General features: G+C 46.2%; 6 protein-coding genes, 1 non-coding gene and 1 pseudogene across 12 annotated transcripts; 3 read left to right on the top strand and 5 right to left on the bottom strand.

The window, feature by feature from the left end:
* Positions 1-2,385: 2,385 nt before the first annotated feature.
* EMC1 (ER membrane protein complex subunit 1) lies at positions 2,386-27,865 on the bottom strand. Of its 3 annotated transcripts, none has more exons than XM_063104567.1 (23): positions 27,764-27,865; positions 24,929-25,053; positions 23,969-24,034; positions 23,634-23,727; positions 22,666-22,794; positions 21,270-21,396; positions 20,365-20,514; positions 19,869-20,036; positions 19,273-19,344; positions 18,852-18,911; positions 18,085-18,207; positions 17,206-17,302; positions 16,742-16,864; positions 14,896-15,095; positions 14,583-14,732; positions 13,733-13,894; positions 13,267-13,386; positions 11,568-11,705; positions 8,897-9,070; positions 8,145-8,355; positions 7,257-7,341; positions 5,984-6,113; positions 2,386-5,826 (listed from the first exon to the last, which is right to left on the bottom strand). In XM_063104567.1, exons 1-23 carry the CDS (start codon positions 27,856-27,858, stop codon positions 5,647-5,649), a joined length of 2,979 nt encoding a protein of 992 aa, XP_062960637.1. In that variant the 5' UTR covers positions 27,859-27,865; the 3' UTR covers positions 2,386-5,646. The 3 variants fall into 3 exon arrangements, with proteins under 3 accessions (XP_062960637.1, XP_062960639.1, XP_062960636.1); XM_063104569.1 differs by having other exon boundaries at positions 16,742-16,861; positions 18,852-18,914; XM_063104566.1 differs by having other exon boundaries at positions 18,852-18,914.
* Positions 27,866-27,938: 73 nt separating this feature from the next.
* On the top strand, positions 27,939-33,715 carry MRTO4 (MRT4 homolog, ribosome maturation factor). Of its 3 annotated transcripts, none has more exons than XM_063105389.1 (8): positions 27,939-28,196; positions 30,307-30,365; positions 31,235-31,338; positions 32,029-32,110; positions 32,385-32,452; positions 32,725-32,876; positions 33,172-33,248; positions 33,375-33,715. In XM_063105389.1, the coding sequence occupies exons 1-8, from the start codon at positions 28,169-28,171 to the stop codon at positions 33,522-33,524; spliced, it is 720 nt and encodes a 239-aa protein (XP_062961459.1). In that variant the 5' UTR covers positions 27,939-28,168; the 3' UTR covers positions 33,525-33,715. The 3 variants fall into 3 exon arrangements, with proteins under 3 accessions (XP_062961459.1, XP_062961461.1, XP_062961460.1); XM_063105391.1 differs by lacking the exon at positions 27,939-28,196 and adding an exon at positions 28,208-28,311 and having other exon boundaries at positions 31,213-31,338; XM_063105390.1 differs by lacking the exon at positions 27,939-28,196 and adding an exon at positions 28,208-28,311.
* A 686-nt stretch (positions 33,716-34,401) lies between these two features.
* On the bottom strand, positions 34,402-42,836 carry LOC134384072 (aflatoxin B1 aldehyde reductase member 2-like; annotated as a pseudogene).
* An 11,409-nt stretch (positions 42,837-54,245) lies between these two features.
* Positions 54,246-55,823, bottom strand: LOC134385254 (coiled-coil domain-containing protein 90B, mitochondrial-like). Its single transcript, XM_063107185.1, has 4 exons — positions 55,793-55,823; positions 55,419-55,697; positions 55,195-55,261; positions 54,246-54,348 (listed from the first exon to the last, which is right to left on the bottom strand). The coding sequence occupies exons 1-4, from the start codon at positions 55,821-55,823 to the stop codon at positions 54,246-54,248; spliced, it is 480 nt and encodes a 159-aa protein (XP_062963255.1).
* Positions 55,824-61,419: 5,596 nt separating this feature from the next.
* On the bottom strand, positions 61,420-67,867 carry LOC134383613 (aflatoxin B1 aldehyde reductase member 2). Its single transcript, XM_063104845.1, has 7 exons — positions 67,554-67,867; positions 64,943-65,130; positions 64,640-64,744; positions 63,708-63,804; positions 63,365-63,464; positions 62,716-62,845; positions 61,420-61,837 (listed from the first exon to the last, which is right to left on the bottom strand). The coding sequence occupies exons 1-7, from the start codon at positions 67,861-67,863 to the stop codon at positions 61,676-61,678; spliced, it is 1,092 nt and encodes a 363-aa protein (XP_062960915.1). The 5' UTR covers positions 67,864-67,867; the 3' UTR covers positions 61,420-61,675.
* A 186-nt stretch (positions 67,868-68,053) lies between these two features.
* SLC66A1 (solute carrier family 66 member 1) lies at positions 68,054-85,303 on the top strand. The gene is made up of 10 exons (XM_063104774.1): positions 68,054-68,131; positions 69,175-69,229; positions 69,826-69,885; positions 72,034-72,262; positions 77,667-77,796; positions 78,541-78,628; positions 79,217-79,359; positions 79,523-79,615; positions 80,216-80,413; positions 82,461-85,303. Exons 4-10 carry the CDS (start codon positions 72,099-72,101, stop codon positions 82,518-82,520), a joined length of 876 nt encoding a protein of 291 aa, XP_062960844.1. The 5' UTR covers positions 68,054-68,131; positions 69,175-69,229; positions 69,826-69,885; positions 72,034-72,098; the 3' UTR covers positions 82,521-85,303.
* Positions 85,304-90,058: 4,755 nt separating this feature from the next.
* CAPZB (capping actin protein of muscle Z-line subunit beta) lies at positions 90,059-219,913 on the bottom strand. Of its 2 annotated transcripts, XM_063104523.1 has the most exons (10): positions 219,828-219,913; positions 167,461-167,550; positions 136,246-136,367; positions 124,911-125,024; positions 106,403-106,544; positions 105,913-106,029; positions 96,174-96,239; positions 95,362-95,438; positions 93,824-93,936; positions 90,826-90,915 (listed from the first exon to the last, which is right to left on the bottom strand). In XM_063104523.1, the coding sequence occupies exons 1-9, from the start codon at positions 219,828-219,830 to the stop codon at positions 93,834-93,836; spliced, it is 834 nt and encodes a 277-aa protein (XP_062960593.1). In that variant the 5' UTR covers positions 219,831-219,913; the 3' UTR covers positions 90,826-90,915; positions 93,824-93,833. The 2 variants fall into 2 exon arrangements, with proteins under 2 accessions (XP_062960594.1, XP_062960593.1); XM_063104524.1 differs by lacking the exon at positions 93,824-93,936 and having other exon boundaries at positions 90,059-90,915.
* A 16,571-nt stretch (positions 219,914-236,484) lies between these two features.
* Positions 236,485-236,588, top strand: LOC134385332 (U6 spliceosomal RNA). The gene has a single exon (XR_010024323.1). It is a non-coding gene; the product is annotated as a U6 spliceosomal RNA (small nuclear RNA).
* The last annotated feature ends 50,939 nt before the right edge of the window (positions 236,589-287,527 follow it).

Below are 287,527 nucleotides of genomic sequence, written 5' to 3' on the forward strand. Positions count from 1 at the left end.
AATTTTTGAATAGTAAGATAGTTGTTATAATGTTTTACAAAGACTATTTGGGCTTATGAATCTAAGTAGTCAAAATTCTTTTTATTCTGTTTATATAAATATAATACCAAAAAGATACTTTTCTCTTTTAGAATAGAAATTATGGTGCCATACAGCTTATTTCCATATTGATCATGTGAACATTTGTTTTAAGTAGTAAAACAGGATTTGTCAGACCTAGTGTCCAGGGAAAAGCAAGTTGAACTATCTCTTGGCATTTCAATAAATATAAGAATGCCTTACTAAGTCACCAAAGACTTAGGAATTTAAGAAACTGGGGACAAATTTCCTAAGGCTTCTGCAAAGAAGGCATAACCATTTGGGGAACTATTTGTCAAGTAACAACTTCATACCTAGGACAATAGGGGATTCAGAAAACAGTGTAACAATCCCTGAGAGAGACAGAACATCTGAAATAATAAAGTGGTAGGATATATCATTCAGGAAGTTTCGTGGTTAGCAGCCAGGAAACCGGGAGGTCCTGAGTAGGTGAAATCAACAGAGAAGACTTTATGGAGCAGTCAGGTTTGAGACAGGCTAGATTTTGAGAAGGGAAGAAAGCATTCCAATTAATGAAAACAGAATAGATTCATGACTCAAAAGCAAAATTTTAAATGAGCAAAAATCAGTGAGTCTTGGGATGATTCTTAAAATTTTAGCTTATGTAATAGGTTCTTACAAAGAACAGCAATTTATAAAGGCAGTGAAATTACAAATCTGAGATTTTCGAGCTGAAAGACACCTTACAGACCATAACCTGTGCCCTCACACAAAGAGTAAAACTAATTCAAAGATTAGGTGACTTGCATTAAAGTCTCTAATACTTAAATTAGGAGTTGGAGAGTATTTTTTCTATCATATTTTGTTCCAGAAAGGATTTCAGGTATCTTTATGAGTACATGATGTTCAAGATGTATTAGTGGAAAAAATAAGCAGAATTAAATAGCATAATCCGGGGCTAGCCCGTGGCTCACTCGGGAGAGTGTGGTGCTGATAACGCCAAGGCCACGGGTTCGGATCCCATATAGGGATGGCCGGTTAGCTCACTGGCTGAGCATGGTGCTAACAACACCAAGTCAAGGGTTAAGATCCCCTTACCGGTCATCTTTTAAAAAAAAAAATAAAAATAAAAATAAAAAATAAAAATAAATAAATAGCATAATCCCATTAAGAAAAAGTTTGTATGTAAGAACAAACACTATCAGTGCTCATATGAGTAATTCATAGTAATAAATAATTTTTGTATTTTAAACTTTTCTGTGTTAAGCATGTTCTACTTATAATCAAGAAAATAAAAGGATTTTTAAAGTGATTTAAGAGAGACAACTGTTCCCAATACTGAAGCCAGAGGGAAATTTCTCCCATTGGTTCAGTTTTAGAGTAGCTTGAAGATATAGATGTAGATGTAGATATATGTGGGGTATCCACTACAAATGTTTCAACCAATCTCCATCTGAGTTGTTTATTATTCTTGTTGTCTGTTCACCCCGTTAATTTTCATTTTATCTTGTAATGCTTGCATTTGTGTAAGCTGTCCTGAGAGCTTTTTGTAACAAGGTGAGATGCTGAGATCTACACTAAGCACACCTGCTCTGTGGTGGTAGATAAGCATGAAGCTATACAGTTTAGCAATCTTTGAAGCTGGGAAGTGGGGGCTGTCTGGTTAACTCAGTTGGTTAAAGCTTGCTGTTGGGAACACCAAGGTCAAAGGTTTGGATCCCTGTACCAGCCAGCTGCGGGGGAACAGGGGGGAGGGGCGGGGGAGCTGCAGTCCCAACTGTGATAAAGCTGGGAAGAGGAGTAACATCCTGTCATTAAAATGAGAGGGGCAGAAAAGGATTTTTGGCTAAACAGAGACAAAGGAATGCCTTTGCAGACAAAAGGGTAGTCAAGGAGTGGAATTCTACTACTCCACAGTAAAATAACTCAAATTCAGAATTGTGGACGATAAGCAAAATAAATATTGGAGGAATGCTCAAAATTTGGGTTTCAGAAAAGCTTAATTCTATAATTTGTGTTGGTAGTTGTTAAAATGTAATATCAATTATTTTTTAGAGCCATCCCTACCTTATGACAATAAAACCATATCATCTGCATGTAAGCTTGCTTGCCTTTCTTTGCTAGGAGTGGGGAGATGGAGAGCAGGTGTCAACCTCTTCCGAAAGTGGTATTAAATCAATAAGCTACAATTCTAAGAGGGCAAGTAGGGCATAATACATTACTGTTTTATACGCACACTGTCGGGCTGGGTTACAGACCCTTCAAACCCGTTGTGCAGACTGGTCACAGACCCCTCACGTGCAGGTTGCAAGCTAGGTAACTGGAAAAAGATCCTGGGAGCCTTGGCAAGGTTAACATGCTTTATTTGGACGCAATCTCAGCCCTCTCAGCCCCCTCCTCAGCAGCAACAGCCTCTAGCAGATCCTGCAGCAGACACCTGGTGGCCTCCCGGGGGTGTCCTAGGGTCACTGTGGATCAAAGTCATTTGTCCTTTATACTTGTCAGATAACCAAGGAACACCTGGGTGCACATATGCAGTTAACATATTTACATCAAACAGGCTAGGTCATGCCCAGCAATATTCCAAACAGCTGATGGAGCCTGACCATTTTCCATTTTCCTTACACACACACACAGATACCAACCAAAAGGGTTCTTACTGACCCTGAACCTTCTGTTATAACAAGAATTCTGTATTTAATTCATGCACATTCCCCAATAATTGATTCCTATTTCAAGTCAAAGGCTAAGGAAAATTTTACATTATTGCCAACAGAGACTCAGAATCACTAAGTTATTTAGCTGCTGTATCACGGGAGCCCCAAATCTGAAAGGGCACTTGCACAGTGTTTACCTATTCCAAAGAAACTCACCCGGTATTGTAATAGGTAGAGACATCAGTTTATTAAACTAAGGGGAGGTGCTGGTGGCAGCTGGTTAGCTAGAAATCTGCACCACCATGGGGTACATACAAAAGTTATATAGTGAACAGATCAAAGGAGAGTGCATGCTTATGTACAGACTCTCACCCAACTCAGGGTGTGCACGGGAGATCTGGCTAAGTAGGTAAGTTAACTTACTTGCTACCCTCCTGGTGCCAGAGTAGTTAACACTAGTGTGTTAACTACATTTACATGCTAATTAACTTACTAAGGGCTCCTGCTTCCTACAGTTCTCCATTTGTCTTAAAGGAGACATGCCTTTCCTCGGGTAACTACCTTGGCTAGGGGTAGTTTCCCAGGCAGAGGGGGAAATAGGTCTATGTCCACATTTACCTTACAGCTGCAAAGTGTTAAGCCAAAAGATCTTGCAGGTTGATCAAACTAAGTTTTAAAAATGGCCTAGAAAATACTGAGGAATTGCCCTTTTTGAGAAAAACATTGGGGGAGGGGGAAAATTAACCTAACTAATGAAGGTTAAGGGGAGATGGCTCAAGGGATATGCACAGAAAAAGAGGAAGACAAGAAAGCAAATATATCCAAGAACTGAGAGAGAAAACATGCTGCTCAGAAGCCAGAAGTGGAAGCTGAGCGTAGCTGATGAGAATCAAATGCTGCTTTAAGATTATGGAAGGTTGAGAACTAAGAGAAGACTTAGATTTGACTGGTATTAGCATAAACTATTTTAAGCACATGCTTTGTGGTAACTTTCAGTAAAATGGTAATGATTAAGGCCAAAACACTTTAGGGACTTTTATGAAAGGGCAGATAACTCCCCTCCCATTAGTTTGTTCTTTCAGATTCTGGCACTTAAATAAATGAAAACTAGGATCTTGCAGATTAGTTGGGCTGTGCAAGCAGAACAGGCAGCCAGACAATATCTTGTTATGCAGCTTGCACATATAAGACAGTCAGAATTCCTGCCCGGCTTTCTCAAAACTAGGGCAGAATTTTTTTTAAACTTGTACTTATTCCCAGGTCTCTTAAACAAAATACGCCTTGGGGTTAGGATGAACAGATTCCTGTTTTATTCTGTAGATACTTAGATGTTCATTTGCCCATTGATGTCAGTTTGACAATTTTACTATTAATGTAAAATGATCATATTTCCTCCTTCTCTACCATAATCTACCATCAGCATATGACCACAGAAAGATGAAAAGTTTTGTTTTAAAGTAGCCTAAACCAAGTCATATGATTAAATTGGCATGTTTCCTTACTAAAAAACACTCCATTTCTGCACTGCTTTTCCCCCTCTAATGCAAAAGTACCTTCAGAGTTATCTTCCTAAGACACAAAAAAGGACTTAGATCAGTGTCATTCATCATTTGCTTTATTCAGACACTTGAGTGCACCCCTCTCACCACAGGGCTAGAGACGGTCTACTCTCTGAAGCTCATTCTTCACGTTTAAGAAAAATTCCACACCAAGGTCAAAGGTTCGGATCCCTGTACCGGCCAGCCACGCACGCACGCACGCACGCACGCACGCACGCACACACACACACACACACACACACACAAAATTCCATCATTCCCCAAATCCATGAACAAGAGAAGACTTTTAGGATTTCTTCAATTTGTAGTAGAGACTCAGCAGCCCTGCCCATCAGCAAAGCTAAGCCCTTAATACACCACTTTCCCATCCCTACCCTTTTTCTTCCCTTTTTTAAAGCTTCAAACGTTAGATCAATAAGATTTTAAATCTCATTTAAAGAGAAACATAATAACCCACATGTTAATTTATATCTAAAACTAAAAATAAATAATGGGGTTCTTAAGGACACCTTTCTCTAACTACATTATGACTAGACCAGCCTGTGGGTGAAACGAGAGACTACAAGTTACTGTGAAACAGGCAGATTCTCCTCCCTTGAAATCTTTGAGGTTCAGGCATTCAGTAGTTTTAAAAAGGCCTCGGTTCTGACACATCTCAGGTGAAAAGCATAGGCAATGACCAACAAACCAAGGCGCTATTATACACCTGGCTTTTCATAAACTGAGACAAAGGCTGGTGACCCAACCTCATAATGAGAGCATGAAACTAGAGGCTTAGTTAAAATTAGTTTTGACACTATATATAGATTCCTCAACCCTTGGTTACTCCGAAGCAGAGCCATAAGAGGCTCAATCAGTCCTCAAACCTCAGCTAGGGATGGATCCTGTGTCTCTCCCAGGTAAAACAGCAAATGCACCTATAAGGTGGAGGTGACAAGAAAAACTTCTGACTTCTTGCAAGAGGCAGGGAAAAAGTCAGAAGGATTTCTAGATAAAACTAGGAAACACAGAAAACTAAAATCAATTTAAACAGGCCTCACAAAAGAGAAAAATCAGTTGGAGGTCTTATTAAAAAAAACAAAAAAAACAGAACATTCATGGATGGGCAAAGAAAAGAAATGGCGTAGCAGTCTTTGGACTTCACGGGAAAAGTCCATCAAGCTGTTTTGAGATCCTCAGCTGAGAGAGTGAGTTCAGTCTCTACCATGATAGTATTCTGCATCATGTGTATCCCAAAAGAAGTTCTACATGACGGTTCATCTTCTTCCTCACAACTCTCAACTGAGATGAGCACCCAACACACACTCCACTGATCTGCAAACTGCAGCTGTTGCTTCTTATCCGACCCACACTCCCCCTCTCTCCACTCTCTGGCTTGGAGTCTTTGGTCTTTACCGCCAAGCACGATTCAGGAGTTTCACCTGGGCCAGTCTCTTAGTGATCATGGTGGCAAAAACCAGGCCAAAGAGGACACTGCTGATTAACACGTAGTCATAGTCATCCTTCAGAACATCAAACTGTTTGGATGGGTAGACTCGAGTCTGATAGATGTCCAAACCATAGGCCACAACCTGGAAGGCAGACAGAATGAGAATTATGGAAGAAGGGCAACCAAAGACCCACCCCAACCTTAAACTCGGGTAAGAAAGGAAATGGAATCCTCAGGTGTTTTCCCAAGGGTGAAACAAAGAGCAGCTGTCACACAGGGTGACTGTGGACTCTACTCACCAAACAAGTGGATTCCAGACCTGAGGGAGCTGTGTAGATACCTCGCATTCGGGAAACTGTCTGGTTATAATTGATGAATCGCTCTGCGTGTATCTGTACATCTGGAGAATACGGGATTAGATTCTCCTCTCTGCAAAACACCAACCGGGACGGGCACTCTGAAAACTGCTGTGAAGGGATCTCTTAGATGCCCTCCCTGAGTCCTGGGAGGCTTCCAGGCCACATATCTAGCCTCAAATCTCCTTTGAGGTCTACTTGCAGTAGGTAGTTAAAAATTTAGCAGCTGAATGTTAGCAAGAAAGAAAGCTGTCTGGAGAGTAGGACTGAGATCAGGATTCCTACCTTGTTCTAATTCTCGAAAGAAATAAAATACAGATGACTGGCATTTCACATCAGAGGAGGAAAGTGAGGGCCATTTTTAAACCAACACACTGAACCACTGGCCGATTCCTGCTCGTCACACCACAGAGCCTCGCAGTCCCCATTTCTCCTCTGAAAACCCAATTATCATCCTATGTCTTTTCCCAGCTTAACCTCTTCTCTCATGAAGTTCTCCAAACCACACCCCTCTCCCTTTCTCGAGTGCCAGACAAATCTGCTCTGTCCACCCACTGCCCACAGTTCCTCACACCTTTAAGTGAAGAGAGCTCAGGATGAAGGCAAGAAAATATGCAGAGATGTGGGTGGAAGTACAAAATTAATAACAGTGAACTTCCCTGCAGGATCCAGCTCCCATTACTACTTCTATGCCCTCACTTCCTACTGTCTCCCACCACTTGCTGCTCCAGCCACATGGCTGCATTGCCTCCCCGAACTCAACAGACACGACTGCAGGACATTTCCACTGCTTGTTCCCTCCGCCTGGAAAGTTCTCCTTTGGATATCCACACGGCTAGCTCCTTCAACTCCTGCAGGTCTTTACTCAAAAGCCGCCTTTGAGAGGGGCTTTCCGTATCTCAAATTTCACCCATGCACATTCCTCCCCATACTCTTCACAGCTTGTCCCACTTTTATCTTTTCTCCTTAGCATTTACAAGTACCTAACATAGTGTATACAAGTATTTTACTTGGTTATCTTATTATTTATTTACTGTCTCTTTCCAACCAGAACGTAAGCTCCATGAGGGCAGACCTCTTTGTCAGAATTGCTCACTGCTATATCCTTAGCCCCTACCACAGCATGATGGTATATGGCAGGCTGAGGACCAAATTTAATCAAAGAGGCTAAAGTCCTTAAGGTCAGGGCCTCCAGCACAACCCACAGGGGTCTCACCTGCTTTGTTCTGTTGGGATCTCAGGACGGCGGGGATCCAGCAAGGCCTTAGGAAGGGAAAGAATTGCTCCAGAAGGTAGCCCAACTGCACAGGAAGGAGTGAATGTTCACAATGATCCAATCCCAGAGGAGGGCCAGTTACAAAAATGTCATTATCACAGAAATTTAAAATAGAGAGTTCAAAACAAAAATATGGGTCAAGGATGTTCCCTTAAATAGCCAAAAACAGTAATCCAATAATACACATGGGTATAAATGAAGGCTCCCACATTTGAAGATAGTGGTTTCTTCACATATCATCCTGAGACATCAGAATATAAAGTTCTAGAATTAAGATATGGGGAACAATGAAGGAGAAGAACCTGGAAGGCCACTTGGATCTCTTCATCCCTCCCTCCTTTCCCTGCAATAGTACCTCCACAACCAAGCGATCTTCCCATTAAGCACTCACAGGCTGTATGCACTGCTGTGGTACTATGGACAGGGAGGGCAGGGGACTGGGCATCATTAGATAGTGCCAGTATCAGTAATGGTGACTGATGATGATAAACCGTCTTCCTCATATTTGAGAAGAGAAAGTAATACCAAGTGCCTGTCAAAGCTGAGAGTCCCAAATGTTTTTGGTAAAACCAACTAGGCAGAGGGGGCCTGTTACTCAACCAGTAAGTCCTGAATTTAGGCTACCCCTTGCTGGTTCCTGCAACCTGTCAGTACAGGCTATCTATGTTGGGTATGCCATCAGGGACTGATTTTCTGTAGCCTTCCTCACCAACCTTCCCTTACGGGTGGTCAAAAGGGCTCTGCTGGCAGTGCAGCCCCTGCTCTGTCCTTCAGGATGGCTGCCTGAGAGAACCCGGTCAGCACAGAGGCCCTCCCTCAGACACTCACTAAGCAGGTGTCGGCTGGTGATGCCCCGCTCAGTGATGGTGGCTTCCATGGCACTGATGGAAGAGGGGAAGATGTAGGACTGCTGGAGGACCTGAGGCAGCTGGGGACGGTCCAGGGAGCTGAAGGCAGTGGCATTGTATTGCTCGGTACCCTCGTAGAGCTCCAGTGCAGTAAACTCATTGCGCCGAGCCTTGGTATTCCAGTACTGGTACTGCAGAGATAGAAGGAGGCTGCTGAGGGCTTAGCTGCTGGTTCAACTGGTAAGGAGAAATTACACTGGAAGGCACCCTGCAAATTAACTAGAGATTCGAGAAGGAAAAACCCACCTAGCACCCTAGTTTTCTTCCTTGTTACCAAGTTTACTAACTTTCAAGGTAGTTTTATCTAGGCTATCCAAAGTTCACAAGACAAAGGAATTCTCAAGATTCTAAGAAGTCATAATAATAGCTAACCTTTGAGTGCTAGTGTTCTCAACTAGACTGGAGGTGACAGTTATTATTCCTATTTCACTGATGATGCAATGCAGACAGCTTACATAACTAGTTCAAGGTTGTACAGTTAGGAAATGGAAGAGGTGGGATCAAACCTAGGCAGTCTGATGCCTGAGCCTGGCCTCCCCACAGCACTCTATACTGCCATCCAGGGGGTTTAGGATCCTATGAAAACACAAAGAAGCAACTGGATTTCTGGAAAGGATCTAAGATGCAGGGAGCCCTCTGGAGCTACCGGTGCCCTTGGGTGTGACTCCTTACCACCACCCAGTTCTCCGAGTGCACGATGTGGACGGGGCCCCTGGCTTTCTTCTGCACAGAGGAGTGGATGATGCGCCCAGTGACACCATCAATGAGGAAGATGCCAATAAAGGTGCGCTCATGGTGTACATCTGTGCTCTCTGTCACCACGGCCAGCAGGTTGGGGTTCAGGCTCTGGGGAGAGGGGGAGAAAAGCTCCTTCAGAACCATGACGATAGCTCATGTGCTCCACTCCACTGTGAGCCCCGTGCCATGAGGACAGCCAGGAGCTCCCTGGCCTAGCAGAGGAAGTTGGGTTTCTGGTTGGAAAAGTGTCCTATTGAGTTTCTCATCCCTGCACTGGTTTCGCCTCCCCTGGGTACTGGGTGCCACGCCAGGTGCGCTGCGTTCCATTTAATCCCTTTAGCAGCCTTGCGAAGTAGCTATTATTATCCACAGTTCACCAGTGAGGACAGTCATAAGGTAAGTCTTAATTAAGCAACTTCTCCAGTCACAGAGATAGCAAATGATAACTCAAGATAAAATCCAGGTCTGCCCACTGACTGACTATATGACACTGCTCCAGCAATGTTATTTCTCTCCACCAAAATTGTTCTGCTCAAGATCACAGCAACCTTTCTATCACTAAACCCAGTGGATAGTCATGATCCTCATATTATTTATCCTACTAGTGTCATGTGACACACGTGACCACTCCTTTCTTGAACCACTTTCTCTATCTGGCTTTCAGGATACCAGCTCCCTGGCTTTCTTTTTTTTTTTTTTTGTCTTTTTCGTGACCAGCACCCAGCCAGTGAGTGCACCGGCCATTCCTATATAGGATCCGAACCCGCGGCGGGAGCGTCGCTGCGCTCCCAGCGCCGCACTCTTCCCAAGTGCGCCACGGGCTCGGCCCTCCCTGGCTTTCCTTTTGCCTCACTAGCCTCTCCTCTCAGTCTCTTTTGTGGGTTCCTCTGCATCTCCCCAATCTCTTCATGATGGAACACACAAGGCAGTAGTCAGGCCTTGGGCATTTCTGTCTACACTCACCCTCACGATGATCTCAGCCAATCTCATGGCTTTAACCTATGGGTGCTGGCAATGCCCAAATCTGTGACTGAAAAACTTTCATAGACTGGAGGAGACTAAAGAAACGTGACAACAAAATGCAATGTGGGGTCCTGGAACAGAAAAATGACATTAGTGAAAAAAACTAGTAAAACCCAAATAAAGCCTGGAGTTTAGTTAATAGTCATGTACCAATGTTGGTTTCTTAGTGTAGACAAATATACCATGGTCATGTAGGGGAGGCCAGGTAAGGGGAATACAGGAACTCTATGTACTATCTTTGCCACTTTTTTGTAAATCTAAAATTATACCAAAATAAAAAGTTTATTAAAAAAAACTAACCTAAAAAATTTGAATAATGAATATGAATCCAAAAAGCCCTACTCCTAGCTACTATGCTTTTTAGAAAACACAAGTAGTCTAGAAAAGGTTACCTTATAAAGATAAAATTACATAATGATATATTTTTTCTAGTACAAGTCAAAATGTAATTTAGAATTTGTATTATTTTGGTTATTCTGAACAAGTTAAAATCGACTGCTGCCACATGGAAGGTGTTCATCAATAAAGAATTCAAATCAATAACATTAATAATAATGTTAACTTTGTCCTTCCATGAATGACTGGATAAAGAAAATGTGGTATACATACACAATGGAATACTACTCTGCCATAAAAAAGAATGAAATTCTGCCATTTGCAGCAACATGGATGAACTTAAAGAAAACTACGTTAAGTGAAATAAGCCAGGCACAGAGAGAAATACCACATGTTCTCACTCATAGGTGGAAGCTAAAAAAGTTGATCTCATAGAAGTAGAGAGCAGAACAGTAGTTACTAGAGACTGGTGAGGAAAGGGGGAGATGGGGAGAAGGTGGATAGTGGATACAAAATATTAGAGATAGGAAGAATGGGATCTAGGGTTCTGCAGTAATATAGGAGACTACAGTTAACAAAATACTCTCTATCTTTGAAAAACTAGTCAAGACGATATTGAACGTTCCTAACACAAAGAAGTGACAAACATATGAGATGATGGATATACTAAGCACCCTGATATGATCACTGCACACGGTATGAATGTACCCAAATATCATACTGTACTCCATAAATACATACAATTATTGTGGGTCAGTTAAGAAAAATAAATTAAAAAGAGAAAAAAAGAGAAATAGGGAGTAGAATAGTGGTTACCAGAGGCAGGGAAAGGGAAGGGGAGGGGGCAGGGGAAGATTGGTAGGCAGGTACAAAGTTACAGTTAGATAGGAAGAATAAGTTCTGGTGCCCTAGGGTGACAACAGCTAATAAGACTGTATTGTATATTTCAAGATAGCCAAGAAAGGGGATCTTGAACACTATAACCACAAAGAAATGATAAATGTTTGGGTAATAAAAAAAAATAATAATGATGTTAACTATGTAGCAGGCACTATTCTAGTCAGTTTATATACGTAGTCATTAATCTACATAGCAATCCTCTGATCTTTGTGTTATCCTTGCTCAAAGGGATTAAGTGACTTCCCAACGTCATGTACTCGCAGCTACCAAGCCCTACAGCCAGAATTCAAACCCTTGTTTTCCTGATTCTAGAGCTCTTGCTCTGTGCCAGATTGCTGTGCTGTACCTTGTAGAGCACACTGCGGTCCCCCATCACACGGCCTTGGGAATGAACATGCTCGCTGCTGCGTTTCCCCTTCACCTTGACAATCCGCTGTACTTCTGGAGGAATAGTCAGCTCCCAACTCAGTTCAGTAGTAAGATCCTAGGGCGGGGGCAGAAGAGCTTGTAATCAGGAGAGTACACTTAGACTTGAGACAGCTGTAGCTGGACACATCCTGCAGTTCATTTGAGGCCTTTGTGCTGGAAGGAACAGATATCAGAACTCCTAGAAAATAGCAATAAAGATCTAGTTTATGAAGTTTTGCAACTCTCAGTTTAAGAAACGGGCTGGCTGGTTAGTTCAGTTCGTTAGAGAGGCCTTATAACACCGAGGTCAAGGGTTCAGATCCCCATACCAGCCAGCTGCCAAAAATAATATAAAATAAAATTTTTACTAATAACAAATAAGCCTACATTGCCACAGCCTCCTTTGAAAACATGAGAACTCACTAAAACGTAAACAGAGAGTACAGTCGCAAAGTGAGGGGAAAGCAGTAGCTCACCTGGAGGTCAAGGACTAGAAGCCCACACTTGGCTTATTTCCCACGTGAAGCTTTGCCTCCTTGCTTCCCCTGGTCATCGTTTACTCAGATAATATCCTCAAGACTCCACTGACTCATGACAACCACATTCCAGTACACTCCCCTCTGTCTACAAAGAACTGTCTCTTTCAAGGTTCCATTTTTATCAACTTGGAAGGACAATTTTGTTTTTCACCCACGAGGGTAAATAATGTGTTTTCTGGGCAGACCATCTCCTTTGCTGTTTATGCTAAAGGTTAGCTGTTACAGAAACTTCAGGAAAGGGCACTGCACTTTCAGAGCAACAACAGCTCAAACTTAGATGGCATTTCCTATGTGCCAAGCATTGTTTTATGTGATTTACATGTATTAACAAATTGAATCCTCACAACAACCTTATGAGGTAGGTATTATCATCATTTTATTTTACAGACAAGAAAACAGAGGGTCAGAGACGTAATATGCCCAAGATCCCAAAGTAAATAAGTGATAAAGCTAGGCTTCAAACCCAAGTAACTGGGTCCAAGCTGTTAACTTGTATACTACATTGCCTCTCAAAAGGCTTTATGGGACAGGATGGGGGTGTTCTCTGGTGAGTACACACCACAAGTGCTTCTCTACACAGCCCTGACAACAAGGCCAAGGCCAGCCCCTTGTGAACTTCAGAGTTAGTATGTATCACGGTTTCTAAGAGTTGGACCCAAGTATGTCAGGATCAGAGCAATTCAACCCCATTTCTAGAAATAAAATTCCAAGTACACATTCTAACAGGAGTTGGTCAATAACATCATTTTCATATAAAAGTACAACTCATTACTCAACCCCATTCCTACCTCCCACCTTCCCAAGAATAGAGAAAAATGTCCCTTCTCTCTACTATAGAAAAGGAATGTGGAATGAAAGCCCCATGAGGGCTGAGACTTTATCTACTGTGCACTTCTCTGTCTGTGGCACCTAGACCCAGGCCTGCCATGTAGTAGCTGCCCAATAAATAAAAAGGAATGACTGACTTTGAATCAGACATCAGGATTATGATGCCCTAAGTATACAATAGGACGAACAGCATAATTCACTTCTTAGTCAATAACCAGGAAACACCCACATTCCCCTACAAAGGGTCCTGCCAGGACACTCCTTCCCTACCTTTCGAAGCCGATATCCACATAGTCGTCCCTGCTCTGCATCCACCAGATAGAAGAAGATGGAAGGAGCAAGCTCATGTAGCTGTCGCAAGACATTCCGAGTGGGTGGGAAAGCTGTGACCTTGAAAAACCCAGACAGTCCAAGAGAAGAGTTAAAGGAAACAGTCAGGAATCTCTAAGCCCAGTTTCCCAAGACTCGTTACTGTTTCCCATCAAAGAGAGCCTTAAGAATAAAACAGCAAATCTTAAAAGAATTAGAGTCTACTCAAAATAGGGCTTAAATTTAGTACTGTTAAGAATCTTGAGTTTTCATAAGTGCAGAAACAGCAATCATGTCTCTTATGGTTGGTCAAAAGTGGCTGACTATAGACAGCACTCTATCTCTGTTGTGCTAACTGTGTTTGACCATGCCACCCCCACACCCGATGCCACCTGGATTTTCTCCATCCCCTCTGGAGACGTAATACCTTGTACTCATCATCTATCAACAGCAACACCTTGGCATAGTCTTGATCCATGATTGGGAGAAGCAAGGACTGCAAGATTGGGCGCTTCAGCACTGGGGGAGCCACCTGACTCCACTTCCCAAAAATGGGATTGAAGACATACAGAGAACTCATGCCCGTCTCCTAAAATAGACAGTCAAACTGTCAGACTCCACCCACATGAAAAGAATGCAGATCCTCAGGGTAAAACTGGAAAGCTGCAACTGCAGTTCAACTGTAAGAAACTCCCTAGTCTTTGCCCTCTTTGTGGAAAGTAAATTCTTGGCTGAAGGTAAATGGTCCCCTAGGCTAATGTCAAAAGGAAAAAAGTCAAACTGCCTCTGGCTCTAAACCTAACCAAGAACCAGACATGCTGAAAAAAAAGTAAAAAGATCAAGTACCAATTCATCAACCCCAGGGCAGCCATTCCAGAAGAGTGCCTACCAAACCCCCTTTCTAATAACACTAGAATGAATCCACCAAAAAAACCATTCTAATTCTGGGAGGCAGAGATATAAACAGCTTTGTGTCCTGCTCTCCCTCATGTAGGGGAGAGAAAACAGCCACTCAGCTGTCAACAACAGCTTATGTCAGGAAAGGGAGAGGGCTGCTCTCTACTGATCTCGTGAAGCCACCCCTACCTTACAGTCAATTCCACCTCAGTAATGGATGGCTCCTCCACCCAGGCATGAAGCTGGAAGAAACAGAGTTATAACCCCTAATTGTTCCTCTTTAACTCTGCAGAATTCCAAGGGCCTTGAAGGAATTTAAGCTGCAAAACACCACAAAAACCACCCCCACTTTGGCTCAAGTCAGAGGGGGATGGCCTCACCTTGTCCTTTACCAGAAGGGTGCACTGTGGGGGGTGGGGGAAGTGAGCCGTAGTTCTCTGGACCATCAGTTTAAAGGAGGAGTCTGGCTTGACATTGGGTAGGTACTGCTTCCACAGGACGGTGCCAGAGCTGCTCTCAATGCCAAAAAGCTGCAAGAAAAACAAATACTCAGCTCACTGTGAGAAAGAGAAACCAAAGAACTGATTCTACCCTTGAAAATTAAAACCAGGGCTCTCCCTTACCAAAGGCTTTTTTGTTTCCAACCCCCTGAACTTCAGAAGGTTTGGTGCCTGAGGCTTAACCCTCTCTCACCTTGCCTGAGGCTGTTACCATCACCATCATCTTCTGGAGGTTGAATTCATCTCTGGCCAGGGTGTCGATGTTGATCTCATTCTTAATTTGACTTCGGGGCTTCCGAGCATCATAGAACATTTTCCAGAGGTGAGATGTCCACGCCTGTAGCAGGATGAGCTGAGACGAGAGACGTTTCAGGAACATCCCCAACAAGCCATCTGGTGTCAAAGAAAAGGTAATGCGCTCCGCATCAGACTAGGTATCCAGCAGGGAGGTACGTGATTTTCCTAATAAAGGATTTCTCCTTCTCCTCTGGAGCATTAAAGTCATTGGCACTCCAGGCCATAAGCCTAAGGAACAGTCCTGTGTCTGATCCACACTCAGATATAGCCATGCAGGACCTTCCAAATCCTACTTACCTGGCTCTTCCAACTTCACCTGCCTCGAATCTTAGAATAAGAGACTAAGTGATCAGGGATCAGCCATGCAGGATGCAGCCATGCTGTGAATGTGTCCGTCACAGCCCCACATCCAGGATGGCCAGAAGAAAGGCTTCTGGTTGCCAAGACAAAGCCAGAAGAGGTACAGGTGTGGGGGTGCAGGAATATGGGTGTATGTGTATCACAAACAGGTATTTCTATTTCCCACTGCCTCATTTCCTACTTTGTCAACTGTTAAACCAGCACCCAACAGACCGATTTGCAACCCATTACCAAGGCTATCATTCACTCTATCCCTGGTTCAATCAATGGAGCCACCATCATTCAAATTTCCTCCATTGGAGACCAGAGATCAGGTGAATAGCAAGGTAAAGAGTATGGTCTCTTGAGTCTGGCAGGCCTGAATTAAAATCCCAGCTCCACTCCTTACTACTGTGTGACCTTGGAAAGTGTACTTAACCTTTTTGCCTCTGGTTCCTAATCTGTAGAATGACTTGTAACCCATAGGTCTGCTGCAAAGATTAGATCATATGATGTACGCACAAGATTTAGGACAGTGCCTGGTTAATGGTAAGTGCTTACTAAAAAGCAGTAGTACCCTTGCTGATCTTATTTCCCGTCAACTCAAGCTTAGGGAAGAGAAGTGAGAGGCAAACAGGACAGTCCCATGCGCAGCAGTCCATGCACACACAGCATGTACCTCACTGATGCAAATCAGGAAAAACAAATAATTAACCAAAAGCTAGCCATGTGGGCAGGCAATGAGCTGCAAGCAGAAAGAAGCAGGTTTTACCTTGAATTGCTGGGTCCAGGCAGCAGAAATAAATAGTAAAGTCAAATTAATCCTCGGCTTAAGAAAATATGCAATGTCTAGCAAGGTGCCTGGCCCAGAGCAGGCCCTAATAAAACTACCTGCTGGAGAGCTGGGTGAATGGGCAGAAGGGAGAGAGGTGGGTGGCAGGAAGGACTGAATCAGAGTAGAGGGGATGGAGTCTATCCTGGGGGCTGGGAGGATGGCCGGCTTCAGAGGACATTGGGCTATTTCCACAATAACCAGAAAAACCTAGTAATGTCTCTCTCAACAGATGTGGCTGTGCTTGGGGACAATAGGTATATGATGCCTGACAAATTCTAGATACTCAGGCAATGGTAGCTATTATTATACTAAGTTAAGACTTTTTTCCCTCAGGGTCTTTCCCTAGAGAGAATCACAGTGCCGTTAGCGCTTTCGCAGAAAAGAATGATCAGATAAGCAATATGGCCATGAATGCACTGAAAACTGGTCACAGAGCTCTTTCAGAACAGACTGGCAATCTGGCTGAGCCCAGGACGCCAGGGACACCAAGAGACAGCATCTAACAAACCCTTCCCCAGAGCAGCCCCTTCTAGAAACTGTGCTGCCCAGTTTTTCAGGTGCATCATACCTGCCTTCTTGCCAAATTCCCCTTCCAGCTCAGCCTGTGCGCCAGTCAATGGGAGGTCCACCATCTCCAGGCACACCACTTCTGCCAGGGACTCCTCGCGACTCCACAGCACCACCTTTCCTGCTACAGGAAACCAGGTTTACCAAAGCTGAGCCTGCCTCCCTGATCTTCTGAAGAGACCCTTCTAGGAGGCTCAGGGATCACCACAGCTCTTGTGTAAAAAGAAAGATACAGCAGAGCCAGGGGCTGGAATCAACAGGTCAACTGAGGAAATTTCTGTCTCCCACCTAGAATGCTAAAGCATTATTCAAAAGCCAGGTGGCATATGGCTCTGTAAAAATACTCAAGGTACACTGTTCTTGACCCTTTCCCATAAGCCTGACCACAGCTCCCCTAAAACACAGTCTGATTAGAACTCAAGAGCAGGTCTGAAAAAAAAAAATTGTTGACAGAGATCCACTCACCCAGCTGCTGCAGGAAAAATAGCAGATGATCCTCTGTCTGCACCAAGGCCCGGTAGCCCACTGAGTCATCCTTCTTCAAGAACACTTGGATGTAGAGCTGCGACCAAACAGTCAAGACCACTGCAGTCAGTGAGCTTCCAAATGCCTGACAGTCCCTGATCCCAAGACTCAAAGCGCTAGGAATTGTTAGAGGTCCAGGGCATAGCATATCTGATGTCTGAATGATACAGTTCTTATCCAGATGCCAGTAAGGGAATATGTATTCTTAGGAGACAAGAATGTAGCACAAGAATGGTGCTGCACTGTCTCGGACCTCTGCGAGGAGGAACTTGAGTACTTTACAGGTACCACATCGTTCGTCTGTGCTCCAATCCCACCCCACAAGGAGAGCAGGAAGCCAGGATTAGACTTTCCATTTTAGAGATGGAGAAGCCACAGCCCGAGACTGAGCAACACGACTAAATGTATACAAAGGCAATCTGGGTAGCAATTAAGAGTGCAGGCTATGGAGTTAGACTTGAATTTGAACCCAGCAACACCTCTTACTATCTCTGTGACCCTGGGTGGGTACTGAATCCCACTAGGCCACAGAATCAGTTGTAAAACCAGGTCAGTAACAATCATTTTCTCATTTTCTAAGATTGTTAAGAGGGTTAAATCAATTAGCACATAATTAAAAAGCTTAGCACACACTGACAACTTAGCATAAATAATACCTGCTTTTACAGTGATTTATGTCCAGTTAGTGGCTCTGGAAGAACTAGAACGCATGTCCAAGGAGCCCTAATCCAGGACCCATGGCCATGACCTTGCCCTGAGGAAATGAAGCCCATGCTGAGAAGCCACAGGACAGAGACTAGGTAAAATGCTCTGGCTCACCCGTTCAGGCCGAGTGCCATTCTGTTCCAGGCTAAATGTAACTGCTGTGTCCAGCAGCCGCCGACCTGTCTCTACTAAGTAGAGGTTAATAGTGTAGGTCTGGTTGAAGCAAGCCAGCGAGTCCTAGGGGTACAGACAGCATGGGTCAACTACAGGTATCACCCAAAACAAAGTCCCCCCAAAGGAAGTTCAAGGACTGGGGGCAAATCATAGAGAATGAGCCAGGCCAAACAGGAAAATACATGCAAAGAGAAATAAAGGAGAAAAGAAAATGTAATCCTAATGCAGAAATAAGGCGCTTGAGTAAATAAATGAGATTACAATTGCTATACTTGTTTTAGAAGGAAACCAGTACAATGTAGCAAGACTTCCCAAAGAGAGGGAAGACCGTGAGCAAGGATGGGAAGCAGGGAAAAGTTTAGGAGACAGAAGCCACAACAGAAACCTCTGCCTGCCCCAGGCCTCACGCTGCCACTTCAGTGCAGCTGCACAGATTACCACTCACCCTCCCGGCCAGGATCCCAAAGGAAATGGGAAACTGAGGCCCAGAGGAGAAAGTAGTTAGGAACTCATATGAGGAATTCTACCTCCTGACCTCCCAATGAAAAAGTATCGAGAGAAACATCATTTAACGTATAGTACTTAGAAAACCCCATTTGAGGTCAGGAACTCTAGAAGACCTGCTCCTAGCCTAAGCTGCTCCCCCATCTTCCGTGGGTGGCCTCCTGTGTCTCTAGGTCTGGCACACCACCCAATGCCACACCTACCTTTGGGCTAGATTTCTCGGAAAAGCTCCCCACGGACCCATCTTCAGAACTGCTAGGTTTCTGCTAGGGGAAAGAGAGGGACAGGAGAAAATTCAGCCAAAGGATCACTTCCCAGTCACCAAAATTAAGCTTTTATTTCTATGTCTTCTCAGCACTTGGGAGAAGGCAAATCTCATCTCTCGCCCCTGTCCACAAAGTGTATGCAACCCTTAACAGTCACAGATGAAAGTCATCATATTAGGCTCTCATTCTTGGAGAGAAACAAGGTGAGCAGAAAACTGTACAGATGAGGGAGAACTGACTTCTCAACGGCCTCCAGCCCCCTGACCAGGCGAATGTGCCCACATTTTTGAGTTTCAGGGCCCCTGGCAGAGACAAGGAAGGAAAACCCCAAGTGCTGACTGATACTCTCAATACTCACCGCTTCATTCCGACAGGTCATGACTGCAGCCACTGTCTTCTCCCCAGTGGTGGCGAAGCTCACTAGGGCAGTCTGGGGAAAATGCAAGGTGTCAGTGCCTCTAAATGGGGCCTGTACTTGCAAGTAGCCTTATAGAGGTTCATCTCTCCAGGGAAGGCCCCTTGGCCTTGTAGTTAAAAGCGCTCCTGACTTTGGAGAATAATGGCCAGAGCATTTGAGAGCAGAGGGAGGCCTCAGTGCCATCTACAGCTGAAAACATAACTCTCCCCTACCTCCGGCACAGGCACAGGTCGGTCAATCCTAATAAATCCCATGCTCCTCTTAGTCTATAGGGAAGCTCTAATTTATGTCCCACTTTCCTGTGGACTCAGAGGAAGGTGCCAGTTTTATTCTAAGGATCCCTTGGAACACTCAGGAGAAAAAGTATACCATTTCTGTTGTCAAGTTACCCCCTCTCAAATCACTTAAGGGAAGGTGTCACCAATCTTGGGTTTAAGAACAAATGTCTCCAGATGCAAATATCACAGATGTCTTCTAGTATCCACACCTTGGCTAGATCTTCCTGAATCCTAACAAACCCAGCTACCTGCAGTTACCTGTGGGAAGTTTTTGAGCAAACTCAGGACCCCGTGATGGTAACGCAGCAGAGCATAGTGGCTTGGGGACAACTGCAGGAAGAACTGGGCCCGAGAAGGATCCACTGGGTTGGGTTGTGTGGGCAGGACCTGGGGTTGGAATCCACTTCCAAAGTCCAAGTTGAGAGACTGGTAGGCAAGAAGGAGGAAGATTAGGGCTAGGAGTTGACAAGTCACGAACCTATCCCAGGCTTGCATCCTCTGCCCCACTTTGCCAGGGGAAGTGAGCAGGCCGTGGCAGGTGTCTCCACATGCTCCTATTTAGGTTCCCCAAAGGTGAGAGTGGCCTATTTCCCCTTACACCAGTTCAACCAGAGGCCTGACCTTCTCCCTGTGGCTGCCCCAGCTCAGGAAGGAAGTAGCAACACTGGGAGAAAGACCCTTGGGGTATCATGCCAAACTTTCCAAGCCCTGAAGGCAATGCCTCAGACCAGGGGAAGCAGCTGTAGCCTCTCACCTGCAGTGGGATCTGCCTCAACTCCCACTCCGTCTCCAGGGCCAAAGTTTGGAGGGAACGTGAGCTCGGGTCAGGACACACCAGGACAGCTTCATTAACCACGCCACAGGTTCCAGTGAGACGTTCCAGCCACGGAGTTGAAACCCTGACCTATAGGAAAGACATCGTAACCGTAAGCTCATAAAGGATTTTTACGTGTCTCTCCCAGCTCATCAGCAGTATCACTACCAGAATTCCACTGAGGGTGCTAGAACTCAGTGGAGTTCTTCCTATCTGGCCATATCCCATCTCCTACCCCCCGCCAACCTCCCTAGAGCCTCCAAAGCAGCAGAAAAATCAGGATTTTCTTTCTGGTCACTGGAAAAATATAGCAGATCATTTTAAATACCTAATATTCCAAATAAGCATTTCTCTACTATGTTTGTCATATGTGGTTTCCTAACACTATTTTTCAGCATTATTTTATAAGGCAGTTACAAGCAGTAACTAGATCTACATAATTTTTTAGCCACCCCAGAAGAGTACTACTTGCAAATACAAGTACTTAAAAAAATGCTTGACAAGAAGGCACCCAGCAAGTGACCAGAATCAGGGGTCATAAATGGCTTTTGGGGCCGAGCCCGTGGCGCACTTGGTAGAGTGCGGCGCTGGGAGCGCTGCGACACTCCTGCCGCGGGTTCGGATCCTATATAGGACTGGCCAGTGCAGTGCCAGTCACGAAAAGGATAAAAATAAATAAAAATAAAAATATTAAATTAAAAAAAAATAATAAAATAAATAAAAATAAATAAAACATAAATGGCTTTTGCATCTGCCCAGCCAAGTTCCTGGGTCCCAAGTATTAAGGAGTCTATCAACTCCTTTCCCCACTCACAAGACTCCTTGAGCCAGACGCCCTACCACACCTGCTGAACAATCTCTCCATCTTCCACATTAAACTTGACAATGTTCACATGGCTGAAGGGAACAACTCCGAGGGCCCACACCACTCCAGAGCCGTAGGAATACACCATCTGGTAGTGGATGCTGTCACTATGGGGAAGAAAAAACAGGGAGCAATGGCTTTAGCCCTAGGAGACCATCCTCAGGATCTTCCAAAACCAGGCTGCCAGTCTTTAGCTACATGTCACACACTAGCAATCCCCAAACAGGTTTTGTTTGGTTCCCACGGTTTTATCGGTTATTTTGTTTGTTTTTTGTTTGAGTTAGTTGTCAACATTTAGAACTAAGATCATATGTGAAAATCAGATTTCTAGCTTTTCTTAAAGGGACAAGATGTGGTGACACTAGGCTTACCTACATGCCTACAGGGCACCAATTAGCTGAGCAAGGCTGCCTCCTGGAGGCAGACCAGGCGTACTGCAGTTCCCAGCAGTCCCCTCCAAGCACGTTGCTCATGGATGTTACACACTCAGCCCAATAGGAATTTGCGTTTTTGGTTTTTTTTTAATTTTTTTTTTTTTGACCAGTAAGGGGATCTTAACCCTTGGCTTGGTGTTGCCTGCACCATGCTCAGCCAGTGAGCGAACCGGCCATCCCTATATAGGACCCGAACCTGTGGCTCGGCGCCATCAGCACCACACTCTCCAGAGTGAGCCACAGGGCCGGCCCAGGAATTTGCGTTTTTGATCCCTGCTATAAACTTTGAAAATGTCCACAGGTGGGGCCAGCCCGTGGCTCACTTGGGAGAGTGTGGTGCTGATAACACCAAAGACACAGGTTCGTATGCCTATATAGGGATGGCTGGTTAGCTCACTTGGAGAGCGTGGTGCTGACAACACCAAGTCAAGGGTTAAGATCCCCTTACCAGTCATCTTTTTTTTTAAAAAAAAAAAAAAGAAAATAAAATGTCCACAAGTGGCCTAAGCAGAGTCTTTCCTTTCCTCCCTCCCTCTGTTCCTTCCCAGCTTCCCACCATCAAGACCTGTGGAAATGATCTCAAACTCAATCTTACCTGAGCTCTTATTTACTGGATTGTTCTAATTCTTAATACGAAGGAAAGGCTCAGACTAACTTGAACTTTTAGTCAAAAAACACAAAGTACTAGCCCATGAGTGAGTGAGCGTCTCTCCTTGCTTGGCTGGCTCTGGTGGCTCAGTTTGGGAGTTTTCTCCTCACTGCAAAGGAAACTCTAGCCACGACCTCTGCATTCAGGCATAGATCTAGCGAGTGCCACACACCCACAAGATACCAACATGAAGTAGGCCTGCATCAAAGCAAATGCTTTAGGACCCTCAAGGAGAAAGAGGAGCTCGCAGAGAACAGAACTACATAGCTGTTGCCTGTGAGAGGCAGCCTTACCTTTCTGGGAGATGTTCCGACCACTTCAGGTGCCCACTGGAGAGGTGATGGAGGGCAAGAGTGGTCTTCTTCAGGACCGCAACATACCTCACTGACTCCTGCAGGCCAACCAGCCCAAGCGCCTGGAAACTGAGCACAGGCACAGGGTGAGTGCTGCCCGCACCTGCACAGCCTCAGGCTAGAGGAGACAAAGGGAACGCTACCACTGTTGCTTGGTGAGTAAGAAAATAGGCTTTGTGTTCAACACACCTGGATTCTAACCTGCCTCTCATCAGCCAATTTGAGACTGCACTTACAACCATTTCGCCACGGTGCTTCCCTGAAACCCCCTGAATCTCCTAAGGGTTGTTCCCTCATTCCCCTGGGACTTCACAGCAACCTAACCGACCTCTACCACACACCCATCAACAGTGCTGTCATTAGTGGGCTACATGCCTGCCTCCACAACTGACAGTAAACTTCCTGATGACAGAAATGGTCTCACATTCACATGTGTGTTTCTGTTGCCTGGGGCTCACCAAGTGTCTCCCAAATGAGTTATTATCAGAAGACATATGAGCTAATGCAAATGACCCTGTAATTTAAACAACCTTAGCAAAGATGTCACAGTAGCTCAAGCTGTTCTCTAAACATAATATGTAACTTTCAGTGTTTTAGTTTTATGTTCTTACATTCTTACATCTGGAACACTGTAAAACTCACAGATCATGGTAAGATTAGGAAAAGTGCTTAAGTACAAGGACACTGCACCTAGCACAGAGCTCTGCATCTAACAGGTGCACAACAAATGTTGGCTGAGTAAACACACATGTTCCATAACCTCAACCACATCAAAAACTGGGCATCTGATGCTCTTTGGCTCTTCAGTGATCCCTGGGATAAAAGCCAAAAGTCCAGCGTTGCTGTCTATGCAGATCAGTGTTCCAGCAAAGCTTCTAACTCAGCCACGATGAAATACAGTCCCCTACCTGCCACTGTCCAAGCTTATCTCCCAGTTCAGGCCCCCGATGTTAGTCTCCCAGGAACGCATGATTCGGCCTCCATTGGACACAGTGATGGCATCTGGAAACGACAAGACCATGGTGAAATCATTCCCCAAACTTGCTCTGTTGCCTCCTAGGGTTCTGTGAGCTATGGCTTCCCCTCTGATTTATGGAGGCAAATAGATGTTAAACACGTACATGTTCTTCACTGTCAGGAGCACCCCTTCTTCTTTCCCTACCAGACCCTTTGCAAAGGAAAGAACCAAGGAATGGGATAGGGAGCTGACCCCAGGATGGAGACACAGCAGGCCTCTGCTTACCCTGTCCGTGGAGCAGCATGGCGTCCACAACCCCTTCTGCTGTGCCCTTGTCAACATGGCGCCACACTGAGAAACATGAAAGTCAGACATTACTAAGAACTGGAAAGAAGCATCCAAAAAGACTAGCAGAGAACTGAAGAGATTTTCGTTTGCACAGCAGTGTCCAATTTTATTTTGAGGGAGGGAAGGCATACAGCTAACTGGCAATGATCTAGTCCCACTCACTGGGTGAGGAGAAGCTGGCAGGAACCACTACTGTCCCAATCTGAAGTCTCTGCACTTCCAGTCCCCACTACCAGCCCGTCAAAAACGTAAACAAACAATGACAAAATTAACAAAATCCACCTAATTCACAAGAAAAATAGTGATTGTAAACTCTACTTCCAGAAGTTTAGTGCCCAAAAACCTCCAGCCTAAATTACATAGGTAATTTAAGGGGGGGCATCTGAGCCATTACTATGAAATAGAATAATGTCTTTTTTACAGCAATATCTTTTTTTGTTGTTGTTGTTGTTTGTAATTAAAATCCTTCTTTGTTTTGGCAGCTGGCTGGTATGGGGATTCAAACCCTTGACCTTGGTGTTATAACACCCACTCTAACCAACAATATCTTATTTAAGAGCACTCAGGCTGAGGTAATAAACTGCAAAGACCAGTTATAAGAATATGTTAAATATTCAAAGATGACAGGACTGATGTATATATATATACACACACACACATATATGTATATAAAAATCTATATATTTATATATTTCTGTATATATATAGATACATATATTTCAGTCTTGTCATCTTTGAATATTTAACATATTCCTAAGAATCCACTGAGGCATCTTTTGGCCAACATGTCCCTAACTTGGAAACTAGCCAGGCAGGTTTGACAAGCCCTGGGCCACTCAGATTCACTATGGTCATCCTTTTCATCCCCAAGCCAACCAGTCTACACAGTTTACTCACAAATCTCTCCAGTGCGAGAATTTAACGCTGCAATCACATTCTTCTCTGTGGCCACAACCAACTTCTTGGATCCAGGGGAAAACTCCAAGGAGGCAAACTTGAGCTTCCCAACATACTGCTGTCTCCTGAGGACAAGAGTGCAGGAGAACATAAGGGCCCAAATCATCATTGCATGAAATGCTTTGGAAAAAGACAAACTGCAGGGTTATCACCATCACACCTACCTGAGGACAAATAAGAATGTTGTTAATGAAGAGATCTGAGCAAAAGGAAGATCTCCATGTAATGGAGTCAGAAGCAAAGGCAACAAGAGAAGAGAATTACCTCCTAACAGATGAGAAATACTAACAGTCTTTCTTCTAAATGGAAACACATACTTAGCTCAAGATAAGTGACACTCGAATGAGCACCTGGCCTAAAACCCACTAGAACAAACATTACAGTCTTCTTTGTTTTCATTGATAGCAGGAATAGACAGCTTACAAATGAAAGAAAAAGCACAAATTCTGCCCTCAATGAGCACACAATCCAACTCCTCTTTCTATTTTCACTGACTTCTGGAGAAAAAATGTGTGCAAAGGTTCTGACAAAGGTCCACGTATTGGGTTAGGCCTTTGTTCTCTCCAGCCCTTTCTTGCCCACACATATTCAGGATCCATTTAAATCAGTACACATACTTTCCTTGGGCTCGCTCCCATCTCTTTCAACCTCTTACCTAAGCATAAAATGTTGCTGTTAATAAAGTACTGCAATCTTTAGCACATTAAACACACATGACATTTACACTGAATCTGTCTTGCTATGATGTTGTTTGGTCTAGTTTAAAAAAAAAAAAAAAATTTGAAACAGGCAGTAGAGAGATAGGTTTATATGACATTTGACAGTTTCCACCTGTATTATTACATACTTTATTCTCACTGTATCTACTGAGTACATAGGGCAAATACTAGTATTCCCACTTTATAGGTAAGGAAACCAAAGTCCAGAAAGGTCAGCTAATTATTGTCAGAACTAAAACCCAAAACCAAAACCTTCTGACTCTAAATCCCATACTCTCTTTTAAAATACTGTTAAGTTTTATCTGGACTATAAAAGTAATGCCTTCTCATTATGAAAAATGTGAGGGAAAAGGTACAAAAAAGAAATTTCTTTTAGTAACTAGGGGAAAAAAAAGAAAACCCAAAATACCACTGTTATGGGCTGAATTGAGTCCCCCAAAATTCATATTTGAAACCCTAACTCCCAACGTGACTGTAGTTGGAGATTGGACCTTTAAAAGGATTAAGTTGTTGGTTTAGTTTTGTTTGTTTCTGTTGTTGTTTTTCTGGCTGGCTGGTAGGGAATCTGAACCCTTGACCATGGTGTTATAACAAGTTGGTGTTCTAACCAACTGAGCTAACTGCTAACTGGCCAGCCCCAGGATTAAGGTTTAATGAAGTCAAAAGGGTAGAGCCCTAATCCAATAGGACTGGGTCCTTATAAAAAAAGAAAGGGACAACAGGGATGTGCACTCAAAGAGAAAAGGCCACGTGAGAAGGTGACTATCTACAAGCCAAGGAGAACAGCCTTAGGAGAAACCAAATATGCCAACATCTTGATATAGACTTACAGCCTCCAGAACTGTAAGAAAATTAATCTATTATTTAAGCCATTTACAATATGATGTTTCATTACAGCAGCCTAATAAGCAAACTAATACAACCACCACCATCGATATATTTGTAACGTTTGGGTGTATTTCCTTCTATTTATCTTTCAACTTGAAAATTATACCTAGAATTCTACTAAATACCTAATATTTAATATTTATAGTAATTCTGCTATATACCTAGTATTCTGCTAAATTGAAATCACCTGCTATATATGTGTGATATATACATATGACACTGTGAACATTTGCACACATCATTAAAAATGCGATTTATGATGCATTTGTCACACTGTCTCACACACAACAGGCACTCAACAAACATGTGAATCAATTTGTCTGAAACAAAAAACACTTCACAGAGGAGGGAATATCTGAGCTGGGCCCTGAAGGATAAAGTGTCAATAACAATATGGGTAACATGTACTGATTTCACTCATTGAGCCAGGCATTGTGCTAATTTAATGGGATTACCTCATTCATTCTCACCACTACTGTAGGAGATAATGGATTGTTAGTAAACTCATTTTACAGGTAAATACACCAAGTCACAAAGTGGTTAAGTCATGTCCCTTGAATCACACAACCCTTAAGTAGCAAAATGGACATTCAAACAAAAGAAAGGCGACTCTGGGGCCTTAAGGAAGAGGTGGGTGAGTGAGGGAATGAATGAATGGCACGATGCTCTGAGCCCAGGGCCAGGTTGGGAGAGGAAAGAAGACTCGGCTTAGGATTTATAAGACGCAAGCCCCTGCTCACAGCCTAAGAGACGCCAATCAGAGGAGAAATGAAAGTTCACAGGGTTGGTGACCTCTGACACCCGGCAGACCAGAAAAATGACAGCCACAGAAAAGAGGCCTGACGGACGAGGGACTCTGTGACCTCTGACCAGAACCCCAAGTATGCCTGGATGGCAAGGCCGGCTTCACGGGCGTGCAACCCGCACGGTCACGCAAGGACAAGCTTAGAAGAGCCCTGAACGCTAGGCTTAATGCTCCTCTGTCCACGTCTTTAAAATTCTTAATTTCTGAACAAGGGGCCCGACGTTTTCATTTCGCGGTGGGTCCGCAAGGTATGGAGCAGATCCCGCTACGTAGTAAGCCCCCTCCCTTTAGCAGGTAGGACACAGGTGCTGGGGACAGGGAAGGCGCCACATATGTCCCGAACAGGCCCCCACACGAACGCACCAGTCAAACTTGCCCACTTGGTCTTCATAGACCGCGGCCGCAGGGAGAAGCAGAGCAGCCCAAAGGCAGAGACGAGAAAGCCGCGCCGCCGCCATGATGTGAGCCCCGGCACCGCCCGCCGCTGGCCCGGCATGCACCGGGCCGCGGGCTCCGCTTCCGCGGAACCATAGAGTTGGGGACGCACGCGGGGCTCTCGGTGGGGCTCCGGGACTCGGAGGCCGCCCGGACTCGCGTCCTGCAGACGCGGGAGGAAGCGCAGGCGGCGGCCCGGCAAAGAGAAGCGTGTGTTCGCACAGATTGGAACAGGCACGGGCGAGGGCAGCCCCGAGAGCCGTCCCAGAGGCCTCCGCGCTTCCGGGGTCTTAACGGGCCGCACCGCCTTCCGCCGCACGTGGCTTCAGCGCGATGCCCAAATCCAAGCGCGACAAAAAAGGTGGGCCTAGAGGGCTTCGGGACCCGGTGCGGCGCTACGAGGACTGGCTGCCCAGCCTGCGATGGGGGCTTCGGGGCTGGGGGAGCACGGAATGGGACCCCGGGACCTCCGCCAGGTGCTCCGCTGTGTCGCTGCGAGCAGGGCTGGGAGGTTCGGGGCGGCTGAATCGCCGGAGGGGGTTGGAGCCTGGTGGGGTCAGGGGAACGGAGAGTCTTGCCCAGCCTCGGATACTCTCGCAAGGCCGAGTGGGCCGGGAGACAGCTCCTGGGCTCCCTCCCAGGCTGTGCCTTTTGATGCCTCGGCTCCTGCCCGTCTTCCTTTGCTCCCGGTCCTGCCACCCCGGCCTCCTTCCCCTGGCATGCTTATGCTCTGGTCTTCATGTGCTTGGCTCCTTCCCAGTTGATTTTTCATAGGGCACCTCGTAAGAGACCGTTCCTGACTCCCTTTACTATGATGTCTCTCTCACCCCGGTTCCGTAACATTGTCAACAAACATTTACGGGTCTGGTACTTTCTAGACGTTGGAGGATACAGCAGTTACAAGGAAGGCCTACCTCTTACCGAGCTTAACGTTTTTGTCAGGGGAAATATATCCCCCAAAATAAGAACAATCGAGTAAATACAGTTTGTCAGATAGTGATGAGTCCCATGCAGTAAAAGTGGGGAAGAGAGAAGATCAGGTGATATTTAGTAGAGTGTGGCTAGGAAAGGTCTCTCTGATGAGGTGACAGAAGAGCAGAAACCTGAAGAAAGGGAGCGAGCACCTCGTGGAGTTATCTGGGAGTATGGTGTTCCAAGGAGAGGGAACACAAAGTGCAAAGGACTAGAAGTGGGTGCATATCTGACATGTTCTGGGACAAGAGGCCCATGTGGCTGGAGCAGAGCAAGCAAAATCGAGTTGAAGGGAGGGCGTGTGGGCAGAGCTTCCTGGGCCTTTGTAAGGAATCACCTTTTACACCCCAGTGAAATAGGTGGTTATCCTAGAGCTTGAACAGAAGAATGACATGGTTGACTTTACTTTTAAAGGATCACTCTAGTTGCACTGTTGAGAACAGACTGGGGAAGGTGGGGCAGAGGACAAGGACGGAAGCAGCGAGGCCAGCAATAGTCCAAGACAAGGTGATGCTGGCTTGGACCAAAGTTGTTGCAGTGGAGATGATGGGAAATGGCCAGCTGTATCTTGTTGGCTCTTTTGGTGCCCTCATCACTGACTGGTGTGGTTGCCTTTGTGTGTGCCTTGTGAAGAGGGACTGTGAGTGCTAGGCAGGATGAGTAAGAGGGGACCAAGTTCCTTCCTGGGGGCACCTAGGGCTCTGCAGTTGGTGCTCTGTTAAGTATTTGTGGAATGATTTGATTCTGTGGTGTGCACCCTGGTCAGATCTGGCAAATGCCAAACTCTTCTGGGTGGGGGGGCAAATTGAACAGAAAGGGACCTTCCATAGCCAGCATGTTAGGTCTGCCACCGAAAGCACTCCAACAGGAGGAACAAGCTCCTCCCCCACACTGCAGTAGAGATTTTTGGGTTAGCCTAAGGGGCTAAAAAACACCTAATTTGTCTAAGTAACAGGAGAAATACCAGGTTTCTGGGCCCGGGAATGCTAGAAAATAAGCACTCCACAGACTCTGGGAATAGCCTTACATGCCAGAAATGATGGCAGCCAAGGCCTTTCTGCCTTTCCTCGGACTGGCTTGATCCAGCTCAGCTACCAAAGGGAAAAATAAGTCAGTCTTATAGTATTGATCTGACCATCACATCTTGGGCACAAGTGGTGACGGTCAGCTTTATACCCCATGAATATGCATAACCAATAAAATAGTAATAATACAAAAAAATAAATAAAATTTAGAGTTTATTGGCAAAAAAAGTCAGTCTCCAGTGCATCTATATTTGTCTCTCATTGTTTTCTTTTCATTTTTTCCAATTTATGTTTGTTCATTGTAACATTTTGTTTTGGACATCCAACACTGCACCAAAATATGAGCCATTCATTTTAAGACAACTGTCTTTACCATAACTGAGTAATGTACTGATGTTCACAGTTAACTTCTGATAACTTAAAACTTATTAGTGATGTTGCTAATAATCAAATTCTTTTTCTTCTTTGTATTAGTTTCCTTAACCAAAACTGCCAAGAAAGGCTTGGAACTAAAACAGAACTTGATAGAAGAGGTGAGAGCTTATTCTTTTTATTTTTTTAGAGCTTGTATTTGTTAGGTTTATAAAGGTGGCTATAGGATTGTTTGCCAGGGGAGCAAACTGTTTAAAAAACAACGAAGCTGCTGACCCAGCCCTTTTTCCTCTAGTAGCAGCACCAATAAAAGCTCCCATAGTGACGATTTCCAGCTTGGATTGAGTTCGTACTACGTGCCCTGCCCTGCACCAAGTATTTGAAATGTGTTACTGCACTCTCCTCATTACATGCCTGTGAGGTAGATACTACGTCATGTTATCACTGTTTTGTAGTTGGAGTAACTGAAGCTTACAGTGGTTTGTTAGCCTGCCCGATGTCAAAAAGCTAGGGAGTTACCAGGTGTGGGTGACTGTACTGTCTGTACTGCTTCTGACCTGCCAGCCCTGGATGGTAGGCTGGGTGAGAGCAGATCTCCTGCACAAAGTATTCCTCACGGTGGTTTCTGCCAGTAACATAAGCAGAGAAGTGCCGACGAGCTGCTTCCCCTTGTAATAATGAGGCTCCATATGTTTCCGTTTAGCGGGAACCTTTTAGTGTGGGTAGTTGTTTCTATGTTGACAATTAATGGACAGAGCAAAGAGAAGTGGTCAGTTCTGCTGTTGTTTACAGATAGGTCAGAAACCTGGGAAAGACTGTGAGGTATATAGATCCATGGCTCAGCTTCCCCTGTGGTTAGTGATCCTGGTTTCAGTAATAGAGATGAGGAGACACCAGGTTAGAGGCCTCCAGCTCTTACAACTTCCATAGCTGTAAGTGGCCTACAGCAGATTCTTTCCCATCTGGGGCTAGAGTATTCCCCAACCTGTGCTGCCCCTTCAACTCCAGAGCCTCACAAATTGTCCCATAGCTTCGGAAATGTGTGGACACATACAAGTACCTTTTCATCTTCTCTGTGGCCAACATGAGGAACAGCAAGCTGAAGGACATCCGGAACGCCTGGAAGCACAGCCGGTGAGTGGGGAGGGGACCTTCTGAGCTGGGGAGGGACCACGCTGCTCTCAGGCAAAGCACAGGCACAACTCTTTGGGTACCTGGGTCATGCAGGTGGCACCTTAATAAGGACAAAGTGCCACTCTTGGCTGAAGAGCACTTCTTTTTAACTGTTAAGGCTGGTCTTGCACTGAGCTCCTGAGGGGCAGGACTTGGCAGTTGCCCAGGGGATGTTTGAGAAGTGGTTGCCTAACTCTGGAGTCTGGGCCTCTTAGAAACATTACATTTTTTTAGAATTCTGGTAAGTGCGCTGGGACACAAACCATGACCCAGGAACAGGCCGCAAGAGCCGCGTGGCATTACTGTCCTCAGGCTGGAATTCTGATGGTGTGAATGACTCTGGTGGTTGGTCTCTTGCTGCACCAGCTCTGGTTCAGACATGCCTCTTCCATACATGTGGACAGGGGAGGGATTGTTACATAATGCTCACAGTGGGCTGGCAGACAGAATGTTGCCAGTGTTGGGAGTCTGTGGGTGGAAAAATAATGAAAGTGACCCCGGGCTGGGGACAGAGCGTGGCCAGGCTAAATGAAGAAATGCACCACAGCCTGGGCTCACTGTGGGCTCTTGGGGACTGGAGCTGGTTTGCATTTCACTGAGGGGAGGGCAGGGCAGGGCATTTCCTTCACACACCCCTCTTTTTCTTCATAGGATGTTCTTTGGCAAAAACAAAGTGATGATGGTAGCCTTGGGTCGAAGCCCATCTGATGAGTATAAAGACAACCTGCACCAGGTAAGTTGCTGGCCCTCACTGGCAGGTGCTGAGGGAAAGCTGCCTTCTCTCCCGCTGCTCCCCCATGACACACACCCCAGCCATGTGACCTGCCTCGCTTAAAATTCTGGGGTTGTCCCTTAACCTCCAGACCCAGGGAGTAGCACTCTTCCCCCCAACCCCCTCCCCCACAACTGGAAATGTCATTGCCAAATATCCCCTGGTGGGCAAAATTGCTCCCAGTAGGGAACCACTGCTCTAATGTGACCCACCTGACCTCACTTCTGATTTGTAGGTCAGCAAGAAGCTGAGGGGTGAAGTTGGTCTCCTTTTCACCAACCGCACTAAGGAAGAGGTGAATGAGTAAGTGTTCATGAGGAATGGATGGGAAGAGAAAGGTCGGATAGTGTTCTGGGGAGGAAATACTGTAGAGACTTTGTCCAGTGTGGAGGCATCAAGTTGGAACTGATCCCTGGTGGCCTGTAACCAGGGCCACCTCCATCCTCTCCAGTGCGCTGCTCCAGGCCACTGGCCAGCAGCCAAGATGCGTGGGGGAGGGAAGGGCCCGGGCCATGGGGCGCTTATTGGGGGAACCCTCAGGAGCCTCCCCTCCTACCACTCCTCTTTTTCCCAAGGTGGTTCACCAAATATACAGAAATGGACTTCGCCCGAGCTGGTAACAAAGCAACTTTGACAGTGAGCCTGGATCCAGGGCCCCTGGAGCAGTTTCCCCACTCCATGGAGCCACAGCTGAGGCAGCTGGGCCTGCCCACTGCCCTCAAGAGAGGTACCAGGCGGTCCCTGGAGCTGAAAGGTCCCAGTCTAGAACCTAAGAGCACAGGCCCCCAAGCTTTCCCCTTTCTGGCTGAACAAGTTATTTCTACGAGCCTCCGTCTCATCGTCTAAAAATGGGGCAAAAGTAGATAGTAACTCACAGCCAGAAGACAGCACTTAAGAGGATGTTAAGGAAGGCGGCCACTGTCCCTGTGGGTAGTGGAGCTGTGGGGCTGATGGCCAACTGCATCTTCTTCCCAGCTCTGGGCAGCGGGCCAGAAGTCACTTGGGGCTACCTTCCTCTGTAGGTGTGGTGACCCTGTTGTCTGACTACGAGGTGTGCAAGGAGGGCGACGTGCTGACCCCAGAGCAGGCCCGTGTCCTGGTGAGTCCGGCTCCTCGGGGGCTGTGCAGGAGGGACCGTGGCCTTCCTCTTGTCTGCTGAAAACATTCTCTGCACTTCTGATTACGCTCATTCCTCTTGACTCTTTGTTCCCTTTGTCTTTTGCAGAAGCTTTTTGGGTATGAGATGGCTGAGTTCAAGGTGACCATCAAATACATGTGGGATGCACAGTCGGGAAGGTTCCAACAGATGGGAGATGACTTGCCAGAGAGCGCGCCTGAGTCGGCGGAAGAATCAGAGGATGACGACGACGACTGACAGCCTTCCTGCACCTTCTGCATTTCAACTGGACCTCGCAGGACAGCAGCCACTCCACCGCACAGAGCAGCTGTTTATCTTGTCGGTGGAGACAAGGGAGGGCGAAAGGCACTGACTGTTTCTATGAAGAATAAAGCTTTGTCTGCAGGGTGTCTCCCTGTAGACAGCAAAGGGGACTTTTCTTAGAAAAAGGGACTTTGGGTTTGTCTTCTGTTTGGATTCCCAGGATTGCCTGTGTTCTCATTGTCAGCCAGCTGCCAGCACTGACTTCTGCAGGACCACCCTGGCTGTGCGGCTCTGGGGATGGCCAAGAACAATTCCCAGAGCTGGGTTTCTCCTGTTCTTCGGCCCTGGGTGCCCCTTGCTTGGAATAGGGATTTGCTGAGGAAAATTAGGCGCCTTGGCTGCCCTTCCTGCCCCCCAACCCCTACACACCCAAAGCAGGGCTGAGAATCAGATGGATGCCAAGAAGACAGGAGGCTTCAGCCTTAGCTGAAGTAAGACCTTTCCACTGCTAGAGTTGAGAGCCAGTGTTTCAAGTGTTCTGCAGCATCCTGGGAGGTTTTATTGTTCTTGGTGGTTCTCCTGGTAGGTGTTTGCCCCAATTGTTCTGTCTGTATTTAGTTAGGGAAAGCATTTCTGAATGAGACAAAACTTACTTTGCACTGTATGGCCCTCTTTTGTTTTTCGTCGTGCATATGAATGAGGGCCACCTCTAGCCTCACTGTTGAGAGGTCAGGTTGGGTTGGGGGTTGGGGGGCAGAGTGCTGGGGGACTCCTCATGAAAGCAGTCTGCCCCTGAGGCCAAAACTGGCCAGGGTGAGAGAATGAAAGAGGTGGCAAATGGTGCTCTCTGGGCCTTGGGTCAGGTCTGGGCCTATAGAAAGTAACGAACATTTTGCCCGGCTTGGTCAAAGACCTCCACAATGGCCAGCTCCAGGTACCCTTCCTCAGTCACTGCCAAGTTCTCCAGCTGCTCCAGGCTGGACATGCCCAGGATGACTGAGTCCCTGTGGTCAAGCTGCACAGGGAAATGTCCAGACTTAAGCACACTTCTGCACTGTGGCTCCAGTCACACGCACCGCATCCCAGTCTTGCCCCTGCCAAGATTTGGATCTGGTTATTTATGCCTTGTAGTATTCCAGAATGAATTTATATTGCCTCCAGCAGTTGTGGTCGTGTGGCTCTAAAGCCCTACCTCCGTGCTGCCTCATTGGCAGGCAGACCTGAGTTCAGAGCCATTCAGCTGTCTCTGCAGCTGGGGAAACCTGGGTTACTTGACCTTGAAGCCTCAAATTTCCATTACTTTGCAGAGTGCCTGTGGGAATCGCAAATGTGAAGCACTTCGCTCCAGGCCCGGCACCTTACAGGGAGGGGCTCACAGATGGGCAGCCGTTACCATGTCATGCCCAAGCTGGAGAACGGGGTTAGGAAAATGGACAGCAGGGAGAGAGGGAAGCCTCCAGCCACACAGAGTGGGGGGAGGGGGGAGGAGGGCAGCAGCCAGGGATGGAATAGATGATAATGGTTAAAAAAAATGCAGATTTCAGTGTCATACCCAAGCTCCTTCCCTACCATGTGTATCTGGGACCTTAGTCAAGTGAAATAGCACCAGTCCCCTCACACAAAGTTGGGACGATCAAGTGTGATAGGGCCATTGTGAGAAATAGTGTTTGTAATTTGGCACTTAATGACTTCTCAAGAACAACAGGATTAGGGCCGGCCCGTGGCTCACTCAGGAGAGTGCGGTGCTGATAACACCAAGGCCATGGGTTCGGATCCTATATAGGGATGGCCGGTTAGTTCACAGGCTGAGCATGGTGCTGACAACACCAAGTCAAGAGTTAAGATCCCCTTACCAGTCATCTTTAAAAAAAAAAAAAAAAAAAACAGGATTACGTCCAAAAGAACTGGGCCATGGAGAAATTACAGATGAAGAAAAAGAGTAATCTCAGAAATAACCAAATAATCGTGTAGCCATCTCACTCTTCCACTCTCCCACCCCCAATTTAAAAGCAGAGGCTGAGCATCCAGGGACGGCTGCATTAACTGCAGCTGTGAGTGGTAGTACATCCAGTGAAGGGCGGCCGAAGTCATGCTGGGGGCGCTGCAGGACCTTCACCAGGGCAATGGCCTTGCAGTGGTGCTCCTTCCAGAAGCTGAGCAGGTGGGGGCAGTGGCACGGAGGTCACTCCCTCAGAGTCACTCCAGGGTAGCAGCCCACACCCCAGCCCCTGCAGCCCTGAGGGACCAGAGTCTTCTCGAGTGGAGGTTTTACAATTTTGAGCATCAGAGTGCATGCAGATTTCTGGGCCCCTCATTGGGGTGTTGTATTTTTGATGGGTGGGGGAAGGGGATGTGGCGGGCAAGAATCCTTGCATTTAACATGCTCACCAGGTGTTAACACAAACCCCCAAATGTGGACCCTTAATCACCTACAGCACCACACCTGTGTGCCCTGGGTCACAGAAAGGATCCATGGTAAGTCCTGGGCTCCAGTCCTGGCTTGGTGGCCTTCACCACTTCCCCTCCCTGCTCTTGCTTATCTACTCAGGAAAGGAAACACTCCTGGCCAGCCCCAGACAGTGAATATAAGTGAGATAAGGGACCTGCTCATGCCTCGTAAACTGAAAATCATTGATTCTCCAGGGCTGAAGCCTGGGCCCTGAAAGTGTGAAAAGCAACCTGAGAACCACTGCTTAAGGCAATGGCTTCTAAACCTGGCCAGGATTATCAGAAACACTTGGAGGTGAGGAGAGGTGCCAGATACAGATTTAAATCATAGCAGTGCACACAAGGTGAATCCAAACGTGACACACTGCCGCTTACGTCCTTGGCCATGTTAATGACACTAGTATTGGAGCTTTTTGCACCAAGCTTGTCTCGCTTTTGCCCTCCTCCCCAGGGGAGGAAGAGAAAAGCAAATCATATTGTACATAGAAATTAACCTTGCAGACTGGGCTTCTGTAAATCTAGAAAGATTAGGAGCTTTCCAGCAGTCCACAGATGACGTCTAAGTTTGATAAGAAATACCAATAAAGTATATATTTTAGAGATACCACAGTAAGTGGTACAGGAAAGGAAAGTTTAAGTTATTAAAAGTTGCCTTTGAGGAATGGGATTTGGAAAGATGTTGCCTTTAATGATGCACATGTATGACTTTTAATAGCTTTTTCAAAATTTGAAAAGTAAAAACAGGAAGGCAAGAAGGCTATCCCCAACAGCTGCTTAATTATGACTTGAGACATTGATGATAATTTTACTGCTAAGAGTTCACAAAACTTAAACTCAGTTTGCCCAAAGTGACAGGGCCAGCTAGTAGTGGGTGGCACCAAGTCCCAGGTTTCACAAGTCCCAATCCAAGGTCCCTCCTCCACTGTGGGTTGGGGGGTAAAGTCAAGGAAGAGACACTGGTGCAGACCTGGTGGAAGGCCAGAAGTCCACACCCCAGGTCCCAGAGTCTCCCCAGAGAATCACGAGGGCTCCAAGGACAGGACAAGGCTCAGTAACCCATGGCAATCCAGGAACCTAGTCTGAGCAAGAGGGGAAGGTGCTGACTCCCAGGATGGAAACCACAGGGATTTCCTAACTCAAGCTAAGGAGACCCACGTCACTAGCCACCATGACTCAGGCCACCCCAAGTCATCAATTCCTGTAGACTGGCTATTTAGTCTCAAAGAAGCAGCCCACAGGTTGTTTCCCATCCTTGTGCCTGCCGGTCAGGAAGCCCCCTGCAGGTAGGCTGAAGTCAGACCCACTGGCCCAGGATGTTCCAGAGCAGGCCATGTCCCTCAAGTCTCTGGACTGGGGAACAGGGAGGGACCCAAGAGGACACAGCCCAGCCTTTTATCAAACCCCTCCCTGTTAACCAGTGCTGGGTTAGGCATCTACCAGGTCAACCAGGTCAAGAATAGGCAGAGATGGGGTCAGGATGCCCTCCCATTCCAGGAGGAGCCTGTCCCCACAGCAGCCTTCACCAGCCAAAGGGTTGTAGGCATGGAACCTCAATCTAAAGTGCCTTAGGCAGGGGAAGAGCTCCGTTACCACCTGCTGGGTGGTGGCGTTGTACATGCCCTGCAGGGAGGGTGCATGATGAAGAGGGTGGCCATGTCAAGGGACTGGACCCCAAATTTACCCTTGTAGACCTCTCAGTCCAGACCTTAACAATCCTAGGACCTTGTTAAGGACATATATATACTTGGTGGTGGTGATGGTGGTGGAGGAGGTTTATGCCCAAGGAAAATTCATTCATTCAGCCAGCACTTATGAGCACCAACTATGGCTGCATGTCGGATTTAGATCCATGAGCCAAAAGGACAAGGTCCTGCCTTCAAAGATTGTATAGTAAAGTAGGGTGTAAGCAGGTATAATCAAGTAAAGAGCCAATCATAATACACTAGTAAGTCCTGTGACCAGTGCACAGCACCAAGTCATTGTACATATTTGCTGACTGAATGAGGAGGAGGTAAACGAGCACTTGAGATCTCAGGTTCCCTTATTGGTGGGAGCTAAAAATAAATAAATAAATGCACACACACACACACACACACACACACACACACACACACACACACAAAACGGGGGTGGGGGGGGAAGAAGACATAACAACTACAATTCCTTGAAGTTGATACGACAAGCAAACAGAAAGGACATTGTTGGGTGGGAGGGGGAGAGGGAGGAGGGAGGGAGGTTTCGGTAATGGGCCACAATAATCAACCACATTGTATATCGACAAAATAAAATTCACACACACAAAAAAAGAGATCTCAGGTTCCCCTGGGGCTGTCAGAAAAGGCTTCTAGAGGAAGAGCCGTCTGAGTGAGAACTGAGCTCTTCCCCCAGGGAGAAGGGAGCAGGGGTGTCCCAGACTGAAGTGCAGAATGGGACAGGGAAGGAAGCGAGCAGGTACCTGGTGCCAAGCTGAGGATCTTGGCATCAATCTGAGGGCACCTGGGAACCACTGACAGGCTTTGAGCAGGAGAGTGGCTGCTACGAAGAGGACATAGATGACAGTGAGAGGAGCAAAGAGAACCCCGGATCAGCAGGAGCCCTGGTGACCAAGGCCCCTGCAACCCTGGCCCTCATCTGGCAGGATCCAGCCTTTGCTCTTGCCAAGGGCACAGATCTCGGCCACCTCCCAGGTGGCATATTTGGAGAGCCTAAGCTCCACAAACTTGCCCTGCAGGCTATGGTCACAACCCACTGCTGCCCAGGAGACCAGGAAGGTGACACGGTCTGCCCCCAGCTCCACTCTGGGATGGCCCTGGTGCCTCCACTCTCCTGGGTAGCATCAGGATAAGGAGAGGAGCAGCAGACCACCTCCTGTAGCTCAGGCGACCGCCCTCACCTCCTGGTGCAGCTGGTGGCAGGCATGTAGCATCTCTTCCACTGGGGTGCCGTGGTCTGGCAGGTACAGGTAAAAGAGGTCCACTATGGGGCACTGCAGCCTCTTCAGTGACATTTCCAACTGAAACCGCAGACTGTCAGGCTTTAGTGACTTCCCATCCAATGGATTGGCCTTGGTGGCAATTTTTGCTTTCAGGGAAGATAAATGGAAGTTCAGGCCAGTTTCCCAAACACTGAAGGAGGGAAGGGTCTTATGTCAGGGTTAAGAAACAGACTTGGGAGGGCCGGCCCGTGGCTCACTCGGGAGAGTGCAGTGCTGATAACACCAAGGCCACGGGTTCAGATCCCATATAGGGATGGCCGGTTAGCTCACTGGGTGAGCGTGGTGCTGACAACACCAAGCCCAGAGTTGAGATCCCTTACCGGTCATCTTTAAAAAAAAAAACAGAAACAGACTTGGGTTCAAATCCCAGCTCTGCCGTTACTAGCTCTGTGACTTTGAGCAAGTCATTTAACGTGAGATCCTTAATCCTCTCAAGAGTAAAATGGGATTGAAAAGGTACTGATGCTCCTTGACTTACGGTGGGGTTATGTCCTGATAAACCCATCTGTATTAGTCCGTTTGTGTTGCTTATAACAAAATACATGGAACTGGTTTATTTTATAAAGAAAAACGACATTTATTGCTTACTGTTTATCAGGCTGGGGAGACCAAAGTCCATCTGGTGGTGGCGACAGTGACCCAGGGGTCTCACATTGCAAGACGGTGGAAGAGAGCAAGAGAGACAGACTCTCCTCTTCTTTTAAAACCCTCAAAACCACGCCCCTGACCACCATTTTTAATCCATTCACTACCACATGGTCCTACAATCCAATCACCTCTTCAAGGCTCCACCTTTCAATGACCATAATAGGATTTCCCATCCGCTTAACAGTCACAGAGGGGGCCAAATTTCTAATACGTAAAACTTGAGGAATACAATTCAAGTTTCCGTGAGTTTTGGGGGGACATAATTCAACCCACTACACCATCTTAAGTCAAAAATATTGTAAGTCCCAAATGCATTTAATACACCCAACCTAAGAAATATCATAGCTCAGCCTAGCTTACCTTAAACATACTCAAGTACTTACATTTGTCTACAGTTGAGCAAAATCATCTGGCAACACTGTGCACTGTAGAATAGTAGCTGTTTGCCCTCATGATTGCATGGCTGGCTGGCAGCAGTGACTGACTGGCTGCTGCCAACCAGCATCAGGAGAGATTATCCTATTGCTTTCACAGAAACTCAAACTTGAAAAATCCTAAATCAAACCATCCTAAGTCAGAGACTGTCTATACTATCCTGCAGGGAGGTCCTCAGGATTGATCAGGATTTGGCAGAATGTGCCCGTGATAAGCTGCTGATGTCATCACTATGGTGATGTTTTACAGGGCAGCTAGATGTGCCTGGCCTGGCCTAGGGACTGGTAGAGGGAGATAGTTCCTGCCCTCAAGGACTCACAGTCTAAAGGCCCACTCTAGAGTAAGTGAGGCAGGGAAATGCACAAGGTGCTGCAGGAGCCCAGAGCGTAGAAATGTGATGCTTGCCTAGGAGCTCAGGAGGCTTTCCTACAATCTAAATCTCCAAGAGGAAGACAGAAGCTACCAGTTGAGGACAGGTGGGAAGCTCATCCCACTGGGCTTTTGGCAAGAACAAGGTGTGTGGGGAGCTGTGCCTGCAAGTCCATGTGTCCAAAGCACCAGGTCCAGCAGGGGACATGGAGCAAGAGACCAAAGGGCCTCGAGTACACCCTGTGGAATCTGGAAAACACTTTAAGACGAGGAGCTAAGAGGTCAGCCTTGTACTTTTGAAAGATGACTTTGAATGCAGTATGGAGAAAGAGCAGGTCTGGAAATGGGGAGATCAGTAAGGAGACATGGATAGGAATTCAGAAAGGAGGTCAAGAGACCTCAGCTTGGGCCCTGGGAAGGAAAGACAGGGGCCACTTAGAGACTTCATCCCCCTGAGATCAGGCCCGTGGCCAGCCATTCCACTGAGTGGGAAGTGAGCTCAACACTTTTTTCTCTGCCCCTGTTAGGAACCCTAGTTGGCTGGACTGATGGGTGGGAGGAGAGACCTCTTTGCTGTTTCCACACTTGGAAAGTCACTTGGTCAGGCCAGAGAGCGACCATTGGAGCCCTTGAGACCTGGGAGAGCGGGGTGGAGCAACGGGCTCACTTGGAAGTTTTCCATTCCACCATCTCCCCTCCCCTTCTTTTTTCTTTTTTCTTTTTTTTCGTGACCGGCACTCAGCCAGTGAGTGGACCGGTCATTCCTATGTAGGATCCGAACCCGCGGCGGGAGCGTTGCTGCGCTCCCAGCGCAGCACTCTACCGAGTGCGCCACGGGCTCGGCCCGGCCCTCCCCTCCCCTTCTTGATGTGAACTTAACTTCAGATCTGAGATTGGAGGACTTTGGCCCAGCTAGCCATGGCCATGGAAGAGGAGTGGTGAAGGAAAAAAAAAAAAAAAATCAGAAAGGAGATCAGAGTTCTCACTGAGAGGCAGCCCCATGATCTAGAAAGAGTGTGGCATGGATGGAGATGGACGCACATTCTCCTTTTGTTCCGCATCCGCCATGCTGTGAATCAGAGAAGACACCAGGCAAGACTCCACCAGACGGGAGAGAAGAAAGCCTCCAGGTGGAAGGGGGTGAAGCATGTTCATATGAAGAACAAAGTGACAGCTACCATTCCTGAGCCATCACCACGTGCCTGCCAGGCGCTGGCCTAAGCACCTCACACAGCAACACAGTAACAAGGGACGCTCCCCTCGCCTCCCCACGCACGCATCCTGTCCTTGGGCTGCCTACTCCAACACCCCGGGCAATGCCAAATGTCACAGCCTTGACACGATCATGCCCACTGCCCGGACTGCCCTTTCCCCGCTTTTCCCTCCTGGCAAACTCCTATCTCTTCTTCAAGGTCTAATGTTCCCCTTTCTGAGGTTTCTTCAGTGGCTCCCGCCCAGGAAGGGCTCCCTCTGGCCCCCCAGCCATCTCTAGGATCTGAGCTTCCTGGAGTGGGTTCATGTCAATTTCTCTACGATAGCCTCAGGAGAGCCTGGCACAGAGAGGGCAGTTAGACACTGTACCACCTACACTCTCCCATCCTGCTTAGGAGCTACTGTGGCTCTCAGGTGCTGCCATCCTGGTGAAGCAGGAGGCACTGCCAACCCAGCAGGGCACCCAGAGCACTGAGCAAAGTTTAGGGCCCAGAGCAAGTCTTGCATGAGTGAAGGAGGAAGCAGACCATATGCTGGTCCAAAGTCTGACTTAGGACTGTGCCAGGGAATGCCAGGGCAATAAGGGCATGACTCCTGTCAGGGGCCCCCGAGTAGAGCAGGGAGGTAAGGGGCTGCACAGTTCCAGATTCCTATGTTTTCAGTGCCCCACAGAGGGACTTAGCCAAGTCGTTCCAGGCCAGACTGGCACGTCGCTGGGGTGAGGGTCCTGGGTTACCTTCCGGGAAGGGAAAAGGCGAGGAAAGGAATCAGGGCGAAGCGGCGTCCAGACGTCTGGGGTAGACGTGGGGCTCACACAGCTGCGGGTGGGCAGCGGGAGGTCTGCGCGCCAGGAGGGGAGGTCAGGGGCACCAGGCGTTACCTCTGCGGTCGCCGCCGCCCAGCCCGAGCCCCAGTCCAGCTCGGTGTGGCTGCGCTCCAGGAAGACGCGCACGGCCGCGGCGCCCAGCACCGTGGCGGGCCGGGCCTGCGACAGCGCCCGGGACATGACAGCGGCGACCACAGGGCGAGACTCCGACAGCCTCACCGGGCGGGATCGGGCCCGTCTACCGGGGCGTGCGAGCGACGGGAGCGGCGGAGCCGTGCAGGGCGCCCCCTATGCTCACGACTCCCGCGGAGCTCCGGGCCCGTCTGCTCTTTCCTTCCCGCGGGCTGCCCGCGTCTTGGCCACAGGTCCCCATGGTTGAGCTGGGTCCCGTGGTTGGGAGCGAGCCAGAAGGCGGAGGGCTGGGACTGCTCGGGGTTCCCTGCCTCGTCGCCCCACCTGCCTTGGCCTTGCTCCTGAACTGTCCAGGGATCTCTGTCCCCCCTCCCCCCCGCCCCAAACCCCCTAAAGAACTTGAGGGTGGGTGGCCTTAGGGGCTGTCCCGCTCCCCATGTGGTCCCAGAGATCGAGGCTTGTTTGCCAAAGGCTCCAGGCAACGTCCCTGTGGAGTGACAGGCTTAAAGTGTTGAAAGAAAAGAGCTGTCAGCCTTGAATTCTATACCCAAGCGAAAATACCTTTCAAACATGAAGGCAAAATAAAGACTTCGTTCAGATAAAGTCTTCATAGATAGCAAACTTTCACTGTAAGAAATATTTGAAAAACTTCTTTAGGCAGAGGAAAATTTGGATCTGCTCACACAAAAAATGAAGAGTATTGGGAATAGTAAGCATGTGGATAGAGAAGGCTTTTTCTAATTTTTAAACTTTTTAAAAGATAATTGAAGGGCCGGCCCGTGGCTCACTGGGGAGTGTGTGGTGCTGATAACACCGAGGCCATGGGTTCGGATCCCATATAGGGATGGCCGGTTGGCTCACTTGCTGAGTGTGGTGCTGACGACACCAAGACAAGGGTTGAGATCCCCTTACCGCTCATCTTTAAAGACAAAGATAATTGAATTCTTAAAAAGTTAACCATACACTTAACACATGACCCAGCAATCTCAGTCCTAGGTATTTACCCACATGAAATGAAAACCTGCGTTCACACAAAAACCTATACACAAGTGTTTATAGTGGCTTTGTTTGTAATTGCCAGAACCTGGAAAGAACCCTCAACTGCAGAATGAATAGTAAAACTACGGTACGTTCATGGAATGGAATGAACTACTTATAAACACAATAATATGGATGAATCTCAGCTGCTGAAAGAAGCCAGACTCAAACGGTTACATACTGTATGATTCCACTTATGTGACATTCGTGCAGAGAAAACAAGAGAGACAAACATCAAGTCAGTGGTTCCCTGAGGTTGCTGGAAGGAGAAGGGGAAGATTTTTGTGGGGTGATGGAACTGTTCCATATCTGGATCATCATGTTGATTACATGACTGTGTACATTTGTCAAAACATTCAGAACTATACACAAAAGACAGTGAACTTTACAGTATGTAAATTGTACATTAGAATAAAAAACATATTAGTGAAAAATTGAAAAAAAAAAACCCAGTCCATTTAAACCAAAAATAACGACGTATTATTAATTATACAAAGGTAGAGGTTTAGAACAAAAGCAGAGGTCAAATACGATACATGAAAACAATAGCACAAAGGGCATGAGCAGCAGTGTGCTGCTTTAAGGTTCTACCATGTGAACTGGTATCATATTACTTGAAGGTGGACTGCGATAAGTTAAAAATGTAAATCATAAACTTTTTTTTTTTTTTTTTTTTTTGCCTTTTTCGTGACCGGTACTCAGCCAGTGAGTGCACCGGCCATTCCTATGTAGGATCCGAACCCGCGGCGGGAATGTTGCCGCACTCCCAGCGCCGCACTCTCCCGAGTGTGCCACGGGCTCGGCCCATAAATCATAAACTTTAAGACAGCTTAAAAAATAAAACAAAGATATATGGCTAATAAGGCAACAGCAGAGGTACATTAATCTTAATTTTTTGAATTAAGCCAAAAGAAAAAAAATAAAATATATAAACAGAGATACGTTTGCAATAAAAGGATGGAAAAGGACATACCTTGAAAAACTAAGTATGAGTCAAAGAAAGTTGGAGTGGCTGCATGTATATCAGACAAAGGAGGTTTCGGAACAAAGAATACTATCAAAGACAAAGAGGGACGTTTTATAACGATAAAAGTTCATTTAATCAACAGGACATAACAATCCTAAATGTGTATGCATCTAATACAAAAACATCCCAATACATGAAAAACAATGATAGAACTAAGGAAGCAATAGGCAAATATGAAATTATAGTTGGAGATTTCACCATTCTTCTCTCAGTAATTTTAGAACACTTATTAGTCATAAGTGACAAAACCTTGGTAAGGTGCAGAAGATTTGAACAACACTATTAATCAACCTGACATAATTAACATTAACAGAATAACCAACAACCACAGAATATGCATTCCTTTCAAGTGCACACTCACTAGGATGTGTCATATTTGGGGTCATAAAACAAGTCAATACATTTAAAAGGGTTTAAGTCATACAAAGTAGGTCTCTGACAACAATGGAATTGAACTGGAAATCAATAACAGGATGATATCTGGAAAATCACCAAATATTTGGAAATTAAATAACACTTCTTAATAATCCATGAATCAAAGATGTAATCACAACGGAAATTAGAACATAATTTGAACAGAATAAAAGTGAAAACATGACATATGTGGGCCGGCCCGTGGCTCACTCGGGAGTGTGTGGTGCTGATAACACCAAGGCCACGGGTTCGGATCCCATATAGGGATGGCCGGTTAGCTCAGTGGGTGAGCGTGGTGCTGACAACACCAAGTCTAGGGTTAAGATCCCCTTACTGGTCATCTTTAAAAAAAAAAAAAAAGAAAGAAAACATGACATATTAAATTTTCTGTTATACTGCTAATGTAGTGCTAGGAGGGACATTTGTAGCACTAGGTGGACATATTTTTTTTTTAATGGATGACCGGTAAGGGGATCTTAACCCTTGACTTGGTGTTGTCAGCACCACGCTCACCCAGTGAGCAACCGGCCATCCCTATATGGGATCCAAAGTGGCCTTAGGTTTATAAGCATCGCACTCTCCTGAGTGAGCCACGGGCTGGCCTACTAGGTGGACATATTATATAAGAAATGTCTCAAATCAATGATCTAAGCTTCCATTTAGCTCTTTAAAAGCTAGGGGGTTGGCTGGTTAGCTTAGTTGGGTAGAGCATGGTGCTGGTACCACCAGGGTCCAGGGTTTGATCCCTGTACTGACCAGCTGCCCAACTCCCCCACCCCCCAAAAAGCCAGAAAATTAAGCACCAATTAAACCCAAAATTAGCAAAAGGAAGGAAATAATAAAGATAAAAGCCAAAGTAAATGAAATAGAAAACAGAAAAATGATAATCAGTAAAACCAGAAGTAGATTCTTTGAAAAGATCAATAAAATTGATAAACCTCTAGCTAGACTGATCAATAATAAGAGAGAATACACAGGTTACCTACATTAGAAAGAGAAGAAGAAACGTCACTACAAACCTCACCAAAATTAAAATGATAAGAAGCAAATATTACAAATACGTTGCAGATAAGTTTGGTAGGTTAGGTGAAATGGAAAAATTTCTTGGAAAACACAAACTAGTACAGCTCACTCAAGAAGAAATAGATAACCTGAATCACCACCTATTAAAGATATTAAATTATTTCTTGTGTGTGTTTGTGGTGGCTGGCCAGTACAGGGACTGAACCCAGGACCTCAGTGTTATCAGCACCATGCTCTAACCAACTGAGCTAACTGGCCAGCCCTTGCATTCATAATAAATAAATAACTCCATCCCCATACCAGCCAACTGCCAAAAAAAAAAAAAAGTCTAAAAACAAACAAACAACATATTCCCGAGAGGAAAAATCCAGGTCTACATGGCTTCATTGAAGAATTCTACTAAATGTTTAAGAAAGAAACAATACTAATTCCACACAAATGTTTCTAGTAAAGAGAAGAGGAGGGATCACTTTCAAATTCATTTTATGAGGCCAGTATTACCCAGCTACCAAATGAGACGATGATGTTACAAGAAAACAACACACAGATATCCTTCATGAACTTAAACACAAAACTCCTTTTAAAATTTAGCAAATCAGGGCCGGCCCGTGGCTCACTTGGGAGAGCATGGTGTTGATAACACCAAGGACATGGGTTCAGATCCCATATAGGGATGGCTGGTTGGCTCACTGGGTGAGCGTGGTGCTGACAACACCAAGTCAAGGGTTAAGATCCCCTTACCGGTCATCTTTAAAAAAAAAAAAAAATTAGCAAATCAAATACGGTAATATATATAGGGAAATAATACATCATGACTGTGAGTTTCATGCCAGGAATACAAGATTGGCTTAATATTTGAAAGTCAATCAATGAAATTTACCACACTAACAAGCTAAATAATAAGACCTATATAATCATCTCAATAGATGCAGAAAAAGCATTTAACAAAACTCAGTATTCATGAAAGAAAAAAAAAATGACTCAGCAAACTAGGCATAGAAGGGAACTCCTCAAACTGATAAAGGTTACATATAAAAACCCTACAGCTAACATTATATATATATTTTTCTTTATTTTAAATTTGTTTTTTACATTCTAAGATGTTGTTGAACAGGGGTGATGGAGGGAAGAGAGGGGGTCGGGGCTGGCCCACAGGTGGCTCATTGGCTGGCCTGGTTGTAGATGGCAGGGGGGCGTGGCCAAGCCTGAGGCTCCCCACCTTGGCTCAGGAGTCCAGGGGGCTTCCAGCAGCAGCTGGGCTGTCACTGGGCTGGATCCTAACATCATATTCAACGTGAAAGCAGAAAGCTTTCCCCCTAAGATTGGGAACCAGGAAATGATATTTGCTGTCACCACTTTTATTCGACATTGTACTGGACATACTAGTCATCCCAACATATTTCCGTGTGCACGAATAACAATTTCTTAACATAACTACAATGCCATTGTCACACTAACAAAATTAACAATTCTTCAGTGTCATCTACTATCAGATCCATATTCGAATATCTGTGATTGTGAGCAGTGTTTCTCAAAGCATTTTGTTTTGGGTTTTTTTGGCGGCTGGCCTGAATGGAGTTTCAAACACTTGACATTGGTGTTACAAGGCTGCACTCTAACCAAATGAGCTAAACGCACAGCCCTTATATCTGTGATTGTTTTTAAAAAATGTATGTTTCAGTTGGCTTTAATGAGGATCCAAATGAAATTTACGCATTGCATTTGGTTGCTATATTTCTTACATCCCACCCATCTCCCCACCCTTTTCATGCATTTGCTTGTTGAAGAGACCCATCAGTTGGGCTATGGAATGTCCCACGTTCTGTTTGAGTAGTCATGGTTTCATTTAACTCTTTCTTCTATCCCCTCATAATTCTCATCAAATGGAAGTTAGTGCTAAAGGCTAGTTTGCATTCTAGTTCAGCTTGTTTTGTTTTTGTGTTTTTAGTAAAAATACTTCTTCAGTGGTGCTGTGTACTTCCTGATGCATACATCAGGAATGTATGAACAGCATGACTGACCCACTCCTGGTAATGCTGAGATCAAGCAGCAAATTCAGGCGGTATCAGCCTGCTCCCTTCACCGTAAAGTTCCCCACCACTCTTTCATCTTATGATCTCATCTATTGATAATCTTTATGTGAATCAATCAAGATAGAGTTTATTTTTTATTATTCATTATTTTTTGGCAGCTGGCCGGTACAGACATCCAAACCTTTGACCTTGGTATTCAAGATAGAGATTTAGATCTGGGATTTGTGGGCTGGCTGATTAGCTCACTTGGGAGAGCTTGGTTCTGATAACACAAAGATCAAGAGTTTGGATGCCCTTACCTACCAGCTGCTGAAAAAGAAAAAAGTCTAGGGTTCTGTTTTGTACATCCTGAATATAGATCTTAGTTAGGACTATAAGATTAACATGTACGACCATTCTGAGTACTTTTAAGTGGGAAGAACAGCTTTTTTTTTTTTTTTAACTTTTTAATTTTTGACATAATTTTAGATTCAAAGGCAGGTGTTAACAAATAATACAGAGAGATCCCTTGTACCTTTTCCCAAGTTTTCCCCCAAAACTATACAATATCACAACCTGGAAACAGACACTGATTCAGTCAAGATTCTGTTGTTGGGTGGAGTGTCATATAAAAGTTGATCTGATCTTGACGGTTGAGGGCTTTTTTTGAGTTTTTTTATAGTCTTGCTGTTTTTCTAGATAGTTGTCCTATCAATTGTTAAGAGATGTGTATTGGGCCGGCCTGTGGCTCACTCAGGAGAGTGTGGTGCTGATAACACCAAGGCCCCGGGTTCGGATCCCATATAGGGATGGCCAGTTCGCTCACTGGCTGAGCGTGGTGCTGACAACACCAAGTCAAGGGTTAAGATCCCCTTACCGGTCATCTTTTAAAAAAAAAAAAAGGGCCGAGCCCGTGGCGCACTCGGGAGAGTGTGGCGCTCGGAGCGCGGCGACGCTCCCGCCGCGGGTTCGGATCCTATATGGGAATGGCCGGTGCACTCACTGGCTGGGTGCAGGTCACGAAAAAGACAAAAAAATAAATAAATAAATAAAAATTAAAAATTAAAAATTAAAAAAAAAAAGATGTGTATTAAAGTCTTCCACTGTAATAGCAAATTTTTCTATGAGTATTTCTACTTTCAAGTCTGTGAGTTTTTGCTTCACATAATTTGGTAGCTCTGTTGTTTGGTGCTTACACATTTAGGATTTCTATGCCTTCTTTATGGATATAATTTTCCTCTCTGTCTCTGATAAATTTCTTTGTTCTTAAGTGTATCTTATCTGATATTAATATAGCCATTCCTGCTTTCTTTTGATTAAATTTTGCATGCTTTATCTTTTTCCATTCTTTTACTTTCTTTGTCTTTTCTTTTTCCTTTTTTTTTTTTTTGGTGGCTGACCTGTACTGGATCCTTTTACTTTCAATCTGCCTATATCATTATATTTGAAGTGAGTCTCTGTAGAAAGTGTATACGTAGGTTGTGCTTTTAGTTTTTCTTTTTAATCTACTGTGCCAAACACTATCTTTTAAATGGTGTATTTAAGCTATTTGCATTAAATGTAATTATTGACACATTAAAGCTTAAGTCTGCCATTTTATTTTTTGTTTGTTCTTTTTGTTTCTTTTCTTTCTCCTGCTTTCCTGTAGGTTAACTGAACATTTTTCTCTTTAGAATTTGATTTTGATTTAACTACATTGTGTTTGAGTCTATCTCTTTGTATAGCTTTTTAAATGGTTGTTACCAGTGTTACATTATATACGCATAACTTATCACAGTCTACTGGTGGCATTATTGTACAAGTTTAAGTGAAGTGTAGAAACCTTACCTCATTTTCCAACCTTTTAACTTCCATGTTTATAAAATAATGGTCATAAATATTTCCTGTACATGAATTTAGAATCACATCATGCAGTGGTATAATTTTTGCTTCAACCATCAAATATAATTTAGAATATTTAATGGGAGAAGGAAAATCTATTGTATTTAATCCACATTTTGCTTACCATGTTCTTTCTTCCTTCCTGATGTTCCAAGTTTTCTTCTTTTATCATTCCTTTTTGTTTAGGGTACTCCTTTAGCCATTTATTTAGAGCAGGTCTGCTGGCAACAAATTCTCTTAGTTTTCCTTCATCTGAGAATGTCTTGTTTCTCCTTTTATACCAGAATCCTGTGCATGGGATTTTGGGTTGATGGTTTCTTGCTTCCAGCACTTGAAAAATGTTATGCCACCTCCTTCTGGACTTCATGTTTTCTGATGAAAAATTTGCTGTCATTAGAAATGTTTTTCTCCTAGAAGTAAGGTGTCATTTCTCAATCTCTACTCTTGAGATTTTACTGTATATAAATTATACCTCAATAAACATGATTGTGATTTATATTATTCCTAAATACAAATTAAGACCACCATGAGGTGTCATTACACCACCCCTGAGAATAGGTAAAATTAAAAGAACTTGGGCTGGCTGGTTAGCTGGCTGGTTAGAGCACGGTGTTATAACACCAAGGTTAAGAGTTTGGACACCCATCCCGGCCAGCAGCAAAAAAGTAAAATAAATAAATAAAACCCAACCAAAGAAAAAAACTTAAAATACCAACTACTCTACCATCATAATGATTGATGACTATAGCACTCCACTGTACTGAATCCTGCTTTCTTATCAGAGGGCAAGTCTTGTAGACGAGGCCCCAGAGAGCCATTGATTTGGGTAAAGCAGCAGTTGAGACAGTCTCTGTCCCTAAACACTGGGCAAGTCCTTATTCATGAACATAGCTACTAACACCTTGGAGACCATCAGACCTTGTCCTTGATTGGATCTTTTAATATTACAACACAATTTGTATGTTTTTTTTTTTTTTTTTTTAAAAGATGACCGGTAAGGGGATCTTAACCCTTGACTTGGTGTTGTCAGCACCACGCTCAGCCAGTGAGCGAACCAGCCATCCGTATATGGGATCCGAACCCGGGGCCTTGGTGTTATCAGCACCGCACTCTCCCGAGTGAGCCACGGGCCGGCCCTATAATTTCTTCTTAAATGACACAATCTCTCTGCTAGGCCTCGTAATAATTTAGCCAAATGGTCAAACATTGTTCAGCAGCAGGAAGTTCAAGTTCAATGTTCAGAGTATAGCAAAAGCCAACAGTGTCTAAATGACAAAACCTCCAATGAGTTATGTGATTATTACAGATACCTGTAATTCTTTGGGAGTTTGAATAAGACAGAGGACTTGCAAGTAGAACTTGATTTACTGCTACTTGGACCACTTTGAAAGCTTTTGGCTGTAGGAGGCTCCTTTCTCATTTCAATGTTCGTCTGATCAATTGGTACAAAGCATGTAATAGAATTTCTAAATGTAGACTCATAATTTCATTTTGTTTTGTTTTGGTTTTGGTGGCTGGTACAGGGATCGAACCCAGGACCTTGCTGTTATCAGCACCACATTCTAACCAACTGAGCTAACTGGCCAGCCCAAGCCTCATAATTTTAAGCTTCATCCTTCATGATGGGGGTCTATGAGCCAATAATTTGTGGTATATGAGACGTGGAATGTGTTTGGAAGCTGCAAAAATAGCCACACATAAAGATTACTTGGTGAGATATGGATTGGATTTTGTCCTTATTCACGACCTATCCATTTTTGTTCAGCTGTCCTTGGATGGCATGCAATGAGAGCGTTTTCTTCACTATCAGAATATGCCATTTAATTTCACTATTGTAATGGAATGTTTGGACATCTGCCAGCAGATACAGCACTAGTGTTTGTCTAACCTATGACTGAGAGATAATCTAGGGGAATATTAAATGACCCAGTGGAAGGAAGAGCATATGTATTGCATACCTTGCCAGGGAAAAGCGTGTAGAATCTCACCTCTTTCCTGAATGAATATTGAAAAGAAGATGCTAACGAAGTCCAAAGTCACATACCGACTGCCAGTAGTGGCAACAATTCAGTCACTAATGCTCAGTGCTGACGGAGCAAGAGTGGCTGCCTTTTACTTGAACTTCAGTAGTCCACAGTGATTTGCCAACCATCACTATCTTTTTTCGCCTGCAGGCAGGGCTGTTAAAGTGAGAGATAGCTTTGTATTAATTCTTGAATGAGGAGAGTACTTTTTTCTCTCTCCTGTATGTGGTTCTGTTGTAATTCCTGAATTTATGGAAGCAACTCCATTGGGATTATGGGTACTTCTACCCAGCATGTCAAAGCATTTGCACCTTGATCAAATAAATCTTTTTATTTTTAACTTTGTTATAATGATCTTTTATTTCATATATGTTGAGGGGTTAGAAATTTTGATTCTCCTTTGATCTTAGAATAGGATTTTTAGGTAAATGCATGCATGAAGCGAAAGCTCTCCAGTAGAGGACAAAAATCCACAGATAGTTTGGCAAAAGCCCATCTAATCAATTCAAATCACTTTTTAAGGATGGTACTGTGTACTTTGACTATTTTAGGTCACTGGTTCAATTCCAGCTCAAAGGACTATTGACTAACATAGCGATTGTTGTTAAGATGTGTTGAGGAAGCTGCTTGATTGTTTAAATATGCTGAGGAAATCGCTGTAGGAAAATATGCCAAAAAAGAAAATGTTTGTTAACAGCAAGCTGTTTGTTGGTGGATCGACTTAGCTCTTTTACAAATTGCATTCTGGAATGTCACATTGTTAATTTTACTGCTGTTACTAGTTTTACACTGCCTTTGTTTTTATGTCTTTCTTTAATGATTGAATCAACTGATTTTTCTTGTGAAACTTCCTTGTCTTTACAAAAACAGACAGAAGCTAACTTTGAATCGCGGCTGTACCCCAGTTTTCTCCTCCTAACAAAGGAGTTGCTGGGATGCAGACCCTTCAGGCTTCTCAACGCATTCATGGTGCTTTAAGAAATCCTTTTTTCGTCTCAGTTACACAGAGGGAAGTGTAACACATATAAAATGTAACTGTACAGTAGTTATGAGGAAAGTTAAATCAATAATAACTGTGTAGAGAAGGGAATAGTTTTCAAATGTGCAGGAGATATTGTAAGACCCGTGCACCATGCACAAATCCCACTGACCAGGGCGGCTCACTTCACAAAGACCATGAGACTGAGACCGATGCAATCAAGCAAGAGGGACTTTATTCCAGCATGCTGGGGTCACTTAGTCTCCTGGACAGAAGCGACCCCGAGCTTACAATACAAGCACGTTTTATACAGTTTCTCTGGACAGACCCTTGTGACAGGATGAGTTGTTGGTTATCTGTGGCACCTTTAGATCTATGGGTAGACTTTAGCAGGCTGGTACCCTGATAGATTTGTGGCGCCTTTAGATTTACAGGTGGGCTTTAGCAGGCTGGTACCTCGATAAGGAACAGTGCATTTCTCAATTGTTTATCTTCCCTGGGGCCTGGCCAGGTGGCCTTTAGATAAGGAACTAGTCAGTTCCTGGAACCGGGTGGGGGTCATTCCCTTCCTTGGAATGTTTAGTGTGCTCAGGCCTGACCTTTATATGGCCTCTTAGAAGCTGCTTTACTTAAAATGTTTTTAGCAAGCATTTGTTACAAAACTGCGTACATTAAAGCTATATTTTTCAACAATTCCACTACAATTTTCTACGTCCCCTACAATATAACAAAATCCAGTATGATTTATAGAGCTGTTGAAACAAACACGAGAAAACTCTGGTTCAGTATTTATGAACTATCGAAAGGACAAGGACAAAATGCCCTTCTATCTCAAATAAATCGGGTTTTGAATGGCAGCTTTTCAACGTAATAAAAGAGACACTCACACAAAACAAAGACAAAAAACTTCTCATTCTAAAACACTTCTCTTTAGTCCAAATATACTTTGAGTAATCTTGTAGTAAGTTTCTGCTGCAACTGACAATGTTCAAAATCTCTCTCTCCTGGCTTAGTGTTCTAGGAAGTCAATAGCAACAGCGGTAGGAGCATTAAATAGTAGTTTCGGGCCGGCCCGTGGCTCACTCGGGAGAGTGTGGTGCTGATAACACCAAGGCCCCGGGTTCGGATCCCATATACGGATGGCTGGTTCGCTCACTGGCTGAGTGTGGTGCTGACAACACCAAGTCAAGGGTTAAGATCCCCTTACCGGTCATCGTTAAAAAAATTTTTTTTAAAAATAGTAGTTTCACGGCTACTTCCAGATTCTGTAAATTCCCAGTGCTATTGCCATGTAAGTAAACACTGAGGCTGCAAGATAATGAATTGTCTCAAGTTTGTTAGACTCCATTAGTGTTAATTTACTTTATCTTATTTTTTGGATGTTTAAAAATAATGCTTTTTAATATTTCAAATACTTTAAAAAAAAACTCATCAAAAATGTATCACCTTAACAGTACTTCGTACATGTGGAATTTCATACCTAAATTTAATAATACTATTTTGCTTTATTTATGGCTACTTACAAAGAAGACTTAGACAGTGATAATGTCCAGTCATCGGAGTCTTTTTCTTTGGGAGAGCCTATTGGGACTAGGCAGATGAACTATTTCATGCAAATGAGATAGTTAAAGCAATACATGGTAATGTGAATTATAAGTGTTTTTGTTTAATGGAAATAAAACTTAAAGGATTTCCATATCTATTCCCACTGTGGTTTTGGAAGCTTTAATATCCTATTCAGAGGTTAAAGAGTTTGAATAGCTCACAAAATCCTGTAAAAATGACAACTGGCTGCCCTTTAATAAATAAAGTCATTGTGAAGAATTACATTTACAGAGTGCAAAGTGAATACTCAGCATTTCAAATTCAATTTTGGAAGTACTAATAAGTACTGACCCATAGCAATATACACTAACTATCTTTTCAACTGTCCATCATTAGCAGCAATAAAGATTCAACAAAATTACCTTTATTCCCACGTCTCAAAACAATTCTGCAAATTCTTTGTGAAGTTTAACTATACTCACAGACCTTAAATATTTACATTGTTTTCTATGTCATACTGAAAATAAATTCTCTACTTTTCTGGATATTCTTTACCAAGTCTTACTGAAATTCCTGGTATTATCTTCCCATACTACATAGTAGCACAACTGTCCTATGCCGTTCCACACGATAGCTCTGTAGAGGCCATCGGTGCTTTTAAGGAAGCAATTTCAGTGTCAATTCCATTACTGGTCTGTGAAATAACATTTTTTTTTTTTTTTTTGGTCTTTTTCGTGACCGGCACTCAGCCAGTGAATGCACCGGCCATTCCTATATAGGATCCGAACCCGCGGCGGGAGCGTCGCTGCGCTCCCAGCGCCACACTCTCCTGAGTGCGCCACGGGCTCGGCCCTGAAATAACATTTTTGGTTTGGGTATCCTTTTTTGGTAAATTCTGTGGTGGCTTCCATAAGTTGCTTTTCTTCATCTGTAAACACATCTGTTACTCTGCTCCTTTCTAGGTTGATGTCCAGTTCATTATTTGCTCTGATTCGACTAGTTTCATGCATTAGTTGTTGCTTAGTTTGGTCTAATTCAATTTTCATTTTCTCATTCTCTGCTCTCAGATTTGCAAATTCACCTTTCTCTAGGATCACCACATCTTCCTTGATGGAGTCCAAATGAGTCATTAGCTGTTGTACTGTTATATCCTGTTGAGCTTGAGTGACCATCTCCTTAGAGGTAGTATACAGGCTGACATTTGCTAAAGCGGTTAGTGCTCATGCAATTGTTTCTGCTTAAGCTTTGTCAGACCCATGAATTTCCAAGTCCTGAACCAATGCATGGGTATTGTGAAGGTTAATTTTAGGTGTCAACTTGGTTAGATGAAGGAATGCTGAGAAACCTGGTAAAGCTATCTTTTTAGGTGTGTCTGTGAGGGTGTTTCCAGCAGAAATTAGTATGAGAATTTGAGTGGACTGGGTGGGAAAGACCTACCCTCAATGTGGGTGGGAACCATCCAATCCACTGGGGGTCTGGAGAGAATAAAAGATAGAAGAGGTGAAGCTCTTAATTCACTGGAGCTGGGATACACTCTTTTCTTTCCTGTTGGTGGACATCAGAGCTCGAGGCTCTTCAGTTTTTGGGTTCCAGGACTTACACCAAGGACACCATCAGCTTCCCTGGTTTTGAGGCCTTTGAACTTGGACTGAGCCACGCTACTGGCATCCAGTTTGCAGACGGCCTATCCTGGGACTTTTCTTCATAGTCACGTGAGTTATTTTCCCTAATAAATCCCTCTCATATAATCGTAACATAACCCTATTGATTCTCTCTGGAGAACCCTAATACAGGTATCAAAAGTTAATTTCCTTTGTTCTAAAGGAGTTATGGCCACTGGCCTCCTATCATATCCTTCCACGGTTGTGGTGGTCAAGAAGTCTCTCTGCAGGGCTGGTGAGAAACTCCCGCCGTGGGTTGAAAACCCAGAGGCACCCAATGCCTTCAGAATGCAGGAGCCACCAAGCGCAGCAACTACTTGGGTCCTCAGAGTTTTCCGGTTGGTGGGAGGCTTGATCAAATAACTCTAAATGTACATATCAATTATGGAGTGCAATAAGGGAATGGCCATTGCACTCCAGACAAAATACTCAAAAGCTCACATATAAATTTCAGTCTCAGGCTATAGGTACCAATTCATTTATCCACATTCATAGTAACATAACTTTACATGAGGGGAACCTCTGGGAAGAATCCATTCCCCCCGCAATCTTGTCATAAATGCAAGTTACTTTCTCAGGCTCTTTGTCTGTGTTTCTTCTTTTAAGGCAGGGTATATTTCAGAGCAGAAGAACTATTATTCCATCAGGGTTAGCCAGTCAAAGAATCAAAGTAATTGCCAATTTGGAAGAACCAGATGTCCGGTTAATCAAATATTAAGTACTGAACTTCCATTTCTCAAGAAAGTTAATAATAAATGTATGACTTATTCACAATGTTTGTCAATATTTACCATATATCATGGGGAATGTAATGATATACTAGCCACATGAAAAGCAGAAAACTCAAACCTGAATTGGCATAAGCATCTTGAAATAATTGCTTATTTTTGAAGTAGAAGACTGTATCCAAAGATTACGATTTAATTTGTACAATACAGAAGATCCATTTTCATATCACCATGGCACAAACTTTTGATCTAGATTAAATGACTGTTCTTCTGAATGAAATTTGCTCATTTTTCATTACAAGTTTTCTTATGCATATCAAAAGAGTAAAGCAGCAGTTGATGTGTACATATAAATAGAAATATTTAATAAACAGAAAATGATGTCTGTCAGATATTTCAAATAGATCAGCTAATTCCAATAAAAGTTATGCTTTTCTTCCAACCAATTCATGAAAGTGAAGTAAAGTTTTTGGAAGCTCATTTTGTCAAAGGGGAAGCATCATGACACCATGAATGCTATTTTGAATTCAGGTATAAAGTTCAGCATTGAAGACAGAAATTTGCTTTTGCAGTGGACATTACACTTACAAATTATGTGGGGCACAGTGTCGGGTAAAAGTTGTCTAATTACACCAAAAATCTATGAAGCAGAAATGTACTTGCTCAAAGCAATTATGGAGCCTGACACTCATACCTTCCAGTTGCTTCTGAAATGTATTCAAAATGCAAATTTGAGACACTGGCGATGTTAACATCACAATCACTAGCACCAAGCAGGCCAGAATCGAAAGAGAGTAGGTCAGCCCAGAGGCCCTCCCTCCAGCTTTTAGCTTCAGTAGTTTCCTTTCTCATTAATTTCCACATACAAAAGATATACCAACTCATTGTCAAGTCTTTTATACACTACAAACCAGTGTCCTTAGCTTGAGGCTGATTAAATATGTTTGAGGTTTTCCAGATCCAACTCTGTTCATTTGCCTTTTGAAGAAACACTGTATGTATGAAATGGCTGGATTCAAGTGACCATCAAATATGTGTGATGCACTATCTAGAAAGTTCTAACACGTGGGGCATGAAATAGCAGAGAATGCGTCCCTGATGGGAATACTCAGGACAGAGGGTCTCCTGGAAGGTTTTGGGAATCATCCTCTCAACTTGTCCACTCCAGACTTGTACCGGTTTATTTTCCAAAGATGACCACCCTGTTCTCTCACATCCTCTTGACAACTAATTTGACATTCCTCCCATGACACAAGAGCGATGCTGCATTTGCGCAGCTGGTACATAAAAGGCAATACCCCTACAAAAACTTACATCGAAAACAAGGCAATGCTGCTTCTGCCTGGTTTCCCTAGGCAGCCAGCTGCCACACTGTGATGTAGCCCAGGCCACATGGAGAGGCCACACGTGTTCCAGGTGACTACAACAACTAATATCCCAGCAGATCGTCAGCATCAACTGCCAAGGTGATGACTGAACAAGTCTTCAGGTGATTCTAGCCTCCAGCTTTTTTTTTTTTTTCCCCTAAAAGATGACCGGTAAGGGGATCTTAACCCTTCCTTGACTTGGTGTTGTCAGCACCACGCTCAGCCAGTGAACTAACCAGCCATCCCCATATGGGATCCGAACCCGTGGCCTTAGTGTTATCAGCATCGCACTCTCCAGAGTGAGCCACGGGCCAGCCCTAGCCTCCAGCTTTAAGGCCACCTCTGAGACACTGGGGAGCAGATGAGTCTTGCCCACAGAGCCCTGCTCAAACAGATTTGTGAGCTAAATGACTTTTTAAAGTTTTATTGAGACATAATTCACACACTGTACAATCAACCCACTTAAAATGTATAATTTGATGGTTTTTAGTGTATTCAGAATTTTACAACCACAATTTTAGACCATTTTCATCACTCTAAAAAGAAACCCTGTACCCATTAGCAGTCAATCTTCATTTCCTCCCAAACCCCTTCCAGCCCTAGACGACCACTAATCTACTTTCTGTCTCTAACAGATTTGCCTATCCCAGACTTTTCACATAAATGGAACCATACAGCATGAGGCCTTTTGTGACTGGCTCCTTTCACTTAGCATAACGTTTTCAAGGTTCATCCACACTGAAGATGTTTCAGTACTTTACTCTTTTTTATTGATGGATCCTATCCATTGTATGTATGTACCACATTTTGTTTATCTGTTCATCAGTTGATTGACATGTGGGCTGCTCCCATTTTTCAGCCAGTATGAATAATACTGCTGTGAACATCCGTGTAAAAGATTTTGTGTGGACATACGTTTTCATTTCTATTGGGTGTACCCAAGGAACAGAATCACTGGGTCATATGGTAGGTCTATGTTTAATCTTTTGAGAAACTACCAGACTGTTTTCCAAAGGGACTACGTCATTTCACATTCCCACCATCTCACATTCCCACATTCCCTTTATTCCCTGTATAAAGGTTCCAGTTTCTCCAAGTCCCCAACTCTTGTTAATGTCTGCTCATTATCACTACAGCCATCTAGCAGTTGTTGTTTTTTTTTGTTTTTTGTCTTTTTCGTGACCGGCACTCAGCCAGTGAGTGCACCGGCCATTCCTACATAGGATCTGAACCCGCGGCGGCGGCGGGAGCGTCGCCGCGCTCCCAGCGCCGCACTCTCCCGAGTGCGCCATGGGCTCGGCCCTCTAGCAGTTGTGAAGTGGTATCTCATGGTGGTTTTAATTTGCTTTTCCTTGATGACTAATGAAGTTGAGCAGCTTTTCATGTGCTTATTGGCCATTTCTATATCTTCTTTGGAGGGTCTATTCAAATCCTTTGCCCATCGTTTCATTGGGTTTCCTATCTTTTGCTATTGAGTTGTAAGAATCCTTTATTCTAGATAAAAGTTCCTTAACACATAAGTGATTTGCAAACTTTTTTTCCCATTCTGTGGGTTGCCTTTTCACTTTCTTGATGGTGTACAGTTTTTGATTTTGATGTCTAATTTATGTACTTTTTTGCTGTTGCTTGTGCTTTTGGTGTCATATCTAACAAACCATTGCCTAATCCAAGGTCATGATTTACTCCTATTATCTTAGCTTCTAAGAGTTTTATAGTTTCAGCTATTACATTTAGGCCTATGATCCATTTTGAGTTAGTTTTTTGTGCATGATGTGAGGAAGAGGTCCACCTTCATTCTTTTGCATGAGGACATCCAGTTGTCCTAGCACCACTGGTTGAAGACTGTTCTGTTCCATACTGAATTGTTTGGGCACTTATCTCTAAAATCAACTGACAGTACATGTAAGGACTTATTTCTGGACTCTCAATTCTACTCCTTTGATCCATTTGTCCTTCCTTATGCCAGTATTACACTGTCTTTATTGATGTAGCTTTGTAGTAAGTTTTGAAATCAGGAAGTGTGAGTTCTCCACTGCTGTTCTTTTACAAGATTGTTTTGGCTATTCTGGGTCCCTTCAATTTCCACGTGAATTTTAGGATCAGTTTGTCAATTTCTGTAAATAAGAAAAAGCCAGCAGGGATTTTGATAGGGATTGCAGTGAATCTTTAGATCAATTTGGGTGATTTTGTCATTTTAAGCAACTCAACTTTGGAGTGGTTTGTTGTACAATAACTAACACACCACCCCACTTGGGGGAGTGTTCATTTTGTTATCGACAAAGACAAAGGAGGGTGGTTGCTTTCTATGAAGAGTAAAAGTTTGTCCGCAGGGCATCTCCCTCCAGACACCAAGACTTGTCTTAGAACAGTCTGCTGGACCAGTGGCTCTGTCTGGATTTCCTAGCTGAGCCCTTCCACCACTTCAGAGATGCTCCAAGTGCTGGTAGCTGAGGGCCCCCTCCCCCCACAACCCCCCTTCACCCCCACCCCACGCAGGGCTACAAAGATTTTGCTTCCCAGGGAATGGTATTTCACCAGACCTGGGGTTTTTCTCTCCAGACCTGGAGTTTTTCTCTCCAGCCTGGGGGCCTCCTGTGTAGAGTAGGGATTTGCTGAGGGTAATGGGGACCCTGACTGCCTGCATCCCCACCAACAGAAGGCCCAGCGCCAAGGCCAAGAATCATATGATGACCAGACAGGAGGCTTCAGCTAAGACAAGAGTAACACCACTCCTGACAGGGAGAGAGTGTTAAAAATGCTCCACCATCCCGGGAGGTTTCATGCTTCTTCTTGGTGGTGACTCTAATGGTAGGTTTTGGCCCAAATTCTTCCATTTCTACATAGACAGTGAGGGAATTCTGAATGAGAGAAAAGTCTACATCAGGGGGTAAGATACTCTTTGTTTCTACCACGTGTGGAAGGGTGAGAACCACCTCCAGCCCCACTGTGGACAGGTCAGGCTAGGATTCAGGACGAGGGACTGAGGACCCCTTGCCAGGGTGGTGTGCTCCTGAGACCCTCCCACCACCCTTGCCCGTCGAAGACCCCAGCTCAGGGCTCTGCCCCTTTGTCATAAGTCTCCAGGCAGGATGAGAAGGAAGACGCAAAAGCAAAGGAGACGAGTCTGTGGGGTTCACTCCAGCCTGGGCTTCAGCCAGGCCAGCGCCTGCTTTATTCAGACAGGAAATGCCCATGTAGGACACAGCCCCAGCCCTTCCACACCATGAAGGCAACAGGGAGTGAAGCAGAAATCTAGAAAGACAGTGCACGGATTGAGACAATCAGGAGAGACGGTGCCAAGTGAGCATTAGGCAAGACGACCAGGGTGAGAGGATAAACAAGGCGGCAAAAGAGCCTACAGCAGCCTGACCCACGTGGGACCTAGCGGAAGTAGTTGGCACACTCGTGGGCAACCAGGTGCCAGGCTTGGTGAAAGGCCTCCACGACAGCCGGCTCCAGGGGCCCTTCTTCAGCGGCTGCCAAGTTCTGCTCCAGCTGCTCCACGCTGGACATGCCCAGGATGACTGCGTCCCCGTGGGCAGCCTGCAAGAGGAGATGGCCAGACCTCAGCCGCTTCTGCACAGTGGTCCCGGTCACAACCCTCCCTGCCCCATCCCTGCCCCGATGGGGGATCTGCATTTATTTCCATCCTGTATATCCAGAAGGAACTTATGGTGACCCTAACAGTTGTCACTGTGGGACTCTACACCCTGTGTTGTTGCCCTGCCGTCACACTGCTCATCCAGACAGACCTCGGTTCAGATCCCAGTTCTGCCAGCCCACGGCTCTGTAAACTTGGCTTAGTCTCTTTGAGACTCAGTCTCTTTCTCCATCGTCAGCGTGGTTACGTGACACACTTAGCTCCCATTTACTGAGCACCTACTGCATATGCCAGACACTACGCAACTGTCTAGGGCTGAGCAGGAGACAAGTTTTAGGCAGGAGAACGGACACCAATGTGGGGAGGACCCCAGTGGCCCCCAGAAGAGTGAGAATAATGGGTTTTGCAGTTAAACCCATGTTAAAGTAACTACCCCCTTGATAGCTGTGTGAACTTCAGTTTCCTCATCAATAAAATTGGGGGCTGGCAGTTAGGTCACTGGTTAGAACATGGTATTATACCACCAAGGTCAAGAGTTCGGATCCTGTACCGGCCAGCTGCCAAAAACAAAGCTAAACTAAACTGAAATTGGGAGAACCATACTTCACAAGGCCTAAGTCATCATGAAACCATGTTTGTAAGCCCTCATTGCAAAGCCCGACACTCAGATAACAACAAAGAACAACAGGAAGGGTGCCCATAAAAAGTGGAAAAAAGAAATTTCAGAGGAAAGGATAAAAACAAACTCTCAGGAGATCACCGAAGGTAATTCTGGCTCCCCTGAAAGGCAGAGGCTGAGCCCCGGGGACGGCTGGGTTACCTGCAGCTGGGAGTGGTGGTACATCCACCGGAGGGCGGCCACGGTCATGCTGGGGGCGCCGGAGCCATAAGTGGCCTGCAGGGCCTTCTCCACCAGGGCAATGGCCTTGAAGTGGTGCTCCTTCCAGAAGCTGGGCAGGTGGGGATGGTGACACAGGGGTCAGTCCCTCCAGGTCAGTCAGAGCAGCTGCCCCCACCTAGCCCCTGCAACCTGGGGAGCCAGTGTCCTCTCTAGCCATGGATCTCCTACGTTACTGGGCATCAGAACCACCTGGAACGCTGGCTCCCTCACCAGACACATCCACAGTACCTTAAGAACTCATACAGCTCCCCTCGCATTACCCGGTGAAAGAAAGGGAGCGAGCACAGGGTCAGGACTGGGCCCAGGCCACCACAGCCTCTGCCCAGGGGTCTTTCTCTCCTTCTCAGCAGGTGATTTCTTAGGGAGAGCTATAATTCAGAAGACCATGAGGTCCCAAGAAAACAAGAAGAAACCCCCAGAGAGTTTGGTAATTCCTGAAGGAATCAAGGGACATAGGTGCAGGCAGCAAGGAAAGGCCTGACCCCAGGAAAGCAGCCTAGAACTTCTCCATTTCAGATAAAGGAGACCTCTCACCCCACGCATTCCCATACAGACACTCCCAGCTCACCGGTTCCTGTAGGTCTCAGCCCAGCTATTCCCAAAGAAGCGGCCAATAGGTTGTTTCCCATCCTTGTCCTCATACTTGTACTTGCCGGTCAGCAGGCCTCCTGCAGGAAGGCTGCAATCAGACCCCCTACGCACAGTGTTCCAGAACCTGCCGTGTCCCTCACAGTCATGGACTGGGGGAGGGGAGGGACCCAGGTGGGATGGAAGACACAACCTAGCCTCTTGTCAACCCCTCCCTGCTTCTCAGGTCTTGGGCTGGGCATCCACCAGGTCAAAAGCAGGCAGAGACAGGGTCAGGATGCCCTCCGCCCCCAGGAAGAGCCTGTCCCCACAGCAGCCCTCACCAGCCAAAGGGTTGTAGGCGTAGAACCTCAATCCAAAGTGCCTGAGGCAGGGCAACAGCTCAGTCTCCACCTGCCGAGTGGTGGCGTTGTACATGCCCTGCAGGGAGGTGGATGATGCAGAGGACTGACATGTCAAGAGAAGAGACCCCTGCCTTCCTCTTTAAAACTCTTAATCTACACCAGCCCAGGACTTCAGGGATTATTTCTAAAATCACTTGTGGGGGTAGGGGATGGGGAGAAGGTTTGGGCCCAAGGAAGAGAAACCAGACTGGACTTAACATTCCACAAATCGATACAAGCACCACCTATGGACTGGAAACTGAATTTACGACCAGGAGCGAGGGGCTGGCTTGTTAGCTCAGTTGGTTAGAGTACAGCCTCATAACACCAAGGTCATAGGTTCAGACCCATACCAGCCAGCTGCCCTCCCTGCTCCTCCCCACAAGATAAAGCTTTAACACAACTAGAAGCAAGTCTGGCACGGTCTTTGTCTTCAAGAGACATTATAGTCAAATTGGAAAAAGAAGACATAATTACAATAAACATATGTTCTGTGATCACAGTAGGTGCTCAAACACACAAGCTGAATGTACGAAGATGAGGTATGGAGAATGGAGGCTCCCCTGGGTATGACGGGAAAGGCTTCCAGAGGAACAGCCACCTTAAGTGAGACCTGAGTGACCCCAGGGAGAAGGAGGGGGGAGGGTCCCAGGATGAAGTGCAGAATAGTGTGGGGTAGGAAGGTACCAAGGTGGGCACTCAGGCAGGAAGCAAGCAGGTGCCTGGAGCCAGGCTGAGGAGCTTGGCATCACCCTGAGGGCACCTGGGAGCCATCAACAGGCTTTGAGTAGGGGAGTGGTTACTGTATAGAGGGTACAGAGGGCAGTCAGAGGGGCAGAGAACCTGGGATCAGCAAGAGCCCTGGCCCTCACCTGGTACACAGTTGGCAGAATCCAGCCATTGCTCTTGCAGAGGGCACAGATCTCGGCCACCTCCCAGGCAGCATAGTTGGAGAGCCCAAGCTCCACAAACTTGCCCTGCAGGGGAGAAGCTGCGGTCACAACCCACCATGGCCCAGGAGACCAGGAAGGGGAGAGCAGGGTAGAGGCCCCAGGAGTGGAGTCTGCTCCCAGCCCCACTCTGGGATGGCCCTGGTGCCTCCACTCTCCTGGGTAGCATCAGGATAAGGAGAGGAGCAGCAGACCACCTCCTGGAGCTCAGGCGACCGCCCTCACCTCCTGGTGCAGCTGGTGGCAGGCGTGCAGCGTCTCTTCCACTGGGGTGCTGTGGTCAGGAGCATGTAGGTAGAAGAGGTCTACTTGGGGACACTGGAGCCTCTTCAATGATGTCTCCAGCTGGGTCCGGAGACTGTCAAGCTTCAGTGATCTTCCATCCCAAGGGTTGGCCTTCGTGGCAATTTTCACTTGGAGGAAGAAAGTAACGGTTAAGAGACTTATTAGAGCCACTTATTAGCCATGGCTAAATTACTTCAGTTCACTGAAGTCAATTTCCTCATCTGTAAACTGGGGATAACTATGGAACTGTCTTCATAAGGAGAACATAAGGAATAAACATTGTCTTATATGTAAATTCTCAATGGTCACTTCTGTTATAGTCACTGTCAGTCACCAAACTTCTGTCTGGGCCGGGCCTTGCACTAGAGACTGTGTATGCGGAGATGAATTGAGCACCCAGGATCTCTGCCTCCAGGAGTCGCCAGTGTAGATGGTGATGTTACAATATGGTAAGTGCCATCAGAAGTGCACATGGTGCCAAGGGAGCCCAGAAGAGAGACAGAGGGCCAACCTGGCAATTCCAGGGAAGGCTTTCTCTAGGAGATGACTCCCAAGCTGAGCCCCCCAAAATGAGGCTTCACCAACAAGGAAGGGTGGGAAGTGCATTCCAGAGTATGGAAACACAGGCAAGTCACAGAGGCAAGAACACAGTAAGTGAGGCTCCACACCTCCAGGTCTGAGTTGTCGTAAGAGCACCAATTTTGGGGCAGGGAGCCGTGGGACATGAGACAAGAGAAGGGGCACAGACCTGTCCCCAAAGGTTTTCAAATACCATCCTACTGCATCAGGACTTGATCATTCACACGTTTTGTCAGGGTGTGAACCAGTCAGCTGTGTTCACTCTGGCTGCAGCACAGAGAAAGAACTCGAGGGGGTGGGCCTGGAAGCAGGGAGACAAGTACAGAGGCTGGTGCAAGAACTGAGGGAAAGAGATGCAGCTGCCCAAATGTGGGCCACTGGAAGAGACCTCCTGGAGAGAGAGTTAGAAGGCAAACTGAGCAGAAGGCCATTACAGTCCCCTCCAGACTCACAGAAGCCTGCATGTACATCCACCGTAAAGACACAATCCCCAGGAGAACAGCATAGTGTTCCGCCATCCAAGCAGCTTGGAAGTGAGTTAATTTAGCACTCTTTCTTCCCTTATAAAAAAGCCCAGCTGTCTGGATTGATGAGTGGATGGATTTTATACTTGGCAAAGTCAACTCAGCAGGTCAGAGGAGTGTCATCAGATGACTTGGGATATGGGAGAGAACAAGTTCCGTGGCTTCTGCCCAGATTTTCTCTATTCCCCTAGGCATTCTTCTGTGAACTTTGCCTCAGGTCTGATCTAAGGACTTTGGCTCCGTAAGCTCCTGGTCTCGAAAAAGGAAGCATGGAAGGGCTGGAGAAGAAAAACAAATTCAGAAACAAAACCTTCGTGATCAAGGAGAGGCGGCAAGGTGATCTATAGAGTGTGGGCCCGAGACACACATTCCCATTCTGTTCCTCCAGATCCAAACTATGAATGTAAGGAGGACCCAGGGAGAGACCTATCCATGGCGATGGGAAGGAAGAGGAGGATGGTGAAGAGGTGGATGGCGAAGAGGAGGCAGAGTGTGATAGCTAATGTTTGCTGAGCCCTCACTATGTGCCAGGCACACTCCTAAGCACTTCCAATGACACCAGACTAGTAAGGGACAGTTACCCTCCATTCTTCACTCAAGCCACACCTGCCCACTGGTTATCCTGCCACATGCCATGCACTTTGTATTTCCAAGCCAACTCTTTGCACAGCTATGCTCTCAGACTCTATGCCCTTTTCTCTCCTTCTCCTTGGGGTAATCTACTATTGACCCTTTAAGGCCCAGCTCCAGTGTTCTCTGAGCATTCCCTAGTGCCTTTCCCTGGCCTCTAGCCCCCCAAAGTGCTCTCTCTGGGACTCCCCAGCAATCATTGCTTCAATATTCCCCACTACACTCTGAGCTCCCTGGGGTGGGTTAGAGTCACTTTCTCTCCTATAGCCCCATGACAAAGCCGGGCAAAGAGCAGACAGCAAAGCTTTTCCCTCTTTTTCACACCTCCTCATCCACCCCCACCCACCAAGCCGCCCCCAGCCCGGCCTATGGCATCGCAACAGTTCTCCCTGAGAGAGCCAGAGGTACTGCCAACTGAATAGGGCAAAGTCTAGACACTGAAGAAGCCCAGAATGAAGAGGGTGCTCGGGGAGCGCATGGGAGGTGAGGGCAAGGAGAGGGTAGGGAGCAGAAGAGCCTGGATGGGGGCCAGCTATGGGCACCTGGCAGGGTTGGAAGCGGGGACTGCAATGGAGGTAGAAAGCGAAGGGCCAGACCAGGCTCGGGGCAGACTCGGGGACTCCCGAGCTGCAACTTCCAGAGGAAGGAGAGGGGGAGAAAAGGAGTCAGGGGAAAGCAGCATCCGTTTGTACGGGGCTAGACGTGCCTGAGAAGCGTGGGGCTCACAGAGCTGCGGATGGGCAGGAGGAGGTCGGCGCTCCAGGAGGGGGACGAAGCGGTCGAGGCCGACTGCGGCCAGTGCACGGCTGGGGAGTTACCTCTGCGGTCGCCGCCGCCCAGCCCGAGCCCCAGGCCGCCCAGGATGCTCTCGGACTGGCCGTCGCTGTACAAGAAGGCCGTGTCCAGCTCGGTGTAGCCGCGCTCCAGGAAGATGCGCACGGCCGCGGCGCTGGCGGGCGCGTCCATGCGGCGCCCCATCTCCATGGTGCCGAGCACCGTGGCGGGCCGGACCAGGGCGCCCGAGGCGGACCGTGGCGGCGGAGGCCGGGCCATGGCAAGCGAGCGAGCTCCCTGCGGCCGGGAACAACGCGCGCAGCGGACGACTGCGCGGGCCACGGCGCTCAGCATGACGCCGACGCCTGCGCGCTAGGACGGCCGGGCCCCGCCCACGGCGCGGGGCGGAGCGCCGAGGAGGCCAGGGAGCGTGGGCAAAGAGCGCGCCGCCGTCCGACGCACACACGTTGCGCGCCCGCGGCGCCTCGGGGACCGTCTGCAAAGTGCGCGGCGTGAGAGGCGGAGCCGCGCGGCTCCCGGGGCGGGGCGGCGGCGCGCGATCAGCTGACCCTGGCGGGGGACGCAACACCGAAGCCGGGCGGTCGCGGCGGGACACGACCTGGTGAGCCGGCTCGGGGACTGGGGGTCGGTACTCCTGGGGCTTTCTTGCCACGTCTTTCCAACAAACTCCTGCGGCCCCTGGACCGTTCCGGGCTTCTGTCCCCTCCTTGTGGCACGAGATCCTGGGGCGAGGCCCCGGGCCGGGATTGAGTGGCCCTCGGGGGCCCTTATGACTGTCGTTCCCCCACCTCAAGGGTGCCCAGCACGGCCTCTCGGACCGGCCCTGTCAGGGGTTGGGGTCCGGGTCCCCTTTTCTCCTCCGGGTCCCGGCCGATGGGCTCCTGGGCTTCCGACGGCTTTGTTTTCCCCGGGGAGGGCCGGGCGAGGGGACCTCGCGGCGCTGGCTCCACGCTGCCCTGTCATTATCCCTCCAGACAGGCGGCCCGCGCCGGGTTGAGTCACCGGGAGGGAGTTTTGGCCGAAGACCTCGAGGCCTGAAGGGTGATGTCCCCAAGCCGGGACGCGCACCCTCCACGTTGTCCCAGGTCTGCCGGGAGGGGAGCCCAGATTGCCCCCTCCCGTGGCATACTTAGGGCAGGTTTCCAAGTGCGTGCACGGGGAGCGTGGTTTTGGAAGTATGAGGACTGGCCGGGGCCACAGGTCTTGTTCATCCAACACTTACTGAGGACGACTGTGTGTCTGCGACGCTGAGGGGACGAAGAGGGGACAGAATAGCAGTTATCCCTGGATGTTGCTATTGAGAGTTCACCCTGTGACAGGCACCACTGTGATGGCTTAGCCGGGATTATCTCGTTTGACTCTGCACTCAGCCTAGCAAGTGGGGACTTGGCATTATTCCCCCACTTTACAGATTAGCATGCTGAGGCTTGGTCACTTGCCCAGGAGTTCTAGACTAGTAGGCATCAGGCAGGTTAATTCCACAGTGCTTTTCTCCTCAACCTGAGGCCATCTGAGCTCATGACTTTTTTTCTCCCTCTCTCCTTTTTTCTTTTTCTCTTTTTCCTCCCCCCTTTTCCTCCCTCCTGCTGTCTCACCCCCACCTCCACCCCTTCTCCCTACCTTTCTCTTTCTCAACATTTTCAGAACCTTTGCTGTGCAGCTGGTGTGTCTGGGCCCTGAGAATAAGTGTACAACTAAGGTGAGGGAGGGGGGCGTGTTTAAAGAGCAGTGGCTGTTGAGGATTGTGATAAGCTTTCTTCAGGTGTGCAGGGAGGAGGTGGCAGGTCCTGTCCAGCTGGCTTGTCAGCCCTCTTTGAGAGAGCAATTTACAAGTGCATCTTAGTATTTCTTTACCAAGCCCTCAAGGGGGAGAAGGACACTCCTGGGGAAGAGACAGCTTGTGCAGAAGCCTGGTGGCCAGAAATGACTATTTGAAGACCAGGGGCAGGAGGCAGGAGATAAGGCGGGCGATGGGGGGGGCAGTTCTTGGAGTATTTGGGGGCCTTGCCTCAGCCTCAAGCAGTTTGGACTTGATCTTGTAGACACAGGTGGACACTTGATCTGCTTTGATGGGAGGCATCTCCCCGAGTCAGCCTGGGATCTGGGAGAGGAATTTGGCTGTGGCTGGAGCTTCCATCCTCCAGCCCAGCCTTTCTCAGTGTACACCGCTTGCACCAGAATTGTCGGGGGAGCTTCTCAAACCCAGAATCCCTGAGCCCCAGCCCAGATGTGCTGACCCTGAATTTTGAATATGCCCTTTCCAAAGGTGATTCCAGGTTCTTGCCATCCCTACAGATGAGGTCAAGCTTGTTGCAACCCTGGACACCCATTCACTCAGTGCTGTTTGAACCAGAGGTGGGTCAATGCCTGGCTTCTAGGTGATGGACTCTATGCATGGTGGCCCTCAGAGGAGGGCCCCTTCAATTAAGAGCTCAGGGGTATCTCAGAGTGTCCTGGACTCCAGGCTGCATGTGGGCCCTTGAATTCCATCCACCTGTGCCACCCCAGGGATCACCTGTCCCGGGTCAGGGGACCACACACCCAGTGACCTGGTCCTGGTTAACCAAGGAAGCTTCCTCAAGACCCCTCCCCTCCATTGGTATGTGTTCACCTCATTTCCTCCCTAACCTGGTGAAAAGAGGGAGTCAGGTGGCCCCAGGTGGTTGAGATGGTGGACAGTCACTCCACATATAAGTCAGGCACCGGCCTGAGCTTTATGTGCACTTACTCAGGACAACCACCCCAAGATGCGGGTGTCATTGGCCCCATTTTATAGACAGGCTCAGACAGGTTAACTCTCTTGCCCAAGGCCACTCAACCTCATCTGTAAAATGGGGACAGCATTGCCTGCCTTGCTGGGGAGTGTGAGGATGCCAATGTACAAACATGATGAACCGCAGTGGCATGTTCAGGTCTACACAAGGATGGTGGGGGATATGGTGCAGTTGCGGGGGGAGGGCCTGGGGAATAAAAGGACTTGCTTTTAAACGACTTTGATGCCGCAAAGGTTCTTACCTGGACTGTATGTTAATTTGGAGTGGCTTTGCAGGTGCCAGTGACAGGGCATCGGGTAATTCAGGTAAACACTTCCAACATCAGCTGTGGTGGTGGTCGTCAAGATGTTTCATCAGGGTGGGCCACCAAGATACAGGAAGAGGCTTTCAGCACCCTGTGCTGGGTCCTGGAGATATCTCAGTGAGCTGGGTAGACAGTGACCTGGGGCACCTCTTCCCACGGCTAGTCACTAGGGCTGAGAGCCTACAGCTTCCTGAGAAAAGGAGCTGACTTGCTTCCTTTCCCTCCCCAATGCCCGTGGTTGCTGCGACCTCAGCAGTTTTGTGAGTCCAGCCAGGGAATTGCTTTATGAGGAGCCCAAGCCTCCTGACACAAGAGGGAACTAAGATGGCTGGAGAGAGCCCCCACCCAAGGGGAGGAAACCCCCTCTCGGCACAGTGAGAAAAGGGGAAGCCCACTTTCTGGCTCCATGAGAAGCAGGGCAGCTGTGCCAGACCACAGGAGGTTTCTGCTGTGCCCAGGGACAGAAGTACACGGGGCAGTGCGGCATGTGGCCATGAGCTGGGGGCTGGGACTTGGTCCTGGGATGGATTCCTGCACTTTCTGATTGGGTGGCCCTGGCAAATCACTTCCCAGCTCTGGTCTCAGGTTCCTCGTGGACAAATCGGTAGTCCCACCTCACAGAGTTGATATGAAGACAGCATACGTTAATGCTCAGCACAGAGCTGGCAAAGAGCTCAGTGGTCAGGGTTGTGGTCATCAGATGGCTCCATCCAGGCCCACTTTCTGTACCTTCTCTAGGCCTGTCACACAAGCAGTGACTGCTCTACTCACTGTCCAGGGTGTGGGCACCGGGAGGGGCCCTCCCTGGCTGCCCGTGAGTTGGCCACATTCTGGCTGGTCGGTGGGGGGATCGTGATCACCCACTTCTTCTCCACTCGCCTACCTGACCCATGTGCGGGCAGCCCCGCTTTAGATGAGGTAATGTACTTAATTAATGGGCCTGGACTCAGCAATTACCTTTGCAGAGTAATTTACAATAGCAAAACATTGGAAGCAACCTAAATATTTGAGAGTTATAACAAAAGATGACATTGAGGCTTAGTTCTACAAACTCTATTTATGAACTCATTTCACCTGCACAGCAAATATGTGCAAACAGCAACTGTCGTCACCACCATTTTACAGATGAGAGAGCTCAGGCACAGGGAGGCAAAGTCACTTGCCCAGAGCTACAGCATTATGAGCATAAAGCTGGGATTTAAACGTACCTGTTCCTGACCACAGATCCAGCACTGTCCCTGCACGTGTTTGTTTTGATCTATGTACCTGGAGGCTGATTGCGTCCCTGTGGGTAGGACTATATCTTTATCCTCTGGTTCAGGGGCTCAGTCAGAGCTAGGTGATAAGGCTGGGATGAGCTTAGGTCAGGACAACATGAGTAGGACCTGGACCTCCTACGCTGAATGTCTCTCTTTCTCCCTGTAGAACCTTTGCCTGCCTCAGTGCACCAGAGCCCACCCTCCTGGGCTGGAAGCCCTCCCTCCACAACCATGGTCTGGAAGAAACTGGGCTCTGGCAACTTCTCCAGCTGCCCCAATGGCTCCCGCCGGTGGATATGGGATGTGTTTGGTGAATGTGCCCAGGATGGCTGGGACGAGGCCAGTGTGGCCCTGGGCTTGGTCTCCATTCTCTGTTTTGCTGCATCCACTTTCCCGTGAGTAGTGCCTGGTGGCAGGACCATGTCAGGGCTGAGGGGTGGGGTGGTGACTCCAGGCACAGCACGGAGAAGGGCTGCCTGTCTGGTGGATGTACTCCCTCCCCCACCCACACCCACTGACTTCCAACCCACCTGGAGGAGCCTGCTTTGCGCTGGGCAGTGCTGATATGGAGATAATTACAATAACATTTACTACAGTGTATTGAATCCTGCTGTGTACCTGGCTATGTACCTAAGCACTTAACATGTTTTTTTTACCCCCATTTAACCATTTAATCCTCATGACAATCCTGTGAAATAGATATAGTTACTATCCCTATTTTGCAGATGAGGGAACTGAAACCCAGAGAGGTTAAGTAACTTGCTCTAGGTTGCACAGCTGTTAAGAGATGGTCAGGGCAGTGGGAGCGCTGGGCTGCGTCAGCCATGGCCTCTGTCCTCAGAGCTTTGACAGTCTGGTGGAGACAACAGCAGTGAACACAAACTACTGTGGCTGCTGCTGTGATTGGGGAATGAGGACATGCTGCATAACAGGACAGTGGTCAAGAGCATCCACACTCAGCTTTGCCACCTACTAGCTGTGACCTGAGCAAGTCATTCCACTGCTCTGTGCCTCAGTTCCCTCATCTGTAAAGTGGGAATATTGTTCCCTACCTCAGCGGGTTGCTAGGAGGATGGCACAAGGGGAGTGTGTGTAAAACGCCCGATGCGGGGCCTTTGCACAATGTCTGCATGAGTCTGAACGTGGCCCGTGGGGATATTGTGAGTGTTTCATTAATTAAAGCACAGGAGAGGGGCACGTACCCCGTCCGCAGAGGCAGGAGGGGGCTGCAGTCAGAAAGGACCTGGAGATGTCAGCCTCTAAGCCAAGTGCTGTAGGATAGGGAAGAATTAGGGGAAAGTGACGGAAGAGCATCCCAGCCAGGGGAACAGCCGGTGCAGGAGGGACGGAAGCAGCTCTGTTTGTATGGCTGACCTAGTGCAGGAGGGACGGCAGGGCAGGGGAGGTCACAGAGGCCATGACCTACGGGCTCTTCTCCACTGTTAAGAAGTTTGCTCTTTCAGATCCCTTTACTGACCAGCCACCAAAAAAGAGAAAAAGAAAGAAATTTGCTCTTTATCCCCAGGATAAAGATAAGGGTTTAATCAGGGGCTTGACATTGTTTGAACAGCTTTATTGGGAGATAATTCACATACCACACAATCAGCCCATTTCAATGTACAAGTCAATGGTTTTAGTATATCCACTGAGTTTTGTAACTGTCACCACAATTAATTTTAGAACATTTTCAGCCCTCTCTTGGCTGGCTGCTGAGGGGGCACGGTGCAGCCACTCCGGAGTCCTCAGGTTCACCAGTAGGAGGATTCTGCTACCATCATGTCTTGGTTTGCTGCTCTTGCTGGAAAGGCAGAAGATCTTTTAAACTGAGTGGATCAAGGGGCTGCAACCACTCTTAGTAGAAAAGAGAACACGAGCAACATCACATATAGCAAAAATACTGACTACTCTGAACTTCACCAGCGAAATACAGATTTGACTTATCAGACTGGACCTAAAGCTACTGATATTTCCTCAGCGGCTGATAACATTCTAAATCAAAAAGCCACCATCTTAGCCGGCACTACAAATATGAAAGTAGGAGCTAGGACACCAGTGGAGAAGAACTAAGAACTTATGTCAAAATTGATTTCTCTATGATATTTTAAGATTCAAAAAAAGAGAAAATTTTGACATCTAAAAGAAAATGTGTAATTTCGAAGGGTTCAGATACCCATACTGGCTAGCTGTCATAAAATAAAAAGAAAAGAAAATGCGTAAAAAAGAACATTTTCATCCGCTAAAAAAACCTGTGCCCATCGGCAGTCATTCCCCATGTCCCCCTAAACCTCTCAGTCTCTGGTAGCCACCAATCTACTTCCTGTCCCTGTAGAAAGAAATTTATCTATTCTGGACATTTAGAGATTCATATCAATGGAATCATATAGTATGTGGCCTTTTGTGACTAGCTTCTTTCATTTAACGTGATGTCTTCAAGATTCATTCACGTTGTAGTGTGTTTTAGTACTTCCGTCCTTTTCGTGGCTGGCTCATATTCCGTTCTGGCTACCACATTTTGTGTATCCATTCATCCACTGAGAGACATTGGGGTTGTTTCTACTTCTTACTTACTATGATTAATGTTGCTGTCTACATTCATGTACAAGCTTTTGTGGGGACTCTGTTTTTATTCCTCTTGAGTATGTACCTAGGAATAGAATTTCTGGGTCTTCTGGTAACTCTGTTTCATCTTTTGAGGAACTGCCAGACTGTTTTTCTTTTTTTTTTTGTCTTTTTCGTGACCGGCACTCAGCCAGTGAGTGCACTGGCCAGTCCTATATGGGATCCGAACCCGCGGCGGGAGCGTCGCTGCGCTCCCAAGCGCTGCACTCTCCTGAGTGCGCCACGGGGCCGGCCCGTGCCAGACTGTTTTTCAAAGTGCCCGCACCGTTTTGTATTCCCACCAGCAGTGTATGAAGGTTCCAATTTCTCCAGACCCACTGCTTCTCAGCCTTTCGGCTAAGGTCAAGTGCAGTTTCTCCAAATCCTCAGCAACTCTGTCTGCCTTTTTTTTTACAGCTGTCCTGGTGGGTGGGAAGTAGTGTCTCGTGGTTTTGATCTGCATTTCTCTGATGGGTAATGATGCTGAGCAGTTTCTCATGTGCTTACTGGCCATCTTCTATCTTCCTTGGAAAAAGGTTTATTCAGATCCTTTGTCCATTTTTCAGTTGAATTATTCATCTTTTTATTGTTGAGTTGTAATAGTTCTTTGTGTATTCTAGATACAAATTCCTTAATTTGCAAATATTTTCTCCCATTCTCTGGGATGTCTTTTCATTTTATTGATGGTGTCCTTTGAAGCACAAAAATTCTAAATTTTGATGTTGTCCAATTTATGTTTTTCTTTTGCTGCTTGTGCTTTTGGTGTCATATCTAAAAAACTATAGCCTAATCCAAGTAACAAAGATTTGCCCTTTTCTTCCTAGAGTTTTATAGATGTAGCTCTTATGTTTAGGTGTTTGATCCGTTTTGAGGGGTTTTTTTTGTATGTTGTGTGAGGTACGAGTCCAGCCTCATTCTTTTGCATGTGGATATCCAGTTGTCCCAGCACCATGTGTTGAAAAGACTGTCCTATCCCCACTGAATTGTCCCAGCACCCTGTTGGAGGCTTTTTACTGAATTGCCTTGTTCTGGGTTCCACATTGGTGTGGCGCGAGTGAGCCAAACGGCTGCTATCCTTGCCTTTGCAGAGCTTCCATTCTGGCACCCTTGAAAGGACAGTCTGAGAATGACAGGGAAGAAGGACCAGGGAGTGGGGGCAGAGAGAGAGACTGAAGGCAGAGAGGCCGCCTTGGAGGCTGTGGAAGCCCCCACGTGGCGGCGGGGATTGGAGAGGCCCTCAGGAGGTGGACTGGATAGGTCTGGGTGACTGATGGAGATTGAGAGACGGAGACTCCCTGTCTGGGGGTGAGAACTTCCCCAGAACCATCTGAGGAGCTGGCTGAGGCTTTCTCTTCCTGTCTGGGCTTGGAGGATAAACCAGTGAGGGGGTCAGAGCCCTGGGAGAGAGCCCCAAGTGACAGCAAAAAGGACAGCCACCTTCCTGCTCCTCCCTAGGACTTGGCCTCTCCTGGGTGGGATAGAATCGCTTTCCTGTAATTTATGGAGACAAGTCAAGTCAGAGGGTCCAGAAGGAGCTTTGCTAAAGGCCACAGGATAAACCTTAATTAAGGGCCCTCTCTGTGCCAGACCTGTACCAGTGGCTGCCCCCGTCCTCAGGAAGCTTGAGTCCAGGAGGGAGGGGATGTCGAGTGTTACAAAGGAGGAAGGAGAAGATCCCGTTGGAACTCATGTTGCTGAAGACCCAGAGGAGGAACTGATATTTCCTGACAGTGAAAGACAAAGAGGAGGTGTCTGGGCCCAGGAGGGAGTGGGGCCCTCTGGAGACTTGGAGAAAGAGAAAGCAATCCTGGGGGCAGAGGTGGGGCTGGTGGCCTGACCTGGGCCTTGTAAGGGCTGGCATCAGAGGGTGTGGTCCTCAGAGGGTGAGGAGCAGTGGAGGGCTCTGACAGTTTTTGGCAAGATTGGGGTTTTAGAAGGATCCCTGAAGGGCCAGCGCATGGCTCACTTGGGAGAGCGTGGTGCTGACAACACCAAGTCAAGGGTTAAGATCCCCTTACTGGTCATCTTTTAAAAAAATAAAAATAAAATAAAATAAAAAAGAAGAATCCCTGAGAGAGAGGATGGATTTGGTTAACGAGGCTTGGTTAGGAAACAGAGAGAGGTGGGAGGAGTGGGGGGTTAGACAGGAGGTGGAAGTGGAGGAACCAGGCCAGTACCCAGCTTTCTTAGTTTCTCGCTTGGGTGATGGGTGGGATTAGGTGCCATTTAGTTTTTCTTTCTATCTGTCCATCCATCCGTCCATCCACCTACTTATGTACCTGTGTGCATGCATGCAGATAGTGAAAAAGAAATTTGAATAGTGAATGGTCGTGTGTGTAACGGTTAAGAGCAAGACTGGAGGATCTGGCCAGGATGTGAACCAGAGCCGTATGACACAACTTCCTCAGTCCCCAATGACAAGGGTCATCATAATAGACTTGACCTCACAGGGGGCCGTGAGGACTGAATGAGTTAATACACACGAGGGTCTCAGAACTCAGAGACCCCGTTGCCACTGTCAACATTGAGCTCACACTGAGTTTTGGCCTCGTACCCTGACCTGGCCACAGGTCCAGAGAGAGGGTCTCAGCACCAAGGACATTTGGGAAAACAGCCAGGGGACCAAAAGCCCACGACTTTTGTAACAGAGAGTTACAGAAGCCTCAGCCCCACCCCTCTGTCACCCTCTGAAGATAATCGGGCTGTGGTTTGGGCCAGTCTTATCATCAGCTGCTCCTGGAGATATGGCAGTGCCCAGGCCTTGGGCCCACGGCTGCCACCACCACCCTTCTTTCAACATGGCCCCCACCCCATCCATAGAAGAAAGAATCCAGGGTTTCTGTGAAGTGGTTCCCAGGGCCTGACACAAAACTTCAGGACCTTACGTAAGCCCTAAGTCCCGGCTGGAGACCCCAGGGTGCGGTGGAGAATCCGAGTAATGCTGTGGATCTGTCTGGAAAGATGCACAGCCACAGGGTTCCCAGGTTGGAAGGCACTCCCCCTGCTAAAAATTTCTCCGAAGGACAAAGAAAGTGTCCTGAGGATTCTGCCTGCAGGCAGGATGGGCTCCCAGGCCACCTGCTGCCCCTGCCCTGCCTCACTCTTCTGTGGTTGTCTCATCCGGGATGTCCCCTCGTGGGCCCTCTAAGGTGGCTTCTCAGCCCTCGGCCTCTGAGCATGCATCCCCCTCCTCTTCCACAGCCAGTACATCAAGGCCTGCAAGACAGGCAACATGGACCAGGCCCTGTCCCTGTGGTTCCTCCTGGGCTGGATCGGTGGAGACTCCTGCAACCTCATCGGCTCCTTCCTTGCTGACCAGCTGCCCCTGCAGGTGGGCCAGTCCCCGGGCAGGGTGGGACTGCCAAGGACAGCCATGGCAGAGGCACCGGGAGCAGCCAGCAGGAGGAGAGGCCCAGGCTCTTTGGCCAGCTGGTCTCCAGAATCCTGACCTGTCATTCCATCTTGTGAGGGTCCCATTCTGTAGAGAAGCTCTGCCTGCAATGCTGTGTGACAATGGGCACGTCTTCTCTGGGCCTTAGTTTCCCCATCTATAATATGAGCACATCAAACCAGAAGATCGCTGGGATCTTTTACCTCTGAAGTGCTAGGATCCTAACTAAGCTTTCAGGGCGTGGGGCCCTCAAAGAGAAAAGGAGTTTTTCCTTGGGAGACACAGATGTCATCATTCTCCTATGGCCAGAAAGAGCTGGGGATCACAGTCAGGAAGGCATTGTCTTCCCGAATGGGACCGTAAAGTCTTAACTGCTCCTGCATCAGTCCAAACCAAAGCCATCACTTAACTACGGAGTCCTTTTTATCCCAACTAGTAGCACTAACCACCAATTCCTCGGCACCTACCCAGGCTGGACCCTGTGCCGGGCCCTTTGCCCACCTGATCTCCAATTCTGCCAGGTAGGAACTGTGATCCCTCCTTTCTAGATGAGGAAGCAGAGGCTCGGAGAGGTGAAGTGACTTGGTCAGAGTCACCCAGCTGGGATGTGGCAGAGTGCTGCTGGGGTGTGGTCTCAGAGCCTGGGGCTGCAGCCGACACCCGGGCCCCCTGCCTCTCTTGCAGACCTACACAGCTGTGTATTACGTCTTGGCAGATCTGCTGATGCTGACACTGTACTTCCATTACAAGTTCAAGAAATGCCCCTCCCCGTGTGAGTATGGTGACCTCTCTGTGTCCAGTGCTCCACTGGCAGCCAGAAGGGCCTAGAGCTTGGGAGGAAGTAGGTTTTCCATTGCTGGGTGATAAACCAAACCTCAGAAAGGCTTCCTCAGGCCTTATCTTAAAGCCTGAGCCAAGATAGAGGCTTGGGGGCAATGAGCACATCCTGGGCCAGACCGCAGGGAGGTTCTGTTCCCTCCAGTTCTCATGCAGCAAACACAGCCTGAGGCCAGGTCAACAGGGCAAGTCCCTGGGCCACCTCTGCCCTCCAGAATTCAGAAGTGGCAATAGATGAGGTCAGCTCGAGGGCTGTGCAAGACACGATGGAGGCACTGAGGGAGGAAAGTGAGTCTCACTGGCATTTCTGCTTTTGATAATCCCACCTGCTGACCCCACTGCCCACCCCGTTTCACCTTTACAACTCTAGGAGAAGGGTGCTGTTGTTATACCCATTCTACAGATGAGGAATCAAAGCTCAGAGAGGTTAGGTCACTTGTGCAAGGTCACACAGCCACAGAGGGGCAAAGTCTGTCTGCTGCGACTCATACCTACCTCGGCTTCCCTCCTGCCTCCTGTGCAGTAGCTGCCCCCATCAATTCTGTGCTCTTGTTCACCTTGGGGACGGTGTGTTCCACGCCACTGCTGAGCAGCTCTGGCCCTGTGGCTGCCCCGAGGGAGGTCTTCCGGGGGCGGACGCTCCTGTCTGTGGAGCCGGGCAGTAAGGTGAGCTGTGGGGACGTGGTGGTAGAATAAGGGTGGGGGGCTGGCTTGTCCCCAGGCTCTCCCCTGCTTGGCCATGTGGGTATTAAGTGGGGTGGGGGCTCACCCTCTAGGAGGGATCTGCCCAGCCCCTACTGGGCACTGAGTGCCCCTCCTGCCCTCCCAGCCCTTCACTCGGCAGGAGGTCATTGGCTTCGTCATTGGCTCCATCTCCAGCGTGCTGTACCTGCTCTCCCGGCTGCCTCAGATCCGCACCAACGTGAGCCTTGAGCAGGGGCCGGGTGGGGCCAGGGGGGTTGAGTGGCCCCCTGGGTTAAGGAGTAGCTGGGGCAGGAGTCTTTGTTCTGAGGGTCTGGGACCACCCTCAGTGTTGGCTTGGGCAAGTTAATTCAACTCTCTGAGCCTCAGTGTCTGCCTCTGGAAAATGGGCACGGTGCCGCCTGCCATCCAGGGGTACCTGAGACCTGTGGGTGTCTCAGGAAAGTAGGGGGTCGGGTGAGGGGCTGAGCTTCGAAGCCTGGGAGGAGAGGGGCAGGTGGGGAATCAGGGATAGAGGGAGGCTTGCTGGGTGATGCGAGTCCACGCAGGGCTGGAGAGCAGGGCGTCGTGGGGCCGGCAGGCATGGTGAGCCAGTTTCCTGTGGACTCGGACGAGGCTCAGGAGAGGATGTTGGAGGGGGGATGAGGAGTTCTGGAAGGGGCTGGTCTGTGTGCCAGGCCCATGCTGGATGCTGGGCACACAGTGAAAAACAGCTCAGAGTATGTTCAACGTGATGGGGCAGCTGGACGTGTGGACAGTTACAATCCAGAGTAACAAGAGCCTTGTTTGGGGTCTCTGGCCCACCTCCTCTCCTCCCCAGTTTCTACGGAAGTCGACTCAGGGAATCTCCTACTCGCTGTTCGCATTGGTGATGCTGGGGAACACGTTGTACGGACTGAGCGTGCTGCTCAAAAACCCTGAGGTGGGCCAGAGCGAGGGTAGCTACCTGCTGCACCACCTACCGTGGCTCGTGGGCAGCCTGGGCGTGCTGCTGCTGGACACCATCATATCCTTTAGGGTGTGAGGGGCAGGCGGAGCAGGCAGGGCGGCTTCTGCCTGCACATGGCTTCAGCATTCATTCATCCATCCCACCCTCCCTCCCTCCCTCCCTCCATCCATCCATCCAGCCATCCATCATCCATTCTCCCATTCCTCCATCTCTCCATCCCTCCATCCATCCATCCATCCATCCATCCATTCATCCATTCATCCATTCTCCCATTCCTCCATCTCTCCATCCCTCTATCCACCCATCCACCCATTCTCCCATTCCTCCATCTCTCCATCCCTCTATCCACCCATCCACCCATTCTCCCATTCCTCCATCCATCCATCCATCCATCCATCCATTCTCCCATTCCTCCATCTCTCCATCCCTCCATCCATCCATCCATCCATCCATCCATCCATCCATCCATTCTCCCATTCCTCCATCTCTCCATCCATCCATCCATTCTCCCATTCCTCCATCTCTCCATCCCTCTATCCACCCATCCACCCATTCTCCCATTCCTCCATCTCTCCATCCCTCTATCCACCCATCCATCCATTCTCCCATTCCTCCATCTCTCCATCCCTCCCTCCCTCCATCCATCCATCCATCCATCCATCCTCCCATTCCTCCATCCATCCATCCCTCTATCCATCCATCCATCCATCCATTCATCCATCCATTCTCCCATTCCTCCATCTCTCCATCCCTCCCTCCCTCCATCCATCCATCCATCCATCCATTCTCCCATTCCTCCATCTCTCCATCCCTCCATCCATCCATCCATCCATCCATCCATTCTCCCATTCCTCCCTCCCTCCCTCCATCCATCCGTCCCTCCCTCCCTCCCTCCATCCATCCATCCATCCATCCATCCATCCATCCATCCATCCATCCATCCATTCTCCCATTCCTCCATCTCTCCATCCTTCTATCCACCCATCCACCCATTTGTTCCTCCGTTCCTCCATCCCTCCATCCTTCTATCCATCTGTTCCTCCCTCCCTCCCTCTCTCCCTTCCTTCCTCCATCCATCCATCCATTCTTCTATCCCTGCACTCACCCATTCATTCAAGAGTGCACACCTCCTGTGTGCTGGGCACCCAGCCAGGCATTTGATCCATTCATTAGTCATCAAGGACAGAATGGCCCTCACCTCGAGAAGCTTACAGCTCAGTGTGGGGAGGCAGACGGGACACACATAATTATCAGATAATTACTTCACTGCAGTGGCACCAAGTACTGCAGAGAAAAATGGCAAGAGTGTAACCAGGGGGCTGTCCTGGTTTAAAGGTCAGCAGAGGCCTCCACAAGAGTCGTCTAAACCATGGCCTAAAGGAGGAGAAGTTAGGTAAAGGCAAGGGAGGAGTGTTCTGGGCACAGCTTGTGCCAAGGCCCTGAGGAACAGAGACAAATCAGCCTATCCAGGCCATGGGAAAGAAAGCTGGAACATGGAGACACACGTGAGTTAGCGTCAGAAAAACCCGGGTTCAAATCCTGACTCCACCACTCCCTAGCTGTGTGACCCAGGGCACACCATCAACCTCTCCATGCTTCTAGATCTTCACCTGAGTTAACAGTCACTGTCCACAGGATAATGGGGTGATTATGTACGATGAGGTATCTGAAAACAATTCCCACATGACCCAGCACTCACTGAGTGCTCAGTAAACGTTTGCTAAGTGGCCAAGCAGGACATTATTTGGGTCTCATTTGGGAGAAAGTAAACATGGCTCTTGTTTCTGCATTTGCTGAGTCCCTGCGGGCGCAAGAGAGAAGTTTAAGCTCTGATGTCCCAGAATGGACTGGCAACTTGGTGAACCCCAGGATGCCATAGGATGGGAGGAGGGCCAGATCCTGGGCTAGGGTCAGGGGAGGCTGCTGCGGGAGGAAGAGCTCGGTGTTGCACTTGGGAGACGGATGGAATTTGGCTAGGGCCTGATGAGCAGGGAAGGCACTCAGGGTGGAAGGGACAGCACGAGGGAAGAGGGAGCCAGAGTCTCCCCCAGGGGCAGGTCCAACCAATCTCTGCTCCATTTGGCCTTAACGTTGGCCCCTCCAGATCTCTGTCCAGTTTCTGGTGTACAGGAACAATGCCTCTTCCCCAGAGTGTGAGCCCCTCCTCCCCAGCTGACCAATGCCAGGCTGAGCCCAGGATGAGAGGGACCTCCAGATGCCACACCCAGGAAAGGAGAGGTGTGGACGGAGACAGTGCTGCTGCCTCTGGATTGGGCCGTGGAGGAAGCCTGTGGGAAGTAGAACTCCCGGCCTGCCTACCTCCCCAGCACGCCTGGAATCCTTTTCCAGAGCAAGACGCTCCCATGGGCGGCCTACCCCGCCCTGCCTCGGAACACCTCCCAGGTCTGAGGCAGCTGTCCCTGGCAGCCTCGAGTGAGGGGCTGCAGCTGGGACCTCAGGACCTCTCGGAAGACAGCGCAGCTGCCCCTCCTGCCCACCTACCTCATTCTGCCTGCTGCCCCCCTGGAGGGGCCACAGCTGCAGCCTGGTGGACCCAGGACTGTCCTGTTGACTCCAGACAACCTAGTAAATGGTACCTCCCAGCAAGGCCTGTTTCTGTTGCTCCTTCCCCAAGGTGCTGGAGTCTGGGCTGCCATGGGGAACAGTGGTGGATGGGGATCCGGGGGGGTACCCGAGCAGGAGGGGGCCACACCTACCTGCAGCCCTGGCCCAGCCTTCCAGCCCTCTGATTTCTTTAACCTGCAGCAAGAATGACACACTGACAGGGTCCCTGCACCTCGGCGCTCAGGAAGAAGCAGAATAGTTAAAGCTCAGATCTCAGTTCTGCATCTTAGCTTCTTGGTGGCCACGTTACTTCATCTGCGAAGATGACAGACAGTACTACCACTTCACGTGGACTTTTAAGGAGTAAATACAATGGTGTAATTATGGAGTTTAGCCCTCAAGTCTGGCACATAGTAAGAGCTCAATGAAAGTTAGCTTTGATGGTTTCTAATTGGAGGAAAGGGACAACCAGGTCTGCCTGGAGATCAGGAGACATTCCCAGAGGAGGTGACAGGCCAGATCAGGAGTCCTGCAGGCAGGAGGAGGTGCAAGAGCAGGGCAGGAAGGCAGAGAGTGGGCAGGGCCTAGCCCTGGGTTCTCTTTCCTGGGCTCCAACCTTGGTTTGTTTCCAGACTCTGTTCTGATTCCACCTTCCCGTCAGTCACAACCTCGTGGGTGCCTGGGGGACAGCATCAGCTCCCCTCCTTGCTGGCCTGATCTTGCCCCCTCACACCCCACCCTAGGTCCAAAAGTCCAGAGCCTGGGACCTGGGGGCCATCTGGTGGGCTGGTCCCAGGTGGGACTGAGGGCTGGCCTCGGGGAAATGAGCCTTTCTTTTAGAATCTTCCTCTCCCAGCCTCAGAGAAAGAAAGGGGCACACTGGCCCATCCTGGTCCCATGGATACTTGGCAATCACAGCCTTCCACTCGGCTTATGCTGTGTTGGGCTTCTGGGATATGGGCAAACCAGCTCTGGTCCCTGCCCTCAAGGAGAAGAGATGATTGGCAGGTCCTGGTGGTTAAGAGCTGTGACCACAAGGTAGAAAGTGCCATAGGAATGAGGAGATGAGACCTGCCTCTGGAGAATCAATCAGGGATGGCTTCATGGAGGAGTGGCCTTTGCACTGGATCGTGAAGGCAGAGGGGAGGCCGATCAGGAAAAGGGACGGGCATGTGGGTGGGTTGGTCTGGGGTGCTCCCAAGGTGGGGCTGCTTACAAAGAGCCTTGAAAGCCAGGCTAATGCTGAGGACAGGGACAAGGTTCTGGGGCAGGGCCAGCCGCAGCAGCTCAGCAGCAGATGACGGGTTGGTTGGGGGAAGAGCCTTTGTTGCCGGAAAGGAGGGAATTGGGATCTGAGATTCTGGTGGGCAGTGAGGGAGGGTAGGGCCAGTCTCCCCCAGTCCTGTACTCCTGGGGGATGGCCCGTGAGCCATCTGACATGCAGCGGACATTTATTGAGAACTTGCTCTGTGCTGGGCTCTATCATTCTGTCCTCACAACCCCCCCCCCAGAGACAAGTGGTATTATCATGGCCATTTTACAGATGGGGAACAGGCTGAGAGGAACTGTGCGACTTGCCCAAGGCCGCCCAGCTAGGAGTGGTTGCTGTTTGCTACACATTAGGTCCTCTGCTGTGGGGCCATCTCATACTGGCTGGGGGTCCAGGGCTTGTGACCACGTGTGGGTCAGCCTCACCCTCAGGTGCAACCCAAACCCTGCTGGGCTCAGCTCTCCTACCGTCCTGAGCAGCGACTTCCACGAGCCTCCAGCCCTGCCCGGATTGCAGGGGAAGATGCCTCAGGTCCTGGGCCCCAGCTGGCTCGGGCCTGTGCCTGCTTCACATGCCCTTTGCCAGCAAGATGTCTGGCTCCATGCAGGGCTGGACCTGGCTTGATGCCAGTTACCTGGGGCCAGGTGGCACCCTTCCCAGCCTGAAGACCTGGGGGCTCAGTATGGCAGCATGAACCCTAAGTACAGGCCTGAACCGGAGCTGGGTGGGGAAGAGAGAAAATAACACAGGCCCTGCCTCGGGAAGCCCTTGTCTGATGGGATGACATCATCTCTTCTGGGATACACCCAGTCTGGTGGGATGATAGCTCTTGCTGTCAGCCAGGAGCTATGGTTCCTTCCTCCTCGGGAAGCCCCCAGTCTGATGGGGGAGACCTGGTCCCTGCCCCTGGGGAGTGCCCTGTCTGATGGAGGAGGTACATTCCCTGTCCTCAGAGAGTCTCGCCTGCAGCTCATGCACACCTTGATCCCCCCTTCCCTTTGGAGGCTTCATCCCACTGCCCCAAGTAGGATTCAAACTGGTGGAGCCATCTCTGGTGCTGGAAGAACCTGGTGGCCTGTCCTAGGGCCGCATGGTCTGTGCCCTGGGTCCCTAGAACCTTGTTGAAGGGCGAACTGGAGACATGTTCACATGATGGGGCAGAGCACAGGCCACGTCCCAAGCACACCCCAGCACCTGGCACGGGGTAGGTGCCTGGTAAACACATGATGGCTACATTTGCTTGCCCACCAGAGGAAGCTTACCAATGCCTGGGACCTCCCCGGGTGTCTCCCGCAGAGAAGGGCCAATCTGATGGTCTGGTTCCTTGGACAGATGGGGCGTTTGCCAGTGAGGGGGCTGCTGAGTTGAAAGTGCCCCAGGTGGCTTCCTTTCTCTCCCTGGCTCACACCTCTTGCAAGTCGGTGGCAGGATGCTCATGTCCAGGTGTGGCCTGAAGGGAGGAGACCCCCCACCTTAGGTCTTTCTTCGCACTTGAAGGGTGGGCATTTCGGTTTTAGGCTCAGACTCAGGCAAAGAAGTAAACCATGCTCACCAGCTGCCTTGTTCAGGACGGTCTCTCCCTCAGGACACTCACAGGGAGCAGGAGGCTGGGCCAGTCACCCCCAAAGATTCTTCCCTTGGCAGGTCATATTTTAACTACTGAACAAGATGCCACATACAAAAGTGCCTTGCATGGTGCCTGGCCCAGTGATCCACAGACAAGCTCCTTGCCCCCCCAGGTCCTGGGGGTGGGCGTGGCAGGCAGGAGAAGCTGGCTGGCAGGCCGGTGGCATTCTCCAGTAAAGCGGAAGGAGTGGGTCCAGCAGCCCAGGCCTCAGTGCTCCACCCCAGGCCCTCCCAGCCAGGCTCCCACTGGTTTTTTATTATACCTGGGGTCTTCTGAAGACAACATGGCCTTCAGTTCCTGAGGCTGAGGAAGGGAGAAATGCACAACTTGCCCTTCTCTGCACCCTCCCGCAGTCTGATGTGGCTTTCATTGGAGCTGCATGGTGGGACCTCAGAGGTTCCAGGTAACAGGTGAGGAGCCCTAACCGTCCAGGGGAATGGGATTACTCTTCACTTTGATTAACTCAGTTCAACTGATAACTACTGATCCAGTCCCCCAGCCCTGTGACAGCCCTGAAGGCACAGATACGTGCCAAGTAGTACAGTGCCCAGCACATGTAGGTGCCCAATAATCATGGTTATTAATAAGTACTTCCCCACCCCCACCAGACACTATGGGCAGCAACTATCCTGTTCATCACTGTATCCCCAGAACACCGTAGGTGCTCGATAAATGTTTGGTGACTGGATGAGTAAGTGAAGGAATGCCTGAGACACGGTCCCTCAAGGAGCCCTCAGTCCAGCAAAGGAGACAGTCATGTAACCAACAATTACGAAAATACTGAATTGTCCCCATTAAGTGGTTGAATTGTATGGTATGTGAATTGTATTTCAATAAAGCTATTTGAAAAAATACCAAATTAGCTATTAAGTGTTAAAATTTGAATGGGACCTCATGGGTGATGAGAATATATTTACATCCTGCAACATTTCTGCTCATGTATGGTCCACAGTAATGTGGATGCCCACTGCACAGGAGCCACTGCGTGGTTGGTCAGGTGCTAGAGAGAAGTGAAGGACTTCATATTACTAGGCAGGTTACAGACATAAGAATAGGAAATTCAAATATCACTATGCCTTTGACTAGTCTAAAAAACAGAAAATTCAAATAAAACCTTGTGTATTAGTCCATTTTGTGTTACTATAACAGAAATACCCGAAACTGGGTGATATATAAAGAAGAGAGGTTTATTTGGCTTATGATTCTGGGACAGCTGCACCTGGCACGGGCCTCAGGCTGCTTCTACTCATGTCAGAAAGTGGCAGGCAGCCACCGGGTACAAGCAGATCACATGGTGAGAAGAAGCAAGAGAGAGAGGAGGTGCCAGGGTCCTATAAACAACCAGCTCTCATGGGAATTAATAGAGCGAGAACTCACTCATTACTCACCCCACCCAGGGAGAGCATTAATCCATTCATGAGGGATCCGCCCCCATGACCCAATCAGTCTCCAGCACTGACTGCCACATTATGGATCAAATTTCCACGTGAGTTTTGGAGGGAACAACACATCCAAACTCTATCACCTTGTTGTACCACATTTAAATGTATTTAAAATAGATTCCAGAAACTTAGTTTCTTTATTCTAAACTTCATCTCTTTAAAGAAAGGTAATTGAGGGCCGGCCCATGGCTCACTTGTGAGAGTGTGGTGCTGATTACACCAAGGCCACGGGTTCGGATCCCTATATAGGGATGGCCGGTTGGCTCACTTGGGAGAGCGTGGTGCTGACAACACCAAGTCAAGGGTTAAGATCCCCTTACCGGTCATCTTTTTAAAACAATAAATAAATAAAAAAGGAAGATAATTGAATAATCAGAGTAGGAATGATACAAATAATTACCAAGCTATAAAACAAGAAAAAAAGCACCAACTAGTCTGTTCTAAAGAACTATTTTAGATCATTTACTTCCTAAAGGGCTACAAAGTAGTTGCAAAATCTGTAACAAAGCTGTCACTCAAAATATTTCTAGCTAAGTTTTGACTGAAGTAACAATGTGACAATGTGTGATTAAGTAATTTGGTTCTCCCATAGCAGGTTTTACAAATGTTAGTTATATTGAGGAAAAAAATGAGATATTTTAATCTATAGCAAAACCTATGTAATGGGATGAAGCCGACTTAATTTTAAGATTGCTGCAGAGGCTTAAAAAACAAACCATAGTCACAGAGACAAGGGAAGATGACAGCCTCTCTTGGAGTTCAAAAATGGGCCCAGGGAGCCTACTGGGCACAGGGCTGGGAGCCAAGGCAGGGGGCAGGCATAGGCTACGGGGGAAGCAGATGGGCTTGTGTCCTGGCCGCCCTGCCTGCTGACCTGTTAAGTGGGAGCAGTCGTGTTACCTCTGTGGCCTGTGAAGGTTCATTGCCAGTCCCCTGGCCCAGGGACTGGGCCAGAGTAGGAGCTTGACACAGGCACAGTCTCTTTCTTCCAGACTCTTTAGGGTTTGCTGGTACCAGGTGGGAACCCAGGTTACCCACTCACTAAGCAGGCAACACAGGGAGCTCTTGGCCGGCTGTGAGGTGCTCATGGAAGGGAAGGGAAGGCGAGTCATCAGGCATCTGGACAGACAGGAACCAAGGCTGCTCCAGGATGGGTGGGAATGAAACACTTTGACTGTTTACGTATCAGTCTCTCAAAGGGGGACATCTACACTGGCCTGGCAGGGGTCATGCAAGGGGGAGGAAGCCATAAGCGCACCAAGGCTGCACAGAGGTTGGGTGATACCAAAAAAAAAAAAAAAAAAGAGTTGCCCTGTGTAGCAAAAGCCACAAACAATGTCTAGTCCACCCACCAGTGGTGGAGGGTCCCATGCTCTGGGAGCCTAGCCCAGTGCTCGCCACAAAGCAGTTGCTTAGTAAATATTATTTGAATGAATGAGAAAATCATGGAGACAAGGAGCCCTGGCATCTGGGGCCTGAGAACCTTAGGAAGGGCTCCAGAGGCTGATGGGTCAAGGCCACAGCAAAGGGGGAGTGAAAGGGCCTTGGAGGAACCAGGTATTTCCAAATTATCCATCTGAGCCCTTAGCCCTCTAGGGATGCAGACCCTCACCAGGCCCGGGGTGCTGGGTAGGTTTGCACAGAACTGAGACTGAAAGGCGGTCTCCTGTCACTGAACTGCCACCAAGCGGTACCTGCAGGAAGCATCTAGTAGAAGCCTGTAGGAGTCTCACCTGCATGCAGCCCATGGAGCCAGAGGGGACTATTCAGCCTCTCAACCCCTATATGCCGTTTCCTTAGCCTTCCTTCCCCTAGAAATGCTTCAGGGGCCCTACCAGCCACCAGGGCTCTCCTGCCAAGGCAACCAAGGAGGGAGCAGGGACAGGAGGGGCCTCAGCCGAGCTGTAAGCGCCCTTCTGCAGCACCTGCTTTCCACTGCCACTCACCCAAGAAACCTGCTACCAGGGCCCACTGTCCTGTCTCACCAGCTCAACATAGTATCATAAAACTAGGAATGATGGCTCCCATGGAAGATTCCAGAATGCAGGGCAAGATCAGGCCCGGCACACATCAGTCACAACTTCTGGGTTTCTATTATGATTTTTGGTTGCAGGGGGGTACACCTGATAAAAGTGAAAACTCATTTTTTCAGCACCTTCTGTGTGCCAGGCACTCTGCTAACAGCCCTGGGAGGTTGTAGCACCCCCACTTGACATGAGGCCACAGCTGGCGGGGTGTGCCTCACGCCCGCCCCACAGCTAGAGGCCTACATTCTTTCCGGCATTCCCCGTGCTCTCTACCAGGAGTTAAAAGGAACTCTGCAGGAGCTTCTCTTCTATCTCCCATGGTACTCTGCACTCCATAATGATGTGTCACATCACATCCAGCAGAGAGAAGCCAGGACCAAGGAGTCATGCCCTCAAAGCAGACAGGCAAGTGAGGGGGCGCCAACTGACCCGCCACCTGGCCCCCAAACCCAGGGCGGCAGGTGACAGGACAGCCGGGAGAAAGTGTGGGCACCTGCTGGAGACCCTCCCTGAGGCGGCGTGCAGGGGGCAGAGTACGGACTCCACAGCTCTGCGAGGCCTTGGGGCGCTGTCTCAGCTCATCTCAACCTCAGTTTCCTAAATCTGCAGAAAGCGTTGCCCCCGCGGCCACTGGGGCCATGATAAAGATGGCACGAGACACCCGTGGATGCGCCTGCACACAGTAGGCGCTTGCTGGCTCCTGGACACTTCCTCAGCCCTCGCAGCCAAGGCCACACACACCTGGAAATTGAGGCAGGCGAGAAAGAACACGAGGCCAGTGCCAACTGTGTCCCAGTTTCTTTTTATTTATTTTTTTTGTTTTTTTTTTCTTTTTTTTAAGTATGGAGGCTCAAGTATAAGATGTAGATTTCTTTTTTTTAAGCTTTTACAAAAAATCAAAATAAAACAAAAAACTCCTTTTGCATTCCATAAAAATTGACAGAAAAGCACCTGGCCAGAAGAGCAGAACGGTCAGCAGGTCCCCACTCCCACCCGCATCCCCACAAGGTGCTCTCCGTGGGACAGGGGCGAGTCTGCACAGGACAATGCTGAGGGCCACCTCTCCTTCCTCCCAGAGCGACCCTCTATTCCCCGACCCCCACCGAAAGCAGCTCCCAAACACACATGGAATCAGATTTCCAGTTTTTCTTCTATCTTTCACACACCACAGTTATTTCATAAAATTTTTTTGTTTTACATTTTTTACACCAATGTAACAAAAAGGTGGGAGGGAAGGGGAGGCTGACAGTGTATTTTAGGTCTTCAAATGGGGGGTACAGGGGGCCCGGGTGAACAAAAAACACACGGTCTCTATGGAAATATCAAGAGTTTCGATAGCAAAATGTGGTGGGAAGCAGGCCTCAGAGCCGGAGAAGGGTGTTTATCGGGCTTTATTCTCGGGAGAGATGGCGCTGTGTACAGCGGTCAGCGATGCAAGTTGTTATGTGACCTGTCGGGGAGGGAGGGCACGAGGGAAAGGGGCAGAAAACGAGTTTTCTAAGAAAGGAATCTAACGAGTGCATGGCGTGTCTGGTTAGCGGGAAGCAGAGGTTTAACACTGCTGCTTTCTCTTCAAAGCCTCCATCAGGTCGTTCTTGAGAGCTTCTTGTTTTGATTTGTCTGCAAAAATCTGCACAGACCTGCAAGTGAGGAAAGGCATTGTCAGTAGACTGAATAGGGAGAGGTGTGGCAGGCACTGTGGGGGAGGCCCACAGTCTACATGGACAGACGCTCATCTCTGCCTCAGGCTGTGGGTGACCCAGCCACAGCCACCAGAACCCTAAATCCACTCCTCTGGGCCAAGGCCCCACCATTAGCTCGAACCAGGAGGTGGCTTCCAGGCGTCCAAGCACAATCAGCAACAACCCTCTGCTTCGGACCAGCTGCCCTGGGTTTCTGGTTGGACATTCTTGGCCATGTGGACTCCTCTTTACAGCTCCCTTCGCCCTACTCCCACCCAACAGAGGCAGCTTATCCCTCACTTGTTCCACAAGGGCAGGGTGCAGTGGTACCCCACTCAGGTGGTGTGTAAGAACCAGCGTCTCTGCATGTCTGAGCACCCTGGGTTCACGGCCAAGGCAGCAAGCACATTAAGGACAGATACTTTCAGGCTTTGGCTGCAAGGCACCATCAGTTGTGAACTTGGCCCAGAAAATCTCTTAGCCTGGACTTCAAAAGGTGGCATAGGAAAGAGGCAAGTGGCCATAGGCCCCTGCTGTCAAATCCTGAATCTGTGGTGAAAGGTTAAAGGTGACTGCATTTATGTATGTGCAGAAACACTCTTCAACAAATCTAGAAACAACTAAGGTCTATAGAGATTTTACAACCTTAACAAAGCACTTTTCATGCATATTATCTCATTGAATTCTCACAAGCATCCTGGCAGAGTCTTAACTATTACTAAACCCAACTTACAGATGTGAAAACTGAGGCCCCCGACAATTCTCTGAACAACCATTTTGTCAAATTTACCCAACATATTGGTTAACCAAGAACTTACTGAACTACTGGTCAGAAGCAGCAGCAGGAGAGGCTGGAAGGCTGCCTGAGCGGGATGCTGTGGGCAGTATGCTCAGCCAGTCTCAAGCTTTATATGCAGCAGCCGTGAAAAAGAGCGGGATGGAAAGATCAAAAGATAAATCCCCAAAATGCTGAAAATGGGTAAAGTAAACTGGAGGAGGACCCAGGAGAAGTAACAGCATTATGAGTTGAATTCTGTCTACTAACTCTTAGAAAAATCTTGGAAACAGTCCCTAAAAAGGTAAGAGGGTGGCACAGACATGCCTTTGAGGCAATCTGTCCACAGCTGCAAAAATCCCACAAGAAACATCACAGTTGACTGATGCTGCTGAGTGCACACCGCTGATGTGCCCTGGACGGCCCTTGGCTCTGCAGTGGCCACAGGCAGGGTCCGGGCCCCACATCTCAGCCAACCCCACCACGAGCCTCTCACAGAGCTCACAACAGGAGGTTACCGCTGACACAAGAGGGTGCAGCTGGCAGGGCAGCAGCCAGGTCTGGGCTGGGTCCAGCCAACCTCACCCCACAAGGAGAAAGTTCGAGTAAGAACCAGGTGAGAGCTGGGGAGGTCAGACTTGGAAAGGCCGAAGGCATAAGGAGCCAGGGACTCACTTAGGGAACAGAGATTGGGAGGGTTACTGCCAAGCAACCTGGAATGAGCGCCTGGAGGCAGCGCTCAGCTCAGCGTGGGAAGGAGGACGTGTCCTAAGAAGTGCTGCCTGCTAGGAGGCCTCCCTGGGGTGGCCAGGAGCCGCACAAACATGGTGCACTCTAAAAAGAGGGCCGAGCCCGTGGCGCAGTTGGTAGAGTGCTGCGCTGGCAGCGCGGCGACGCTCCCGCCGCGGGTTCGGATCCTATATAGGACTGACCGGTGCACTCACTGGCTGAGTGCTGGTCACGAAAAAAAAAACGACAAAAAAAAAATAAATAAATAAAAAAAAAAAAATAATAAAAAGGGCCTTTTCTCAATGATGGGAACACGTGACAGCCGTCATAAGGCTGAAGGACATTTTGGACCTGAAGCTGGCACACAGACCAGACCTAAGTGCTAAGGCTCGCAGCCTCAGAAGGGAAGCTCCACTGGGTTACACGAGTGCCCACTCCACCCCACCCCCAAATCCCACTGAGCCTCTTCTGGGTTGGGCCTTTGGTGCCCTAGACCTGGGTAGCCCCCAGTCCCTGGGCTCCACAGCCCCATCCAACTGGGTTTCCAAATGCCATATTTGTAGCTTCCCTCCCCCTCTCCAGGGAGGCCGACTGCTTTTATACATCTGCACTTGTCACAAGCTCAAGTCATAGTTCTTGGCCATTATCAACAAGCAAGATTCTTTTCCTTTCCATCCACATGCTCATTTGAACAGTTGCAGCTCTTTAGGGGCATGAAGTTATGCTGGTCCAGCCAGTGTCAGCACTGGGCATCCCGGGCAGCTCCAGCAGCCACCAGTCTGGAGGTGCATGGGGCGGCCAGGGTGGATTACATGCCCCCTCTGTGCTCCATCCAGAGCCTCAGAGCACAAGATCACTCCCTCCAAGTGAGCTAGTGCTGGACAGTCACTGTGCCACTGAGATAGGGGGTTATTTGGCTTTGGGGATCCCTGGTGAAGATGGGAGGATCCGGCTGCACATAAACCAGCTTCAGAGAGGATGCCCTAAAGCACGAGGGTGGGAGGAAGGCAGGGCCTGGACCCTTGCTCTATAGGCCAGTTGATCAGTACTGACCAGTGGCTGCTGCTGGAGGTGCAGTTAGTGCCTTGGACCAGGCTTCTTCAGGAGCAAAAGCCAAACCACCTGTCTTCCCCACACCTAGCCTCCACCCAGAGTGCAAAGCACACACCACACACGTGATACGTGTCTGTGTTATGTGGGCCTACGGCTACTCGTTAATGTGGCTGCTCACCAGCCATGAGCAGACACAGGGGTTAGTGGTGGTTTTAATGGCCGCACAGCAACAGCCAGACCGGCGGGGTCTCGGCGGGTTGGTGAGTCCTGTTTAGTGGGGAGGGTTCTCACGCCTCTAAGGCAGGGTACCTGGTTCGGCTTAATTATCGGGCTGGATGTAGATCTGGCGCTGGGTCAGCACTTGCGAGAGCTCCCTCTGCAACTGCTTAAACTTTTGGTTGTCAGGGATAGCATCAATAGATCTACAGAGAGTGTTCAGAGATGAGTGAAGTGGGAGGGGAGAGAACGACGCAATCCAGGAGCACAGGTAGGGAACAACTGAGGAGGAAGGACAGGCAGACACACGAGGCAGGATGGCGAGGGGTATGCTGAGGACCACAGCTCAGTTTTTAGGGGCTCACACCCACCACCCTGTATGCTCTGCTGTGTCTCCCTGCCATTTCCCAACCATACCGAGGGATGGTGCAGGCCGGCTGGGTGGAAGCGTGTTTGGTGGGGATGGTACAGTGGTCTGGGTGGCAGCCCTGACACCTGGGACCATTGGGCTCTGACCCTGCCACAGGCCTGCAAGGGAAAATAAAACCTACCAGGGGTCAGACCAAGCTCCCCACGGGAGGTGGGGGCGACAGGAAATCAGGAAGATGAAAGACAAAAGGAGACTCCTCCTCTATATTAAAACTGTAGAGCAGGGAACTTAAATCTGTCTCTGGGACAAATTCACAAGGTGGGGCAGCCCTAGGGCTGCTTCCTGCCTCTCCTGGCCTGGCTGTGACAGCTATACACAGACCAGGGATGAGAGGGCAGGCAACCCGGGCACAGCACAGGTCCTGGGATGTGCACAGTGCTGCTGGACTGCAGAGCGCTCTCCAGCCTTCATCTCTCATCTGACCCCTTCAGCCACCCTGCCTCCTTGACTGGACGAAGGCCGCTGGGAGGGGTGCTGAAGGTCACACAGCTCAGGGTGACAGAGCTGGGAGGAAATCCTGGCCTCCTGACTCCAAAGCTAGTGCTTGTGCCACAGCCGCCTCTACACCCCTGGGGGGCTCTGGCCTCCTGCACTGTCCACCATTGACCCTGCGAACCCAGAGGGCCCCTTCAGCCTTTGCTCGGCCCGGCACTGTAGAACCGAGGGCCTGACAGGGGCAGGAGGGACGGCCCAGGACCCTGGTTCCAGCCAACAGAGCCTGGCAGAGAACATCTGGTTGAAAGGCTCCATCTGCAGGACGCTCTCTGCTGCCCCAGGGCCTAGGCGTCAGCAGAAAACAAGACATGCTCTGCTGGCTGTTGTGGAGCTGGGCGGCTGGGCGGCCAGGCTGCCCAGCAGTTTGTACCCCTCTGGTGTCTCAGGGTGTGGCAGAGAGGCACCCCTGGGCCCCAGGGCCAAACAGAGGGGACTGACCAGCTGGGGGACCAGGAGGAGGCAGACTCCAGGGACAAGGGCACAACGGCTGTTAAAGTGAATGTGCCCCAGAAAACGAAATGGTGGAGGGAAGAAGGAATGATTCCTGAGAGTGCAAACTGGGCAAGGTACTCTTCCTGGAAGGTGGGTGCTTTAGCCCCATTTTACGGATGAGGAAGCTGAGGCCCAAGGCCACACAGATATGAACTAGGAGACCCAGGACTCAGATCTTTTTGGTTCCAAAGCTTATGCTTTTTTGGTACATTACCTCAGCCCGTTGACGATGTCCTTTGTTTTTCCGAAGTAGATCTCATTCAGCGTACTTCTGATTTTGTTTTCCATGTCCTGGAAAGGGAGACCAGTCAGCCGCCAGGGCCAACAGTTAAGAATCTGGGGCCCCATCCTCCCCGCTTCCCACCAGCTCCCCCGCAGTCCCCACCGTGACCACAGGGGGGAGTCACACGACTGCTCCGGAGCCTGAGCTCCTGGCTCCCAGGACCCCCCTTATCGTTTGTGCTCTGAGCGCCTTCCTGTCCTTAGGCATGGAGGAAGTCAATACCCAGGTACTGGCGGCCAATTCTGACCACTACTGGGAGCTGGTCTAAACCACACCAACACTCTCCACCTTCCCACCAGTTCTGTGAACAATTCTGTAGAACCCAAGAGCACCTCCCCTTCTTCCAGAACAATGTGGTGACAAGGGGAGGCCGAGGCAGCCGCCACGGAAGCTCCTCCAGAAACCACTAGTGTTCCAGGGATCTGTTTCCTTTCCGAGCTCAGGCCACTGTTCACACCCAACTGATCAGGGGAGACAGGACTTAGCACTTCCCAGAGCCAGCAGTGAGCAGACCTTCTGGGAGCACACATTTAGGGGTGGAGAAGGAAAGGCCTTGGGGGCTGGGGCCCTGCTTGTGTCTAAATTGGAAGGCTCAGAGGATATGAGGCCAGGACAGAAAACAAGACAAGCTCTGCTGGCTGCTGTGGAGTTGGAAGAAAGAAGCCAGCAAAGAGGCTTCTGGGGTAAAAGGTCACCAGCTGTGGGTCGATGCAGGAGCCCAAGAGCCCTGGAGGCCCACTCACCTCTACCAGGCGCCCAATATTGGCTATGTGTGGGGAGCAGTCGCTCACGGTTTCATCTTTCTCCATCTGCAAAAGACAAAAACGTTCCTCCAAGTCAGAGAAAGCTGGAGAATGGCAGAGCTGCCGACAGTGCAGTCCACCTCCACAGTGTGCAAAGAGTCTACTGTTCCTGTGGGCAGCTCTGTGGTGCCAGCTGCAGGTGGTATAAGGCCACTTCTCCAGCAGGGGACTGAAGTGCCAAGTGACTTCGGTTTCAGGTCACAAACAGCCAGGCCAGCAGAAGCCTGAGTCTTCATTTCCAGGGGAGATTTTTGCTGCTGCGCTTGTGGAAGCAGAGACCCCCTGAGCCACAGCAGGGAGGGCAAAGGTGCCTCCCACCACCAGGCCCTGGTTCATCCAGGGACAGCGAGAGCAGACATGCTTGGTCTGTCTGCATGCCACCACTGCTGGTGGGCATGAACTGTCCTTGGGCCACGCTGCTGTTGTGCCTTGACTGCCCGTGACGGCAGCCATGGGATGCTGTCAGGGAGGCCTTGCAGGGATAGACCAATACCCCTGGTTGGCAGAAAACCGAGGCCAGAAGGGTGAAATGACTTGCCCAAGGACACGCAGGTGGCAGTGGCAGAACCCGGGTCAATCTTTCTGACTTCAGAGCCTGCATTCTGTGAGGCTCTGGGGAACCTGAACAAGACACTCTCAACACTGACTCCTAGGTTATGACAGGTGGGGTGCAGGAGGGGCCCAGCACCCGAGTCTCCAGGATCCTCTTCCTCAGCCGAGGTGGAGTCTGTTCCAGCCCAATCAATAGTCACAATTCGGAGTGCTGAGTGACAGGAGGCAGGGAGGGAAGAAGGAACTGGTGGCTCCCAACACGAGCACCTGTTCATGAGCTTTTCCCCACGTTAAGCCTTATTCCCTGACAAGATCACAAACTCTTTAAGATTTGCCTCCTGTGTGCCTCGCAGGCTATAAAACAGGGTGTTAAGCACATAAATACTCTATGCTACTAAATTGGAATGGGAATATACAGCTACCATTACCATTGCTGTCCTTGAAATAAACTATGGAAGCTGAAAAAAGTAACCAAGAAACAGGATGAGGGCTGGCCAGTTAGCGCAGTTGGTTGAAGTGCGGTGTTATAACACCAAGGTCAAGGGTTCGGATCCTCGTACTGGCCAGCTGCCAAAAAAAAAAAAAAAGCAGGATAAGAAAAAGATATCACAAAAGCTTGAGCTTCAAATGAGTTCAGGCTACTCAAAAACTGCACAGAAAAGGTAGGGTTGCATCTTCAGACCCTGAAGAATGGGCAGACTGTGGGGTGGCGAGGCTACACTCTGGGTCAGAGCTCTGTGGCTTCTCACCTATTTTTATTCATCTTGCAGGGAGATTGATTTTCCAGCTGGGAAGGCAGAACAGACCCGGTTAAGAGGGAGCTGAAGACACAAACGGACAAGCAGGTGGCAAGAGAGAACCAAGTCACTCTAAATGACCAGGCCTCCAGGGCCAGACCAACCCGCCCAGTGTTAAGAGCCTTCCTTGAAAGTGACAGCATCATGCACTTTAGGGGTGTGAACACTAGAGGGCAGCAGCGCCAGCCTGACTCTCATGAAAGACAGAAGAGCAGAATCTGCAAAATACACATTAGTCTGAAACTGAGCCAGACAACCACTTTCGATGGGATTGTTAAAAATCATCTGTTGGCACATTTTAAAATCAGAGATCACGAGGAGCCAGCATGGTCTTACTGTGAACAAGTTCTGCCACAAGACCCTCTCATTTCCTTTTCTGATGGGGAGGCTGGGCTGGAAGGCCAGGAACTACCCTAATAAGCCCACATCCTTCCAGCAGGCCAAGACCCTGTGACTGTGGCTGAGATGAGAGGCTCAACATGGAGTCCCTGGTGGCCTCTGTGGCAGCCTGGAGGAGCCTCTGCCTGCCCTGGGTCAGCCTGTTTGTCCAGACTTAAATGATGGCACAGCTGAGAGGGTTCAACAGAATCCCATCAATAGCCTCAAGAGTCTACAGCACCTGGAAACATGGGTTGGTTCCAGAATGACCACAGCCACCAAGCAGAGAGTGCTCACCAAGTGGCAGCCACATTATTCCACTCCATCTTCCTAAGCACCCTATTTTACTTATTTATTTTTGGCAGCTGGCCAGTGCCGGAATCCGAATCTGTGACCTTGGTGTTATAAGGCTGCACTCTAGCCAACTGAGCTAACTGGCCAGCTCAGAAGCCTATTTTAAACCCCAGGAAACGGACTCTTAACAACGCAGGCAATCTGCCCTGATCACAGGGCACTATTAGATTCCAGCGCCTTTGCTCTTCCCGCTTCACCATGCCAGCTGAATTTACCGGGGCTGATGCAAACCAGAGACGTAGGCTCAAACGTTCATCTCAGTACAAAATGGGGAACAGCCGACTTGCAAACAGTTCCTGGGAAGAGGCTGTGGAGATTTTTAAATGTGTTCAAGCTTAACAAGAGTGAGATGTGGCTGCTATGACAGTTTTAAATCCTTTTTAGGGTACACAAATGAAACAATTACCAGTGCCCAGACAAGCGGTGGCATCCCTGCTCCCATCCTATGATGACAAAGTTGCAGCTGCAAGGTTCCAGTACTTGCTCAGGAAGGCATCGGTCAGTCCCCCTCTGCTCTGTCCTGGCCCAGTAACATCTGCAGGGCTGGATTCAGTTCAGAGCAGTGGGTCATAAGAGGGCCATAGACAAGTCAGAGTTCATCCACTTTAAAGGTCTGAACACCTGGACCCCAAGAAATGGGAAAGAACTGGGACATTCAAGCCTGGGAAGTGGGGGCGGGACTCAGGAGATGCTGGCAGGGCGCTGAAGGCCTAATGTCTGGCAGAGGGAGCAGACCCAGTCTACATCACTGAAGTTCACAGAAGTGGGACCAAGGGGTGAGAGAACATCACAGAATGACAGAATTGGGCTCAGTATGTTCTACAGAGCTGTCCACAAGAGGCATCTGCTCATAGAGCAATGAGCTTCAGGTCACTGAGGTGACTGAGGACAAACGGAGTGGCCATTTGGCCAAGATGCTTCCAGCAGAGGATCCAGTTTAGGTGACAGTCTGGAGCCTGTGGCCATGCAAGGCCCTTCCAAAGCTCTGAGACTAATCTCTGCAGAGCAAAGATATCTGGTTCTGGCAAGACTGTTTTGCTGAGTACTGGTCAAAGGGAAAAGAGGGAGAGAAACACTGGAATGATCAGTTTCTCTGTCCCCCTAACACCAGGCCCTGAACTGTCCCAGGTACTCTTTGGTGAGTCATCCTGGGGAGTCTTGATCTTCAGAGACTCCAAAGGGTCCCCAGGAAATAGGAGCAGTGAGAGTGCCCATGAACTTGAGAGTGACAGCAAGTCCCCTTCCACTTCAGGTCTAATGAATACCACTGCAGTGTTTGCTAGAACATCACCTTCCCTTAGCAAAGCCCTGTTGCCAAGACAACTGGTTGGTGTGTGAGCTGAACAGGAGTTGGGGCGCACACTTGGGAGGAAGGAGGGTGCTCCATCTACCCATTTATAAAAGGAAGTTTTGGACGCCAACTCACCGGGACTGTGTGTTCTCTCTCCCCACATGGAAATGGTTACTGTGCCCAGACTCAAGGCTGCTCAGAGAGCTGTGCTGCTGGGCAGGGAGAAGCCTGGGGGGTCTGATTCAAATGAATTATGCCTTTCCAGCAAATTACAGTCTCTCCATTCCCAGCTCCACGCAGGGGGTGCATTCCTGGCCACCCTAAGGAGGGCATGAGAGCTTTGAGCTCTGTGAGGGCCCCATTTTATGTGAACACCAACAGCCCAAAGTGCAGCCAAGCTGCTGGCAAAGGGCTCTGGGCTATCAAGGTAAGTAGAGTCACATCAGAATCAAGAGCCTTCTTCCAACGAGCAGCAAGGCTGAAACCACTGGCTGCCCAGAGGTGAAAGAGGCTGTGGCGGGCGGGAAAGTGAGAAGGCTGGTCTTCCCCAGAGGCAGACCAGCGCCCCAGGAGAACACAGGGCCCCCAAGCTCATGGCAGGGAATCTGAGCCCAAATCAAAGGCCCAGCAGGGGCTGCGGAAGGGCAGGAAGAAGGTGGGCCGGGGAGAGGGGGCAGCGATCATGCATACAGACATGTTTCCACAGCCCTCTGGCCGGCACTCCTGCCGACTCCCCTCCACACCTGGTCAGGGTCGGCTTGCTGGCAATGCCGACCCACCAAAAATAGAACTATTTTTGTAATGCATATATTATTACATCCTTATAAAAGTGGCTGCCAGAAGGAAAACATTTTTATGTGCTGTGGCCGCACAGATGTTCCACAAGGTGGTTCCAACTGAGTCTGAAGTCAGAGGCCAGCCCACTGGGTCCCCAACAGCACCCCTTTCCCCCGATGGCCTTGAGATGGGGAGGGCACAGGCAGGAGGTTTTTCTCAAACGGGGGGTTCTGTGTCTCCCGCCACCACACAGTGTCTTCTAGTGAACACAATGGGGGTTGGGAAGGTGCTGAAAGAAGCCAGCCCTGGCTGCATGGGCCTTGATTTCCCTGCCTTCACTCTACACAAAATGAGCTAACGTACATGAAATGCCTAGAATGGTGCCTGGCAGACCCACAGCTCTTAATGACTGTCAGAGGACAGCTCTGTTCCCAGGACTGTGCTGGCCTCTGGCTCCTCCTGGTTACAGAAATGTGCTGCAAGTAAGAGCCCAGGCAGAGGCCAGGGCTTCACAAGAGGCTGAGCCAGAGGACAATGGTCAGGCAGCCTTCCTGGGAAGGCTACGTTTGTCCAGTTTAGGAAAATTTTAATTGAGTCTAAAAGTGTATATATTCTAGAAATCTCTGCCTGTAAGTGGCAGTAGCAGTAATAGCTATTATTTATTGAGCATAAGCCACAGGTAGAAATGATTTTTTATTTCTACTCTACAACAACCTTTCAAAATAGGCATTATCGACTCTATGGTGAAAACACTGAGCTTCAGAGAAGTGAAGTGGTTTGTCCAGGCCACACAGCTGGCAAGTGACTGCACTAGGAAGTGAACCAAGGTCTGGATGACTCCAAAACCTGTTTTCTTCCATGAGACTTCTCCACTGGCTCAATTTCATCTACTCTCTTTACCAGAAAAGCCAAGGACAAACCACAATCCAGGGCTCAGAAATTCCAAGCAGTGTCCGCCTCCTGCCAAGGCTCCCTGGTCCCTTGCTGTCCTGCCTCTGTCCTTCACGGTAGGGGATGGTGGCAGGGAGGCAGCCTCCTGCCAGCTTTCCTTCTCAGCCAGGCACTGGGTCACTCCACTCCAGGTCATCTGACAAAAACACAACTGTCCCCAGAAGCCACACTGCTCAAGCATCTCTACCCGCGAACCCAGGCAAGCTCCTGGAACACAAGGAGCAGGTCTGCAGCTGCAGCCGCGCCTCCCCAGCGAGCATGCGCCACCCTTCCCTAAGTTGGGCTCAGCCCACCCTTTGTTCCTACATCTGCGAGGAAGGGCCATGGGCTTCTTCCCCTGAGGAAAATATACTGGCTGGCCTAATTGCCAAGCACAAGTCAAAGGGGACTCTCCTGCTACGATCCCTGGGCCAAATGTCCCTGCTGGAGTTTCACTGCCTGAAGATATATCAAGGGGTGCCTGTTGCAGAGCAGGGAGAGCAAAGGACAGGCCTGATCTCTCTACTCAACAAAACATTCCACCTTCATCCCTAAATATTTAGAATCTTGGGGGAAAAAAAAATCAAATGAACATCTGCAGGGCCCTTCCCCAGATGGGAAACCTTGGATCTCTTTCCAGAGATTTACGGTCTTGCCTCTCTCCCACGTCTCTGCTGTCACACAGGAGAAGTGACCTCTCAGTGCAACTTCCTTTTCAATGTGTTGGTACTTGGCTTGCCACGTTTTTCACTAGCTCCACATCCTTCCTGCTGGGCCTTGGTGGCAAGCCGCCAAAGGGCACCTTCCACCGCCACTGCTGCCCCTGCCCGCAGGCATTCACCAGCCTGGTACGAGGTGGCCGGAGCGAGCGGCTCCCCTTCCCTCCGAGAGCCCCACAGCTGCAGGGATTTGCAAAAACACTTTACCTAGCTACTTCATTTTCCAGCTGACCAAGTGTCCCTGAGACATCTTTTGGCAGGGCTGGGGGTGGGCGAGCAAAGGGCCAATGTGAAGGAGGGGAGGTAAGCACGTGTGGTGGCCTTAGCCCACTGTCGCACCTCCCCACGAGCTGGGCGACGAGGCTCGGGTGAGGCATCAGCTGACACAGGCCAGCCAGCAGCTGTCCCCCTTGCTCACTAGCACTCCCATAAGTAGTGTCAACTGAGAGAGGTAGGAGGTGTAGCAAAGCCCGGGATGCCTGTGGGAAGGGACCCCTTCTCCAAATGGGGCATGGGGAGAAGAGGGAAACGAGGGGACACCTGGGGCCTCCCCTCCCACAGGGAACAGAACCCAGGCTAGTGGGTGGGGGTGACATGACAGGAGCCACAGGATCCTGGCCCTACTGAGGAGCGTTCCTGGTCACTGGTCAGGACGGCTCGTGGGACGAGCACCTGCCACTGCGGACCTGTTGAGACGGCTCTAAAAACAGTAGCCTGCCTTCCTGATACACAGGGCATGTGAGGGTGACCGGGATGAGGCCGGGTTTCCAGAAGACTCATCCAACCCCCACCCCACCTCGCATGACCTGGTGATCACCTAAGGCCCTGACTCACTGCCCCAAAGTGTCAGCTGCTGCCCCTTGTCTCCTCCTCCTGCCTTGAGCTGACACCAACTTCTTCACTGACCTCCTTGCTTGTCCTCTCCTGCTGTCCTGGGGCTGCCCAGTCTAGGCCCCTGTCACCCCTCTCCCCAGGACAATTATAACAACCCTCCCCATCCTCTCCAACCCCCGACGCCAGCTGACAAAGACATCTTCTGAAAACACAAATCTGATCAGATCACCTGACTCCCTCAAAATCTTAAACACTCCTCACTACCTCCAGAGTGAATGTGTCCCCTCTAGTCAGCCTGCTTCCTGAGTGCCAGTGTGCACCCGCAGGAGGAACCCAAAGGCTGGTGCTGCTCAGAACACCCCTGGGGAGGCCTGATACCACCGTGGGACTCTGCAGCTTTGGCCCTGTTTCTGAGGTCACAGGTCCATAGCAGATGCCCATGCCGTGCCGGGGAAGGAGAGACTGCCATCTGAATGTCACCAGGTGCCTGCAGGGCAGGGTCCTATCCATACTGAGCCGACTGCTCAACGCATTTCCACTTGAATGTTTACTTGGCATCTACTGGATGTCCTGCCAGGGGACAGACTAAGACCAACAAAGTGTGGTGTGACAGAAATAGCTTTTTTGTTGGTCCAACAAGTCTGGGTTCAAATCCTGGCTCTGCCTCTTACTGGTGACATCACCATGGCACATTGTTTGACAGCCTGAACCTCAGTCCCTCACCTGTTACATGGGGACGAGAACTCTACCAGGCTCACAAGCTAATGGAGGCAGCGGCCCGCACAGCCGCAGGCTACTCTTCATTATGGATTTCCTGCAACCTTCATCTCCCATCCGAGGCAACCACAGACGTTTTTCCAAGGCTCCTCTGGGACACACAGCCCAGCCGCAGACCTCGTGTCCCCCGTTTGCTCAGAAGCTGCATCATTAGCATAGACTTGTCCACTCGTGGCCCCCGCCCCCCTTGACAGTTACTTACATTGGAAACCAGCCCCAGCTTTAATGCACCTCAGAAGAATTATACGATCGGCTGTTAGGATGATGACAGAGCATGAATTTCCTCATTAAAGCCCCAAGAGCAAAAGGCAGAGCAAATGAGGCCGGCAGCCCGGCCAAGGTGTGCCGAGGACAGCCACTCGGCAGGCCACGTTTGGCTTGGCAGGAGGCACCGCTCCCGGCAAGCCGGAACCAGGGTCTGGCCATGGGCTGACAGCCCTGATTTAAACTATTAGGAAGGCAGAGGATTAAATATTTGTCCAGGTCACTGTAAACCGGGTGGAATTATAAACAGTTCGGAGCGGTAAGTGATGCAGGAAGCAGTGTCTGGATACAGATTCAGGATTTTCCACCCATTCCCCAGGTGGCAGGGTGTGGGGTTGGCAGGCTGTGGAGGTGCTGGTGGCCTGGGGTTTGACTGCCCCCTCCAGTCCTGGTCCCTGGAAGACAAGAGCCTATTTCCACTGTGAACACTGGTGCTTGGTTCCGGGATGGGGCAGGAACAAGCCCTGTCCAGAGGCCAGAGGGCACCCAAGATCCCTTTTGGCCTCTGGACCCTGTAACACAGCAGAGGAAGTAGAGGTTTTGCACGTGGAGAGTCTAGGGCTCTGACACACGTCTCAGGCATGTTGGCCGACACTGGCCTTGCAGTAATATTTTTGAAATGCATGTTGAAGCTGTCGTGACTAGGAGAGGACAAATTCGCTTACAAGAGTTACTAAACCGAACATTTTCCCCACATTTTTTTCTATCAACAGCTATTAAAAGTATAATTATCTTACTGAGAAAATAAATTTTTTTGGCGGCTGGCCAATACGGGGATCTGAACCCTTGACCTTGGTGTTGTAACACTGCGTTCTAATCAATTGAGTTGAATGGTCAGCCCCTAATTTTTTGATTTTAAAAGGAATCCTCATACGTGAAAGTCAGACACTACTGGAATGGGAAATGGGAAGAATTATCCTTGCAGAAGCAGGCTCCTCCTGAGGACGTTCTCAAGGCTGTTGCATCTCTGCTAATACTGACTTCTTGAGGGCAAAGCGCGGTTCCTTCTGAAGCCAAGGTGCACTTGGCTCGTATTTTCTCTTCTGCTCACACAAAGCATCTGCCATATTGCACTGACACAAGGGCAAGGACTTCTCTTGGGATGATGTGTCAAGGGTCTTAGGCTGCTTGTATGTGTAAAGTAGCAGTGAAGACAAGGCTGCACCAGGAGAGGCAGAGCCTTCTAGTCCAAGCTCCATGTTCACCTTAGACCCAGCCCAGAAGGGACATCTTGGACATGGGTTGCTAGTGATACCCAAGCAAAAGATGAGTGAGAGAAAGGCACACAGCAGCACTTCTCCAATTTTAACATGCACATAAATTCCCTGGGGAATTTTGTTAAAATGCACATCTTGCTTTGGTAGATCTGCATGGTTTCTGCATTTCTTTTTTTTTTCTTTTTCGTGACCGGCACTCAGCCAGTGAGTGCACCGGTCATTCCTATATAGGATCCGAACCCACAGCGGGAGCGTCACCGCGCTCCCAGCGCCGCACTCTCCCGAGTGCGCCACGGGCTCGGCCCGGTTTCTGCATTTCTAACAAGCTCTTCAGTGATGATGGTCCTCAGACCAGGCTGAGAGCAGCAAGGCACAGATACCCGGAGCTCAGACGAGCGGCTTGCAGAGAGCTGACCTGACCGATGGGGCTGTGCACACCCATGACCGCAGAGACGGCAAAGAGAGCAAAGCACCGCTTCCCACGGCACCCCGTGAGCCTGAGTACAGGGGCACAGTAAGCTCTGAGGAGCGAAGAGAAGAAAGCAGAGCACGCCTGCAGTCACCTTGTCCTCCTACAGCAGGAAGCCAGCTGGGAAAGGGCAGGTGGGCAACTTCATACAGCTCAGAGGGTGCTCAACTGAAAACGTGAAGCCCTACTTCCTGGTGGGTCCACAGCTGGCTAAGCACGCTCGCTGCAGGCAGGCAACTACTCAGCTTGTCTCTGCAGAAGCTTAGCACTGAGGCTGGCCCTGGGGGCACTGGCAACTGGCTACCAATGGGTAACTCTACCTGTCTGGTAAGGCTGCCTCCGAGGTTCATGGTGCCAGAGCCGGATTTGTTGGTTTGCAGCCACAGCATCACCGTGGAGGTCAACTTGTAATGGGCGGTGCGACCACTGGATTTCTCCTGGGGGGATGAGACAGAGATCAGAATCTTGGGTGCATCCCGAGCTAAGGAGGGCCTGAAGCGGCCCCTTGATCATCAGTCATTCTAACATGTCCCTTCCTAAGTCATCACCACATTACCTTATAAAATCCCAACCAGTTTTTTAAAGGGACAGTCAGAATCTGCAATCATGTGTATTAAGTTCTTTCGGGAACTTTATCCTCAATGACTACCGTAGCCTTGACTTATCTTTATCCAAATGGCTTTGGAATTAACAGGGGTTTATGTATCACAGCAGCTCCCCTTGGAGAGGCATCTAGTAGAGGGTGGGGCTGCACCGAGCAGTGTGGCATCTACACTTGGCCCTGGCTGCTAGCTGCTGGGGAGGCTGTACCTGCACTTCTACCACGTGGATGGAATCCCAGCAGCCTTTGATCTTCTTTGATCCATCCCCAGCCTTCTTTATGAGGATCACTCCAGCAAAGCCATGATCCAGATCCCAGAGGTAGACAGATGAGACACCACCTTCAAAATACCTGCAGGAAACAGGCCCATGTGCCCATTAGCTGTTAAGCCCCTCAAGGTACAGATCATCAGCCCAGGTCCCAGGTTGTCATCAGGCAAAGATTTACTTAAACATCCGTCTGAAACTAGGACCTTCCCTGCAGTGGATCCAAGGCTGGTTCTTGGATGGGTTCTGATCATCCCCTGGTTGGAGGAAGAGATGAAAAGAAAAGAAACAGAAGAACACGGGCACAGGAGTAATAAAGATGAAGTGGAGGGCTGGCTGGTTAGCTCACTTGCGACAATGCAGTACTGATAACACCAAGGCCAAGAGTTCAGAAGATCCCCATACCATCCCCCCCAAAGAAGATGAATTTTAGTTTGAGCTTTGCCACCTTCTCTGGCTCTGCGGCTTTTGGCAAGCTTACTAACCTTCTCTGAGCTTCAGTTCCTCCCAGGTAAAGGACTGGGCGCAGCATGTAACATCCAGCAGACAATCCCTAGAGACCATTACTATTGTTCAATATTTCTTTTTGGGGGGATGGCTACTTTACCGGGAGATGAAGAAAAAATACAGAAAAAACTTCTCCTCACCCAGATCCCTCCAGAGCCCAGGCAGACCAGGGCTCCTGCTGGTCTTTCAGAGCAACTGACAACAAAACCCTAGCCAGAAATGAAGGGCTAAGCTTGAGACGGAGCTACCTCTCAGATCTCAGTCAGTACGAGAAAACTTCTAATAAGACCAAATGGAAGAGGGAAAGAAAAGAGCAGAAGAGAAAAGGGGATCAGGCTAAGGCTCCAAGTCCAAGAGAACCAAGTCAAATGTTACGACAAAGGGAGACTGCAAAGTAAGCACTAAAGATTGACACATACTGTGCATTATATCCCAATAAAGCTGCTACATAATAAAAAATACACATGATAAACATTAATACTTACAGAATGCAGGAGAAGGGTATATAAGAATTCTTCATATATACATAATTTTTTGCAATTTTCAAACTAAGACAAAATTTTTTTAAAGGTCAGTACAGGATATATACCAGAGGGTAACTAAGAGACAGTCAGACCAAGGAAGCCGCATTCCCGAGGCTGTGACATGGAATTCACCCTGTCCCCCCCCTGCTGGCAGGCCTGCCCAGGCTAATGTCGGAGGCACTCAGTACCTGCTGGATGGAAGTATCCAGGTGCCAGATGCTGAGCTAAATGCTGGTCAAACAGCAAGGGGAGGGGAGGGACCCTCTGGACAAGCACAACAGAGGTAGTGCCATGAGAGGAAAAAGACGAGTGAATGAATACACACACCTGTGGGACCCAGAGCTCAGTGCCATCCTAGGTGACCTACAGGAAATCGGCCAATACTGGGCACTCAGGGACCCCACTCTGGAAGATAATCTCTCTTGTTCCAAATCTCTCTCCAAACCCCCCTTCTTCAGGGCAGGGCAATGCAAGCAGATACGTATTCTGGTCTAGGACCTGAGGTTCCACCTCCCCCTGCGGGGCCGTCCTGGAACACTCCCGGGACACATGGAGATGTATGGGTCACCTCTAGACTCCAGCCCTTGCTGTGGGATCCATGAGCCTGGCTGACCTGCCCTCCTGGGTTCTGGTGACTCCTTGGTTCACACCATGCTAACTTATGAGCACCTCAATACTACCAAGAGAGGATCAGCCCACACCAGACCTGCCAATACCCTTCCTGTTGGTGACAGATGGCTTGGTTCTAACACATGGTGTTCCCTTTCAGCCTGCTTGGAGAGAGAGCAACCTCACATCAAAAGAGGGTAAAAAAACAACTTTAAAAACTGTGGCTTTTCTTGTGCTGGCAAAGGGAGAGCTGATAATTCCATCTTTCCTTTGGCCCTCCCGGATCGAAGGCTTGAGGCCCTGGCCCGTCCTCATCCTTCTGCTCCCTCACAGATGTGGCCCCAATCTTCATACGCCTCCCCAAACCAGACCCACGTGCTATTCCTGTCAAAGGCTTGCTCTTCTGTGTGCTGAACGCTGGGGAGAGGCAGGGTTAGGCTGTCCTGGAAGGAAACTAGGGGAAATCCTGGTGGCTCGACAGTCCTTGTCAACACCATCCAGTGACCAGTTCAAAAGTGCCAGGTGGCCAAGGGTTGATCCCCCTCAGTCCCATCCCTTAAGGTTGTTTTCTTCCAGAAAAAGAAAACAGCAGCATTAACGTTTTATAAGGTGGCACTGGCTGTTTCCACTCCAACATTCCTCCCCGTGGCCCAGCTCCCATCTGGGCAGCCTCTCCCTGTATCCTTAGCTCCCCTTGTGGGCCACATAAACCAGGTCTAAAGCTTCAAAATGCTAGAGACAAAGGAGGTAAAAACGCAAGCTCAATCGTGACCGCCTTGTGGGTTACTATTCCTTTCCCCAAAATTAAAAAGCTTACTGCAATAACATTGTTAAAAGAAAAGGAAATTTAAAAATTAGCCCACAATACCATAAATCAACTTATCCCATAAATCTGATTTTTCCAAATTCCCTTCCAGTCTTTGTCCAGATGCATAATTTTTACACAGCCATAAGCTCAGCAAAGGTGCCATGATGAGTTCAGCTTTTTTCACTTGGCACAGAATCATCAGCACTTTTCTATGAAGCCACATGATCTCCATAATCATTTTTAATAGCTGGGATCGTATTCCTTTTGGTAGAATCCTAACTTACAGTTGACTTGACTTTTAATAAAGAAACGATGGCAGCAGAAATAGAGGTGATGCTGTTGATCTCTCACTTTGAATCTGTTCCCTCTCCGAGTCAGGGTGTTCCCTACTGAGGTGAGGCAGACGTGCTCAGACCTGGCCTCTGCAGGTATGGCCCAGACACCGCAACAATTCAAGAATGGACTTGAACTCAATTCACCAAAAGCAATCTCCAGGGACCTGAGCGGCTACATGTCTCAACCCGATGTTCCAAGACAAAGGAAGCAGAGGACTAAGCGATTGAAAGGCCCGTTTCAAAATCATCCAGAAGCACCCTCCTCTCTGTGCACAAGCAGGTGGGAGGTGACAGCGGGTGCACAGACAGTTGCCCCATTATGTGGTTTATGGCTGCTCTCTGCGCGTGAAGCATTAATTAAAGAGGGACCTCAACAAGTTTTTGAAAATTTATTCTTACCTACTGTACTTTGATCATAATGACATGAAACAAAGAAAAAAATTTTTATGTGGTTCACATTTATGAGTTTTTACATAAAGGCTTTTGTGGGTATTTTAAGAATGTGCTAAAATGTTGTCTGAAACCACATAAAGCCGTCTGAGGAGTTGCCCGCCAGGACTAACAGCACACACATGGAAGCAGTTTAACTGGCCTTTGTATATTTAATGAGTCAAATAGTATTAATATTGTTTAAATGCTAACATGCTATTTCAATAAGGTGGCTCTACCATCGCCAGCGACTTGCTGTCGGGCCTCGCACGTCAACGTGGATGAATGATTAAATGCAGCCAAGCGTTGAGAGTAGGCTACAGAGGAATTAACCCACCCCACCTTGGGCTCTGCCTGTGCTTGATAATTTCAAAACCCCCAGCTCCCCAGGGAGGGAGCAGGACAGGCCCAGCACCAACTACCACAGCTCAGCTGATCTGGGATCAAGAGGGAAAGCCCAAGAGTTCCTGCAGCAAGGTCTCTAGTCAAGGGGGCACCATGGAGAACGTCTTTTAAATGTGGAGGCCCAGAGATGAAAGCATGGGCTCTCCTTGGGCTTCTGCCCAGATAGAAAGTCAGGCAGCACAGGGATGAAATCAAGATACAATCAGGAGGGTGAATGAGGGCTGGCCGGCTAGCTCAGTTGGTTAGAACACAGTGTTGGCACACCAAGGTCAAGGGTTTGGACCCCCATACCGGCCAGCCCCCAAAACAAAACAAACAAACTAAAATAAGGAGGGTGAATGACTTGCTCAAATCTATTAGCTCCCCATTAGTGGGGTGACACAGGGACAAGCTTGGGGAGACTGTGCAAAAGTCACCTTGGTCAAGCATTGAACGTAAAGCGGGGGGCCCTCAGAAAGCTCCAGAACATTGGGATAGAGTGATATGACTGATCAACCTACAAATGACCAGGAGCGAAACACTGGAATCAACTCTTTGCTGGTGTCCACTGGAGTGCTAGTTCCTTCAACCAAATGTCACTAGTGCCACAAACAGTCCTGGTGGCTTTCAAGACTTCCCTCACAGATGAGTGTTTATGGCAGTGGTAATGCAGAGAATTTACAAAGCTGGGACTAAGGAGGTGGGGGTCACTCTGTGTGGGATCCATAAGTCCTGCCATTTGGAAAATAGTATGTTGATGATAACTGCCGCCACAGGTTCCATAAACTCCAAAAGACAGGGTCTCAAGGGGATACCTCTGCACTGGATGAGCCAAGAGCGAAGGGAGAGACCCTTAGATGGGGCTGCCTGTTTATCAGCACAGTCAACAGCAATTTGGCACCTGGCTGAGTTTATTTTCTATCATCAGGTAGACAGATCCCTGAACTTGGATCAGCTAAAAGCCTAATGTGTAATTCTTAGTAATTCTCTTCTCCTCAGAGTTCGAAGTCATTTCTCCCTGAAAACCACTCTCCAGCTGAGTAACGGCATAGTCACATATACACATTCTATGTCCATAACTCTTCAACCACAGGACTTCTGGGGGGAGGAGAAAAAAGGGAAAACATCATACTTCACACTCAAAATGACCTACTTCACAAAAGTAAGAAGAAAAGAAAATAGCTCAGCTCCCAAGCTTTATGGAGTGTTTGACGCTGAAGTGCGCATGGAAACCCAGGATGGAAACTTGTTTTGGGAATCTGAGCTGTGGCTATGAATTACATGATCCCCAGTCTCAGCCGGCCCTGGGCTGCAAATGCAACAGGGAAGAATGGGACTGGAATGGACTTTGAGGGTGGCCTTTACTCCTTCCTTTCAAACTGCCTCCTGGGAGGATGCTGGATTTGGGGTTCAAATACAAAGGCTCCCCAGAGGTAATGTGTCACATGCCATAACCCCCATAAAAGGACCAAGGCCAGGGCAGACCTGTTGCCAATGGGGCTTTCCAGCACTAGTCAAGAAACAAACTCTGTGGTTCTTTTGTTCATTCAGACATGGCCTTTCAGCCATTACTGGGCTGGGCCACCTTCATAGGACGGGACCAGGCCAGGAGGCTCCAGCAGACTTGGAACTCTGGCCCAAGGTATCTGTGATGCAGAGGCACAGGCAGCCATCCCCAGACCCAGACAAGTCAGGGGGCATTAACAAGTAAACCCCACAGATGCTGGAATGAGGGTTTTCTCCTGAAGTCACTTTATTAAATAAAGCTAAGAGGAAGGCAAGGACTATTTATTTGGCACCAACATAGTCAAAGAGATAGATCAGAGGGTCTCAGCTGTGACACTCCACGATTGGTGGCTGCATCAGGGCCTGTCTGAGGTAGACTCTGAGCACCACAGGGCATGTTCCTAACATCGTAATCAAGTCTGTGTTAAGGCTCTGTTTACACACCTCCAGCAACAGTGAACTCACCACATTCCCAAGGCAAATAGTTGTCTCTGGACTTGACTGAAAACTTCTACCTACTCCCTTGTGGAACCACACAAAACAAGAACTTTAGTTGTTTCTTTATATAGTCCTCTTAGATATCTAAAGATGGCTTACGTAAACCTCAAGATTCTCTTTTCTGGTCTTCTCATCCACATAGTATTCCGTAAGATATGCTTTTAAGTCCCAATACCTTGGTTATACTCCTCAACATGCTCAAAGCTGTCAATGTCCTTCTTAAAGGCATAAGAACAGAAAATGCCCTGACAATGCCCTAAGTGCTAACCAATTCACAATAGAGGCTAGCACATCTCTTAGTATAGAGGCTACTTCTCCACCAAGGACTGAAGACCAAATTAGCGTTCTTGGTGATCACACCTCACGCACACTGACTTACACTGAGCTTGCAGTCATCTCAATTGAAACATTTTTTCTAATGTGTTGCCATGAAATTGTCTCCCACATCCTGTACTTGAGAACCGGTATACTGGATCCAAGATATCAATTTCTACTCCTATCTGCTATAAACAACTCTCACAGACGTGGCTTCATCATCTCAACTTATCTTTTGGGATTTCAAATCTGCTGTCATCCATATTCTATCCAAGTTGTCCTTGCTAGGAGGTCTTTAGGTATAGAAATAGATGGGAAAGTAGGAGACAATGCAAATGAACATATAATTGAGTTCCAGACTATGTGGACCAGCTCTCTGCACCAAAGAATTTTAAGACTTTCTAGAAAGAGTAATGGTAGCTAAAGGGAGGATTCTGAGGACACACTGATGGTCCACTTGGAAGGAAGGCTACGGTCTGGCCACTTCTCTCAAGTTGAGGACAGTACAAAGACAGGAACACCCAGAGCTTTGCCTGGAGTCGAAGGGACAGGCTCCATATGTGAAGGGACAGAGAAGAGAACGTAGAAGGCAGGGCTGGCTGAAATGCCAGTCGAAGCCTTTAGATCAAAAGCTTAAGGTGTTGGTGCAACTAAAACAAGCAGAATCCCTCCCCTGTATCTGGTGCCACGCCAGGAACACTGGACCTCGAAAGGTCCACAACTGCAGGACTCCGTGGGATTCTTCTTTCCACTCCATGTCCTCTCACATGTGTGGTCTGTTCTGCTTCTGAGATCTCACTAAATAGAGCAGCAAGACCTGTGATAAATGGTCATGAAGTCCACTTTTTACTTAACTGGCACTTGGTCACAACACAAACAAGGTCACATGGGCACTAGTTCAAGCAGAAACTCCCATGCTTGACGACTGATATTATGGCAAAGGGAGAATAAAGCACAGAGGCAGAGCCGTTCTGCTGCAGCTGAAGTTCCGGCCCAAGGACAATTCCTTTTTGTTCCCTCCCAGCCTAAAAAAGAAACTAAAATCCCCAGCTACCAGCAATAGTTTGCTTTTCTGATCATCCTTAAAATCTTCACAACACAAAAAGGGCACCTGGTATTCATAGGTGGGAACAATTCAACTCTACCCCAGGAAAACAGAAAAAGCTCCAGTTTGCTTGGACTGGCATCTAAAACCTGGCCTCCTTCCTTGCAGTGCAGACCAACATTCCTTTTTTGTTCACTGGCTCCAAACTGGCCACTGTCAAAAAGCTAAGCATATGCCCTGTATAACAGAAGGGCACGGGTGCCGCCCAATGGTGCCACTCCTGCAAAGTCCAGAGTTGCACATAGCCACAATGATGAGAGGCTAGAAAGTGTGGGTTCTCTTCCTGAGGCTGGTTGTTCAATGAGGCATGTGGCAAATAAGCTCATGGAGGCACAAGGAAGGTTACAGAAAGTAAGTGCTGGCCACGGTGCTGGGCAGAGTAAGCACTCAACAAGTGGTGGCTGTTGGTTTCCATCAGGCTACCTGTCTGGGCTGAGAAGAGGAGGAGATAAACCCAACATGTTCTGATCTGCCCGGGAAGCCTCCCATCAGAAACCTAAGGTGCTGCTTGCTGTGAGCACAGTCTCATACCCACAGCCACGGGGACCAGATGTGGCTCTGCACAAAATGGAGAAAGATCAACACTTGGCTTTGGGTTGGCCATATTCAGCTCTGATGCTGAAGCCTGATCATCCTTGTCTGTGTGTTGAGACCAGCTGTTTTCACCAGTCTACTGAACTGTCCCAGAGTGTGAATATGGGCAGGTATTCTGCAGAAACTCCTTCCAGTACACACAGGTGCAACCATCCCCTGAGCAAACATACCAATCGGCTTAGGCATGTGCGACTTTAATGCCAGTTGCACTTAGAAGTGCACATCTGGACTGCGGCTGCAGCACTTTATAGCCTCTCTTTACGAGGTTTTTATTTTTTTACTTAGAGAGAAATAATGAAGGCCTCTCTGGAAACAATGGTGCTGCTGGAGGGGTCACCAATCTGGCTCTGGTTTTGGGATCTAACCAAACTATCCATACTCAGCACCACTGTGACAGTCTTTTGCCCTCTGGACTGCCTGTGAAAATACTGCCAGCCCTGCTTAGCCCACCTCATAAGAACGTCAACAGCCAAGATGTTCTGGAGTTTCAGAGTCATCACTATCATCCAAAGCTGTCATTTTTGAGAATCCATTCTGTGTCCGGGGCTCTGCATACATTATTTTACAGTTAAGAAACTGTAACTCAGAGAAAGAAAGGATGGTGCCCAAGTCACAGAGTTGAGAAGTGGGGAGCTGGGATGAGATGACTCATCTGCCTGGCCCCAGAGCCTGTGCTCTGTCCCTAAGCCAGGTTGCCTTGCCACACTGAGACATCCAGCTGTGGTGGAGGTATCACATGGAGCACAGGACAGGCTCAGCCTGCAAGTTAAGTGCACGCACGAAACCACGCCACTGCGCACAACGCTGCCTCAAGGTGGAGAACGAGGTGGAGCCCACTGGGTGGCCAGGACTCTGGGGCACACCACTGAGAACTCTGCACTGGGAATTCTGGAAAGAAGAGTCTTCTGCCTCAATGAGGCAGCTGGAGGACCACTGGCTGAGCCTCTGCAAGACCACCTTATCCTTGAGACCTCCCCAATACAGCTTTCCAGCTCGCAAGAGGGGAGGCAGGTCAGCCAGAGGAGCACAGGTCTCTGCAGGTTGAAGGAGCCTGACCACGGAAGGGAGCTGGTCCCAGCAGGCGGAACCATGCCAACCAGTGCATGACTGCACCATGTGGTTATAGGAACCCAAGAATTCTGGAGGAGTCAGAGTCCCTGATACTGACTTGAGGGATCTATGTTTATAAACGAACTTGTTTTCCGCACAGTCCTGTTTTCCATTTAGCTTTCTTTTAACAGATGAAAATCAGACAGCGTATGCCAAGGCAGCCAAACCCTGGACTGTAGCCTTCAGATGCCACATGAAGAGGACCCGCAGTGAATGCTCCCGTCACTAGTCCCCAGAATGGGAAGCAACGTGCAAGCCCATCTAAACCCACTCTTTAGGGCTCTAGAAACTGCTGCAGATGCCCCTACTTAAGAGTAGTGGCCACAAGAGAGCTGAAACTCATCCTGCAAGAGCAGGAAGCAGCTCTACACCCTCCAAAAACTAAGAGGGCTTCCCCCAACCTGTCTCCCTATTCTACTAAACAACCCAACAGAGGGGAGCTTGGTTTTCCCCATTAACTGCTTCCAGTATTTTCACAAAAGCCCAAGGCTGTGGCAAGCCAGAGTCCCACAGCAGGCACGGCGGGTCTGCAGAGGCCCTCTGCATGCATGGCTGAAGATACAAATAATGTATGTTAAAACCCCAATGCTAATTATGCTGCCGATGAGCTGAAAGCCAGAGACAACTTCCCTGTCTTTACCCTGCTGTCCCTGGAACACAAGATGTGCAGCAGACGGTGCCCGTCCCAGCGTCCTTCTGGAGACCTCTAAATTGGGGGAAAGGTCCTACCTCTGGGCAGGTAGGCAAGGAAAAAACACACACCTATCTGAAGGGGCAGGGAATGAAGGTGGGTGTGCCAAACCAGATGGCCCACCCTCCATCACTGTACGCTTACTCAGCTCCCTGCTTTCACCTACCTCCCAGTGGTGCTCTGACCCCAGGGACCGAAGGTAATTTGGCCTGTTCGTTTCTGGCAGTGGAAAGCTCTGGGGAACCCTTGAACTACAGATCTCACTCAGCCGGAGGAAAGAAAGGAGGCCTAAGCTCTGAAATAACAGGTCAGGGTCTCGCCACTCTTAGCCTCTCCAATCCAGTCTCCAAACTGGTTCCAGAGGAAACTCCTCAGGATGCATGTCTGAGCTTTCATACCCCTGGAACCCTTCAGACTCCTCCCGATATGCTCGCAGGCCTGGGCGCCTCTCCCCACTGCCCCCAGCCTGCTCCTGCCTTCGCTCTGACCATGACCACCTTGGACCCACCACTCAGGACTGTGCCCATGCGATTCCCACTGCTCTGAGCACTGCCTTGACTGTCCTTCCCCGCCAGGTTATGTGGCTGTGCCTGGGGTCCCCAAGACCACCTGAGGTTCGATGATTTGTAGGAAGGACTCACACAGAGTTGTACTCTTGGCCAGAACCTGTTACAGTAAAAGGACACCGAGTAGAACCAGCCAAGGGAAAAGGCACATGAGGCAAAGTCTGGAGAAACCAGGCAAAGTTCTCTCAGTGGAGTCACACAGGATGTGCTCAATTCTCCTAGCAATAGCTGTGACAACACGTGTGGAGTGCTGCTGTCTACCAGGGAAGCTTGCTAGAGACCTGGTGCCCGGGGTTTCACTGGTAAGCACCCTCTACCCAGCACACATTAATATTTCAGACTGCCAGAAGGAAAGCAGGAATTCAGCACAAACTGCACTATTTGTACACATATTTATGCACTGTGAGCCATTCCTATCAGGGAATGGTGCGAACCCTCCTGAAATCCAAGTCCCCAGATGCCAGTCAAGGGCCCACCTTGCCAGCAGGCCTTTTGAAGGACAGAGTCTCAGGCCTGCTTGGCTAACTCTTCCGCATAAGGGCAAAGCTACCGTAATCAATCCACAGATCCTTCCTTGGCCGGCCTTATCTGAGGTTGGCCCCATTCTCTTCCCTACCTCAGTACCTGGACTTTGTTCCTTCATGGCATTTATCTGATTGTGCGAGTGTCTGGTTCATCTGTGCACTTGCTCCTGTGAGCTGCGTGAGGGACAGGGGTACCCCCAGTGCTCGGCACCGCCCCTAGCGGGTTCTTAGGAAATACTAGCTGAAAGACTCTGGGTACTCTCTCCACTCACCACAGCGTCTTCATGTGTCTTCACTGTGCCCTGATGAGGAGGACTGAGCAGGAATTATTAATTCCATGTTCAAGACAGCATTCATTCGAGGCCTCCCTGTGGGTGGTGGCGGAGCCATGATCACAATGCACAGCCGTCTAGCGTGGCCAGTGATGTCCCACAGCCTGCGATCTCACTGAGTCTGCCACCCAAACAGCCCCATGTCCACAACTGTAAGTGCACAGAATGGCAAGACACCCATACAGCTGGCTGTTGCACAACTAAAACAGCCCCGTCACCCCAGCAGCTGGAAGGCTGCTGAGTGAAGGCAAGGAGCCCATGCAGCAGAAGCCCCCCCCGCAACTCCACCGCCCCACAGGATGGGCAGGGGCTCAGAGAAGTTAATTTACTCCCCCAGAGTGAGCCAGCCAGCAAAGGCAGAATCAAGTCCAAATTTCTTTCAAAAACAAGGTCCTCGCCATGCTGTGGCCTGGCCTCAGACTCCACATGGGGGTCAGAGGCTTCTGCTGGGAGGTCTCTGTGCCTCTTGCCTGGCACACCTACCCAGCATCTGTTACCTGCTCCCCATACTCCCACCTTATTTTCTCAAAAACTCTCCCCCTGCCATCTGCAATTCCCAACACGACCGAAACCCTAGAATTCCTCAGGCTCAGTGCTCATATACAGAGAAAGGGACCCAGGGGCGGGGAGAGCAGCTAAGAACATGCAGTTTCAAGGACCCAGGAAACAGAGACAACAAACCTTTCCCACCCAAATATGAATGTCCTGCCCTTCCTGGGCCAGTGCTGCTCAAATGTCATCTGACCAGAGGGACTAAGAATGGAAGGAAGGAGCGGAAACAACCACAATTCTAAAATGGCCCAGATGGGGGAGAGGAGTGGGAGCCAGGGGTAAGCCCAGCTAGCAGTGCTCTGGCCACTCCGAGAGGCCCGTGCATGTGGGACTGCCGCAGGGACACCAGCCTTGTTTCACTCTGTAAACCTCTCCCAGACAAGGAGGGCTGATTAGAAAAGCTAATTGAAGCTTTGAAGATTAGCTCAGACGTGAAGCGAGGAAGAACACACAAAGCCTACCCGCCTGACTCCTCCAAGCCCCAGACCCTGGCCTTCATTAGGCTTTGATTTCAATCAATTGCACACCCACTAAAATTAACTTATAAGGCCAATAAATTGCAACCGCATGTTTGAAGGTATGATCTGCTCCAAGCCAAGAGCCAAGGCTTGCGGAGCACGGGTGAGATGTCTGGAGCAGATGGGAGTAATCATCTTTGGGAGAAGGCGGTGCCAGCCCCTTTGGGTAGAACATCTGGTCTCGGGCAGAAACCAGCCGACAGAGGCAAGGGCAAGACCCAGCGTGAAAGCTCGGGCAGGGCCAGCTTCCCGTCTTCTCTGGGAACCTGAAAACCTGAAGTGCTCATCATGGGGCTCATGGCAGCCAACCGGCGGCTCACAGCACCAACAGGACATTTCCCTGGCAGTCACGAGTGCTTACCCTACATCGAAGGCTTCACTTCTAAGTCTCTCCCAAGAAAGATGGATCACTTAGGACAAGTGATGAGGTTTTGTGACTGATGAGCTCTACAAGGCTTGGGTCTAAAAAAGCAGAGTCAACTCTGCTGGGAAAGAATGTGAAGTGAGCCCACGAGCTGGCCCCTCTGCAACCTACCACTACTTGGCCAGGGCTCAGTTCTAATGACCTTTCCTGGACTGAGCCGGGCCCATCAGTTAGAGGTAGAAAACCATCCTGGGACATAGTAGAGAGGAATAAGGACAGTCTAGATGTTGGGGACCAGAATGGAAAGGCTGGGGAAGGGAAGGGATGAAATGTAAGACAGCTTGAGAGTAGATAATGCTTTCCCCAGCCTCAGCACTCTAGCAGAACGCGCCTGTCATTTCTTAAGCATTTTCAGCAAACTGACTCTTTTAATCTAAAAATGATGTTCTTTGGGTAGGTTATCGTGGAGGTAAGTACTATTACAATCCCTTCCTGCCCCTGGGGATGGCAAAGAAGGTAACTGACCAATGTGGGTGGAGCTGGAGGGTGAGAGTGCAGCAGGGAAGCACAGAGGAGCAGCGTAAACCAGGAGCCAATGGGCTTCCAAGGGAATCATGCAGGACACACGGCTCAGCTCCCTTCTGCCGACCTTGGGGAAAAAGTAACACTCCCAACTGCTGGCCCTTTTAATCCATGATTGAGGAAGGCTGTGCACAGGCCAGGGAAGAAAGGGATGCCACATCCCAAAGGAGTTACAAGCCAGAAAGGCCTGCTAGTCAGCCTGTCCCTTGGCCCCAGCTCCATCCCTCTGGCCATACTGATTCCATGTGCTGAGGATTAATTCCAATTCCCTGCAAAGTCAAAGCCTTTACAGACCTAGGGATCAAAGCCCAGGGCCTGAAGACAGAATCCAAGTCTTTCGCTCAGGATCTAATGAACAAGATTTCATCTCTGGTGGTGGAGGGGAGCCTCTGGGGACAGTAAGCACTCCCTCTCTGGAAGGGCTGGTGCAGGCTGCAGGCTGCCTGGCCTGGGTCATGTTTCAGCTCCAGGTCTCTAGTGCTCTCACTTTCTCGAGGCCTCTTTCCACTCCTCTTTTTAAGAAGAGCCTCAAGGAGGAAGAACAAGGTTAATGGACTTAACAAAAAATGAAGGGGGAGGGGAATCAGGGAGCTTGATTTGACCACACACACGTGCTGCCAGTGCTTGCTGGAGCCCTGTCTGCCCATAGACAGCAACTTCAGTCTTAAGGCACAAGCCAATGGGGGGTTGGGGGATGCAGTGGGGGGAGTGGCAGGAAAGGGCATACAAGGCCTCTTTTTCCTGTTGTTTTTGTTTTTTTTTGGAGGGGGTTGCTCATTTCTGCAGCACTCCAGATGATGACAAACAGTCTGTGTGTGCAAAGTCCCATGTGGCCTTCCCAGTACAGAGCCAAGGCCATTCCCTCCATGAGTCCACAGAACAAGCAGCTCCCGAAAGTTCACTGCAGCAGAGTTCTCCCCAAGAGGACCCTGAGCCCTGATGTGGCCAGACTGTGGCAGCTTTCAACCATTTGATGGGGTGGGTGGTCAAGAGGCCAGAGTGTAGGCCAACACAGTCTTAACTCTGCAAGTCATTAGCATCCAAGAACTTGGAAACAGCCGAGGTCATTGGGGGATAGGTGTGCTCTTTAAACTCCCCAACCACAGTGGGGTGCAGGCCAAGCTCTAGTTTGGAGTGGGCGCCCTGGAAATGGTAGCCTTCCTCACCCAGCCTTCCTGTGCACAACAGTGCACCTTTCCTGCTCTCAAGGTGGCAGCTTCTTCCACCACTCCCTTTCTTTCTGGCAGGTGGTTCTCCCAGAGGCCTCAGGCATCTCTCACCAGGTCCGGGATGCAGGCCATCTTCCTGGCCCCTCATGCAGCAGCTTAGAATGACCAAAGCCAGCAGACATGAAGCAGCACTGGGTGGATGCCCCCTCTCACAGAGTGGCCCTTGCCTGAGCCTGTCTGCCTATGTGAAAGGAAGACAGGTGGAAGGATCCATGGAAGAGCTCTGTGGCTTTATTCACGGGGGTGACAACAAATGAGTCTTTCCATGGGAATGGGCCTACATGGGGGAGAGGCAGGGATGAAGGATAAAGAGAAAGGAATGGCCCACTATCCCTCCACCCCATGGAACAATCTGGTCCCTACCAAGAGACAAGGCATCCTAGCTGACTCCCCTCTGCTCCAAAACCACAGAGAAAAGAGCTCAGGTTCCAGGCCCCTCCACGTCACTGACATGGCCACCAACAACCTCACAAGGCACTCTGAGAATAAGAAGTTCTGGAGCTCAGCAATGCACCAAAATTTTTCAAAAAGAAAAAGAAAAAAGATTTGTTTTCATAATTTTTAGACCGAAATGGGTTGGTTCATCATGTGTGGTCCAGCTGGGAAAACGATCCTCACATATGGTCTCAGGAGAGAGTATTCCTCGGTACACTCTGATAACACTGGGTGGTTTGAAACTGATGCCTCTGGTGCCCCAAATGATGGCTCCAACTGCCAACCCCTCTGGTGGCCTGTGGTCCCTGTCACGTGGGAGAACCTGGCCCTGCTGCCTCACACATGCAAGGGGGGAAGGGCCTCCTCCCTGCTGTGAAGGTCCCAGCAGGGCCTGGTACTCTCTTTCTCCTTGTAAGTGGCACACAGATGTGCTGGGGCCAGCACAGCATCCTCTGGGTCTGGAAATCACCATTACAAACTATCACAGAACCTCAGGGGTCTGCATTGTCCAGTTCAATCCCTGCTGGGGGCAGGGGGCCATCCCGTCATCTCTCTCTCCCAATTTCCCTGCGTCAGTTCGCCTTCAGAGAAGAATGTAGGCAAAGTCAAATGCACAGAGAAATACGGACCATTCAGAGGCGGTAGGGGCTAGAGGGGGGGAAGGGGGAGACACAGATCATTCAGAGTTAAAAGTCACCTTAAAAATGAACATTTTCCCGGGCATAGGAAGCTTTTACAAGAGGCAACGTAGAGTTAGCCCTAGGGTAAGAATTCCAGCTCTTGCTGCTTTCTAGCTATGCTAACTACTTTAAATACTTCTCTGAGCCTCAGTTTCATCATCTGTTAAGTAGGATAATTCCCATTTATCCTATAGTTATTGTAAGGATGATGCAATTATTTTGAAGAGTTTTTAGTGATAATGGGGAAATGCTCATGATGATAGGCTAATCAAGCCCCCCACCCCCACCAGAAGGCAAATATACTGTGTCCTCATCTACATAAACGATGAGATGAGAAGGGAGAAAAAGGGAAGTAGAAGTCGAACATGAAAGTGGCCTCTTCCCCTAAATGGCAGCATAAGGCAACATGTCTGAATCACTTCATTGATAAAATAACAACCCAAACATGTAAGTCTGTAAAAAATGAGAGTCACCCTTTCCCTCCAAATGTAAACATGCAGGCCAATAAACAAACACTGAGTGCAGCCTCTAACAGAACGAAAGAAGGTGAGGCAGGGCCACCTCCCCAGGCTTAGGAGAAGGGTGCAGGGTGGGCCAGCTCCCTTTTCTGGTGGAAATCCAGAAAACACTCTCAAAAGGGAACTCCCACCTCCACCTGCAAGCCTGGCTGAGGTCAGGCTGTACTCCTGGCGTATTCCTAGATGGCCCCTGAGGAACTCACAAAGACACATAAAAGGCCAAATATGCTCAAGTTGCCGACAAAGCTACCAGTTTCACAGAGACTGATGGCATGCACTTGCTGGGGACAGAGGCCTGTGGGTGCACACTGGGGCCAGCAGTCTGTGGGCCTCAAGCAGGCTGAGCTCATCCCTGCCTGGAGACACTGGCCCCTTCGGAGGTCAGGCCACAGTGAGTGTTGTCTTCCCAAACAGCTCTACTAAAGCAGCGAGTTGCTCCCCGTCACTCTCCCACCAGCAGTGACTTGTTCACTTGCCTACTGTTCATCTTTCCACGATGGAAGCACCACGAGGGCTGGGCCCTTGTCTGCCACATGCAAGGCCATGTGCCCAGTACTTAGCAAGCACCTGGCTTATGGTAGGTGCTCAAGGGTCTGTGGAATAAATGAAAAACTTTGGCTGCTGGAGCTAGATACAGATGGTTTCACATCCCTGCTCCACCACTCACTGGTCGTGTGAATGTGGGTAAGTTACTTCACCTTTCTGAAGCTGCCAACTCACTTGTAAAAGGGGATAATCCTCTCTCACAGGGTTGTTCTGAAGACGGACTGAGACAGAGAGGTCCATGGGGCATGTTACACAGTCACTTATTAGTAACAGTTATCAGCACCACTGCTATTTCATTATCAATATTATTACTTCGATACAAAACTGATTCCATCTGGGCATTCATGTGAAATTGCTGGACTGGCTTCTTACCAAATGGCTACGTAAAAGACAATAAAAAACAACTATAAATATACCACAACAGAGCAATGAGCCAACTTTTTAGCATTGTTGGGGAAGCAATTATTCTACAATAGGGCAAAGTTTTAGCTGTAAGAACCTTTAAACACTGAAACATTTTAACTGTGAAAATCAACAATTTGTTGAAATTTCAGGCAAATGTGGATTCAAACCCTAGCTTTTCGCCTCCATGTCCTGTGGGCTTGTATGAGTAATTTAGCCTATTAGAACCTGTTTCTTCAAGTGTAAAAAAAGGGAACAAAACCATCTTCTCCCGAGGTTCTTATAAGGATTAATTAAAGCTAATGTATGTAGAATATTGGCATATAATAGACACTGAAGATAAAGCCATATTACACGGTGATGCTACTGAAATGTTCAGGGCTATTTTCACGGCTTTCTTAGAACTATGCTTTAGTACAAGTATTTCACTCATCTGCTTAAGCGCTGTGGGGTTTTTTTGTCTGTGTGTCAGAACGAGAAGTGTCACTTCTCCTCCTAAACCAGCCTTTTATTTTTGGCAGCTGGGTGGTACAGGGATCCAAACCCTTGACCTTGGTGTTATAACACTGCGCTCCAATCAACTGAGCAAACCAGCCAGCCCCCAAACCAGCATCTAAAAGAAATTCTTTATTAAATGTGTTACAGCAAAGTGCTATGAACTAGAAGACCACTCCAACTGTCTGCAAAGGGGAGACCTGCACCTCTTAGGCTTAAGTTCAACAGCACCAGCTTTCTGCCAATTGTTCAGATGCTTTGCTTCTTATTTCTATTTTCTTGCCTATATCTTAGACGACGGGTGGGCAAACTATACACTGAAATCCCATCCACTATACACTGAAATCCCATCCACCTCAAGGCTCAAGAGGTGAATTTTACATTTTTAAAGGGTTATATGAAGAAAAAAAAAAAAAGAAAGAAAGAAACAATGAATAACCTTTTGTTGTCTGCAAAGCCTAAAATGTTACTATCTGACCTTTACAGAAAAGAGTCTGCCGACTCCTAAATCACTGAATTAGTACTGCATATTTTACAGTTTTGTTATAATTTAAGTATAGAACTTAATTTAAAATGAGATTCTATTGATTATAAAAATTACTTCAGAGGATAACCTTCTCTGGAGCTTTTTCTTGTAAGACTGATCTATCAAGTGACCGCTCTTCTTGGTGGTATGGTGGTGGGAGCAGAAAAAAATCTAAACAGACCTAGGAAAAACACTTTGTTAAGGCAAAAGCTGTGGCCCCAAACAACTCAGGATTCAGCAAAACGTTGGTTTGGACGGAAGCTGCCAAGGTCCACTGTGTAAGGACCTGGACTCGTCCCTGTCCTGGAGGCAGGCACCCCTGAGCTCCAGGTCAGAACTGAGTGTGTGGTGCAGTAAAAACAGAGGGGCCTTTGGAGGGAGGTGGACCTCAGTTTCATTCCTGGCTCTGCCTCTTGTCTTGGGCAGACAGCTTACTCCTTCTGAGCCTTCATTTCTTCATCTGACAAATGGGGACTAACACAATTGTTGTGTTGGTGAAGCTTTGAGACGACGTGTATGAAGTATCCAGCACCATGTCTTACACAATGCAGGTGCTGCATGGCAGCATTCTGTGACCAACGCACCCCATAACTGACCCAGCTATCAAACTAGTGCTCCACACCCTGCTATGGGTGGTTCAGAATTTTAGTTAGTTAAATGAACTGGTAATAGATTCAAGGGAGACTCCTTGGCCTAGTCACATTCTCATTTAGGATTTACCTATCGAGATCACAAGAACTAAAGTATACAGACAGTAAGGAACTCACAGGTCTCGATACTGGTCAAAGGCATTGTTGGCTTCCACCTCCAGCTTTCTCAGCCGAGCAGACGGCATGGCCCCATCTTCCAAAGGAGGGTCATACTTGTTACTCCATGGTGACCTGAGGGAAGGAAGGAGAAGTAGGTAACACAAATCATTTCACGGTGATGTGGCCTGTGAGCAATGAGCCCGAGCTGTCCAAAATTTCAGAGGCAAAACCACTAGCTACAGCAAAGATCTTCTTAGGCCCTGGCAACAAACAGGGCTTTCTGGAGGTCTGCAGAGGAAGGACTCAGATGCAGACAGACTGGGGTATGTGCCCCGGGCTCCAGCTCTCTCCAGCAGTGCACTTTTGGCAAGTGTCTTAACTCCCTGAGCCTCACTATTTGCTACCCACAGGGCTGTTGCGGGGAGCAAAGGAGAAAAGTATATCAAGTGCCCAGACCAGAGGCTGACAGACAGCAAGTGTTCAAGAAATGTTAGTTCTTTCTTCCCCATTTTCTAAGTTTCCTCTGTGTTTACTATTGTATTGATCAATGGATGCCCCTCTCTCCTCCATGACTTGCTGGTGGCTCTAGATAAACTTTTACTCCAAAGAACTTCTGACACGGTAAGTAGTAAGAGAGCTGTGACTTACAGAGGCAGGCAATAGACAGCTCCACAGGAGGGAGACACTGAAGATTACACTAGAAAACCTGAGCGATCAAGTTCTCCACGTGAACAGAAGATACCTTTTCCAACATCCAAGGGCTAGGCACACATATAGACTGCTAAGTAATGAGAACCAGCCTCACTTTTTGCTGCCCAAAGACTTGCTGCACTTCTTAAACTGTGTTTTGCCACATCAGGAAGACATTTAATGACAGAGAACTGGAAAGGGGTTATAAGGAAAATCTCAATTCCTGCAGGTGAGGTTCAGAGGGCTGGGTATTCAAAGAAGTAAAATTTAAAGGTGAGAGAAAAATGAAAAGGAGAAAGAGAAGACAATATGGAATTAAGAAAAAGTCCTCTACACTCTTGGTGTAAACACCTTGATGTTTCCACTGGCGGAAACCCACAAAGCCTTTCCCCTGCTGACAACAAACCTCAAAAGAACCTTTCATTTGGGGATTGATGATATGAAAAAAAGGTATTATCACCATATCCTGAACCCCATCCAGTTTTAACGAATTCTGTGCACAGACGTCTTTCTTCTCGGAAACCAACGCCCCACCAGGCAACTAAGTCATGTCGAGTACGGATCCAGAGTTAGCTGCATGACCTCTCCCTCCAGCCACCGTCAGACAGCGGTCCTTGCTTTCTCAAAAGCTGGTCCACAAAAGGTAAGTAGGGGAACAGTTGCTGTGTTTGGTATCCCAATAGGGTTTCCAGGGAGCAGTTACTACTGACCACCCCAAAACAGAAGGAAACTTTGAAACCCTTCTTTCCAAACCGGCCATTTCCCCCACTCACCACAGTGCTGGTAGACACTCTTCAAGAATAGAGTGAGACATTCCCTGCAGCCAGCTCTTGTGGTCACACTGGGCCATGCACACACCACGGGAAAGAAACTCTGAACACGCTGGGACCCCAAGTGGCCTGGAACACAGGTGTGGCTGCAAACACCGGGAGCCACCCTGTTCTCCCCAGAGGCCTGTCCCTTCCTGAGCATGTGGGGACTGCCCTGCCAGTTCTCAGACTTAGTCCTGGTCATCCCTCTGAAGCAGCCTGCCCGATAGAACTTTCTGCAGTGATGGAAAGCAGCGTGTGGCTACTGAGTACCTGAAACGTGGTGAGTATAACTGGGGGACTAAATTTTCCATTTTATTTAATTTGAATTAATTCTCTTATTTTTTATTTTATTTTTTATTTTTTTATTATGAATGTTGCTGTGAATCTAGGTGCATGTTTCTGTATGGACATATGTTTCATTGCTATTTATTTTATTATTATTATTATTTTTTAAATTTTATTTTGTTGATATACAATGTGGTTGATTATTGTGGCCCATTACCAAAATCTCCCTTCCTCCTCCCTCTCCTCCCTTCCCCGCAACAATGTCCTTTCTGTTTGCTTGTCCTATCAACTTCAAGGAATTGTAGTTGTTATGTCTTCTTCCCCTCCCCGTTTTTTTTTTTTTTTGTGTGTGTGTGGGTGAATTTATTTATTTTTAGCTCCCACCAAGAAGTGAGAACATGTGGTATTTCTCTTTCTGTGCCTGACTTGTTTCACTTAATATAATTCTCTCAAGGTCCATCCATGTTGTTGCAAATGGCAGTATTTCATTCGTTTTTGTAGCTGAGTAGTATTCCATTGTGTAGATATACCAGATTTTCTGTATCCATTCATCCGATGATGGACATTTGGGCTGGCTCCAACTCTTGGCTATTGTAAAGAGTGCTGCGATAAACATTGGGGAACAGGTATACCTTCGACTTGATGATTTCCATTCCTCTGGGTATATTCCCAGCAGTGGGATCGCTGGGTCATATGGTAGATCTATCTGCAATTGTTTGAGGAAACTCCATACCATTTTCTATAGAGGCTGCACCATTTTGCAGTCCCACCAACAATGTATGAGAGGTTCCTTTTTCTCTGCAACCTCGCCAGCATTTATCGTTCAGAGTCTTTTAGATTTTAGCCATCCTAACTGGGGTGAGATGGTATCTCAGTGTAGTTTTGATTTGCATTTCCCGGATGATGAGTGATGTTGAGCATTTTTTCATGTCTGTTGGCCATTTGTATATCTTCCTTAGAGAAATGCCTACTTAGCTCTTTTGCCCATTTTTTAATTGGGTTGCTTGTTTTTTTCTTGTAAAGTTGTTTGAGTTCCTTGTATATTCTGGATATTAATCCTTTGTTAGAAGTATATTTTGCAAATATTCTCTCCCACTCTGTTGGTTGTCTTTTAACTCTGTTAATTGTTTCTCTTGCTGTGCAGAAGCTCTTTAGTTTGATATAATCCCATTTGCTTATTTTTCCTTTGGTTACCCGTGCTTTTGGGGTCGTATTCATGAAGTCTGTGTCCAGTCCTATTTCCTGAAGTGTTTTGCCTATGTTTTCTTTAAGAAGTTTTATTGTTTCAGGGTGTATATTTAATTCTTTAATCTGTTTTGAGTTGACTTTAGTGTATGGGGAAAGGTATGGGTCTAGTTTCATTCTCCTGTGTATGGATATCCAGTTATCCCAGCACCATTTGCTGAAGAGGCAGTCTCTTCCCCAGTGTATAGGCTTGGTGCCTTTGTCAAAGATCAGATGGCTGTAGGTGTGTGGGTTGATTTCTGGATTCTCTATTCTATTCCATTGATCAGTGTGTCTGTTTTTATGCCAGTACCATACTGTTTTGGTTATTATAGCTTTGTAATATAGTTTAAAGTCAGGTAGTGTTATGCCTCCAGCTTTATTTTTTTTGCTCAGCATTGCTTTGGCTATGCGTGGTCTTTTGTCATTCCATATAAATGTCTGGATAGTTCTTTCCATTTCTGAGAAAAATGTCATTGGAATTTTGATGGGGATTGCATTAAATTTGTATATCACTTTGGGTAGTATGGACATTTTCACTATGTTGATTCTTCCAATCCAAGAGCATGGGATATCTTTCCATCTTCTTGTATCCTCTCTAATTTCTCTCAGCAGTGGTTTGTAGTTCTCATTATTGAGATTTTTCACCTCCTTGGTTAACTTAATTCCTAAGTATTTTATTTTTTTGGTGGCTTTTGTCAATGGGCAGGCTTTCTTGATTTTTCTTTCTGCATGTTCACTATTGGAGAATAGAAATGCTACTGATTTTTGTGTGTTGAATTGTATCCTGCTACTGTGCTGAAATCATTTATCAACTCCAAGAGTTTTTTTGTAGAGGCTTTAGGCTGTTCGATATATCGGATCATGTCATCTGCAAACAGGGACAGTTTGACTTCATCTTTTCCAATCTGTATGCCCTTTATTTCCTTCTCTTCTCTGATTGCTCTGGCTAGTACTTCCAACACTATGTGGAATAGGAGTGGTGAGAGTGGGCATCCTTGTCTAGTTCCTGTTCTTAAAGGAAAAGCTTTCAGCTTTTCCCCATTCAGGAAGATATTGGCAGTGGGTTTATCATATATGGCTTTAATTATGCAGAGATACTTTCCATCTATACCTAACTTATAGAGGGTCTTTGTCATGAATGAGTGTTGAATTTCATCAAATGCTTTTTCAGCATCTATGGAGATGATCATATGGTCCTTGTGTTTGATTTTACTAATATGGTGTATCACATTTATTGATTTGCATATACTGAACCAGCCTTGCATCCCTGGGATGAATCCCACTTGATCATGGTGAATAATTTTACGTATGTGTTGCTGTATTCTGTTTGCTAGTATTTTAGTGAGGATTTTTGCATCTATATTCATCAAGGATATCGGCCTGTAGTTTTCTTTTTGGGTTATATCTTTACCTGGTTTTGGTATCAGGATGATGTTTGCTTCACAGAATGAGTTTGGGAGATTTGCGTCTGTTTCAATCTTTTGGAATCGTTTGTAAAGAATCGGTGTCAATTCCTCTTTGAATGTTTGGTAAAATTCTGCTGTGAATCCATCTGGTCCTGGGCTTTTCTTTGTTGGGAGCTTTCTGATAACAGCTTCAATTTTCAAATTTGTTGGCATATAGTTGTTTATAGTAGTCTCGAATGATTCCTTGTATTTCAGATGAATCAGTTGAAATATCGCCTTTTTCATTTCTAATTTTTGTTATTTGAATCTTCTCTCTTCTTCTTTTTGTTAGCCATGCTAATGGTTTGTCAATTTTATTTATCTTTTCAAAAAACCAACTTTTTGATTCATTGATCTTTTGTATTGTTTTTTGGGTTTCAATTTCATTCAGTTCTGCTCTGATCTTAATGATTTCTTTCCATCTGCTAACTTTAGGTTTGGACTGTTCTTGCTTTTCTAGTTCTTTAAGGTGAAATGTTAGGTTGTTCACTTGCCATATTTCCATTCTTCTGAGGTGAGCATTCAATGCAATAAATTTCCCCCTTAATATTGCTTTTGCAGTATCCCACAGGTTTTGGTATGATGTATCATTATTTTCATTAGTTTCAATAAATTTTTTAATTTCCTGCTTGATTTCTTCTTGGACCCATATGTCATTAAGTAGAATGCTGTTTAATTTCCATGTGTTTGTATAGTTTCCAGAATTTCGTTTATTATTGATTTCTAGTTTTAATCCATTGTAGTCTGAGAAACTATATGGGATAATTCCATTTTTTTTGAATTTGTTGAGACTTGATTTGTGACCTAATATGTGATCTATCCTGGAGAATGATCCATGTGCTGATGAGAAGAATGAATATTCTGAGGTTGCTGGATGGAATGTTCTGTAGATATCTCCCAAGTCCAAATGGTCTAGAGTATTGTTTAGAACTTGTGTTTCTTTGCTGATTCTTTGCCTAGATGATCTGTCCAATATTGACAGTGGGGTGTTCAGGTCCCCTGCTATTATGGTATTAGTGTCTATTTCCTTCTTTAGGTCTAATAGAGTTTGTTTTATAAATCCGGCTGCTCCAACACTGGGTGCGTACATATTTATGATTGTTATGTCTTCTTGATGGATCAGTCCTTTTATCATTACGTAGTATCCCTCATTGTCTCTTTTTATGGTTTTTAGTTTAAAGTCTATTTTGTCAGATATAAGAATAGCTACTCCAGCTCGTTCTTTTCTGTTTGCATGGTAAATCTTTTTCCATTCTTTCACTCTTAGTCTATGTGAGTCTTTATGGGTGAGGTGGGTCTCTTGAAGGCAGCATATAGTTGGGTCCTCCTTTTAAATCCAGTCAGCCAGTCTGTGTCTTTTGATTGGGGAATTTAAGCCTTTTACATTAAGAGTTGTTATTGAAAAGTGTTGATTTATTCCTAGCATTTTATTGATTATTGTTTGGTTGTCTTAGGTGTCTTTTGTTCCTTGCTTTCTGATTTACTGTTTGGTTTCTGTGTTTGTTGGTTCCTTAGGTTGTAGATAGCCTTTTTGTTTGTTTGTTTTCTCTTCATGAATGCCATTTTTATTATACTAGTTGGTTTTGATTTTTCTTGGGTTTTTATGGCAGTGGTAGTTATTTTTCAGGAACCAAACCCAGAACTCCCTTGAGAATTTCTTGTAGGGGTGGTCGTGTGGTAGTGAACTCCCGCAGTTTTTGTTTGTCTAGAAATATACTATTTGCCCTTCATTTTGGAAGGATAGCCTTGCAGGGTAGAGTATTCTTGGCTGACAATCTCTGTCTTTTAGTATTTTGAATATATCATCCTATTTCTTTCTGGCTTTTAGGGTTTGTGATGAAAAGTCTGATGTTAGCCTGATTTGGGCTCCCTTATAGGTGATTTGATGCTTCTCTGTTGCAGCTTTTAAGATTCTCTCTTTGTCTTTGAGTTTTGCCAATGTGACTATAATGTGTCTTGGAGAAGACCTTTATGGGTTGAATACGTTTGGAGGTCGCTGAGCTTCCTGGATCTGAAGATCTGTGATTTTTCCTATACCTGGGAAGTTTTCTGCCACTATTTTGTTGAATATGTTTTCAATGCAATCTCCATTTTCCTCCCCTTCTGGAATACCCATGACTTGGATATTTGAGCGTGCTTAAGAGGTTGTCTGATATCTCTCTCAGATTTTCTTCAATGCCTTTGATTCTTTTTTCTTTTCTTTTTTTTGTTTGCTTGTGTTATTTCAAACAGCCCATCTTCAAGTTCAGAGGTTCTCTCTTCAACTTCCGCAAGCCTGCTGGTTAAACTCTGTTATGTTTTTTATTTCGCTGAATAACTTCTTCAGTTTGGCAAGTTCTGCTACATTTTTCTTCAGGACATTGATTTCCTTGTACATTTCCTCTTTCAGGTCCTGTATACTTTTCCTTGTTTCATCATGATGTCTAGCTGAGTTTTCTTGTATCTCATTCAGTTTCCTTAGAATTATCACTCGAAATTCCTTGTCAGTCATTTCAAGGGCTTCTTGTTCTATAGGATCTAGAGCTTGAGCGTTATTATCCTTTGGTGGTATACTTTCTTGATTTTTTTGTATTTCTGGTATCTTTTTTTTGATGTTTATTCATTGTGGCAGGGGGTTTCACAGTCCACAGGTTTGACACTATTGACTGACTAAGATGTTGCTGTGGTTGCCAATGTGGTATGGCTACCTCAGTGACTGCTCAGTTGGCCACTAGTGCCTTGCGTGTGTGGTTGCTTCAGGTCTTGGGCCTCTCTGGGGAGCCACCTCTCTGGTCAGCTTCGACTCTGCCAGGCTGCTGGATCATGGGGCAGTACTGCAGGGTGTGTGGTCCCTGCTGAGCTTTTACCTCCCATGCTGGACTTCTCCCTGTTCCGTGCACTCTGGCCCAGGTTGCTGGGATGCACCAAGGCACTGCAGAGCGTGTGGTCTCTGCAGAGCCTCCCCTTCCCCTGCAGGATGTCTCCCTGCTCTGTGCGCGCTAGGCTGGGCTTGGGATGGAGCCGGGTGGCAGCTGTGAAGCCTACTTGCTGTTGGATCGCAAGGTGGTGGCTCCCCCACAGGGTGTGTGGACTCTACGGAGCTTCTATCTCCCTTGCTGGACGACTCTGTGCTCCATATGCATTGGGCCGGGCTGCTGGATTGCGCAGTAGCAGTGTGGTCACTGTGGAGTTCCTGCCTCCCCTGCCGGATGCCTCCCTGCTCCGAGCGCACTAGGCCAGGCTGGGAATGGAGCCGGGTGCCTGTGGTGAAGCCTACCTGCTGGATCACGCAGTGGTGGCCCCACAGGGTGTGTGGTTTCTGCAGAGACTCCGCCTCCCTTGCCAGACGTCTCCCCACTCTATGCGTACTGGGCTGGGCTGGGAATGGAGCCGGGTGGTGGCGGTGAAGCCTATCTGCCAGATAGTGCAACAGCGGCCCCACAGGGCATGTGGTCTCCGCGGAGCTTCTGTCTCCCCCGCTGGACATCTCCCCATTCCATATGCACTTGATGTTATGTTTTTATAGTTTAAATCGGTTGATTTGTGGGAGAGAGTGACGCTAGGGACTGTCTATTCCGCCATCTTGACTGGAAGTCCTAATTTGAATTAATTCAAATTTAGATAGCCAACTCTACAACCTCACCTCCAAGAGGGCAAGAGCCTTTTCTGTCTTGTTCGCTACTGGTTGCTCAGCACCTGGAACAGTGCCTGCACTCAACCATGTACTCATTTAAAAAATTGTAGTTCAAAGAATGAATAAATTCTTGCATTCTGTCCCCCCCAAAGCAGAAGTCCCTCCTCCTGCCCCTCACTGCCATACAAATGTCAGTCCTTACACCTGTAATATTCTCACCCTTCCCTTCCCCTGGACAGCACGAAGCCTTTGAGAGAAGAGAACCTGTGCTGTTCCCTCCTACCCCCTAGTGCCCAGCACAGAGTAAGTGTTCAGCAGATGCTGTTGATGGACTGAGACCGTATAGCTTGGGATGAGGAGATAAGGCCCCAGAGGAATTCTGCTGGTAGTCCTCCAAACCAACAGACATGGAGCAAGTTTGGTTTTTTCTGCTGAGGGACACCTAAGCATTAAAAAAAAAACAAAACAAAAAAACCAAACAGTATATGCGTGTATTGAAACAACACACTGTACCAAACTGTGTACAAGTAAATGTTTAAAAAACCCAAGAAACCAAAAAAATCCAAAACCACAATGAAGGGTTCTCACCAGACCTCAGAGACAAAGGCACAGTTGAAGGGTGCTGTCACTACCACCGTTCATCTGTAAACAAGGTCTGGTTCCTCCACTCGCCAAGGGGAATGGACAAGAGCCTGAGAGTGTGGACGTGCGTTCCCTTTGGCACACGCATAAGCTGACGTTGTCCACATTTAAGACCATTGCCTTCCTGCAGGCCTTGCAGACCCAACCCAACCGGCTTTCATTTAAAGGCAACCTGATTAGACACAAGAGCCCATCTCAGACTGGGGGCCTGGAATTTTCAAGAAGCCTGTAACTCACATTTCTCCTGGCTCACAGACAACAACATTTCAAGCTGTTAGTCCTGGAGCCGGGGTAATTGTAGCTGGGGGAAAAATCATAACATTACCCAGCATATTCTTAGTGGAAGGGGCACTCAGAACACATTTAAGAGCTTAAATGGAGGCCATTTGAAAAAAGACAGATGGACAGAAACGCTTAGATTTCAAAAGTCAGGCCTTTCATTTCCCTCCGAGAAGGCTTTTTGTCTCAGCTAACAGGTTTCAAACAGTGCTGCTGGCAACGGTCACGCCATAAGGATCTTATTTAAGCAAACGATCAAGCACAGTTAGGATGGAAATGTGTGGAGAAAATCAGAAGACCTTGAAGTTTCATTTCGAGGAGGGAAGAAAGGAAAGGCAGGAGCTCTGCCCTGACACCCCAGGCTCCCCTCTGAAGGCCTGAGAAGCCCCAGAGCCCTCTGTGGTGCCGGGAACGCAGGCGGGGCTGGCAGGGCAGCCTGGAGGGGCTGGAGGTACCATGTCCCTGAGGGCCTGGCCTGCGCATGGACATGGACGCTGATCCACCCTTCCACTGGCTCCCCAGAACAGCTGCTGTACACAGCAAGCTGGAGTTTTCAGGGAGAAAGAAGAAACAGTGTACAATAATGACGTTAAGTAAGAGCGGCTGAAGGACCATTTCTTCCAGGAAGTCTTCCCTGAACCCCACGCCTGGCGAGGACGCTTCCCCATGGCGATGTGCTCCCTGGCCTGTCAGACCACTTACCACCTTCACCGTACTTCTCTTTCCAAGGCTCCAAAGGAGGCTTGTGCCTGGACACCACACCCACAACCAGCCAAGGGGCGTGCAGAATGGGCCCTTCAGGGTTGAATTTGACCTATGTCAAGGCTGTTTCAAACCTCTACACTGGGACACTTGTGGTCCTGTCTCCAGCCCAGACCTCTCTCCTGGAACTCCAGGCCGTACATCTGCAGCCTACCTGACATCTCCACTTCGATCCAATGGGCGTCTCAAGCTTAAAGTGTCCCCAGACCAACTCCTCCCAGTCTTCCTCACCTCAATCAACAGCAGCTCCTACCCTCCAGCTGCTCAGGCCCAAGGGTGCTGTGACCACCCTTCGCACCCGTCCTCTTCCACACCCCCCGCCTACAGATGCTGCGGGCTGTCCCTTTAAAACTCACATCAACTCTCACACCTTCCCACCATTTCTCCTCTAGTCACTGGCCTCGATTAGGCTAAAAGATATTCTCTACCTAACTTCCATTTGAAGCTAGGAATGAGACAGTGTTATAAAATAGTTATTTAGTCTCTTAAAAAGTCAGTTCTAGGGCCAGCCCGTGACTCACTCGGGAGACTGTGGTGCTGATAACACCAAGGCCATAGGTTCAGATCCCTACACAGGGATGGCCGGTTAGCTCACTGGGTGAGCGTGGTGCTGACAACACCAAGTCAAGGGTTAAGATCCCCTTACTGGTCATCTTTAAAAAGGAAAAAAAAAAAAAAAAAAAAAAGTCAGTTCTAGGGATCTGTGCTGGTTTGGAGCCCACGTTGGCTGACTCCTAATTTTTCCTGCTTCTCTTTTTCAGATGCCTTGCCTCCTCACTCCAAAGACAGCATTAGTCTGAAGCTTCAAAATGCCTGGGTCCTGTGGCCTCCAAATGAGCCTAAAGCTGACTATGTTCCTCCACCATTCTCCAAGGCAGCAACTACAGCAATCCATCATGGAAATACTGGACTGGTTTGGCGTTCACACACTTTTTAAAATATATATAACTCCTATGCACCCTCAAAAACCTAGCTCAGACATCACCTCCTTCAGGAAGTCCTCCTGGAGTTGACATGGCCTCTTCTGTGCTACCCCCATACCCCAAGCACGCTTTGCACTGGCTGCATGAATGTGTCTTCTATTTGAGACCAGGTAAGCAGTCACCTAGGGCAAGGACTAATGTCATCTTAGTTATTTACAGCCCTCAGCACAGTGATGGAAAGAAAGGTGAGCTGCATATGTGACAGTGCTGCATTCAAGCATCCCTTAACCACAGAGACCCTCCCTGCCCTCACGTTCCCCATTATATGCACACCCTGTACCCTGCCCTTTGCAGGACTTAATGCGATTGTAATGGGACAGTTGTTTTTGATAACAATATCCCTATCCCTTTAGACTATAAGATCCATGAGGGCAGGGGCCTTCTGTTCCCTGCTGCATCTCCAATGCTTACAGAGGCACCCCACAAACATCTGCTGGGTGCTTGGATGAACAGACGGGAAGAGGACAGGAAAGGGGAGGAAAAGGCAGGAAAGAAGAGGAAGGCAGAAGAGGTAACGGGCTGCCAGCTTGTCAAAATCCAGTGGTCTGCAGCAGGCAGTATGGCTGGCCCAGGCACGGCTGGCATGCCTGCCTCATTCCTGGGGCATGAGCTCACCTATAGGAGTCCCCGTCTCTGTTGTAGTCACACAAAAGGTAATCCTTTCCCACCACTTTGTCTCTGGCAATTTTCAATGGCTGGTCAACAGAAGACAGGAGATCTTCACATAGACTGGGGACCTGACAGAAAAAAAGGGAAAAGGTAGAAACAGTGGTTAAAATAACACACCGAATTCAGGTTGACTAATGATAACTGTAGCTGTACTATGGTCAGTATATTTAACATCTGGCCCTTGGTATCCCGCCAACATTATGGGCCTGTTCTTTTCTTTTTCACATGTGTCTGACACCAACTGTGTCCCTCTATAAAGAAACCTGTTCTTAAATTACAGTGGAGCATGATTTCCAACACAGTCTTCCTTCCAAAAACCGTGTGCAGCTTTAATTACCTGGTTGCCAGGGTGGTCTAATAAATTTAAGTATGTATATGCTTGGTATTGGTCTCTGGTGGGCAAAGCACATGCTGAAGTCCTGAGAAGAAGGTAAACATTTCAAATACACAGGAATCCAAAGAACTTGGAGAAGAATAACCCGTCCATGCTGGAAAATTCCCACAGGTTCCCACGCTGGGTGGAGTTTCAAATACGTTCCAGGCCCCTGGCCAAGCATTACTAGGTCACCTCGTGGAGGCAACCCTACCTGTTGCAAAGGGAGCTTCATACGGGCTTACCACCACATACAGGCCCTGGTGGCCCACCCGGGGGCTGCCTCACCTAGAAGGATGGCCCTGTGTTCAGGGCAGGAAGGACTGACTCTCAGGGCAAATGCTGCACATTTTGACACATGGTCCTGCTAGTAACTGGGCTACTGGCTGCCTCCTCCCAACTCAAACATTAATTTCCACCAAAATATTCTGGAAAGCAACAGCATCACTTTCAGAAATGGATTCCTTCAGGCTTGAGTCACTTCCATACTATATTTTCAATGTGCTGACTTATTTGTTTCATGGGTCTGGGTTTCTGGGGGCCCCACCATATCATTTACCAGGCCACTGGCTGCCAACTGCACCAATAACCCTTCCCAATGGAAAAGTTAAACCATGTGGCAAAGACAACCAGCAGAACCGCTCAGCAGAGGGCTGACAGCTATAGCGGTTCCTGCGATCCTCCAGGAGGCCCTCACCAGAATCGAAAGACAAGATCAGGGAACACCACCACCAGAGACCACCCTCCCTCCTTGGGCTTCTCAGGGCCCCTCTGCTGACCCCCAGGGTGCTCTGGAACTCAGCTTGTAAAGCGCTGTCCGGCACAACTAAAGGATGGTAGCCCCGTCCTCTAATTCACATAAATTCTAGCCTCAGCGAGATGATTGGCTTCTTGCACAGGGAGCAGCACTCTAAAAGATGCACACACCAACCCTTGGGTACAACATGTTTGTTTTTTGAATGTCTCTCCATGCAACAGGTGCCTGTGTACCTGCCCTCCCCCAAACAAAAACGGGTGGTTTTCAAAGTTAGTTTTGGTGATAACATCAACCCCCCTCTCAGTTCCAAGTGCCTGCCACATACCATGCACTACGCTATGCCCTTACATAAAGCATACTGTTTACATGAAAGCTCACAATCTATACCCTGTCAAGTAGGTATATACTGTACCCATTTTACAGATTAGAGTGGAGGCCCAGAGTCATTAAGTTGTCTGAGGGCCACACAAGAAGTGAGCAGTGGAGACAGAAATCAAAACCAGGGCTAGATGACTCCAGAGACCCTGCTCCTCCCACTCTGGAACTCTGGTTTAATATACAGATAAGGGAAGGACAGTGCATGCCAAAGGCACACTCTGGTGGCAACTAACCCCCTCCCGTCCCCACCCTGCTCAGCTTTGGCCACAGAGCCCTTCACCTGGTATGAAGTCGTGGCGGGGAAAGGAGGGCCTCATAGCTCCCACCTAAGGCAGCTGGGATCTCGAGGTGGTCTTGCTGTGAGGTTGCAGGTCCAGTGTAATGACACTGGACACCCAGGTATGTGCCCATCACAGCACAGCCTGGTTCTAAGCATCTCCATTTATACTGCTGGGCTGCTGCCCTGGCTTACTTGTTGGGCCCCCACTTTTGCCCTGGAACCCCACTCCATCTGGCTGGAGTCCTGACACTATCAACCTAATTTATCCTGGATTACAGTAGGGACTAAGCAAATAGGTTCTGAAGTTAGACTTCTGGCCCCACTACTTACAAGTGGCCTTATAGCCTTGGGCAAGTCACGTCACTTGGTTTCCTCACCTGTAAAGTGGAGATAGTAAAAGCAATCCATTCGGGTACTGATCCCCACGTGATTTTGAGGATCACATGAGATAGTGCATTCAGTATTCAGGATAGCGCCCAGCACAGAGAAATGCATGTGCGTTTGTAAGTACCTGACATGCTCATATTCCAGCTCTCCTCCTTCAGACTAATTACCATCTCTAGTCTAGTATTCTCCGATGGCCTCACCAGCCTAGATCGCACCTGAATTCACTATGCTGCTTTGGGCACCGGACACAAATGGGCCCTTGAGAACCCAGTTCTTCTTAACCCCAGTTCTGCCTGGAGCCAGCTGTTTCCCCTTTCCCACCAGTCCAGCTGCCTGCAGCTAGGTCCCCCAACACAGGACAGCTTATGAAATGGTGGGGTCTGGTCTAAAAGAGGCTTGACTTCACTCCTACCCAAGAGGCTAATCCACAGATCAAAACCATTTCAATAGTTTCTTCCTAGCACATTCACTAACTGGAATTATTTGTTCACAGATCTGTCATCTGTTCCCCTCACTAGAATGTAAACTTTACCATGTAAAGAATGTAAACTTTCAGTCTTGCTTACTGCTGCTATATGCCCAATGCTTACGGTAGTGCCTGACACACAGCAAACGCTTAATGTCCTGGGGGGGAGGAAGGAGAGGAGAGGAGTTTTACAACACAGAGCCCCCCCAACTCCAATCCACTTCATTTTTAAATTTATAAACTAGTATGCAATAAGAATCTTTACCAAAAGAGTTTGTTGTCAAGAACTAAATTCTGATGGATGCCAACGACCAATTTCACTTGTGGTTCCAACCAGGCATCCTACCATGATGTGGTGAGAAAGCACCAACTAAAGAAAACTGGAGCCTTAATTAAAGCCCTGGCATTTTTATTAATATATGATAGTGAGGAGCCACAGCAATGGTGGCAAGACTGAGAATTAAGAGACCTGGATTCTAGCCTCTGCTCTAAACTAGCCACGCAAGTTGGGGCAAAGCCCCAGGCTGCTCATTTGTCAGAAACAGTAGGTGACCTACATCAGATAAAGACCACCCTTGAACTTCTGTGCCTGGACTTTTGAATGTCCACAGCCAGGTTCAGAAAAACATATATTTAAACTGAAACTCAAAAAATTGTGGCAGCACACAGAAAAAACAGGGAACTCATGCAAGGTGTATGATTTGCCCTGCTGTGAAAGGCATCTGGGATTTGCTATGGCTGACTGATTCTCCACCCAAGCAGGTACAATTTTGGCCTTCTATTAAGCTCTCGAGTTGGGCCATGTTTTTGTGTTATATTTCCATCAGCTCTGTTTCTTTTGATCAAAGATAATCTGTCCTTGAATAATAATGCTATAGTTATCATCATGGGGAACAAGAAGTGCTGTGGAATATGTGATGTGCCTACAGTCTTGTACCAGAGTGGCTGCCAAAGGCGTGTCAGTCATGATCTGGCACCACCTGCCAGTCCTATCTTACACCTGTGCCACCCCTCCACCTCTGCCCGAACACTCTTAAACAACCCTGCCGTTCTACTCAGTGCTTGCTGAACATGCAGGTTAGCGCTGCATTCTTCCAGTTAAAAATTCTCCCCTTTACGCTGTCCGCGTGCAGTGGTGTTTACAACTGATTGATCACAACTAGTTACAGATCGCGGTGTTCCTTCTCCACTCCCACTGCTTCACTTGACTTGCCTTAAAAAAAAAACTTCCCCATTTAGGGTTGCTGAATACATTATGAGGGTACTTCCAAAAGTTCATGGAAAGGTAAGTATTATCTTTTAATTCTATTTTTCCACAAACTTTTTGAAGTACCCTCAAATAGGATAGCCAGTTAAATTTGAATTTCATTATTATCATCATTATTTTCTTTTGGTGGCTGGCTGGTATGGGGAACCAAACCCATGATCTTGGGGTTATAAGGCTGGGTTCTAACCAAGTGAGCTAACTGGCCAGCCCCGAAATTTGAATCTCAGATCTACAATGAATAATATTTTAGTATTCAGTATGTCCAAAAATACATGGCACATGTATTTCTATTTGCTACATCTGGCAATCTATCCCCATTCCCTTTTGAAATCTTACCCATCCTTCAGAACCCTGCATAAACTCTAACTTCTTTATCAAGATATCAAATTCTTTGGAATTCTTGCAGTAACACTGATATTTTTTTTTTTTGTCTTTTTCGTGACCAGCACTCAGCCAGTGAGCGCACTGGCCATTCCTATATGGGATCCGAACCCGCGGCGGGAGAGTCGCCACGCTCCCAGCGCAGCACTCTACCAAGTGCGCCACAGGCTCGGCCCAGTAACACTGATATTAACTGAATCCCAAATGCTTTTGAGAGGGCTGTTCTAATACTGCCATTAGCTCTCATTTTACTTTGTCCTTGGTAGCATTTTCCATCATGTGTTGGCTCCGGGCTTACAGAGGCTGAGACTGGCCCTCCAGACCCAGCATAGCATCACACCCGCTGCGGCGGGCACTTAGTCTATGCCAGCTGAAATCCATGCTCTGAGATCATATTATGGAACCAGAATAAAGACAGTTTATCTCTGTAATCTAACTAGTCAATTAGTTAGCAACTCTTTCCCTACACTCGTCTGAACCCCTGCCCCCACCCCCTAGTCCTGTCAAGTGCTTAGAACAGTGGAAAAGATCCCATCAAGTCTCATGGATCATGAGTCTGCACAGCAATTTAAGTGAAAAGACAGATCCAAACAAAGCCGGGGGGTCACTGGTGCTGCTGCCTCCTCTGAGGCCAAACAGGGCCTCTGGCAAGGGGGGTGCTGCCCATGTGAACTGCTCACCAGCCTTTGTAAGCAATGTTTAGAAAACACCAAAGGTGCCAGACAATCCAGGCTGCTGGGGGAGATTTAGACTTAATCCCCAGTGACATGGAATAATAAACAACAATGCACTGACCAGGACAGTGTCTGCTGTCTTACTGGTGGGGAGATTCAGGGCTCCATCAATTTCTTTATTGCCACAATGGAGCATGACCACACCCAGGAAGCAGGAACGCTATGCCCTTCACCACTGATAATCTCGCCTGGCTCACAGGTGCTCAGGGGGCCACCAGAAGGATGCGGGGGGTGGGGGGGAAGCAAAGTGACCTAGGGCAGGGAGAGAAAAAAAACGCAGGAGGTAGAAGGTAAGGCAGAGGCTCAGATGCCATTAGCAATGGCAGCAGGTGACACCTTAGTAACAATGAGGATAAGGATGTGGAGGGTGTAATAGCCAATACCTGGTACTGCATGCCAGGCACTGCACTATCAACTCCACCTGCATCACCTCCTCTGCTACTCAAAAGAGCCCTCACGCATATACGTACCCGTTTTAAAGAAAGGGGAAACAGGGCCTTAGAGAAACGACTTGCCCAAAGTCATATAGCTCCTGCCAATGTCTGAGGAAGGACATGTGAGCTACAGTACAACCAGGTTAAAAAAAAAAAAAAAATGACATACATTCTTACTTTTGCCCGAACTGAATACTTTTCTACTATCTAACCCCACAGCTGATCATGAAAAGAGATACAAATCAGAAGTTTCCGGCCACAAGTGAGGTTGTGTTTGTGCTGCCATATGGTTCTACTTTGCCTCTTCCTCTTCCCCATTAGTTATTAATGTTGAAAAAAACTGTTCAACCAGAAAAAGAAACTTGAGATGAACCCTTTAAAAAAGCACAAAAGCCAGACCAGTTCAACTCCATGGATAATCTAATCCATGGCGCCCTTGCCTTTGAGAAGTGCACCCTTGTACCTTGGTTTTTTATAAAATGGCCAAATGAACACATTCCATCTTTTGATCTGCCCGTTGGCTGAGAGCCCACCACCAGAGAGATAAGAATCGAAAACAGGCTCCGTTCACTCGGTTGCACACGCAGATGAGCAATGGTGAAATCAAGGCTGGGAAGGGTCCCGGCGGGCCCCACTCCCGTTAGAACAGCCCACTCTCTGAGCAAAGAACCGGATATTGGAGTTCCCAGCGGCCAGCAGAGGGCTCTGTTTACAATTTGTTCCTTTTATCTTTTTCCAAGGCCCCAAACTTTCCTTTTTTTTTTCCCCTAGCAGCACAAAGGCTCATGTCAGAAACATAACACACAGTGTGGCATTCTGGAAAACACCAACCTCAAAATCAAACACAGGTTCAAATCCTGGGTCTGCCACTTCCTGTCTCAGTGTAACCTTCCTAAATCCCAGAAACTGGGGGTTATGTGGAGAAAGTCATTCATTCAATACATACTGAGTGCCCACTCCTGGCACTGTGTTAGGTGCCAAGGATTCAGCAACAGACAAGATGGATGTAGGTGACCCTGCTCTGACAAGCAGGGTCCAGCCATGGAGACATTCCCAAGAGTGGCAAGGGTATGACATGAACCTGAAGGAGAATGAAGGGCGGACTGTGGGGGGAGAATCAGTGGTCTAAGAGGTGACATGGAGATGACATGAATGACATCCAAGGAGCCAGCCCACTGAGACACTGATGTGGCTGGAGTGGGACCCGGCAGGCAGCAGCTACCGGCCACCCAAGTGGGAGGGGAAGCCCTGGCACACTACTTTTCTCAAAAAATTTTTAAAGTTTTTATTTATTTGTAATAGGTAATACATTCACATGGGTAAAAATTCACAAAGGAACAGGAGCACACGCAGGAGAAAGCCTCCTCCTCATCCCCGTGAGGGCGTGCAGCAGGCTGGTCCCATCCAGGTATAACGTAGGATGATCACAAGGACTGACCCCTTCAGTAGGGCTTCCTTCTCAGGCCCATCCAGGTGGGCGCAGGACCCCCAATGCCATTACTTAGTGTGGAGTAAGCACAAGCCTCTCTCGAATCCTAAGGGCAGCTTTGTTACAAGGACCTCGGTGTGTCATCAGAAACACTTTGAGCCATGACAGCACAATTTTCACGTGACCCAATCCTGGGTTTTGACTCCACCTTGGAGCGTGGCCGCCCCCTCTGATGAGAAAGCACCTGCACGTGGCAACCTCACCCTGGTCTGCAAGTCACACACAGGCGGTTAAGCTTGTTTTAGGCGGGAAGCAGCTCACGCTCCAGGAGACGCAGGCAAGTGGTATGTCTGAGTGACCAGAGGGGTATCGCAGGGGAACCCAATGACCTCCAGAGGCCCTTGCTCACCCCACAAGGAATTGAAACATGTCACCCCAGGATGACAGCTCCATGAGCTAATAGTATTGGAACTTGCTCTGGGGCTGGGCCAATGGCGCCCTCTCTGCCTGTGGATGAGGGAGCCCAGGAAGCTGCTGGTCCCAGCGCTCACAGCCAGTGGAGGGTGGAGAGGAACTAGAATAGCAATTTGAAACTTTAACCCAGCCCTGCCGAGTGCAGGACCTACCAGCCAACAAGATGGTTGTTCCCACCCACAGGCAGCCTCAGAGGACAGGGGAGGGGTAGAAAATTGGATTGGGGGAATCATGGGACTGTGGGGACCAAAGCCTCCCCTCCCAGGTGCCCAGACAGAGTAGACCCATGGGAGTCCAGGGTCGGCTGGGACGGTTGCAGGGCTGGGCTATCCTATCACTCCACCCATGCGCTCTGCAGCCCTGGCACACAGCCCTTTCCAATGTGGGCCTAGGGGCCTCCTGGACTCTGGGCAGGGGCTCTGTGCCCGCCACCCAGCAGAGCCTGGCCGGAAACGGGAGCCGCACCACTTGGCGCTGCCCCCAACCCCACATGAGAGGTTCTGTCCCCCCTCAACTCTTTCAGATCCAGTCTCTCTTCTCATTAAGTGAGCACTTGCCTCTAAAGATAATCTTCTTTAAGTCCAAGTTGTAAAAGATGTACTGTTAACCAGAACGTTGTTAAACGTCCCTGTTAAGCATAAGGAGCAACTTCCCAATTTCGGGAATATGAAATGAGAGTGACCATCGATTCGAGGTGCTGGTGCATGGGACGCACCTGGCAGAGGAGCTCTGGCTGTATGAGGCGCTCAGGGGGCCGGGCTTATGGTGACTTAGGGCTAATGAAATGAAGCCACCAAGGGGGCCAATGTTGGGAAATCATTTTTGACCAACAAATGTTTTATTCTACTTAGAAATGAGATTTTCACATGCTAGTAACAACAAAGAGCTTTCTCTAGAAACACACCCTCTTCCTCCCTTTCTTTTCCTAGGCAGGTGCCCAAACCATCCCTGAGATAAATAATAAACAAAGGCAAACCTCCCGGGCTTGGCATCAGCCATTCATATTCAAGACTCAAAAGCTTTGCCTTTCGGAAGCTTGGCCTGGAATAAGAGGCCAGAACAGTTTTCTAAAAGAAGGGTCAGGAAGGGGCAGAACAAAGAAGAGACAAATTGAAAGGAGAAATTAAAATCACTATATTTGAGTCCACCCCTGGCACACACAAGGCTCCTGTTGTCCACATGTAACCTTAAGCTTCCCTGAAGAGATGACCCGGCACTTGAGCCTAATTAAATTAACTGTTTCCTGGCCAGGAGCACAACTGGCACCTGTGTGCACAGAGAACTCAGGGTCTTTCTAAACTGCCTGCCCCTCTTAATTAAGGCCTGGTCCCTGAGGAACAAAGCAGGATACACAGCACCTCTGAGTTGCCCAGGAGGCAGGAAACTCACAGGCTGTGCATCGTCTTGGACTCAGTGCTGTATGAGAAGGCGCCACCACGGGGGCAGGTCGCCTTGGCCTCAGGAGCAGCAGGGCGGCTCGCCTTGCCTCAGCCTTGCCCCTCATGCCTGTCCCACACCCAACATCCCAGACAGTCCATGCAGACCATCTCATTCTCTCCACAGGAACATCCTGCCTTCCCCCAGCTGCACCCAAGAAGCCCTAAGCTGTCCTCCAAGATCTGCCTCAGCCATCTCTGCCTCCTCCACCCCTCCATGAGCCTCCTCAGCAGAGGCGACCTCCTTGGTCTCTCCTCCTACAGCTCCGAGCAAGGTGTGGCTTTGGTCCTCACAGATTTGTGAGTGGGGTCTCTCTGCAGGGCTGCCTAGCGTGACACTGGCAGGACCCCCTACGTGTTGGCAGGATGGTGCTGAATTATGGAAAACTGGGGCCACTCAGCTCAAGCTCCCACAGTGCTCTCCAGCGCCTCTCCTAGACGTGGGACTGCAGAAGGGTGAATGGCAGACAGCAACAGGCCACCTGGGACAGTGTTTCATCATTGTGACCACCCGTCCTAAAAGTCGGATCGAGAGACTCTGGCTCTCACAGCCCTGACCCACCTGCAAGCACCTCCTAAGGCTGAGCCTGCATCCTTTCCAACAGAACGGGGGCAGGCGTGGACAAGCAGCTGCAGTCCTCTTCCTGGCCCTGCTGTGGACCTGCTTCTCAGTCTACATTTTCAAAATATTATGGTATTCCTCTAAGTTACCTAAAATCTTTCTGGGACAAAGACCAGGTAAAAATATGCAAACACAACTCATGTACAAGATGGTCTTTCTCCAAAGACACTGCGATTTCACATACAGGATATCTCCATTCTCTGTGTTTAGTGTTATGCAGGTTATGATGGGAACAGCACGAGATTTTTACGTCTCGCTGTGTATGAGGCTCTTTCCTAAGCCCGGAATACACATATGCATTTTATCATCACAGCAACTCTGTTGGAGAGAGGACTACTATCCTAAATTATTACTATTTACAGGTGAGGAAAGTGAGAAACAGGTTACATATCCTGGCTACGGTCACAGTTAGGAAGTGGCAGGGCCAGAATTCAATGAAACCCCATGCAATCCCACCCCAAGGCCAGAGTCCCCAACCACCACCCAGTGAGGCCTTTAGAATGTTGCCTGGTGTGTAACCTAAGGACAAAAACATTTCAGCTGAGAGAATCACCACTGCATGACAGCAGAGCAAAGTTGGCAAGACTGGATTTTTGCCCCATAAGGTCAGTGTGAACTGACCCTCCCTAGTAAAACCTCCGGGAGGCGGGTTGTGGAAAATCAACGCATTTCCTCATCTCCTCGCCTCCGGCTACTAAGGTTTAGGTCTGGCCTAGACTTTATGAACCAAGTATGTCAATAGCCACATCTAAACCTAGAGTATAGGGTGAAAACTATGAATGGGCTACCCTGGAAGTACCCTATAAACAGGATTCCAGCAGGGAAATCTCTGAGGGCACATGCGCCAGGCGATGCCAGAATGACTATTCTCTACCACGGACCTAGGGGCTCGCCACAGCGAGAAGGACAGGCCAACAGCACTAGGGTCTGCGCTCATGCTCATCCACGTGTCAACGCCTGAGGTGAACTCCAGGGAAATCTCCTGTGTTCTGTTCAGCAATAAGGGGACACCCACGGCAAAACATGACAATAAAGAATGACAAAGCCATGTCAACACGGGTGATGGCAACACAGAGGGCACTCTCGACTGAAACCCCAAGAAACATCCTGAAGCCCAAGAGAATCTGCCCTGACTCCAAGATGAGGGAGAAGGTGATTCTCAGACATGTGCAGGTGACCACAGCACCCTCGCTGCCACCTACTCAGTCCCAGGCTCTGGTACACCTCGCCCCAGGGGTCCTGGTAGCCCCCCACGGGTGACAGAACCTGTGAAGCGGTGGCAGAGGCTTACCAGCCTGCAGCCAGAGCCATTGGGTCAGATGCCAGGGTCCTGGCTCTTGCCACCCCATATTCTCCAGAAACTCTCAAGACTACAGACTTTTTTTTTTTTTTTTTTTTTTTTTTAAAGAGGACCGGTAAGGGGACCTTAACCCTTGGCTTGGTGTTGTCAGCACCATGCTCAGCCAGTGAGCAAACCGGCCATCCCTATATGGGATCAGAACCCGCGGCCTTGGTGTTATCAGCACTCCCGAGTGAGCCACGGGCCGGCCCTAAAACTACAGACTTCTAAACAACCCCAACAGTCTGCCAAGAGTTCAGTGACTCAGGTGGGGTTGTCGGCGCCATCTGCGTGGGGTGCAGTGTTCGAGGCAGCACAGAGGTATACTTGGAACAGGTTGGTGGCTTCTCCCTGTCCCTTAGCACAAAAATCACCCTGGCTGGCCAGCCATGTTTCACACTAGGTTCCTTCTGTTGGATGGATGACTCATCAGGTTTTGCTGTAATTTCACTGAGTCATCCACAGAAACGACTGTATGTGGAAAAAGAAAAATGTGTAATTCTTCCTAGGGAGGAGGCAGTCAGCTCCACTCAGGAGCCACCAGTGTGTCCCCTTCGATGCCCGGGTCCTCCAGGATCAAGGGCTTCTCTGTTTCTCCAAGCTGGCTCATTAGGAAGTAAACTCAAATCTGTGGCCCCAGATAAAGTCCACTTACGTTTATCAGGAATTAAGAAGAAAGACAGCATCCCCGCACCCAAGGAGCTCAAAGTCTAAGAGGAAGGGGAGGGGCACACATGAAGTACCGCCATAGCACACGTGCTCTGTCTGCACAGAGGAAAGTTCTGGATGCCGGGGAGATGAGGAGAAGGGTGGCCTAGGTGGGAAGGAGCAGGGGAGGCTGGAGGAGACGTTCTGCAGGAGCTAACATCCAACCTGAGTCACAAAGAGTGAAACAGGAGAGTGGCAGTGGGCATAGGTCACAAGCAGCCTGCAGGGCCGAGGTGCAGGAGCGTCCATCGGTCGGAGGAGGGCCGCGGGGATGCTGGGTGCTGCTGGCCACACAACTCTGTGAACATGCTAACAACCACTGGACCCTGCACTTCAAGAGGGTACATTCTATGGTACATGAACTATATCTCTATAAAGCTGTTGCTTAATAAAAAAGGGTGACTCAGGAGAGGAGGCTATTCCAGGCAGAGAGAACAGTAGGGATCCAAGACAGCACAGGTATGCCAGGGGACTAACTGTAAGTTCAATGCAAACACAGAAGACTTAATTGGGGTTTTCAACAGGTAAGAGTATGTCATGTGACCTAGGTTCAGGTTAGTAAAAAGTAACTCTGGGCCTCTGGAGCCATGGCACTGTCGTCTTTCTCCACACTCTCAGGTGAGCTGACTGTTCACCCCAACAACCCAGAGCTTCTCCAGCATCAAAACAAATCAGCGCGGCACAGGGACTAGGCCCTGGCCTGGAAGCGCTAGAGTCCCGAATGAGCTCAGCTGCCCTGGTCAGTCCTGTTTTCTCCTTGCCTCAGGGGAAGGGCTGCTCAGATGGGGTTATGGTTCTCCAAGGCAGGGAAGAGCTGCCTCGGTGGGCTGTAAGTATTGGGGCGTGGGGGGCTCGGGACCAGAGTGGGAGAGGAAGCCTGGGCACACCACCTTCTATCTGTTCTACTCAAGTTTACGATTTCATTTGAAAAGAGGGCTCTACTGAATTTCAAAATATTTGAAAACCGCTTGACTAGACACAAGGTTCATTTTAGTTCTGAGATCCTACAAAGCTTGTTAGTTCAAGATTTAGTCGATATATCTCTATCACCATCCAGGAAACAGCTTTAAGAGTTAAACAAAAGTTTGTGATGGTTTTCCTAAAACAAAACCTTTATGAGCAAGGCACTATGAGATACACTGCCTAAGGTCTGGCCTGGCCTAGACTCACAGCCTCAGGACACAGGCGCAGGAAGTGCCAGTGAATGAGTCACACTGTGAGAAAGAAGGAAAAGGCTTGTGACTGCATAAGCCTCTCCCCTGAATTCCATGTTCAACTAAAAACTCTTAAGAAATTTCTATATTTGTACACAGAATCCAAACTTCCTCCTCTTCTCTCTTCTAGGAGAGCTCTCCTGCCTAGCCCCTGCCCCTAGACTCCCCTACTGCAATCCTATTTACCAAAGAGAGGCCTACTGGTTTTTCCTACTACCCATGGCATATGTCTTTACCAATTTCAGTGTCCCCTTCACGTATCTGACACCTAGTCCCTAGTTGCTGGCAGTTAGCACACCATCAACTTTTAAAGCGGGCGGTGATGGACAGTTATCAGAAACCCTAAGCTCCTGCCAGACAGCCCAACTATGCTCCTCAGGGCTTCCCGGCCCACATTCCTGGCCTACTTCTAATGTCAGAGAAAGCAGACTGAGCGTGGCATGTTCTTTTGAAGTATTTTTAACCTGCTTCCCAAACCAGACCTGTTTTAAAAGAGTGATCCCAGTGTTCCTCATCCAGGGCTAGTGCCCGCCAGCCCATGATCTGATGGCTTTCTAACAGTTCTCGGAAAGGAAACGTCGCCTGCCTCTTCTGGTCCTTGCGGAAGTGGAATCTCTCTCTGATTCACTTTTATATCTCACATTTCTCACCAACCAGAGAGCAGGATCAAGCTTTAAGAAATATTCTTCAGACCCTCCTCAGTGGAAGCTCTACAAACACTATTCTGTGGTTTCCAACAGCAACAGGATTCTATAAAGTTCCTGAAATGAAGGAGCTAGACAGGCCTCGTAAGAGAAAACTGTTAGGCCAAGGACAGGGTTTTTGTGCATTTCAGGTGAATAATGCCTCTTGGCTCCAGCTGACAAGAACCAAGTATCTTTCACCTTTGGAGACCTTGGCCTCCTCCAGCCTAACCCTGATCCTTATCTATTTCAGATTCTTTCCTAAAGTACTTCTCTGACCTGGCATTACTGCTGCCCATTAAACAGAACCACAGGATGACAGAGCTCTTTCTGCCCCTGAGTGGAACCAAAAATGATATGCCAGTTCCTTATGCCAGCTAATGCAGCACAGAAGCTGGAGCGCTACTGCCATCTCCTAATGCCAGGGCAAGATGCACACAATGCACACAGCTTGGTTTAAAAAAAAAAAGACCAAAGGGCAATTTCACGAATAATTCCAAGCAGACTTAAATTTCCTGTACACAGGCAGAATAAAAACCAAAAAGGAAGAAAAGAAAAACTTCCCCCAAACAAAAGTGGGGGCTTTTGAGGAGACTTGCTGAGTGGCACACATTTTGGAAAGATGGAATTTTAAACAAAAACACAAAAGGGCAGAGACTGCAGGCAGAAGAGCTATGCACACAGCTGGGAGGCTCTTTAATTAGGGAAAGATTTGCAAAGCCAGTGGAGCATCCGCAAATCTCCCCTTGGTCTGCAGAATGGAAAGAATGTGGAAACCAATGAGGTGATCAACAAGCTCAGATTTTGCTTGACACTCACTCCAAGAATGAAGCCTACCGCCTTAGCCCTTGCCACCTTTTCAGCAGTCTCAGGTGGTCCGTTAAAGGCAGTAAGAGGACCACCCGGCCAGGGGGAAGCCAGGCTGGATTCTCTCCTTCCTAGCGTGCTTCCCACAGATAGCATGCAGGAATGCTCTTCTGGTGTTTTAAGGCAAAAACAGAATTCAAGGGAAAACTAAACAACCCTCCCCCCCACCCAGATATATGAGGATATTTCAACCCCCCCACCCAGATATATGAGGATATTTCAAAAAGTTCATGGAAAGATCCATTTTCTTTCAATTCTATTTTTTCAAGAACTTTGTGAAGTACCCTCATAGGTGCTGTACTTCCTATTTGCATGTATTATAGGGCATTTTCACAAGTATTTCCAATGAGTCTTAAATATCCTGCACATAAGCAGATGATCTGTAATAACACAGAAAGATGATACTAGGGGACGTGTGCCTATTGGATTTCCAGGTGGCAGAAGAAGTAGTACCGGTTTTCCCCAAATAGCTGACTCCCTTCTGATTCTTTTTTTGGGATATCATAAAGTTCAGTGCGGTTTGGGGCACAGTCTCTTTAAAGAGGTAATTTAACTCAACTTTTGAAGATACCCTGTGCCTCCCAGCAGTTACAAGAAGAGTTACCAACTCTTCATATAAAAGTAACAGGATCAGGAAAAAAATCTAAGAGAAATTGCCAGGAAAAATGGCAGTTCCCTCTGGAGCAGCAGCTGTTCCCAACCAGAGCTGTGAAGGAGGCACCAGGACTTGACACTGGACAGTCTGATAGAGTCCTGGGTCCCTGTAAGACAAAGACGTAGGCCGGTGGCACTGGCAGCTCAGGAAAGCACTCGACAGAGCCAACAAGGCCCTGCTGCCCGGGGAGGACCAATGGGGGCTCGTCCAGAGCAGGCAGGCACTGGGAGTGACAGGCTTCTGAGGGCACAGCGTTCATCTTCAAACTGTAGATAATCCACTGATCTCTGTCCCCTTCCCACCTAGAAAGTCTGGATGAGAATAGCTGATCCCCAGCAAAACTGGAGTGTGCCCCTTACCTGCTTTCTGGTGAGACCCACGAGGCCTGAATCAAAGCCCAATGTTTACTAGACATCCATTACAGGCTCTAATTTGGACAGAAACACACCTGCTCCTACTCGATCTTTGTCCAGTTGGCTCCCTTCGCATCACCTCAGTTGGTCGTGTCCCAGGCTATACCTACTCTGAGAAAGTTTCAGGGAACCCAAGGGCAGCCCCAGGTGTCCCTCCGTGGTGCTTCCATAGTGCTCTGGGTTCCTCTCCACTGTAATCCTCAGATCATACCCATCTGGGTATCTGTTTCCCCAGGACTGTGAGCTCTTTAAAGACATAATAGTATTCTGTCACTCTGACCCTAGTGCTTCAGCTCAGGCAGGGTGCAGCACTCAGTAGGGGCTCGAGCGGGTGTTCACTGGGTGTCCATTATGTGCTTGACAGCGAGAAGACAAAGGTGAACAGAACAGACAAGATCTCTGCCCTCAGAGGCCTTAGTGTGCAGCCAACAAGTCCTAACATCGAGCAGTTCTGACAGACAGTAAAGGTGAGCGTGGTAGCTGGGGAGAAGTGGGAAGGAGTGGGAGTGGGAGTGGAGGTGGTGTGGTAGTGTGCCCCAACAGTACACAGACCCAACAGGACAGGGCACAGGCCCTGGGGTATGTGAGAGGGAGAGGAAGAGGGAGGGTTGGGGTAGGGGCCAGAGCAAGCGCTCTTGAACCCAGATGCACTATTGGGGCTTGATCCTGACGACAAAGTGGGGTCATGAAGAGACAGGACAGAGTGCACTTTAGAAAGGTGACTCTTGCTGCAGAGAGCTGGCTGGGGTGGGTGGGAAATACAGGCAGGGAGGCCTGTCTAAAGGCTGTTATAATACAAGGGTACTTCAAAAAGTCCAGGGAAAGATTTGCATTATCCTTCAATTCCATTTTTCAAAGGTCTTTCTGAAGTACCCTTGTACTCCAATAATCTAGGGTGAAGTAAGAGCAACAAATGTTCATTGAATTGCTCTGCAATGAGGATTTGGACACAGCTTTACCTGACAGCTGGGTGGGGTGGGCGGCACTCTTTATGCAGAACCATGTCTCCATCTGCCTCAAGGAGCCTGAGCAGCTCCCAACACTCCTCCACCTGCCTCTCCCTCAGACTCCTAGCTGTAATGCTTCCCTGCCACATGCCCTGCTTAACGCCCACAGCATCAAGACTCAAGAGGTGAAGTACTAGATGTAGTGGCATTAAAGCCACCTGTCACTGTAAGATCTGAGCACGCCTCACTGCCCCCACTCCTGCTGGCTGAAGGAAGGACCTCTGAGAGCCTCATCAGGATGTATGCACCCACTGACCTGGCCAAGCAGGGAAACACAGGCCACTTGTGACAAGGGGCACACACACTCCCCTCAAAATGACAGTGGAAGGTAATGGGAAAGGTAACAGATTCAAGCTGCTGTCACTGGACTTTTCTCCATTCACTTCACGTTGTCATACGAGTCCATGAGGAAAGTGTGCCTCACCTTCTTTCTCTTTGATAGAGTTTGGACATGTTGCCCTCCTCCCCCAAGCTCATGTCAAAATCTGATCACTGACGTGGCAGTAGGGGGAGCTGCTGAGGTCACAGGGGAGGATCTTTCATGAATAACGCCCCCCCTGGTCAGGGGGCAATGAGTGAAATCTCACAAGAGCTGTTTGTTTAAAGGACCCTGGCACCTCCCCTCTCTTGCTTCTTCTCACCATGTGATCCTGCACCTGTCAGCTGCCTGTTGCTTTCTGCCATGAGTAGAAGCAGCCTGAGGCCTGCACCAGATGCAGCTGTCCCAGAATTGTGAGCCAAATAAACCTTTCTTTATAAATCGTCCAGTTTCAGGTATTCTGTTACAGCAACACAAAAACAGACTAACACTCTCTTCATCGCAGAAGCCAGCATTGCAGGAAGCACTTTCCCCACATGATCTCCCTCTTTGAAAAAGGTAAATCCATAATTCTCTCCATTGCACGGATGAGGAAACTGAGGCCTAGAGCCTAAGTGGCTTACCAGGATCACCTAGCTATTCAGGGTGCACTCAGATCCAGCTAACTCATGACTCTGGTGATCTTAAAGACTCATAATGATTTATTGCCTTTCCATGTACTGGCACCTGTCAGGACCACCAGCCCTTGAGTACACAGGGCTGATTTCTCCTGAGTCACAGCTAAGCTCCATGAGGCACCTCTGTCCCCCTTCATCTGCCTCAGATCACACAGTTTAGAAAGTGTGATGTGGAGTCCTCTCCTCTCAGAGTTTGGGAATGGTGGACTTACTGATTCATTAACTAATGGTTATCTAAGGTCAGCATGTGACCATGTGCTATATCAGGGTCTAGGGATACAGAAGAGAATCACTACACTGCGCGGGTCCTTAGAAGTCAGAGCGGTCTTGGATGCTGATAGTACAAAATCACAGCACACAGTTAACAGGAGGTGCTTTAAGCCAAGCCCACTGAGTGACACAACTTGGAAACATGGCTGTCCCTAACATGCAGAGTCTGGAAGCAGGAAGGTCAGTGAGCTGTGGGTGAAGAAGTATTACGCTGCTTTAAAATGCCTGATGCACATCTCCTGTTCTCCCAACTTAGATTCAGCACACGGTCAGAAAGAGGAAAAAGTCCACTTGTATGAAGGATAATCACTTCCAGCCTATGGCAAATCTCCTAAAAGGTTTTGTTCTGAACTGGGAGTGTTATTTTAGCTTCCAGTCAATAGTAATTAAGTGTCCCAACACATTGCAGAAATAAGGGAGAGGGGGATTAACGATAATTGAATCTCTTCTGCATTTGGCTCCAAATCTCTCCTCAGAGTGGCCTGCTGTCAGATACTTATTCCAAAGCCTCCATCTGACAAAACTCCTAGCACCACCATCTGTGACATCAATTCTGGTCGTAGCCTAAATGCTCAACTGCATCAAAGGGAACAGGCCCACTAGGACCCAACGGTTTGGAGTCTTACAAGTGTTGCTCATACCTCCCGTTCTGTACACAAAGCATCTACAATCTGGTTGGCAATCAACTGCAAAGAGGCTCATTTGGGAGTGGGCACAGAGCTGGACAGCCACTGCCAAGGCACACCCCGCCAGCCCTCACAAGGCCCCTCATCGGCAGGCTCTGCGCTTGTTGTGACTGACAGGGTCGCTAATGAACCTTAATTGTGAGCGCAACAGGCCTAGAAAGGCAGCAACAGATGTGGCAAGGGGGCAACCGCAAACCATCTGATTAGTGAATAAAAAGTGTCCGGCCTGATGAGAGCCAATGACCCAAAAAAGGAGGGCAGAACCATGCACCCCTTCTAAATCTTCGAAGCTCATTTCTGTAAGCAATGCAAAGCCTCTGGGTGCATTGGAAGCCCCCACTGACCCCCGGGGAGGACGCTGCTGCTCAGTGGTGGCAGCCTGGACACCGGGCCACGTGCTCATTACCATGGACGCTTCCGTCTCCATCAGCATTTCATCTCTAACGGTGGAAGGCCACAACAGGACGCCCTTTCAACGTGGGAAGGGGAAAGCTATGCTCTACGAAGACTGAATAACTTCTTGCTGACGCTAATAATTATGAAGATATCTGCACTCAGAGTCAGCTGTCCGCTGGTGACCTGCAGTGACAAGGAGAAAGCTATTCCTAGAGCAGCTGTGGGGATAGACAGCACTGTGGGAAAAGAACATGCTTTGGAGGCAAACGGGCCTGGGGTTGATCCCAACTCTGCTACTTACTAATTAGCTATGAGACTGTGACCGATTCATGAAACCTCTGACTCCTCATCTGTAAAATGGGGATAGAAGACTAACCTTGTGGTGTGCAGTTTAAATACGCTAAATATGTAAAGGGTCTAGAAGAGTACCTGGCATACAAGAGGTATCTATTAAAAACCAGGAAACCAGCAGGGTATTTTGTGCAAGTTCAATGTGATCTCAGAACTCCACACAGACACCTATTCCAAGCCAGGTACTGTGTTAGAAGCATTACATCCACAATCTCAAATTCTTGAGGTTAGTGTCATCATGCCCATCTCACAGATGAGGAGACTGAGGCTCAGAGGTCACAAAGATAAGACATGGTAAAGATGAGAGCTGAGCTCAGTCAGGTCTTTTTTTTTTTTTTTTTTTTTGTCTTTTTTGTGACTGGCTGCACTGCGCTCAGCCAGTGAGCACACCGGCCACCCCTATATAGGATCTGAACCCGCGGCGGGAGCGCTGCTGCGCTCCCAGAGCCGCACTCTCCCAAGTGCGCCATGGGGTCGGCCCTGTTCCCATGCTTTTAAGTGAACATTTCAGGCACCCAAGCTCAGACTAATAGCTAGCCTAGAAACACCTAAGAATTTTGTAGAACCCTGATACCCAAATATATTAAAACAGGCTTCTTTAGCCTGGGGTAGGGGTGGGGGGGGGGGCACAATTAAATAACCAATCTGTGTTCAAGGAAATGTGCAAGACATATGAGCACTGTGCTTTGAGCCTTGGCTCACTCCTGGGGTGGGGCACCTCACAGGCATTTTCTGTATCAGGTGTCAAGAACAGGTATTAGCAGATGAGGTACTACAATAGCTTCCCTATCATGAGAAATAGACTCAAGAGAGGCCCAGAAAGGGGGAAAAAGCTATAAAGCAGAGGACCATTACTGGGTGATTGTGAATGACACTTGGAGGTGGACTTGGGGTTCTCAAGCTGGGAAAAAGGGTGCCTAGGGGTTGCACTGGCAGTGTGGGGGAGGGAGGGGACTAGAGACTTGGGTTCCAGAGGGGGACAAGGGATTCAGAGTAAGTAGAGGGGCCAGAGATTAGCAGTCCTGTTAAGGTGGAAAGGTCAACTGTGGAAGGAAGGCACAGGTACGAGAAAGCAGGGGGCTGGGAAGCTGTGGACAACAGAAAGGGCTCCCAAAGCCCAGGGTCCACAGGGCAGGGGCCTGGCACTTCTGGATGGCTGAAGTGGAGGCAAGGAGGCCAAATGACCTGTGAGGCCACAAGGTCAGCTTGCTTGTCCTGGGACACTGTGGCCAACCCACGACTCCTCCCCACCTCCTCAGACCACCTAGCCACTGACTTCATCTAGCTTTCTCCCCAGTTCTGCACTCAGGGAACTGAAGCAGGGAGATCAGGAAGAGGAGTGGGAAAGGGCTAGGCCATCCAGGAGCCCACCCTGCCAGGGCAGACCAGGGAGCACAGTGTGAGATGACCTTCCGCTCTGCAAAACCAGGCAGCCACAGCCTCGCCCCTAACCTTCCAAACTTCTCCACTGGCTTTGGGGTTGAGGGCAGCTTGCCCTTCGGAGATCTCCCCTTGACAGTTCAGGAAAGGAGGGGGCACAGTTTTCACAACCATCTAGAAGGCCTCAGTGGATGGCTTTTTAACCTCCTCCTTTCCAGGTTGAACAGATTGAGTCCCTGTAATCATGCACTGGGTTATAAATGCCCCATTGTGGAAGCCAAGGCTGAGACTGTGTTCACCTATGAAAACACAGCCTGGAAGGCTGGTTGGCGTGTCAGGGCACAGGCTCCAGGCTGGTGGGCCTAAGGGGTGAGCCAACAGGTGCTAGGAAACCAGTGAAGCCACAACAGCATCAGTTGGCATTTACTAAGTGCCTGTCTGCCACACACATTAGCATCTTAGGTGCATTCCCGAATCCTCACAACTGTCTTATGGATCCAGCTTTACGATTCCCATGTTGCAGATGGGAGGAAACTCTGTGAGGTGAAGTGACCTACCCAAGGTCTCAAAGCTGGAAGGTGCTCCAGCCAGGATCCAAGTCCACTAGCCTCCCTCTCTCCACTCAAGTGAGCTGCCCAGGCATGCCAACTAGCCAGGGGGAATCTGCTGGGGGTCCCTGCCTGCTCTGTTCTCTCCACATATTTACCATATAGGGCAGGGTATATGGTCACAGACCTGAGAGAAATCTATGCTGCTTCTGCCAGCAAAAGGAGTACCTGGAAGCACGACATCAACAGAGGGTATCCGTGGTGATGCTCCTTTAGTTCTAGGCAACAGAACTCGGATTCTGGGAGACGGAGACACTGTCAGGCCCTTGCTTTGCAGGGGAGAAGTCTGACACCCAGAGAGACCTGCCACTCCCAAAGCAAGTTAGTGGCAGACCTGAAGCTGCAATCCACGCTTCCTGACTTGCAAGAGAATTTGCTAAGACACCACCTTGATGCACACAATGCTTTCTTTCCATCCACCCTTTTCCTTTCTACTAAAGAAGCCAGAAGTTTTCTGAAGTTTTGCCTCCTTTGCAAAAAGATTTTCAAGGAAAGCCATTTTTTTTCTATCCTATTTTACTAAACAGTAATAAAAATAAAAAACTTGGCTAACATCACCGGTCATCTGATGTGTGCATTACGAACCTTTCCGGGAAACCAATGTTTCCCAAAGTGCATTCCATGAAAATGAGGTGGAGAAACACTGGGTTAAAGGAAAACAGGTTCTTTTCTTTTAACTGCGGGACTTCTCAGAACCTTTAGTATCCCAATATAGATGGTGAAGCTCCTAGAAGGTAGAAAGTATGTTGAGTTTCTCCCATTCACTGTCCTTAACCCTCAAAAACTCAATGCCAAGATGAGGTGACCTATTCCATTAGAAAATCAGGAAACGTGCAGCAGCCCCACACGGTGGTGAAGAGCCCTGGGGTCAGGCTTCTTGGGTTCAAAGCCTGGCTCCCCCATTACTGCCTGGAGACCCTGGACAAGCCGCTGAAGGCCCTGCTTCCTCATCTGTAACCACCCCAGAAGTTCTGAAGACTTAAAGAGAGAAAAGTTCCTTGCCAAAAGGTGCAAAAATTTTTCAGAGTGTTCTTTGCCTTTCAATTTCATTTTGTGTAAACTTTTAAGTTGTATTTGCAAGCAAAGCTATCATTTTGGCATGAGCTTATATGCCTTATAAAGTCCCCCTCATCTCAATATCAAATATCTTCGATGCTCTCTCTGGTTCTCATATGATCATTTAACAGTTAACTCTGTAGTCCATTAGAAATATGACTACATGCTGTGCAATCCAGATCTAGTCTGTTCTCCTTCAAAATAGTAGTTGCCTTCCGACTCCATTCGCCCCCGCCACTCAGTCCAGAGCTCTGACTGGCCTCACACATGGTCAGCTCGCCTCACGGCCCTAGGTGGCAAGTCCTTCTGCTGTTACTAATGGGATCTTGTCCTCCCACCGGCCCCTGGGCGTTACATCTATCCTAACTGGTTTATGCCGGGGTATAGGTTGATTTTGGCACATTAAATTTAAAGGCGGTCACCTTACTGAAGCATCCCAGAAGTTCTTGTAGTGTACTGCTTTTTTCTAAATTTTTAAGATTTGTTTTATTAACTGAAAGAAGAGTGGCAACATACTACTCATTGTGTGCAGAACGCTTTTTAAAACAGTACCTTTCTCCCAAACACACACAATGCAAAGTGTGTGTGCACGTGCGCAAGCATGCATGAGTGTACAGGTGTGCGTGTGTGTGTGCGCGCATGTGCACAAGTGTGCGTGTGTGCATGTGTGAGGGTGTGTGCTGTCTGGACAAGGTGGCGTCCCCTTAGCACTGCGGCTCTGGGGGAGCCCCCACTCCCAACACCAGGCCATGGTTCCTCTCTGCTCATCAGGCTCTGAGAACCATCCGCAGAGTGCTCTTACCAGGAGAGGCAGGAAGAGAAGTTTAAAAAGTCTTTTTCCCTGAGGTGCTTACAAGTTCCATGGTGACTACCTTTCCCCTACCCTCATCACAAATTTCCCTTTATAGTTTCCTTTTAAAAGATGACTTAACTTTAGCAGAACATGTAAGAAATGGCACGCTGTAATGTTTTCATTTTTAATACAGTAATAGAGTGGAAAACAGCTGGAATCAATGTCTGGGTTTGGACCACACCCCCCAGCCCCACCAAATAATGGATCAGGTATGGGACTCCGGGGAAGTCCCTGCTCTTCTCCGTTCCTCAGTTTCCTCATCTATAAAAGGAGATGCTCCCACTCACTTCATAGAGTGGCTACAAAGATTAAACAAGGTAATGAATGAAGTGTATTAATAATGAGGCCCTTATACAAGTATTCCAACATCTGACAGATCTCCACTAAAGTTATTTATTTTTCCACATCATTCATTAAGAAAGATTTTCAATGAAATGAATGAAATGGAGGAGTCAAATTCTAAATCTCAGACCAAACAAAAAATAATCTCTATTTCGAACTTTGTAATCTCTGAGAAATAACAAAAGCATACTGGGCAGTTGTCTTAAAGGTGATGGGAGACGGCGAACTTTCAAAATATCTGGCTTTGGAGAATTTCAAGCCTCTAACCATAATGGGAGATTTACTGTAACTGTTTAGGATGGGTGGACATATTATCACAGCTCCTGGAAAAAGTCTTTGCTCCCCAAGGACCGCCCCCCAGCCAATGACTTGTAGTTGTCTGGACTGCCTGTACAGGAGGCAATTCATCTCACTCTTAATTGGACAGAATGAGGGACTATTATTCGGCATAAAACAGAAGTCATCAGAATTTCAAATAATTCCTGGTCACATCTATGGGGGAGCTGCTTAGGGGAGGGCACTCCAGGAAGCCCCACTTCCTCTTTCTAAGCAAATCATGCCACTTCTTCCTTCAGAAGAGCTGCCCCCTTGACACAAATCAGAGGCTGCACCATCAGGTGCCTGGGTCCTCGCCCGCAACAGGCTGTGGTCATGAAGAGCTGCCGTCCTCTGGAGAGGCAGCCCTGGACTGGGAACAGAGGGCCAGTTCAGCACCTAAAGCCCAGGGTGTACTTTCTCGTGCTCCCTAGCTTTAGTCACAACAGCTGCAGTCCATTCAGAGAGCAAAACACTTGCATGAAAAGGCTCACCAAAACTTTCCAAGGAATGGAGTTCATTAAAATACTGCTGGAGGCCTTTGGCTGGAATGCTTTCCCCCCCCCTTGTAAAACGGGAACTGCAGCACAGTGTCGCCTGTAGGAAAGTTCAGAATAAACTCAGAAAAATCAGTACAACAGAGGCTGTGCAGGGACTGTTGCATATCACCCATTATTCGATCCATTCTCCAGCTCCTACTCCAGAGAAAATATCTGGCCCAGCACAGAAAACTCACAGCAGACCCAAGGAGGATGAGAGAGTACAAGCCAAGTTCCCCTTCCCCCAACATAAACCCATAGAGAACTTCCCTAGGCACCAGAAAATGGGGTCCAGCAGACCCCGCCCTCTCCCCCTTTCTCAGCAGGGTTCCAGAGCAAGGCAAGCCTCGATGTGTCACCGGCCCCTGCATCATCTCGGGGGGAGCACCTGAGCTCACCTCCTGGGTGCTGGGGCATAGTCACAAGGCCCAGCTGAGCCTCTCCACCCAAGCTCCCAGAGCACTAAGTGCTAAGCTGGCAGGGCAACACCCAGAGACAGGGCCTGTCTTCCCGGAGCATCAACTGGACTCAAGGCTTTGGTGGAGGAAGCATTATTTTTATATTAAGATGTCTTGCATGTGGGCATGTTGAGTTGAAATACAATTTCTAAAAAAGTTAAAATATAAAATTCCTCAAGGCAGGCATATTTGGATTTGCTCCCAAAATGCCAAGGATATGTATCTGCTCTCCTCTACTGTCAGAAGTACTTTGGGGAAAGCATCTGAGAAGCTCCGAGACACATGTCACTAAGAGACCACTTATTGATAGTTGGGCATGGCCGTTAAACAGCCTATAACACCTTTATGCATAAGTAAAACCAAATAAGTACACCTGCGATTTATTGTTCAATAATAGTGCAAAGCTAACCATGGCCAAGTCCTCCTTCCCAGAAATTCTCCACTAAATGTCAGCTCTATACAGCAAGGCCTTTCATCTTGTTCACCACTGTAACCCCAGCACCTAGAACAGTGTCTGCATGTAGTAGGTGGTAAATAAATACTTGTAGGAAAAATAGCTCGGTTCTGCAGCTCTTGACACTCACCCTCAGAGAGCTTATTAACTGGTGAATGACCAATGGTCTGAGAGAATCCAACTCAGGTTGTTCTTTCCAGGGATCAACTTGTAGAATCCCTGCATTTTTACCTGTAAGAGTGTACCTAAGGAATAAAGCCTGCACTCCCCCCCAGGGCTAAACACACTGCCTGACTCACGGGAGATGCTCGATAAATGCTGACTGACAGTACAAACTGTTCACATACTCATACTGAGACCTCTTTAGAAAGGAGAAGACGTTTTAAATGTTTGTCTTTGAGATAAAGGAGGAAAAATGCCGATCTGAGACAGTTTAAGCAGCAATGAAGAAAGGGAAACTAGGCAAGAAGAAAATGCCAAGCTGCTCACTCTAGAACACAGACAAAGCAGATCGACTCTGGCCTTGGGTCCCCAGGCCCTACTGGGGACTTTATCACCTGGGGACAGGACTGAGTTTATATGTCATTCTGCACAGCTGTCACTAGGAAATAATTTCCAGATTTCACTGGTTTAACTATTAGAGACTGAAAACTGAGTAACACTGCTTTGCAGGCATCAGATAGTCTGTTAAATATTAATGAACAATTACATAAAGTATTAGCCTTGATTTCACCAACCAATCACAAATATATGTAAGCTGGCTCCAGGGGCTGCTTCACTGTCATAATCTGTAGGTTTCCACCCGCTTGTTCACTGAGGTCCGAATGCACAGGCACAGCCCGCACGCTCCAGCCTGCTGCTCTGTCATGCCACACTCCCTGCAGACATCGCACTGCCAGGACTGTGGGGGAAATTCCTGTGAGCTGCTCAATGTACAGGTACTGGGGAGGCTAGCAGGGCAAAGCTGTGCACCCGGCTGGCCCTTTCTATTTCTGGAGAGCCCTTCTGGCTGCCAAAAATAGAAATAATGCTGAAATGAAAACTGATCAAGTTATCAACTCCCTGCTAAAGCATCAGGATGTCTCTTCCACCTTTACCCCGCAGGCCTGGCCAGAATGGCCTGGCTGCTTTCCCAGCTCTGATGTCTTCCCCTTGCTTGAGTAAAGTCTGGGGACACCTGTAAGAGCTGGGCCTTCTGGACACTATAGGGAAGGAGGCGGAGAAGGAATTAAAAAATGAAGTGACCAACATTTGCAAGCAGAGACTTTCTTGCCTGGTTAAACAGATTTATGGCTATTTTTGGTTTGCTCTTAAAAAGGCAGAGGACAGATGGCCTGCTGGGTGCCAATTTGCAGAACGAAACTCCTTCCTCAGCTCAGGGCTCAAAATACACTCCAGCCAAGAAGTTTCGAATCTTGCTGCCAGTATGCAGAGTAAAGCCATAGAAAGTCAAAGGTGAGGAAGACAAAGGAGCATCTTTACAATACAGGATTCTTGGCCTACATGTACGTGTAGGTATTTTTGAAACAGCTTTAACAACGGATTTCGGCTGGCTTCAGTCTAGCACAATGGGATTAATATGTAATAAAATGATGTTTTGGCCATCTGCAAAGGAAGGTCATTTCTCACCAATCAGAGCATGCATCATAATCCCGAGGCAGCAAAAGCTCTGATGCTAGAAAGAAAAAAGAAAGCTGATCTGGCATGATAAATTGGGCTTGGCCTGGCTGCCAGGCATACACCACATTTCTCTTTAATACTACTCTGTAAGGACCACTGGTGGACTGGATAAATTCCCCTACAGCTCCCTGGCTCTGACATCTAAGCAATTCCCTTTCATGGAGAATGCTGGCAAATCCTAACATTCTCATCAGTTTTAAACCTGGAGACTTTTCTTAAAAACTGCAACCCCCCTTCATTATTTGAGGCAGGTAAGCCCAGGAGGAATGACTACAATCTGCTTTGAAAACATCTGGCTGATCCCAGATTATGTAAAACAAAGGCCCAGAGACTTTGCTTTTAGAAAGACCCATCACAGTGGGAATTTTCTGAAATTGCAGCTTTGGAAGGAAACTAAAACTGCTTGTGAACTTCAGAGCCACAACAGTATATTCAGCACAGATCAACTCTTAGAAGAATAAAAGGATTTCGCAAATTCAGTTAAAATGGAAAAAAGAAAAACTGTCATTCTTACTGTAAGCAGGAGAAAAATGGCGGTGATGAAAGGAAAACACCTGGGGAACTTCTAGGACGGGTCCCAGGATCCAGGACACAGCCAGCCCAACCACCCCTTACACACGTACCATACACAGCAAGGACCTCAAAGCCAGATCACTAATCAAAACGTGGCTTTTGAAGCACGTCAATATAGTTTTAATGAGGCATGCTTTACCAGATCCTACTTTGTTGAAAAATCATGCTCCATTTCCATTTTGACATTTATCAGATTTCAATTAAAAAATTAATGAGAACACTGATTCCCCAGGCTATTCTGTGTGACGGGAATCTACTACGGCTCTTGTTCAGCCCTCTGGGGTGGATGGGGCCCAAGGCTGGCCTCCACACAGCCCGGGAAGGGGCAGTGGTTGCCTCTGAAGCTGCCCCAAGGCCACGGAATAAAGTGAATGGCTAATCCCAAATGGCCTGGCTCTAAGAAGGCAGTTTCTTTCATGTCTCTAGTTTTTGTTTTTAAATTATGCTGAATTTTGAATTTAAAATTGTTTTTAGGGGGCCGACCCCGTGGCGCACTCGGGAGAGTGCGGCGCTGGGAGTGCAGCAGCGCTCCCGCCGGATGGCCAGTGTGCTCACTGGCTGAGCGCGGTGCGGCCGGTCACAAAAGAGACAAAAAAAAAAAAAAAAAAAAAAATTGTTTTTAGGGCCGGCCTGTGGCTCACTTGGGAGAGTGTGGTGCTGATAACACCGAGGCCACGGGTTCAGATCCCTATATAGGAATAGCTGGTTCGCTCACTTGGGAGAACATAGTGCTGGCAACACCAAGTCAAGATTCCCCTTATCGGTCATCTTTTAAATAAATAAATAAATAAATAAATAAATAATATTATCTTTAATAAATCTGTATTTAAAATTATTCTCTATAACACACTTATTTTTTAACATTTTAGATTACTAATGGATTAAATTGTTTAACACTTTGCCCCAAACAGGTAAAACCAATGCACCGCAAAGATGCACCATATTTAATGTGTTGCTCTGAGTGTGATTCCACCCAAAGGTACCCAGCAAGCGGAGGTATCTGAGCAGAAGAAATCAGGATTCCTCAGCCACTGCTCAGCCCCGCCACCACCCTGGCTTCTTCTTCACCGACTCTAAATCGTCTGAAAAAGGTGAAGTGGTCCTATGTTAACTTAAAGGGTGAAACTTAGATTAAATAAATAGAAGTACCCAACTCAGTCCTGGGCACATAGTAGGTATTCAACAAACATTAGCTGTCCACCCCAGTCTTGATCTGCTCCACCTCCTCTCTAGCACGTGTTCTATAGAAGAAAAAATTGCACTCGAACAGTAATCCATGGAATGCCACGTATTATGTCATATGCCAGTGACAGATACACTTTGATACTTCAACCTATGGCCAAGTACCATCCTGCAATTGAAACCTCAGGTCTGAGGGCTGGCCCGCGGCTCACTTGGGAGAGTGCGGTGCTGATAACACCAAGGCCACTGGTTCGGATCCCTATATAGGGATGGCTGGTTGGCTCACTTCAGAGAGCGTGGTGCTGACAACACCAAGTCAAGGGATAAGATCCCCTTACCAGTCATCTTCATATAGGGAGGAAAAAAAAACAAAACAAAAAAGAAACCTTAGGTCTGATATCTCTTGTCTAGCATTTGGCTATGGTGAAAGACAAAGAGAGCATCTCTCTATACTCTCCTTCACTCACCATCAATGCTTCAATCTTCCTGTTGAACTCAAAGAAAACTGGCATATGCAGCAAGGGAACCAGCTGCCCAGGTGTTGATAAAAGCAACTACATGCACACCTCTGAAGTAAGGAGTGACGAGGGAATCAGAGAAAATACACAGCTGGAGTAACACACTTCAGCTTACATAAGAACAAAACAGCCTGGTTAAACACTAAGAAGAGTCTACTGAGAAAGATTTGCTCAACATTTCTCACCTCTATGTTTGGTGTATTGCTAAAATACAGTAATAAGTAAACTGGCAAACTAAATTTAAACTCAGCCAAGCATACTTTCATGCTGTTTAAAAGGAAAAAAAGCCCCTGCAGCTGACCAAATTAGGGATCTGATCATACCAACTTTTTGCCCATCTCTTCCATGTAAGATCAATGACAGATTTCTAATCAAGAAAAATGCAAAGACATTGTAGCACTACTTTTTAGACTGCATTTTGTAGTGCTAGCTTATAGGATTGCTGAGAGTTAAGTAAGGCCATGCACGTAAACTGCTTAGCACAGTGGGCTACATATAAAGTTCAGTAAGTAGGTCCATGGTGACAACTAGCACCACATCAAGTAAAGTCCTCCTTCAGACTTTCAAGGACACGTACTATTCAACTTTATAGTTCATTATTTCTCAACAGAGACTATCCCCTTTAACTGCTCTGGCCCACACTGCCTGCCCCACCCCCACCTCACATTTCACATGTTCAGGCCCAGATTCTATACAAAATTGGACCCAACCAAGCCAATGTTTAGGTCATTGTTTAAAAATCAGGACATTTCACATAAAAAAACCACATACATGGCTCCTCCAGAAAAATATGAAAACAAGCAAATGGAATCCCACTCCCAACAGGGCAAAAAGCACCTGGAGCAAAAGGATGGCTGCCCTTCCAGATGGGGCCCAGGCCCCAAGACCCTGCCATGCCCTTTTTCTTAGATCAGGTCCACCTCAGTGTTTACTCTTTGTTTGGGATCCATGATCCTGAGCACATAGTGGGTTCATTCGCATCGCAATCCAACTTCCTATGCTTTAATACTCATCTGAAACGTCAGTTTGTCTGGCCAGGACCCATTACTTTTTCATACCTTCTTCCTCTTCACTGACGTCGCAGAGCACCTGCAGCTGGCTTTCTCAGCATGGCCACTGACCTCCAGTGGCCTCCTCCTTCTCACCTCTTGAACTACTACAGGTAAAATACATCAAGTTCACACTCCTTCCTTCATAGGCTCGACTCTGTCTCACATACCTGCCTCTCTCTTGGGAGTTTGTGTCCCTATAATTATACAAATAATGGCACTATGGATTTTCTAGACTACCATGAAGAGTTTAATCTGTGAATGATATGAGTCTCCTGCAGTCATAATTTTTCCTAGTAAAACCACTATTTTAAAAGACATCTCACTGATGAGTCACATTTGGCAACTAATAATCACATCCAAGAAGACATGGGACACAATGAGAAACACAGAGGACTCAATTCAGAGGGCTCAGGTTCCAGACCCAGGGCCAGAACTCACTGGCCAAATGATCTAGGTGATTCAGTTGGCCTCTTAGGACCTGGTTTTATTTCTTTTCAATTGTTCCTATGGCTTTCTAGATGTTTTTGAATATTTTGAGCATTGTCAAGTAATATTACTTGCCAGTTAATATGAGGCATCATTTTGAGACTAATAATTCTGAATATTTAAGAACACTTTAAAAATGAATTAAGTATTTTAAAAATAGATGTGATGAGCTCTTTAAAAGCCAACTTTTGTTTGCTGTATCTTTTCAAAGTAGAAACAAAGCCACTGAGGCATCTTACAGGGTAGACATCTGTACTGCGTTGGTTGGAGAAGTTCACACAACAGTGGAGAGACCAAGAGCACCTGATACAGCTGCACTGTTGAATGTGGGGCGGCAGGGTGCGGGTGCCTGTCTTCATCCTCACCATTCCTAAATGCAAGCTTCTAGAAGCTGAAGAAGGTAGTTGGGGGAGGGGAGCAGACTGTAGTCAACTTTAGAGCTCCCATCTTGGGCTTTACCAACACAGATGATTCTGAAAGAAAGTCCACCTTATGAAACTCATCCTCCCTCTGTCTTGGAGGAGTCTCGTAGCCCAGTAGTGGTATCTGGCTAGGAAGAGAGGAGGTTTCCTGTGTTTTGAATTCTGCATGGAAAAAAGCTACACAAAGCCACCAGTTATGAGCCACAGCCTCAAGTGAAGCCACAGGAAGAACACACATACCAAGTCGATCAGGTCGCTGAGGTTTTTCTCGATCTGCTGTGGAGGCAGCCGCCTCATTAGGTCCAAGGCACAGTCCAGCTGCTGATCACTCTGTGGAGGAAGAAATAAAAGTGCATAAGTCATTTCTGCCAACAGGAATATCAAAAACTCCTTTTACAAAGCATTCTTCCAGTGGCTGCTTGCCCAGTGTATTCTAAGACCCAAAGGGCTCTGAAGCGGGCCCCCTGTCAGCCTCTCTGTGCCCATGGCCTGGAGGGAGATGGCTGTGCACCGTCTCTGCTCTCTCTTTGATAACAGTCTAGATCACAAGTGGGGACAACCAAAAGATCCCAGAAGAGTGGGAAGCAGGCTGGAGCGTTCAGAGAGTTCCCTCATTAGCTTCCTTTCTCCTACTCAACAGACCTCAGTAGCTGCAGAGGTATTAGCTCCCAGATGGTTCTATGGCGAGCATGCTCAAGTAGCAAATTAGGTTTAGCCTTTGCTGTAACCTGGGTATGAATGCCAGGTAACATGGCCAGGCCAGGCTCCCTGACGAGCTCCGAGCCAGAAGGAAAAGCCTGGCAAAGAACAAGTGGCAAGATGCACACGGAGGTTAAAAGTGCTTCATTCATCCAAATAAAGCTTGAAAAACTTTCCCAAGCCCTGTGTAAACAAGACCAAGACCTGAACTGCATTACAGTCAAGAGCTCACTCTAGCTGGCAAAGTGGACTACAAGTGCAACAAACTGTGGTCACTCCTGCCTCAGGGACTGGAGGACAAAAATCACTCTCATTTATCGAGTACCTTTTTAAAGCTATGCACTGGATACCTCACACAATACTCTCCTCACTTAATATTTATGCTGCAAATATTTGCTAAGAGCTACCATGAGCCAGTCACCACAAACACACAAAAAATAAGGAAGGAAGGTAGGAGGGAACTGAGTGGGTTCACGACTGCTAAAGTGCAAAGCAGATTCAGTGCCCAGTGCGCTCTAACACAGAGGCTAGACCTCAGGAGGAGAAACAAGAAATAAGGTGAGACAGGTGGGCCAGGTACAAAGGTGAAGAGCTTTGTACATGACTCTAAGAAGTGCAGGCAACCACAATAAGGCAGATGGAGTCCTCAACACTACCAGAGAGGCACTGATTTGTATCAGAATCTACTCTGCTCAGACCAGTTTCAGGAATTTTGAAAGCCCTAAACCAACAAGCTAAAGAGTCTCACAAAATATACAAAGTAATCCTGGAAATGCCACATTTGGCTGTAATGAAATACAGCCTTTGAATATCACCATCCACGCTCCAGGTCTATTAACCAAAAGCAGGTCATGGGGCAAGGACCCACTTTATATTCACAAAAGACATAACACATTGTTAACTGGAGTCAATTTTATTTTCAGATATCGATATGGCATATGCAGCAATCTATTTTTAAGAAGCATGTACCTTGCAGAAGATGGTTATCAGTAACAATTTATTCTGGGACACACAACAAACTGGTTACCCTGAAAAGAAAAAAAAAAAAAACCCACCACACTGGAAATCCTATCACTTGTTTGGCTTAATGAAACATTCCAGCAACCATGGATTCCCTACTTGTGCCACGCACCTCTAGGCTAATGCATGTCAGCCAAGGCCATGGTGACGTGCGTGGGTTTGGCCTGCTGGCATGGGAAGAAATTTTTACACCACAACTTGGGTAGAGCACACGGATAAGCTGATTTGACTCTAGAGGGACATATTCCACTCCCAGTTCTGCCATTCATCAACTTATGACCTTGGGCAAGTTTCTTAACCTCTATGAGCCTCTCTTTCTTTATCCATAAAATGGAGACAGTATCTACTTTACTGAGTTGTTACAATGATTTAGAAAATGCATGTGAAATATTTACTACATAGTAGTATATATTTAATGATTGGGGTAGTGTGTGTGTGTAAATATAGATACAGGTTTTTAATATTTTGAAAATATTTTTCAGTATAAGTATTTTATAACATTCCTCCCTACTCAACCCAATCCTGATCTCTCTTTTTGCCTTAAACTAGAGCTAGGTGTTCAAACTCCACAAGTAGCTATGTATTTTCTTTTTCTTTTTCTTTTTTTTAAAAAAAGATAACCAGTAAGGGGATCTTAACCTTTGACTTGGTGTTGTCAGCACCACACTCTCCCAAGTGAACTAACCAGCCGTCCCTATATAGGATCCAAACCCGTGGCCTTGGTGTTATCAGCACCACACTCTCCTAAGTGAGCTACGGGCTGGCCCCAGCTTATGTATTTTCTTGGCCGCACAAAAATAGAAAACCCTAAGACATTTGATCAAACTTGTTAAAAGGAATAAACTAGGACTTCTCAACCTGGGATTACTTTGTGTACACAAATACCCCACGCACTGCCAGGAGACTTTGGCAATGTATGCAGACATTTTTGGTTGTCACAAGCGGGGGAAGGGAAACTACTGGGTAGGGGCCAGGGATGCGTCTAAACATCCTACAGTGCAAAGGTGAGCCTCCCACAACAAATGTTAATTGAGTCAAGGTTGAGAATCCCTGGTCTAAAACCAATCATTCTGGGCTGTTGCAGACTCCTAGAATCTGATCAAAGATAAGGCCCTTCTCTAGAAAACTGCACACACAGAGAAACATTTCACATGCAACTCTAATTCAAAGACCATTCATAACCCATAAAACTTCTGATCTTTGGAAAATATCTCGACCAGATCTTAATCTTCCTCAGGACTGAAAAGCAAACTTAGATATAAGGAAGCCTAGTTAATTTGGAACTGTAATCCAGAACACACTGGGATTCAGAAGGGATTAGCTAGGAATTGAGCAGTGTTATCTAGGAAAAGACAAGACAACTTCACCAGAAGGTCAACGTGAAAAGACAGCGAACCCTTCCATGGAGCCTGTTCACAGCCCACCCCCCACATGCTGGTCACACCTCCACTCCCTGGCCTGGCTGTGTCTAGCTAATGGCACTAAGGTAGTATTGCAAAGTGATCTAACTCATATTTTACATTAATCCCAATTAGTCATAACTGGAAATGTTTCACTACAAATTTCTAGGGCTACGATGTTTAACTATCATTAAATTAAGAAATGACTAAATGCTTCCCGAAAGTGAAGCAACATGGGAAAGCTTAATGACAGGTTGTAAAATCTTGAAGTTAACTGGAGCCATTCATTTGGGAGTCATCCCAAACCCCAGGGGGTCCAAACAGGAAACAGTGCAGGGAAATGAAGAAAGCGTGGAAGACCTACAGCTACAGGCAACAACATGCGTGACCCTGGAGACAGAATGATGTGGGGGAGTCCCCACCTAGGACACTGCCACTTTTATAAAGCTCAAAAACTATATTATCTAAACGTGTATTTAAAACTAATACAGCAAGGCTTTTTTTTTTTTTTTTTAAAGCCAAGACAAGGGAATGATATATACAAAATAGAGAAGAATAGTGACAAAATGAAAGTTGGTATTTGTCTACATCTTACATGAAATGGTAGGTTCAAGGGTGTTCATTATACCAAGATGCTTAAAACTTATGTTAAGCTCTCTGTCTCTGCTTCCACCACCTTGCAATATGAGAACCCTGGGTCACGGTCACCACTTGTTTCTTGGACTTTGGACTTCCTAGCCTCAGTAACCGTAAGAAGTAAATTTTGTTTTCTTTATACCAAAAAACAACAACAAAAATTTTATGTTAATATGTATGTTATCTATACATAAATTATGTTAATATGTAATTATCAGATGTCTATCTTTTAAAGGTAACAGGAAAAAATATGACAAGAGCAAGTGACGACAGGGCGCAGGATTTGGGAGTCCAGAGCCCAGGGTCTGCCCAGTCACTAGACTGTGCGACCCGGGGTGCTCAGTTCCCCTCGTGGCCTGGGATTTGGACTAGATGGCCTTTGTGATTCCTTCTGGCTGGATGGTGCTTTCCATCCTCCTGCAAGTGCAGATGCACCCATGCCCTGCCCTTCAACAAAACCATTGTCCCAGACTCAGCCCTTTCCAGGAAAACAACTAGGTTACAATTCAACCGTGCGTTGAGCGCCAGCCTTCGTAGGCCCGATGAATGACACCTAGTCCCGACCCTCAAGGAACCAACTACCCATAAAAGAGCAAATAACCACAGGGCTGAGTGATGTGTACAATGGCAGGATACAGAAGGTTCAAAGAGACAAGACACAGTTCACAATATACTGATTTACACTTCTTGTGTCAGTTATTTTCCTAGGATTTCTTTCCCTCTGGTTACTCCCCTAACCTTGTAAACTTCACCCTGTGACTAAGAGCTCTCCACATAACGGCTCCGTCAAAATGCTAACCGATCCTAGACACCTCCTTTCTAATATGAGCTGACCAGTGCTACCGCCCACTGGTATTTTCTGGGTTCAAAGGTAAACAGTAAAAGAATGATCATTTCACTCCACCCTCCAGAATTCTCTGCCCATTCAGTCATTTGATGATGATATACTGTTTCCTAGGTAACGAGCACTGTTTTTGATGCTGAATAGTGAACGTAAAGTCCCTGGTCTTCACAGAGCTTACAGTGCAATCAAAATCAACATTGGAAACGATCAAGGAAGAGGCCTTCTTAGGATGTCAAAGAATAAGAAGGCGACAGTTACCCCACTTAAGCTGGCGAGGCCCCAAATGGTAGGTTTAGGTTTTTGGTTGTGGCTTCTTTTTTTAGTATATCCACAACCATGATAAATGTTAGAGTAAAGGTACCCACCAAGTGGTACAGGGCACGGAGGTAGGAAATGCTTCACTTTCTGCAGTTTTTTCACATGACAGAGAAAAAGCACAAAACTGCTTAAATCACCCTCCACAACTAAAACAACTGTTAACGCACACTAGAACAATTTTTCAGAACAATAAATAAGTCAAATGAAATGCTACAGCCTAAAATATCTGCTAGAGTTCAGACCTCAGATAGTGTTGTCAAACATTTGCGTAAGTAAAACTTGGCCTATTAAACAAAATAAAAGAGCAAAGTCTGATTTGGAAACCATCCTTAAATAAAATGTATTCAGTCTCTAGGTGGGGACTTCAAGAGCAGGGCGTGTCCTAACCCATGACAAGCTCCAAGTTTAATACAACAAACAGACTATCTGCAACCATGATAAGTGTTAGAGTAAAGGTACCCAACAAGTAAGTGTACAGGGAACCCAAAAAGACTTCTCAGAAGAGGGGCACAGGAGCCTGATTATCCCTGGATGAGGAGGCGTGCCCAAAGCAGACCTGGAGGGGCTTTTCCAGGCAGCAGGATAAAGGAGAGGCACTGAGTTGCACTGAGGAGGAAGGGGACAGTGGGGCGTGGCATGGGAAGGTGGCTGAGGCCTTGTCATGAGGGGGCTAGAGTAAGGCTGGATTACGCTCTGACTGTTGTGGGGAGCAGCTAACCTGGCTCCAGGCCCAGGCTCAGAACCTCACTTGTCCCAGCAGTCCCACTTTGTCCACTTTCCCTGAAGGTTTTTCAACAAAGTGACAGAGCCATCATTTTGTCCAGAGGCAAGCAGATTATATTTTCTCAAAATGGCCATAATAAGATCTCCCACCCCTCTTCCTCCTCTTGCCTGTGACTGTGACACTCCCCCAGTTGAGGGGGAAATCTGTGTCCCATGCTCTTGGAACTGGGAGAGTTTTTATGACTTTTTTTGTCAACAGAGTATAACAGAGCTGGTGCTCTATGACTTCTAGGCCAGGCCACAGGAGACGATGCGGCTCTCCCCAGCCTGCTGAACATACATGCCTGGAACCCTAGTTGGCAATGAAAATCATTTAATGGCCCTAAGGCTGCCACGCTGTGAAGAAGCCCAACCTAGCCCTTGCAGGAGAGCCACATGAAGAGACTCTGTGAAAAGAGAGACACCTGATGCACGCGCCCCCAGGTGCTCCAGGCTTCTGCTATTCCAGCTTTGGCTGTCTGGCTACAATAGCATGAGAACCCAAGCCAGAGCCACCTGGCCAAGGCCCTCCTGAATTCCTGATCCACCAAAACCATCAGAGACAATGAAATAAATGACTCTTGTTCAAGTCATTAGGTTTTTCGGTGACCTTGTTAGATGGCAATAGTAACTGACACAGGACTTCTCTGGAGCCGGTGGGGAGACAGCCTGACCAGAGATGAGACTGGGGACAGCAAAGACAGCCACGGGGCTATGGCTGGATGGCTGGGGAGGAGCGTGAGTGTCAAGGACTTCAGGGGCAGACAAATAGGATGAGGTTACTTACTGGACATGAGAGGAAGGCCGGGAAGCCTGAGATGATTAAGTTTTCTAGCCGGGGCCACCTGCTGGAAGACGGCACCACAGCCTCATCAGAGCACGTATGGTTTGTGTGTGTCCTTGTAAAATACAGTGTGTGCAATTCCAAGGACAAGCAGTAACTCAAGCTGCTAATATTCCCAAGCAGAAGTCCTGCTTGGCCCGCTCTAGGGAGTGGTTAAGGCAGATCTGTACTTAATATCATCTGTCTACACATAAACAGCCCACCAAAGCTTCAAGGCCTTTAAAGTTTGTTCTTTAGTTCATTAAGACCTTCATTCGTTTACATTCCCAAAAGGCTTAGCAAATACTTACTTCACAGATAGCACAAAGGTAAACTTTGCTGGAGCCCAGGCTGATTTAACACAAGTTTATAGAGTCTAACTTAACCATGGTTTGTCTTGTATAATCTGTGACCCAACGAGCAACTTTGTTTAAAAGTTGAATCTGTTTTCTGCCATGTGGCTCAGGAACAATTTGTGCTGGGGGCTATTTGGGGTAAGATTCCCGGGCCAGCCCAGCCAACAACTCATCTTTAGGTCACTCTGGAAAACTGCACATTTTGGATTAATAAAAAGAAAAGCGCTTCTTCCACTGCCTGACCGCCCTCTGGGAGGGACACAGTGATGACAGCCGTGCATGGAGGGAGACGCCTCACCAAACACAAACATGCACACCCTCTGGATGACTTCTCATTCCCACGGGAAAATCCAATACCCCGTATCAAGTGAACCAAAGCCACGGTCAAAGTCCACTCAGCAGACTGAGCCTCCTTCTGCCTGCTGGGGTCCACTGTATGTCATCATCGTTGGGTTAATGTCATCTTTTTTCATTGAGGTTAAAAAAAATTTTAAAAACCACACAACACAAAACTAACCATTTTAGCCCCGGCTTCAGCCATGCAGATGAGCACCAGACACCAGGAGATGGCAGAGCACCAGGGAGGAAGGAGCCGGAACACATGACCTGCTGTTATGTGAGAATACACTGCCTCATTTGGGGGGTAAAATTAACCATTTAAAAGTGAACAATTAAAAATGTAACAAATCATTGGCTGTGTCAATGTCATTTTGACCACCATGAAAACATAATCACTTTATAAGTTTCTCTTCTAAAAAATTCGGTTAGGATTCACAGATATGAGATGTGGACAGACCTTTAAAGCTCCTCTAAGTCCTGACCCCTCATTTTATGATGAATAATGAGGTTCGGAGAAAGTTTTGGAAGGTGATCAGACACTGGCAAGATGAGCACCTGGACCCCTATCTTCCCGTTGACAGGTTTCCTTATGCGCCCCTTGTTACTTTTGCCCTCGCGAGAGTGATGGGTCGACATGGCTGAACAAGTCAGGCACAGTGCTTGCCCTCAAGGAGCCTAAGGAAGAGGCAGACAGAAAAACACGGTGGGAAAGAATAACCACACCATCCTACTCTACAACAACAACCGACACCCCAGATATTCCATGACCACTGGGGATCTGGGAGTTCCACCCAGTGGCTTCTTCCAGATAATCAAAGCACCAACTTTTCTGAATCCTAAAAGAGAGCGATCTCTCTAAAAAGTGTGAGTTTTTACACTGAGGACAATGCAATGAGCATGGTAAAGCCATCTCTCAGTGGCCAGACACCACATGAAGGACAAAGCCCTGTGTCTGCTTTTCACACTTTTCTGCCTCTCCTGCCAGGCTGTAAGCTATACTTCTTCATTTGCTATGGGCTGGGAAACCAGAAAACTAGAAACTCATTCTCGTTTAAGACAAAAACAAACAAACAAGATTTCGAGGGAAGGAATAATTCACAGGTTCATAGCCTGGGGTTCAGAATTACAGGCCCACAAATAGTTTGCAAGCACCTTAACAGTGCATGAAGATTTGTGTGTATACATGCACACATTTTTAAAAAAACCCTTTTCTCAAAGAAGTCTAAAACTTTGAAGGCACAGATAATGTAATAATAATAAAAAAATTCCTACTTTCCATTATAATCTTCAGGGTGGAACTAAGCAAGTCACCACTCACTCCCTTGGCGCCTCCGTTTTCTTTAAAACATGGTCCGTCAATACTCTCCATCTTGCAGGGCCACTGAGAACAAGGTGCCACATCTGGCCAGCAAAAGTACCCCACAGCCACATCCTCCATAAATGGTGGGAACTCTCCCAGGGTGTAAAGCACACGGTTTAACTGCCAGGACTTTTACGTAACATTTTTTGGGGTGCTTAAGGGCCCTTTCCTCCCTGATTTTCCCTCACTTGACACAGGTTTTCCATTTAGGCTGCCAGGAGTCTCTAGAAAGGTAGGCGGAATGCTATGTCAGCTTCCAAGTCTTTAAGCACCAACAAAGGAGGGCAGACTTCCACAACACTCACCCCAAACAATTCCCCTGGGCTGCACAGAAGGAGGGAATGGGACCGGCCTACGGCCAAAATGAGAAGAAGGGCAGAAGACAGAAAGACGTGACCAAATTCTGCATTCCTCCACAGAACATCTTCCCTTGGTTTTTCTGCATTCCAGTTACCCCCTTCCTCAGCTTGCTTTCTGAAGCCCTCTGATCTGCTTCTTCAGCCCAGGATGCCACCGAGTAGTATTTCCACCTCTGAGCCTTCTCCCTCCTTACTTGTGTTCCCAAACCCATCTGAGGCCATTGAAACCAGACAAATGTGACAGCCCTCAGAGAGTCCCCAAACTACCTAGACACCCTATCAGCAACAAGAATTTCCACGTGCCTCTCCCTGGTATATTTATTCCAGAGGAAAACTTAGCAACCTACATATAGGCTCCGTGTCAAACTCCACAAGAGCCAGCAGCTGATTTTTCCCTTACATATTCCTTCAGGAAGTGAAATATCCGAAATGAGTCACACTCAAGAGTTGGAGCTGTACTTGTGCTGTAGTTTTTTGGATAATTGATTCACTGTTTACCGTCCCAAATCTCTAACTGCAGAACCTGAAGTTTACGGATCAAACTTGGTGAAATGGCAAAAACTCTCAAAAAGGAGTTAGCAATCCCGAGTTCTGAAGGAGGAGTGGCTGTGCAAACACATTTTAAATGGCAAAGCAGAGCCACTGCCCAGCAAGGCTTGAGCAAGCACAGGTTTACTGTGGTGTTCTTCTACACAACCCCCTCCCCCGCCCCTTTCCTCTTACACCGTCCGCCTCTATCCACTCCCAACACACGTTTGGCTGCACCTACCCCTGCCAGCACCTGGGAAAGCCTGCTGACCCCCATTCTATGTACTGAAACTCAGCTCCCAACCAGCACCCCACCTAGAGGCAACTGCTATGATTCGGACATACACAAGGCAAAGGGGACGACCTGATGCAGGGAAACACCCCAGGTCAGATGACAATCAACAAGTCCGCAGCTCCAGTGGCTCTCTGCAGATTTCTCATGCACTGTTCTTGGCTCTGCTAATGAGCCAGCTGGGCAGACTGGAGCAAACTCTGGGTGTGCCTCCTTCCATCTCTCCAGACTTTAAAATACAGAATCACGGAGACGTTACACTAAAGGGGATCTCAGAAACTATCTAAAATGAGGAAAACTGAAGCCTGGACTTATCATATAACCAAACAGCAAATGAACCAAAACCAGAAAATGAATCTCTTTATTATATACTTTAGTGCTCTCCATCTGTTTATAGTTTAATCATGTCAAAATTTAAGAATGGAGCTCGATTTATACCAAAAAATTCTAATTTGAATATAATTTTACATTATTTGGATAACTGGCAGTATTAAGAATATTTGCATATTATTCAGATAATATATATAATTCAGATAATCACTCTTTATTAAGAATAGCAAGTATCTAAAATGCAAACCAATCCCAAAAGAGAAAGGGAAGGAAACTAACGCCTGCTAAGGGTGGTCTAGCATGGACCGGGCACTGCACTGGTGGGCTGCAGGGGAGCCTCACTACTGCTGCGTGAGGTGGCTACTACCACCCCGGTCTTACAGACAAGCAGACTGAGGCTCAGAAAGGTTAAGTGACTTGCCCCGGGGCCAGAGCACTGATGACAGAGAAGGACTTTAACACAGGTCTGCCTCCCATGCCCAAATATTCTCCAGAGAATGTTAAACACCCCAAACCAAAATGAAATTAACTTCTAGTATCTTTTAGGGAACAACTTGCTAGATCGCAAAGTCAGACAGGGGTGAGTCTCTCCTCCCAGACTGGGCAAATTATGGACTATTCCATCTATTAACAAATTCTGAAATCTGTCACCCTGAATTACAGACTCTGTTCTCACAAACACTACCACTGACGGGTGGATTTCTCGAAAACACTAAAGGCTTTTTCAGACAGTTTCTCTGGTTGACAGTTTCCTGGACCCCTTTGGAAGACGTGCAAGGCACCATCACCTATTGCCTGATCATTCATGTTTCACAGATGTCTACAGCTGCTGCCCCTGCACGGTCCCTGCTGGTCTCATGTAACGAGAGACTAATCCCCCTACTTTGTCAGCTGGCAGTTAAGTATGTAATTAGGGACAATCCTGAGACGTCCTCAGTTGATGCCATACATGCTGTCCATTTCCACCTCAGTGGCATGAGAAATTCAAGAAGCCTTCCACAAAAGTCAAAGATGGTTACAGCAGAGTGTCCTGTATTCCAAATAATGTTTTGTTTTTTTTTTTAAAGCACAACAGTTTGGGGAAAATGTTCACTGACGAAGCTAAGAAAAGTAAACTCCCTTTTTCATAGCAGGAGCAGCCAATTCACATAAACCTTCTCCCAAACAGATTTATAAGATGGCCCAGATGAAATGTGTAACATTTAGACATAGGTTTACTACAATAAAATACTGTGCATGGCTTCCAAAGGGGAGACCTTGGATCCAACCTGCAAACAGCACAAATGGACAAGTCCTGATGGGAAAGCAGCAAGATTTAAAGGATTTGGAAAAAATAAAAGCTCCATCAATCCAAATATTTCATCTGGGGCAGTGCTGCTTTCTGACTTATATCCAAAAGGATGCTTGAGGAAAAGAACACAATGCTTACGTATCAAGCAAAGCACTGGGCCCATTTCTTTCTTGGGTTCTTGGGCTCCTGTTTCAGATGCTCGTGTGTGAATAAACATGCAAGACTACATCCAACCTCTGCTTGTCCCTGTCTGCGTGCCCCATCCAGCCCAAGGGCAATTCTTTATTATGGTACCACACTCTACAATATCAACCCCAGGTGCAGTGCAACAGAGTAGGGCAGAATCCTGCAACAACTGGCCCTCCACGACCCCCAAACATACCACCAATACCCTTTGGTGATGGAAACATACAATGTAACCTGTGACATGTTTGCAGATTCAGCCCAAGACATGTCACAATGCTCCCCTCTTCCAAGTCATGTCAGGACCCACCAGGAAGGGTGATGCCTAAGAATAATATCCTCCTGGCTTCAATATTCAGGACCTAAGACAGACAGCCTTGCAAGTCTGCTGTTGGCAAAAAGGACCTTGGAAGACAAACAGACAAGGAGGGTTTAAAGCCCGCACCTGCCATTACTTAGCAATGGAGGTCTGGACAAGTCTTTTACCTCCCTGTGCCTCAATTTCTTCATCTGTTAAATGGGAATAATAACACCTATCTTTCAGGGTTGTTTTTAGGACAGTATCAGAAAGTATATGTAAAGAAACTAACACAGTTCTAAAACACAGTAAGTATTCGATAAAGAACAGGTATTATCACCATCCTCTTATACAAATTTTAGTTCCAAAGGGCACAGGATTCTAACATTCCAAATGGAATTAAAACACATACACACACCTCCATTTATGCAGCGAACATTACCTGAAAAAAGGTATGCAAGTAGGTAGCTATGGAACGAAGGGCCTGAAAATCAAGTCAGTCAAGGTCACTCCATTTTGGTTCTTTTGGTCTAGACCAAAGTGATCTTTACAAGTGGAAACATCATTCCTCCATAAACAGACAAGTTTCCTCAGAGCTGATGAGCATCTTTGCCAACAAGATATATTTCTGCAAGCTCAAAACTCCTTCCCTTCTGCCCTCAATCGAATGCTGAGTGCTATGTCTCGAGAAAGTTGGGTGAGCAAGAAGCCCAACGTCCTTCAACAAGCAAAAAGAATTAAGGAAAGGGAAGGAACAAGCTCCAGTTCAAAAATGTCTTTTTTCCCCAAAATACCTTTTTAATAACTGGGAACTAAACACAACACTGGGCAGTATTATTATCACCATCTCTCACACTACCTACCATCTAAAGCAGGCTCTACCGATTACAGCACACCACCACAACTACTAACAACAACTTTGACTGAGCAGGCGCTCCCCAGCAGGCTGTGACTTAAGGGCTTAAAATACATTAATAGAAATAATAGCTAAAACTTATTAAGTCAGTGTTGCATATGCTTTATATGCCAATATCTCACTTCATCTTAAAAATGATCCTAAGAAGAACACTGGCCAGTTAGTTCAGTTTAGAGCATGGTGCCGGTAAAACCAAGGTCCAGGGTTTGATCCCAGTACTAGCCAGCTGCCAAAAAACCCACAAAAAACCAAAAAACCCTAGGAGGTAAGCGCTAGTACTTAGTCTAAGATGTGGAAACCGAGGCATAGAAAGACTGGTGAAGTTAACTGATGTGGGGGTGGGATTCAAGGGCAGGTATGTTTGACCTCAAAGACTATGTGCCTAACCACCACTCTGTTCAGCCTGGCAGCCAGGCCACCTGCTCCCTTCTTGTCCTAAGAACCACTGCGACCTCTTTAAGTCTCCAAAAGAAGAGGAGTTGGTGATGCAGCACCCAGTTTTGCACAGTTGAGCTGCAAGTGGCGAGTGAGGGACGTAGAACAGCACTCTAGTTACAAATAAAGGCTTGAGAGAGCAGTCTTCTGCATTTAAATCCTGACTCTACCAGGTCCTAGCTTTGTGACCTTGGGCAACTCTTCTGAGCCTCAGTTTTCCCCACCTATAAAACAATGGTCATAACAGTACAACGGTTGTCCCTAAGTAGCTGGAGGAGATTGGTTCCAAGACCCACATGGCTACCAAAATCTGCAGATGCTCAAGTCCCTGATATAAAATGATTTACATGTAACCTATACACATTCTCCTGTATCCTTTAAATCATCTCTAGATGATTTAATACATGGTAAGTGCTATGTAAATAACTGTTATGCTGTATTGTTTTATTTTTATTGTTGTATTGTTATTTTTAATTTTATTTCCTGAATATTTTCGATCTGCGGTTGGTTGAATCTGTGGATGCAGAACTCAAGGATAAGGAGGGCCAACTGTACATACTTTATATCATTATTTTAAGGATTAAGTGAGGGTAATCCTTATAGAGCACCTAGCACATACCAGGGACACAGTCACAACTCCATAAATTTTTCATGTTAAGTCAACAGAGAAGAGGAAGGGAAAAAAAGGTAAAAGGATATAATCTAACATTTCAAAATAAAGGCCTCTCTGGCCTCCTGCCAACCTCTGGGAAACAGTGCTGGTCTCTGCACACCCACAACGTGGCTGCGAATGAGAATATCAGGAAGACCTCGGGGACTGCAGAGCCTGGGTGGTTTTACTGATCAAAGGAGGACTGAATTAGGCTTGGTGATCTGAGCTGAGCATATTTCAGCATATACCTCTACAAACTGAAAATCCAGGGATGGTTTATATGATGATTTCTTATGAATCTGAATGCTCAATTTCTCAGATCGGCGTTTTCCCATTCCATAGTAGATAAAAAATGTTTCTCATCCAGACATATAAATCCACTGAGAGCTTTCATTAAAAGCAGTTTTGTAATAAGGGACCTTAAGTTAGTAAAGCTTTCCATGAATTTAAGAAACAGCACAGGTCCTCACAGCCTGCATCTGAGAGCAGGAGAGGGAGAAATTCAAGGAAAAGGCACTGACTGGCTCAAGGGCTGAGATATTAACACTCTAATCACCTCCAGTTAGTAATTTCTCACCTACAGATAAAAATTAAAGTCAAAGCCACACGCAGTACACAACTGAGCCCCAGGAAACACACTTCCCCAAACAAGTGTTTGAGTGGGATGCTTGCTTATTTCCAGTAGAGGGAATAAATGGTAACATCAATCATTCCTGTCTCCTGGTCCCGTAACTAAAGACAGAATGCAAAGTTCACCAGCCTAAGAAGCGGGTGCACCTTCTGCACGGTCGTCAAGACTTGATATGAACTAGAGAATCTCTGCAACTGGAAAAGCAATCAGGAAGAAACCACAATGGGCAGGAGACTCATCGCCATACTGTCATAGCAAGACGCCCTTCCAGTATTCCAACGCTAGCAATGCATCTCCCCGGACTCCCACCAGCCCAGGGAAACCGAATAAACTGTTCACCAGGGACCTCAGTAAAGTGAGCCTCAAAACGCACCAGTGGGAGAGGTTCATGACACAAAGTGAAAACATCTTTGCTTTCACTTGCCAATTTTTTTGCACTTAGCTCATAAGTTCCATGACCAAAACTAATGCGAGGCGCTGCAGGAGAGCCGGAAGACAGAGTGGGTTGTTTTGCTAAGCTCTTTCCTCCACCACAAAGGTAGAAATCAATTCACTTTCCCCTTCTAACCCTCAAATCCCCAGGGAATGAGAGTGTTTGGATGGCCTACAAATGCTCAGCTTCCCGGCAGTGCCCCAGACAGGGAATCCATCCATCCAAGTATTGTTCTTACCTCCCACCACCTCCTACGTCAGGGGAGGGGACCAGGCACATGGTTCCGAGGTCACGCTCCTCACTTAAGGGATCGTGGGAATGCTTACGGAAACACTTGTTACGGCTCTGCCAGCTGGAATTGCTGCTTAAAAAGAGGCTGGAAAACTAGGGAGTACAGGATCAGACACAGGAGGCCAGGGATAGCAGAGAGGCAGATGTTACATGCCATCACTGAAACAAACAGAAATGATCCCACTGCACACTATAAATACATGCAGCTCAGTGTGCTCTGATGATACCACAATAAAGCTGGGGAAAAGAAAAAAGAGAATGCTGGCCATTCTTCTACCATCTCAGGAGTGTGCCACCGCTGCCCAATGGCTTTGGGAAAGCAGGTTTTAATGAGAAAATTCAATTAGGAAATAAATGTAAAGAAACCCCAAGCATGCTGAGTGAAAAGAGGAGGTTTTCCCAAACATCTCAGTGACGAGCAGCATATCAAGGTACTCTGAAAAATGACCATGGAAGCTTCCCATCATTCTCTGAGGAGTTCAAAGTTTAGAAAGGCCATGGGAACCATGCCAGCTTATATATGGAAGTGGATTCCAAACTCAGACCTGTTCCTCTTTGTCCATTTTCCTGGGCTCCTTCCCAGAGAGCCTCAGCACAGGACATAAGCGGCCATGTGAGGTGCCCAGGTCAGGATCTCAGCTCTCATGCATGTGGGGCAGTGCAGAGAAGGCAGGTAAGATCCCAGAGCTCATCAGCCCCTGGTGCTATGCCTGACTCCCCACCAGGGGCTGATGAGCTCTGGGCACCTTTGCAGTCATCAGCCAGCGCTGTCCACTCTTTCTTTTGGTTTTCCTTCTGTCTTCTGACCAAGGAAAACGGCTTAGCTCATTCTCACAGGAAGATGAAATCCAGAGCAAGGGACCATGGGTAGGAATCCATTTCTAATCAATGATAGAAAACAGATTTACTCATCAGCCGGGATTCATCCTTGCGTGTTGTAAAAAATCACTGAGTTCCACCCAAGACCACAGAAGTTCAAGGAGGTATGGAGTGTGGTGACACATCCTGGATAAGAGCTGACTGTGGCAAAGAAGTCTTCTGGCCTTGGGCTTGCCCATCAGAGACAAGGAGCCCATGCCTCCCTTGGAAGGTATTCCAAAAACTCCCACAACAGAAAGGTGACACAAGGTACAAGACTGACCCACTCACATAGATGTTCTACATTTACAAGAATAAAAGTTTTAAAACCATCTTAGACAACACGACCTCCTTCCTGTAGAATACAACCATACACATTAGTATTCACACAGGAAAAGACAGCATCAACTAGTAGAGGCTTTGAATTAAAAGTCTTTAGTTTTTAAAGAATCCTAGGATCTCAGAGTTTTAGTGACCTTGGGACTCTCCCTTTCCTCCTTACAAAACCCCTACAGCACTGGGTCTTTCAGCCTCGGCTTGGTCATTGCCCAGGGCAGCTTGCTGCACACAGCACTGCTGTTCAGCAGCTCCTCCTCACATCGACTTCCACCCAGACAGTCCTGCTGTCCTCCATGGCTGTCCCAAAGATGTGCAAGTTCTCTGCCACACCTGCAGCCAGCCACCACGGCTATCTTTGCCCAAGCAGATCCCTCACATGGCACGACTCGGAGACCACTCGCCACCAGGCTGTCCCTCAGGTTAACCCTACTGGCTTACATGCCATCACTGCAAACAAACAGAAATGATCCCACTGTATACTTCAAATATGTGCAGCTCAGTGTGCCGGGGAAAAGAAAAAAGGAGAAAAGCTGGCTCACTGGGTGCTTACTATGTGCTACTCATCCTCAAAATCACATCTTACTCCTATTAGATTCAGCCGTGGGAGGTTTTTTGTTTTGTTTTGTTTTTGTTTGTGCTTTCTTTTGAGGGAGTCAAGGTCCTGGCAGCCAGTCCCTGAGCACTTTCTCTAGCCACCACCCACCTCCCCTGCCCAGCATGAGGCGAGCAGGCCAGCAGGACAGGGCCAGAGCTCAGCCAAGCAGGGGCGCTGCTGATTTTCCCACAGCTGAAACAAAACATACATATTACTGACAAGTCCAGAAAACTGTGTGGAAAGTACTTCGAGGTACGTCACTCAAGAAATATGTTAATAAAAGATACCTCTGTAATTAATCTGTGTTAGAAATAGACGCTGGAAGAAATGATGTAAAAACAATTTGCTCTCTTATGTAGATCAAGCATTTCTCCCGAAATCCAACCCTCACAGCTCAGTCCAATCTTTCCTCACAGTGAAAAGGTAAATTTCAGTCCAGTTCCAGGCCAACTGTTTTAAATGGCAACAGTGGATCCAAAGCAAGGGGCTGCCCCGTTGCCAGACATGTGGTCTGTGCACCTATTGTCATGTATGCAGGGAACGTCTGCAGACACCTGAGCTGAGGTCCTGGGCAGGCATTAGTGCATCCAATTTAGTCTAGTTCATCCTTAAGACAGACAATCACATTAAACATCATGTTTTAAAAAAATAGTTAATGGAATTAGAAAAATATATAATATAATGACAAGCAGGGTTGAAAACTAGCAGTCAATCCCAGTTAGTTCATCGTGCACTTCTTGCTGTTCAGCTCCTGTCCCAGCTGGAGCCTGTATCCAGAGAGTGGGGCCACAGGGTACACAGGTGGCCTGAGCACACCAGGAGTCCATTTGCTTGAGGCCTTTTCTTGGGAGTTAAGTGAGTATGAAGGTGGACTTAGGAACAATGCATTTTACCTTGGCTTTGCTGCCCAGCCCAGTATAGGGAAAGAAGGGTTTCAAAGGCAGGAGGGAAGGCCCTGTTGGCCCCCTGGGAGTGGAGCATAGCACATTCACTCAACTTCATTCACTGAGCACCTACTGCATATAAACAACAGGCCACCAACTGGGGGGATGATGATGGTCACGTTCACTGCTTTTGCACAACATATACCGTGTGTGGCTCCAATACACTCAGAACTCTAGAAGTAAAGAGGACCACTTCACGCCCTCCCTGAGGTGATGCTGGGTGGGGGGTGGCTGGACAGGGGGCCCCAGAGCACAGGCAGTGAAGAAGGAAACAGAACACCAAGCTGCTCAAAAGCACAGGAGATGTATCCACAGTGGGCCTTCGAAACCACCACAGTGGGTATCTCCAGATGGTGGGGCAGCAGGGAGCTTTGTTATCTTTAAACCCTGCTTGTGCATGTATTTTTTTTCATCATAAAAAAAGGCTACAAAATTTTTAAACTGACAATTTTCAAAAGACAAAAGCCAGCATTCCCTACTGTCCTTTAGACCTCAGTGCAGTGTTAGGATTCTGTTCTAGAACAGAGAGACCCAGACTGCTCATTAAAATAAAACCAGCCTACCTGATTCAAACTAATGCAAGCTGGGGGATGGTGGAGTGAGGGGGCACAGCTGAAACAAGACTGGCCATGGAGGATAACTGCTGAAGCTGGGCAATAGACAAATGGGGGCTCATTATACTATATACTTGAAATTTTCCATAATAAAAAGTTTTTTAAAAACTTAGATCAGGCAACCCTATCAGACAACCACTAACCTCTGGTTGTCACCTAAGCAAGGCTCCTGCAGGCTTCAAGGTCTATATGAGTTGAATGTTTACTGGACATTGCACAACTTTCTCCCACGTGCACCTGGTCCAGGAAAGCCCTCCTTGGGAGGGCAAAAGGAAACCCTAAATGCAGCTTCCCAGCCAGCTGCTTTGAAAAAATAAAAAACACAGGATCCTCAAAAATCACCAAAAAAACCCTTCACCTTGGAAAGCTTTCCTTCACTGGTTTCCAGTAAAGATGCCACAGGCACTCTAGAAAGTTCTGTTGCTTCTGGCTTTAGTTTGGCTGCCTTCCACACATTATGAAAATACAGCTCCTCTGTGCAGTGGAGACTAACTCCACCCCCTCTGCACTAAAAGAGGTCTTGGTTATTTGCATTCATCCTATCAGTGTCCAAGAAGGGTGAACAGGGAGATGTCTAGCATTGGTTTGATTTCATACCTCCCCCCACTCCCCCCCAAAACCTTAAAATAGTAATTACACCCTTCTCAATAATGAGCAGTTCTTACTTTTATAAAAGGATTCTTAAAAATCCACTTCTTAAAGTTATAAGATACTGTATAACAGAACCACATTCACACCACCCGAGTTAGGGCCCTGCTTTACGGAGACTTAAGGATGCTTAGGCAAGTTTCTGGTTCACAGCTGCCTTGAAAAACTACCTGAGCCAAAATGCAAATGTAACACTGAGTGCCTCCACGTGCCAGACACTGTGTCGGGCACTTTACAAATGAGGACGCCAAGGTGCAGAGAGGCCAGGTCACTTGACCGTGGACACACGAGGGCAGTGGTGTGACCACGTGACCAGACACAGCCTTCCCCATCAAGGAAGACGCAAAGCCCTCTAGCACCTAAAGATGAAAAGTGACGGACCCTGTCCCCAGAGAAATGCACAAACACATAAAAGTTTGAATGAAATATTTGGTGGGTTCATGGGCCCATCTGATCCCCCAAACATCCCAGGTTAAACACTTCTGTTCAGGTTTTTACTCCTAAAAACTCTGGCAGGAGAGTCTCCTGTACATAGGGGCAGGTGTGTAACTGGCCTCAACCTCTCTCCCCTGCAGTCTGCATGTCCCCTGGGGCTGACCCTCACAGTTTCTTTCCAACGTCCCAGCAGCCAGGTCTCACAGATGCCCACCCTCTGGCAACTCTGGCCTGAATCTGATCAAAACTCTCTTTGAACTATAACATTTTCTCACCCACATAAACATACAAACCTTTACTAAAAACTCATGATGAACACAAGGAGATTATGTACAGAAAACATGAGGTACCTAAGCCCTATCTAGACAGAAGATCTTGTTAAGACAAACTGCTTTCCTGGCTCCCAAGGGCACTGCCATGCTCACTACCCCGGTTTGCTTTTCTCTCATTTCCACTACTTCGTACCTCAACCAGATGAAAGGGGCCAGCTCCTGGGAATCTAGACCCAATCCTGGGGCCAAGATGAGTAACTTCAAGGAGTAGGTGAAATTCAGAGAAGCTATCTAGAAAGCGATTTTGCAAAACAGTTCCAAATAGAAAGGAAAAAAAAAATTCTTTTAAAGGTACAAACCCTTTGACCCAGGAATTCTGCAAAGGGCCTACACAAGGCTTTGACCCAAAGATATCCATTTCAGTGTTCTTTACAACAGCAAAATGAAAACAACCTTAATGTCTAACATAAGTAAATCACGGTACAACCATAAGATGAAGCACCATACAGTCATTAATGGGAAGTTTACATAGTTGGAAAAAGACTTGTTTGATGCCAATAGAAAAAAGCAAGATGCAAATTTAAAATATGAAAGTTATATTTTAAAAATAAGCTCAGAGAGACTGGGGGAAAAACATCACAAAAAAAGTATAAATGGTTTTATCCATAAGGGGTAATTTTGAGTGACTTTTTAAAAAATTCTCATTACATATATATTTTTGTATTTCCCACAAATAAAACATGCATTTTTTCTTTTCCCTTTTCTTCTGATTATAAATGTAATACAGGCTCTCTCAAAATTTAAGCATTACAGAAAATGAAAAGTTCCCCAACGATCCTACCACCCAGATTCCCCAAAGTTAACTACCAATAATAATTTGGTTTCCATTTTTCCAACAAGCATTACTTTTAGAACCAAATAATTTCTTTTAAGAATAATAGGCATGATTCCATAGATATAAAACGGCCCTACAGAAAGTTAGTGGTTGCCCAGTGCAGAGGTGGGAATGGAGAGAACTGCGGATAGACACAGGGGTCTTTTTGGGGTGATGGAAATGTTCTAAAATTGAATTGTGGTTAGGGGTGCCCAACTGTAAACTTACTAAAAATTTATGAAACCATATGGTACACTTAACGCTGGGGGATTTTATGATATGTAAATCATACCTCCATAAAGCAATTGGAAAAACGAAGCACCATTTAGATTAGAAGCAGAGACAGTGATGATCTGTGAGGGAGGCTCTGTTCTCAAGAGCACATGGCAAGCCACATGGTAGTAACAGAGGAAGCTGGTGGCCTCTTGGCACTCCCCTGGACAAACAGCCTTTGCCAGAGAGGCTCACCAGAAAACATGAGGGCGTCAGTTCCAGTCTACACAGGACATAGGAAAAGCACCAGCCATGAAAAGGCTTCCGAAGGCTCGACTGAGCTGCCATGTTCACTGCAAGGACAAGTGACAAAGGAGACAGCACTGGCCAAATTGCCCAGATATTTTACAAAGTTCAGGACGTGCCGTGTGTAAGACAACTGAGCACATTTTGCTCTCACTCAACAGAAACTTTAAAGCCGCCCTGACAAGATGATAGTCCCTGGAAGGACTCACCTAAAGGGAAAAAGAAGCGGGCTAAAAACTTAACATGAGTAACATGACAATATTAGGAAGAGGTGAGTGGAAGATTATACATTATATAAAAGGCACAATGATTATAGACTACAAAAGCAATTTGGAGGCCTGAAAAGGTATAAATTTGGGTACAATTCTCTTCGAAAGTAATTGGCCATTGTTTATGAAAACCTTTTAAAGTGTTTCTACTCTTCTAGAAGTCTACCCTGAAGAAATCTCTCAAGCTAACGCACAAAGATGCCCACTGCGAAAAAATGGAAACAACCTCCCCAATGACAAGGAAGTGACTAAACATTCTGTAACCATTACAAAGTCTGCAGAGTGTTAAAAACATGAGACAATATCTATTTTATGTTAAAGTAGCGAAACTGGATATAAAAATTTAATCTCCACTGAGTAAAAAATGCCCAAGTCCTGGAGAGAGACAATGTATAAAAATGCTCCGTGTTTTTCTTTGAGTAGGAAGTCTAAGTTTTTCTCCTTTAAACATATTTCCTGAACTCCATATTTCATCACAGTATTTCTCAATTTCTAAAAATCTATGGTCCACCTGCCACTTGGATTTTGTCAACTTTACCCTCTAGGGTTTGTGCTGTGTAAAAACTAGGCTTTACTTTACTTTCCAGACACAAAATCCTAATACTGAATGTTACCCCAAATTACAACCTCACTTCCCAAAAAATGACAGTCGCCACACTTGAGATTATGGTGGGCCCCCTCCCAGACCTCACTGAGAAGAACCACTACTACCAGAGTGTATAAAACTTTGATTATCCTTTGTGGGGTAAGGATTCTGTAGTTGCTGCTTTGTTTTAATGTGAAGGAAAAAAAAAACACTGACAAATTTAAAACTTGGCCTAGACAGAGATGGTGGGCAGCACTGGGCCCAATTCTTAAGGAAACCCTGTATCACCTAGAAGGAAGCTGGAACCACAAGATCTTTTTTTGTGTGCCTTCTTAAGAGAGCTCTGTGGCTGCAACCACCCAGCCAAATGATCCTGGCTGGCAGGCCAATTTAACATACATGCCCCTCGATCAGGGCCAGAGCAGTGCGGCCAAGGTTCCACTGAGAGCTAGTGGAGGAAGGCAAAGCTTGCGGGCCTAGTCCAACACAGCCCCAGCAGTGTGCAAGCCTCTGCTCCTCTCCGCCTCACTGGAATGCTATTCCATACTCATGAGCTAGTGCCACCTTAACTACTGTCCGTTGCAGATAGCTTAAGCATAAAGTTTGGTTTAGGTTTAAGGATTACAACAGATTCGAAGTTGCTCTCTAACGTCGGCACTCTCGCTCATCTGCCATCTAAAAGCTGTCTTTAGTGTGAGGGAATAAGGGTGGAGACAGCTACCCACAGAGGCAGGGGGCACAGGAGTGGTGCTCAGTCTGACATGGGTGGGCTTTTCTTCTGGAGAGTTACTAGCCAGCCGACCTACCAGCTAATCAAGCATCAAGGGGCCATGGTCTGCAGAGATGGGAAGCCAAAAAATAGCCAAGTAATCAAGGTCAGATAGGGGCTTCAACGGTATGCAGGGCAGCTGGCACAGGAAGGAGGGGTGGGGGGGGCCACTCCAAAGGTAATGTAAACATCTCTCCAGGCACTTCCCACCTGGGAGAGGATTTTTTCCTTTTCCAAGCAGAACTTTATTCCTAGCTGTAAATCAATGTGAAAGGGAGGCTATCTCCTCTCCTCCTCCCTTCTACACTCCGGGTGAGCATTTACCTAATATTTTTCCACTTTCATTGCCCCAAGTTGAAGAGTGCTTAGAGATGGAAATTAACACATTACTTCCCTCTGCAGCAACCTCCTTAATCCACAAAACCCAGAGGTAAGAACTCGCAAGCCGTTTCCTCAAACATGGTTACAGTTGCGACAATCTGGACCAAAGGAAAATGCCAAGTGTCTCGGCGTCACTTACCTACTTACCTACGTTAAACGTGTTTTTTTTTCCCATTCGACTGCAGATGATTCACATCACTATTTGCCTGGTGACCAGACCAACTTTACTCCCTAGTTTGGCAACAGTTGTCACTTTCCTAACACACTTTCTGGGGGAACACTGTTTCCATTGTCTGTCATTTAATCACTGGTTTTGCTCACATCCAAAAGATCTACCCTACCCATGCACCATGAGGATCCCATCAATTTGCTATTTACTGTCTCTACCATCTCCCTTTACCGTGACAGTTAATATTTTGACCCTAACAGTGACTTGGCCACCTGCTGCTCCTCCTCTCCAGTCAGATCTGATGTGCATGTCACCTTTCCAGGTTCTGGGTCACATCTTCTGGGCTGGCCACGACCTGGTTGAGAGACCCTGTAGCCTGGAACTACCTGAGCACTGGAGGGGATGGGTTAAAAGCAATCACTTGCAGGCCGGAGAGGCAAGAAGAAGTGGGAAACTGACACACTGCTGGGATGCTGGGACACTGTGCCCGCTGCCCCTCCTGGCTTCTCCCATCTGGCTTCCATCTGACCCAAGCAGCTGGCCAGGTGGTTTTCATTTGCAGATGAAACCCCAGCAGCTCCACTGTCACAAAAACTCCTGACCTTGGAGTCTCTGTGAGACTGATATGCATGAAGTACACTTGTGCTTCATGAGCAGGACTGAAAGGCCACGCTTTCCAAAGCCGGAACCAGGACTATAAGAACAAAGTGGGATCTTGATGCTCAAAATTTCTGATGACAGCCAGAAAACGAATCACACTGGCCAGATGTGAGTCACAGTCTGGCATGGAGCTGAGGAACAGGGAAAGGATTCTTAACATTCTGCCTTTTGTCTGAAAGAAAAGATGCCAGTGAATTGGACCTTGTCTCTACGCTGTACACTGGCATGCTCGAGATAATGAAAGAGCAAGGTCTCCAGGTGAATTATGGTATATCCGCACAAGAGAATAGTATGAGACAGCTAAAATCAGCTTTAATAATAATTTAATAATATATGAAATGGATATGATTATATACTACGAAATTATGACTATAATAATAGTTTTCAGCGTGCCAGGCACTGTTCTAAGCGCCTTACACTTTCATAACATGACTATAAGATAGCTTCTGTGCTTAATCCTATTTTATAGAGTGAGGGGACTGAGGTAGAGAGGCTAAGGAATTGAACCAAAGATCACACAGTTAATAAGGAAGGGCAGAGACAGAATTTGAACTTAGGCAGCCTGGCTTCAGAGGCCATGTTTTAACAGCTCTGCCATGCTGTATTACCACCCGTAATATAATATTATATATAAAATAGTATCTAAGGGCTGGCCAGTTAGATCAGTTGGTTAAAGTATGGTGCTGATAACACCAAGGTCAAGGGTTCAATCCCTGTACCACTGCTATGGGTCAACTGTATGGGTCAACTGTATCCCCCAAAAGTTCATGTTTTGGAAACCTGATCTTCATTATAACAGTGTTAAGAGGGTAGGAAATCTAATTATGGTATTTGAAAGGTGGGGCTTTTAAGAGGCAATTGGATCAGGAGGGCTGCCCTTGTGAATGGGCTAATCCATTCACCAAGTAACGAGTTGATGGTTTAATGGGCCATCGTGGGCGTAGTTCTGATGGCTTTACAAGGAGAGCCGGTGAGGTTAGCTCTTTCTTGAGCAGGAAATTTTTTCTCGCCATGTGACACCCTGCATTGCTGTAGAGTCACCACCCAGAAAAAGACCACCAGATGTGTTCCCCGAGCTTTGGACATCCTGGCCTCCAAAACTTATAAAAATTAGGAAATAAATCTTGCTCCTTTATAAATTACCTGCTTTCTCCAGGGTTTGATACTTGTACCAGTCAGCTGCCAAAAACCAAACAAACAAATTACCCAGTTTCAGGTATTCTGTTATAAGCAACAGAAATGGACTAATACAACTGGCCAGCCACCAAAAAACAAAAAAACAAAAACTCCCAAGTACATGCTTTGTTTAGGAAGGGATTAGTTTATTTTCTTTTATATACATTGCAATTTTTCCAAATTTTCTGCAATTTACAAAATCAGGAGGAGACCATAACTATTGTAATTTTTAAGTCCTTAAAAAACAGGTATTCAGTGTGCTGGCACTGGTCAGTCCCAGGCAATCCTAATGAAACTTTCACACAAGTTTCTTAATCTGTGAAATAAGAGTATCACCACTAAACTTGGAGGCTTGTTAAGATTAACAATTAACATATTCTGTGCAGCAGACATCAACTCTTTCTAACTCCCTGGTAGGCGAAAGGAAGAAAATGAGGTTCGGGAACTTGCCCAGAGTCACAGTGCCTGGAAGAGACTGAACCGAGATGCCAGTCAGGTCTGCATGACTCCAGGGCCCATGCTCTTTCCACTGTCCTGCTTCTCTTTCAGCTCGAGCACCGGCTGCGGACAGACAGGGTACCTTCACCTTGGGACTTCTCATCAGCACCTTCCTTTCTAGGCTGCTCCCTTTCTGTCCAACTATTTCAGGACTCCTTAGGGATCAGGGAGAAGAGATGGCCCCACACTGACGTGATTACCATGCAGTTCTTGGTATCTTTGTTCATACTGGAAACCTGATCCATATGGTTCACTTATCCCCCGACTGTCCTTCACTCTGTCCAAGTTCATAAAGAGACTGATGCTGACAGTCTTGGGAGCAAGCTTCAAACCTCCCCTTCTAAAGCCATACACAGGAACAGTCTATCCTTTGGCATGAAATTCAGGAGGAAAGATTAATGTGGTAGCCATTTTGGCTTGGGTTTTGTTTGTTTACTTTTATTGTAAGAACACGTAGCATGAGACCTACCTTCTTAAATTTTTTTTTTTTTTAAAAGATGACCGGTAAGGGGATCTTAACCCTTGACTTGGTGTTGTTAGCACTACACTCAGCCAGTGAGCGAACCGGCCATCCGTATATGGGATCCGAACCCGGGGCCTTGGTGTTATCAGCACCGCACTCTCCTGAGTGAGCCACGGGCCGGCCCATACCTTCTTAAATTTTTAAACATACATTACTGTTGCCTAAGGGTACGATGTTGTACAACAGAGCTCTAGAACCTAATCATCCTGCTTAACTGAACTTTTTATTTCATTCTAGGAGGTGACAGTGATATGTGGGTCTGTAAATATGTACTCTGCCAGTGGACACTGGTCTCAGTTCTCCCAAAAGGACAAAAAACTCAACCTCAGGAGGCTCAGGTGGGTAAAGGTGACAGCATCGCTGTGCACTTTGGTCTGGACCACTAGAGAACAAGTGTCCATTTGCAAAACTGGACAATGGAGCACAACGGAGATTACCAAGGTTCACTCGATCATTTCACAAACAAGAACACTAAATCCAGAAAACAAGAAGTTGGCACAGGAATCACTGGAAACAAAAATCCTTAAAGACTATACTTCTATACTTCTGCAGTGTCAGCTGATATTCAGACTTGTATAGGAAAATCTTATACTTCTGAAGAAGGATAAAGCAGCAAGACAGAAAAAGTATCTAAAATGCAGACACATACACCCCATTTGTTTCGGAAAAGAACAGCCAAGAATCTGTAAAAGGTTATGAAAAACCCCAGTGACACCATCACCAATGTTTGTCTTTGGAATGATAGAGATGTTTAGTATTTGCAAGAATTACCCGTGCTATTATATGACTCATTCCTGCATGCAAGGATTGCTCTCATCTGGTGCCAAGGAAAGACTGCTGAATTACAAAGTTTGCAAAAGTTATCACTGACCAATACTTGTAACACGGTAGGGCAAACTGATATGCACCAAATCAGCTATGTGGAAGGATTGTTGTGGCGCCTCTTATTAGTACCAGCTGTTCCTATTTTATGCTAAGGCCTTAACATTTCAATCCAAGAACTCATCAACCTCAGCAGTTAAGTTGCTCAGAAATGCCCAGAGTCCGCACAAGAACCCACCATGGGTTCTGGGTACTGGAGTTGGTCATGGGACGAAAAAGGGAGTGGTGGAGGGTAAGAACAGAAACAAGAGAGAAACAGGGAAGACTATGGATAAGAGAAAAATTGCTGACACAAATGACACAAGAAGTCTTTGAGTGGAAATGAACAATCCTGTAACAGACTAAACACGAGAGCTTTATTCCTACTCCCAACTAGTATGTGGGGGAAGGAGGGAGAGGAAAGTATGTATGACAATTGGTAAAATAATACTAATACCACCCCACATATGTGTGACACCTAAGAGGCTGCAGAGTGCTTCCATCTTAGTGACCTGCTCCTCAAACACAGCTGTGAGGGAGATGTTACCATCCCCGTGCTACAGATGAGGTCAGTGCTACAAGTGTGCTAGAGGGTTAGCACACTTGTGTACCGGACAGTTTGGAAATATCAGCAAATAATGTATCCCCAAATCATCTCACTATTACGGCCTCCTCTTCTCTGATGACTCCAAACACCTCACCATCAACATATCCAAAAGCACACTCAGGGTTTTCCCCACCAAAACCTACCAATTATACTGCAAATAATAGCTAATGTTTATCGAGCATTCATGATGTGCCAGCCATAATGCTATGATGCATTTTATTATTATATTACTATTTCTCTCCACCCCCCGGCCAACCTTCCCTATTGCCCAGGTGATCACAGTTGCCTCCTGATTGACCCACACCGGTCCCAGCCCCCTCCCTTCTGCAACATTGGTCAGACAGCTTTTCAAGACTCAAACCCAATCACCCACTCATTGCTTATAGCCTTTCAAAGGCTCCTGGGATAGTCATAAACCCACGTCAGAGCCTAGCGGGAGGGCCCTGCCCACCTTGTCATCTTCTGTCGCTTCACCTGTCATCTTCTTTCAGCACTTCACAAAGCTCCCTCCTGCCGGGGCTTTCCAAGTGCTCGTTCCTTCTGCCTGGCTGCAACTCTGCCAGCTCAAGACCAGCCCACAACCCCCCCGCCCAAACATGGCTCTGGCACAGTGTCCCCCTTGGGGCACAGTGACTCTGGCTGGAGTCTGGCTCCCCCACTGAGTTGTAGACTCCAGGACAGCAAGGGATGAGGTTGCTCTTGGTCAGCTCTGTATTGCCCAGTCTTCTACTCAAGGTCGGTGAACACATATTCATGCAATAGTCAATGACTCTCACATCTGCTTGAGCACCAGACAGAGGGGCATGGGCTGCAAATTGGCTCCAGTCTGGAGGCGGCCCATCACACCATGTGAACACAGCAAGATGGGATGGAGGAGCATTGGATGTGACCTGCATGCCAAAACAAGGAGTCCTGATGGCAACTGCTTGACCTCAGACAAGCCTCAGGGAGATCTCACCGGAACCAGCCACCTTGCACAAGTCCTATGACTTTTGCACAGACCCCAACTCTGTCCTCTGCTTCATCCCCACTACCACCCTTCCACTCACTGGACCCTCATATCTGCTGCAGTCAGAATGACCTCTTTTAACATAAATAAGATCAAGGTATTTCCCTGCTTAAAACCCTTAGGGTTTCTTGTTCCTATCAGAACTACAACCTGATGGTCATCTGCCCCACGGGCTGCCACCTGATGCTGAGCTCGCAGCAGAGCCTTCTTTCCACTATATTATAGCTCCACTGGTCTCACCTAAAGCTCCCCCCAGGGTCTCCACATCACCCCACTTTGTTTCTTCACAGCACTGCTCATTTCCGGGAATGATCGTGTTAATATCTTTATGATCTTTCTCACCCCACAAAAGCAGAGACTTTGTCTTGTTCACTTTACCAGTGAGTCGCTGGGTCAGTGCCTCTTACTATGTTAACAGCAAACAATTACTGAGCCCTTGCTGCGGGCTAGGCAGTGCATGTCAGACACACTGACTCATCCCCCAGACAACAACCCTGTTGCCACTTTACAGATAAGGAAAATGAGAGACAAAGAGGTTAAGAGCAGGGGCCATGTGGGATTCAAACCCAGGCAGCCAGCTCCCTAGTCTGTTTTTACTACTACCCCAGGCACGCTGCCTCCTGTGGCTTTACCGGATTAGACTCTTCTCCCAGAATGGGCAGAGGCTCCCGGAGGACAGGCACCATATCTCAGTCACTTTTGTTTCTCCAGAGCCAGACACTCCAATAGAGGTCCTGGATAAAAGCTTAGGAATAAATTAAAGAACCCAGGGAAGGCTTGGCTAGGAAAGCCCTATGGAAAAGGCAGGCAAGACTGGCAAGTACCGTCTTTGCATATTTGTAATTCACGCCTGCACTCGCAAGAAGGATGACGCAGCCTCTCAGGTGGGATGAGGAATGGAATACTGGCCACATAAGACATAACCCCCACCCCCAAAGAGCAAGTCTGTCCTGAAGGGTCCCCTATGTCACCCCACAAAATCTAAGTCCTGATTTTTAAAATTCTTTTCCAAGGAAAGTCAAGGAAATGACGTTTGGAGGGGTTTCCTACTGCTTTTATTTTGGAAAGTTATACAAGATTACCAAGAACTACTGTTAATCGAGTGCCTCCTGTGTGCTACACATTCACATCTTTTCCTTCCCCAATCCTTACAAACACTCTGGGAGGCACACACGATCACCCCAACTGTGGAAACTGAGGCTCAGTGATCTGAGGGGACTCCCCCAGGCCACAGTTGGTAAGCAGGAAATCCAGGCTGTCTGCCTGCCAACATGCACACTGCACAAGCCAAAAGCTTCAATAATTCATTTCAGAAAGCCATTGTCACAATTTTCTCCAAACTACTTAAAAGTACTCAATCAAGTAGTAGAACATCAAGGCTGTAAGGCAAAAGCAGAACCATTTTTGGTTGACGCATCTAAGAAAATTACTGTAGCTTTTTTTCCCCAATTCTTCTAAATGATGTTTAAAATGCCCCACCGCTGCCTTAAAGATCTTCTGGTGAGAAACTGCAGACATCAGCAGGAACCACAGAGGAAAGATAAACTTTTGGTGAAGGGAAAGAGGAAGGGCTGAGCAAGTGAGTTAAAACTGAATTCATAGGACACCATCCTGCAGAGAGGAAGCCAAACTGCAGACCAAGCAGTCAGGAAGCTGAGGGTGTGGAGGGGCTGACAGCTCAGAACACTGCACACCAATTACAGGTGGCCTGGCCAAAAGGAGGCAGCAGGGCAGGCTCATGTTTATTTCTTAACTCAAAAAATAAAACTTAACTTTATTCTCTTAACTTTATCTCTACAATTTGAGAGGACCTCTCTGTGGCCACCCGATGGATGGGTCAGATAAGCAGGCCTCCCTTGCTGTTACCCACTGGCCTCGTTATACCTGGGATCATTATTCCCTGACACACGTGGTTTAATTTATGCAGCCACACACTGGCGGTTTACAAGTAGGACACCATGGCAAGGGCCCTTCCATCTGTCACAGCCCTGCCACATTTAGGGATCTCTTGGCCTAGCAGATTTACTCATACTATCTACTAGCCAATGTGAGCCTCTGGATTTGCAATCATGCTCGATAAAAGTCGCTGAGGAGTTACAAAGAGAAGAGAAAGGTCTAGATGCACAAATGTGCCACTCATCTTAAATCCTTCCAAAAGGGCTGGCAGACTCAGAGGTCCATGGATGCTGTCACACCCAGCATCACAGATGCTACAAGTTGTATTTTTTTCCAAGCCATGAAGAGGTCACAATCTCAGAACAAGTTATTTATGTGGGAAAAATAAAAACCCATTTCCTGCATTTTATAGAGTTCTTATATGTAAGGCTCATAATTTTAAGAGCAACCAATAGTCTGCTGCTACAGTAAATGGAACAAGTCAAAGAGAGAAGCAAGAGCTTTGAGAAATAAAAGAAATTTTAAAATGACCTTTGAATACTAATGAAACCTCTTAGCAGAGGGTCAGGTGAAAAGCCAGAGCAGGACCAAGTATTGTGTTGGAAACTAGTTTTAAAAAAACTACACAAGATACAATATCCCTAGCTCCGTAAAGAGGCTGGCATACAGGAACATCTTTCCAACAACACTAGCCTTAAGATTCCAGTGTTGGGTTCCCTTAAATGTAGGTGTTCTTAGTCCATAAACAAATGGCCTTAGCTGGAATGCAGCACCATCCCTACAACCCATGCGAAACTCCACTGTACAGAAGAGAGAGTTCGTAGCAAGGCGGACTCTAGCTCACACGCCCAGCCTGTCTTTAAGTATCAGACAGCCCAAACACATGACATCCTCAGACTATTTCCCGTGGTCTACTTGGGAAAGGGGAACAGAGCAGACTACGACAACAACTGCTCAGATGCCAGGAATCTAAAAGCCAACACAAGGTGCTGCTGCATAGGTGAGCTTTGTTCCTCTAGGTCACAGGACGGTAAGAGCACTAACAAGAGTCATTATACTTACTTGAACTGGGCACTCAAGGATTTTCATCCAGGAAATGGAATAATGACCAGCATTCCAGACTATTACTTAGAGATTAGCTCAGTGTGTGTGGGGGTGGGGGGGTTGGAGGGGTGGCCTAAAAGGTTACATTTAACCCTAGAAAGGCAGGAAGTTCCAGCAAAAAGGATGTCATTCTATCCCAGGTTTTTTGGAACTAAAGCACAGCAAGGAAATCAAGTAAACCAAAGGGGAATTAGAGACATTCACAAAGGGAGGGGCCTTGGGATTAATGGACTCTTTAATTTTTGAATTTCCTGAGGCTTACGGCTAATTAGGCCCCTCAGCCATACTGTAATGTGATCAAGTTTCCACTGAGTTCACACAGCAGCTGCAGGTGGAAGATGACACAGACATCACCAGAGGGCCCCAGGGACTGCAGACAAGGCCCATGGCACTTGCTTCCGGCTTGATCCGCACTAATTAGGCACCTCTAATTCCCCAAACAATGGCAAGGATGCCAGCTCTGAAGGCACTGTGTAATCTACTGTGTACACTCGGGGAGCTCTTTTCTTTCAATACTATGTACTGATAATTTTTTAATTCGATACAGGCATATACACACATATGGCTCAAAGGTGGGGAGAAATGCCATTGAATGCAACTAGCAGACACCTACATAGACAAAAATATCCAACCTTGCTAACCACAGACACGCAAATGAAAAATGAAGTATTATTCGTTGCTTATTAAATTAGAAATTAAGGGAGGAAAACACCCAGTAGTGACAGGGGCAATAAGCTGGCACTTGCATTGATGGTGGAATTATAAATCAGCATGACACTTCTGGAAAGCAATTTGGCAGTATTTATCAAGAGCAGTGAAAGTGTTCCTACTTGACACAATAATATTACTCCTGGGAATCCATCCCAGGGAAGAATCCGAACACAGAAAAAACTGCATACAGGACCCCAGTCACAGGAGCATTGTTTATAATGGAAAAAACTGGAAGCAACATAAAGGTCAGACATCAGGAGGTTACCACACTGTTTGATCTTCTCTAAGGAGTACTGAGCAGCCACTAAGGAATGACGGTTATGAAGACTTACTAATAATGTGGGGAAAGTCTTAGGTCACGTTAATTTTTAAAAAGGAAGATAAATAATTACATGTAGCCAATGACTACAACAAATCAAAAAATAAGCATTTGTCTTTATTCTATACCACCACCACTCTTTATATAAAGAGCACATGTGGGCACATAATCAGTCCAAAAGCCAGTCCTTAAAATTCTGTATTCCAAAAAGAGAAATCCTTCTAAGAGGATGTGAAACAGCTGACAGATAAAAAGTGGCCCATGAAATTCAGTTTCGCCATATTTACGGCCGATTCCAAAAGACACGGGCAGGCTCTCCACTTACTTCTAGGTGGAGATGGCACCTCTATACATTCAAAGGGCAGAAACCCTTCCCCAAGTCAGGAAAGCCAGGAGGGTGTGGTGGGGAAAGTTCTATCGCTACTGGATTTTCCCTCTCACTTCTGCCTTCCCTTCCAAAGGCCGCCTCCATCTTCAACCAGGTCCCACTTTCCCAGGCCAGCATCTTAAGAGGGTGTTCACTTCCCTTTCTTGGCCTCAGGACAAAGCTAATTTTATTCAAAGAAGTACCCCGATTCTCGGTGCCCACAAAAAAGGGATTAGAAGGATAGGAAGGCACATTGTGAAAAGAAGAGGTTGAATAACCATCTGTATGGGTGCAACCATTTAAAATAAGTAGCTGATGCACAGAAAATATCTATGAAAATGCAGGATGAGTACCCCTAATCCGAAATACTCCAAAATCCAAAGCTTTCTGAGTACCAGCATGACACTCAAAGGAAATGCTCATTGCAGCGTTTGGGATTAGGGATACTCATCTGATACATACTCTGCAAATATTCCAAAACTCGAAAAAATCTGAAATCCAAAACACTTGTGGTCGGGCCGGCCCGTGGCTCACTCGGGAGAGTGCGGTGCTGATAACACCAAGGCCCCGGGTTCGGATCCCATATAGGGATGGCCGGTTCGCTCACTGGCTGAGCGTGGTGCTGACAACACCAAGTCAAGGGTTAAGATCCCCTTACCGGTCATCTTTTAAAAAAAAAAAAAAAAAAAAATCACTTGTGGTCCAAGCATTTTGAGTAAGGGATATTTGACCTGTACGTATATCAAACGCTGTGCAATACCTCTGGGGAGAGAATTGGGGAGTGAGGGGGCTCATTTTCCAAGTTACACATTTCTATGTTGTTTAAAAAGAATAAGTATTACTTTCACGGTCAGAAAAACAATAGAGATCGAAGTATCTTTAAAGAGCAAAACTGGGAGACCTGCTTTGATTGATTGATTTTTAAAACCTCCTACCACTTTTTGCTCACCTCCCTGCCCCTAATTCTCAGTTCCCAAGTGGCAGAATTTCTTCATCCAAAAAGGGAAAAGGGGTTGGAAAAAAGAAATACCACTTCCCGGGCCACCTCCACGAGGCCATCGCTGCTGGGAGCTCCATCTGCATCATTTACCTCCTGCTCCGCTGACTAAGAGCACCACTCCTTTCAGAACAGCTACTATGGCTATCTGCGGGTGGCCAAGGACTATTGCCAAAGACCCACTAACTGACACAGGATGTCTACTGAGTTCTGAATTTGTATAAGCACATTATTTGACTAGCGTTATTGTTTATTTGTCTGTTTTGGGGGGGTTTTTTTTGGTGGCTGCTAGGTATGGAGATCCCAACCTCTGACCTTGGTGTTATAAGGTGGGACTCTAACCAACTGAGCTAACTGGCCAGCCCTTGATATGTATTATTGACCAACCCAGTCATCTCTGGAGAGGGGCACCAGGAGTCACATTGGCCAGGTTTTTCACTCTCTTCAATCCCATAAGGCAAGAAGGCAGAGCTTTCTCTTATTCACTGCTGGGCCCCAGCTAACGGATGTGAGAATGAATCCTCACAGGCTCAGAGGCGAAGTGACTGGCAAAGTTCACCCAGCCAGCAAGCAGATGTTGGAGTCAACTGTCAGGCTCCAAACTGGCAAGCCTTACTACGGGTCTCTACTGTTTTATGGCACACAGGGAAATCACGTGGGAACAAGCTCTGCCTCTTCCCCCTCCCCCAGACCATTGCCGTTCCCTGGAGTCCAGCAGAAGCCAACCTTCACCTGGCCTGAGCTCAACATGGGCAGCCAGAGGGTATTCCAGTCAGAGTGTGTTTCAAGGAAGCAGGCCTTTCATGGATATGCACAGAGGGGGTGACCTTGCCAGATGAGATGGCCTCCACGCATGCCACCTGCTCACCTCCCTCCTAAATCTTAAATCCTCAGGGCCACTGACCCCCTACTTGAGCACTAGGGTAAAGTCCACTTTTTAAAAAACCCGATTGAACTTCTACCTAAGAGTTTTAAATGTTTAAAGAAACAAAATCTATTTTTTAAATCGGCATTGCATAAATAAAGACTTCACTGACCATAAGCTTACAATGAGGCAGACCTGAGCAGGAACCCAAACTCTATGGTTAACCAGCAACGTAACTAAAGGCAAGTTACTTAACTCTGATGAGCCTCAATTTTCTCATCTATAAAACTAGGTTGATAACACTTAGCTCATTGGGATGAATGAAGATTAAATTGTTACATTTAAATGAGATAATGCCTTTATTTAATGTCCTGAATACTACTCCTGGCACACAAGGCATTCAATAAATAAGTGCTATTACTATGAATTCCATTAAAGACAGAATCATAAAAATGACTGCACAAGAAGGGACTTTAAAAAGCCTATCTAGGGGGCCAGCCTGTGGCTCACTTGAGAGAGTTTGGTGCTGATAACACCAAGGCCACAGGTTCGGATCCATATATAGGGATGGCTGGTTAGCTCATTTGGGAGAGTGTGGTGCTGACAACACCAAGTCAAGGGTTAAGATCCCCTTACCGGTCATCTTTTATTAAAAAAAGAAAAAAGAAAAAAAAAAAAAAGCCTATCTAGTCCAAGAAGGGACTTTAAAAAGTCCTATCTAGTCCAAGCCTATCTAGTCTCATTACGGATGGAGAAACTGAGGCCCAGGGAGGGTAAATATGACAGAAAACTTATTATCCAATACAGCATTTACTATAGTGCCTTATAAATAGTAAGTACACAGTAAGTATACTGAATAAATACCACACATAAAACAACATATTCACCTAATCGACTTAAAAGTAATTTAAAACAATTCAGTTTAATGGTACTCCCTATGGCCCATATCTAGAATAATTTTTTAAATTAAAGAAAATTCCTCAGTGGGAGTCAACATTCATCTGGACTTTGCGCTGCTCAAGATGGTAGCCATTAGCCACATGTGGTTATTTAAATTTAACTCAGTTAAAATTAAACTAAATATTCAGTTCCTCAGTCACACTAGTCACGTCTCAAGTGCTCCAGAGCCCCATGTAGCAAGTGTCTACTGGACAGCACAGAGAACACTTCCATCATCACGGAAAGTTCCAGCAGACAGCACAGCTGCAGGAGAAAACACATCACTAAACAAGGTGTAATTTCTGTCCTTAAACAATAGATTTGATTTCCTAAAGCCTACCATCTGTTAATAGCACTACAAGAAGGAAAAGAACTCACCAGTCCTTCCTCCTTTATGCAAATCTGCACATGCTTGTCAAGTCCCATTTCCCTCAAAAAGTTCAAAACAGTATATACAAGGGTCTATTGGGGTTTAGAAGGCAATGGGGACTGAGGGCGGATGAAAGTAAATAGGACCTTAATAACATGTGTTCTGTGCAAACACACAGCTTCCGCTGCTATTCTCCACGTGGGCAACCTGAGCGTTCTTCAACAAAGGCCAGTGACCCACTGCCAAGTTTCATTTACATAAAAGCACCATAAAAGACTGGTGATTTTGCAACAGGATGGGATTTCTTAGAAGTCAGTCAACAAGCTAATTTCCTTTACAGCTGAATTCTGATGCCAAAATACTCTTGTGACCCCACCTAAGCCCAGCATAGCCTCATACTCGCCCCCATTAACAGTCAAGATAGCAAATGCCTCTGTCAGATGGAGCATAACCCAGGGAGTAAGCCTTGCTGCCAGGAAACAGTGGCCACCATACCTACCTCCACCACCTTCCTCTGAGGTCCCAGCAAGCTGGCACCCCCTCCAGGATCTAGGAAGGCCACTCAGCACCCTTAGCTCATGGGACAATAGGACACATGACCAAGTTAAAGACTTCATCTGTGTCTTCTCATCAAAGAACACAGGGTGCAGAAGCATGTGTATGATATTGCACCCACCATGTAAAAAAAAGGGGGGGAGGGGGTAAAATATATTTATTTGCTTGTTATGTCTAAAGAAATGAGAAAAGAAAAAAATACAGGTTCACACAAAAACTTATTCATGAAAATTTAAAGCGGAATTATTCACAACATCCACAAACTGGAAACAACTCAAATGTTTATCAACTGGTAAATGGACGAACATGCACCAACTGGTAAGTGGTACACCTGTATCATGGAATACTACAGAATACTATACAGCAAGAAAAAGAAACAAAATATTAACACATGCAACATGAATGGATCTCAAATCATGCTATGTGAAAGAAGCACAGAAAACTACATACTACGATTCCATTTACATAAAATCATAGAAAAGGCAAAACCACACTGAAAAGCAGATCAGTGGTTGCCTAGAAACAGGGATGCGGGAAGGGGAGCAAGGACACGGGGAGACTTTTTAGGGTGAGGGAACTGTTCTGTAACTTGACTGTGGTGGCGGCTACATGATTACTGCCCAAACCTGTCAAATGTACTCTTAAAACCAATGAATTTTATTGTATGTAAATAATACCTTGATAAACAAAACAAAGAAAGAGACTGGCATATGAGGGACAGGGCAAGAACACGAGATTTTTTTCATTATAAACAGTGTTTTATGTATGCCGTGGCCTGAATGTTGGTGTCCCCCCAAAATTCATATGTTAAAACAATCCCCCGTACAATAGTTAAGAGGTGAGGCCTTTGGGAGGTGATTAGGTCATGAGGGCTCCACTCTCATAAAAGAGGCCCAAGGGAGCCGGCTAGGCCCTTCCATGTGAGGACACAGCGACAAGGTGCCATCTAGGAACCAGAAAGCAAACACTCGCCAGTCACTGAATCTGCCAGTGCCTTGATCTTGGACTTCCCAGCCTCCAGAACTGTAAGCAAAAAATTCTATCGTTTATAAGTTATCCAGTCTAAGGTATTTTGTTACAGCAGCCCAAATGGACTGAAACAATTTATATATTTTTATTTTTGAAACTTGTGACTCTTGCCTATTCCAAAATTGAGCTACAATTCTTGTAAAGCTAACTGCAGAAGAGGCTTTGTGCCCGGGGGCTGTGTGGTCCGATGCTGGGTAGGTTACAGGCATGAAAAGCTTAAAGAGGGTGAGGGGAATGGAAAGGCTCTATATCCAATTCGAGTCAAATGGAGAAAACCATCTATCTCCTTTCCTCCCAGAAGCCAGCACTCCCTGTCTGGCCTCTTGGCATCATGTTAGACAAACAACAGCTACCATTTATTGAGCACTTATTTTGTCCCAGGTGCTACTACTCATCTGACATGTATTATCTCATCAATAATGATAAAAACACCACCACATATGGAACCCTAACTACATGCTAGATATAATGACAAGCATCTTACCTGCTTTATTTTGGGGAGGAGATAAAGGGGGGAGCCTGATCCCTGTAAGTATTTGACATGTACTTTGCTAGTAAATAAGTTAATTTCTCTCAAAGGACTTGAGTATTTTGGGAGTCACTTTCTTGCTGTCTTAACACAGGCACATGCTCCTGTCTCTTGGAGTGGGTCTGTTGCTAGCGGTCATGAGGACCTTAGTGTCCCTGGTGACTTTAGATGTGGATTCCACTCTTAGGCCTTATAGGGGTGGGATGAGCGCAGCAGCTCTCGAGAGCCTAGCATTTGATGCTGCTGGGAAAAAGATGTGGGGAAGCAGAACAGGTTTAAATCATTGTCAGTTCTCCTGAACCTGCCAGGCTCTCCTGGGCTTCTGAGATTTGGCACGTACTGTTCTCTCTGCCTGCCATGTCTGTATGCCCACCCCTTGTTCTCCTAGCAAATGAGTCTGCCCATCTCACCTCCAGCAAAACACCTGTCCCCTGGAACCCCTGCCTTGATTCTCCTCAGCCAGACGCCTCCTTTGCTGCACTGCCACAGTTGGCCACAACCCTTTACAGTGATTATCTGCCATTCTATGGCTTCATCTGTCAGACTGTCCCTACTCGAATGGTCTCCTTGTAGCTATGGAAAGTATCTTTTTATGCCCACCCCCAAGATGGGCACAAAGTATTGCTAAGCGTTTGTTGGGATGAATGGATGGACAGGTAGAGGGATGTGAAGACAACAGTAGTCAGAGGAAGTCGGTGGTGGTGGGAGGGAGCTAGACCCTGGAAGGTGAGTGGGATGGACACAGGTAGAGGAACAGGGCAAAAAGGCCAGAGCCAGGAACGAGGTCAGAATGAGGATTTCCGGTGGACCAGAAAGAAGCATCTTTTATACCAGTAGTGATGTGTTTATTTCAATGTGTACTTTCTATTTATGGCAATTGATATTGGCTTTTCATTCATGGTAATGACGTTTCCTTCCTAAGTAATTTAAGTTAAAAAGTGAGGCAATTTAAAGAAAAATTAATAAATAACAGTTCTGGCACAGAGATGGATATGGCAAAAATCATGAAGGCTAACCTTAGAACAGGGCATTTTTGCAGGAAGGGAGCCAGATTGAGGAAGTGAAGCTTGTTAGGCAGGGAAGACGAGGTCAGCTAGGGGGCCCTGGAGGACAGGCAGTGAGGCCGCAGCTACTAAGAGGACAACTGTCAAAGCAAAGTGACCAGGAAGAACATGCGGCGAGAAAGACGCTAGCTGCCCTCAGCCCTACAATCGCACTCCTGAAGATTTATCTGAAGGAAGTGACTCGAAAGAAGGAAAAAAATAAAGATGTCCACTGCAATAAGCAGAGAGCACAGTCAAGGGCTTATGAACGGCTTACTTATTCAGTCCTCACAGCAACCCATGAGGTCCTAACAGGAACATTTCACAGAGCCATGAGCATAGGACAGACTGACTTCCTATTTCGCTTCACTCAACACTGCCACAGACATTTTCCGTACCACTACATGGTCCTTGCAATTCACGTTTTGATGGCAGACTCCATTCCATTGCACAGATGTGCCACCTTTTCCAACTTATGGTTGGACATCCACTTTCTCCAGAGCCCTGTTCCTGCAGTTCATGTCTCCTATGTACACCGTGACTAAACAGGAGCTATGGATCAAAGTCATGTGGGCTGGAATCCAGACCTGTCCCTACATTTTTTCTTTAACTCGGGTCAGTGGCATTCTGGACTGGTCACCCCACCTGCCGTGAAGCTCTCTCGCAAAGCCATACTGGAAAATGTGGTCTTTCTATGCTTCACTGGAGAAGCATGTTCAAAGACGAGCTTTCCAAACGGGCCTAAGTTTAAGAAAAGACTACTCGGGTGTAGAATCCAGATGCTAGAGTGTTACAGACACAGGTCCCTCACCCCAGTTGCTCTAGTGGTTTATGGTAGAGCCCTGGGCAAACCACAAGCCCTGTGTAAGCAGTAAAATTCCATGACATGCAGAGATCAAGGGCAAAGGCTTTAAAGTCAGAGAAGCAGGGTTCTTCAGGTCCTAACTCTGCCACTTATTAACAATTTACATAAAGTCTCTAAATTTTCATAATTTCTAATTTATATAAAGTCCTAAATTCACATGATCCCATACTTAGGAGGGATAATACATGTAAAATGCTAAGTAAAGTGGTAGTAACAGATGCTAGTGCCTTTCTTGCCTTATTAACTCTGAGGGCCTGACCAGTGCTTCAGCTGATTTGAAGTCTGGCTGTACTTGTCCAATACACAGCCTGTCACCTGAGGCCTGAAAATCATTTTGTTTTTTCTTTTCTTTTCCTTAGAGATTCAGACATGTAATGGAATTCAACTCAATTTTATCAGTTAATCCAATGCCTCATAGGAATGCTGGCGTAAGATTCATGCCTCACAAAGCACTTTGAGCTCATCGTATGAAAGTGCAGGACCTGAAGACCCAACACTATATTTATATGTTCATGTTCTGCCAATTAGTCATATGATGGGAGGGCCCTTCCTTAGGGGCCATGGCAACCAGTTCTTGTCTGTTATTTCAAGAAATGCTTCCTCAACAATCAGTATGCACGAAAGAAATACTACAGAATCAAAATAAAAGCAGAATCCTGGGGGGAAATTCCCAGGATGCTTCTGAGTGCTCTGCAACTAGAATTCAGAAAGCTCAGAAACCATAGGCCATGAGCACTAAGAGAAAACATCTAGAAAGCCAGTTTTATGGTAGACAAATGCAAAAGGGAATTCTAGCTAGCAGTTGGATAAATGCCTCTGGAGGGAGTTATTTAAAGCAAGGAATGATGAAATCAGGGTAGTTGAGGAAATGTGAACAGTGGACCTATTTCCAGGAACATCGCTTAGTGCAAACTAAGATGAAAAGCAACAGAAGCTGCTGTGAACTGGAGACATGGAGATACTACCCATCCGTGAGCTGGTGTGTCATCCACAGCCTAGAGCTCTAAGCTCTCTGAGGTTAGGGATCTCTTTCAGCACCTATTGATGGCTTGAACCCTGGGTGGATGAACTAATCCTCTGGGTGGTTATGAAGGAAGTCAGCAGACTGTGGTATTTTCGCTCACTCCTGGCCCCAGGCTGCAGGTGTGACACAGCCAGTGCATGGAGTAAGTTGGTCCTAAGTTTGAACACCAGCTTGGTCAATGACAGCCATTATCCCCAAACTATGCTCTATTATTTCAGAGTCAGCCTGGCACACACTGGGAAGAGGAGAAAGGGCAGGGAGGGGCAAAACTATTATATAGTACTCAGAGCCTCAAAGCTGATTCCAGCCCCAGACTGGGTTGAAGTTACCATGTGGGAAATGAGGCTCCCCTCCCCCACCTTATTTTTGGCAGCTGGCCCATATGGGGATCCGAACCCTTGCCTTTGGTGTTACAACACTGCGCTCTAACCAAGCTAACTGGCCAGCCCGAGGCTCCCTTTTAAATGAAGAACTGCAACTACTACATGCTCATCCTTCCTGCATTTTAAGATGGGCTCCAAGTCATCAAAGCAAAACCAGGGACAGCCATCTAGGAAATACTCCACTTTCAGGTGCAGAAGTTTAAAACACACTAGAGAACATTTGTTAGAATCATCAACACTTTTCTCAGTGTGTGAAAATGATATCCTTGCACCAGCCTCCAGGGTGTATGTGAGGGCTGCATTTTGGAATCAGGAAGGACTGGGTTTAGAGGCCACCTCTGCCCCTTACTAGCTGTGTGACCTTGTACAAGATAACTTTTAACCTCTCAGGCCTCCATTTCCATGTCGGCAAAATAGGCGCACAACAAGACTATGAGAATGAATACATGAGATGGTGCCTATAACGTTTAGCACACAGAGGCTGGCCCAGTGCAAGTCCCCTTGCATGGTAAACCCTATAAGCAAATGATCTGAGAGGCCCAAGAGCAAGCACCCTGAACCTGAAAGTCAAGGCCTCTCCTGAGTGTGGTCATTACTACCTGCATATTAGATGTACAGTATTACTTGGTACAGGGATTTTTAGACCCAATCCAGGGTGCTCATTTGCATGACAAATGATGGAATTCCTAAAGATAATAACAAGCCTGTATAAGTGCCCACATGTAAGGCCTGAGCTACAGCACTTTATGTACACTGTTTTTTTTTTCCCAGCTGACACCTTGATTTCATATATACATTACTCATTTAATCCTCTCAACTATCCCAAAGAGGAGGACAGTACAACATTTTACTGATTAGGAAGCCGAGGCTCAGAGAGATGGAGTTAAAAGCTTGCACAGTTTGAGGTTCAAGCTTGCACAGTTCATAAGAAGCCTCGGTGAGATGTGGACCTGGGACGCTTCTTCCACTATCCTACGCCAGGCTGCCTTCCAATGAGGCCTTCTTCATCCCACTATTCTTTTATCTTGTTGTCTCCTTATATCCCTAAACCCCAACACTCTACATGCCTTAAAAATCAAAACACATGCCCTTAACATGGAATATTAAACCCTGGAGGCAGTGAAGGCTGTTTAGCCTCCGGCAGTTTACAAATGCAACAGAAGTTAGTAGAAAATGAGTGCCTATGAAAACCTGCCACCTTCAGAAGAGGAGAAAACAGGTCAGAAAACCAGCACAATACCTGTGGGGTGTGGGGAGGGTCTGACACAGAGCATGGACAAGAACCATGCCTTGGTTCCCGCAAAGGTTTTGGGTACCAAATGTAACTGGCACATTAGGCTGGCCACTCACACCTGGAGAAAGAAAACATTAAGTGCTTTTCCAGAAGAGTAACTTGTATTATCACCTGAACAAAAGCACCATTTCAAACAACTTGTTCACAGAAAGGCATGTGGATGTTCTGCAAGGTCCAGAGCTAACAAGAGTTTGCAGCAAGCTACAGAAGAAGCCACACCCCCTCTGTGACATAAAGCACAGATCCCAAGTCCAAACTCCTAACACAAAGTAAAGGGAGTTTCCACATGCTAAGCCCTTTTCGGCTCTAATAACATACTAAGAGTCCATGCCACTGCTAATAATAAATCCATCAGAAATAGCTATTTTTATTCTCCTCATGTCATAGACAAGGAGACGGAGGCACAGAATGAAGGGAACTGCCCAGATCTGCATGGCTTGGATGTGAACCCAGACTTTCTGGCTCAGCCCTGCTCTTCACTGCTCCTGGACTCAGGAATCAAAACTGCCTGGGATCTTCAGAAACTCAAGAATGGTTGGCCATGTGAATTTGGGCCCAGTGCTCAGTGCCCACCACGTGCAGAGCCGTCAGTAAATGTCAGCCCCTGTCAGGATCAATCCCACCCAGCCCGCACCTCCAGGCAGTCTTCTGCACCAGGAGTGGCACAACAGCTAGAGTGTGCTGACCCGACCTCGGCGGTGGACCCCACCCAGCTTCTCCATCTGATGCTGAAGGATGGTTTAGCCTCATGGGAAGCCAGGTCTGGCCAAGAGCTGAGGTCCACAGGGAGATCTGGACACTGCTGGAGTGTCCCACTGGACTCGCCCTGCCCTCACGTTTAGTCTGTATTAGGCTGAACCACATGAAATGCTGATAGGGTTTCACAGGTAAAAAAGCTAAGGGAACCCTGCAAGGTTTTGTCAACCAACAGTCCCCAACAAGGGGCTATCATATGACTAATATATGTTGCTGGCACTCATGTCACAGGTGGGAGCCAGGGATGCGGACACTCCTACACAAAGAACTGTCCCGCTCAGGATGCCACGCGCACCCCTGCTGATGGTAAGCTAAGACATATGTAACACTTTAAGGTTCAGTAGGCATCTTTCTAAAAAAAGACTGCAGTGCACAAAGCTCCATCCACTCTCATTTGAACAACTTGAATAAAAAAAAATCTCCTAAACTAAGTCACTGTGGATGGACCTACAGGGGAACCTCTCGGCCTCAGTTTCCCCATCTATGAAATAAGCACCCCAGGACAAGATGGCAGAACTCTACCTGCATGAGCTTTTGTGTGGGACAGTCCTGGGTCTGCAGGGTAACTGCCACTAACAAGCTGGGGCCCTTTAGCAAGTTACCACACCTTTCTGAGCTTAGGTTTCCTTATCTGCAAAATGAGGAAATAGACCTCACAGGGTTGGGGCAGAGAAGATTAGAGATAACGACTGTGGGCACCCAGCAGAGACACTGGCAGAGAAGGGGGCTACTGTTGTGACTAATGGGGACCTCATAAGCTATGAAATGAAGGTTGCTACTTCAGGGAAACTTCAATTCCTGTACCCCAAGTGCACTCCTCAAGACCAAGTCAGAGATCTCAAATCTCAGGACAAGCAAGAGTCCCCACTGCCCAGTGCCACAAAGAGGTTTCACGTCAGGAGCTGGGTGGAGGGCACATGCTGAGGAAGCGATGACAGCTCACGTCAGAAATTCTCAACAGAGCAGCCTGAATGGCCAAGCCTGGCCACTGGTCTGTTGGGGATCAAGTTCCCCAGTGAGAGGTCCACATCCAGCCTCAGGGACCACATACTGACATGGAGAAGCAAAGGCCTAATAAAAACAAAACCAGAGGTGAGGCTGGGAGAAATTTAAAAGTAGCTCCTTCAGTAGTCACTGTGCCCTAAGATCAGACTTTTCACCAGGAGAGCATGGTAGAAAAAAGCTCCTCCTCCCAGTTTCTGAGCACAGAACTGCAATGCAGGAAGCCTGCAACATGTGAAACCAGACATAGCCCATCAGGGCCAAAACCTCATAATGGAGAAGCCTTGAGTAGCAACACAAAACATGAGCAACCCAGACCCGAACTCTGCATCTACCAATCATGGCTACAACTGAGAAAGGAAAAGGGCATTGGTACCACCAGGAAATGCCACTGGCTCAATTCTAATTGGAAGCTTCTTGCTATTCATTTACCTCAGAGGAAAGAGTACATGCAAAGGCATCTTTTCATAATCTTAATATTTTATATTAAAGATATTTCGCTTGGTAAATGTAATGCCTAAATCTTCTTATTGAAATCTCTGAGACAGTAAGCCCAAATACTGTTAAAAAAGATAATGGTTTCAAAGCAGATCCTAACTCAGAAGGGTCCTGCTGAGTTCAGCACTGGAAGAGGAAGCTTCACAGAGCAGTTTAAACAGAGGGTGGAGAAGTTCAGTGTCTGAGACAGTTGTAACAATTGCTTGCAATCTGCAATGTGGTGAGAACTTGGAGGACAGATAACACTGCGCTGGTGTTTTCACCAGTCTAGTGTCCAACCAGACTAAACCCCTTTAGACTGCCAGCCTTGGGCAAGGGACTCCACTTCTTGGGGTCTCAGAAAAAGGGGCTAGCACTTGCCTTGCTGGCTGGTTGAGAGGTTAAATGAAACACCATCTATCAACCACCAATGTTAATAAACACAATAATAATAGCCAACAATCCTATTGAACTCACAATGTGCCAGACACTGTCATCACTTTCCCCACATAAACTCACTTAATCTTCACAATTACCCCTACACAGCAGGTGAATGCTAACCACCAGGCTTGCTGCTTTAGAAGAAATAGGACTATCGGACTGGAAGTTTATCACTAGAAACTACAGACGAAGGCACCTTTTCACAGGTTTCTGGAGATGTCAGAAATACTGGGTGGGAGCAGAAGGAAGCAGGAAGAGGGAAGGTGAGCAGCCGCCTGATGCCTGCCTGCATCCTGCGTTGTGGACTTCCACCATGCTCATTCCACACTTGTCCCTGAGTCTTCCAGAATTGCTGGCATGCTCGCTTCCACCTGCCTCCTCCATCCAACTTTAAGACTCGACTCAATGTTTTCTAATAGCTCTATCTGACCCCTCTGTCCAGGGAATGAATGACCTGATGCAAAAACCATTGGAGGCAGCACAGCCATCAGGACTGCCAGGCAGGCCTCGGTTTCTTCCTGCGTGACGAGGGTGACATGAGAACCTGCTTCACAAGGCCGCCTGGAGTATTAAAAAGCAGACAGTAAGAACCAGTTCCTGTTAGTCCTACAGCCACCATACAGAGCCTCCCACCCTGCCATTGCCCTCAGCCGACTGGGTGGCTTGGGCACCTCTGTAGGACCAGAGCCTAAAGCTGTGCACGTGGGGCTGGACTTGGTGCCACTGGCAGGTACGGAATGGCTGGCTGGATCACTGGGCAGCCAAGACTGAAATCCCCGCTCAGTTGTTAATAGGATATCAAGGCTTTATAGACACCACTATATAGGATTTAAACTGACCAGAAACAGCTGTGTTTCAGTGATAAACCGTCCAATCGAAACTGCCTAAACAGGGGAGGTCTGGGGTCAGAAATGTCTTCTTTAGTCCCAGAGGTGGTAAATCACTACGTCTCACTCTGCCTCCCTATCTTTATCTTCCTCCACCATCTCTTCCTTCCTCTACCCACAGACACACTTGGCCGGGACCCTCACAGGCTGATGCTTGTGAATGCCCTCCTCCCATCTCTTGTCACCTCCCCAGTCCTTCTGCACACCACGGCCAGATGACTCTTCCTAAAATACCACTGCTCTGCCAGCCGCCTCAAATTTCTACCTGCCCTGTCAAAAATGTCACTGGCTGGCTCCACACTGTCCCAGATCAAATGCAAACTCCTTAGCTTAGCAACTCAGAAGATCCCACGACTCACTCTCGTCTACTCCGTGGTTGTACTAAAGCTCCAAGGCTGACCATACCTCCAACCCTTGCCTGGAATGGACTCTCCTTGACTGTACTCACCCCATCCTCTCTGCCTGAGCAAGGTCTTCCTGGGCTTTCTGCCCAATCCCCAAGATGACTGTGGAGTGGAGTCGTTTGCAGGGCTTCGTGGAAAAGGTGAAACACGAGCCACGCCTACAGGGATGGGCAGACCACAGCACACACGTGGCCCTTGGTAAGTCTTTTTGAATACTACTTCCCTCCTGTTGCACTTAACTTTTTGGATGCCTCTAGCCTCCCCTCCTGGATAAAAGGACAGGGATTATGGCTTCTATTTGTGTCCCTTACTCTGTGGTACGCAGAATAAGACAAATGATAACTATAGCTACCACTTACAGTGCACCAGGCACTGGATTAAGTACATCACAAGTTTCTTTTCCCCCAGTAAACCTATAAAATATTATCCTCATGCGCAGATCAAGAAACTGAGACCAAGGGATAACAGAATCCTCACTTAAGGTCACATACTGAGCGGGAGACAGTACTCAAATCCAACTCCAAAGCCTTGTTCTGTGGAGCAGGCAGCAAAAAGAAAGGCAGCTACCCCTCAGCTCTCCCCATTGATTCAGTGTTTATGAAGCACCTGCTGAGTGCCAGGCGGCCAGTGCAAGGTATGAGGTGGTTTGCAGGAGCCAAACAACATCCCTGCTCTCATGAAGCTCATACTCTCTGTCCCCAGTCCTGTCTCACTTCTACCAAGCCCAGAAGAGGGCAAGGAACCTCCAGCTGGCACAGACAAGGCATCCAGACTCGAGATGCAGCATAAGCCTCTGGCAACCAACTCATGGTACCCAGCTCACAGGGAGCCTGCCTTCAGTGAGAACAGAGCCTCAGGCTCTTTTAGGGAAGTTCTCCATTCACAGCACACCCCAAAACCAAGCAAACTTCAAAGCAGCCATTAACAGGCAGTCAGGAGTAGAGGAAAGGGGTTTGCTCTGGAGTTAGAAAACTCAATTCCTCCACTTAGCAGCTATACAGGGACTAACCATATACCCCTCTTGGCACCCATCTGGAAAATGGTGACAATAATAACAGTTAACATTTATATAATTATGTGCCAAAAGCTGTTCAAAGCACTTGACATGTATTATCTCATTTAACTCTCAAAACACCCTTATAAGGAGGTACTATTGTTATCTGAGGGCAATCTTGCTAACTTATACCATGTTGCCTACCTTTTTTGTTGGGCTGTTGCAAGGACAAGTCAGTAGGCTACAGCTTCTAGCAGAGTGTGGGGTATATGGCTAGCACCCCATAAATGTTAAGTCTCCATCTTCTTGCACTGAAACATCTGTAAAATCCGAGGTCTGGATATGGGCATTGCTCTAGGTGGTCCTGATATGGGTTATCTTGTAATTGCGTCCTTTGGGCTTCCATATCCCGCCCTCACTGTGGGATCTGCTGCAGGGGGAAATGGGACAAAATCCTGTACTCACGGCTCTACTGCTGTTTCTGAGAAACAGAACAAGTGTCCGGCACAGGAGTGAGGGGACCTGGATCTGAGTCCCAGGCCTGCCACTCACACTGGTCACTCAACCTCTTGAGCTTCAGATTCCTTGGAAGTAAAATGGGGGCTGAGCTATAACCTAAGTCACATTTCTGGATCACAGGAGATCCTTGGTCGATGGTAGCTACCAGCTTGGAAGGGCTGGCCTTCCACAGCACTGCAAGGTTCATTCCTGGTTGGGAGAGAGCTTCAGGTGTGCAGATGAATAGAGTGCATGCACAGTACAATCCACTTCCACCCCGATGGCAGACACACCCCAAGAGGTCTGGAAGTTGAGCCTGGCAAAAGCCCCAACTTTCTCTTCAGTTTCCTGCTGTAGCTTATGCAAGTGTGTTGCAGTTATATTAAAAAAGGCTTTTCTCTGTTAAACTTTAGGTAAGAGGGACATACCCACCTCCCAACAATGTAAGCTGTGAGGGCACGGATCCTTGTCTGTCTTGCTCATCACTGCAGAGATGCACTTAACATATACATGGTGAATCAATGTTATCCTGTAGCATCAGTACCCCCTAACATGCCTCTGTGTTTGCCTAACAGTGAGCATTTCCCAGCCTGGGAAGCAGGATTCTGAATGGTTGAGGTACCTGCCCTGCTACTTACTATGTCCCTTTGCTGTCAGTGATCTGTCCTCTTCCCTCCTCCATGGAATGTAGAAGTATAGGACTTCTGAGTTATAAATAGAAATATCTGCTTTCAAAGGTATGGCTTATCATTTCCTTAATCTCAAGCTATTGATCATCGACTACTTTTTACAAGCATTCCACCAAAAAGAGGACAGTTGGGTTTCAGCCAGTTGGGCTGTATATACACGTGGAGTCTGAGATGAACTATACATATTTTCTACTCTAGATGATCAGCCAAGACCCATTCCTGTCAACTATATTGTTTTACCTTGTAACAATATGACAGGCTGCTCCTATCAGCTCCTGTCAGGCAAAACCATCCATGAGCTGGAGTAACAACTCCTCCTGAGGGGGCCTCCCCAGGACCCTTCACTGCTACAGCCCCACCACGAAGCACCAGAGTCATAATTCTAAGTTACAATGATTCCTAAGTTAGAAGCTAGAGCTGTGTAACGAAAAGTGCTTTCAAACTGTAAAGCACTTACAGACATGGTAAAATTATTACCTAAGGGAATGCAAATAAATTCCATTTGCCTATGCATTCTTAACCAAGAAAGAGAAATTGATGCCAACAAAAATCATGGAATTCACTGCAAAGTCAAATGCATCTGTTTTTCAAACCACTATTTCCCTCGATAGATAACTAAGATCTAGTTGTTTTCTCTACCATCAAACCTACTGAAAATAAAAACCATTTTTGTCCTACCCCAACTGTCTACACTGGTTTGACAGTCAGAGTACTCAAGTAGGTGATAAATTTGACAATAAGCAGTCAGAAATTATTAATAAGCCTAGGGGATACTAAGAACAAGTAGCTGAGAGAATGAATATGAAATCCAAGTGGCTAAATTCATGGACATAGACACATCCCAAAGAGAGCACTCCAAGCCATTTCCTTCAGTGCCAGGTGCTGTTCTAGGCGCCAGCAATGCAGCCATGGAAAACAAAAGACAAAAATCCCTGCCCTCAAAGAGCTCATGTTCTGGCCTCACACTAAATATGCTGGCTCCACCACACTGTGTCACCATTAGACAAGACTTCCTATGCAAAGGATCTAGCGCATAGGTAGACGACAAATGCAGCTCCCCCCTTGCCATGTTTAGTATCCCATTACTATGTTTTTTTGGCAGTCATTATATCTTCCCACGCATGTGCAGTTGGTACAACAGGAAGAACACAGTTTGGAGCCTGCCAGATGTGCTTCCACTGACCAACAGTGGTTCCTCCACAGACTGAGCAACACCTTGAGCTAGTTACTCCACCTCCTGAGCCTCAGCTTCTTCACCTGTAAAATGGGGACAGCAAATACCTCAGAGGCTTTGGGTGGACCACACTATCTGCACAGTGTCTGGCAGAGAGCAGGCCCTTTTCCTCCACCCCTCCCAGTCTTTTCAGATTGTCTAAGTGAGAGCCAAGTACAGGACTCTTGAGAAGCCTCAGGTGTCATGTGCTCCTCGCGGGTCATTATGAGGACTTTCCCACCACACACGAAGAATCGCCCCTCCCTGCCTGATAGACTGTTTTCAGCAGCCCCACCTGGCCACTCCATCCTTCCTCTCCTGCTTCTGCCCACTTACAAAACTTGAGCCTACTTTTAAAGTCCTCACCTAAAACTGTCCTGGGGATGACCCTGTCCACTCAGGCCTGGGGACCTGTCCACTCAGGACCACTCCGCCACACAACCAGTTTTTGGACAATGGTACTGGAAAAATCCAAAGGCATTAAAAATGACATTGTCCAGGTTTGTAATCAATATAAAGAAAGCCATCAAGAAAAAACTTAGCCAATCTGAATTAGTCACCCTAGTTCAGCAGCAACATCCTTTAATTAAACAAAGAACCGGGATCCTCAAAACCCTTTGAGGCCCAAAGTCCACATGCAAACATCTGCCTGCCCTGGACGGGGGAGCCCCACACAGGGCCCGGAGGCAGCAGGTGGATGGTCTTTGCTCTGACAGTCCATTCTCAAGGTTCCTAGCCAGATGAGACAGAAGTCCTCTGCTCTTCCAACCTAGTGCTGGCCTGCCCTGCAGAACGTTCCAAAGTGAATGGAGGACAGGCTTACGTGTGGGGGCCTATGTGAAACCCCAGGCTCCTCAAAATGCCCGGATAACACCTGCCTTCATTACCAAAACAAACTCTCCCCTCGGAGTTTCGCTCACCTGATCCGAAGCACCTCCATAATCAGCAGTTCCAACCCGTACAAGCTGACAATTCAGAGGGAAAGGGAGGCTGCGCCTGCTAGGGTGCATCGTGTGGTCAGGCCCTATGTTAGACTCAGGGCCTGGTGGCCCCCCCAGGGCTACAGCCTCACAAGAGCGATTGTGCGTTCATGCCTGTTGGCTCCCCCACCCTCACGCTGTGCTCCCACTCAGGCCCGGGAGCCAGGGGCACCCGTCGCCCAGCAGGACGCTCCGCACGCACCGCACCCAGGGGCTCAGAGGCGGAGGCCTAGGGAATGGCCCGCAGGGCGCCGCGCTGCCTTCCGGGCACACAGATGCCCGCCCTTGCCTCGCTCACTCGCTCGCAGGCGGCTTCCCCAGAAGGGTCAGCACTCAAGCCTGAGAAAGCCGAGCACCAAGACCCCCTCGCTTCCCAGAGGCTGCAAAGAAGGCGTACCCTAGGTATAGGGAAGGCGACCCCTGGGTCGTGGGTAGGGCAAGGAGCAGGGCCCTGGTGGGAGGGGAAGGGCCAGGGACGGAGCGGGGCTGACGCAGGCTACGCTAAGTGGTGAGAAGTCCAGGAAAGGGGACCCTAGGGGGAGGGGGGAGGAGTGAGGTCCAGGCGGGGGCCACCGGCGGAGGAGGGTAGGTCCAGACTTAAGACCATAGAGAGAAGAGAAGACTCGGGCTGAAGCCACGAGGAGAGGGGAAACAAATCTAGGCTGAGGCCACGGAGAAGGGAAGGGAGTGGGGGGACGGCGGCCTACCCTGGACCATGGAGGGGGGGCCTAGCCTGGGCCATGGCAGAAAGAAACCACGGCCTACCCTGGGTCGTAGGAACTGGGGAAGGGGACCTAGCCCGGGCCAGGGGGAGGAGGAAAGGGGACCACACCTGGGTCACCAGAGGGGGGTGCCTGGCCTAGACCAAGAGGGAAGGAGGGTCTAGCCTGGGCTCTGGGGGAGACCAGCCCGGACACCGTGATGCAGAGTGGGGCTCCAGTTTGAGCCAAGGGCGGGGGCTGGGAAGAAGAGGCAGGGTCACTGCATACCCAAGCCACGCCGGCCTGGGGGCCCCCTCCCCAGCGGGTTGGGATGGTGTCTACCTAGGGTCCGGGACCCCGCCCCTCCCCCACCCCCGGGTACCCACCCTCCCCGGGCCGGGGGCCAGCGAGAAGAGGGGGACGCGGGCTCCGGCGGGACCCCCGGGCTAGGGAGGGTGACGTGAGGACTTTACCATGGCGGCGGCGGCGGCGGCGGTCCCGGTCCCGGCGTCTGTGGCTCTCCCCCCCGCAGCAGGACCCGGCGCTTCCACTTCCCCGGGTGCCCAGGAGTGAACATCCGGGTCAGCGCCCCCCTCCCCCTGCGCCGGGCAGCCGCCACCTTCCTTCCCCGCCCCGGCCCGGGCCCAGGACCGCCCCCCACGCCGCCAGCTCCCGGCCAATGAGAGCGCGGGGCCGCGGCGATCGCCAAGTAAGGAGCGCGGCGCGGGGGGCGGAGCGCCGAGTGGGGAGGGGGCGGGGCCTGCGCGCGGGCGGGCCGGGGAGGGGCGGGGCGCGGCGCCGGGCGGGCCGTGGGCGGAGGGGCTTCTCCGGCTCGCGTAGCGGGACCCCGACCCTGCGGCAGCGGGAGCCGGCGGCTGCGGAGGGACGGTGGTCGCGGATACCTCCCTCCTAACTCCCCGGGCGGGGATGCGGAAGGCACTGGGGCTGGGAGGGGACGGTCCCTCGCGCCCCACCCCGTGCCCGCCCTCACTCCTGCCGCGGGCCCGGAACTGGTGCCGACCGCGGGCCAGCCCAGCCCGGAGAGCGCGCAGCGAGCGGAACCCGAGGTGGAATCCCAGCTGCCGGCCGCCACGGGTGGGACCCGGAATGCGTCACCGCACCTGAGCCTGGCCTCTAGAATTAAAGAGCCTCGGGCCGCCTCGTTTATTCAGCACCTGCTGTATGCCAGGCCTTGCTGTAGGCACCAAGAGAGAACAGGTGAATAAGATACAAAGACCCCTGCCCTCATAAGCTACCTACGTGCGACAAGATAGTCGTGAGGTTGACACAGGTAAAGAGATTAGAAAATTGGACTCAATAAATGATAGGTGTCATCGGTATTTTTACATGTGCTGCAACAGAGAATCAACCCATGTACCCAGAGGGGCTACCTCACTCCGCAAAGTGACTCAAGGGTCTTTTTTTCTCTCTCTCTTCATGATGTATTTGTTGAGCTTGGTCTAGAAAGGCAGAAGACCAGCAACGCTAGTCCTGCTCATAAAAACTGCCCTCCCTGTCTTGCTGGCTTTCTTTGGTTAGAATCTAATCAGGTCATCTGTGAGGGGATATAAACCGCACAAATGACAGGAATTATTTCCACGAGTCAGGCCCTGGCTTCGTGGAGCTCATAGGTAAAAGCTTACACAGGTAGCCGCTGGCATAAAAAGCATCCAAGTAAGTCCCACCAGAATGGTAGACCAGTATTACAGGAATTTAAAGAAGGGAGTGGCACTCAGTAAATATTTATTGAGCACCTACTATGTGCCAGGCACTGTATTGAACTCTGGGGATACAGCAATGAACAAAAGAGCCCATGTTGTGGCACAGCTTGAATGCTGGCAGGGAGACAATCAGCTACCAAGTAAAAATAGTATCAGGTGGTCTTTAGAGATGTGGTGGTGTTTTGGAAAGTAGTCAGGGAAGGCCAAACTTAGAAAGTAACATTTGATCAGACAACAGAAGGGAACGAAGGAGTAAGCCATGTAGATAGCAGAGACATAAGGAACAGCAAGGACAAAGACCCCGAAGGGGACAGTACCTGGCGTGTTCAAGGAACAGCGAGGCCAATGTGGCTGGCCTAGATGCTGACCTAACCTTTAGAAGGATCATGAGGCTGCTGTGTTCTGAATGGACTGTAGGGGGACTAGGGCCTTAGAAAGCTATTTCTATATTCAGGGCATTTTTATTTATTTAAAAAGCACTGATATAGTGCTTCCTCTGTGATGGACACTGTTAAGCACTTTACAAACAACAACTCATTTAATCCTCATAACAGAGGCCCAAAAAGGTAAGGAACTTACCCAGCAGAGAGATGCATTGGAGGTGGCAAGAAATGATCATGGTCTAGGTATTTGCTGACGCACTGGTGGTAGGAATGAGAAGAAAGGAGTCGAGGATGATGCTAAGTTTTTCTGTTTGTTTTTTATATTTAAAGACTATTTTTTTAAAAGCAGTTTTAGGTTCACAGCAAAATTGAAAGTACAGAGAAAATTCATATATATCCCCCTGCCCCTACACACGCATAGCCTTCCCCATTATCAATATCCCCCAGCAGAGTGGTACATTTGTTACAATTGATGAACCTACATTGACGCGTCATGATTACCCAGACTCCATAGTTTACATTAAGATTCACTCTTTGTGTTGTACATTCCCAGGTTTTGGAAAAATGTGTAATGACATGTATCTACCATTGTAGTATCATACAGAGTATTTTCACTGCCCTAAAAATCCTCTGTGCCCCACCTACTCATCACTTCCTCCCCCCAACCCCTGGCAACACTGATATTTTTACTGTCTCCATAGTTTGGCCTCATGCTAAGATTTTTAGCTTGAGTAACACTGGAAGGGTTTGCCATATATTGATCTGGGGAAGACTGTAAGAGGAGCGAGAGGTTTTGGGGAGAAGGGGATGTAGATAAGAGTCAGTTTGGGGCAAGTTATGTTTGAGATGCCTATTAGAGATTTCAATGGAGATGTCAGGTAAGTCATCAGCTATGGAAGTCTAGAGTTGGAAGAAGTTGGAGCTGGTGATAAACTTATGAGAACCATCAGCTAGTAAATGGCATTTAAAAGTATTTAAAAACACGACATCTGGGTGAGCTTACTTAGTGGATGAATGTAGAGAGAAGAGGTCAAGAATATAAAGAAGAACCAGTAAGGAGACTGGGAAGAAGTGACCCAGGAGGTGGAAAGGTGATGTCCCCCTCAGAAATCAAGAGAGAAGAGCATGAAGGAAAGGTCATTCATTGGACAGGTGACTGGTCAGTCCACAGATTGGCTGTCCATAGGTCAGATCCCACTCCTAGACCTGTCAACTATTGCTGTGAGCATGGGGCACGTGGTGTTAAATATGGCTGCCTATGAGGAGCTGTGGGTAGGGAGGCAGGCACCATTAATATTTGTAGTACTGTTTCTCCTCACCTCCTCTTTGAAAAACTCTAAACCAAAACAAACAAACAAACAAAACCTGTAACCCTCTTTAAGTTCATACTGTCTTTATTTCCCACCTGCCACCCCTCCTTTTTGTTCTCATGAACTGACCTCCACCTGCCTTCCCACACCTTTCTTTATGACTTCAGTGTCCATAAGCATAATCCATCAGAAGTCTTACTGACTTCTCACTTACTTAGTTCTTCCCTACCAATGAGTTTCCTTCCTTCTCCTCAGGTACCCACTCCCATGGTCTTACTTTGGACCTGCTCTCACCAATAATTGCATTATCTCAAAAAACACAATCACAAAGATCTCAAGTCTGACTTTAATCTCCTTACTATACTATCACTGCACAAGCATTTCTTCAACCTCATGGAGACCTGCAAACCTTTGAGCCTGCCAAATTTCACATTTATCTTCCCTCTCATGCTCACATGGTCCCTCCTTACCCAATTTAGTAATGATCATTTTACTTACTTCCTTGCAAATACCCATAACCCTTTTGCTGACCCCCTTTTTTGTATCAGAACATCTGAACATTGCTGGAAAATTAAGTGACTGCTGTCACTTTAAGTTGATGTCTACAAATTTCAAAGGAGCCCTTAATCCTGCCTAGCAATTCTATATTTCTCTGCTATCGTCAACTCCCCACACTGTAATATGATTATTTTTCAACCTTCATCCTCCTCAAACTTTCTTTATCCCCTTCTCATCCTTCACTCTAAGCAGATGGCCTTGATTTACACTTCCCAGAGATAAGAGAATCACCCAGACATGAGCCCTGTCATCCACCAACACCTCTGCACCTTCCCCACGTTATCTGCCTTCCCTGCTTCCACAGTGAATGAAGGGGTTCTGTTCCTATCAGATCCAACTCCACTTACATTCTGGATCCTTCCTTCTTTAGTCACCAGTTTCTCCCTCTATACTGGATCATTCACATCTGCTTCAAAAAACATGCCCCAATATCTGTATCATAAAAGTTTTAACAACCAAAAACTCCTTGATCCCACATCTACCTCTAGCCACCTCCTCCATTTTTCTGCTCCCCTTTGCATCAAAGCTTTGTGAGTTCTCTGTGTGTCGTGTGTTGATTTCTGTAGGGAAAGTGAAGGTAAATGGTCAGGATTCCTCGGATGTTCGGAATCTTGCCAAGCATTTGATGTAAATGACAACTGTGTGTGTGCACCCAGGTGTTCCTGGGTTGTTTAAGTCACACACAGGTGTTCCTGGGTTATCGGACTTAAATATATAAGACAAATGGTTGTGATCCACAGTATCCACCCCCCCACACACACTCCCGGTGGGGGCCACGAGGGGGCTGCTACTGCTGCTGGAGGCCGTTGCTGCAACCTGCTGCTGCTGAGGAAGTTGAAGGCTGAGCTCACGTTGGAATGAAGCATGTCAACTCTGTCAACAGCTCCTGGGATCTTTTCCAATTACCTTGCTCATGACCTGTATGTGAGAGGTCTGGTGACCAGCCTGGTACGTGAGGGGTCTGTGATCCAATCTGAGGGGTCTGTGACCTAGTCTTTACAATGGGTTTGAAGGGTCTGAGCCCTAGCCCAACAATTTCACATCAATTCTAATTTCTCCTCAAATCAGTCTGGGTCAGGCTTCTGCCACCACCCACCCATGAAGTGACATTACTGTTCTCAAACTGACCTGGGAACTCCATGTTGCAGAAGCCAATGGTCACTTTGGGGTCTCCTGACCTCCTGGTGCCTGCTACAGTTGGCCACACTCCTCCTTAATGCACCTGTTTTGGCTTTCCGGACCCCACCCGCTCTTGGTGCTCAGGTTTCCTCTGGGTTTTGTTTGATGGCTCCCCTTCCTTTTCTGAAGGCTTAGTTTTGGGACCCCTTCTTTACTGTATCTAAATTCTCTTTTGGTCACTATGGATCTTCAGCACCTAGAACATAATAGGTGCTCAATGAAGGTATGTTAACTAAAATAATAGTATCAACATGATAGGATTAGTGTATGAATAAACAGACTGAGAAGGAATAAAAAGTAATGGCTACTTTTTAATAAGTGTTTACCATGTGATAACCATTTTTAATGTATTATCTCATTGACTCCTCCCAATAATCCTTTGAGCTAAAACTTTATTACCATTTTACAGAAGAGGAAAGGCAAGGTATTAATGAAGGTAAGAAGTGGATGAATTTATCCTTACTTTGATCTTTCTGACTCAATCTGTTCTCAGAATCATCAAATTGCAATTATATGTGGGGAAGTGCTCTGTAAATTGCAAAATATGATGCTACTGCATCCCAGCACATAGCATGACAATTTACACGTGTACTTGCCCATAAGTATTTCCTAAATTGAGGCAAGGTGGGAAGGAAGGCCTGAGCCATGTAATACTGTCACCAGAGCAAGGAAAGCAGCAGCAACTTCGAGGTCCTTGGAGACATAGCCTTTCACTGTATGCTGAGTAGTAATGCTCATCAGCTCACATAGGCATTAAAGCAGGCATTACCCAGAAGTTACAATTTCCAAAATTTCCTTCTGCAATTAAGTCCCCACAGCTGGAACTGTTGGGTTAATAAATGCACAATTATCCCAGGGGCCTGGGGATTGCTTAGCTCCTAAATCACTTCTGATTTAACAGGCTTGGTCTGCTTCTTGAGTTGGGATCTTCTCAAGTTACTAAAGTGGTTTTAGATGTTTTACTGTGTCTTTGGAGATACACAAGAACCCTAGAATAAGCCAGATTCTAATCCCTTACTACACTGAATTCTACAGACAACCATATTCACTGAACATTCTAACTCCATATATTAAAGTTTCAATGAGATTCACGTGTCTTTGTTACCAAGAGGACCGGGAGGGAAGGAACATCACATGGTAATCCCATCTCCCCCATCATTCAGCTGGTTTAGAGGTCACTTCTGGGATACCTCTCAGGAACGCATATCCTCTTTTTCCTACAATTCAACCCTTCCTCATTTTCAGACATTTAGTTTGGGTGGAGTTGAGCCCGCCCCCATCTCCAGAGGAGAGGATCCTGATTGGCTGAAGCCAAAGTATAGTCTTGGCCATACTAACTGGCTTGGGAATGGACCCTTGACCTAATCAGGGCCAGAGTGCTTTCTGCAGAATGCTAATAAAAATAAACTGCCCAAAGAGGGGCGATCCATCAAGTAAGTTTGGGAAATGCTGTAAACAATATTCCCTGTTGGGTATTCTATTTTCTCAAGAACTTTACATTTCAATGATCCTGTTTCTCCCCAGATTGTTTAACTACTCTCTCTCAGCTAGATGATTACTCTGGCTTTAAACATGCCTAAGTGTCTCACATCTTTGAGTTTTCTTTAAAGAAAAAAACCTGTGTGAATCCCACATCTCCTCTAGCCTACCCATCTCCTGCCTTTCCCAACTGAAGAATTGCCTGTGTTTTCTCCCTCCACTTCCTAACTTCCCATTCTCTTCCATCACTCCTCCACTGAAATAGCTCTATGGTTACCCATAACCTCCAAGCTAAAGATCACATGGATGTTTTTCTATCCTCACCCCCTGTGACTCCTCAGTAGTATTTGACACTGTTGGCCACTTCCTTCTTGAAGCACTCTCTTCCATTGGCTTCCATGACATCACATTGATGGTCCCAGTCTTAATCCTACCTCTATGACTGCTCCTTCTCTGTGTTCTCTGCAGACTCATTCTCTTCTACACAACGACCAAATGATGGAGTTCCTTGATGTTGGGTAACAGTTTCTCTCCCCTTCTTTGTGCTCTTTCCTTAGACAATCTTATCCATGGCCCCAGTTACAAGCAGCCTCAGTCATGAGCCCCACCTGGAGCTGGCAGAGATACTGATAATGGGGAAAGGGGACTGTTTCTGTGATAATGGGGAGAAATCAGGGTACTGTTACCAAAAGGAGAAAGGGATGCTGAAGTGTAGAGGGGGGAAAAAAGAAAAACAGATGGTCGCCATTGTCATTCTGAGTAAGGTCATGCACATAAATGAAACAGACTTCTTTTGGGTCTCAGGAAGTCTGGTCATTGGAACCTTAAGCAGAACTGAGCATAGGGGGGGAAATGCTGATTTCTTTTGAAGACAGAAAATTGTGTGGTTTGTAGAGGAAGCAGCCTTGGCTAGACAGCTTAGATCAACTTTTTCCACTCCTCAGCATCTTGAAAGAACATGTAGCAAGCAGAGAGGAGGTAAGACAAACCACTGGCAATCCACTTCTTTTTAATACATCTCCAAGTCTTCAGTACCAAGAGAATACTTTAATCTGAGGTTAGACGTAATCGTCTCAGGGTTTTTGTTTTTGCGTTTCTAGTAGGTACCTGGGAGAACTCACAGCTGCCTTCTGCTGGACCAGAAGTATTTGTATCCAGACCATCTGTGGGGTCTTGAATGGAGTTACAGAAAGGCCTCTCACATGCGGGCCAGCTGTTGTAATTTGTACATGCATATTTGAGAGAAGTCATGTTTAGTGTATTAAGCTGGCCAGCCGGTCACCCACCAGGGTTGGGCTGGACTCTACAATGTGTCTAAGGCTGACTCTTCCCTAGACTCAGGATAACTACCGCCTTCTGCTCTAGGTGTTATTCTCTGACAGCCCCTCGAAGGCTGGGTTTGGGGCCTCCTGCTCTTTATTCCCATGGCAACCCTAAACTTTGTACACCTTATTGGGTCACCTTTTCTCTTGTAATCTGTCTCTACTGCTTTATGGGCTCCTTGAGGCAGGGACTATGAGTCTATCACTAACAATTAGCATAGTACCTGGGATATGGTACAATATGAACAAAGGCCATCAGATTGTGAGCCAGAGAAACTCCAAGCAGAGTCATCCACAGTACAAACGTTGGTCATCCGCAACTCCTCCCGAGCTCTCATCCCTCATTCCAATCAGACATTGCAATGTTCCAAATGAAACTAAATCAGATGCAGAACTGATGTAGGAACTAATAAAGTGGCAGGACTTAGGAAACAGTCTAGTGAAAGGCTAGAATAAAAACATTAGAGCACTGAAGTATTGGAAGATTAAAAATTTTTAAATATCATTTATAATAAGATCAAAAAATATAAATTTACTTAGGGATACATTTCATGAAAGATGTGCAAGTCCTGTGTACTCTGAAAACTAGAAAACATTTCCAAGAAAGATTAAAGATCTAAATAAATAGATGTACCCTATATATGGATTGCAAGATTCAATCTTGTTAAGATATTCATTCTCCCAGAAATGATCTGTAAATTCAATGCAATCAAGATAAAAATCCCAGCAAGGATTATTGTACAAATTGACAAGCTGATCCTAAAATTTATATGGAAATGCAAAGGTCCCAGAATATTTAAAACCATCTTGAAAAAGAGAAAAAATTTAGAGGACCTACACTATCTGATTTTAAGATTCACCATAAAGCTGCCAGAATCAAAACGTCGTGGTATTGGAATAAGGATAAACACAGAGATCAATGGAATAGTTCAAAAATAGACCCAAATATATGGAATCAAATAATTTTTGACAAAGGTGCTAGTGTCATTTGCTGGGGGAAGAACAATATTCAGCAAACAGTGCTGAGAAAGAGAATCTTGACCCTTACTTACTTCATGCCATGCGTGAACATGAACTCACAATGGATCATAGACCCATACATAAAAAACTAAAACTATTAAACTGCTAGAAGGAAATATAGGATAAAATCTTTACAACATTGAGTTGGCAAAGATTTTTTTTAGCATACAAAAAAGCACTAACTAAAAAGGAAAAAAATTGATGAATTGGATTTGATGAAAATAAGAAAATTCTGTTCTTCCAAAGACAACACCTAAGAAAAGGCTTTCAGGGCTGGCTGGTTAGCTAAGTTGGTTAGAGCTCCATGTTATAACACTAAGGTCAAGGGTTCATATCCACGATCAGCCAGCCACACAAAAAATGGATTTCAGAGTTATGTAAAGCATTATTTAAACACATGTAAGATGTTAGTTTTGGGTTTTTTTTCTTTTTTTAAAGAAGATGTCATGCTCTCAACTACATAAGCTTCAGTACTTCTAAGTAAATAAACACAAATGTCAGCTTTATTTTTTGTTCAAGCGAACCAATAAAGCATATAGCATAAGAGAACCTTTGTTAAACTTAACTCCCAAGACCAGATTGACATTAATGACAATGTCATTGTAGTCAGAAGGACTCCAGATTATGACCAGAAAGAAAAACAGAGTTCAAAAGCAGAGAAGTGATGCCGAGGATCTGGTCCAGCAGTATAAAGTGAGACCATAAGTGGGGAAAATGAATCACCAAGTCTGAAGTTTGGCAGATCAGGAACAAAATAAAAAGGGGCAACGGGGGGGGGGGGCACAGAGGGTCAGGGTGATTCAGCCAAGAGGCTCAGAGCAATGCCAGTGGTGATAGAGCCCATTTAATAAGTGCTACCTCTTGACAGCTTAAAACTGCCAGATGGGATCACACATGCATGATCTAAGATGCTGTAAGGTCTCCTAATTTAAAACTGTATCTATCAAGAAAACTCTGATTGCCAAAGATTTCTCTCTGCCAGGCATCACGGCCTGGATAATTGACTTCGCAATTCCATCAGGCTTTAATCCTGATGACCTTCCATTCTCTGCCCCACCCTGTCTGTGATTGATACAGGTGTGGTAACACTGACACGCTACATGGTCACCTCTTCCATTTCTTCTTCCTGGCCACATAATCTATATTTCCCAGTCTCCCTTGAGTTAGGTTGTGGTCATGTGCCTGGGTTTTGACCAGTGGAATGCGGGAGGAGATGACATGGGCCATCTCCAGGCACGGACATAAAATACCCCTGTGCCCTGCCTCAGACTCTCTCTCTTTGTTCATCAGCCAACTGAATGCAGAGGATCTAAGGGAGGACTCCACAATGGAAGAAGCCTGTGTCCTCTTCTGTGACAGTCCACTGAGAACATCCAATTAGACTGTGTCTTGGTGCAGGGGGTGGGGGAAGTAAACCTTTATTGAAGTAAGACACTGAATGTTGGGGGTTGTTTGTTCCAGCAATTAAGAATTACCCTGACTGATACAGTCATCCCTTGGTGTCCATGGAGGATAGGTTCCAGGACCTCCTGTGGGTACCAAAATCCATGAATGCTCAAGTCCCTGATATAAAATGGTGTAATATTTGATTATAACCTATGCTCATCCTCCCGTATACTTTGTCACCTCTAGATTAATTTTAATACCAAATACAATATAAATAGCTCTTATAATGTATTGTTTAGGGAATAATTACAAGGAAAAAAGTCTGTACATGTTTAATACATATGCAATTTTTTTCCAGATATTTTCCATTCATCGTTGGTTGAATCCACAAATGCAGAACCTATGGATATGGAGGGCTCACACAGGTCTAAAAAACTCCCCATGATAATTTCCAATATAGCAGAAAATGTTTGGAATGATAAATTTAAGCAGGATCTTCATAAAAATGTGAAGTTTCCTCAGATATTTCAAGGTAGAGCCAGTGAGGCTGGACAAATCACATAGCTCCATAGATGGTCTGCCAGGATTTGAACGGAGGTCTGTCTGATCCCAAAGCCTACACTTTTTTCATTCCTCCAACTTACCCCAGACACAGAGGTGTTTAGATGTGTTGATCATAATGATGATAGACTCCAGGATTCTGTGTAATTTACTTTCTGGCACACCTGTGCTATACGTCACTGCAGAACTTCCACCACTTCCCACAAGCCAGTGAGGATGAATATAATGACACGCTGTAATCCTCACTTTTATGTCAACATCATCCCCAAGCCCTCAAAGGGGGACAGTTAAGATTATTGTTTTCTGCAGCCTGCAACCTAAATGTTTACCAGTTTGGTAAAGACTTTTGGGACCATGCCATAAATGGATAGGTCTTTCTTCTCCGTCCACTTTTTCCTTCTTGTTTCTACCATTCCAGTCAGAGGAGCTCTATGTCTCTCTTACCTGAATAATTGCATCTAATTCCTCCTTGCAATGTTCAAAGATCAGGTGACTGGACCTCCTTCTATATCCTAGTTTTCTCATCTGTAACGTGGGAGGTGTGATTCGTACCACATTACAATTGTTGTGAGATTTCAATAAAATATGCCATAAACTGGTGGAACAGAGTGTGCTATTCATTTTTATGGGTGTTTCCCCTCTCCTGCCCCCCAACAATTCTGGTTGTTGTTACCAAATGACAAATGATTTTTGGTATTTTGTAAATGCATTTCCCAGTCTTGTTACATTGTTCGTGTGTTTTATACCTGGTTATATAAGGTCAGCTTTGCAGATCTTTGACCTTAAACTCCAAATAGACAGAATACCTGTGGTTGCTAAATATTTATTGGTCCCATATATCATGCTATTTATTCAATAAGAAATCATTGAGCTCTTCCTATCTGATAAGCTTTATGCAAGGAGGTTCCTGGACTAAGATTCTAATCCTGTCTGTGAGGACCATCAGAGTGATGATTTTAAAAGTCATGGCAGCTTCTTCTTCTTCTTCTTCTTTTTTTTTGGCTGCTGGTCATTACAGGGATTGAACCCTGGATCTTAGTGTTACCAGTACCTTACTCTAACCAACTGAGCTAACTGCCAGCTCAGCTTATTATTGTTAAAAATAGCATTTTAAACATCTGACTACAGAAATACATGCTCACTGTAGAAAAATTATAGATAAAAGACCAAAAAACAAAAATGTTCGAGAAATAATCACTGTCATATTTTTAGAATCTATCCTTTTCCCACAGATATATACAATCAACTATGTTACAATAAAAAAAAAATCTATCCTTCTAATCTTTTTTCCATTGCACATATATACATGGGATCATACTGCACACACACTTCTGTAACCTGCTTTTTTTCCACCAACTAACACATTATGAATATTGTACATGTTATTAAAGATTCTCCTGTGGCATAATTTTTAATAGTGGTTCAGTATCCACTGTATGGGGGGATCATTTTTTAATGCAGTCCCCTAAGTTTGTATATTTAAGATTATTTCCAACTTTTCACCATTATTAGCAGTGAACATCTTTGTGTGTATCTCTCTGGTCACAATCCCTATTTATTTTCTTAGAACCCACAAGTAGAATTTTGCATCATAGGAAGAAAACATTGTCAAGGCTTTTGCTATTCATTGCCAAATTTCTCTCAAATGCTTTATTAAAATATTAGATCATTATTGATTCAAAAAAGCTTTTTTCGTAAAAGGCTCTCATACAGCAACGTGCAAATATAATTTATAGATTTAGAATTATTCCAGAAGGAACATATGAGAGAAGATAAAAATTAGTTACACCTATTAAAATTTAAATTCAAGGCACAAATAATTAAAACTTGTTTAAACATGTGCATTTAATTTTGAAAGTAGGCTTTCACCTCATTCTTTACAGAATATATCATTTAAAATGTAATGGGAACTAAAACTAAATACATATAAATATTCCAACCCAGGAATTCAACTCTAAAAAAAAAAAAAAAAGAAAATAGGCTTTCTGAATTTCTTTACAAGTGACAGTGATGCTCTTACTTCAAGAAATGGTAACCTGCCCACAGCACGTCACTGTGGCCATATGTCACCTTTGCACTCCCATGGCATCCACGTTAAACACTCAGAAATCAGATCATGCCAGCACACTGAGAGTAGCTTTGTCTCTGGGCTGTCCACTAATTATTAACCAAGCTCACTAACACTCAGGTACAACCCATAATTCTAATTTATTAATTTGCAATAAAGTTTATCATTTTCCTATGGACCACAGACCAGAGTATTTGTGTTGATTCATTCTGACTCTAAAGACAGATCTACCTACACAGTGTGAACCCCACCTATCATGTACTTATCAACTTCGATTGTTGTTTTCTTGTCTTTTAACTAGACAGTGAGCTACCTGAGGGTGGGCACAGGTGTTTTTCTCTACCCCCAGTACCCTATCATGTTTGTGGAGTGGATGAATTCTGAGGTCCCTGGAGCAACTTGTTATATAATCAATCACAAAAGTTACGAAAATATAAATGTGAGAAGAAAATAGTGCATAAAATTCTGACTCTCACTTAGGTTTCAATCACTTGGAATTGTTAAAAATTAATGTAACAATACACTTTCCAGTCATCTTGTGGAGTTTACCTAACGGGGAGGCTGTTTGCAAACCACTTACTCATGACCTGCAGCTGCTGAAGTTTCCTTTCAAGATGAGGTTTCACATGTAGTAGAAACAGCTGGGACAGAGGTCAATGAAAAGAAGAAAAATCCAATTCATCAGATTTATAATATAATTTCAAGTCACATAACATCAAATGCAATAAACATTTGGAGCGAATTTTAAATTATGGGATTTTAAACCCCAGATTGGTCTGTGGATTTTACTGCCCAACATTAGAACACAGGGTAAGAAGGTTGCTTTCAGAATTGAACAGAAATGCTTCACTCTTTATCTAGTACTTGTTTTAGCACAGTGTATACAGCTTCAGAAATCCCCAAAGAGGCTATGACACTACAGCCAGTGGAGACCTGCACATGACAAAGATGAGGGACGCCAACCAACTTCTCACCATACAATCAAGCAAGACATTTTAAAATCAGTTACTATTAAATAATATTTCACTAAAAATGGTGCTTTTGAAAAAACTGAGGGTCATTTTTATTTTTATTTGGTGGGAATTGACATCAGTCTTTTACAAAGCATCCATTATGCTTCAGAATGTTTCCCATCTATAAATATAGTAATTGAAAGTAACCTATGGAATTATTTTTTCCCAGTTCTCATTTCAAAGTTCCTCATTATCTATAAAGTCCATTTCAGCTTTAACGTCAGGCTAGATGCTTCCATGAAAGGATTATGAAGGTTTTAGACATGCATTTGTGGCTCACTGAACTGTATTATCTACAACATACAAGACTTGGTATATATTTACTTATTTTTATTTTTTATTTTTTATTTATCTTATTATTTATTTATTTATTTTTATTTTAACTTCTCAATATACATTGTACTTGATTTTTGTGACCCTTTATCCATTCCTCTTCCCTCCTCCCCCACACATCATATCTGTTCACTTGTCTTAACAAGTTCAAGGAATTGTTGTGATTGTTGCGTCTTCTACCCACCCACTCCCCCATTAATATATATTTAAATTATTGAAAATAAAGTACAGTGTGTTTTATTTTTCTTCATGGTGCTTTCAGACAGACGTCAGAATCTTCTCTTCTCCCTGTAGTAACTTATGTACTTCTAGCTGAGGACTTCTCAACTGGATACTACTGCAGAGGTATTACAATGCCTTGATCTGGCTTCTGAAATGCTGAGATGAGATTTTATTTTCTGGAAAAATCTTTTATGTACCCCAGGTGCTGTCTCAGCACTCCAAGAACCTGTTTCTGTCTGGGACACTTGGTATGTGTAAATTTAACCCTGATGCAGTTCTGGAGACTGGGAACTCCAAGATCAAGGTGCCAGCAAGGTAGGTTTCATGCTGAGGTCTCTTCGCTTGGCTTGTGGGTGGCTGACTTCTTGCTCTGTGCTCACATGGCCTTTCCGCAGTGCATGTCCATGGAGAGAGCCGTTGCCAAATTTCCTATTAGGAAGTTGTAGGAATTCCCAACCCCATCAGCCATGTATGAGAGTAAAGGCTTTTGGCCAAGATGATGATACAGAAAAAAAATAATCAAGAAGATACATGTTTGCTAAAGGCTCACCCCACGCCAGCTGTGTTTATTTGTTGAACTCTATCGCCATGTTCCTTGGACCAAACACTGACAGTCCTTAGACTCAGTTTATTTAGTGCCTCTTACAACACCCTGGAACTCTGACCCAAGTTTTATGTGGGAAGGGGATTTCTGGTAAATACGGTTTCCAGTTTGGAAACTCAACCCAAGCATTTTCCTCATCCTAATGTGGACCACCTCTGTGGTTTTGACTGCTGGGAATTAGTCAAAATGGGATGCTAGCTGACTTGGAGCTGAGAACTTAAGTGCTTATAAGAAATAAAAGACATGGTTTGGGGTGAAAAAGTCATGTTCCAAGGTATAAAGGAAAAACCAATAACCACTCAAGGGTTTGGAGTTTTATTCTGACCTGCTCTGATAATATCACTATGGCAATGGTCTCCATAAACAGTTGCAAAATAGCACTATGAAAAGGAACAGGCAGGTTCCACCCAGGCGATCTGGAGTTATTTTAAGGATCAAGGCAATGTCATCTGGGGTAAATGTGGAATGCAAAATCTGTTCTTTTAATAATCATCTTTTGTGAGGCTGAACAACGGCCTGGCAAATCTCGTTTGTGCTGGAAGAGGCACAGACCCAGTGTCTTCAGGGCCGAGGAGAAAGCACAGCCAAAAGGATGGAAATGATGGTTAATAACAGATGCTGGGATTATTCTTCTCACACCCTTGGCCTCTGAGATTCTGCTGAGCCTGGAGTGGAGTCCAAGGGTGGAACAAGGGTGATGTTCTCGGGAAGGGTTGGCCTGGTTGAGAGGCTGGGATCGGGACCCCAGGGAACTGAGCTTGGTTGTCTGCCCCTGACCTGGATTCCTGGGCCAGCAGCAGTGGAGGGAAACATCTTCAAGGCCACATTCTGTCTCTGGGGCATCTCCATCTGCCACTCCTATTCTCATGCTATTTTCTTTGAACTCCTGACACAGCAATCCCCAGTCCAAAAAGCAGAACTGGCTATTTTTTGCACCCCCCCAAAAAAAATAAATCAAGCGATACACTTGCTGAATTCCTTGCTGACCCTGTGACATGTCCTCTTTGCACTTAACCCCTTGCTTTTCCCTACATTCTCTTTGTTCCCTTCTCTTCTAGACTGCTAAATTGCAAGCACCACCATCGTCTCTAGCAAAGACGCTAAGGGGAAGGGGTTATACTGAGGCCACGGAGGCTGGCACGGTGCCTGTGACACAGAAGTTTCTCCATAAGTGCCAACTGATAAGAACTGAATCCAAAATCCCATGCCTACCCAAAAATGGACATTTCTCCAGCAGGTCTGACACAGAGGCTATCTGGTCATTCATTCATTCAATAAATATTTATTGAGCACCTCCTAGGAACCAGAACTTTTGCTAGGGACTGGAGCTACAAGGACGCACAGATCCCAGAGCCTGTCCTTATGGAGATCACATTCTTGTAGACCCTAATGTCTGAGTGGTGAGCACAACTTCCATCTCATTACAGAGCCTTCCTGACCACTGAACATAAAATCACACTCCCCCTTTATCCTGTTTTATTTTTTTCCCCAGCACTTATCAACACAGGTAATATTATATACTTCTCTGCTTGTCATTTACCTGTCTGTCTTCAATGCAATAATGTATCGCCTTTGGGGGTGTTTTGTCTATGGTGCTCATGGCTGACTCCCTAGCGCCTAGAACTGTGCCTAGCCCACAGCAGGTATGTCTTAGCCTGGGCTGCTGTAACAAAACACTATAAACTGAGTAGCTTATAAACAGTAGAAATTTACTTCTCACAGTTCTGGAGGCTGGGAAGTTGAAGATCAAGGTGCTGGAAGGTTTGGTGTCTGGTGAGGGCCCTATTCCTAGTTCATAGACAGCACCTTCTTGCTGTGTCCTCGCAAGGCAGAAGGGGTTAGCTAGCTCTCTGTGGTCTCCTTTATAAGGACACTAATCCCAATCATGAAGTCTCCACCCTCAGGACCTAATCACTTCCCCAAATCCCCTCCTTGTAATACTATCACCTTGGGGGTTGATTTTAACATACAGTACTTGCTTCTGCACCACATGTGCTAAAATTGGAATGATGCAGAGATTAGCATGGCACCTGCACAAGGATAACGTTCAAATTTGTGAAGTGTTCCACATTTAAAAATAAAGACTTCAACATATGAATTTGGGGGGGGACACAAACATTCAGATCACAGCAAGGTGCTCAACAAATGTATGTCAAATAAATTTTTGCAATAAACTCTGTGATCCTCTGGGAGAACTTTCTAGCAGAAATCTCCGGGGAATGAGCTGAGAACTCCAGAGGGTCATAACAACAAATTACAACCATCCAGGGCTTTACAGTTTACAAAGTGGGAGGTGCACTGGGATGTGCACGGACCTTCACCCCTCAGAGCCCTGGTTTCCTCCTTGTGAATTGGAAATAATGACATCTACCTGTAGGGACTGTTGTAATGATCAGATGATGTGATGCCTGTGAATTCCCCCTGCGGGACCTGGCACATAGTAGGTGCTCCCTGCCTGGGGATGAACACTATTGTTTATTACTTGCTTCCTAATTCTGTGTGGACATTATTATTATCGTGGCCATTTAACTGACAAGGAAAACAAGGCTCACAGAGGGTTAATAATTTACCCATAGTAGCTCAGGCAGGACTATAACCCCCCATGGGGGTTGGAATTCCAAATACAGGGCCTTATCTGCCACCCCACAGCTGCCCACTCTGGAGGGAAAACACACAAGTGCCTCCTGATTCTTCCTCCGCCCTCACTCTGAGGTTCTTCCTTTTCAGTCTGTCTTACCACCCAACATTGTGGGCCAACAGCAGCCCTGGGGAGAAGTAAGCCCAAGGCAGGATTGCGCATTTAGTTAGTAGATAAAGGATAAGTCCCCTCCCACCCATCTCCCCAGCCTGTTCTGCAGCTTTCTTAGTGGCCCCCCAGGTTTCTTACAGCCCCCACTTCTCTAACGTCTTAGGGACCCTCAGCCTGCCAGCGGCTGAGCTGACATGATTCTGGTCCAATCAGATGCGATGGACCATGAGAGTCATTAACATAAACAGATCAGGAAATTTCTCACAATTGTGAGGTCTTCAAAACTCTGACTAGCCTATAAAGACTACCAGTAAGTGAACTTCCTAAAAATAATTATAATTTTTTAAAAAACTGTAATAGTGTTAGTTGTAATTCATTGAGCATCTCTTTGGTGCTGGGCAATGTGGGAGGCAATTTACAAATGTCCAGTCCAGACAATAACCAGAAAGACAGATATTATTATTCCCATTTTGTAGAAGAAAATGTTGAGGCTCAGGAAAATGAATGGTCTTGTCGGAGATCATATGGCTACTAAGTGGTGAAGTCCCACGATTTAAACCCAGGTCTGTTCGCCTTCAAAGCGAAAGCTCCTTCTGCCACACACATATATGCAGGTGAGGGTGGTAGGGGTAGAAGTTTTATGCACTAGGATCCCAGCATCACTTTGAAGAAAATAGGAAAATCCTAAAAAACACAAAAATAGAGGAATAATTATGTGAATTATTATAGTAAATGTAGTCAGTAGTTTTGCAGTTACTGAAAATGGTACAAAGAATATGATGACCGAAAGTCCTTATGATAAATGAAAAATGTAGAATACAGAATGTATGCCCATGGAGATTACCATTTATATATACGCATGTGAAATATAAACATGCTTGTGCAAAAGGCAGAAAGGAAATATATAAATGTGATCTTAACTGTGTGGTGGGATTTGGAAGGATTTTCCCCCCTCTAGTTACTAACCTTTCTGTAATGCAGTTAAATTACTTTTGCAATTTACAGATTAAAAAGGGTTTTTAAGACACTCTTCCTAGAAGTCCTGTAGCTTTGCACATCAACAAGCAGGTATTGTTTTAAATTGCTAACTAGATACGTGACTTCCCTTTAACACCTGCTCTAACCCTGGAGACCCACCTGCTTCTGAGTCATGGCACTTCCCGCCCAAGCAAACGCTGGATATTTTCTTACCCACTTCTGTGTCTGTCTGCTAATGCCATGCTCCAGTCTAGAGCTGCTCTGCCTGGCGATACAGCAGTCATCGCCATGTGTGAATATTTAAATTTAAATTAATTTAAATAAATAAATAATTCTGTTCCTTAATCACACTGGTCATACTCCAAGTGCTCAATAGCCACATGCAGCTAGTGGTTACCATAGTGAACAACACAGATATAAAATATTTCTATCATAGCAGAAGGTCTATGAGGCAGCACTGATCTAGCATCTAGGCTGAAGACAATTTCTAGAACTCTAGCTAGACAAAAGATTCCCCAGCCACTTGTAATCAATGGATTGACTGGACAATAACTTTTTCATCCTGAGATTTTCCTCTCTCATCCCATCTCTACTCTCTGGAAAGCTCAAGGTTCAAGGGAAATTAAGGACGGTGCCTCCCCATCAAAAGGTGGATCTCCCAGTTATGGCTATTTAAAATACTTTACGGAGTGGAGATTAATCGGGCAGGGTGGAAGAATGAGTAAAGTAAATTAGAGTACTGTGTCTTATTATGAATGTTATCAACAGAAGCCACTTATTGATGTGAACTATGTGCCAAGCACTGTATATATTTGATTTCAGTTAATCCTCATGACCCTGCAAGGTAGATTTTATGTCATTGCACACTAAGAAGAAGACACTGAGGCTCAAAGAAGTAAAGAAACTTGCCCAACTTCATGAGCCAGAATCCATACCTTCAGACACCAAAGCTCGTGTTCTTTGTATTATAATAACAGGCCACATGGGGGATTCTGAATCTCATGGAAGAATTCTGATTGGACCTGCTCGAGTAACAAGCCAACTCTTGGGACCAGTCACACCGGATAGAAAGATTGGCTACCGTGATTGGTCCACCACTGTACTGGTAGGGACAGGCTCCATTAGAACCACCTAAGATCAGGGAAAGGCAATTGGCAAATAAAAAGGATAGGACAGACAGAAACAACTGCTACTCATTGCTTTAACTCCATCCGTATAATTCCCATTGGGCCTACCCATGTACTGACCTCATTCGTTTTCCAAATTATCTCAAGATGAACAATAATGACAATTATTACCATCTTTTATTATTAAGAGCCTAGGTGATGTAGCATATGCTTTTTATGTGCATTATTGTTGACGTTCGCACTTGTTTTCTTGCTTTGGGTAGAAACAGCAGATCTTGTTTCCTGGACACTCAGTCCTGAACTTCTTAGGTTCTCTGTAGCCTGTTTCCAACAACTGGCCCACCTCCTGCACTAAGCTCTAGACTAATTCAAGTCATGCATGTATGAAACATTAAATCTTTTGCCCTGAAGCCTATGCTTTCTCTTTGGGAGTTAAATGAATGAGACATTCACACGCAGGATTACTCACTAGGTTGGGCGCCAAGTGGCCAGTCTAAAAGTGGACTTAGTCTACACAGTCCAGCCTAGGGACTGGACAGTTGATCAGAGGCTCAACTGGATGCCCTGCAGAGGGCCCCGGAGAGCTGAGAGGTCTGTGTTTCAATGATCAGGGGAGAAGGAGGAATGTTCTTGGGCCATGGCTTCTCCTTGGATTGAATCCAGCCTATATGAGAGCCGCTTGGGGCCCAAGTTGTCTGAGTAAACACTGATGCCTTGACGAGTTTCCAAAATTGGGAACAGAAAAACTGTTTGGTTTGAACAGACTGTGCTCTGTAAACCACCACTTGTATATCACCAGGGTCCTGTGTAAATATTTTAAATACAGATGGAGAGAACACAACTTTTTTTTGAAATCCCATCACTTCATTGCTAGACTTATAATGAATTATGTGTTGTCTCTATTTGTTGTTACACTTAAAATGAATTATGTGCTATTTCTATTTATTGGGAGGTCCAATTCTCTATTTTGATTATAAGCTTCTCAGATGTGTCTCTATTGACTGTTGGGGTTTGGAGAAAGGCCAACAAATAACATGCCACTTTTTCCTGCTTGAATTTTGCACAAAATATAGGGGAGACACAGGAATTGAGTAGGTAGAGCTGAAATCTTCAGTTTATTACCAATAAAGCTGATTATGGAGAAGTTGGCTTTAGGCATATGACAAAGGAGTTTCTAATTCCTCACCCTAGAATTAGGCAGACTTAGCCACCTTAGTGTCTTGAGACAGCACTAGACTGGGGTAGACCCATGCCTCAGGGGTAGAGCCTCCCCCTGTAGGACTTAAGGCATGGAGGAGCTGAAGAGAATGTGTTGCCAAAGAGAAGAAAGGAAGAAAGGCTCTAAGTTGAGCATGCCCAGTTACTTCTCCCAAACCTATCAATCAGATAGTTACTCTTCCTCCCATGGGAAACAATAAGAGAGCCGACCAAGAGCAGCTAAGATGGTACGGTGGTGGACCTCCTGCCAGAGACTTGAAGCCAGAGAAAAGGAGTTTCACCACCTACAGACACCTCGAAGAATGAAGCAAAGTGAGGGTCTGGTCAAGGACCCCCAGACACAGCCTCGTGGCAAAGAACATGGTCATTGCTTGAATCAGAAAGAAGAACTTGGGCCGGCCTGTGGCTCACTTGGGAGAGTGCGGTGCTGATAACACCAAGGCCACGGGTTCGGATCCCATATAGGGATGGCCAGTTCGCTCACTGGCTGAGTGTGGTGCTGACAACACCAAGTCTAGGGTTAAGATCCCCTTACTGGTCATCTTTTAAAAAAAAAAAAAAAGAAAGAAGAACTTGATCTTGAAAACCAAGTTTACCTTCAGGCACAGTTTCAACACTGGTAATACTTAGGCCACTTAGGAGGTAGAAAAACTGAGACTCAAGAGTATTGCTCCCAGATCCAGTCACCAAAATCGACATCATCTGCCTTTGCCAAGAACACTCTCCACTCCCTTCTCAACAACACCTCCCTTCTTGACTGGGGCAGACAAGGCCTGTTCCTAAAAGAGCTGTGCCTCAGGTAGAAATTAGCGTTGTGAATTTCAAACCTGATCCTTTATGTGTTTCCTCTCTTGGTTATGTAACAGGATGGGTTTCTCTTGGCCCTATCCCCACTCTGTTCCTTCCCACTCCCAACCTTGGAAGGAGGTGAGAGGGTAGATCTTTTAACATAATAATGCCCCGAAGATCTACAAGAACTTATTGATATTAAGATAGAAATAGGTCTCTCAGGGGCTGGCTGGTTAGCTCAGTTGGTTAGAACATGGTGCTGATAACACCAAAGTCTAGGGTTCAATCCGTATGCTGGCCAGCTGACAAAAAAGGAAAGAAATATGACTCTTTAGCCTCCATCACAAAGGGTTCTGGCTGGATGAAGCCAGAGGCCCTGGAGAGACAGCAGAGGGGTAGAAACTGAAAGGGAGGTAAAGTGGAAGGAAGGTCATACCCACGTGGAGAGCACAGGAATAGTAAAGATGTTTTATACCATCCTCTTGACTTTGAGGACATTTGTGACTGGCTGGCTGTAATAAGATGAGGGACTTCCTGGAGTGGACTCTGCCTGCTTGCCCTTCCACAGTCACTGGGAGAAAAGGCAGGGTTTTCCTTAAATAGCCTCACCATCCTCAATGTCTGGTGGCCTCTCTACCAAATTCCTTTCTCTGCATTGATTACTGTCTTGGTCCATTTGGGCTGCTATAACAGAATACTGTAGACTGGACAGCTTATAAACAAGACATTGATTTCTCACAGCTCCAGATGCTGAGAAGTCCAAGAACAAAGTGCCAACATATTTAATATCTAGTGAGGGCCTGCTTTCTGGTTCATAGATGGTGCCTTACCGTGTCCTCACAAGGCGCAGTGGCTCAGAGGTTTCTCTGGGGCCTCTTTTATAAGGGCACTAATCCCATTCATGAGGACTCCATCCCCATGACCTGATCACCTCCCAAAGGACCCACCTCCAAATACCACCACCTTGGGGGTGAGAATTTCAACTCATAAATTTTAGGGGGACACAAACATTGTCTATAGCAATGATCAAGCCTTGTCCATTCTTTCTCTCTGGATCTTTCTCTCGGCTCCCTCCTCATTTCTATTTTCTCTGCTTCTGGTCATCACTTCTTGACTGGACTAATGGAAAAACTTTTTCCTAGCCCTCCTGCCTTTATCACCCTCTGCCGGTACCTACTGTTCATTTCCTGCCAGAGTGATCTTTCTGAAAAAAGCAGATCTGATCTGCTCAAGGCTCTCTGCTACCCGAAAGCCTTTGCTCATTCTCTGTTTCCTATAAAACAAAGTCCAAGATCCGAGATCCTCATACAAACTTGCAACTTGTCTTCCGCTATTATTGTTCATACAGCCTATACACTGAGACAAGCGTAGCCAAGCAAGGATGGAATGTTGAATTGGAAGGAGCTAAATTGAGGGTAAACTGGACAAACGGACCAGTTTTGCAGGAAATTGGTGGGAAGGAGAAATCATTTGGTATTTCTAATATTTACTGGTCTTCCTAAATGGCCAGCCAGAGGGGAATGGCAAAGTGATTTATGGAACCCCTGCTTATGATATGTTATACACCCTTTAAAAATTACATTTATAGTTCAAAAAAATAGAGTAATATGTGTACTAAAAGAATTCATAGTACACTCATATGATAATTTATTATCGAGCTATCTAAAAATCCCCCTGATTTTGAAGAGTATTTAATGGGATTGTAAAATGCTCAACATATATGTTAAAGTGAAAAAAAGTAGAATAAATTTTTTGTTATACTATGATTTCCACGAAGAGAAAAAGACTAGAATGCATTACAAAAATGCATTAATGTGTGTGGGATTATAGGAGACTTATTCATTCCTTACACTTTTCTGTATTTTTAAAAATGTTCTAGAATAAGCATGTATTACTTTTATGATCAGAAAAAAATAACAATGTTTATAAGTTTTGTAATAATATGAGGAAATGCAGTTTGTTATAATGTTAAATTTAAAAAGTAGAAGACAAAATTGTACAGAGTGAATCAATTGTATTAAATTTTTTTTTTTTTTTTGAAAAGGTGGGAAGGAAATACACCCAAATGTTAACAGTAGTTGTCTTGGGGTATTTTTTATAATATATACAAGTATGCAAGTATTATTTGAATTATAGGAGAGAACCAATAGGATAGAGAGTGTATGTGCACATATATGTATATATATGTATATATGGAGATAGAGAGATTATAAGAAATTGGTGCATGCAATTATGGAGGCTGGTAAGTCCCAAATCTGCAGTGTGGGCTGGCAGGCTGTAGACCCAGGACAGCCAGTGGTGCGGTTGCAGGCCAAAGGCAGTCTTCTGAAGAATTCCCCCTTGCTCATGGAGGCTGGTCTTTTTGTTCTATTCAGGTCTTCAACTGACTGGATGAGGCCCACCCACAATACGGAAAGCCGTTTGCTTACTCAAAGATTTAAATGTTAATCTCATCCAAAAACACTCTCCAAGTTGACACATAAAATTAACCATTACAGCAGCACCAATGGTAAAATATTCTTGTCAAAAAAATAAAAACTAACTGAATTTATCAATCTTCTAGATTTAATGATCAGGTTATGGGAACAACAGGGGACAGAGAAACATGTCAAAAGACACCATGAGGATGAGATTAGCCAACCCAGTACAAGATAAATGAACTGGTGTAAAAATATAGGGGAATGGTGATAGATGAAAACTGCCTTAAGAGGTCTATCAGCCAAATGTGATGCATGGACCTTGTTTGGATCTTGATTTGAATGAACCATCTGTAAAGAGAGATTTACAAGAGAATCAGGAAAATGTGAACACTAACTAGATGGTAGTTGATATTAGGAGTTTTTTTCATATGTTAATGGTATTGGAGTTCTATTTTCTAAAACAGGAGGCCTTGTCTTTTAGAAATACATAGTGAGGCATTTACAAATAGGATTTTAGGCATTTACAAATAGAAGGATCTCCATTAGCACATTGGACAGAAATATAGATGAAATGAGGCCTTCCATATATTAATAACTATTGGTTCTGGGGGATGGAAACATGGGGGATCATTATGTTATTATCTCTACTTTTGTGTATGTTTAAAATCTTCTATTAAAATGTCACCACTTCTTCCAGCCAAAAGGATGACAACTTGCTGTTGCATGCCTGTTTTAGGTCATAGAAATTCTGTATTCTGAAATTCACCCTTCCCTATAAAGGAGAATAATCAGTGAGATTCTCCTGGCTTAAACAACTGTAAATCTAGAACAGCACTCTGCAATACAAGCCACATATGTAATCTACAATTTTCTAGGCCACATTAATGAAAGTAAAAAGAAACAGATGAAGTCAATGTTAACAATTTTACTTAAACTAGTATATTGAAAATATTATCATTTCAGCATATAATCAATATAAAAAGTTATTGAGATATTTTACATTTTCTTCCTCCTAAGTCTTCAAAATCCAGTATGTATTTTATGCTTACAGCACATCCCAGTTTGGCCTAGCCACATTCCAAGTCTCCGTAGCCACCATACTGGACAGCACAGGGCTACAGGTTGGGGGATGGGGACTCTGGAAACTCCATTAAGTGGGATTTTCCCTGTCCTCCTTCATGTTTTGTCTAGTTCTGAGGGTGTCTTCTTGGCTGCAGGAGAACTTCTCATAGAAACCAGAACAATGTGCTTCTAGTTTACATTCAACAGGACCGAGAACCTGGCAAACTCTTCTAGTGACTCATTGACCCACGCTGGCCTAGAAGTGATGTTACATATATATATTACATATATATGTAATATACATATAATCCTGGAAAATGCACAACCTGTTGACTTTATTTTATTCATAGAACTGATTCACTGTAGGCCAATTCTCAGCTCTCTTCTGCCATGTATTCTCCCATCACATTGTGGAGGTTAAGCTCAGAGGTTCTAAGTCAGGTAAACCTGGGGTACACTCCTAACCCTACCACTTGCTAGCTGTGGGACCAGGACAAGGTACTTGCAAATAAAAATATCGACTAATACTTATTGATTTATTGAGCATTTTCATTTATGGCAGGCACTGTGCTAAGCATTTCACATGTACCCTTCACTTCACCCTCATTATCACTGTATAAAATATAGTCTACCATTTCTCCCCATATTACAGGGAAGGAAAGTGAGTCACAGAGAGGTAAAGCAACCTGGCCAAGGTCACATGGTCAGAAAGTGGGGGAATCAGGACTCACCCCCCAGTAGGGCTGACATCTCCATTAGTACAGTGAGAACAGTGCCTAGCACCTACAATACTTTTAGGGACCCCCCAAATTGTTTTGTTTTAATTTATTATAAAATCAGATATAAAAAATAATATATGCACATAATGATTATCACATAATGATAATGATAATAGTAAATTCAGTCTGGATTAGATTCAACTTTATTCCAACATAGTCATAAAGTATGTTTAAGTTTTTTGTTTTTTATGGAGGCAAGATTGCCTAGGGCCCATGAAATCAGAACTCCAGGACCTCTAAATCCAGGCCCCCCATCTTAAACCGCTATGGTTTACCAACTCTATGAACCTCAGTTAGCCCACTTTAAGGCTGGATATCTGTGTAGACTCAGACAAGTTGTGCTCTCTGTGCCTTGCATTCCTCTTCTGTAAAAATGGGAATAATAAATAGTATTGGCTTGTCTATGACTCAGGGATGCTGGGGAAATGTGCACAACAGCCTAGCAGCATGCCCGATGCTCAGGAAGGCCTCCACAACGATTAGCTGCATCTGACTGCATTCCTCATGGCGGCAGCAGGGCCTGGAGCTTCTCTGAGAGAGCCAGCTGTCTGACAGCCTCGGTGTAGCAACACTTCATCAGGCACACCAGGAATTCCACAGCATCTTCACAGCAGCCTCCGGGGAGATTTTGATGTGTTCTTCAACCAACCAGGGGAGATCCATGCTTATAAAAGCTTCCAGGCCTCAGCAATCATTTCCCCCTTCCCATACCCCTCCCCAGTCCCTTGGGCCGTTTTCCATCTTAGCTCCGTTTCTGCAGGAAGCAGTACAGAAAGGACTCCGTTTTAAGCAAGAGCAGAAGAAAGAGCACGGACTTGGAATTCTCAGGAACTGGCTATGCAGCCCAGCTCTGCCAAAAACAACCTTGGACAAGTCACTCAACCTCTGAGCCTCAGAGCCCCCAGCTGGATAACAGGAATACATCATTAAAATAATAACAATAATTGTTACCATTATTACTGTAATGTAGTCTATAAGCATATGACCTTTGAGTTCAGAGCCCTGCTATGGTCTGAATGTTTGTGTCCCTCATTTCCCAAATTCATGTGTTGAAATCCTAACCCCCATGTGATGATATTAGGAGGTAGGGCATTTGAGAGGTTATAGGTCATGAGGGTGGAACCCTCATGAAAGGGATCAGTGGCCCTTATAAAAGCGTCCTGAAAAAGGCCTCTTGCCCCTTCCATCCCGTGAAGACATGGGGAGAAGACACCATCTGTGAGTGAGAAAGTGAGCCCTCATCAGACACTGAATCTGCCAAATCATGATCTTGGACTTCCCAGCCTCCAGAACTGTGAGAAATAAATGTTGTTTATAAGCCACCCAGTGTGTGGTATTTTGTTAATAGCAGCCAATCAGACTAAGACAGGTTCAAATCATAGATTCTGCCCTTTGAAACTACATAATCTTCCCTTTCTAAGTCTCATTTGTAAAATGAGGAATAATAATAGTACCCACCTCAAAGTGTTGTTGGGAGGATTAAATGAGATGATTAAATATAAAACTCTTTGCAGTGTTAGGCACACAGTAAGCGCTCTATAAAAGTAAGCAATTATTGTTTTATTTATAATAGTGCTTTCTCATGAGTCCTATAGCACGTAGCATGGTTTCCCAACTGCACACAGTAGATACTCAATGAGTGACTGTTGAATAAATAGATGAATGAATGGATGGATGAATTAGTGAATGAATCTTGCCATTACTCTCAACCTAGAGCACTTTTCTTCATGCCAAATCCCCATTGACTTATAGCAGCAGGAGTTTTAGCAGCCTCAAGACTTTCAAATTTCTTATTTCTTATTGACTTGATAAGGTGGTCTAAAATACATCCACAACTCCTCGACAACTTTGATGCTCCCTTCAAAATATCAACCTTAATTCCCTTCCCCTTGACTGGGAGCTGAATTTAGTAACTCACTTCTAAAATATAGAATAGAGTAGAAGTGACAGTGTGCAACTTTCAAGACTAGGTCACAAAGGACCTTGAGGCTTCCATCTTGGCCTCTCTCTTGGGTTGCCTGCTCTGGGAGAGACAGCTGATGTGTCATGAGAGTGCTCAAGCTGCTCTATGGAGGGGTCATGTCATGAGGAACTGAGGCCTCCTGCCAACAGCCAATGCATGAGCCATTCTGGAGGCAGGTGCCCCAGTCAAGACTTCAGATGACTGCAGCCCCAGCCAACAACTTGACTGAAAACTCATAGGAGACACTGAATAAGAAACACCAAGGTGAGCCACTCCCAATTTCCTGACCTACAGAAAATGTGAGATAAATAAATGTTGTTTTAAGCTGCTGTGTCTGGGGATAATTTGTTACACATGAATAGATAGCTAATACACTTTTTATGAGTCTTCTTAATAAAAGGTTGAACAAATGCTTTTCTAACAATACCTGGCTCATGGAGACTTCTGACTTTTCATTTTCCATATTGTCTTAGCATTATTTAGAAAGCCTGAATTCCACATTTACTAGTGATGGTACTATTACTAGACCATGCCTGCTAACTAATTAAGGACGCCTGCCCCCGTAAGATCTCAGGTGGGCTGCATTCTAACATCTGTTGTACACCAGACCTCAGTGGAATCGGCACCACTGGATCCCTGGCTGGGAAGAGTCAGGCTCAGTAACAAGCAGCCTTCCATACAGTAAGCAGCTCATATTTGGAAGCATCATGTTGTCTATTTCAGGAGTGTGCATCTCAGAGAGAATATTTCCTTACTGACAGCTCCCATGCTGTTTTAATAGCGGCTAATCTTTTCACCTTATTTGGTGGCAACTTTGGAATCCTTTTCCTGGCTAGCCAATTCTCAGCACTAACTGGAGAGAACTCTCCTAGGCCTTTGCTTCTGAGGAAACTCTGCCTGATGTGGAAAAGAAAGCCTGGAAAGTGTGTCCATGCCTGATGAGCTTGAGGGCTCAGGGCTGATAAAGACAAGCCAGCTAGCTCTTCATATCTCACAATGAGGATGTTAGCAATCAGGCTATCCTGAGGGTATGGTGTTGTGGCCAAGGCCATCAAGTTTAACAGTCTTTCCCTGAGCACCTGCTATGTGCCAGTCACTGTAGCCAAGGCCAGGAAACAAATATGAGTAAACGAGGTCTTTGCTCTCAAGGAATTTATGGTCTAGTTGGGGAAGACAGGCAAACCAATCAATAACTACAATTCAGAGCAGTAAGTAGAGGTTTATGAGACCAGTGCTCTAACCCCTGAGCTACGGAGCAATAAGCAGAGGTTTAGAGGTTTACTGACACACCAGGTGAACTGAGAGCACGGTGCAGGCCAGAGCAAGGGAGGGTTCCTGACTCTTGGAGGCAGTGTTTCCTGAGCTAATTGTGGGGCAAGAGTAGAAGGAACCACACGAGAGAGTCTGGGGAAGCTTTTCTAGACAGAGGGAAGAGCATAAGCCAAGCCTCATCATTAAGGCAGAAATACAAAGTACTGAGTGAGGCTGGAGTTTGTTAAGTGTGAGGGAGATGGGAGGGGGCTGGAAGTGTAGCTTAAGAAGAAGTGTCTTAGCCCATTTTCTGTTGCTATAACATAATACCACTGACTAGGTAATTTATTAAGAAAATAAGTTTATTTATCTCATGATTCTGGAGGCTGGGAAGTCCAAGAGCATGACACCAGCATCTGGCAAGGGCCTTGTTGCTGCATTATTACATGATGGAGGGCACACATGTCAAAAAGGCAAGAGCGAGAGAGCCAGAGAGAGCTCGTTTTTGTAACAAACCCAGTCCCATGATGGTGAACCCACTCCCATGATAACAACATCAATCCATTCATGTGGGCAGAAGGATTAAGTTGCCAACACATGAACTTTTGGGGGACACATTCAAACCATAGCAAGTAGGCAGAGTCCAGGTGGAGGAGAGTCTTGGACATCATCTTGGACATGATGAGCAGTCACTGAAGGTTTTCAAGCAAAAAAGGGACATGACCAAGTCTGGGTTTTAGGATGTTCACTCAGGCAAATCTGTGGAGGGAGGATTTGAAGACTGGAGGCCGAGAGGCCAGTGAGGAGGCTGCCGTCATTTGTCCAGCCAAGTTTGATGAAGGTCCGGAAGAGGCCTTGGGGATGGAGAAGATGGGACAAATTCAGGGCATACTGAGGAGGTAGAACCAGCCACGAGCCAAGTACAGGGAGGAGTAAATCCGGGTTGTTGACTTTGAAGGCTAGAGCCAGGATTCTTCTGAGTTCTCAGTCGTAACTTCTGAGGGCTGGTGGGATCTCATTTATCCTCCTCCAATCCATCTTAGGGTCTAGTTGAAACAATAACTGCCAAATTGGCCTTGATATTTGAAGGAAGATCTCATAAACCCACACCCCATTTGTAGCAAGGATCCCAAGGCAAGGGTTGAGTGCAGATTTCTTGCTGACTCCACAATCTGTCCATTTCTCTCCATATGCACTTGCCCTCAATCAGGTCTCAGCCACCATCTTCTCTTGCCTGGACTATGGCAGTAGCTGCCTACCTGGTCTACTTTTTTCTACCCATTTCTATTCTTAACCCCTAAATCCAGGCCCCACATGGCAGCCACAGTGATCCTTTAAAAATGCAAATTGGATAATGCCACTCCACTGCTTTAAAGCCCTTGAAATATCTTCATCACTCTTAAAAGTCATCCTCCTTTCCTGGCCTACCAGACCCAAGTGTCTGCCCTCCACATACCCCTCCAACCTCCTCTCCTGGGTGCCCCACTGGCTCACCATGTCCCAGGCACTAGCTTTCCACTGTTGCCCAAATACATCAAACTCTTTCCTGTGCAGAGCCATCCATTCACTCAACACATATTTATCAAGCACCTACTATGTGCCACACATTGCTCTTGGTGCTGAAGATACAGCAAAGAACAAAGTGCACACAAATCCCTGCCCTTGGGAAACTTATATTTTAGTAAAGAAAGACAGGCTGCAAACAAGACAAGTAAATAAATATAGTATGTCAGATGGGAATCAGTACTAAGGAAAAAGAAATAAGGTTAGAGAGGGGACAGCAGTGTTGTGGAATGGGTTTGCAATTTTCAGCATGGTACAGGGAAGTTCTCGATGAGAAGGTGACATTTGAAACTCAAAGGAGGTGAGGGAATGAGCCATGGAAATACATGAGAGAAGAGTATTTCTGGCAAAGGGGATAGCAAGTGCAAAGGCCCTGAGGCTGGGGTGTGTTTGTGTGTCCAAAGAATAGTAAGGAGGCCAGAGGAGATGCAGGGGAGGAAGAGGTGAGACTAGAGAGGTAGCAGGGATCCCAATTAGGGGAGCCTGATAAGCCAGAACAGGAACTTTGGTATCTGCAGAAAACTCTACCAGAATATTCCTTGCTGGTCTTCATCCACATGGCTGCTCTTTCCCAATCATTCAGGTCTCAGAGGGACATTCCCTGACTACCTTTATACTTCACTATCATACTCACTCTTTTATTTATAATAAGTAGCAAGATATACAATTGCTTGATCTATTTCTACTCATCCCTTTATTATAACACAAGCTCCACTAAGGGTAGGAGCCCTGTCTTTTTGACCATTGTAAACCCACTTAGCAGACTTAGCTTAGCTGACCATCCAGCACTCAGTAAGTGCTCAATAGTTTGCTGAATGAATGAAAGAAGCAGGGAGATTCTATAATTTTTATTCCTAGTTTGAATCCTGTGGAGTATGGAGAAGTATGTTTTGATGTTGAAGGAACATCTCCAGAAAACTTGTGGCCATTGGCCTAGAAGTAAGGGGGGTTACCTAAAAGGATTTTGAGGCAGGGAGAGAGAGAGAGAGAGAGAGAAAGGAGAAAAATCAAAAACATGCCACATTTATTAAAGACATTGGGTGTATTAAGTATACCTCAATAAGGCTGTTAAAAAATAAAGACTTGGGAATTAGAATGATCTTAAACTTCTAAATTATAACATTAAAAGATAGAGGGCAAAAGAATAATATCTTCAGTATACCGAGTGAAATATAGTGCTAACATAGAATTCTATTCCTAGACAATCTATCAATCAGATGTATAGTAGAATAAACATAATTTCGGGCATGCAAACTCTCAAACATTTTACGTCCTGTGCACTTTCTCTCAGGAAGTGATTGGTGATGGGAGGATGTGCTCCATCCTTATGGGGGCGGAAACACAAGAAAAAGACAAGTATGCAGGAAACAGTGGTTCCAATCCAGGAGAAAGGCAAGGGAACCTCCCAAGTCGATGGCAGAAGGAAGACTCAGGATGACAGCTGCACAGAACACTTAGTCTGGATAGGTACAGGGGCGGAGGGCTCCAGGACTGAGACCACCCAGAAAACAGGGAAATTCAGACATTGTCTCTCACACCCATGCAGCCAGGACTGTCCACAGTTGGCAGGGCCCAGTGCAAAATAGAAATGAAGAGGCAAGGCCTCTTGTTAAGAGATTACTAAGCACTGCAGGGTAGAAGAGCAGATCACTGAAGCAAGTACGGACGCTTCTGAGAGTGGGGCCCCGTGGGACTGCACAAGTCACACACCCAGGAAGCCGGCCTCTGTGTAACCATGTGGAAAATGGCCATGATCACTGTTCTTATCTGCAAGCTAAGAGAAATGACTCTAGTTGACTTAAGGAGAAAGAGAATTTATTAAAAGGATAGTAGGTGGCCCACAAAATCCCAAGAGGGTTGAAGAACTTCATTTATGGCTACCCGACTAGAACCATTGCCTCCAACCAAGTTGTTAACTGGTATGGTGTGGCTGACACAGCTGCCACCACCCGTACCACTGAAGCCTGCCTGCTGACACTGCGGAGTCTCTGGGCAAAGGATGTTGCCACTCACTTGACTGCTGCCCCACTGCAACTTCTTCCACCACAAAAGATCTTTGCATGTCCTACTTCTCCAGTCCTTAGTTGTTGATTCAAAGTCTGGGATGTGTGCATTTGATGGGTGGAGCCCAAGCCAAATGCCCATGCCCTAGCAGCAAGAGGCTGGAAAAGTGAGCATCTAGAATTTTCTGCTTCTATGGTAGGGATTCTGCTTCTCATGAGTCTCATAAAGAGGAATTCCCCAAATACAAGAAGGGTTTAAGAGCTGGGCAACCAGGAAGAATAAGTGTCCACTATAGACGTATGGAAAGAATTGGTGATGTGTACGTTAAAAAAAAAAAAAAGCAAACCCAAACCACTAAGCAAATGTAAAAAAAAAAAATGAATGCAGATAAAAGTAAAACAAAAAGCTGTTTAAGAAAGGAAACATAAACATAGTATACCATCTGGCTCATCAGTGTTCTGCGTTTGCATATTCTGAATAACGTAAAAACTAAATAGTCAAACATTTGGTACTTATCACATTGTGCAGATGGAAAGGGGACAATCAGAGCTGTTGATGATTTAAGAATGCTAAAACCTCATCTGCCACAACAGGAAGTTAATAGATAATGCCTAAAATTGATAAATAAAAAGTTAGAAGTAAAACTACATTTAGAAATACAGACAAAGTGCCAAAAGAAGCTGGTAAAACATTGAAAGTGGCCCTTTGGGGAACAAGACTGGAGACTGAGGAGAGGTGAGGTAGGGGGACTGTTATTTTGGTGGTTGGTTGTTTTTGCCTCTTGGTGCTTGTTTAGATCAGGCTATATTATGCCATGCTGCAGTAACAAACTAATCCTGAACATCTCAGGGGCTTAAGACAATAACGTGTTTTTCCTCATTCGTGCAGAGTCCAGTGTGAGGTGTGAAGTCCTCTTCAATCTTATCGTCCTATTATTTGGAACAAGGTCATTGCAAAACTAAGAGAAAGCTGGAGAATGGTGTGGGATCTCCTGAAGGGCCAGGACTGGGAATGGCTTTCATTGCTTCCACCCCATTCCACTGCCTGGGACTCAGTCACCGGGGCCAACATAACTCTATGAGAGCTGGGAAAAGTGGTCTTCCCAGGAAGACACATGGCATTATTTTGCTACAACACCATTTACATTTTTAAAAAATTAATAGACTTTATTATTTACAGTAGTTTTAGGTTTGTGGGAAAAAATGAGCAGAAAGTACAGAGTTCGTATATATCCCCGCTCCCCCTACCCCTAACACAATACCCTTTATTTTTAATATCTTGCATTTGTGTGGTATATTTGTTACAACTTATGAACCAATACTGATACATTGCTATTAACCAAAGTCCATAGTTCACTACAGGGTTCACTCTTTATGTTGTACAGTTCTACGTGTTTTAACAAATGCATAATGTTACAGTGGACACAGGATAGTTTCCCCACCCTGAATATCCCCTATGCTCCACCTTTACATCCCTGCCCCCACTACATTCCTTGAACCCCTGACAACCACTGATTTTTTACTGTCTTCATAGTTTTGCCTTTTCCAGATGCCATATAGTTGGAATCATACAGTAATTGTTTTCAGAATGGTTTTTTTCACTTAGCAATGTGCATTTAAGTTTCCTCCGTGTCTTTTTGTAGTTTAATTGCTTGTTTCTTTTTATCATTGAATTAATATTCCATTGAATGGAAGTTCATCTATTCACTTGTTGAAGGACATCTTGGTTGCTTCCAAATTTTGGCAATTGTGAATAAAGCTGCTATAAACATTCATGTGCAGGTTTTTGCATGGACATGTTTTCAATTTCATCTGAGTAAATACCTAACAGTGTGATTGCTGGATTGTATGTAAGACTATGTTTAGCTTTGTAAGAAAGTGCCAAACTGTCTTCCAAACTGGCTGTGCCATTTTTCACTCCCACCAGCGATGAACAAGAGCCCCTGCTGTTCCACATCCTTAGTAGCATTATCAGTGTTTTGGATTTTAGCTGTTTTAAGAGGTGTGTGGTGGTATCTCATTGTTGTTTTGATTTGCAATTCCCTAATGACACATAAGGTTGAACATCTTTTTATATGCTTATTTGCCATATATCTTCTTTGGTGAGGTGTCTATTCAGATTTTTTACCCACTTTTTAATTTGGTTGCTTGCTTTCTTATTGTTGAGTTTTAAGAGTCTGTATGTTTTGGATATAAGTCCTTTATCAGTTATGTGCTTTGAAAATATTTTCTTCCAGCTTGTGGCTTATATTTTCATTCTCTTAACAGTGTCATCCACAGAAAAGAAGTTTTTAGTTTTATCAAAGATCATCTTATCAATTCTTTATTTTCATGGTTTGTGTTTTTAGTGTTTCATCTGAAAACTCATTGCCAAATTCAAGGTCACCTAGATTTTCTCATGTGTTATCTTCTAGTAGTTTTATAGTTTTGTGTTTTACATAGGTTTATGATCCATTTTTAATTAATTTTTGTAAAAGATGTGAGGTCAGTATCTAGATTTATCCTAGTTGCATGTAAATGTTGACTTATTCCAGCACCTTTTATTGAAAAGACTATTCTTTCTCTATTAACTTATTAAAGTCCTTGTTCTATTCTTTCCCCCTTTTCACTACTGTACTTGACTAGTCTTAAATACATAAATAAATAAATGGTCTTTGCTCCTTTGTCAAAGATCAGTTGGCTATATTTGTGAGGGTCTATTTCTGGGCTCTCTGTTCTGTTCCATGGGTCTAATTGTCTATACTTTCACCAATACCACACTGTCTTGATTATGTTGGACTTATAGTAAGTCTTGAAGTAGGTTAATGTCAGTCTTCTCAATTGGTTCTTCTTCACTAATATTGTCGTGGGTATTCCGTATCTTTTGTCTGCCCATATAAACTTCAGAATCAGTTTGTCAATGTCCACAAAATAATGTGCTGGGTTTGGTTGGGATTGAATTGCATCCATAAGTCAAGTTAGGGAGAATTGACATCTTAATGATATTGATTCTTCCTATCCATGAACATGGAATGTCTCTCCATTTATTTCAATCTTCTTTGATTTCTTTCATCAGAGTTTTACAGTTTTCTTCATATAGATCTTGTGCATATTTGGTTAGATTTATACCTAAACGGGGTTTTTTGGTGCTGATGTAAATGGTGTTTTTAATTTCAAATTCCAATTGTCCATTGCTGACTTTTGTATATTAACCTTGTATCCTGAAATCTTGCTATAGTTGCATAGTAGTTCAAGGAGATTTTATGTTGTTGTTGATTGTTTGGGATTTTCTATACAGCCAATAATGCCATCTGGGAACAAAGAAAGTTTTATTTCTTTCTTCTTGATCTTTGTACCTTATATCATCAACTTTTTTTTTTTTTTTTTTTTTTTTTTTTTTTTTTAAATTTTATTTTGTCGATATACATTGTAGCTGATTAATGCTCCCCATCACCAAAACCTCCCTCCCTTCTCCCTCCCCCCCTCATCAACTTTTTTATTCTGTGAAGCTATTATTTTCCTTAAAATGTCTAATTTAATTTAATTTTTATTTATTTATTTATTTATTTATTTATTTTAAAAGATGACTGGTAAGGGGATCTTAACACCTTGACTTGGTGTTGTCAGCACCACGCTCTCCCAGTTGAGCTAACCAGCCATCCCTATATAGGGATCTGAACCTGTGGCCTTGGTGTTATCAGCACCACACTCTCCTGAGTGAGCCATGGGCTGGCCCTAAAATGTTTAATTTTAAGAAGTGGGGATACCTTGGAAGGATACCTGCAATACTGATGTGGTAAAGCACTATGCCATTAGACACAAAATTTTAAGTGCATTAATTTCTGTTCCCTTGTTCTTCCTCAAAGGTTAATAATCTTACAGAAAATAATAAGTATTGTCAAGGATGTGGAAAAATTTGAACCTTGTGCACTGTTGGTAGGAATGTATGGTAAAGTTGCTATGGAAAATAATATAGAAGTTCTTCAAAAAATTCAAAATAGAAATATCATATAATCCCACAATCCCACTTCTGGTTTATATCCAAAAGGACTGAAAGCAGGATCTTGAAGAGAGATTTTCATACCTATGTTCATTGCAGCATTACTCACCATAGCCAAGAGGTGGAAGCAAATCAAATGTCCATAGATGAATGAATGGATAAACAAAGTGTGACACACACACACACACACACACACACACACACACACACACACACACACACACACACACACAGTGGAATATTATTCAGCCTTAAAGAAGGAAATCCTGTCACAGGCTACAATATGGATGAAGCATGAACACATTATGCTAAGTGAAATAAATCAGTTACAAAAAGACAAATACTGTATGATTCCACTTATATGAAGAATCTTACATGGCCAACTCATAGCAACAAAGTATAATGGTGGTTGCCAGGGGCTGGGGATAGTGGGAATGGGGACTTGTTCAGTGGGTATAGAGTTTCAGTTTTGCAAGATGACAAAGTTTTAGAGGTCTGCTGCACAACGATGTGAATATACTTAACTACTAAACTGTACACTTAAAAATGGTTAAGATAGTAAATTTTATGTTACGTGTTTTTTACTATAATCTTTTAAAAAGTTAATGATATTTCCATATTGAACTGGAAGGATGAACTACAAGGCTTTTGAGGTCTTACCAGACCCTACTAGAAATCTATCTGTAAGCAAATACTTAAACATACCATGTTATTACTATACAGATGTTATAAGTCATAAAGGGATTCTTTGTAAAAGAAATGATTATTTTGCAGTGATAGTGACTCTTATTTGTCTGATTTGAATAGTCAAATTTTTGTTTCTTGAGTTTTTTAAGGTCATCAAAAGTATACAGACTTTCTTGGGATGAAAAAAGCTTCCATTTTCTGAGCCTAAACAAAATGTGGCTATTCAGCTAGCACTTACTGTGTGAAAAAAGAATTGAACCAACCATGTTGTCTGGCAATTTGTTTTCAATCTTAAAGACACTGTGACCTATACATCAAAAGCGTTTCCCCATTTGCTTTGCCAACTAGGAAGCTCAGAACAAGATTGGAAGTATATCTCTAACGTCGGCACAGAACTTGAGACATTTGTTTAGGCAACTTTGTGTTCTGATTTGCTTTTCAATTCATCTGATTTTTTTCCTTCCCTAATTTTTGCTTAGCCCCCCCCATCACTTACCTAAAAAAAAAAAAAAAAAAAAAAAAAAGGAAAAAAACTCTTTTGCACAGCACACATTTAGTAAATCTTCTTTGGAACAGGGTGGGGTATCTAAATAAATAAGATCCAAATGAATATTGAGAACTGAGCACCTCACAGATATGGTCTTTCATAGTGATGAATTTCTAAACATCATCAAATTCATTACTTCCAAAGACAAATAAAACTCCAGGGCCAAGTGAAATCCATCTTGTTAAGACAGAAGGAAGCAGCAAAGCATTAGGGGTGGACTCTTCAACTGATATATTTCATATCTCTTTGTAAACAGGAAGCACACAGCTGTAATAGCCAAGCAGCTGAAGGGAGGAGGAGAGGAGGAGGAAGGCTGGGTCCATGAATGAACTACTTCTAGTGGCGGCTATTGGTCACTGTGTCCTTACCGAAGAAACCAGCAGCCTTCCAGGAAAGAGGGTGGCAGTTAAAATTAGGCAGCAAGGAAACTTAAACACACGGATGCATCATAAATCGAGATGACACTGATGACTTCTGTTTGTTGTAATCTGCTTTGAGCTGCGTCTCCAGCAGTGGGAATGAGAGACTTTGAGCCATCCCCACTCTCCCTTCTAGTTTTCTTTCCTAAGAGCCACGTACAATTAAGTGAAATTGAATAAGTGCCTCATCAATCAGGTTCTTGGTTGCAAGCCACAGAAACTGACTCTGCCTTAAGCAAAACCCAAATTCATTAGAAGAATGGAGGAACTCATAGAATTGAGAGGAAGCTGTGAGGCCAGGCTTGGAAAATCAGCAAGAACAACAGGAGCTCCGGAGGCCTGGCAATCATGCTTGTGCAGCCTCAGGGGCAGGAGGAGCTAGTCCCATAAATCAGGGGTTGACAAACTATGGTCCACTGGCCAATTCGGGCCCACTGCATGTTTTTGCAAATAAAGTTTTATTGGAAGTACTTCTTTCTGACAGCATAGCTGGTTTCTTTAATCAGGACTGCAGTGAACAGTAACTGCCTCTAGAATATTCATCAGTTTACACACTGTCTATGGCAGCCTTCATGCTGTAACAGTAGAGTTGAGTACTTACAACAGAGACCATATGGCCTGCAAGGCCTAAAGTATTTACAGAAAAAGTTTGCTGACCCCCGCTATAGATTAATGTAGAGTAGAATGGACATGGTGCCTCCGGGAGTCATGCAATGCACTGGTAGTCTCATCTAGAAGGAGGCTGGGCAGTCAAAACCACAGCTAAGGCTATGCTGCAGGACAGGTCAGGTTCATCGGCTGCCTCTGTGATGAGTCTGGGGTTTCCAACCTCTTTGTCCATTCTCTGTGTCTTTAGAGAGTTCATTGGCTGAGATTAAGTCATGTGCCCACTCCTGGCTGTTCTATGGGACAGAGGGTGGAAGGATAAGGCCCTCTTGGGTTCATTTACAAGGGTGGTAAAGGGTGCCAGGAATTGTTTCATTAATACTCCAAGTGAGTTCCTGCAGACGGGGATTGAGGTATTATCAGGAGGAAGGAAGGAGTTGGATGCTGATTGACCGAAAGTCTGCAGCTGTCCTCACAAACACATAAATAACAGCATCATTGCTATATGACCCTTCCAGGTAGACCTGGTTGGCTCATTCATTCATTCATTCCGTCATGTTCCACATCCAGAATCTGGCCACTTCTCACCACCTGCGCTGTTGCAACCCAGTCCAGGCGAACATCATCTCACCTGCAATATTGCAAGAGGCGCCTAATCCATCTCCCTGCTTTCATCCTTGCTTACTGCAGTCTGTTCTCCACATAGCTGTTACAGTATTCCCTCTATCATCTCTGTGTTGGTTTGTTGGTATGTGGGGTGATTCCTTAAAACCCAAAGTTGGATCATGCCACACCTCTGCTCACTCTATCCATTGGCTTCCTCTCTCACTCAGAGTAAAAGCTGACATTGTGACATGGTGTCGTCCCACCCTCTCTCTGACCTCACTTCCTACCATTCTTCCCTTCGCTCATTCTGTTCCAGCCATGCCAGCCCCCTGGCTGTTCCTCCAATAATGCAGGCAGCCTCTTGCCACAAGGCCTTTGATCTCACCATTCCCTCTGCCTAGAACTCTGTTCCCCAGACAGTTACACGGCTTCATCCATCATGGCCTTCAGTCTTTGCTCAAATGTCTTCTCAACACAGAGGACTTCCTCGCCACCTGATAACCCTCTAGCACCCCCCCCTTTTTCTCTCTTCCTAGCATGTCTCACCACTGCACCTGTTAGACACGTCTGCTTGTTTGTGCATTCTGTGCCTCATCTTAGGGAGTAAACTCCATGAGGCTGGGGCTCTCACTTTCTGCTGTGTGACTGTGAACTCTGCCTGAAGCAGAGAAGGCACTCGATGGATAATTGTTAAAAGAAGGAATCCTGACCCACAAAGAGGCACTGCTCTGCTCAACACCCTGGGAAGCTCAGGATCCTGAACCCCCTAGAGCTTGAAAATGAACCTCTTTCCCCCACGCCTGCAATGTTGTTTATAAATTCCCTCACTTCACACCAGAGCAATCTCCAGAGTATAAAGCTAAAAGCTGAGGGCACTGACCTTTTAAACACAAAAATGCCTCAAGGACAGAGAAAAAGGTATTAGTTCCAGAGCAGGGTAGTAAAGATTTTCTTTTTCTTGTCCCCACTACCTTGTTTTATTTTTCTTTGTAGCATTTGTCACTATTTGAAATGGAACTAAAGCCCCATCTGCCACTTGGCTGTTTCTGTACTTTATGTCTGTTCTTTCTCAAACCTTCTCCTTCTTCTGATTTTCCTTTAGGGACAGGAACCGTCTCCCACTCTCAGTCCATGTGCTTGGTTAGCATAACTGTCATGCCACCTGCAGGAATAGGTATGCCGGTCTACACTGAAGTTAGTCTATTTTATCCCCTGGCTACAGGGACTGCTTCAAATGTGGCCATGTGACCCCATTCAGACCAAAAGAATCAGGACCAATGCAAGCCAATGGTCAGCTGTGCAATTACAGCATCTTATTCCTGCTGGGTTTTAGAGAAGATAAGGAGCCTGGAGCTGTTGGTACCACTGCCACAGCATGGAAGAGCCTTCCTACGTAAAGTTTCACAACAAAGAGACAGAGTGCGACTGGTCCTGATAGTCATTGAGTCCATGAGGCCAGTGGAGTTTTTAGATACAGGGAGCCTAAGCCAGTTTGAGTTTCATTTTTTGTTACTTGCCACCAGGGGATCTATGCTTACTCGTCTACTCTTTCCTCCCAATTCATTCATTCATTCCCTCTAACCTCTCTTCTGTTAGTGAGAGCTGTATCTTCAGGTCAGACATCAAACCCTGAAAAAGGATACAAAAGCACTTCCTGCTCAAAGTCAAAACAACTGGATGAAGAGTCCGTTTTCCCCATCATTTCCGAACATTTGGGTGCGTGTCAACATGAAGACAGAACTTCTAGCTTTGTAACTGGTAATTTTGGAGTTCTGTGAATGCCAAAGGGCCTGATTCTCATGCTCTTTTAAGAACTGTAAGACTCATCAGAATTTGACTAAAGTCTTCCCAGTGTGCAAAATTGGGGAGAAGAGCCTGACTACATTTGCTGTAACATTTGCACAACTTCCCTTAAATCTATTTAAATGACTTCATTTCTTCTGGAGCATTTCAAGCTATTTTTCCTTTAAAATGTTAAAAGAACAGAGGTAGACACATATTTGGACTGTACCTTATTACTTTTTAAAAAAATTAAACATCATTTTTTCTTGTTGAAGTAATAAGTGTCTTAGAAAAATATAACAATACAGGAATATATAAAGGAATATATATAAGTTTCTACATGAGCCAACTCTCTAGAAAATGACCATGATTGACAGTTTGGTAGATATTCTAGTATATACTAAATCACAGAGTTCTTAGACAAAAATGTATTATACCATATATATTGTTTGTGACTTTTTTTTTCTTTTATATATCATGGACAACTCACCTTGGATTTATATCTAACAGAGCTATCACTATCTTTTAAAAGGTTGCATCATATTCCACTGTGTGCAGAGCTATGTACGTTGTTTGAGTTACCTGCATGTGATGACTCTGATTGTACAGAAATTCTATAATTTATTTTTCCGTTCTCTTTGTGATGGACATTTGGGTTATTTCTAATGTCTTACTGTACTAAGTAATGTGACATTTGCATCTTTCTATGTTTGCACTCTTGTGCGAGTATGTAGAATTTATTTTTAGATGTGGAATTGCTGGGTCAAGAGCAATAAACACTTGAATTTGAATTACTAGTGCCAAACTTTCCTCTACAAAGGTTGGGCCAGCTTTTACCAGTTGTGCATGGCAGTGCTTAGGATGGTAAACTTTTTTCACCAATAAAAATCATTGGTAGAAATGTGCTTTTTTTCTTTTTCTTTTTCTTAATGATCAGCATTGGGGAGTGGATCGCACTGAGCCATCCCAATTTTCATTCACTTTCATTGTATCAGCCAGAAGCCAAACTCAAATTGGCTTGGGCAAAAAATGGACTGAAAAGTTAGGTAGATTGGCTTCAGGCACAGCTGGATTCAGGGCTCGGATGACGACATTGGAACCCAGTTTCTGTTTCTCGATGGGTTGGCTTTATTCTTCTGTTCTAGGTCTTGGCCTCCATCAGCTCCAGTCTCTCCCTTTTCAGTGGCAAGGGGGTTGCAGCAGCTCCAGCCCTTCTATCCTCTCAGATTCAACTTCTACACACAAAAAAAGCAAGTCTGTATTCCAGTAGCCTGAGCCAAAGTCTTGATAGTCACTGTTATTGTACCCATGATTGACCCAATCATAGCATCTCAGGAACGGGCTGAGCTGATTGACTTAGGCCTGGTCATGCTCCACCCCTGGGGGGTAGAACCCACACCCGCATCACAGGGACTAAGAGTAGGGGAGAGGTGGAGGGCCTAATGAAAACCGGGAGTGCCAGTAGCTGCTGGAGAGATAAATCCTTCCTCCAGCCCTGCGGGTCACTCCTGCCCCAAGTATTGTCCAGCGCTAAATCCATTTTCCACACTGCAGCCAAAACAGGGCCTTCTAAAAAGAACAAATGTAAGCCTTACCTAAAACTCACTTGTGGTTCTCCCTTGCCCTCTGGGTAAACTCTACCCTCCTTAACAAGGTCTCCAGGATCCGGCCTCTCCTCACTACTCCAGCCCAATTCCAACCTCCCACCTCCCCCGGCGTTCCATAACATGGCCATGCTTCATTCCTGCCCGTTGCCTGCTACGTCTCATTCTCTCTCCCACTTCTGGGCCTTTGCATAGTAGTGTTGCAACTACTATATTATTTACAAAGAACTTATGAAGTGCCAGGCAATGTACTAAGCATTATGTGCATTACCTCCCCCACCTGAGTACTCACAATCACCCTGTGAAAGGCAGGAGGCTGTGCACAACGGAACACACACTCCAAGTCAGCTGCCGGTTCAGGTTCAGACTCAGCCCCTTACTAGCGATGTGACCTTGGGCTCAACCTCTCTTGGCCTTGAGTTCTCTCCGTATAAAATGGAGATAGTAACACCTACATCAAAGAAGTAGGGAAAAATTGTAAAGAGCAAGAGGGAGGGAGAGAGAGACGATGAGAAAGGAAGAAAGTTCTTTAAGGGGGTTCTGATTAACTCACTCATCAGAGTCATCTCCACCTGTCCTTGCCTTTGAATTATTTTATAGCTCTGTACATTATAGAAAACTGATACTCATGCAATAATTCTTGCCAGTAGAAATGCAAATTGTGTCTGGTAAAATGCAACTGATTTTGTCTTGAGCATATTGAATGGTTTCCAGTTTTACACCTATTTGTGAATTCATGCAGCATTCCTTTTCTGACTATAAATGGTAATATTTGAATTTTCCTTTTAACCAGTTGTAACATCCTACTGGTTCTCTAGTTTCTTAATGAGTTAAAGTTATTGACAATGTTCATTTATATCTGTATAAAAGCCATAATTTTACCTTTTTCGAATTTTACCATTTAACGGTTTGGAGATACTGCCAAGATAGCCAACAGATTTGCCTGACAGAGCCAGGTGAACTGCGTCTGCAGGCCACGTGTTCTTCATGGGTGGTTTAAGCCCACACATGTCTTTTCCTGGTTTGCAGAAGTAAATCCGAAGCAGCAACAGAATTTTAACTTTGCTGACTCTTACTTTCTCTATGTCTTTTCCCTCTACCAATTTTGTGTTTTATTTCTGGCTTGTTTATGGCCAATTAATTATTTCCCATTAGTGGCAGCAATGACTGGGAATTTAATTTTTATGGTCAGAACATTCAGTGATCTATGTAAATGGATTAATGGATTATAGAGATTTATCCTCTGTTGAGAGAGGCAGAGAATCTGCCTTGTCAGTCCTTTTGTTTGTTTGTCTATTTGAGCTCAAATCAATTAAGAATCCCATGCCCACCAAGAAGGAAAACAGCTTTTTGATAACTGGACCAGTGAGTTTTTCAGTTTTGATCCTTGGCTAAAGTTGTAGATCTGAAGCTACAGGCTCTATGTGTCTGTAGAAAAGCCTTTATCTTTTGCAATGTGAGAGTGTGAAGTTTTCCTATCTGCAGAGGATATTAATAAATTTGATTGCAAAATTTCATAAAGAAAAGGAGCTTTTTAATGAATCACTTGTAGACAATTTTTAAAGTGTTTATAGATATTCCTTAAATTCCAAGAAAATGAAGAAATTGATTGTCCAATACTTTAAATGTGCTAGAGTAAAAAATATTGTTCTTATAGATGCTCAGAAACTTGTTAAGAATCCAAGTTCACATAATCGAGGTAAACCATTGGCAAATAAGACTAGCTTAATAATTTTGATTTAATAAAAACATCTACATCTTCACTGATTTATCAGTGTTGAATATAATGCGAGCATACATTTTATTCCGCTTGGTTTTGCTTTTCCTGAGCTTATTCAGGTTTACTGATCAAATAAGCTCCTATGTGACATTTACGGTAATGAAAAATGTAAATTTGTATTGAACTAAATTGGATTATTATTCTGACAAACTTTTACAGTTATTACTTCTTGTAGTATGTTAACTTAAAGACAACTCCTAAGATCTTTAAGTGACTTAAAACCTGGAACTGATATTGAGTTATATGATGAATAATCATTGATACCCAAATAATTTCTAACTAATACCTAATGATTTCTAAATTACTTTTTAAGTAAGACAGAATATTGGAACATTGTTTACTAAACACAATTTTACATTTATATACTTTTACTTAAAGGCTATATAAAGGCTATATTTTGGGTTATGTTAAGGAACATTTTTAAAAAGTGTAAAAGAGATATGTGCAGCTGTAGAAAGTTGTATTGAAAGCTTTGCTAGCCAGGAGAAATACTTAGGTAAGGCAGACAGGTCTTAATTAGCTATCCCTCCCAACCTCCCTCACTTAGATCTGTGAAATAGAAATTAGTTACTTCAGTAAAAAGTAAAACTTTGTTTGAAAATAAAAACTAATATGTATGGCTGAGATTACACTAGGAGCAGTAGTGACAGAGACCTGTAACTGTGTATGTGAGCAGAGGTTCTCAGGCATTGTGGGCGGGAGGGTCTTTTGATCCCTTTACATCCTTGGGACTTATTGGAGACCCCAAACAGTTTTTGTTTCTGTTGGTTATAACTATCAATACTTACCATATTGGAATGTTCAACTAGCGAAATTTAAAAGTATTTATTGATTGATTCATTTAAAGTTCAAAGTTATGAACACATTGCACATTAACATAAAGAACATCTTAGCATTAGTATAAAAATTGTTTTGACCTCATAGACCCACGAAGAGAGTCGTGCTCAAGTAAAGTCTTGGTTTGACCCAGAATATAAAAGAGAAAAAAGGACGAAACTTGGAAAATAAATTTCACTTGCCCTGGTTGTCATACTTGAGTCTGAAAAGAAGCTATGAAACGTGTAAAAATTGTAGCAGCTTGAGGGCTGGCCAGTTAGCTCAGTTGGTTAAAGCATGGTGATAATAACGCCAAGGTCCAGGGTACAATCCCTGTACCAGCCAGCCACCAAAAGAGAGAAAAAAAAAAAAAAAAAAACCACAACAATTGTAGCAGTTTGCTTAATCTTGATAGGCTTGTTTCCTTGGTTTACTGATTCAGGCTTTCACCTGCAGTATGAAAGATTATTCTTTACTTCCTGTTATAATTGTATAGATAGCAAAAACTCCATGTTTGCATAATTTCTGTGATTTATTCTGATTTTAGTATATCCTTGATTATATAAGGGAAAGAAAAAGAACCGAGATTCCTTACTTATGAAAGAGTTAATGTTTTTTACAATTTTGTTACCTTCTGTTTATTTTTAAACACTTTATTGTCACAATTAAAGGCATCCAAGATCCTGTCTTAATCAAATGTCCAAATCTTTCCTGACAACTTTTCTGATGTTTTGCCTTTTCAAATCAGATCCTAAATATAAAAATAAAATAGAATAAAACTTGCAAGATATTTTCCATACCTAAAACTACCTTTGAGATTTTCCAGAGGACTTCTGGAAAATCACAAAGATTTGTTCTTTCACTGTATATAAAGAGATGCTAGAAATAATTGGGTTTGGTTGAAGAGCTGGATGGGAAGAGTTGTCAGGTCCAAACAGATGCTCTGACTTCTGTAGGTTCAATTTCCATAGATAAAATGTTATTCTTATAAATATGTTTAAATTGTTTGCTTTATGGGAAGTCCCCGAGACAATGCCCTTGCAGTCCATTGTGTTTTTGACCTCAAGGAAAACATTCTTATGAGCTAGTTCTCTTACGATCTAGAACTCCTATGAAATAGTTCTGTCATGTTTTCCTACTTCTGTCAGAGTCCTGGCAATGCTTTGCCTGATGATTTCGGCAACAACATTATAGTGTTATCAGCCATGCGTTCAGTTACTATTTAGAATGTTTACTTGCTACAACCTTCCTTCTTTGATTTGGATCAAGCATTGTTAAGGCCAGTGGGTCTTGGGTGGGGTTCCCATCAGACCCACCGTGAAGGAACGCCCGTAGACATCTCCACACTTACTGAATCTTGGCACACACAAAAAATTGTCTCAAGATTATCATATGTTCTATCTCAAGATCTTTTCCTGTGTATAAATGATGTTCATCTATTTTTGTGAATCAGATGTAACATTTATCGACTTCTTTACAGAGAGATTTAATCATGATCTTAGGAGATATTTTGTCTAAATTCTATTCTTTTTGGAATGCTTTATTTTCTTTGTTTTGCATGCCACAGAAACAACCAAATTTCCTTTTCAGTTTCATGATTTTTATTATGAACCCTCATCAGACCTTTCTCATTTTAAAATGATCAGTAATGAATTAACTACAACCATATTAAGTCTCTGTCGGCTACAATGTCTCTGAGGCTTACTGCTACAAGCCACAGGCCAGAGTTGGTGTTTGCAAGGACAATCTCAGAGCTTCATGGAGAAGGCCTGTACCAGGTACTTCAAACTATTGACACTTCCAAGCTGAACTGACATCGCTTAGATGCTTTCAGACTGTACCAGTGGAATGAGTCAGGATTTCCAGGACTCTTTTAGGTTAGAAGCAGATGGTTTCATAAGACTCTAAGTCAGAAGCCAACAGAACAAGAATTAATTACATAGGACTGACAACTGATGAGGGAAATTTTATTACAGCTATTGTTTGGAATCCTATTGATATTGTTTTAACGTTCTATTTTCTAAATTTATTAGAAAATCCTTTCTCTCACTTCTTAAGCCATCTGTATCCCATAACAATTCGGTAAATTCGGCTCTTATAAACTGAAATAAACTATTTTAAAATTATATCTGATTCACACTGACCTTACAGAATTCAGAAACTCTTAAGAAGTCTTTTTACTTTTCATGGTAATATTATTTGCACAGGTTCAGTATGATTAAGTCTTCCTTCTTACCAGGGCAAATTAACTGTAGCCAATGCCTCACCTCGAGTGTCATACTTGAGAACGATGCTCATGAAATCAGGCGCAAGGTGACATTTCAAGGAATAAAATTTGTTTTTATAGAACGAAGGCCTACAAAGCTTCTCTAAGAAAACTGGTTTGGTACTTGGCTTACAGGTGCTAAGAAAATTCACTTCCTGGCAGGCCAGGAAATTTAGGATATTTGGGGGACCTCAAAAAGAGAGGAATGCACTCAAATTTCTAGGTACAACAGGTAAAAGAAATTCTGTAGAAAAATTTCTTGCGCTGGGTTTCTTAACCTTGGAATAACAAATAACAGAGCCTTTTAAAATTCCAATAGGAGATTCTTTATGAAAACTTTCAGACAAAAGTTAATTTTGTAATTATTTAAAATAATTAATCAGTGGGTGTCCTGACTAGCTCAAATGACAGACAGGGTTATCTTCTGCCTTTCAGTGTCTTTGAGCTACTTTATAGCTTTGTAAATTATAGAAAACTGAAAGTAATACAAATGATTCTTGTCCATAGACATGCAGATTGTGTTCAGTAGAATGCAATTGATTACCGCCTTGTGGGTATTGAGCGACTTTGCCAGCTTTGTACCTGTTTGTAAGTTCATTTCGTTGCTCCTTCTCTGATTATAATTGTGTGACATTTTGATTTTCTCTTTGAACTAGTCAGAACATCTTACTGGTTCCCTCATCACACTTAATAGGTTCCATAAAACCTTTGATACAGGTCCATTTAATATCTGTCTGAAAGTCATAATTTTATCTTTTTTGAAAATTACCCCTTGAAATAATATTTATATAAGATGCTTAGAACAATGCCCGGCACCCAGTATGGGCTCAATAAATGTTAGCTTTCATAAGTAAAGAGTTAATGTTCTTCCCTAGTTTACAGATGAGGAGAATGAGGTGCAGAGAAGGTAATCAACCTTCACATTTGCACAGCTTGTCAGAGATGGGGCAAGAAGTGGAAGTCAAGTCTGTTTGCCTTCAAAGCCCCTGTTTTCTTGTCCTCACCCTTCTCCTACCCTACAGTCCTCTCTGGCTGTGCTCTGCTAATTACCACTCACTCTTCTGGTTCCATAGATAAGAGTTTTTCTGGATTCTTCTAGGCTAGGCTAGAAGCCCCAACCCCAACCTTTGCATCTTCCCCTACCAAGTGCATATTGTAAATATGTTGCAACTATAAATTTCTTCATCTAAACCGTAAGCCCCACACACCCAGGGACTGAGGCTGTCTTGATCCCCATCCAGCACAGAGCCTGGCATGCGGTAAGTGCAAGTGCCGGAAGGGAGGGCTCATAAAGGCGTGGCATTTTCTCCCCTGGGATTGGGATCGAGGATGCTTTCTGGAACTGACTTGTAACCCTCTGCTTCTCCGTTCCCTGCTGGCCCAACGCTGTCTGGGCTCTCAGAAGCTCTAGGGAGTACCACGCCTCCTAAAGAGGATGCCCGGAGCCACTAGCCTCTCATGACTTGAGTTTCTGTTTTGTCTTGTTTTTTTCCAAATCAAATTCCAGAAATCCAGGTTTAAAAATAACCAAGAAATGCAATCTTCTCCACCAAGCTGCTTGGCAAAAACAAACCCTCAACAAAGACCAGTGTGCAGTCTCACTTCACACCTACTCGTTTTCAGCTGCCAACTCAGCTCTGTTTTGGGTGGGGAGGTAAAGGGGAGGCAGGACTCCTTGGGGCTGAAGGACAAGGACACAGGAGCCAGGCACAACTGGGCTGGACGGTAGGGCTGACCTGGCTGTGCAGGCACACAACCTTGTGGAAAGACAGCTGCTGAGACTGCTGTGAAGTCCGGTTTTCCTTGGAGTCCTGGCTTGCTGGGCTCCAGCCCTGGATCGGGCAGGAGATCAAAGCAGCCCTGGAAAACGGTCTCCATTAGTAATCCAGAATTCATTCTTCATCCCTGGGGAGACATCAGCTTCTGCTCAAGCCTGCCTTTCCCCATCAGTACTTAGGGAACTGACTGGTTGTAATAGGGAGCAACACTTCTACCCTTGCTCAACAACGACCTCAAGCTCCCCCCTCTTTTCTACGTGATCTATTTTTTAACCTGTCATCTTTTTTTTATGCCCATGTTGTGGGTGAGAAAAATGTGTGATGGAAGAGAGGAAATTCAGGACCAGGGAAAACCTGGAAAACTGTCCAATTTTATATTTCCTCCTCCTTTGAATCAGCATTTATGGCCCTCAATGGGGTTTTCCTGCATATGCTTGTTTAACTCCCTTTTAAAACAATTTTTGCTGTTTTTTCCTTTCCCTGCCCCTGGGTAAGTTATTCCAACTGACTACTTTCCACCTCAAAAGAAAGTAGTGGACAGGAAAAAAGGGGTCGTGTGGTCTGTTGGCTACAGCTCCAAGTGGAGCCAGGAGATTTTTGTTCTATTCTGAGCCTTCTTTGAGAACAGGAGGAGGGACACAAGCCCTGCCCTTTTACAGGAGTTCCATGACCCCATGCCAACAGGAGGAAGTTACTTACTCCAGATCAGAAGGGAACCAGGAACTAGTGTTGATTAAACACCTGCAAAGTGCCAGGCCCTTTACCAACTAGCTCACTTAATCCTTGCAACTTTGTGAGATAAGTTTCGTGACTTCCATGTTTTAGACAAAGAACCCAAAGCTCAGAGAGACACAGTGAGTTGCCCCAGATAGCACAGCTTGTTGGTGGCAAAGCTGGGAACAGAGTCTAGTTCTGGTTCTTGGGTCTGAGCTGTTTCACTACACATGCGACCCACCAACCACACTTTGTTCATTGACCTACTACTTTAATGAGTACCTATTATGTGTAACCCCCTGTTCTAGGTGTTAGAAGTATAGCAGAGAGCAAAAAAAAGATCCCTTTCTTTATGGAGCTTATATTCTAGTTGGAGGTAGGTGGAAGAAGAAGGAAGACAGAAAATAAACATAATAAATAAGTAAATTATATAACATGCTAGAAGGTCTTCCTTGCTAAGGACAAAAGAAAAATTAGAGCAGAGCAAGGGTGTTGAGGGGGCTGGAAACAGCAGTTGCACATTTAGATAGGGTAATCAGAGTAGGCCTCATGGAGGAGGTGACATTTACATGAAGACTTCAAAGAGATGTGAGGGTAGGAATGCTGATGTTGGAGGGAAAATTATTACTGTCAAAAGGAACAGTCACGTCAATACAAAGGCCCTAAGGGGGAGCTTGCCTAGCACATTTGAGGCCTACCACAGGAGGCCAGAAGGGCCACTCTGCCTGCTGTGCTAAGAATGAACTGCAGGGGGCAAGGGAGAGCAGAGAGGGGCTCTTGCAGTTCCCCAGTGATGCACCACAGTGGCTCGGACCAGGTTGGGAGCAATGGAGGGGTGAGTGGTGGTCAGATTCCAGGTTTATATTGAAAGCAGAGTCAATAGGATTTCCTGATGGATTAGAAAGGGGTATGAAAGGGAGAGGCATCAGCGTAACTCCAAGGTTTTTGCTGGGAGCTACCATCTGCTGAGCTAAGGAAGGCTTTGGGTGGGGCAGATCTGGGGGTCAGGGAAGACCAGGAGTTCAGTTTGGGGCATAGTGAATTTGAGATATGTAATTTCTCTCCCTACAAGGTGAAATAAATAAAACCCAAAAGCATGACTGAAGAGGCTCATGATGAGGAGTCTCCAAACAAACCACCCAATCCCAGAGTTTCCTCTACACCGCATTCCTCTGAACCAGCTGTCCTTAACCCAGACATCTGTGAACACGGATAGAAAACAAATTACTCTTCCCACCCCTCCACCTTCATTAACCTCTTACTGAAATTTAGCATTTCCTTCAGCTATGAATGTAGACAACAAACCCCAGTAGACCTAGCAGGACCAGCTACTGTCACTATTTTCATTTCACATAACAGCTGCTGTAGATTATCCCCATGTGCCTTTTACCCCCATCAGTTCTTTGAATTTATGGCAGTCATTGGACCTGCCATTACGTCTTATTATTTAATGCATTGCTGTGCACATATATTACTATATCATAAATTTGAACTTAAAGCATTTCACTATATTGGGCTTCTCTTGTAATCCTGTGCATTTTATGGTTTGCATCTAAAATCATTATTCTGAGAAAGGCCTTATCATTGGTAGAATGCTGAAGGGGTCCATGGCACAAGAGTGTTAAAACCCCTGATCTAAACTAAATATCCTTAACAAGATGCCCCCCCCCCAAAAAAAAAAGTCACCAAAATTTCTCAATTCATGCCAGGAACTTTACATAAATTACCCATTTAATCCTTACAATGGCAAAGTGGATATCACTATTATCCCCATTTTACAACTGAGGAAATTGAGCTCAGAGGAGTGAAAGTCACCTAGCTAGTCAGTAGAAAATTGGGTGTTCTAACTCAGGTCTATCTATTTCTAAAGTTTGTGTTTATTTCACCAAATCAAAGTGGATATGTTGTAGACTGATGCTACCAATCAGCTTTGCCCCTCTAAATCAGCACAGTTTCATAGCCAAGTGACAGGGTGGTATTAAAGAGCCCAGAGGCTGAAACTAGACTGCCTGGGCTCAAATCCAACCTTGCTGCTTATTTGCATGTGAATTTAGGCAAATTACTTAACCTCTCTGTGCCTTTGTTTCCTTGTCCTTAACATAGGCTTGTTGGTGATAATAATATTGCCAACATAGACATGCTGTGGGGCAGCAAGTGTGTGATGCTTAGAACAGTGACTGGAGTATAGAAGGTGTTTGCTTTATAACTATTTATTTTTTCGAGACTTCTGGCTTTAGAGAGAAACAGATTGGGTTTGAATGTCAGTATAACTTCTTCCTGTGTGACCTGGGGCAACTTGCTTAACCTCTCTGAGCTCCACTTTCCTAATCTGTAAGTGGAGACTCTAATACCTGCCTCATAGGGTGCTTGTAAGGATCAAATGAAATAATGAATACGAGATATTTAGATATTTACTGACTTGTACATTAGTCCCTAAAAGATACATGCTCAATGTGTCAGCATTTATTATTATTACCTATTTCTATCTCTTTTCAACCCCATCTTCTTCCCTAGTTCTTACCCTTCTCTCTGTTAAGCCTTCCCAACCCTATTCTCTTACTTTTGGGATTTTGTAGAATGTCTAATCAACTATTAAGGTAAAATGCAGACATTTATTACCCAAATATTTATTTAGCTCTTACCACACGCCAGACACTGTTCTGGGCATCTGCATGCATCGGTGAACAAGAGTCAAAAATCTCTGCCCACAAGAAGTTGATATTTTAAATGTTAGATATTCTGCCTCACGTAAAGTTTTTTTGCTGATCTAGAGAGAAACAAATTAATATTTGACAACAATAACTTCATATCTGTATCAGTCCATTCCTGTTGCTTACAACAAAATACTTGAAACTGGGTGATTTATAAAGAAAACAAAATTTATTGCTTACAGTTTCTGAGGCTGGGAAGTCCAAAGTCCATCTGGTGGTGGTGAAAGTGACCCAGGGGTCTCACATTGCAAGATGGTGGAAGCAGAGACAGCAGAGAGAGAGACATACTCTCCGCTCTCCCTTCTTTTTAAAGCCCTCAGAACCACGCCCCTGACCACCATTTTTAATCCATTCACTACTACAAGGCATTAAATCTCAGAGCTGGCGAATCATGTACCTTGACTCCATGTTTGATGTCCAGTTCATGCTGGTGTTGGAGTGGGGTCCCCATGTCCTTGGGCAGCTCCATTCCTATGGCTTTCCTGTTCTCAGGTGATGCTTTAGCTCTCACGGGCTGGGGTTCCTCTCTGGTAGCTCCACAAGTCTGGCAGTCATTGTCTCATGGCTCCTCTAGGCACGGTGCTAATGGGGTTTCTCTGCTGCACCTCTGACCCCACATCTCCGCTCAGCATTGCTCTAGTGAAAGAGGTCTACGGTGACTCTGCCCCTGTGACAGACCTCTTTTTGGGCCCTCAGGCTTTTCCATACATCCTCTGAAATTGGGGTGGAGGCTCCCAAGCCTCCACTGTTCTGGCATTCTGCCAGCCTGAAGACAACACCACGTGGATGCCACCAAGGCTTCCAGCTTGTATTTTCCAAAGCTGAGGGTACAGCCGTACCTGGGACCAATTTAGCCATGGATGAAGCAGCCAAAGCAGCTGGGGTGCTGGTGTGGGGAGCAAATCCTAGAGGTGGCCCTGGACAGTGAGCCTGTGGAGGGTGCCTCAGGCCTGTTCCTCAAGACTATCCTGTCTCTCTAGGCCTGTGGGCCTGTAATGGAAGACGCAGCCTCCAAGATCTTTGAGATGCCTTTACAGTCTTTTTTCTCTTCTCTTGATAATCCCTTTCTTCTGTATTCGTCTCTTTAGCAAAGGGTCCCTGGGATATACCCTTGCTTTTGTGGCCAGGCTGAAAGTTTTCCAATTTTTTGCCCTCTGCTTTCTTTTGAATTATAAATTCTGGCTTTACATCATGCCTTTTCTGCCATAACTGAGCACAGGATGTTGCAAGTAGCCATGCAGCTTCCTGAATGCTTTGCTGCTTAGATATTTCTTCCACCAAGTACTCTGGTTCAGCATCTTTAAGTTCCACATTCCATAAAAATTTGGGGCATGAACAGAATGCAACCAAGTTTCTTGCCAGTTCATAGCAAGGGTGATCTTTGCCCCAGTTTCCAATGAGTCCCTTCTCATTTACATCTGAGATCTTTTCAGAATGGCCTTTACTGTCCATAGTTCTGTCAGCAATCTGCTCACTACCATTTAACCAATGTCTAAGAAGTTTCAAACCTTTCCTGGTTTTCTTGTCTTCTAAACTCTCACCAGCAGCTAGGCTTTTTCTATCTTGCTCCTTGAAATTCTTCCACTCTCTCCTCAACACCCAGTTCCAAAGCTGCTTCCACATTTTCAAGTATTTGTTATAAGTAACACCCCACTCCTGGTACCACTTTTCTGTATTAGTCCATTTCTGTTGCTTATAATAAAATACCTGGAACTGGGTACTTTGTAAAAAAGCAAAATTTATTGCTTACACTTTCAGAGGCTGGGAAGTCCAGAGTCTAGGGAACATATATGCTGAGGGTCTTCCTGGGTGGTGGCTTTACAGCCATACAGGGGTCTCACATGGCAGAAAATAGCAGAGCAGAGAGAGAGGTAGAGAGACTCTCATGAGCTCTCCTTTTAAAGTCCTCAGAACCATGCCTCTGACCACTATTATTAATCCATTCATTAAGGCATGGTCCTACAATCTAATCACCTCTTCAAGGCCCCACTTTTCAATCATCACAATAGAATTTCCCACTCTCTCAACACTGTCACAGTGTGGGCAAAGTTTCTAATACCTGGAACTTTGTGGGACACAATTTAACCTTCCATGAGTTTGGGAGGACATTCAATCCACAGCAACGTGTCCCTCCAAAATTCACTTTGAAAATTAAACTCCGATGCAACAGTATTAAGATGTGGGGCCTTTAGGAAGTGCTTAGGTCATTGAATGGCATTACTGCCCTTATAAAAGGGCTTGAAGGAGACTTTTTGGCCCCTCCTCCCTTCTGCCATGTGAGGACTCAGCATTTGTCCCTTCTGCCATGTGAGGACACAGCAAGAAGGCACCACCTTGGAAGCAGAGAACAGCCCTCACCAGACACTGAATCTGCTGATGCCTTGATCTTGGACTTCCCAGCCTCCAGAACTGTGAGAAATAAATGTCTATTATTTATAAATTACCAAGTCTAAGGTATTCTGTTACAGAAGCCTGAATAGATTGAGACACCATCCGATTCCAAAGTCTTTCAAACTCTCAAACACCTGGTATATTTCACCCGTCACTTCATTTCTCTCATATCCTATTCCAGCTCACCATCAGGGAAAATTTTAACAATTGCACCACAATTGCATGCTAGAGGCTATTGGTACTCCATAAATGACCAGTGATAGGGTCTTCATTGGCAACCAAATAGCAGGTGATCCAGCTCCGAAATCCCATTTTAGTTTGCTTCCTAAGACCACATTCAATATCAACTGACATAGATTGGGTTCTGTGTTACTATGGTGTGAATGTTTGTGTCCCCACAAAAACTTATGTGTTGATACTTAATCCCCAGTACGGTGGTATTAAGAGGTGGAGCCTTCGGGAGGTGATTACGTATGAGGTTAGTGCCTTTATAAAGGATGTCTGAGGGAGCTTATTTGCTCCCTTCAGCATGTACCCACACAGCTAGAAGGTGCCATCTGTGGGGAGTGGGCCCTTACCAGACACTGAATCTGCTAGTGCCTTGATCTTGGACTCCCAACCTCCAGAACTATGAGCAGTGGTTTTCTGTTGTAAATTGCACAGTCTAAGGTATTTATTATAGCAGTCCAAATGGACTAGCACATCTGTGATACAGATTCTGAATGTGAAATTTGCAGGTAAGAAGTTTATCGGGGAGGTGGTATTCCAGAGAACGATGCCTGTGAGTGAATGAAAGGAGCAGAATTGGGCAGAGGGAGAAGTTGAATTGTGATTGAAGTTGCTCTGAAGGCTTCAGATAGAATCATGGGGAGCTCTGGAACTGTTGTGCCTCGAGGTAAGGAAGCTAGGCATTTACTCTCCCTCCTCGACTGGTGGTTGGTTACAGGATGCCTTCAGTGAGGGTCTTGATCTTGGACAAGGCAGCACCCTGTGGCTGAGCTGGGGCAGAGTGTGCTCAGTCCTCAAGCAGGGGATGGGAGAACACCACAGCATCCTCTACACAGTCTTTATTTTTCATATCGATATGCAGGCATTCCCTGTATGTTTTAAATATTAGTGTCTTATCAGTTTTAGATATTGTGAATATTTTCTTTCAATCTGTCAACTGTTTATTAACTTTATCTCCATGTCATTTATTGCACCAAATTCCTTTTTTTTTTTTTTTGGCAGCTGGCCAGTGTGGGGATTCAAACTCTTGAAATTCCTTAATTTTGATGCTAACCAAATTAATAAATTTCCTTCCTTTAGGATTTGTGCTTTGAGAGTTTTGTTTGAGAGATCCATCCCTAGGTCACAAGATATCCTCCTACAATATGTTCTTTCATTGAATATATTTCACCTCTCACATTTAGATCGTTAATCCTCTAGAGCCCACTTTGAATGTGGGTATTATGTGGGTGTCCGGTTTTCTTCCCTTTTCTTCTGTGTAATGAGCCAGTTTTCTCTATTGGTCTTGAACTCTGTGGTTTCGGCTTTCACTACTGTCTTAAGATGCTGCATTTGCAGAGAATCATTGACCTCCTAGGATTCTTTCTCCATGACTTTGAAAAAATTCTCATTCATCTTGCCCTCCCTGCAGCCTTGAGCACTTTTTGATCACCTCTGCTTGAAGCTCTGTGTGCGTGCCCTCTCTGAACTTATTATCCTGCCTGCCTTTTCTTCCTTTGTCTCTCCCTCTTCTTTCGTCCCTAGAGCTTTGCTGGCTTAACTCTCTCTTGTGTCTCCTAACAATTGGTGTAACTTAAGACTCCATGCTTGTCTTTCTTATCCCTCATAATTCCATCTTCTTTGAGAAATTCTCAATATCTCAGTAGCTCTAGCTCGGTGACCTCCCTGTTAGCAAATCCAGCCCCGACCTCTTCTGTAAATGCCAGTGATCAATTTTTTTAAAAAAGAGTGATTTTTTTTTTTTAGAGCAGTTTTAGGTTCACAGAAAAACTGAGAGGAAGGTACAGAGATATCCCATATACCCCTGACTCCACACATGCACAGCCTCCCCCATTATCAGTACCCCTCACCAGAGTGGTACATTTGCTACAACTGATGAACCTACACTGACACGTCATATCACCCAAAGTCCATAGTTTACATTACAGTTCACTCGTGGTGTTGTACATTCCCTGGGTTTGGACAAACATATGACATGTATCCACCATTGTAGTATCATACAGAGTATTTTCACTGCCTAAAAATCCTCTGTGCCCCACCGACTCATCCCTCCCTCCCCTGACCCCTGCAATCACCGATCTTTTCACTGTCTCCTTTGTTTTGTCTCTTCCAGAATGTCATATAGTTGCAATAATACACTATGCCACCTTTTTCAGATCGGCTTCTTTCATTTAATAATATGCACTGAAGGTTCCTGCATTCAGCCTCAATCTGAAGACAGAAGTGTCTGAGCTCTCAGGACAAGCAGTCCCTGTCATGCGCATCCTGCACAGCCAAAGGGAAAGTCAGACTGAACGTCTCACTAATCCACACAGCATTCCTTTGCATCTGTAAAATAGGTTGAAGGAACTGTAATTGTCTTCTCTTTACACATTAGGAATTCGAATTACCGAGCACCATCCCAAGAACGTCAAATGAACACTTCCTATAAATTTACGGTTTATGAAGGCTCAGATCGCAGACTGTCATGAAGCGGCTTACTCTTAACTTTTGAGAGGGACAGTGGAGGAGATAACGTCAGGTTGTCACATCCACCACAATTTCTTTAAATAACCTGCGCAGCATATTCAAGCTGGTGCAGGGATAAGATTTAAAGTCACCACAAGCATCCCCAGTTTGTCGCTGGAATACTTCCAGACCACCTCCTTGCTTTTCCACCCTGCTACTCTTTGTTCGCATATTTCCTGGTTCTCAGCTCTCTTTGCTTTGGCTTCATCCTGTGGTTTCTGTCTTCCACCATCTCTTTGCTGCTGGTCTGCTGGGCTTGACTCCTTCTTCTGGCTCTAAGCCATTGCGTTTGGTCTTTGTCCTCCGATCCCCCACACTGCTCCCAAGGGGAAGGAGCAGCAGTTCTGTGGGATCCCCGCACGTGTCCTACCTCACCAGGACCACGAGGGGCATTGCAGTGGTCTGACAGTCTCAAAATGGCAAATAAAGGCATTTCTGCCCCCATCTTTAAAAATCATCCCAAAATAAGCAGTACAAGAAATGAAAAGAAAAGTATTATTTGGGAAACCAGAAGACAACAGCAGCCCCTCCTCACACTAGTTGAAGTGGAGAGAGCAAGGACAAAGAACCCAGTGGTTCTGATAATGGTGGGTGTTAGGGGACTCTCTAGAAACACTAGGCTAGGCCTTGAAGTCACAGAGTTCATCCTGTGTGTTTCTTTATCCCCAGAGCTTAGCACAGAACCTGGCCAAATCAAGTCCTCATGAAACTCTTGTTGAGCAAGGGCTGGCCGGTTAGCTCAGTTGGTTAGGGCATGGTATTGATAACACCAAGGTCAAGGGTTTGGATCCCTGTACTGGCCAGCTGCCAAAAAAAACCTCTTGTTGAAAGAATTACATCATTTCATATCATTTAACAAGTATCAGCATATAAAGACATTTTACTATGAGGAGAACTGCTAGAAACATTTACTACATTGCTAAGTGGAGCTTCTACCCTTTCCACTGGAGAGAGGGCCCTTCTAAACCCAGAGGCTGAGGAAGAGAACGCTAAGCAGTACTTCTGCCCTGATGTTTAGCATTTCATTGCTTCAATTTTTTTTTTTTTTAATTCACAAAATCTGCTCTTTTGTTAGCTCACTTTTAGGCTTTCACTATTTTACTGTGAACTTGGTTCCTGTGGAGGTCAGGCCTTGATAATTACATTCAGCCCTTTGCAATTATTGGTAAGGAACCAGGTAACAGCACTGACATTTAATATTTAATTGTTTTTGATCAGCATTAATTAGTCACAGATGCACACCAGATTCCCATTTAATTAAATACTCTTGGGAACATATTGTGGGCTCAGGGATTCTAACCACATCAAAAAGTAAGTGTTCAACTTTAAAAGTTGGGCCCTGGGGACCCAGGCATCCATGGAGAGGAAATTCCAGATGTCTAGCATTCCCCCTTTCCTTGGAAATAAACCTCCTACTTCTAGCCCCCCTGGAATAGAAAATCTTAGTGTTTCTGCTGGGAACTCCAGGCGGCCGTCATCTCCTCTCTCTCTTGCATCATCAGCATTACCCTGTCTACTGAATCATTCCTATCCACATACAAACATGGGCGATTTCTCCCATCCTAGAACACCCACTGTCAACCCCAGTCCTTCTCAAGCTTCTGCCCCTTATCTTTGTCCCTCTTTGGAGTTAATCTCCTGGAAAAGCTGTGTACCCTGGCTGTCTTCAATCCCTTTTCCTCTGAGTTTCTCTCAAACCCACTGTCTTCAGGCTTTGGCTCTGACTACTCCACAGAAACTGTCCTTTTCAATGTCACCAAAATTACTTCCTTAATGCCAAAGCCAATGGTTAATTCTCCATGCTCATTTATTTGATACCAGTTAATAATGTTCTCTTTCTCGAAACACTTTCTTCATCTGGCTTCCAGGAAACCATGCTTTCTTGATTTTCCTCTCACCCATGGTCATTCTCCTTTGCTTATTCAGCCTCATCTCCCCAGCCTGTCAATGTCGGAGTGCCACAAGGCCCAGGCCTTGGTCTTCCTTTCTTCCAATTCTGTACTTGGTATAGAGTGAAGAATGTCTATACTCATTCCTCAGGTGGTCTTAGCGAAGCATACATGTGCTTTTAACTCCCCGTTTTTATCTTCCATGTTGACCTCTCCCCTGCTACTCTGCGTTTCTACTTGAATGTTGACTTAGCATGGGTTCCTTAGAAACCAGAGCCTGAGGCAAAGCTTACACACTCCTGCTGTATTGGAGAAGAGGGAGGGAAAAAGGAAATGAGGCAGGGAGTGGGGAGAACAAACACAAGGTGGTGAGATGTTGACCTAGCCACAAACTCACGAGAAAGCAAAGCAGGTTGCTTAGTCACACGGGAGCATCTCCAGAGAGGCTTTCAATGATAAAAGTTGACATCTGCACTATTGAGTTGTGTTCTCTGGCCTCTTTGGGCTGCACTGGGGATCCCAGCTCCCTCAGCTCTGGTTTAGAATTTAATCTGGGCTCAGAAGTGGTAGGAGGAACCACAGTCTCCACAGGCTGGTCATTTGGGCCCGGCCTCTGGAACTTTAGCAGCTCCTGTTGCAGCAGGCATGCTGGGGCAAGCTGGAGCCTGGCCCTCACCCTGGGAGGAGAGACTGAGGCAGCAGCGACTTCAGCAGAGGAGGCAATTGGTTATGGCGGCCAAGGCTCTTTTTTGAGTAAGCAGTCAAGGGCATGAGGGGTGGGGAAGGAGAGAGAGTTAAGGAAATACGGGCAGCACACCTCTTCTCAACTCCTCCTTTTCCATCATTCTTGGATGATTGTGATAATCTCCTACCTGGCTCTTGGCTTCTCCCCAACATTCTATTCTCAATGCAATGGTCAGAGTGGTCCTTGTAAAACACAAGTTAGATGGTGTCATCCCTCTCCTCAAAATCCTCCAATGTCTTCCCATCCCACTCAGAGTAAAACCAAAGTCTTTGCCATGACCTGTGCTTCCACCACCCCTCTGATGGTGCGCTCTTTTCCAGCCACACTGTGCTTCTCAAGGGCCAAGCAGGCTCTCACTCCAAAGTCTTTGCACCTACTTCTCTCTGTGCCTGCAACACTCTCCCTTCAATTATCTGTATTAATTGCTTCCACAGCTCTTCTGAGCCCTTAACCTCTATGCTCTCCTCTTTCTTATCTGCTAAAGAAAGCTGCATGGAGAACAAAGGAACTGTAGGATGGGAAAGATAATGAAAATAGAAAGAAAGGAGTGACCTCTTTAAGAGCTTGTTGGAAACCCCAAAGCAATTGCCAGAATAGTTTGGCCAAGAAGGAGATCTTATGTGTGGGGGAGTAACAAGAGATGAAGGGAGGGTGAAACCATTCTCCAAACTTAAGGAGCTAGGTGTTCATTCTATAGACAAGGGTATCCAACTGAGAATCAAAGTTAGTTCATTCATGTTTCTATTGAACAATGTCTTCCAACCAGGACCTCTGAATCAATGTTTGTGTTGGTGGTCTAAACATGTCTATGAAGGAAGCCAGAGAAATCAGCATTTACAAAGGAACAACAAAGCTTGGAAAGATATATCCCTGAGAAGAATCTTCCAGGCTCTTTCAGGAAGTCAATGGGAGGAGGTGGTCTTCCCCAGAGCCACTGCTTGAGAGCTTAGGCATCCCAAGATATGGCTGGCAACTGGGGGTTGGAAATGGGATCTCAAAACCAAACCAATAGGAAGAGCAGGGGAAGGTCAGTGTTGCCTTTTGGTGCCCTTAGGTCAGGCCTACCAGGTTCAACCTCCTTGTGTTCTTGGTAACCAATATTGTAAGGTCAAGGAGGTCAGTGAATGTGGGTGCCACTGCCCTCTGCTGGAAGGACTGGCATCCTCCCCAAGATCTGTATTTGGCTCCTGGTCAATGGGTCTTAACCTTCTTTGGTTCCTTGGTCCCTTTGAGAATCTGAAGAAAGCCACGGGCTCAAATTTAAAAAGATATGCACGCATACATTAAGATTTGCATAGAGTTTTAGGGATTCGTGGACAGAACCTCTGAAACCCACCCATCAACCTCCAGGTAAGGGTGCGATTTTAGAAGCAGACAGACCTAAGTGCAGCGTAGGGCTGAGATACCCACCCCTCTGGCTGTGAGACAGAAAAGAAACTTAGAAGAGTCTACACAACCCATTTCCTGCCAAGAATGCCTTTTCACCCCTTCGGTGAAAATATTTAGAAATATTTTCTCTACCAAACAGATTGCATTGACTAAGAAATCATTTATGCATTCCCTAATTTTTTATTAACCAAACAAAACAGGCAGTGATAGCCAGTTACCTCAGCGTGGTTGAGTTCATATAATACAGGTAAAAATCAGAGCTAACTTGACATTAAGTCAGCCTGGAGAGCTCTGTTGTGGACAAATGCATGATTTTGGTTGGCCTTTGCAGTATTAATACTCAAGCTATAATGTTTAAATTTTCACTGACTCTCACTCTAAAGCTTACATTCTTAAATCCAGACTAATTCAATGACTCTATTTGTCTCTAACTCATGCCCTCTCACAAAATCTATTTACTTGCAACTTGAGTACACCTTTAAATGCAGGTAAACTCAGAAATTCCACCTGCAAACACACCTTTCCAAACATTCCCTCACACTCAAAATCTCTCAAAGGTCAATTCAAACTCATACTGACCGCAAAGCTACACTTAAACCCACTCTGGTTCTTACTCTTGAGATTGTGTCCCACACCGGGATCCTCTGGCCTCAGTCAGGGCTGTATGAGAACGTAGGACACCAATTGAGCACCACTGAGTACCTGGCATGGCTAGTGCTAGAGATGTAAAAATGAAAAAGATATCATTCCTTCTCTCATTAATTCATTAAAGAAATATTAATTGTCTCCCTGTACTAGACACTGTGCAAGGCACTAGCACTGGATGTGATGATAACAGGAGAGGTGAAGTCCCTGCCTTCATTGAGCTTACAGTCCGGTAGAAGAAGCAGGGTGAGGGAGGATAAACAAACAGAGAAGATAATTGTAAATTGTGATACTCAATAAAAAGGAAGCAAAGGTGGAGGAGGCTAGGGAGGGAATGGGGGGGCAAGGACCTCATAGGTTTAGCAGTTAGGGTCCCGGCAGGAAACAGGTGGCACGCTCAAACTGGGAAATGGAGGTGAGTTTAATCAAGGGGCTATTTACAAAGCAATGAGGAATGGTGCAGGACCCTGGTGCTGGTGACAGGGAGAGCCCTTCCCAGACTTAGGCCGGAAGGTACAAGGGGAGAAAGCAAGTAACAGGATCTGAAGAGAGAGCTGATGGGGAGGCCCACCAGCCAGCACAGGAGCTGCCACCTGCTCATAGCGCCCATTAGTGGAAGAGTAGAGGCTGGATCCAGCTCTCGTGACAGCCAGTCCAGGGCATGCCCTGCTGCACGAGCTTCCTAGGTCTGTCATGACAAAGTCCCACAAACTGAGTGGCTTAAAATAACAGAAATTTAGTCTCTCTCTCAGTTCTGAAGGCTGGAAGTCCAAAATCAAAGTGTCAGTAGGACTGGTTCCTTTTGGTGGGCTCAGAGGGAGCACCTGTTCCATGACTTTCTTCCAACTTCTGGTGATCACTGGCAATCCTTGGCATTCCTTGGCTCATAGACGCATAAGCCAAATCTTTCTGCCTCAGTTGTCTGTCTGTCTCTCTGTCTCTTCTCTTTTTATAAGGACACCAGTAGTCATTTTGGTTTAGTGCTAACCTTACTCTAACACTATTCTACCCAGTATACCTGCTTCAAGTTAGCAAAGCATTAAGGTAGCAGAGTGTCTCCATCTTGATTCAGTTCCCCACTCCTGCTGTATTACATATTTGCAGCACGGATCCGGTAGCTTAATCACACAAAAGACCAAGTGCTACCCTAGCGAGATACCACCGCACACCTACCAGATAGGCAACAATATTAAAGTGTAATTAAAAATCAACTGTTGGTGAGCAGGTGGAGTAACAGGAATGGTCATACACCGCTGGCTGAGGATGTAAACTGGAACAATCACTTTGGGATAAAGTTTGGCAGTGTCAATTTGTATTAGTTGGTTTCTGTTGCTCATAACATAAATACCTGAAACTGGGTGTTTTATAAAGAAAACTAAATTTATTCCTTACAATTTTGGAGGCTAGGAAGTCCAAGGTCCAATGGAACGTATTTGGTGAAGGTCTTGGTGGTGGTGACAGTGACTGAGTGTCTCACATGGCAGAAAATGGCAGAACAGAAAGAGTCTCATTGCTTTCCTTTTAAAGCCCTCAGAACCACACCCATGACCATCATTATTAATCTATTCACTAGGCAAGGTCCTCAGAATCTAATTACTTCTTCAAGGCCCCACCTTTCAATTACCATAACAGGATTTCCCACCCTCTTAACAGTCACAGTGGGGATCAAGCTACTAATATGTAAAACTTAGGGGACACAGTCCATATCATTCTGCCCCTGACCCCTAAAATTTATGTCCTTCTCACAGATAAGTACATTCATTCCATCCCCAAAGTCTTACCTTGTTTCAACTCAAAAGTCCAACGTCTTGAAGTCCCATCTGTGAAATCAAAACACATTATCTACTTCCAAGATACAATGGTGGGACAAGCATAGGGTACATATTCCCATTCAAAAAGGGAGAAATAGGCCAAAAGAAAGGGGTAACAGATCCTAAGCAAGTCCAAAACCTAGTAGGGCAGGCAGTAAATCTCAAAGCTGGTGAATCATGTACCTGGACTCCACGTTCGACATCTTCTGCATGCTGGTGTAAAGGTTGGGTCCCCAAGTCCTCAGGCTTTCTATGGCTTTCTTCTGCTTCTATGGCTTTCCTGGCATCAGGTGACGCTTTAGCTCTTTCAGGCTGGTGTTGCATGCTGGTAGCTCCACAGGTCTGGGGTCTCCATGGAGGTCCTGCCCTCATGGCTTCACTAGGCATGGCACTAATGGGGTTTCTCTGATGCAACTCCGATCCTATTTTCTGCTGGGCATTTCTCTAACAAAGGCTGTCTGTGGTGAGTTTGCCCCTGTGACAGATCTCTTCCTGGATGCCCAGAATTTTCCATACATCCTTTGAAATTGGGGTGGAGGCTCCCAAGCCTACACAGCTCTGGCATTCTGCAAGCCTGCAGACCTAACACCACGTGAATGCAGCCCAGGCTTCTGGCTTGTATTTTCCACAGTTGCAGATCTAGTAACACTTGGGGCCAATTTAGCCATGGTTGGAGCAGCTGAAGTAGCTGGAGTCCTGGTGCGGGGACCAGCATCCCAAGGTGGCCCTGGGAAGTGAGTCCATGGAGGGTGTCTTGGGCCTGTTCCCCCAAACCATTCTGTCTTCCTAGGCCTCTGGGCCTGTAATGGAAGACATAGCCTCTAATATCTCTGAAATGCCTTCAAGGTCTTTTTTCCCTTCTTTCGATAATCTCTTTCTTCTGCACTCATCTCCTTAGCAAATGGTTGCTGGGCTGCGCCATTGCATTTTTCTCCTGACAATGCTCTCTGCTTCTCTACCACATGGCCAGGCTGCAAATTTTCTCAATCTTTATTCTCTGCTTCCATTTTAAATTCTGGCTTTATGCCATGCCTTTTCCGCCAGAACTCAGTGCAGGCTGTTGCAAGTAGCTGTGCAGCTTCCTGAATGCTTTGGTGCTTAAAAATTTCTTTTGCCAAATACTCTGGGTCAGCACCTTGAAGTTCCATGTTCCATTAAGCTTTTGGGCATGTAACAGCAGCCAAGTTTCTTGCCAGTTCATAGCAAGGGTGATCTTTGCTCCAGTTTCCAATAAACTCCTTCTTATTTCTATCTGAGACCTCCTTAGAATGGTCTCTATAGTACTTATTTCCATAAACACTCTGCTCACCACCATTTAACCACTCTCTAAAACATTTTAAACCTTCCCTGGTTTTCTTGTCTTCTGAACTCCCACCAGCATCTAGGCTTTTTCTAGACTGTTCCTTCAAATTCCTCCAGCCCTCCTTAACACCCAGTTCTAAAGCCATCTCCATATTTTCATGTGTCTGTTATAGGCAACACCCCACTTCTCTGGTACCAACTTTCTGTATTAGTTTCTGTTGCTTATAACAAAATTCCTGGAACTAGGTAATTTGCAAAGAAAATGAAATTTATTGCTTACAGTTTCAGAGGCTGGGAAGTCCAAGGTCCAGGGAACATATTTGGTAAAGGCCTTGGTGGTGGCAAAAGTGACCCAGGGGTCTCACAAGGCAGAAAATGGCAGAGCAGAGGGAGAGTCTCATTGCTCTCCTTTTAAAGCCCCCAGAACCACACCCATGACCACCATTATGAATCCATTCATGAGGCAAAGTCCTCAGAATCTAATCATCTCTTCAAGGCCCCACCTTTCAACTACTATAATAGGATTTCCCACTCTCTTAACAGTCACAGTGGGGATCAAACTACTAATACATAAAACTTGCTGGGCACAGTCCATATCACAAGTGAAACTGAAGATACGCATACCTATTGCCCTCTTTAGTTATATAGCCTATAAAAATGTATGCCAGTGTGCATCAGGATACATGTAAAAGAGTGAGAAGCCTTGTTGGCAATAGTCCCAAATTGGAAACAACTCAAATATCCTTGCACAGTAGAATAAATAAATTATAGACAGAATATAATGGAATACTACATATCTGTGAAACAGAATGAACTGTAGTTACACATGACAACATGGAAGAATCTTTAAAGCATAATAATGAACAAAAGAAGCCAAATATCTTAGAAGACAGACTGTACAATTCCAATTTCATAAAGTTCAAAACCAGGCAAAATTAAACCACATTGTTTAAGGATGTTTAACCAGGTAGGAACACTTAAAGAAAATCGAGGAAATGACTGACATAAAAGTTAAGATAGGGGTTGCACTGGCAGGGAGGGAGCAGGTATGATCTGGCGGAAGACACATAGGGGAGGGGGCTCTTAAGGGCTACTAATGTTCATTTTACAACAATTTCTTAGGCTGTATTTAGGTTTTTAGCACTTGTCTGTGTGCTTGTTATATTTCACACATACACATATAAAAAAGGGGGGAGGGGGGCCCTGGGTTTTGGAACTAAATAAAGCAGCCACATAGTAGCCATTTGACTCTGGACATATTCCTAAAGGGGCAAAATGGTATCAGACCCCTCTTGGAGAAGGAAGATAAGAAAAAAACCTGAATCTCCCTGTAAGAAGAATTAGTTTTTAATTAAAGGGAAATTGAAGAAAATCACTGGCATCTGAAAGACTTTTATTTATGCAGGTGCTGTGCTATAAAACATTCTAATTTGTGTGGTTAATGAAGCTGAATTTACAACCTAGTAAACTAAACAAAGCGCTTATGTTTAGTTGATTAGCCAGTTGAGGCTAAAACCTAGTCTACTTAGTGACAGTTTTCACTTTTTCATTTTTCTTCAATCCAGTCTAAAAAGAATGTGGCTCTCTTAGTATTCCAAGAGCCCGTCTTTACCCTGAAATGCAAACTTCTATCTTTACAAAACTTGTTCCAGACAATTGAGAGAAGTGCTAATGATAGTAGTAATGACTTAAGCAGAGTGCCATTTAGGAGCCCAGGAACATTTTTGGCAGCTTGTAGTTATTAAAACGTTTTGACATGTCACTGTCATCCTTTGAGGATTTCTTTACTTTGTGACATAAGAAGATATTCCAGGTTCATCTTGTATTTTCCCTGCTCCAGCCCTGGATTCTCAGTCATTTTTCTGAAGAGCTCTGGTCCTTTTAGTAGAGTAAATTTAGAAGTCGAGAT

This window comes from Cynocephalus volans, chromosome 8 (assembly GCF_027409185.1).
Source record: "Cynocephalus volans isolate mCynVol1 chromosome 8, mCynVol1.pri, whole genome shotgun sequence".
In the NCBI taxonomy this organism is placed as follows: domain Eukaryota; kingdom Metazoa; phylum Chordata; class Mammalia; order Dermoptera; family Cynocephalidae; genus Cynocephalus; species Cynocephalus volans.

What these genes read in the sequence shown, in the direction of transcription:
- EMC1 (XM_063104566.1), bottom strand. Translation starts at nt 27,858, where the DNA reads ATGGCGGCGGCGCGGCTTTCTCGTCTCTGCCTTTGGGCTGCTCTGCTT. An exon ending in CATGCTGCTCCACGGACAGG is followed by an intron (nt 23,728 to 23,968) that starts GTAAGCAGAGGC and finishes TGTCGTTTCCAG; the next exon opens with ATGCCATCACTGTGTCCAAT. An exon ending in ATAAGCTTGGACAGTGGCAG is followed by an intron (nt 22,795 to 23,633) that starts GTAGGGGACTGT and finishes GCCTGTGCTCAG; the next exon opens with TTTCCAGGCGCTTGGGCTGG.
- MRTO4 (XM_063105389.1), top strand. Translation starts at nt 28,169, where the DNA reads ATGCCCAAATCCAAGCGCGACAAAAAAG. An exon ending in ATCCAAGCGCGACAAAAAAG is followed by an intron (nt 28,197 to 30,306) that starts GTGGGCCTAGAG and finishes TCTTTGTATTAG; the next exon opens with TTTCCTTAACCAAAACTGCC. An exon ending in GCCCACTGCCCTCAAGAGAG is followed by an intron (nt 32,877 to 33,171) that starts GTACCAGGCGGT and finishes CTTCCTCTGTAG; the next exon opens with GTGTGGTGACCCTGTTGTCT.
- LOC134385254 (XM_063107185.1), bottom strand. Translation starts at nt 55,823, where the DNA reads ATGCATTGGTTCAGGACTTGGAAATTCATGG. An exon ending in CAGGACTTGGAAATTCATGG is followed by an intron (nt 55,698 to 55,792) that starts GTCTGACAAAGC and finishes TGGTCACTCAAG; the next exon opens with CTCAACAGGATATAACAGTA. An exon ending in CACAGAATTTACCAAAAAAG is followed by an intron (nt 55,262 to 55,418) that starts GATACCCAAACC and finishes CGAAAAAGACCA; the next exon opens with AAAAAAAAAAAAAAAATGTT.
- LOC134383613 (XM_063104845.1), bottom strand. Translation starts at nt 67,863, where the DNA reads ATGCTGAGCGCCGTGGCCCGCGCAGTCGTCCGCTGCGCGCGTTGTTCC. An exon ending in GGGCGGCGGCGACCGCAGAG is followed by an intron (nt 65,131 to 67,553) that starts GTAACTCCCCAG and finishes TCTTCCTCCAAG; the next exon opens with TGAAAATTGCCACGAAGGCC. An exon ending in TTCTGCCAACTGTGTACCAG is followed by an intron (nt 63,805 to 64,639) that starts GTGAGGGCCAGG and finishes ACCTCCCTGCAG; the next exon opens with GGCATGTACAACGCCACCAC.
- SLC66A1 (XM_063104774.1), top strand. Translation starts at nt 72,099, where the DNA reads ATGGTCTGGAAGAAACTGGGCTCTGGCAACTTCTCCAGCTGCCCCAAT. An exon ending in CTGTGGAGCCGGGCAGTAAG is followed by an intron (nt 79,360 to 79,522) that starts GTGAGCTGTGGG and finishes CTGCCCTCCCAG; the next exon opens with CCCTTCACTCGGCAGGAGGT. An exon ending in ACACCATCATATCCTTTAGG is followed by an intron (nt 80,414 to 82,460) that starts GTGTGAGGGGCA and finishes ATCTCTGTCCAG; the next exon opens with TTTCTGGTGTACAGGAACAA.
- CAPZB (XM_063104523.1), bottom strand. An exon ending in AGAGACGGGGACTCCTATAG is followed by an intron (nt 125,025 to 136,245) that starts GTGAGCTCATGC and finishes TCCTTCCCTCAG; the next exon opens with GTCACCATGGAGTAACAAGT. An exon ending in TCCACGTGGTAGAAGTGCAG is followed by an intron (nt 106,030 to 106,402) that starts GTACAGCCTCCC and finishes TCATCCCCCCAG; the next exon opens with GAGAAATCCAGTGGTCGCAC.